This window comes from Rhineura floridana, chromosome 7, assembly GCF_030035675.1.
Source record: "Rhineura floridana isolate rRhiFlo1 chromosome 7, rRhiFlo1.hap2, whole genome shotgun sequence".
In the NCBI taxonomy this organism is placed as follows: Eukaryota; Metazoa; Chordata; class Lepidosauria; order Squamata; family Rhineuridae; genus Rhineura; species Rhineura floridana.
This window is the reverse complement of record NC_084486.1, coordinates 3,179,849-3,414,750: the sequence shown is the minus strand read 5'-3', so window position 1 is coordinate 3,414,750 and position 234,902 is coordinate 3,179,849. Positions and strand designations below refer to the sequence as shown.

Genomic DNA, 234,902 nt, shown 5'->3' with positions numbered 1-234,902 from the left:
GAATGTGATGGCTTCTCAACTGCAGGTAATATTTGAGGATAGTGATTATTTGAATCCATTCTAATATGGCTTCATGCCTGGGTTTTGGATAGAAGCAGCCTTGGTCACCTGTAGGTTATTTTTGCCAGGAAATAGCTGGGGGGAATGCAACCCTGTTTGTTTCTTCCAGACCTTTCAGTGGCTTTCCATACCACCAACCATGGTATCCTTCTGTGCCACCTGGCTGAGTTGGGCTTGAGCCTGGGAGGTATGGTGGTCTAGTAGCTCCAGTCCTTCCTGAAGAGCTGGTCTCAGAAGGTGGTGCTGGTGGCCTTTGGCTTATACAGTGCCTCAGAGTTCCATCTTTCCCCCCAAGCTTTTAACATCTACATTAAACCACTTGGAGACATCATCCAGAGCTTTAGGCTAAGATGGCACCAATATGTGGATGACACATAGCTCTGCCTCATGTTCCCAACTGCTCATCTGATGGAGGCTTTGGAACTCTTGAATCCCTGTCTGCAGGTGGTTTGGGGATGATGAAGGCAAAGAAGCAGAAGCTTAATTCAAGCAAGAAGTAGCTGCTCTGCATATGTTGTCCTTCTAGTCTCAGTCCTATCTATGGAAGCACAATTGGCAGGGATGGCTAAGAATGTCTTGTATCATCTTAGGCTGATATGCCACCTGTGATCCTATCTGGAAGGGCGGATCTTGTCTCAGTTATTCATGTACTAGTGACATCCAAGTTAGAGTACTGTAATGTGCTTTACCATGGGTCTGCCTCTGAAGATGATTCAGAAACTTCATCTGGTGCAGAATGCTGTTGCTTGCATGCTGGTTAGAGTAGGACAGTCAGAGTATGTGACATGAATATTATACCCATTGCACTGATTGTTAGTGCATGCTTGATCTCAATTAAAAGTATTGGTCTTGACCTTTTAAAGCCCCAAATGGTTTGGGACCAGTTTGGGACCACTTATTGAACTCTGTGAAGTCAATAATTTGTTTCTTGCAAACATATTTTTTAAGCAACCAAAAAGATGACTGTACATGTGAACATCATCAAATGGTCAATATAGGAATCAAATTGATTATATAATTGGTAGCAAAAGATGGAGAAGTTCCATACTCTCTGCAAAAACAAGACCAGGAGCAGACTGTGGTACAGATCATGAACTGGTAATATAGAAAATCAGAGTAAAGCTAAAGAAGAACAATGCAATCATAATGCCAAAATACAATTTAAATAACATCCCAGAAGAATATAAAGATTAAATAAGGAATAGGTTTGAGGCTTTAAACTTAGTTGACAGAGAACCAGAAGAACTATGAAGTGAAGTCAGAGACATTATCAGGGAAGAATGAAAAAAGACAATACCTCTAATTAAAAAGAGAGAAAGACCTCAATGGATGACTGAAGAAATTATTTAAATGGTTAAAGAGAGAAGGAAAGCAAAAGGAGATAGAAACACAGTCAGAACCCTAAATGCAACAATACAGCGACTAGTACATAGGGACAAAGAGAACTATTACAATAGTTATTCTATAGAAATAGAAGAAGACAACAAAATGGGAAGAACAAGAGCCCTATTCCAAAAGATTAGAGAAATGAAAGGGAAATTTAAACCAAGAGAAGGAATGTTGAATAATCAACATGGGAACACACTGACTGACCGAGAGAATGAAATAAAAGGAAGATGGAATCAATACACTGAAGAACTATATAAAAGAGATGCCAGGATGACAGATTCATTCACAGAGGAACCGTATGATGCAGGACCGGAAATTTTAGAACTTGAGGTGAAAACTGCTCTTAAAATACTTGGAAGAAACAAATCATCAGGAACAGACGGCATACCAATTGAGTTGCTACAAGTTACTGAGATGGAATCTGTCCAAATTTTGACAAAAATTTGTCAATAAATATGGAAAACTCAACAATGGCCCGCAGACTGGAAGAGTTCAATATATACCCCAATTCCAAAGAAAGCAGATCCCAGGGAATGCAGTAATTATCAAACTATTGCTTTAATATCCTATGCAAGTAAAGTAATGCTCAAGATTCTACAACAGAGGCTCTTGCCATATATGGAGTGAGAAATGCCAGATGTCCAAGCTGGATTTAGAAAATGAAGAGGTAACAGAGACCATATTGCAAACATACGTTGGATAATGGAACAGAACAAAGAATTTCAGAAGAAAATCACCCTGTGCTTTATAGATTACAGCAAAGCCTTTGATTGTGTAGATCATTAAAAACTATGGAATGCTTTAAAAGAAATGGGGGTGCCACAGCATCTGATTGTCCTGATGCGCAACCTATACTCTGGACAAGAGGCTACTGTAAGGACAGAATATCGAGAAACCAATTGGTTCCCAATCAGAAAGGGTGTGAGATGGGTATATTTTAACACTTTGTTTAATCTATATGCAGAACATATCATACAGAAAGCGGGACTGGACCAAGATGAAGGAAGTGTGAAAATTGGAGGGAGCATCAATAATTTAAGATATGCAGACGATACCATACTACTAGCAGAAACCAGTAATGTTTTGAAATGAATGCTGTTGAAAGTTAAAGAGGAAAGCACAAAAGCAGGACTACAGCTGAATATAAAGAAGACTTATGTAACTCAGGGCCAGATTAAGCTGAGGAGGGCCCGTAAGCTGATTCTGAGCCGACCTCCGTCCCATCCCATCCCATCCCCCCCGCTTCACCTACCTTTCCACTTTTTGGGGGGCTGCACGCACTGTGTGTGCAGGTTTGCCATCTATCAAGATGGCGGCCAAGGTTTCTCTAAGGGGCTGATGTCTCTGCCGCCATCAACCAAGATGGCAGCAGAGGCTTCAGCCCCTTAGGGAAACCTCAGCCGCCATCTTGATTGATGGCAAACCACAAAAAACAGTGGAGAAAAAGGTAAGTGAAGCAGGGGGATGGCGGGCAGTTTGGAAGCTCTTGTCCCGCGATCTGCAGCTCCTGTCCTGTTTCCATGGATCGCGGGCCCCCAAGAGCTCCGGGGCCCTTAGGTTTCAGCCTACTAACCATAATGGATAATCCGGCCCTGAACTTTAAAGTTGACAATGAGGACATTGAACTTGTCAAGGATTATCAATACCTTGGCACAGTCATTAACCAAAATGGAGACAATACTCAAGAAATCAGAAGAAGGCTTGGACTGGGGAGGGCCGCTATGAGAGAACTAGAAAAGGTCCTCAAATGCAAAGATGTACCACTGAACATTAAAGTTAGGATCACTCAGACCATGGTATTCCCAATCTCTGTGTATGGATGTGAAAGCTGGACAGTGAAAAAAGTGGATAAGAGAAAAATGAACTTATTTGAAATGTGGCGTTGGAGGAGAGCTTTTCAAATATCATGGACCACGAAAAAGATAAATAATTAGAACAAATTACACCAGAACTATCACTAGAAGCTAAAATGTTGAAACTGAGGTTATACTTTGGACACATCATGAGAAAATATGATTCACTAGAAAAGACAATAATGCTGGGAAAAACAGAAAGAAGTAGAAAAAGAGGAAGACCAAACAAGAGATGGATTGATTCCATAAAGGAAGCCACAGACCTGAACTTACAAGATCTGAACACGGTGGTTTATAACCATAAGTTGTAATCGACTTGAAGGCACATAACAACAAAACCTGGATACCCTTTGGATGTCCTCTTTGGGTACCAAGGGACTGGACTTTCTCAGTGGTGGCCCCACAGTTGTGGAATTCTATTTTAATTCAATATATGGGTTCATCACTACAAGTCTTAAAATCGGCATTAAAGACCTATTTGTCCCAAGTTACTTTTTTCTTCAGAATGTATTGTACTGCTTCTGTCTGATCTGGTGCTGATATTTTAACGATATTGTGCCGGCAATGTTTCTGTTTTTATTGCTGTTTTACATCTACTGACTCCCGTTGCCTTCTTTTACAATGTTTTATCATTATTTTGTTTTTTATTAAATGTGATTTTATATTTAATTTTATAGGTAAGCTGCCTTGTGAGGACTTAGTCCTAAAAGACTGCCTAAAACTATCTTAAATAAAAAAAAAAATCCAATAATATACTGCTATACCTATTTATGGTGTGACCACACTTTGAAAACTGTGTACAATTCTGTTTGCCGTATCAAAGCAGATATCAAAGTGCTGGTAAGTACAACCAAAATGATCAAGGGCCGGAGCAACTCCCCTATGAGGAAAGGATCCAGAATTTTGTGATTTTTAGCTTAGAGAAAATTTGCCTAGGGATAACAATATGGAGGTTTATAAAATTTACACAGAGGATGGAGAAAGTGGACGGAAGAAAGCTTTTCTTCCTTGTAACACTATGTGGGGTCATCCAATAAAATTGATTGGCAGAAGATTCAGACAAGATCAAATACCCCAGCATGTGATTTATTTATGGAATTTGCTGTCACATGATGTGATGATGGTCACTAGCTTAGATGGCTTTAAAACAGATTAGACAGAGGATGAGTCTATCAATGTCCTGGCCAACCCCATTGGAATCAGTCTCAGTCACGCTGGTGTATTTTTCTCCTGTATGTTTAACGAAAAACTTCAATTTAGAGTGGTTCATAAAGATCCTCCATGCGCAGAGTGGTAAGCGGCAATAACGCAGCCGAAGCTCTGCTCATGGCCGGAGTTCGATTCCAACGGAAGGAGGAAGTCGAATCTCTGGTAAAAGGGGTCGAGGTCCACTCAGCCTTCCATCCATCCGTGGTAGGTAAAATGAGTACCCGACATATGCTGGGGGGTAAAGAAAGGCCAGGGAAGGAACTGGCAATCCCACCCCATATATACGGTCTGCCTAGTAAACGTCACAAGACGTCACCCTAAGAGTCGGAAATGACTCGCACTATAAGTGCGGGGACACCTTTACCTTTAGAGTGGTTCATGCATCAGTTTACAGGTCACACAAGATTCTGCATCTCTACACAGCATAACTAGACATGACTACTCAAAGCTAAGATGTTGTCGCAGCAATTAGACACACACCCTTACAATCCTTAAGTAGATTTGGGCAGGCTCTTTCTACTTGCGTGAGGAAGACGTCATGGAATGCGAATGAGTGTGCAAATGAACAATCCTCCTAAGTGGGAAAGTGAGGGCCAGCTGAGCCTGCCTTCTCAGTTGTCTGTGTGTCTGGGGTGATGGGGGTGGTGGCACTTTCTCAAGAACCACCTCGTGTAGAGGAGGTGTGTGCAGTGGAAGTGCCTTGGGAGAAGAGGTGGGTTGGTGGGGAGAAGAGGGGATGGGCTACTGATCAGCTGTAACTGGAGCTAAGGGGGAAGAGCTGTCCCTGTCAAAAGAACTGAAGCCTACTGTCTCGGCACGTCCTGGTTGCAAGTTGCTAGGACCCTCCCATGGGTCCCATTCCATATCTTCGTCGTCTTCTTCAGACCTCCAGGCTCATGACAATCATTGGTTACTAGTCATGATGCATCGTCTAGGTTCAAAGGCACTAGATCACTAATTCCAGTTGCTGTGGGAGCAACAACTGGAGAGGGCAATTGCACTTGTGTCCTGTTTGTGGGCTTCCCAAAGGCATCTGGCGGACCACTATGAGAAACATGATGCAGGAGCATATGAATCTCTAGTCTCATATAATGCAGCTCTTATGTTCTCATGTCTCATGGTGAGCAAATATAGAGAGCACAAAGGGGAACTTTGACAGGGGATTTTGTGAAAACAGTCTGGTTTCTGAACAAATATAAGAAGAAAAATGTGTTAATACTCATTTTCTTTGAACTAGGAATGGGCCAATCAGTCTTCTTCCTGTCTGTATCATTTTTACATGTGTGTTCATCGATAGATTCTCTCTTGTTTCTGCATTAATCTGTTATTTAAAAAACCAAACTGCATGAAATATTGCATTTAAATATGCATTTAAATAGTATTAAACATATTTTCTATCAAACTAAGCATTTTAAAATATTGTGATATATTTTTATTATGTACACCATTTACAGAGTTTTGTGATTAAGTGGTCTATAAATCTTTCTAAATAGAAATAAATAAATAAACTGCATTGGACGGTTGAGGAAGTATGCAAGCCAGCGGATAACTAAGTTCTGATCCACACATTAGTCCTGGAGGTGTGGTTCAGTTTCCTCAGTTGGCACTGGAGTTCACAAAGATAAAATTCTCAAGCATCCCTGCTTAGGACACAATTTCAGGGATCTAGACACAAATACACAACTAAGAGATAAACATACATTACACTGTTGGCAAATAAGCAAGAAGGAAGTAAATAATCCCTTACACTATGAGTGCTGCAAATGTCTCTCATGTTCCCACCCCTGCCCCAAAGTAGAAAACTGCAAATTAGCATTAACAAACTTTCCTCAATATATTATATATTTATTATTTGATTTATATCCCACCCTTCCAGCAGGAGCCCAGGACGGCAAATAGTCATGTCTCCAGCACACAGTAAGTTGTGTGTTGGTGGGAGCATCAGTCTGGAAAGCATCCTGTTTCTGGGGGTGCAATTGGTTATGTGGTGGGGAGAGGGAAGCTATAGGATCCAGCGGACCAGACCCTTATCTCCCCATCCCCGGCAGGTCAAATTTGAAAGGTGGGCAGGACCACCAACCTGTCAAGCCCCGGATGTCATTATGACATCAGGTGACATTGTGCTTTGATGCCCCAGTTGTCAGGACTTCATGTGGCCTCTGTTCCTCATCACCTCATTCTAGGGACTTTGATATTGATCCCTGCCTGACTTCTCTCCAGCTATTCCTCTGAAATGTTCAGGCCCCCTCCACCTCACAATCTTGCCCTGTCAAAGATCCTTTCCCTACAGGAGTCTTAGTTTACAGACTAATACCAGACCAATTTATGACCACAGCCTGCCACCTACTGGGTTTTCCTCTTCTTTACACCAGCAAACTCTGAAGTTTAGATAAAGTGTTAGTGTTATGCTCATTCTGTGTGAGGCGTTTTGTCCTTATATCCCTAGCTGGAAGAATTGTGCTACAGTTGCTGCTTGGGTGTTATGCTGAGAGTCCTGAGGAACAGTACTGACAATGGTGCTGAGAGTACAAGTGTTATTCACCCATCCTTCTCATCATCTGTTGATTTATGAGATGGCATTTCCTTGCTGGGTCTTCCATACTGCTAGCAGCTGCAGACTTGGTATCCTGTCCACTATTGGGGCTGGTGGGAGGAAGTGAGAGGCAGTCATAAGGGGTATGTATTTAGCTGCAGTAATTTTGTTGATGTTTTAACTGTACTTTGGCAGGGAAGGCAGAACTTTTACCTCAAAGAATATAGGATCCAGATTACTCTGGCTACTAATTTGATCATCTTCAGCCGTGACCCCAGAACTGTCCATTGCATCCCTCTTATACTGCTGTGGCTCTTAGATTGACAGGCAGAGCAATCCTATGGCCACCACCATATGCTGGAGCTTGGAGACCAGCAGAACTGACTGGTATTAGATGCTCTCCCAACAGCAAGGTCAAACCTGCAGTAAAGGTAGTATAAAAGACGGCTAATGGAACATAGAATCATAGAATCATACAGTTGGAAGGAGCCTAAAAGACCATCGAGTCCAACCTACCGCTCAATGCAGGAGTCCAACTTAAAGCATACCCGAGAGATATCTGTCCAGCTGCCTCTTGAATGCCTCCAGTGTTGGAGAGTCCACCACCTCCCTAGGTAATTGGTTCCATTGTCGTACCGCTCTAACAGTTAAGAAGTTCTTCCTGATGTTCAGCCAAAATCTGGCTTCCTGCAACTTGAGCCCATTATTCCGCATCCTGTACTCTGGGATGATCAAGAAGAGATCCTGGCCCTCCTCTGTGTGGCAACCTTTCAAGTACTTGAAGAGTGCTCTCATATCTCTACTCAGTCTTCTCAAGGCTAGACATGCCCAGTTCTTTCAGTCTCTCCTCATAGTGCTTTGTTTCCAATCCCCTGATCATCCTTGTTGCCCTCCTCTGAACCTATTCCAGTTTGCCTGCATCCTTCTTAAAGTGTGATGTCCAGAACTGGATGCAGTTCTCAAGATGAGGCACAACCAGTGCCAAATAGAGGGGAACTAGTACTTCATGCAATTTGGAAACTATACTTCTGAGGGTGCAACTGGTTATGTGGTGGGGAGAGGGAGGCTATAGGATCCAGCAGACCAGATCCTTATCTCCCCATCCCCGACAAGACAAATTTGAAAGGTGGGCAGGACCACCTACCTGTTAAGCACCGGATGTCACTATGACATCAGGTGACACTGTGCTTTGATGCCCCAATTGTCAGGACTTCAAAGCACAGTGCTAGCCTGTTTGAAATCTCTTTTGCAAACAGCCCTGCCCTGTTCTTGAACCTCCAAAAACTGGAGGTTTAAAGAGCTGTGTGGGGCTGTTTGCAAAGAACTATACTTCTGTTAATGTAGCCTAAAATAGTATTTGACTTTTTTGCAGCCACATTGCACTATTGGCTCATATTCAGCTTGTGACCAACAATAATTCCAAGATCCTTCTCGAATGTAGTATTGTTGAGCCAAGTACCTCCCATCTTATAACTGTGCATTTAGTTTCTTTTTCCTAGCTGTAGAACTTTGCACTTATCCTTGTTAAAAGTTGGTTGTTTTCTGCCAAATGCTCCAGCCTATCAAGATCACTTTGAATTTACTATCCCTCTCAACTTTGGGTGACTTGCACACTATTTTGTGACAATTTGGTTGGCTTTATAATGGAATTGCCAAAATATAGATTTTGGAATTTATCTGAGCAAAGCTGATTATCGTAATACTTAGTGCTTATGTATTACTTTACAAAAGTGCTTAAAAGTTTCACATATGATGGCTATTCAAGCATAGAAACACTGTCACAACCTACCAATCACTATGTCACTCCTGATTATGCCCTTTATTGACTATCTGTAAATAGCACCAATCAGCAAGAGTGGTAATGTCAAGATGTCATATAATACATTCCATAAGAGCTTATCCACATGGGAGCATTACTTTGTTCTAAAGACACTGTTTTTACCCACATTTTCTATATGCCCAATGAAACTGCCAAGCAATTGCTCCCCAAATCTCAAAGGCATATACTCTTTCTTGTTCCTCACACATTTTATACTTCTATTTGAATTCAGATTCACTAATAGGAAAAAAAACCTTGCTGTTTAAGAACGTACCTATAACCAACAGATATTTCTATCAAACTTTAAAAAGCAGGGAAATTAGGCAGTTATAGTGAATGCACCAGGGGAGGAGACCTGACTTCCTCTCTGAGATATTATACTGTCCTACAAACTGGTAAAAATGCAAACACAATTTCACACTCCAATCCACTTCCTTTGTAGCTTGGAAGAATTTGGTAATATGTGCCTCTGAGTATATGATGAGTGGTGGCAACACCTGCTATCTCCAAAGATGGAGAGTTATATTTTTGTATGTTCGTTGGTGTTCTTCTTACTTTGCTTCTTTCCTGTGTTACTACTGTTTCTACATAGAATCTAACCTAGAAAATTTCTCTCATTATTTATCCTAGAAATGTGTCAAATTTATTTTTATTAATTTCAAAGTCTTTTTATTGGTCAGTGTCATATGATGGTGAAGACAGCCTTTTGTGTTTCAAACTGGAGGTTATGTTCTATTTCTATTTTGGGTGCATTAACAGTTGAATCTGAAACTGCAGCTTGATGTAAAATCAGACTGATTACAATATGTTGCTACTTAAGCAATGACTCTAGTTGGAAAAAACAAACTTGGCCTGCCCAACATGCATGTTTTCAGCCTGCTATGTTTAAACCGTGCCACTTAAGGAAAGGTGGGCATGGTCAATTAAAAACATAGAGCAATTTTCTTGAATATATTTCACCTCCCACTGTTTTATCTTGTGCAAACTGAGACACTCCTCATGTCCATTGGAAACTACTATGCAGAATAGTCAGTGCCATTATTCCACAATTGTTTTCGGAGCTTTTTAGTGTAAATTTTGCAAAGTGTTGCTGTACTTCACATATTCACAAAGACAGAAGCAAAAGGAAATGATTTACTATAGGAAATTTGATTAAATTTCAAAGTAAATCAAACATATTTAAAGTGACTATCTGAACGATATCAACTGTCTTAATATTGTTGCTTCCTCCCTGCTAAAACAAAATCAGCACAGCACATGTCTTCTTTCTGTTATTTGGGCTGATTGCATATTTTGCCACCACTCACCATATGCTCAAAGGCACATATTACCAAATTCTTCCAAGCTATACAGGGGTCTGGATTTTTTTTCTCGTTTTGCACTTTGAACTCTCTATTCTCTCTGAGTGTTTTGTGTGTCGCCATAAAACGTAAGAGGGTTGTTAAGCAAGCATTTCTGAGTTCAGGAATATAAGTTTTGTAAGGTTTTGTCTTGAAATGAGCATATGGGAAGCAGCAGAATGGCATGGGGGAGATTTGCAATTTAACATTGCGGACCGTAAAAAATCCACGCTAGCTATAATATACAGCCATTCTCATGGCTGTATACTATGTTATGCAAACATTTATGTCAATCTACTGTTCTCTAGCCAATCAGCTTCTTGTTGTCTGGCCAATCAGCTCTCTGCACCTCTCAGCCAATCCTAATCCAAAAGTGTACCCAGAGCTTGGAAGTAACTCGTTACAAATAATGAGTTACTTGTAATTTATTACTTTTTAAAGTAACGAGTGGGTAACTTCATTACATTTTGCTAGTAATAGAACGACTAGTAATTTCCTTACTTTTCAGCAGCAATGGTAATGTTTCCAGCATTACTTTTGGGTGTTACTTGGGGGGGAGCAGTGGAAGTCTTCTGCTTCTCTGATTGGTGGATGAAAGACATGTGCCTCAAACTGGGCTTCTGCGCAACATTGCTCTTCCCTCGTGCTCTGTGTTAGGAGGCACGAGGGAGGAAGTGGAGAACCAGACCGTTCGCCATGGAGCGGAGAGAGAGAGAGATAAAATTTCTACAAAAATGGACAGTGGAGGGAGAAAGCCGGAGGGCAAGGATGAAGGAGGAGAAGGCAGTAGCAGAATGGAGGTGAAGAGCTGTGGAGGTGAGTGACGATGATGTGTATGTGTGTTACCCTTTCCAGCTTGTAGGGATGAACTCCAGACTCACTCCAGATGGTGGATCTCCACTCGGACTCACTCCGGATGGTGGATCTGCACTCGCCCTCCCTTTTCCCCCACCTGCCTGCCTGACTACCCGCTCGTTCACTTGCCCTACTGCCCCCGCTCCGCCCTTTCGCCGCCCTGCCCACCCCCACCCCCACTTGCCCTGCCACCCCCACTCACCCTGCCCCCCACTTGCCCTGCTGCCCCCGCTCTCTTGCCCACCCCTTGATCACCCTGCTCGCCCCCCCGCTCTCTTGCCTGCCCCTGCTCTCTCTCCCACCCCCACTCACCCTGCCACTCCCCGCTCGCCCTGCCGCCCCAGGATGCTTAACAGCCAGTCGGGCCTCATTGCAGTAAGGTGGCGAGAATGATGCAAAGGAGGACAGGATTCCTGTAGGTGCTGCTTTCCTCCTTCCTAGGTGACGAGGTGCTCCTGCCAGAATTCCTTATCCTCTCCAGCAATTTCAGGTAAAGGAGTCCTGTTCTCCCCTGCCCTTGATTTGGAGGATACGATGAGATGCAGCTGCATACAGTTATAATGCAATTACTTTGGGATGCCTTATTGTAAGTGAAAATATAATAGTAATAACAACAACAACAGCAAATCCAAAAAACCCACCACCCCTGTAGACAGATCTCCTCTGTCCCTACCTCCCAGCTCATTACGATGCCATCACCAGAACCAGCATTGAAAGAAAGGTTGCTTCTGTTCTTGTGTAGAAATAACCATTGACACAGGAGCTCTGGTGTTCTGTGAAGAGCCGATGAAGGGGTTAAACAGATGTTTCCAATACAATGTCCAACAGTTTCATTGATTTAAAAATTAAATTAAAAAGCAGGGGACCCACAACTGAGGAGATGCCTAGATCAAGATATCCACAGTGCTTCAGCACTTACTACCCAGAGAGGGAACATTTTTCTTTTCTGCTTTTACAAATGTGTTTAATTTCTTCTCCTCCTTCTCTGCTGGTCCTGGATTGCTTTCTTAGCCCATTCTGCAGAACAGGCACAGATATGGCACACTCAAGGTTTTAAAATCTCACAAATAAACATAGTTGTACTAATTGGCGGAGTGACAGCCTTGTTAAGTCTGCTCCTGCAAAAACAGCAACAGGTCTTAAGGCATCTTAATGTCCACCAAATGTATTATGGTATAAGCATTGGTGGACTACAGTCCACTTTATCAGATGCACGTGGTGTAATCCTAAATTAGTAACCATATATATGTATGGTTGGAGGGAAGGAGTATATCGAATTGAAGTCAGAGGCGAATGGGATGCAAAAGGAACAGACAGTAACCATTATACTTGTTAACTGATCACTGTCATTGTTTTGCTTTTAGGTTATGTTGGTCAATTTAGGACTCCACCATGCTTTTGATGAAGCAGACTGCTAGCCTTTAAGCTGCCATAATATTCTTTACAGTTATACTAGCTTAGTAGCTAGTATGCAAATGAAGGCAGCACATTTCCATCTGTCTCACTGGTTAACTCCATCATTGGAGCTGCTCAGTTGGTGGATGTAAATGCAAATTGTGTGTGTGTTATGTGCCTTCAAGTCGATTATGACTTATGGCGACCCTATGAATCAGAGACCTCCAAGAGTATCTGTCATGAACCACCCTGTTCAGATCTTGTAAGTTCAGGTCTGTGGCTTCCTTTATGGAATCAATCCATCTCTTCTTTGGTCTTCCTCTTTTTCTACTCCCTGCTGTTTTTCCAAGCATTACTGTATTTTCTAGTGAATCATATCTTCCCATTATGTGTCCAAAGTATGATAACCTCAGTTTCATCATTTTAGCTTCTAGTGACAGTTCTGGTTTAATTTGTTCTCACACCCAGTTATTTGTCTTTTTCACAGTCCATGGTATGCACAAAGCTCTCCTCCAACACCACATTTCAAATGAGTTGATTTTTCTCTTATCACCTTTTTCACTGTCCAACTTTCACATCCATACATAGAGATCGGGAATACCATGGTCTGAATGATCCTGACGTGTTCAGTGATACATCTTTGCATTTGAGGACCTTTTCTAGTTCTCTCATAGCGGCCCTCCCCAGTCCTAGCTTTCTTCTGATTTCTTGACTATTGTCTCCATTTTGGTTAATGACTGTGTCGAGGTATTGATAATCCTTGACAAGTTCAATGTCCTCATTGTCAACTTTAAAGTTACATAAATCTTCTGTTGTCATTATTTTAGCCTTCTTGACGTTCAGCTGTAGTCCTGCTTTTGTGCTTTCCTCTTTAACTTTCATTATCATCATGGTCTGTGGGTGGGTAGGAGGCGACAAGGAAGGAGGTGGAGAGTGAGACAGGGTGGAGTGGAGAAAACAATTGTTTTAAAAAATGGAGTGGAGGGAAAAAGGAGCTGGAGGGCAAGATCATGGATAAAGGAGGCGGCAGCAGCAGAATGGAGATAAAGAACTGTGGAGGTGAAAGATGACAACATGTGTATGCTTGCACTTGGCACACCAAGTGGCCTCCACCACCCTCTCTGGCTACTGTGCTGCATTTGCAGTATTTTAACTTTTTTGCATCTCAGAGGAAAATGTTTGCTTGGGTGAGTGTCCCTTAGTTGGTGGCAGGGCAGGGTCTGGGAGGTGGTTAAGTGAGAGAGATTATGCTTGCTAGCTGAGGGGGGGGGTTGCCCTTGGTTTGGCGTGCAAAGGTCTGAGTAGTGGCCTCTGCCTCACTTACCAGTGGAGAGACCACCCTTGCTATCATGGATTAAAAGAATTATTCTACTACCTCTCTATGTGTGTTTATTTTTAATGTTGTTTTAGGCTACTTAGTTATGAAGCAGCCAAGGCAAGCACCTTGTAGGCGTTTTTTTTAAAAAGGTAATTGAAATGTAACCTTGGTGATTACTTTTGAGAAAAAGTAAAGTAATCAGTTACTTTCAGAGCAATTGTAATATTATAATTATTTTAATTAAAACAAAAACCTTAGTACTTTGAAGTAGACCAGATGTTTATTTTGTTTCTGAACCCAGGACTGTGTCTTTCATAATGAGGGCTGGGGGAAAGAGAGCAGCAGAGTAATTGATAACACAGACATCCTGGCATTGGTAATCCAATTAGCAGGGCATGTGTGGGGTTGTTGGACACGGCAGACCCAACTTCACTTTGAGTGGAGAGGTGGAACAAGCCCAGTAGCCAGCCTTCCTTGTTAGGTGGGGCAGTCACATTTTTACCTGGGGTATTTGGGAATGAGAAGCAGGTAACACCAGTCAATCCCACCCCCATCCACCCCCACTGGCAGAGAGGATATGAGGGCCAGGCCAGGGGAAGGGAAAGACCTTCCCCTCAATCCTCCATCCAGAAAGTGTGTTAACTTACATGAATGAAGTTAATCTGTTGAATTATCTCACCCTTTTTTGAGAGATCCCCTGAAATATCAGACTCAAAAACTTCACTTTGCCAATAGCTACAGTCCCCTTTCAATCATATCACATTTTTATATTCAACCTGATGAACAAACTTGTCCATACTTCTTGATTTTAAAGGAAGCAAATGCTAATAGCCATATGCATACCCTGGGCTTCAGGAAAGCGATTTTAATAAACTCAGAACAATAATAAGGTCCCATGGTAAGCAACCCTAATGAGAAAAAGAGTCCAAGATGAGTAGGAATTTCTAAAAAAAAGAAGAAATTCTAAAGGTACAATTGCAAACAAATATGAGTCAACAGTGTGATGTGGCTACAAAAAAGGCATATGCTATATTAGGCTGCATTAACAAAAGTATAGTTTCCAAATCGTGTGAAGTACTAGTTCCCCTCTATTCAGCACTGGTTAGGCCTCATCTTGAGTACTGCGTCCAGTTCTGATCTCCGCACTTCAAGAAGGATGCAGACAAACTGGAACGGGTTCAGAGGAGGGCAACAAAGATGATCAGGGGACTGGAAACCAAGCTCTATGTGGAGAGACTGAAAGAACTGGGCATGTTTAGCCTGGAGAAGAGAAGACTGAGGGGAGATATGATAGCACTCTTCAAGTACATGAAAGGTTGTCACACAGAGGAGGGCCGGGATCTCTTCTCAATCATCCCAGCATGCAGGACATGGAATAATGGGCTCAAGTTGCAGGAAGCCAGATTTCGACTGGACATTAGGAAAAACTTCCCAACTGTTAGAGCCATACGACAGTGGAACCAATTACCTAGGGAGATAGTGGGCTCTCCGACACTGGAGGCATTCAAGAGGCAGCTGGACAGCCATCTGTCCGGAATGCTTTGATTTGGATTCCTGCATTGAGCAGGGGTTGGACTTGATGGCCTTATAGGCCCCTTCCAACTCTACTATTCTATGATTCTATAAATTCCAACAAGTAAAAAAGGTGAAAGACAGCAGAAGACACCCACATGGCTTCACAAAAAACTTAGAGATGACCTGAAAACAAAAAAAGAAGTGGAAGGCCCACAAATGAAGAGTACAGATAGGTAACAAAGAATTGTAGGGATGACACTGGGAAGGCTAAAGCTGAGAATGAGTTGAGGTTAGCGAGGGATGCTAAAAGCAAAGAAAAAGACAGGGAAAGGGAAAAGAGAGAAAATAAATGTAAAAGACAGAGAAAAGAAATGGTGGCACAGCTACCCGATGAAGATGGCAAAATGGTAACAGATGACAAAGAAAAGGCAGAAGTCCTCAATTCCTACTTTGGCTCAGTATTTCTCCCAAAAGAGGGTCTATGACCTTTCTGGCAAATGTGAAGTACAAGTTGAAGCTGAAAACTTGAGAATGAAATTTAATAGGGATAAGTGCAAAGTTCTACACCTAGGAAAAAGAAACCAAATGTGCAGATGGGGGATACTTGGCTCAGCAATACTGCATGTGAGAAGGATCTTGGGATTGTTGTTGATCACAAGCTGAATATGAGCCAACAGTACAATGTTGCTGCAAAATGCTATTTAGGCTGCAAGTATAGTTTCCAAATTGCCTGTGTTCAAAGTGGGGCAAGAGCAACTCATGTTTTGTTCTTTTGTTTATGTTCCAGAAGGGAAATAGAGTTGGGGTCCTCCAGATGGCTAGGCTTGACTACCTTGACCTGTGATGCTCTGACTGACTTCCTTCCGTCGCAGACTGCTATGCTCAGGGAAGCTTATCTGCCCCTCCTCCTTCCGCCCTTTCCTTCTTCTCTTCTTCGACTGTCAGAAGACAGAGGAGACATCTTTGTCTTTGCTCTCTCTCCTGAGCCATGAGGCCAACTCCCAAACCTGGGCATTGCGCCTCCAACTTAGTTAGTTAATTAGAACTAGGTATGCCTTTCCTATCTACTACGTATTTCTATAAATAAAGTAGCTTTTCTTTTTTTTACTAAGTCTTACGTCTCAGTGATCTCAATGCAGGGCAAAAGCCTGCTACGTAGGTAAATACACACACTGGCACACACGCATCCCAGACCACTGATGATCTCTACTTATTTATACAAATTTACATAACAGCATGAAGTACTAGTTCCCCCCTATTTGGCACTGGTTAGGCCTCATCTTGAGTATTGCATCCAGTTTTGGACACCACACTTAAAGCCTCCTGTTCCCCTGACAGAGCTCCAGTGGCCAGAGTGGTTTAACAATCAGCCCCTCTTCTGGGGATTGTACCTCTGTTAGGGGAATAGGGCCTCGAACTCTCAGCATCCTTCACTAACTACACTTCCCAAGATTCTTTGGGAGAAGCCATGATTGTCTAAAGTAGAATAAAGGCCTGGTGTGGATGTGGCCAGGGACATCTTTGGTTTAAATTTGGGTGGGAGACTACATGTGCCTGCTGTAGAATAAAAAGGTGGGGGAAACCCTGGAAAGGAATGGTACTGTTCACAATGTTTTCCTTTTGGAAAGGAAAGGGTCTTCCCATCTGCCCAGTGCCCACCCACCCAAACTTTTCCCCTCCCCTCCCCCTTCCTTCTCTCCTTCCTGCCCTTCTCCCCTCACCCTTCCCCCAGGTCAGTTTCACCTATCCTAAGCATGATTGCAGATAGCTGGTATAGCACAGTGTGGAGGAGAGCCTGGCTGGGAGTCCAGAGTCTGTGAGTTCAAATCCCTGCTCCTGTCTCCTGGGTGTAAAGGGCCAGCTAAAGATCACCCCCACAGTGAGTGGCTCAGGGGTTATGTGCCCTGCCACCTGTGCAGCCGTGAGCAAGCTGCATAATCCCAAGGAGACCAGTTGCCCACCTGCTGGCAGTTGTGGACAACGAAGGGGCTGGCTTGTGCAGCTGTGGCAAGCTGAGCAGGCCCTAGCCAGCTGGGGAGGACTAGCCTCAGAGGGAGGAAATGGTAAACCCCCTCTGAATACCGCTTACCATGAACACCCTACTTCATTTCCAAGCATGATTGCACAGGAGTAAATCCCACTGAACTCAAAAAGCATGCAAATCATCAAACCTACCCTCCTTCTCCTCCTATCCCCTCCCTCTTGCCCCTTCCCTCTTGCCCCTTCCCTCTCCCTTCCTTCACCTCCCCATCCCCTTCCAATCCCCTCCTTTCCCCTCCTCCACCCTCCCTCCTCCACCGTGTTCAGTTTTACCTATCCTAAGACTATGGCCTGGGAGACCAGGGTTCAAATCCCCACATAGCCATGAAGCTCACTGGGTGACCTTGGGCCAGTCACTGCCTCTCAGAGGAAGGCAATGGTAAACCACCTCTGAATACCACTTACCATGAAAACCCTATTCATAGAGTCGCCATAAGTCGGAATTGACTTGAAAGCAGTCCAATTCATTTTCAGGCATGAATGCCCAGGAGTAAATCCCACTGAACTCAATAAACATGCACATGATCAAACCTGTCCTCCCCTCCTCCTCCTCCTCCCTCTCACCTCCCTTTTGCCCCTTCCCTCCCCCTTCCTTCACCCCCCTCCCCTTCCAACCCCTCCCCTTCCAACCCACTCCCCTTCCAACCCACTCCCCTTCCAACCCCCTCCTTCACCTTCCCACTCCTTCTGCTCCCATCTCCCCCCTTTCTTCCCTCTACTCTCCCCTCCCCCCTCCTCCCCCATGGTCAGTTTTACCTATCCTAGGAATGATTGCACAGGAATAAATCCCACTGAACTCAATAAGCATGCAAATGATCAGACCTGCCTTTCCCCTCCTTCCCCACTCCTCTCCATTCTTCCTCCCTTCTTCTTCTCCTCCCCTCTTCTTCCTTCTCCCCTGTACATTCCAGGCTTCCCTCCCCATGGTCAGTTTTACCTATCCTAAGCATGATTACAGTGGAGTAACCCCCCCTGAACTCAATAAGCATGCAAATGATCAATCCATTCTCAGCAAACTTGCACAGGATCCCATTTCTTACCTCCCAGATTAAAAAGCAGGGAAATTCACTAATAGGCAAAAGAACTTGCAGTTTAAGAACATACCTATAGCCAACAGATATTTCTATCAAACTTTAAAAAGCATATGCTCAGAGGCATGTTACCAAATTCTTCCAAGCTACACAGGAAGTGGATTGGACTGTGAAAGACCAACCCAAATGGTGTTTGCATTTTGACAAATTTGTAGGGCAGTCCAATATCTCAGAGAGGAGGTCAGGGCTCCTGCTCCCCTGGTGCATTATTATTATTATTATTATTATTATTATTATTATTATTATTATTATTATTATTATTATTATTATTATTATTATTATTGTCTTTATTTATACCCCGCCATTTTTCCAAAACTGGAACTCATGGCGGCTTCCAGATGAAAAATACATATAATTAAAAACATACAAAATCTACATTAAAATAAGATTAAACTATTTCCAATATTAAAACCATACACACATATAGCTAAAAGAGTTCAGACTAGTTTAAAAATAATATAATAGACATTAGCAATGCAGCACCCTTCACGCCCTATCCTTAGCCTTCAATTCCAAAGGCTGGTTGGAATAAGAAGGTCTTTGCTAGTCGGCGGAAGGACTGCAAAGAGGGGGTCATTCTTACCTCCCTAGGAAGGGAATTCCAAAGCCTAGGGGCAGCCACCGAGAAGGCCCTCTCACGCGTCCCCACTAGTCGTACTTGAGAAGATGTGGGTATTGGGAGAAGGCCCTCTCCTGAGGATCTCAGGGCCCGGGCAGGCTCATATAGGGAGATACAGTCTGATAAATAGCCTGGACCTAAGCCGTATAGGGCTTTATAGGTCAACACCAGCACTTTGAATTGTGTCCGGAAACAGACTGGCAACCAGTGGAGCTTTTTTAACAGGGGGGTAGTACGGTCCCTGTAACCAGCCCCAGTTAATATTCTGGCTGCAGCACGTTGTACCAACTGAAGTTTCCGAACAGTCTTCAGAGGCAGCCTCACGTAGAGCGCGTTACAGTAATCTAAACGGGATGTAACTAAGGCATGTGTCACCATGGCCAGATCACTGTGGCTCACTATAGCTGCCCAATTTCCCTGCTTTTAAAAGTTTGATAGAATCATAGAATCATAGAGTTGGAAGGGGCCTATAAGGCCATCAAGTCCAACCCCCTGCTCAATGCAGGAAATATCTGTTGGCTATAGGTACGTTCTTAAACTGCAAGGTTTTTTGCCTGTTTGTGAATTTACTTTTATTACCCATCAGCATTCTTCTTGGTAAGTATTAACACCATGATTAATACCTTTTTTTTTTACTAATGAGGTGTTATTGATCTAGCTACTGGACAGCATCGTTGGATGCTTTCATGGAAATCTTTTTATTATGTCTTTACTGTTGTCCTGTTCTCACCTGGCTCCTCAGGAGGCAGGAGACTTCCCAGCACTAATACAGTTTAGGGCAACACCAGGGCAGTATCCAGGACATTCCAAAGTCAGAGTCCGAACAGTGTCCACAACAACAAAGGGGTCAGGAAAGAAGCAAGTTCAGAGAAGTCCAAGGTCCAGTATCAAGCAGTCCATGCGCAACACAGATCAGGGGCAAGGCAAGGGGCAGTTCAAAGCCCAGGTCAGGTCTGGAGTCAGCCCTAGTTGAAATCTTGTGAAGTTTTCAAAAGCACCATCAGTCCATCAGAAAAAGCAGCATTTTTCTGTGTTGTCTGGTAGTCCAGGGAGATTTTCCTCTGGAAAAATGCAAAAAGCCCAAGCCTAGCAGCAAGAGTTTTCTCTTAACTGGAGTGGTCTCTCTAAACTTCCTGCTGATTAGGTGTGCAGGTGTCTATATGCACATTAAAATAAATTTCGAATCGGGGGCGGGAGTGCTTTTCTTTGTGTAGAGAACACCTTTCGTTGAACTCACCGCTAGAGTTTAGCATGAAAGGAAGGGGCAAGTTACTTGTCGTGGTGGAAGGGGCACTTTCAAGCATACTGCGGCTTGGACTGCAAAGGAACTCTCGCTTTCGAGGCAGGTTTGTCGGAGACGAGAGAAGGGGGGCGCGCCATTTGACGTCTTCATCCCTGCTCCGCGTCACGGGGCGGCGTAATTCGGATCAGGGACTGCTCCCGCCTCCCTCGCCGTCTTCGAGGGAGAACTCACCTCAGAGGACCGCCTGATTGGCAGCTGGGCGGTGTTGGAGTCCCCGCCTCGAGGTGGGGCGGAGCAGCCTAGCCCAGCCGCGCCGACTTGATCTCACAGCCTGCGGCAAACAACATGAGCAAGACGCACTGCGTTGTAATCCAGGGACCGGGGCCATGGGGCTTTCGCCTGGTGGGGGGCAAAGACTTCGACCAGCCGCTCACCATTTCCAGGGTAAGAGAATCTTCCGAAGGGACTCACTTGGAGCCTGGTCTTAGCTCCGAAACCTCTGTGCAATGTCAGGAAGAAACCTGCTGGAGAGGGTGTGTGTGTGTGTGTGTGTGTGTGTGTGTGTGTGAGAGAGAGAGAGAGAGAGAGAGAGAGCGCGCTCGCGCCTCTAGCCATGTGCAGAATGCATTGTTGTACCTCGCTGAGTAATTAGTACCAACCCGCCCCCATCTGAGATAAGGAAGCTGAGCTCCTACTTCTGAGTTTTGCAACCTCTCTCTCTCTCTCTCTCTTTTTTTAAAAAAAGTAATAATGTTCCATTTCTGTGGAAGGCTGGAGACCCCCTCCCCGTCTTCTTCTAAATATAAACAGAGGGACTTCTGGCTGGTTTTGGAGCCTAAGCAGAGTCTTCCGGGATCAGGCTGAGGGTCCATTGGTTCAGCACCCAGATTCCCTCGGTAGTCGTCAGCCAGATACCGACCAGGAAAGTGCAAAAGCAGTAGCAGCCGCCCTTCTATGGCTTTTTGCCTTTTGGCCGCTGATACTGAGAGGCATGGCGGTGCCTGTGAGGCTGGAGGTGTCATTTAGCTATTCTGGATAATAGCTGTTGATAAAATCTCAAGGACTGTTCCTTGAAATTTCCTGGTATTCTGGCTAATCTCTTAGTAAAGCCTGGTAGGTATTGGTCGGAGCCAAGACATGTTAGCACTTGAAAGGGAAAAGTAAATGCCAATATCCCACCCAGGTGATGTGTTTAACTCCACATGTTGCTGTGACAACATTTTTTAAAAAAAAAAAGTATATTGCATTGCCTTATCTTAAAACACACTACCCCAAAACACTCTTGGAACCCCCAACTTTACATTTTACAAATCATAATGATATTTGAAATAAGTTGATAGTTTTATGCCTTTCCATCCGTGGTGTCTGCTTCATTCATCTTCACTGGAGGGCTGTCTATACCTTGCCTGATAAATTTATTTATTTATTATTCAATTTATATGTATTGTTTTTAATTTTGTTGTACGTCGCCCTTAGTGTCCCTAACCCGGACAGATAGACGACTGAAAAATAAAATTTATTATTATTATTATTATTATTTCCTGCCCTTCCTCCCAGCAGGAGCCCAGGGTGGCAATAAATTGTCGAAGCTGAGGTGGGGAGAGGAAGGGTGAAGCTCTGAGAGATGCCACACTTGCCTGAGCCTGTGGGGAGACTGGTGCTAGTGTAACAGCTGCTCCAGTATGCCAAAGTGGAGGCTAATTTCTGTCCCTATGGCTGGAAGACCCCCTTGATTCACAGGGTATCAATGGGCACTGATGATAATGTATTAATTACTCTCTCTCTACCCACTCATTTTTCATTATGGCCTGGAGTTGTCCCCGATGAGCTTAGTGTAAATACTTTACATGTTTTTAGTAGGAAAAAATGCAGGTTTCTGCCTGTTTGTTTTTTCCCTCCTTCATTGGCTGATAATAAAAATCATTTGATTTTTCAAAAACACCAGAATCTTGTAGTACGTTAAAGAGTAGCAGATTTAGTGTGGCATAAACTTTTGAAAGCTAGCCCACAAAAGTGTATGGTAAAATACATTTTATCATTAAATGTTTTGCAAGACTGTGGGTGATATCCAGTGTTAATCATACTCAGAGCAAACCCATTGAAACTGGTGGATTCGTTATTTGTCTGAGTATCATGTGACATTGGATATTTTCCTCTGAAAATAAATTGTTTTTGAAATTCAAATGACTGCAATATGTAATTGTCTTCTGGCATGTTAAAAGGCTTAAGAGATGTATTGTGGCATAAGTGTTTATGGAGTGACTTGCCACGGTAAATCTGTTCATCTTTAAGGTACCACAAGATTCTTTGTCGCTTCTGCTACAACAGATGGTTGTACCTCCTGAATTTTCAGAATGGCTTAAGATTGGTTATTATTAAGAAGATCAGTTTGCAGCCTTCTGGCATCATCCCATTAATAGACATGGAGCTTGTCACTTTATATTAAATCAAATTTTTGTACCACCTTGTATTAATATGGTTTATTAAAAATTTCATTGAACTTCTTACCAAAGACTGAAATCTAAAGCTAGTTCTAGGGCAAACAACTTTCAGTCTTGGTCAACTTAGATTCTCAGAGATGAAATCATTATTAAGTTCAGAATTACTTTTTCCTCTCCTTTTGAGTAATTATAACGTGTTTTAATTTATTTATTTATTTATTTAATTCAATTTTTCTACCGCCCATAGCAAAGCTCTCTGGGCGGTGTACATCAAGTAAACACTTTACATTCAATTTAAAACCACCTGGTCATCAAATCAACAATTTAAACATACAACAAAAACTAAGATTAACATAATTAAACCCATTAAATACAAGTCAAGAAGTAATTGGAAAAAGATGAACATATAACTATCTTTACAACATTCAATACAAAATACTAAAATACTAAAAATACTAAAACGCCTGGGTAAAGAGGAAGGTTTTCACCGGGCGCCGAAAAGATAGTAATGTAGGCGCCAGGCGTACCTCGTCAGGAAGGGTGTTCCATAGTTCGGGGGCCACTACCGAGAAGGCCCTCTTTCTTGTAATCGCCTTCCGGGCGTCTTTCTGAGTAGGCACCTGGAGAAGGGCCTTCGATGTTGAGTGCAGTGTACGGGTAGGTTCATATCGGGAGAGACGTTCCATCAGGTATTGCGGGCCCGTGCCGTGTAAGGCTTTATAGGTTAAAACCAGCACCTTGAATCGAGCCTGGAAACATATAGGCAGCCAGTGCAAGCGGGCCAGAATCGGTGTCACATGTTCCGACCGCTTGGTCCCAGTTATTAATCTGGCCGCTGCATTCTGCACAAGCTGTATTACATGTATTAGCTACGGTCATACTACCCTGAACACACCCAATCTCAGAAGCTAAGCAGGGTCAGGTCAGTATTTGGATGGGAGACCACTTGGGAACAGCGGGTGCCGTGGGCTTAGAGGAAGGCAATGGTAAACCACCTCTGAATACCTCATATCATGAAAACACTATGAATATTCACTAATAGGCAAAAAACCTTGCGGTTTAAGAATATACCTATAGCCCACAGCTATTTCTATCAAACTTTAAAAAGCAGGGAAATTGGGCAGCTATAGTGAATGCACCAGGGGAGCAGGAGACCTGACCTCCTCTCTGAGATATTGTACTGCCCTACAAATTGGTCAAAATGCAAACACCATTTGGGTTGGTCTTTCACAGTCCAATCCACTTCCTGTGTAGCTTGGAAGAATTTGGTAACATGTGCCTCTGAACATATGGTGAGTGGTGGCAACACCTGCCGTCTCCAAAGATAGAGAATTATATTTTTGTATGTTTGTTGGTGTTCTTCTTACATTGCTTCTTTCCTGTGTTACTAATGTTTCTACAGAGAATGTGAACTAGGAAATTTTATTTCCCTCACTGTTCATCCTAGAAATCTGTGTCAAATTTATTTTTATTAATTTCAAAGCCTTTTTATTGGCCAGTGTCATATGATGGTGAAGACAGCCTTTTGTGTTTCAAATTGAAGGTTATGTCCTATTTCTATTTTGGGTCCATTAACAGCTGAATCTGAAACTGCAAAATCAGACTGATTCCAATATGTTGCTACTTCAGCAATGACTCTAGCTGTTGGAAAAAAGAGGATGTATGTTTTCAGCCTGCTATGTTTAAACCATTTCATTTAAGGCAAGGTGGGCACGGTCAATTAAAAACATAGAGCACACCTACCATTTTTCTAGAATATATTTCACCTCCAACTGTTTTATCTTGTGCAAATTGAGACACTCCTGAGGTCCACTGGAGACTATTCTGCAGAAGTCAATGCCCTTATTCCACAATTATGTTTGGAGTTTTTTTAGTGTAAATTTTGCAAAATGTTGCTGTACTTCATATTCACAGAAATAGAAACAAAAGAAAATGGTTCTTCACTAAAATTGCAAAGGAAATCAGACATATTTAAAGTGACCATCTGAACTATATCAACTGTCTTAATAATGTTGCTTCCTCCCTGCTAAAACAAGATCAGCACAACACATGTCTTGTTTCTGTTATTTGGGCTGATTGCAGGTGTTGGCACCACTCACCATATGCTCAGAGGCACATGTTAACAAATTCTTCCAAGCTACACAGCAAGTGGATTGGACTGTGAAAGACCAACCCAAATTGTGTTTTCATTTTGACCAATTTGTAGGGCAGTACAATACCTCAGAGAGGAGTTCAGGTCTCCTGCTCCCCTGGTGCATTCACTATAGCTGCCCAATTTCCCTGCTTTTTAAAGTTTGATAGAAATAGCTGTGTGCTATAGGTATATTCTTAAACCGTAAGGTTTTTTGCCTATTAGTGAATTTCCCTGCTTTTTAATCCGGGAGGTAAGAAATGGGATCCTGTCCTGTGCAAGTTTGCTGAGAATGGATTGATCATTTGCATGTTTATTGAGTTCAATGGGATTTGCTACCCTGCAATCATGCTTAGGATAGGTAAAACGGACCACAGAGGATGGGGAGGGAAGGAGGAGGAAGGGGAGGAAACACAGAGGGGAGGAGGGGGATGGGAGCTGGAAGGAGGGGGAGGGGTGGAGGACAGGTTTGATCATTTGCATGTTTATTGAATTCAGTGCGATTTACTCCCATGCAATCATGCTTAGGATAGGTAAAACTGACCAGGTGGGGAGGGAGGGCTGGAGTGGGCAGGGGAGGAGGAAGAAGGAGGAGGGGAGGGGAGGAGGGAGGGAGAGGAGAGGGGAAGGAGAGGAAAAGCAGGTCTGATCATTTGCATGCTTATTGAGTTCAATGGGATTTACTCCTATGCAATCATGGTTAGGATAGGAAAAACTGACCATGGTTAAAAAGGGGGGGAAGGAGTATATTGGAGGGGGGCAAAGAAAGGGGGAGAGGAGGGCAGGTTTGATCATTTGCATGCTTATAGAGTCCAATGGTATTTACTTCCATGCAATCATGCTTAAGATAGGTAAATCTGACCATGGGGAGGAGGGGGAGGAGGGGATGGGAATGAGGAGGGAGGGGCAAAGGGGCAAGAGGGAGAGGATAGGACGGAGGAGAAGGGAGGTTGGGTTTGATCATATGTGTCGTGTCCAGGTTGAGGCTTAGGAACCAGACCAGTTGGTGAAAGCAAATCAGTTTTTATTAAAGTGATATCCAGACAAAGACTACGTCATCTCATGAACTTTAACTACTAAACATAACCTGCGACAAAGAAGAGATTTGACAGAACAAGGAACCACTACTCCCCCTGTCCCTTAAGAAGGGGGCAAACGAGCGCGAATTCTCTCCCTCCGCCTCAAAGTGCCCTCATCCACACCCCGCCTCTCCCCCTTCTTTTGCTGCCTCTTTTGCTATCTCCTTGTATGTGGTGAAGGGGGTGCCACCGCCCCCTCCCCTCCTGAGAAATCTGACTCAGGTATGGGGGAAAGCGGGGGGCAATGCTTAAACCATCTGGCTGTTTCTCCTTGCTTTTTCCTGGATCAGGAGGGGGTTGGATTCCTCCTTGCCCTCCCTCCTTCTCCAACTCCTCCAAGCTCGGAGGGGGAGGAGGCGTGGGAAGCCCACGGTAAGAATCTATGTCTGTTGGACATTCAAGGTCCTCACTCCCAGACAGTTCTATCTCTGAGATTCCCTCTCCCTCTTCTGCTTCTCCTTCACACAACACTGTCCAAATGACCCCCTCCCTCTCCTCATCGTCTGAAGCTTCAGGGCCCCAATCCTGCATCCTGACACCATCCCCTCCTCCATGCTGTGCTCCCCCCCAACTTGTCGGCTTAGGACAATGAGGGAACCGTTGATGAAAGTCTCTTATTAAGTCCGGAGCATGGACATCGCTCTCATTTTCCCACGATCTGTCAGCTGGTCCATAACCCTTCCAATGAATCAAATACTGTAGTTTATTACGCGTTCTCCTTGAGTCCAGAATCTCTGCCACTTCAAACTCAGTTTGCTCATCCACTATTAACGGCGCCCCTGGAGATTTCACTGGTCTTAACTCACTGGGAGGGGCGGCTTTCGTTAACAAGGAGCAATGAAACACAGGATGTATTTTAAAAGTATTTGGCAACTTCAAACGATAAGCCACGGGGTTGATTTACGCCTCTATTTCAAAGGGTCCCACTCTCTTATCCTGCAGCTTCCTGCATTTGCCCGGCATCTGGAAGAAGCGGGTAGACAACCATACCTTGTCTCCTATCTGAAGGGGGGTCCCCTCCCGTCGATGTTGATCAGCAACTCGTTTATACTCCACTTTGGCCTCGTCTAATTGTTGTTTCAGTATCTTCTGCACCGCCTGAAGCTCCTGCAGAAATTCCCCTGCGGCTGGTACAGGCGTACTCCCTGTACTGCTGGGGAAAGCCTTGGGATGGAATCCATAGTTAGCGAAGAAAGGTGTTTGTCCATTACTGGTATGCAAGGAGTTTATAAGCAAATTTTGCAAAATGCAAATAGGAAACCCAATCAGTCTGTTGGTAAGACACATAACAGCGCAAATACCTTTCTAAAACAGCATTAAGTCTCCGTCTGCCCGTCCATCTGGGGGTGATGAGCTGAAGAAAGTTTTAGCTCTGTTTGCAGCTGATTCCACACAGCTCTCCAAAATTTAGCTGTGAACTGAGTTCCCCGATCCGAGACTAGGCTATTGGGCAATCCATGCAATCGGAAGATTTCCTTTATAAACAATTTTGCTGTTTCTCTAGCTTCTAAGGCTCCTGAGCAAGGAAGGAAATGAGCCATCTTGGTCAATGAATCCACTATGACCAATATAGCTGTCATTCCTTGTGACTTCGGTAGATCAGTTATAAAATCCATGGAAAGGTCCTTCCAAGGTTCACTCGGCGTTGGTAAAGGTTCCAACAACCCTACAGGTTTTCCCATGTCTGTTTTCGCCCGCATACAGACAGAGCATGATTTTACATAGTTTTCAATGTCTCGGCGCATTTGGGGCCACCAAAAATCCTTAGCTACATTTTGAATGGTCTTAAAAATGCCAAAGTGTCCAGCCGTGATAGAGTCATGACATTGACGTAAAATTCTGAGTCTTAGGTCCCCCTTTGGCACATATCTGGCGGCTTTAAACCAAAACAGTCCATCCTTCCAATGGAAACTTACTTTTGAATCTGGATCCTGTTCCATTTCCTGAATGTATCGTTGCATGCATGGATCCCTCTGCTGTGCCTTCTTGAGCTCCTCTTCCCATGAAGGCTGGCATAATCCCAACATCAGTTTTTCCGGCGGGACCGTGTACTGAGGAGGGCTGCAAACTTCATCTCCTTTATATTGCGGTTGTCTGGATAGAGCATCTGCTCTCTGATTTTTTGCATGGGGATGGTAAGTAATCCTGAAGTTAAACCTGGTGAAAAACTGCGACCAACGTATCTGTCTCTGGTTCAGCTTCCGAGCTGTCTGCAGACTTTCCAAGTTCTTATGATCAGAACGCACTTCTGTCTGATGCTGGGCTCCCTCTAAGTACTGTCTCCAATTCTCAAATGAGTCTTTGATGGCTAACAACTCTTTTCCCCACACTGTATAATTTCTTTCGGCATCTTTTAGTTTTCTGGAGAAATATGCACAAGGGTACAATTCCCATCCATGTCTGGTTACAAAAGGACCCCCCTATGGCTACGTCGGAAGCATCCGCTTCCATGACGAAAGGGCGGGTAGGGTCAGCAAAACGCAAAATAGGCTCAGATGCGAATTTCCTTTTCAGTTCCCCGAAAGCTCTTGCTGTGTTCTCTGTCCATTGGAACTTTCCTTTTCCCCTTAAAAGGGGAGCTGTTAGCTTGGAAAAGCCTGGGATAAATTTTGTAGTAATTGGCAAATCCCAGAAAACGTTGTACGTCCTTCTTGGTGGTTGGCTGGCCCCAATCCAATACACAACTCACTTTTCCTGGGTCCATCTCCACTCCTCCTGCCGAGATTCGGTATCCAAGGAAGTCCAAAGATGACAAGTCAAACCCACATTTCTCTAACTTGGCATACAAGTGGTTCTCTCTCAGTCTTTTCAGTGCAGTTTTCACGTGTTGATCATGTTCTTCCTGGCTCTTTGAAAACACCAGAATATCATCCAGATAACAAATCACATACTGATCCAAGAGGTCTCTAAACACTTCTTTCATAAACTTCTGAAACACGCCAGGAGCCCCACATAGCCCGAAAGGCATCACCAGGTATTCAAATTGACCATAGGAGGTGTTGAACCCGGTCTTCCATTCATCCCCCTCTTTCATTCGAATCAGATTATATGCCCCTCTTAAGTCCAATTTCGTGAAGATTGTTGCAGAACGCAGTCAATCTAACAACTCCGGAATCAGGGGCAATGGATAACTGTTAGGGATGGTAATTTGATTTAAGGCGTGGTAATCATTACAGGGTCTGAGTTCACCTCCTTTCTTCTTTACGAACAGCAAGGGGGCCCCTGCGGGGGATTGTGAGGGACAGATAAATCCTCGCTTCAGGTTTTTGTCCAAAAACTCTCTCAGAGCTGCTCTCTCTGGCTCTGTAAGGGAGTAAATTCTTCCAGCTGGAATGCTTGCTCCTGGCACTAGATCAATAGCACAGTCATAAGGGTGATGAGGGGGCAAGGACTCTGCTTCCTTTTCATTACATCCTCAAAATCCACATATTTCGAGGGAAGTACCACTTCCTTGACCTCTTGCACAGCTCCTGCCAGGGCTTTTACGGTTATCTCTGGCTGACAGTTCTTGTGACAGTACTGAGAAGTGAACCATACAACCGCATCCTTCCAGGCTATTTTTGGGTCATGCTTTGCTAGCCAGGGCATTCCCAGAATCACATCAAAGTTCGAGAGATCTGACACATACAAGGAAATGAGCTCTTTGTGCCCAAGAATTTCTAGCTTCAATTCCTCTGTGGCTCGAGTCACTCCACCCGACTTCAATGGTCTGCCATCAATAGTTTCAACTGACAAGGGGGTTTCCAATTTCCATTGGGAGATTCGGTGACGTTTTGCCAACTTTGCATCAATGAAATTGGTAGAGGCTCCACTGTCAATCAGTGCTGTAGAGTTGAACATTACTCCTGTGGAAGTTGTAATCCGAATAGGTAGCACCAGTACCCCTTTTGAAGGGGGCTGTGCTACCGGAGGCCCTTTGTACACAGCGGCCCCCAGCCCTCCGGCCTGCATGAGAGCTGGGTACTTTAATTTCCCGACGGCCCTGTTTTATCTCCTTTAAGTCCGCATTCCCTAGCGACGTGGCCCGGCTTTGAACAGTAAAAACAGAGACATTCCCGACGACTCCTTTCTCTTTCCTCCTCCGATAGCTTTGGACGAGCCCCTCCCGATCCTTCTCCCATGTTACCTGACACCCCGGGAGTCGGAGGGATTTTACTGCGAAAGGCTGAAGCTGAGTATCTTTGTACGTCCTGTTTCCTCTCCAGGCGCCTTCCTTCCAACCGGTGATCGATTTGCAGGCACAGCCGAATCAGCCCAGGCAGATCAGTTGGGGGAGTAGTTCTGGCCAGATCATCCAAGATCTCAGCATTCAGTCCACTTCGGTACATAAACATCAGGGCTAAGTCATTATAACCCGTTTCCTGGGCCAGAATTTTAAAGGCATTGGTATACTCTGAAACAGTTCCTTTCCCTTGTTTCAAAGCGCTCAATTGCCTCGCCACAGTCTCCGCTCTTTAGGGGTCCTGAAACATCTTGGTCATGGCTTGCATAAATCCTCTATATCTTCCTAGGATGGCATCCTTTCTGACCAGATAGGGAGTGACCCACTTGGCAGCTTCCCCTTCCAATAGACTGATCATGAAGGCCACTTTGGCCGCATCACTAGGAAATTCTGCATTCCTAATGTCCAGGTACATTTCACATTGAGCCACGAAGGTGGAGAGTTGGTCACTCTGTCCCGCATACTTAGGCGGCAATCCAATCGGAATCTTAACCACAGTGGCTGAAGGGGTTGTCTGCATTTGGGCTATCGTCGATTTCAAAGTTTGGTTGTCAGTTTTCAGTGCCCTCATCGACGCCAACAAGGTTTGGACATCTGCCTGCAGATCTGCAACATTAGTTTTCAGCTGTCGCACTTCCTCCGCCTCAAAAGTGGGCTTTGTCCCCCCTGCTGCTCCCTGTTCCATCTTGTCCCGTTCAAGTGGCAGGAGCGTCGAGGGTTGGGTAGGTGGTTCTGTCAAACTGTCGTGTAAAGTTTGAGGCTCAGGAACCAGACCAGTTGGTGAAAGCAAATCAGTTTTTATTAAAGTGATATCCAGACAAAGACTACATCGTCTCATGAACTTTAACTACTAAACATAACCTGCGACAGAGAAGAGAGTTGACAGAACAAGGAACCACTACTCCCCCTGTCCCTTAAGAAGGGGGCAAACGAGTGCGAATTCTCTCACTCCGCCTCAAAGTGCCCTCATCCACACCCCGCCTCTCCCCCTTCTTTTGCTGCCTCTTTTGCTGTCTCCTTGTACGTGGTGAAGGGGGTGCCACCGCCCCCTCCCCTCCTGAGAAATCTGACTCAGGTATGGGGGAAAGCGGGGGGGCAATGCTTAAACCATCTGGCTGTTTCTCCTTGCTTTTTCCTGGATCAGGAGGGGGTTGAATTCCTCCTTGCCCTCCCTCCTTCTCCAACTCCTCCAAGCTCGGAGGGGGAGGAGGCGTGGGAAGCTCACGGTAAGAATCTATGTCTGTTGGACATTCAAGGTCCTCGCTCCCAGACAGTTCTATCTCTGAGATTCCCTCCCCCTCTTCTGCTTCTCCTTCACACAATGCTGTCCAAATGACCCCCTCCCTCTCCTCATCGTCAGGGCCCCAATCCTGCATCCTGACAATATGCATACTTCTTGAGTTCAGTGGGATTTTTTTCTTTGCAATCATATTTGAAAATGGAAATGGGCTGCCTTCAAGTCGACCAGACTTATGTTGACCCTTTGAATAGGGTTTTCATGGTAAATGGTATTCAGAGGTAGTTTTACCATTGCCTTCCTCTGACGCTGAGAGGCAGTGACTGGCCCAAGGTCACCCAGTCAGCTTCATGGCTGTGTGGGGATTCGAACCCCGGTCTCACAGTTCATAGTTCAACACTGACCCAGGGGAGGGGGAGGGAGGGGAAGAGGAGCGGGAGGGGAGGATATTGGGTGGGTGGGCACTGGGCAGAGGGGAAGCCCCTTTCCTTTCCAAAGGGAAAACCTTGGGAAAACCTTGTGAATACTGTGGAAGACAAACAAAGGGACCTTGATAGGCTGGAGCATTGGGCTGAAAACAACAGAACGGAATTCAACCAGGATAAATGCAAAGTTCTGCACTTGGGAAATAGAAATCAAATGCACAGTTATAAGATGGGGGATACTTGCAAGAAGGATCTTGGAATTGTCATTGATCACAAGCGGAATATGAGCCAATAGTATGATGTGGCTGCAAAAATCGCAAATGCAATTTTAGGCTGCATTAACAGAAGTATAGTTTCCAAATCGCTTCCCAGGAGGAACTTCCCAGGAGGATCGCTCCGCCTGTGCTGCCTCTGAGACGGGCTCCCGTCTTGGATGAAACTTTTTCAGTTTTAAAACCAGTCAGAAGGGCTTTTTGACTGGGGATAATTTCTTCCGGATAAGGAAGAAACGTAGAGATTTCCCACACAGCTTTGTTGTGTTTGTTGGAGACTGGAATTCATTAGAATTGTCTGTGAAAGAAGGTCTTCCAGCAGCTCGGACGGAGTTAGGATTTCTAGCTAGCTCAGCTGATTAAGTGAGCCGTTTTTTTTCTTCAAAGAAAAACGGATTAACAGGCAAGCATTCTCCTGTCTACGCTCATTATTTTGTTATCTATACAGCTAAAGAGATTTGTCAAAGAACCAGCAATTAAGAAACCCTGGGTGAGTCATAACCTTCTCTTTTATTCACGGAACTAAGGGGAAGAAAATAAAAATAGCCTATCTTTTTTTATTATTGCAAAAAGCTGGCATGGAAATCAGCATTATAAAGATTACAAACGGATGAGGGGTTTCTAATTGGAAGAGAAAATTTTTTTTTTGATTTATAAGACTTTTGAGTAATATATGTCTGGGACTATTTTTTCCGGTCTACTTTTTTCTTTTCTTTTCTTTTTTTTTTGACGAATCTGCTCATTCTTTCTGCTACTAGTTATTTGGATGCTGTGAACTAAAGCTGCTTTTGCACTTCTGGACATATAAGAGATAAGGAAGTCCGTGCTGTCTAGAGTGTGATGTTAGTTGGTTTGAAAGATTAACTCCTTTGTAACTGGATAAAGAAATAAACTGTTCTTTGCTTGGGACATTGAAAATTGAAGGAGTTTTGTTCCTTTGGTTTTAAGAATGATAATTAAGAAGATGGTTGAGACCATGGATGTACAAGAAGGGACTTTATCTTTAGATATGTTTCAGAAAATAATGAATGGGATTAAGCTAACAAAACAAGAACTGAGAAATAACAGACAAGCGTTGAAAATTGATTTTTGCGAAATGAGACAGGAGCTGAAAGAAATTCAGGATTCTATGAGAAAGGAGAATAAAGATAGATCTGGAAAACCAAAAAAGGATGAAAGAAAAATTAAAGGCAAGGTTCAAACTATGGAGATTGGATTAAATATGGACTTGGAAAAAGATTTGGATTTCCTGGCTGTGATGGATCCTGGAGACAAATATTACGGTTTGGAACTCAGCGCTGTCCCTGAAGGAATTGATGAAGAGATTGGAGATAAAGATATTATCGGTTCGAAAAAATTCTTGGACTGGAAGGATTTGGTGGAACTTGAAATGGAGAAAGTTTACAGAATTAATCCCTGTTTTGTGTCAATGGAAAAACCTTCAAGAGATGTGCTAGTGTATTCTGTAAAAAAGAGGAACAGAGATGCGGCTTTGCAACAATACTTCAGTGATACGTTCAGAATTGATGGCAAGGAAATATCTGTGATAAAGGAAATTCCTATCAGACTCTTATTATATGACTATGACAGCAAGATTATTGGGTGCGTAAAGATGGAAGATGGAACCAACACGGATAATGGAAGAAGAGCAATTTGAAATTACTGGACTTAGTAGACTTGATGAGTTGGATTAATTGACATGTCTATCTAGAAAAAAATTGATGGACATATATCTCAAGGATTGGAAACTTCTCTTTGACTTTTTGTGGAAGAATAAAATGATATGATGTTAATGAGATTTGATACCAACTAAGATAACCGCTGGAGGAAGGTGATTTTATAATCTATTAAGAGACAGGCTTGTTATATATTATAGACTTATAGCTGAACTACGACAAATCGGAAGTCAATAGTTTTTTTTCCTTTTTTTATTGTATTAGTTATTAATTTGTGTTTTTTCTTTTTGTAATGTTTTGGTTTTGAAAATTTGAATAAAAATTAATTGAAAAAAGAAGTATAGTTTCCAAATTGCATAAAGTATTAGTTCCCCTCTATTCAGCACTGGTTAGGCCTCATCTTGAATACTGTATCCAGTTCTGGTCTCTGCACTTCAAGAAGGATGCAGACAAACTGGAACATTCATTATATTCATTAGATGCCACAGGGGGTTTGGAGCAAGTTTAAAGCAGACTTTTTGGAATCTATTTGTGGCACTATCCTGAAGAGCAGGTGTTTAACAAGCAACAGTAAGAGTCACATGATGACACACTGAACATTTAACAGACATAAATTTTATAATATTTATTGATAAATCACCTAGTATTTAAAGGAAAGGACTGAATTTAGAAGTTAAAGGCTGTAATTCTATGTTCAGTTTTCCTTCAGGAGTAAGCTGTAATAAACTCAGTGGAACTTGCTTCTGGTGATGTGTGTGTGTATGTGTGTTCCCACCCCCGCTGTCTCCCACAGCCTGCCCTTTCCATTGGCTCAATCGCCCTGCCCCCACCCACGCTGTCTCCCACTGCCTGCCTTCCCCACTTGCTGAATCTAGCTTGAGGGAAGGAAAGAGTCAAAAAATGGGGGGGGGAAGCTTTGAAGGACCTTGGCAATTTTTAAAAAGTCTATTCAGAAGCTCTGCTCCACTTACCTGGGAGTAAGCCCCACTGAACTCAATGGGATTTACTTCTGAGTAGACAATTTCCCTACTTCCTTCCCTGAAGCTCATTGCTAACACACAAAAACACTGCTCCACTTACCTGGGAGTAAGCCCCACTGAACTCAGTGAGATTTACTTCTGCGTAGACATTTTACCGCCTTCCTTCCCTTCAAGCTCATTGCTAGCACACAGAACCTCCACTTACCTGGGAGTAAGCCCCACTGAACTCAATGGGATTTACATCTGAGCAGACAATTTTCCTCCTTCCTTCCCTGAAGCTCATAGCTAGCACACACATGCTCCGCTCCACTTACCTGGGAGTAAGCCCCACTGAACTCAGTGAGATTTACTTCTGAGTAGACATTTTACCACCTGCCTTCCCTCAAGCTCACTGCTAGCACACAAAAGCACCACTCCACTTACCGGGGAGTAAGCCCCACTGAACTCAGTGAGATTTACTTCTGAGTAGACATTTTACCACCTGCCTTCCCTCAAGCTCACTGCTAGCACACAAAAGCACCACTCCACTTACCGGGGAGTAAGCCCCACTGAACTCAGTGAGATTTACTTCGGAGTAAACATTTTACTACCTGCCTTCCCTCAAGCTCACTGCTAGCACACAAAAGCACCGCTCCACTTACCTGGGAGTAAGCCCCACTGCACTCAGTGGGACTTACTTCTGAGTAGAGTTTTTAAAAAATGCAGTCCTTCAAAGCTCCCCCCCATTTTTTTGACTCTTTCCCACTCATTCCCACTTTCCATTCTGCTGCTGCTTTCTCCCTCCATCGGCCATTTTCTCTCTCTTGCTTCCTCACACGGAGCAAGCTCAGCAGAAGGCCGGTGTGAGTCACATGTCTGTTGCCCACCAATCACAGGAGCAGACTTCCCCTGCTTCCTCCAAGTAACTGGAAGGGGAGGGGGAGGGAGAGGGAGAGTGAAACCGAAAGAACTCTTCTATGCATGCGGTACGTTATCACCCATTACAATGCATTTTAAAAAAATTAATTAAAAATAAACCATGCCGTTTTTTTAATATAAACCTACTTCAGATGAAGTACTGTGTTTGGGGCAAGCTCGGGCAATTCATTAGGGATACCTTAGAGTAATCTCTGAGTTGTAATCAAGGACAACAGATTATGTCAATTTCAAGAAAAAAAAGTCCAAACGGCTTTTAGTTTTTTTTCCTCCCGTTCTTCACTTTAACCTGTGGATTCTCCGTGTGGGGGTTGTGTATCACCAAGAGCAAGCGATTCTGAATCCAACAGTATAAGCCTTGTAAGTTTTTGTTTTGAATTGGAACTACAGAAAGCACCAGAAAGGGGTGTGGGGGGTATTTTCATTTAACATGGTAGACCGCGAAAAATCCCTACTGACTATAGTATACAGCCACTCTGGTGGCTGTATAATATCCAAAAAGATTCATCGGGTCGCCATAAGTCGTAATCAGCTTGAGGGAATATGAAAACAACAAATATATTTGTATTAATGTTACGACTCCTTGTGCTATACAGTAAGTTCTGTTTTATATAGTGGCATTATATTTGTTATTCTTGTAGTAATGCTTTTGATCACAAATACGTGATGGTTTAACTCTTAATTTCCACTAGCTTCTCCCCAGTCTACACTCGGTGCTGAGTGTAGTTGTCTCATAATGCCTTCAACCAAGCAATGTGGAACTCCTTTATAACACAAGGAGATACTATCTGATATGTCTGGGCCTATTCTCACTATAAGATGCATGTGTTTAGGAACATACAGTGCCATGCAAAAGTACTCAGACCCCCGACCAATGCTCTCCTATTACTGAATTACAAATGGTACATTGTAATTTCGTTCTGTATGATCTTTTATTTTGAAACGCACTGAAACTCAAAATCAATTATTGTAAGGTGACATTGGTTTCTTGTTGGGAAATGTTTGTAAGAAACAACAAACTGAAACACGTTGCTTGCATAAAACCCCCACACATTAATATTTGGTAGAGCCACCTTTTGCTGCAATAACAGCTTTAAGTCTTTTGGGGTAGCTATGTACCAGCTTTGCACACAGCGTCGGAGGGATTTTGGCCCATTCTTCTTGGCAGTTTTGCTCCAGGTCGCACAGGTTGATTGGATGTCACTTGTGGACTGCAATTTTCAAAGAGCACCACAGATTCTCAATGGGGTTGAGATCAGGACTTTGACTGGGCCACTGCAGGACATTCACCTTTTTGTTCTTGAGCCACTCCAATGTTGCTTTGGCCTTGTGCTTGGGATTATTGTCCTGCTGAAAAGTGAATTTCCTCCCAAGCTTCAGTTTTTTAATGGACTGGTTCTCTTGCAGTATTTCCCTGTATCTTGCTCCATCCATTATTCCTTTGATTTTAACAATTTGCCCAGTCCCTGCTGATGAGCAGCATCCCTACAGCATGATTCTGCCACCACCATACTTCATTGTAGGGATGGTGTGTCTTGAGGCATGGGCAGTATTAGGTTTGCGCCACACATAATGCTTTGAGTTTTGGCCCAAATGCTGTATCTTGGTCTCATCTAACCACAAAACCTTTTCCTACATCACAGCTGGGGCACTCTTGTGCTTTCTGGCAAACTCCAGACATGCTTTCAGATGGTACCTTTTTGAGTAATGGCTTTTTTTTTTTGCCACCCTCCCATACAGGCCAGTGTTATGCAGAGCTCTTGATAAGGTTGACAGGTGCACCATTACTCCACTCCCAGCCACTGAACTCTGTAGCTCCTTCAAAGTGATTGTTGGCCTGTCTGTGGCTTCTCTCACAAGTCTCTTTCTTGTTTGAGCGCTGAGTTTTGATGGACGGCCTTTTCTTGGCAGTGCCTGGGTGGTGTGATGCAGCTTCCACTTCCTGATTGTTGATCCAACTGTGCTCACTGGGATATCAAACACTTGGATATTATTTTGTACCCTTTTCCTAATCTATGCATTTGTATAAGATTATCTCTCCCTTCTGCAGAATGCTCTTTGGACTTCATTTTCCTTCAGATCCACAGTCTGACCAACGATCCAACAGCGGGGTTTTTATCCTGACAGTGTGGCAGCAACTTTAATGGTTCACAGGTGGAGGCCAATGGTAAGGTCATTGTGTCCTCAATAGAGCAGTTCCTTTCATCTGTGTAAACTGGAAGCTTCCACTGCACAGGGGTTGAATGCTTATGCAAACATGTTTCAGTTTTTTTATGTTTCTTACAAACATTTCCCAACATAAAACTAATGTCACCTTACAGTAATTGATTTTGAGTTTCTGTGTTTCAAAATAAAATATCATACAGAATGAAATTACAACGTACCATTTGTAATTCAGTAATATGAGAGCATTGTTCAGGGGTCTGTTTACTTTTGCAAGGAACTGTATATATGGGTGAGTGGCAGTGTGGTGAGATCTTCCACTCATTTAAAAATATTATTGCTTACCCTGTTAACAAAGGGTGACTAGGATCCAGCCTTTCCTTCTCTCTGTCCCAGCTTCAAATAGCCAGCAACTAAAAGGTTATTTTCTGCTGTTGAAATTCCAGGCTACTAGTAGAAACATCTGTAAAGAAGCATGGGTACTTATGGGGCTCTGGGTAGGATGTTCAGACATGGATGTGGTTTCATGATTGAGAGCACTGCTCAGTACCAGCCCACTTCTCCATCAATATCTTTTCAACGGAAGTGGAGCTTTGATTATGGAGAACAAATCCGTATTTATTGTTAATCACCACAGTTTCAAGTTCTTATCACATACTTTACAAAATGGGTTCTGCCATAGAATAATTTGTAGACTCCCTCTAGTAATTTGATATTAAAACCATTTTTCTTAGCATAGGGAACAATGAAGAAAATGGGGGAAATGGCATAGCAGTTTTGTGGCACAGCTTACCAATTTCTGTCTGCAAAGATTGTACCCTTGTGTCTATTCTCCAGGGATCCATATTTCTTAATGAGAACCTGCATGAACAAGGCTCCTTGTGTCCTGTCTTTCATGAAAAATGTAGATCATTTTGGTGGGTGCCCACACAAAACCTTCTAAATGGATAACTGAGCTTGTGTGCAACTTTGGTCTTGTAAATCTTGGCACATATCCCAGGTCCATGGTACCTCAGGCTTGGTTGGAGAGGGAATAGGAAACTACCATTTAGCCTAGGTGAAAGAGAAAATACAATGAGCTTGAAGCATGGATTGGGGTTTGGACAAGAAGAGGGATAAGAGGGCCAGATAAATTGGTTCAACTTGTTTTTAACTTTTGATTTTATCAGTATTTTTTAATATATGATTTTTTTATGTAAGCCATTTAGAGGATTGTGGTGATTAAGTGGTATATAAATCCTGTTAAATAAATAAAACAATGAGCCGTCCATGAGCTCTGCTTCCAAAGGAAATCAAACTTGGATAAGTGCTGCCCTATAACTTCTGACCACTAGGAAGTAGAGAGTATGTAATGGTATACATTAAAATACTTTATTGGTTGTATCTCATTCTTCTTCTAAGGAATGCAAAACGGCTATATATTTATAAAAATAGTTATCTAAGGTGAGGAGAGTTGCCCCAGTAATACAGTGAGCTTCATGACCGCGCTGTGATTTGAATTTGGCATATTCCCACAGTCTTACTAACTACAAGTACTGCTATATTTCTATATTGTTTCGAGTGTTCAGAGCACTTTATAATTGTTGCGCTGTGTGTAGTTGTCTTGCTTAATTTCGTTTAAAAGCAACACCACAGCAGCAGAGAGTAACAGCAGATGTTGAAATGCGAGTGTGCCAGCGTGTGCGTGCGTTTGCCTAAGAAAGCAGGCTTTTACCCTGCAACAGCATCACTGAGACTGGAGACTTAGTAAAATAAGAAACGCTACTTTATTTAGAGAAATACATAGTAGATAGAAAAGGCATACCTAGTTCTAACTAACTAGCTAAGTTGGAGGCGTAACGCCCAGGTGCGGGAGTTAGCCTCATGCTTGGAGAGAGAGAGACAAAGGGATGTCTCCTCTCTCCTGGTCAGCGGGAGGACAAAGGAGTGGAAAGGGCGGAAGGCGGAGGGGCAGGTAAGCTTCCCTAAAGGTGTCACAGTCTAGTGACGGAAGGAAGTCAGTCAGAGCATCACAGGTAAAAGGTAAACAAGCCTATTCATCTGGAGGACCCTAGCCCTATCTTCCTTCTGGAGCAAAAGAACAAAACAGGAGTTGCTCTTGCCCCACTTCCAGCACCCCTTCTCAACAAGTGTTTGGTTCAGTCTACGAGATTCTTCTTGTCTCGCAGCTTGCAATGTCTGACACTGCCCAACGCCTTTGCGAGAGCATCTGCCGTCATGTCTTCTGTTGGACAATACTCCATCTTGAGTAGTCCCCTGTGGTAGGTGGGTGCTTCATGTCTATGTACTTGGTGCGTGAACTCACCCCTTCTGACTCCAAGAGTCTGTTGCATCTTTGCTTGCTTCCCAGTCCCTTTTGGTTGGCGAACTGGTTCTTCAGCACAGGTATCCCACTACCACCACCACATCTGGCATGGTAACAGTACTCATTTGCAGGCTTTTCTTTAGCATTTGGTTTCTTCTTGAATTTCCTCTTGTAGCCTGCAGTTTTCTTTCCTTGAGGAAGCTTGGTTGGTGCCCAAGTTTTACTTTGGTGTAGAGATTCCAGCTCTTGCTTGGCTGGCTGCCTCCACCTCTCAGCTTCGGCTTTGGGTAAGGCTTCAATCTCTTTCCAGGTCTCTGGTTCTGGAAGTTTATCTCTTATGAGGTAAGCAAGTCTCTCTGGTGGTACACCTCTGTTGGCTCAGAGCGTCTGGGTGCTGGCGCTGCGGCTGCCCCTTCTGGCTCTGTTGCCTCTTCTGGCTCAGACTCTTCACCTTCCTCTGAGGTATATTGTTATACCTTCTGTGGTGGAAGAATAACTCAGCTTCTTCTTCCTTTTTGCTGTCATCTGTTTGGTGTAGCGCCCCTTCTGGTCAGTGTGCGCACTTTCTTTCATCAAAATGGACAGCTTTGCATACTTCAACTTTGCCAGTTTGGGGATCTATTACTCTGTATCCCTTTTTCGTTGGAGAATATCCAACAAAAATCACTTCCCTGGCAGTGATGTCAAGTTTGGATCTCTTTTCCTTTGGGATGTGCACAAAGGCCTTGCACCCAAATACACGAAGGTGTGACATACTTGGTACCCTGTCATGCCACAGTTCAAATGGTGTTTTTTTGGTTGCAGATGCAGGAAGTTGGTTCTGCAGGTAAGTAGCAGTAACTGCAGCTTCTCTCCAGTACTTCTTTGGTAATTGCACATCATCCAACAGGGAACACATCATTTGTTCAAGGGTCCTGTTCATTCTCTCCGAGACCCCGGTCTACTCAGGGTGGTATGCGACTGTAGTCTGGTGCTCTATGCCTTCCTCACAGAGAAAGTCTTGCATAGCTCTAGACACATACTCCCCTCCATTGTCAGATCTTATGATCTGTGGCTTTCTGCCAAAGTTGTTGGACACAATCCTTACATAGTCGTTCAGTTTTTGAAGTACTTGACTTTTCTCCCTCATTAAATACATTGTAGTATATCTGGAGTAGTCATCTATAAAGGTCAGCATGTATAAATTTCCACCTTGGAAGGGCATTCTCATTAACCCACAAAGATCTGTGTGAATTTACTCTAGAGGCTTTTTGGTTTTCCTCTCACTTTTCTTTGGAAATTTTGGCTTCACGCTTTTAGTTTTAATACAGCACACGCAAATCTGTGTACAATTGCATTGTATCATTTTAATGCCTCTTGTCAAATTCTCTCTTTCAAAGGCAGTAACTCTAGCAAAACTGGCATGTCCCATTCTTCTATGCCAGGTGTGTAAGCATTGAAAATCACTGGTTTCCTTGACCACATTTGCATGCATAGGTTCAGAGCAATCAAGAACTAAAAGTCCATTTTCCACCTTTGCAGTACAACTTATTACTCCTTTGCTTAGAATATGGCAAAATTCTCCACTTACACAAAGTTCTCTTCCAAATTGTAATATCCTGGTAACACTGATTAGATTGTCTCTAAAGTTTGGAACATATAAGCAATTTTTAAATTCTATCTTTCTTTCCATATCTCCCACTTTACACAATAACTGGACACTTCCTTTTCCTTCAGAGAAAACTTCCTCTCCAGACGCTGTCAGTATCCTTTGCTTGTGACTCTCAAAATTTTGAAACAGACTTCTATCATTTATTCCATGTGAGGTTGATCCTGAGTCAATTAAAAATCTGCCTTTAGGATCACTCTTTCCTTCATGAGGCACATAGAAGCTAAAATCCTCTTTTTCCGCCTTTCTCTGCCTTTGTTTAAAAGTTTGTCTGGAGGCATCTCTCACTTCGGCTGGCCTCTGTTTACAGTCAGGCCTCCCTGTTGTCTGCTTTGGAGTTTTGCATATGAAACCCCTGTTGCTGTGTTTCTCTATGCCCTTTTGTGGATTCAGGCAGAGACTCATTCTTTTGTCCTTTTCATGTCTTCCTCCAGCAAGGTTTGCTTCTTGAGACAGACCTTTCTCTCCCTGCCGTTCTCTAAAGCCCTGGTCCTTTAAATACGATATGATCTGATTCAGGTCTTGTTCAGAAATCTCTAGTACACAGCAAATTAATTAATGACCATGATTAAGAGAGTTTAAAAGCAATCCTTTCTTTAATTCTTCATCAAGTACTCTGCCACATCTTTCCAATCTTGCTAAAAGTTCTGAAAACTTTTCTATGTATTTACTCAGGCTTCCTCTTTCATTAGTTTCTTTCAGAGAAAACAACTCTTTGTACAAATATAAAATATGGCTCTTTGTTTTCTTGGTATAGACTCCCTGCAGCTTCTCATAAAATTCTTTAACACTTCTGCAGCCTGTACAGACATTCAAAGCTTGATCTGATAAAGCAGAAATAAGAAGAGCTTTTACTTTTGCGTTCTTACGTGCCCATGCAGCCCTTGCGTTTGCATCCTCAGCCAAGGGTTCAGGATCAGTCAGGGCTCCTTCCAGCCCTTCTCCTTCCAGGAGCGCTTTGAATCTCAGGTCCCATAATTTGAAGTTATAATTTTCCAGCTTTGGAATATGTCTCTCCAGCAAAGATACGTCAGCCATCTTTTCTATCTCTGTTCTACTTTTCTTTCTAACTTAAAGTCTCCCTTGTAAATTACATACAGGCACCTTTAGCTTCAGCTACAACTTGCATTCAACTTAGTTTGCTGGGCCCATAACCCTTGTTGCGCTGTGTGTAGTCGTGTTGCTTAATTTCGTTTAAAGCAGCACCACAGCAGCAGAGAGTAACAGCAGATGTTGAAATGCGAGTGTGCCAGCGTGTGCGTGCGTTTGCCTAAGAAAGCAGGCTTTTACCCTGCAACAGCATCACTGAGACTGGAGACTTAGTAAAATAAGAAACGCTACTTTATTTAGAGAAATACATAGTAGATAGAAAAGGCATACCTAGTTCTAACTAACTAGCTAAGTTGGAGGCGTAACGCCCAGGTGTGGGAGTTAGCCTCATGCTTGGAGAGAGAGAGACAAAGGGATGTCTCCTCTCTCCTGGTCAGCGGGAGGACAAAGGAGTGGAAAGGGCGGAAGGCGGAGGGGCAGGTAAGCTTCCCTAAAGGTGTCACAGTCTAGCGACAGAAGGAAGTCAGTCAGAGCATCACAGGTAAAAGGTAAACAAGCCTATCCATCTGGAGGACCTTAGCTCTATCTTCCTTCTGGAGCACAAACAAAAGAACAAAACAGGAGTTGGTCTTGCCCCACTTCCAACAATAATTCATCATATGGTTGTAATCCTTACAACAATGCTGAGAGAGTAGCTTGCCTAAGGCCACATAGTGAGCTCATGGCACAGGTAATATTCCAACTGGGAAGGTTCTGGTTGATAGCGCAGTCTCCTAGCTACTATTCTATACCAGCTCTCCGTATATAACAACACAAGCCTATGTGTGTTTAGTCAGAAAAAAAATCCCACTGTGTTCATTGGGGCTTACTCTCTCAAAAGTGTATTTAGGATTCCAGGCGCATAGCCTTAAATTGTAGATCATGTGGAATATTTATTTTTATTACATTTATATCTCACTTTTCTTCCATGCTGCTCACAGTCCTGTGAGGAAGGTTAGGCTTAGAGACAGTGACTGACCCTGAAGGGTTACCCAGGGACCTTCATGGCTGAGTGACGGTTTTAACCATGGCCTCCCAGGTCCTCGTCCAATACTCTGGACTACAGGAATTTGAGGGATCAATGCATACCTAAAACTCATTTTTATGACATTTTGCAGACAAAATGCACATCTTAGTTCCTAGAGGACCATTGCAAGGATGGCTGTAGTAGGACTGTAGGGAAAAAACAATTTCCACTCTAAACACAGAATGGCTGCAAACAGAATTGACTAAATTGTTTGATGAAAAGCTGTGAAATTCAAAAGAGTGTTTTCCTGTTTTATGATAGGGAGAGTATTTGAAAGGGGGCTCAAAATGCAAATATCTCCTTTGCTCAGATAGGGCAGCCCCCTGAACAGTACCCTACATAAATTGAGGCTGGCACCCTGCCTCCACCACTGTCAGTTGCCCTTCTCTTCACAAGCCAAAAAAAATGGTTATCTTGAGAGAAGGGGGTAGCAGGTGATGGAGAGGCCCCATGAACACAGAAGAGGTTACGTGGAGCCTCTTCTTAGTGTTAAATGATCAAGCGAGCTGCAATTACCAAAAGCAACCAGAAAATGTGAAAACCAACACTATTTGCATGGAGTTTACCATTGTGTGTTGGGATGGTAGGACACTCCATTTTATTTAACGTTCAGCAGAAAAACCAAAGTTGCATTTGGATCTACTATAGCATTTATAAAGAGGTGGAGGTTAGATAAAGGAAAGTTTTTTTTTTCATATGGAGAACTACTGGAATGCTTTATAGCCTGCCAAAGGAAACAATGGGTGCGGCTTGTGAAATAATGGCTGGACTTGGGGCTTAGTAAGCTGGTGAGAGATGAATTAGTCAAATAGTATTCCAATCTGGGGGGAGGGAGAGACCCAGCAACAGTATTAGGCTGTTGTAAATATGTAAACAATATTACTACCACCTTATCTAGAGTTTCTTGTAGTTCAGTAAATTTGGAATATGCCAGTTTTCACTCCTGTTATAAGCTGATGATAACAGTTCTTGTATGAAGAAGGTTGTAAGTGGGTTTGAAGAGATTTTTAAGGGATTTTGTAGCTACTGTTCATCTGTTCCTCTGAATTGTTAATTGTTATGATAAAAGATTATGATTGTTGGGAAATGATCGGTGACAACATAGGTGAGCTATGAGTGGGAATTTGATCATCCAAGTTAAAAAAAATATAAATGTCTGGATATCATCTTCACCAGTACAAGATTGGCTGGAGAAAATGTTGGCCAAACAGTTAGTGAAGACATCAAATGTTGTTTTGGTAAAAGGAAGTGAATTAATTCCATCTGTGCTTTGAAATTTTTCGTGCAAAATTAGTGGGACAACTTCTCTATGGAGCATGGCTTTGGGGTAATATGGATCTGCAAAGGATCATTCAAAATTTGTATCTGAGGACAATAGGTACCATAGTGTACACCGTACTTTCTGTTATGAGCCAAAACTGATCTACCACAGCTAGCAACTTCAGTAAATAGTAGGATGATAGTTTACTGGATTAAGTTATCCTATGGAAATGGCCAGAAACTTTCAAAGCTAGCACTGATTAGTGTCCCAAACAGTGACTTAGTTAAATTAATTGTTAAGCTGATTACCAGGATAGGATTTTCATCTGGGTTTTTTTTTGCTTGTTTATTTTTTGTTAATGCTCTCTCACCATGTCCTATGTTTTGTACATGGTGAGATAGCAGTAACAAAAAGCAAACAAGCAAAAAACTTGAATAAGTTTTCATGAGTTATTGGTAAAAAATGATACCCAATGAACATCTACTCAAGACTGGATGCCAGGAGTTTGTTTCACCACCCCAAACAAAATGTGCATACCCATAGTGCCAAAAAACAGTCACCTTGGCAAGATTGAACCGTTTCTCTTTTGAGTTTACGTTAAGATGGTTTAGAGAGATTCCCCTGAAGAGCGTGGGTGTCAGCGTGGATAGTGTGGACGATCAGTGGTGGTAACTCTGAAACATGCAGTGTTGCCGTGCAGTCCATATAACTGCCCTAGACAGAAATTTATGGCAAAGTGATTGGGGGTTGAAAGATTGGGTAGGAGAGGCTGTAGTAGTGTGTTTGCTGACAAACCAGACCTATGGAATTACATTTGACGTAGCTAACTTTCTAGTTAACGTTTTTGTCTATGAAAAAGGAATGGACCCAATCCAACATAATTGATTTACCAGTATGATTTAGTATAAAACAATGGTTTCCTTTAATTGTATTTTGCATGATGTACTTTTTTATTCTACTAGTGTATGATTTGGTGATGGTCCTTGCCTAAGCAATACATATTTGGATTGTTGTTTTTAAACAGGGAACTCAGGTAGCAAGCAACCAAGAGTGCAGGGAACTGTGAAGGTTGATGGGGAAGAAGTGGGTAAAGCTTTGTCTGCCTGCTACGGCAAGGGTCCTTTCCCCCACGGCCGACTTGAAAATTGCTGGGGGTCTTGGCAGAACACTTAACTGTTTTGCTCTTTGAATCAAAACACATACTGAACTCTTACTTTAACAATAGTTTTGCCTGTCTAATGGATGTACCTGTTCTTGTGAGGAAAGTGTTCTGCCACTTTTCTGCAGACCACCTGAATGAAACGGCCACAATTGAAGAACCCCTGCCTCTAGCAATCATTTTCTTCTTCCCTGAAGTGGCACCCTCCTTCCTTGACATCTGGGAGTAGGGCAGTGCTATCACTTCCTGGAAGGCCTTGTCCACAATCCTCTCTGCATCTCTCAGCTTCCCCAGGTCAGCTGTCCTGATCTTTATAGAATGAACATGTTCCCTGAAAGCCAGCAGCTCATTGAACCAAGCACACACCCATGGTTTCTGTCCAGTGACTGATGTGCATACATGTGATACCCTGCAAAGTACACTGAATAGCCCCCACATACACATCTCTGCTACTTTCTAACCTTTAAAATGGTTTCTGTTTGGCTTTTTTACATGAAAAGTTGAGTTGTGAAAGGTCAAATAGCAGCTATGTCTGCTTTTTCAGCAGGAAACTAGCACAGGGCCTGAATCTGAACCAGGAGTATATTACTGATTGGGTTACCAGAAGCCGGAGACTCCGGCTTTGAGGGGTGCTCTCTGGATCTCTGGTCAATCACCCCCAAATCCCTGGCTCTCCGGTTTTCTAGACTCCCGCCCAGCTGCATATGCATGTTCTGACTTCCAGCCATGCATATGCCAGATCCCCCCTGGGCTTCACCACTTTCATGGCTGCTTCGGTGCCTCCTTCCTTCGCCTGAACTGCCTGCAGCCACGTTGCCAAAGAGGTATGGCAGCCATGAAAGTGGCCCCAGCCTTTCTTCTTCTTTTTCTTTTTTTGGCACAGTGATCTTGCCTGTGCACAGCAGCCTTCGCAAGAGTACCAGAAGTGCATGCCGCATGGTTTCTCCCTTCTCTGAGTATCTATGGTCGCTGTACTTCCCAATTCCACCAGTCTGAAAAAGGAGGAATTGGCCAGCTTCCTCCAGAAGGAGCTAAAAGAAGCCAAGAAGGAAAGGTGGGGGAAAGGGGGGAGGGAATAAACTCCCAGGCGTCTCCTTCTGAAGAGCCTCAGGGCTTCTCTGTGCAATCCAATCCAATCTCATGCAAAGCAGAGCCCAAACTCCATTGCCTTGATTGTGTGGTTTTTCTGCACCCTCCAGATTGCGGAGAGGGAAGGGTCAGTCCTGGATCAGAGTAAGCAGCCTTGCATGGGGTGGTGGTGGCTGGGAACAGAGGCTTCACTTTTGGGTGCCTGCCAACTTGGATGGCTTTCAAAGAGGGTTAGATGCCTTGCTGGTGGATCAGGCTATCAATGGCTACTAGCCATGATGGTTCTGTTCCTCCCTGAACCATCAGAGGCAGTAACTACCTCTGGATAGCAGTTGCTGGGAATCTCAGGTGGGGAGGGGGTTGCTCTGGCCCTCAAGTCCTGCTTGCAGACTGGAGCGTCTGCTTGGCCTCAAAATGGACCATCTAGATCTCCTGGCTCCTCTGGCGTTACGAGGGTGATTGGTCTATGGCTAGCACCAGATGGTGGGGGGCTGTGAGCCTGGTACCAATAACGTCCCTTTCCTCCAACACCTGCCTGCAACGAGGCCAAGACCCAACCTTTCTCTGCCATTTCTTTGACAGCGAGGCCACTCACAATCTTCCCCCAGCCGCCCCCCATACACTTCAGTTGTGGACATGGCGGGGAGCTCTTTTGAATGGTAGCTCACCATTTGGAGAAGGGAAGAAAGCTCAGTGGAAGAGCACCTGTCTGCTATGCAGAAGGTCCAAGAGTTGATCCCCGGCATGTCCAGCTCAGGCTGGGAAAGTCTGAAGCCTTGGAGAGCCACTGCCAGTCAGGGTAGACACTACTGAACTAGATGGACCGATGATCTGACTTGGCGTAAGGCAGCTTCCTCTGATTCAACATAGGGAAGAGCTAAGCTGGGGTTGTCAGTCCTCTCCTCCCCTCCCTGCCCAACATGCAATCCTGTGCATGCTTACTCAGAAATAAATTCCACCATGTCAAATGATTGCCTCTCCACACTTCGCATCACATTGGCTGTTCCCAGATTTCCCCCCATGGACCACAAGAAAATTGCCAGTGCTCTTGGTGGACCACTTAATGATTTTTTGGCCTGTTACAGCTGTTGTGATGCACTGTGTTAGATGATGTATTGTTTTTAATTGTATTTTATTGCTTCTTTTGTATCTTATATATTGCATTTTCTTGTATTACAATATGAATTCCATAGAATTCCTATGAAACAGCTTCTTATGTTCTTAAGCTCAGCATACATCCATGGTGGCTGCTTCTTTCCTAACTTGCCCAAAATACAGTGTCCCTACTCTATGAAATCAATAAACGCTATAGTTCTGTGGGTAACTTAAAATGGCGAGGGGGGGACTGTTTTCTCTTTGACTGCTCATGAGACTGATGAATGATTAGGGCCCCATCTGCACTATAAATGTAAAGCACTAGCATGCCCCTATAAACAATCATGGTTTCCCCCAAAGAATCCTGGGAACTGTAGTTTAAGGGTGCTGAGAGTCATTAGGACACCCCTATTCGCCTCACAGTGATTGTTCCCACCATCCTAACAAGCTACAGTTTCCATCATTCTGTGGTGGGATTAATGTGCTTTAAATATGTGTAATGTGATTTAAATGAATGATGTGGATCTGCCCATGGTATGCTGTGCATTAATTAGTGAATAGAAAAGAACAACGTTAAAAGATTATACAGCCATGAGAGTGCCTGTATACTATAGCCAGCATGGATTTTTCACATTCCGCAATGTTAAATGGAAAATACCCCCCATGCCATTCTGATGCTTCCCATAAGCTCATTTCAAAACAAAACCTTACAAAACTTATAGTCCTGAACTCAAAAACTCTTGCTTAACAACCCTCTAAATTTTATGGCGATACACAAAAGTCAGAGAGAATAGAGAGTTCAAAGTCTAAAAAGAGAGAAAAGAACCCCAGAGCCCTTTTGGACTTTTTTCTGTCAGAGTTCTCATAATCTGTTGAAATTTATTAAAAAATCAGCCATGTTCACAGAGTACCTGTAATCCTATTACTGACCTTGCCTCATACTCTGACTTTCATCTTCTGCAGTTTAAAAGTTAAAAAAAAGCCTGATTTTTAATTAATATAAGAAATTTTGCGTTGAACTGAATGATAGTGTCAGGCATGCTCAGTAAGAACTAACTGTCAGTGTTCTAAAAGCCAGACTCGAAGCTGCTGGGCTTGGCTAATCAGGAGGCCACACCCACACCAGACTTTGATTTCACTTGAGACAGTAATGGCTTCTCCCAAAGAATCCTGGGGAGTGTAGTTTGTGAATGGTCCTGAGAGGAGACTCCTATTCCACTGACAGAGCTTCAGTGGCCAAACTGGTTTAACAGCCAGCCAATCTGATTGAAGGTCTGTGAGGGGAACAGGGCCTCTCCTAGCAACTCTCAGCACCCTTCACTAACTACTCTTCGCAGGATTCTTTGAGAGAAGCCATGACTATCCAAAGTGAAATAAAGGCCTGGTGTGGATGTGGCCAGGGACCGCTTTGGTTTAAATTTGGGTGGGAAACTACATGTGCCTGCTGTAGAATAAAAAGGTGGGGGAAACGCTGAAAAACAATGATACTGTTCACAATGTTTTCCTTTTGGAATGGAAAGGGGCTTCCCCTCTGCCCAGTGCCCAACCACCCAATCTCCCCCTCCCTCCCCTTCTACTCTCCCTGCCCCTCCCCCAGGTCAGTGTTGGACTATGACCTGGGAGACCAGGGTTCAAATCCCCACACAGCCATGAAGCTCACTGGGTGACCTTGGGCCAGTCACTGCCTCTCAGCTTCAGAGGAAGGCAATGGTAAAACCACCTCTGAATACCGTTTACCATGAAAACCCTATTCATAGGGTTGCCATAAGTTGGGATCGACTTGAAGGCAGTCCATTTCCATTTTCAAACATGATTGCACAGAAATAAATCCCACTGAACTCAAAAAGTATGCAAATGATCAAACCCACCCTCCCTTCCCCTCTCTCATATCCCCTCCATCTTATCTCTTCCCTCCCAATCCCCTCCTCCCCCCTCCTCCCCCCCTCCTCCCCATGGTCAGTTTTACCTATCTTAAGCATGATTGCACAGGAGTAAATACCATAGAACTAGCATGCAAATTATCAAACCTCTCCCCTCCCCCTTCCTTTGCCCCCCTTCAATCCACTCCTTCCCCTTCCCCCTTCACTTTCTCCTCCATGGTCAGTTTTTCCTATCCTAACCATGATTGCTTAGGAGTAAATCCCATTGAACTCAATAAGCATGCAAATGATCAGACCTGCCTTTCCCCTCTCCTCTCCCTTCCTCCTCCTCTCCCCTATTCCTTCTTCCTCCTCCCCTGCCTGCTCTAGGCCTCCCTCCCCTAGTCAGTTTTACCTATCCTAAGCATGATTGCAGGGGAGTAAATCCCACTGAACTCAATAAGCATGAACATGATCAGGCTTTGGTAAGTGCCACCAATAAGTTGTATACAAAAGCGGTAAGGACAGCAAAGAAGCTCTATTTTGCTGCCTCTATTGGATCATCTTTATGCCGCCCAGCGGAGCTTTTTAAAGTCGTGCGAGGGCTCTTACACTCTGGCCCCCACGATACTATGGAAACATCTGAGACCCGCTGCAACGAAATTGCTGGACACTTTCAAGATAAGATCGCATGTATCCGCAGGGACCTTGAATCTGATGTTGTGACAGATGAATCCATTGAAGTGTCCGGAGCACGGCCTTGTCCTTCTTTATTGGATGAGTTTCAGTTGGTGCAGCTCGAGGAAGTGGACAAGGTGCTTGGAATGGTTCGGGCAACCACGTCTGTTCTGGATCCTTGCCCATCTTGGCTAGTGAAAGCTAGCAGGGCTGGGACCACCGGTTGGGCCAAGGAAGTGGTTAACGCCTCCTTGAGGGAGGGAGTAGTCCCTGGTAGCTTCAAGGAGGCAATAGTGAGACCTCTTTTAAAGAAACCCTCCTTGGACCCAGATAATCTGAATAACTATAGACCGGTGGCGAATGTCCCTTTTTTGGGCAAGGTTTTGGAGCGGGTGGTTGCCAGCCAACTCCAGGCGCTCTTGGATGAAACCGATTATCTAGATCCGTTTCAATCCGGTTTCAGGCCCGGTTTTGGCACCGAAACAGCCTTGGTCACCCTGTATGATGACCTTTGTCAGGAGAGGGACAGGGGGAGTGTGACTCTGTTGATTCTCCTTGATCTCTCAGCAGCGTTTGATACCATCGACCATGGTATCCTTCTGGGGAGACTCGCGGAGTTGGGTGTCGGGGGCACTGCTTGGCAGTGGTTCCGCTCCTACTTCGCGGATCGTCACCAGAAGGTAGTGCTTGGGGAACATCACTCGACACCATGGACTCTCCATTGTGGAGTCCCCCAGGGATCGGTCTTGTCCCCCATGCTTTTCAACATCTACATGCAGCCGCTGGGTGCGGTCATCAGGAGTTTTGGAGTGCGTTGCCATCAGTACGCTGATGACACACAGCTCTATTTCTCCTTTTCATCTTCCTCAGGTGAGTCTGTTGATGTGGTGAACCGTTGCCTGACCGTGATAATGGACTGGATGAGAGCTAATAAACTGAGACTCAATCCAGACAAGACCGAGACATTGTTGGTGAATGCCTTCCCTGCTCAGATGGTGGATGCTTACCCTGTTCTGGATGGGGTTACACTCCCCCTGAAAGAACAGGTACGTAGTTTGGGGGTTCTTCTCGACTCTTCCTTGTCTCTCGAGGCCCAAGTGGCCTCGGTGGCACGGAATGCGTTTTACCATCTTCGTCTGGTAGCCCAACTATGCCCCTATCTGGACAGGGACGACCTCGCCTCCGTTGTCCACGCTCTGGTAACTTCAAGATTGGATTACTGTAATGCGCTCTACGTAGGGCTGCCCTTGAAGACAGTTCGGAAGCTTCAGCTGGTGCAGAACGCAGCTGCCAGATTAGTGACGAGGACCAGTCGGTCTTCGCATATAACACCTGTCCTGGCGCGTCTGCACTGGCTTCCTATTTGCTTCCGGGCGAGATTCAAGGTGCTGGTTTTGACCTATAAAGCCTTACACGGCGTGGGACCTCAATACCTTGTGGAACGCCTCTCTCGCTATGAACCTACCCATTCACTTCGTTCAGAATCTAAGGCCCTCCTCCGGGTACCAACCCATTGGGAAGCCCGGAGGGTGGTTACGAGATCTAGGGCCTTTTCTGTGGTGGCCCCTGAGTTGTGGAACAGCCTCCCCGAAGAGGTACGCCTGGCGCCTACACTTCCACCTTTTTGGCGCCAGGTAAATACCTTTTTATGCTCCCTGGCATTTTAATCTTCTTAACTTTTTTAATCTTTTAATCTGTATTTTAATTTTTGTAGTATTTATTTTGTTTTTGCTGTGCTTTTCGTTGTTTGTTTGTATATGTTTTGTATTTTTATTATGATATATTGTATTTTATTTTGTTTGTTCACCGCCCTGAGAGCTATTTCGCTAAGGGCGGTATATAAATTGAAATAATAAATAAATAAAATAAATAAATTATCAGCAAACTTGCACAGGATGCCATTTCTTACCTCCAGGATTAAAAAGCAGAGAAATTCACTAATTGGAAAAAAACCGTGTGGTTTAAGAACGTACTGTTGCGCGCCTCCCCAATCTCCGAGCAGTGAGATTTCTGGGGTCCCTGCGCTTCTCCAGGGTTTGGTTCCCTTTAGGAAGAAGGTCAGCAGAGAATGCGGTGTCTTTATGAAATATGGTTTCTTTATTTACACACATTCCAGCCTGAGCTTAGGATGGAGAGATTCAAGGCATCAGCAGTCCAATATCCAGCTTTTCCATCTGGGTTGCAGAAGGCATCCTAAAGCCATGGTGCAGAGGGATTGCCTGCCTGCAGCCCCAGCCATTCTCTAGAACACACCAAAAACTACAAAACTCTCCTGGGCTCTAGGAGCGGGGCCGACTCTCCTGAAGAGTTTCAATGACAAAAGGGTCTTCCTGGCCCATTCACCATTGCTGGGCAACTGATAGACCCATTATCTTACCTGGCCACTCTATTTGTTTAACAGAGGAGAGACTCATCTGACAAGCAGAGTGAGTTCCTCATTCCAAGGCATAGGATTCCAAATCAGAGGCTGGAAAGGGGACCCACAGGAATCATCCATCCCAACCCCCATGCTCATAACAGTACCCACAGATATTTCCATCAAATTTTAAAAAGCAGGGAAATTGGGCAGCTCTAGTGAATGCACCAGGAGAGCGGGACACCTGACCTCCTCTCTGAGGTATTGTACTGCCCTATAAATTTGTCAATATGCAAACACCATTTGGGTTGGTCTTTCACAGTCCAATCCACTTCCTGTGTTGCTTGGAAGAATTTGGTAACGTGCCTCTGAGCATATGATGAGTGGTGGCAACACCTGCAATCAGCCCAAATAATAGAAAGAAGACATGTGCTGTACTGATCTTGTTTTAGCAGGGAGGAAGCAGCATTATTAAGACAGTTGATATAGTTCAGATGGTCACTTTAAATATGTCTGATTTACTTTGCAATTTTAGTGAGATTTCCTATAGGAAATCATTTTCTTTTGCTTCTATTTCTGTGAATATGTGAAGTAGAGCCACATTTTGCAAAATTTACACTAAAAAATCTCCACAAATAATTGTGGAATAATGGCACTGACTATTCTGAAGAATAGTTTCTAATGGTCATAAGGAGTGTGTCAGTTTGCACAAGATAAAACAGTCAGAGGTGAAATATATTCTAGCAAATTTCTAGCTGTGCTCTGTGTTTTTAATTGACCGTGCCCACCTTGCCTTAAATGAAGTGGTTTAAACATAGCAGGCTGAAAACATGCATCCTCTTTTTCCCAACAGCAAGAGTCATTCCTGAAGTAGCAAGATATTGTAATCATTCTGATTTTACATCAAACTGCAGTTTCAGATTCAACTCTTAATGCACCCAGAATAGAAACAGAACATAATCTCCAATTTGAAACACAAGAGGCTGTCTTCACTATCATATGACATTGACCAATAAAAAGGCTTTTAAATTAATAAAAATACATTTGACACAGATTTCTAGGATGAATGAGGGAAATTAAATTTTCTAGATTAGATTCTATGTAAAAAATTAGTAACACAGGAAAGAAGCAAAGTAAGAAGAACACCAACAAACATACAAAAATGTAATTCTCCATCTTTGGAGATGGCAGGTGTTGCCACCACTCCACATATGCTCAGAGGCACATGTTACCAAATTCTTCCAAGCTACACAGGAAGTGGATTGGACTGTGAAAGACCAACCCAAATTGTGTTTGCATTTTGACAAATTTGTAAGGTAGTACAATATCTCAGAGAGGAGGTCAGGTCTCCTGCTCCCCTGATACATTCACTAGAGCTGGCCAGTTTCCCTGCTTTTTAAAGTTTGATAAAAATATCTGTGGGCGATAGGTACGTTCTTAAACTGCAAGGTTTTTTGCCTATTACTAAATACTTCTTAAACGGGGAAGGGCTGTAGTTCAGTAGCAGGGCATATGCTTTGCATGCAAAAGTCCAATATTCAATTTCTGGAAAAGACGATTGCCTGGAATCCTGGAGAGCCAACGCTAGTCCATGTGATCAGTACTGAGCTAGATGATATCAAATGGCCTGAGTCAGCAAAAGGTAGATTCCTTTGTTCCTAAAAGTGGAAAGAGATCCAAGGGCCACAGTGACTCCACAATTGATTTCCGTATTTTATTTCCAACATTTATATACCACTTCATTTAAAAAAATCTCAAAGTGGTTTACAGAAGGAATTAAAACAATAAAATTATTGGCAAAAACAGTTAAAGATAGGTATTTAAAAACATTCAAAATAATAAAACCAACAATGAGTTAAAAACATATAAAAATACAATAGCTTCTACCTGCCTGCCTGGGTAGGCTTGCCTAAACAAAAATGTTTTTAGCAGGTGCTGCAAAGAATGCAATGAAGGTGTCTGCCTAATGTCAATAGGCAGAGAGTTCCAAAGCGTAGGTGCTGCCACACTAAAGGACTGATTTCTTACAAGAGTAGAACAAGTACTGCCTGGCACCCGTAACATGGAAAGCACACCTTGAACTTGGCCTTGTAGCAATTCGGCAACCAGTACAGATTTCAGAGCAGAGGTATTATGTGCTGATAGGGTCTCACTCATGTCAGCAGTGCACCGCCCCTTGAAACAGTTGTAAGTTCAGGCGAGACAGAATGCCTTTCCTGGATATATATATATTTTTAGTATAATGTTATTTGCTATTTAATTTAATTTTTTGTACAATGTATTGCCTTGTGGATGTATTTTTATATTTGTGTTTACTTTTTCTGTAAGCAGCCTTGAGGGCCTTTTGGCCGAAAGGTGGGGTATAAATAAATATTAACATTAACATAACAATTGTGCTACAGCATTCTGCAGTAACTGCAGCGCTGAGGTCAGGTTGTGTTTCATGGGGATTTCTGTAACCTTGACTGACTGGCTGCCAGAATCTTTTTAGTTTTGGTTTTTGGCTAGGAATCCTGACGGGTGTGGGATGCTGAGTTGTCTGCCTTACTCATAGGAATTTTGTTGTGGTTGGTATGGTATTGCATTTAGGAAATCATCACTGTCTTTTCTTTTGCTTTTTCTATTTGCATTTCATTTACCTTTAATCTCACTCTCTTAGAAGCAACAACAGTGATTCCATGCGCTCTGCTCAACCCCCTTAAACCCACTGATGATGCACCTTGATGGTTGCATGGCAGTTTGTTTCTTGCCCAATAGTGGTAAGAGAGAATTCACATATTTGGAAGTGGGGCTGCAATTGCTGCTGTTCTCAAGCTGCTGTCTGTGAAGGTAGACCAAACCATGTGTGTTTTCTCTCTGTCAATTATTACTCACTGGAATTTGGTTGGCTGCCAAAGTGAGTTTATAGCAGCCCACAGGGTAGACAGTAAAGGGTAGAGAATCTTCTTACTCATTTCTCTGATCTCTTTTTAAAGTGAAGGGTCAAATCTGTAAAGAAGTTTGGAGCAGCCATGGTAAAAGGTAGGGACAGGGCATTCCAGGCAGGGTGTTGCAGGTGATCCCTGGTTAAGCTTTACCAGCAGCACAAACCAAACCACATCTACTCAGAAGTAAGTTATATTGAGTTCTCTGGGGCGTGTTCAGAAGTGTGTTCAGAATTGCAGCCTTCAGGAACATCCATCTTTACTCCTGAGTGCTCCCATCTAACATCTCCACAATACTAGGTTCCTTTCTTCCTACAGTGGCCATCTGGTGACTGGCCTGGCCTGAGGGCACTTAAAGCCTTCTTCCAGAAGCAAGAGGCTAGATTAAATGTTCCCTACCCAGGCTCCATCTTTTAGCTAAGATTTCTATATTAATTTCCAATCAGAGAAATGTTTTTGTTTGAATTGTATGCTCCAAGCAACTGTGGTTGATGTTTAATGTATCATGCTTAGTGACATCACTAGGGCCTGCCCCTGTGACATCAGTCAGGCCCACCCCTGAAATATCTTCTGACCTGGCAACCCTAATTACTGAGTTAGGCCCTACATGTCTACTTATCCTTCAAGATAAAAGTGGCACACTTTTTAAAAAATATGATTAAAATTACATGTAATTTTGCCCTCAAACTATGAAGCAACTCCTGCAGCTTCAAAATGTTCTTGGTTGCTTGTTCTTTCTCATGCTCCAATTTCTGTTGTACAAAGTTCTCCCGTTATATATTAGGTGGTGGTTAATTAAGGTCAAACTGCCCCATCGTTCCCATATCAGCATTACAAACATAGTTGTGTCTGGCATAACAAGCCTATCCACACTAGTATTGCTGCAGGCCTCTGTGTAGAAATATTCCCTTGTTAAAGGGCAGGTAATTGGACATAATTATATAAAATACTGATATTATACCGTATCTGTGAATGAAGATGGAGGAGAGAGTTTGGCCCAAGGGTTAGAGAGGTGTGGTGCCAATGATCCTATGCAACCAGTGCCTCTGCTCATTTAGACTATGCACATGGAAGGGAGCAGGATTGTGTCTTGCCCTCCAGACATCTGTGCATTTGGTACAACATATGCAAAGGGAAGCTTTTGTGTACATATTTTTATGTAAACTCTACTTCAGGAATAGGGACCCTCTGGCCCTCCAGATGTTGCTGGACTCCAACTCCCATAATCTGACCATTGGCCTTGCTGGTTGGCCAACAACATCTGGAAGGCCAAAGGTTCCCCACCCCTTTTCTACATAAACAGGAATAAAAAGCAAGCCTCTGCACATAGGCTCCCCCTAGAATGCACAGACATCAGGGAGGGGGGCTGCCAGGGTATGCAGTATTGGGTGAAGCCCGTAAGTGCAATATCAATATTTCCTCAATGCTTAGTCTGAACACGTTTTCTTTCCTGCTCAGTTGTATTATGGCAACATGGTACATTGCAGTTATGCACCACCTTTCAAATGTTCAAAGCACCATGTAAATCAGGGGTTCTTAACTTGTGGTCTATGGACTCCCTGTATGTATGTGTTTATGTGCATTTTTCTGTGGAGGGAGTGCATAGCTTTAATCAGGTTTTCAGATGGGTCCATGACCCAAAAAAGGTTAAGAACCACTGATGTAAATTAATAATTATACTTCGTATACCACCTTCCATTTTTCAAAATGCTATAATGCACTATCTACTTGAAAGACGTACCACAACTGTGTAAGGAAAGTCAGTATCTCCAGTATTGCAGGTGGGAACACAGGAGCAAGGCTGAGAGAGTGATTTGCCTAAGGCAAATTAATGACTTCATAGCAGGGGTTACATTCAAACCAGGGACTTCCTGCTTCATACTTAGTGTCTTAGTCACTATGCTACACCAGTGCAGTAACTGATTATTGTGCTTTGAATGGAATAAAATATGAGGCATCCTGTTAATGATAACAAGAAAAGAAATCTGTTGGAACTTGAATCTGGCAAAGTGTTATGGCTAGCTTGTGAAACGCCTCTGGTTGCTAGGCACCTAGAACCCCTCTGATTTCTGAGCTTTCAGCAGACATAGCTCAGAAATTTGAGTCACCTTCTGCTATATTTACTATTCATGAGGACAGAAACTTAAAAGAATGAGGACCAAGCTTGCCAGAATTCACAGAAGTCAGAAACCAACAATTATGTGTTGTGTTTTGAAACTTAAGTTTCATAATGTCTGTGTTCTAAGCTTTTGGAGCCCTTTTAATAGGAATGGCAAGCTGATATATGTAGTTCAGTATGGATTATTTAGAGTTGGCTCAGGGCAAATGTGTGCTTTTCCCTACCCGCTGCCTCCCACTCATTCTATTATGGAAGGATGAGCGAGCCAAACTAAAAAGGAGCTAGTGATTAGTTTTTGTTTTCCCTTTATTGCGGTTGTATGCTAAATTTTTCAAGAGGAGAGGTAGGTAGGTGTGTGTGAATTCTTCCCATTTGCAAAGAAATTCCTTTTATTTAGAAAGTATCCTTGGTGGAGGCAGAGATGGTGTACCATTCAAATCCGGTGAAAGTAGATTTCAGTGCAAGTCTTCATTGAAGCAACAAGGTGCAAATTCTAGTGCGGCTGTGTTTTGTGAAATGGAATTTGTCCAAGGAAAAGGCTGGAGCTAAAGGATCCTGTGAAGATCATGTAGGATTGTCAAACTGTCTTTAAAAGTGGGTTTACAAGTATCTTTACTTCCAGGAACTGTATTTTTGTGGCAGTAGTGATCGGCAACAATTGCTGTTAGAATTGTTAGAATTGCTGCCTAGTCTGTTAAACTTTAATTTTTTAAAAAAGTGTTATTTTTGTGGGTAATCAAAGAGATACCACAACCAAGAGTGACATTCAGGGGGTACAGATTCACATCATTGTCCCCCAACATTTCCAGATCCTGATGATGCCAAAATGGCAAGGGGAAAATCCATAGTGAGGCTGTTCTCATGCTACCGCAAGTAATGGCAGGATTACTCCCTCATTTACCTTGAAGGATCGTTGGGATGACAACATTAGTTAGTTGAAGGAGAATGCTAATATAAATGCATACATTTCAAATTTAGCAAAATGGTTGCAATCTCCTCACCGAGAGCCCGCATGCTCAATATTCACACTTAGTCACGCTTTGGCTTGGCATGATGTGTGAACCAGGCCAGTATCTCATCAGTCTTTTACAATTACTCTGTAAATTAGGACAGTATAACTAGTAGCGTATTACAAATGAGTAAGTGTGGTTCACTTGCACTCTCTGTGTTTATGCCTTTATATTAATGTCCATAGTCATTTTTGCTAGTCTCTTTGTAGCTACATCTTGGTTATTCTTGTGAAATAAGACAGAACCATTATACAAAGGGCTGCTTTAGCAAGACCTGGGACTTTCAGTTTTGCTTTTTGTCAATTTCTACTTTCCTTTCTTCCAGGTTACCCCTGGCAGCAAAGCTGCAACTGCCAATTTATGCACTGGAGATGTTATCATGGCAATTGATGGGGAGAATACAGAGAACATGACTCACCTAGAAGCACAGAACAAAATCAAAGGCTGCATAGATGAAATAATTCTGACGGTGGGCAGGTAAAGTTGCGTTTTGATTGAAGGACTTAAGCCAGCCTGGTTTCGGTATTCAAATAATGCACAAGGACACATGCCAGCTCTGGCTGGTTTGCCAGCTGCAGATGTTCCTGGACAATGGTAACTCTGATTACCTCCTGTGTGGATTACTGTAATGTGCTCTACATAGGGCTACCCTTGAAGATGACATGCCACAAAATTGCAGGTCATGGAAGCTGTTTGACTGTTGAGTGGAACAGCTAGTTGGAGCCATATTTTACCAGTTTGTAATGAATTGTGCTGGCTGCCAGTACATTTCTGATCTGAATTCAAGGTTTGGCTGATGATTTATAAAGCCCTGAATGATTTGGGGCCTAAATTCCCTGTCTAGCCCTGCCTGTCTGTTAAGATCTTCCAAAGAGACCCTTTTAAGCATATACAGTATAAGTGGTATACTGTGCTGTGATGCGTGAGAGAGCCTCTTCACTGCCCTGGGTATGGAATTTGTCTAGTGCTTTCTCTGGACTCATTTGGATGCCAGCTAAAAACATGGGTTATTTAGCCAGGCTTTTGGAAGCAATTAATGTTCCACTTGGAATGGAAAATTATGATATAGCTTCAAGGTGGGCTGATGTGAGGTGTTCCATCTGCTTATCTATTTTATTACTGTTACATATTGTATTCTAAAATATATTTTGCTGTTCTCTGCCCTGAAATCTTTGGATGAGGGGTGAGCTAGAAATGCTGTCAATAAAGTGTGTGTGTGGGGGGGATGGGTATGTGAGGGTCACATGCCATCCCTCCGCACACCACTCCTGACCTTCCTACATTGTGTGGGAAGGTATGGAAGGGGCTTGAATTTGTGTTCAGTTGAACATGTTGTAAACCTCTTTAAGATCTTCCTGCTCAATGTAGGAAGGTTGGGAGTATACTACATCCTTTGTTTGTGAATGCCTGGACTTTAATGTCTCCTGTACATTCTGATAGCAATTATGTGTCATTGGCTGATTTGGGGAAATTCTTTTTGTGTGCACTAATATTTCTTTTTGAGAAGGTGTAATTAGTTGTCTTCAGACAAAAGCCCATGCCAGTTAGGTGCAAATTTTGGGTAATAGTTTGCTACATTGCACATTATCTTGTTGTCATGAAGATCATCATGAACATTTGGGAAGTTCTGCTCCTAGTGAGAAGATTGAAAGGAAGATGCCAGTGCTCACTGGATTTTTTTCCCCAAGCGCTTGTACAGATAACCAAAGTCTAACTCAGCCAGTAAGCATACTTGCTTCCAGTGAAATACATGAGCGTAGGTATGCTTGATGTTACAATGGATTGTGGGCAGTGATCGATCTTTTGCACCAATGGTGTGTACTACTTCTAGTCTTAATCTGCATCCACATCCCTCAACATTGTGTGAAGAGAGAGTCAACCTGCCCCTTTTTCCTTTTTGGTGCTGGAGATGGGCCGCACAATAGTATTTTTCAATCAATCAAATTTTATTATGCGGTCATAGACCCAATATACAATTGATTTTACAGGTAGTAAAAACCATGGATTATAAAATAGAGCTGGCAGAGCTCGTGGAAGTTAAAACAGAGCATTGTTAACTAGGAAAGATCTTGCTTATGGTTTGGGCGGTGAAAATGAAGTTAGCAGCAGATAGGGTCTTATTTTTAAGATGCTTATAACCCACCTTTCATCTAAAAGAACTCAAGGTGGCTATCAACAACGAATTAAAACAGATCTTACATGTTTTGATTTTGTAAAACTCCTGTGTTTGGTAAACAGTAAGGCACTGTTCCAGGGGAAGGTTTTTTAGGGTTTCCCACTTTAGAAGGGCTAGATGAGTCTCTATGTGGGACACAGTGAAACATTCAGGCAGTAAAGAGGTAGTGGTGAAATTAAAAGAAATCAAATAATACCAAAAATTAGTGTAAGCAGGAAATTGCTTGTCTTGTGATGAGCATTTGTTTATTCACAAGATGCAAAATAAATGGTACACCTAGCAAAGTTTGAAAGATAATTGGCCTTTTTTCCATCAGCAAAATTGCGATATAGAGTTTGGATTAGCGAAAATGGAGGTGTGAGCAGAAGGTGAGCTGGCTGTTCCCCTGCTCTTGAGGAAGCCACCTTTAGGCAGAAGGAATCCCATGTGCTTGCCTTAGGTGACACATAAAAGGCTGGTGGCAGCAGAAAGAAAGAACTGGGATGGGTTAGCCTACCCTACAGGGTTGGTGCTGGAGTGGGGAACTGCCCAACTGTTACCTTCCCAGCTTTGGAATGCCTTCCCTAGACAGCTTTGTGAAATGCCTGCGTTATTGCCCAGGCACCAGGTTAAGGGCCTTTTATTTACCCATGTTTTAAACTGAATTGTGCCTCTGTTTTACTCAGTCGCTTTCGGTGGCTGTTTTATTGACTGCTCTTACCACTTTGTGTTTTATATGTTTTGGTTGGGAATGTTTTGGTTACTTTTTGAATTAGCATTGTAATTCTGTTGTTTTGATGGTAAGCTACTTTGGGGACTATTCTTTTATCAGAAGTAACAAATACTTTGTTAGAAACAAATCTTATTCACTGTAGCCAGTGGCTTTCAGTGTTCAGGTGATTTTACCCAAAACAGTCAACAACCTTGTTAAGTGTTTGAGCCCCAGGTATAACTATGGAAATACAGGGTGTAGTTTTCTTTCCTGAACTTTTATTATAATTGCTTGCTTTAAATGTAAGACAGTACCCCTACTTTACTTTGCTTGAGATTTAAGATGATGATGATTGTTGCTGGACCTTTTTCAGTTATACAAGTGTTTTCAGACTACGCAGATTCCTAAATTGGTCAGAATGGAGAGACAATGAGTGTATTTCATACATTTGTGGTACTGTGAAAATGCATGGAGAAACAACTGCTTTCACCAGATTATTTGGTTTTGCTAAATCGGAGTATCTGACCTCTTGGCTTTGAAATTGGTTTGGGATATCTGTTTGAAAGACAGTCCCTTCAGAAGAATAAAATCGGCTCTTAAATATTGTTTGGAAGGGACTTCTGTGGTGACAGCAGCATCAAGTGTCTATTTCATTTTCTTATATAGTAGTTAGGAGTTTCTCTCTGTTTCCTCCCTCCCCTCCAAGGACTTGCAGCACTTCCTATTCATTGAGCAATCTCCTCTTTCTTCCCTCAAACCTGCCCCCCCTTCTCAGGCTTCTGTGGCAGCTCCTGCGTGTTTGGATTTTCATTCCTTTCCTGATGGGGATTTTTGGGAAGGTTGTATGTTCTGCCAGATCAGCTCATAAAACTGAGTTCATAGTTTGATAACTTGTTTCTCTCCTCCTATCTTTTTTTAATGGAGATGAGCAACTATTGTGCAAGATCATACAACTACTGGGCTAATGTATAACCACGAGTAATTAAAAAACAGTTGAAAGGTGGGAGGAGCTACAGACATGTTGTTCTTGTGAACTCTTTAATATTATTGTAAATAGTTGCATGTACCTTCTGTTCTTCCCATCTGCCCTCCCAAAGCTTTGGAATGAAGCCTGTAAATTTCTGTTTCAAACATAGTTTATTGTTGCAAAATCACTGTTAAAAAATGGAGCTGGCAGTATATTCACTTTATTCAACTGCCAGCAACACAGAAAAGCAGAACAAATCTCTGGAAAGTGAAGACAACCACCCAGAGAACTGTTGTAAAATAAATATTTTAATTAGAGACTAAAATGTGTTCTGTCAACAGAAGTGTATTGAATTAATTCAAAGATGGAAAGCAAAACAAGGAACTAAAAAAAATTAGAGGGAAGTGAATGTGCTCTAGGAATGCCATGAATTCTCTTGGCTCACTCCAATCCTGTCATTTTCCTGAGAAGTCACTTGACCCTGAGAAAAGGCTGTCATCTAACACAGTCTGGCATGCTGTGTATGTGTGTCTATATATGGACATCCAAGTATACTGGCTACTTCTAGAAGTATAATTATTTTTAACAGCTATTGGCAACGTGTATTTTCACAGTAATGTAGTACATGGGATACTTCAGAGAGCTAGCCTCTTCAGAAGCAAGGGCTGTATGTAGACCTGGTCTTAATTATACAGCCACAAGAGGGGCTGTATACTATAGCCAGCATGGATTTTTCACATTGTGCCATGTTATAAATTGAAAATACCCCCATGCCATTCTGCTGCTTCCCATAAGCTCATTTCAAAACAAAATCTTACAAAACTTGTAAAATCGTAAAACTAGTCCTGAACTCGGAAATGTTTAACAACCCTTTACGTTTTCATGGTGATACACAAAACAGTCAGAGAACTGAGAGTTCAAAGTGTAAAACAAGAGAAAAATAATCCAGACCTCTGTTTTTCTGTAAGTGGTCTCATAATTTGTTGAAATTAATTAAAAATCAGCCACGTTCACAGAGTACCTGTAATCCTATTACTGACCTTGCCCCATACTCTGACCTTCATCCTCTGCAGTTTAAAAGTTAAGAAAATGCCTAGCTGATTTTTAATTTAAGAAATTTAACATTGAAGTCTATTATAGTGTTGGGCATGCTCAGTAAGAATGGTCAGTGTTCTGCAAATTAGACTCACAGCTGTTTGGCTTGGCTAATCAGGTAGCCACACCCACACCATACCTTTATTTCACTTTAGACAGTCATGGCTTCCCCCAAAGAATCCTGGGAAGTGTAGTTTGTGAAGAGTGCTGAGAGAAGACACCTATTCCCCTGACAGAGCTCCAGTGGCCAGAGTGGTTCAACAGTCAGCCCCTCTTCTGCAAATTGTACCTCTGTGAGGGGAATAAGGCCTCTCCTAGCAACTCTCAGCATTTTTCACAAACTATACCTCCCAGGATTCTTTGGGGGAAGGCCATGACTGTCTAAAGTGAAATAAGGGTCTGGTGTGGATGTGCCAGGGACAGTTTTGGTTTAAATTTGGGTGGGAGGCTACATGTGCCTGCTGTAAAATAAAAGGGTGGGGGGAAACCCTGAAAAACAATGAACTGTTTCCATACTGTTAAGAATGCTTTCCTTTTGGAAAGGAAAAGGGCTTTTCCTCTGCCCAGTGCCCACCCACCCAATCTCCGGCCCCCTCCCCTCCCTCCCCTTCCTCCCCTCCCTGTCCCTCCTCCAGGTCAGTTTCACCTATTCTAAGCATGATTGTACAGTAAATCATGAGTAAATCCCATTGAACTCAAAAAGCATGCAAATGATCAGACCTCCCCTCCCCTCCTCCTATCCCCTCCCTTTTGTCCCTTCCCACCTCCCCCCCTTCCAATCCTCTCCCCCTCTTTACCCCCCTCCTTTCCTCTCCTGTCCCCTCCTCCTCCTCCTCCGTGGTCAGTTTTACCTATTCTAAGCATGATTGCTTGGGAATAAATCCCATTGAACTCAATAAGCACGCAAATTATTTTACTTATTTATTAGATTTATTAGTTGCCCATCTGGCTGGTTGTCCAGCCACTCTGGGTGATGTACAAAATAAAAACATACAAATACATTAAAACATTAAAATCTCAACAGTAGTAATATAACCTAACCCACCCCAAAAGCCTGTCTGAAGAGCCCGGTCTTCAAGGCCCAGCGGAAGTTCATCAAATTATCAGACTTGCCTTTCCCCTCTCCTTTCCTTGTTACCAAATTCTTCCAAGCTACACAGGAAGTGGATTGGACCATGAAAGACCAACCCAAATTGTGTTTGCATTTTGAAAAATTTGTAGGGCAGTACAATATCTCAGAGAGGAGGTCAGGTCTCCTGCTGCCCTGATGCATTCACTATGTTGTTGTTGTTATGTACCTCCAAGTCGACTATGATTTATGGCGACCCTATGAATCAGTGACCTCCAAGAGCATCTGTCATGAACCACCCTGTTCAGATCTTGTAAGTTCAGGTCTGTGGCTTCCTTTATGGAATCAATCCATCTCTTGTTTGGCCTTCCTCTTTTTCGACTCCCTGCTGTTTTTCCAAGGATTATTGTCTTTTCTAGTGAATCATGACTTCTCTTGATGTGTCCAAAGTATGATAACCTCAGTTTCATCATTTTACCTTCTAGTGACAGTTCTGGTTTAATTTGTTCTAACACCCAATTATTTGTCTTTTTTGCAGTCCATGATATGTGCAAAGCTCTTCTCCAACACCACATTTCAAACGAGTTGATTTTTCTCTTACCAGCTTTTTTCACTGTCCAACTTTCACATCCATACATAGAGATCGGTAATACCGTGGTCTGAATGATCCTGACTTTAGTGTTCAGTGATACATCTTTGCATTTGAGGACCTTTTTGAGTTCTCTCACAGCTGCCCTCCCCAGTCCTAGCCTTCTTCTGATTTCTTGTCTCCATTTTGGTTAATGATTGTGCCAAGGTATTGATAATCCTTGACAAGTTCAGTGTCCTCATTGTCAACTGTAAAGTTGCATAAATCTTCTGTTGTCATTACTTTAGTTTTTTTGACGTTCAGCTGTAGTCCTGCTTTTGTGCTTTCTTCTTTAACTTTCATCAGCATTAGTTTCAAATCATTACTGGTTTCTACTAGTAGTATGGTATCGTCTGCATATCTTAAATTATTTATATTTCTCCCTCCAATTTTCACACCTCCTTCATCTTGGTCCAATCCTGCTTTCCGTATGATGTGTTCTGCATACAGATTAAATAAACAGGGCAATAAAATACACCCGTCTCACACCCTTTCCGATTGGGAACCAATCGGTTTCTCCATATTCTGCCCTTACAGTAGCCTCTTCTCCAGAGTATAGGTTGCACATCAGGAAAATCAGATGCTGTGGCACCCCCATTTCTTTTAAAGCATTCCATAGTTTTTCATGATCTACACAGTCAAAGGCTTTGCTGTAATCTATAAAGCACAGGGTGATTTCCTTCTGAAATTCCTTGCTCCGTTCCATTATCCAGCGTATGTTTGCGATATGATCTCTGTTACCTCTTCCCTTTCTAAATCCAGGTTGGACATCTGGCATTTCTTGCTCCATATATGGTAAGAGCCTTTGTTGTAGAATCTTGAGCATTGCTTTACTTGCATGGGATATTAAGGCAATAGTTCGATAATTACTGCATTCCCTGGGATTCCCTTTCTTTGGAATTGGGATGTATATGGAATGCTTCTAGTCTGTGGGCCATTGTTTAGTTTTCCATATTTCTTGACAAATTTTTGTCAAAATTTGGACTGATTCAGTCCCAGTAGCTTGTAGCAACTCTATTGGTATGCCATCTATTCCTGGTGATTTGTTTCTTCCAAGTATTTTAAGAGTAGCTTTCACCTCGCATTCTAAAATTTCTGGTTCTTCATCATATGGTTCCTCCATGAATGAACCTGCCATCCTGGCATCTCTTTTATAGAGTTCTTCAGTGTATTGCTTCCATCTTCCTTTTATTTCATCTCGGTCAGTCATTGTGTTTCCCTGTTGATTATTCAACATCCCTACTCTTGGTTTAAATTTCCCGTTCATTTCTCTAATCTTTTGGCTCTTGTTCTACCCTTTTTGTTGTCCTCTTCTATTTCTATACAGTAACTATTGTAATAGTTCTTTGTCCTTATGTACTAGTCGCTGTATTGTTGCATTTAGGGTTCTAACCGTGGTTCTTTCTCCTTTTGCTTTTGCTTTCCTTCTCTCTTTAACCATTTGAAGAGTCTCTTCAGTCATCCATTGGGGTCTTTCTCTCTTTTTAGCTAGAGGTATTTTTTTTTGCATTCTTCTTTGATAACGTCTCTGACTTCATTCCATAGTTCTTCTGGTTCTCTGTCAACTAAGTTTAAAGCCTCAAACCTGTTCCTTATTTGATCTTTATATTCTTCTGGGGTGTTATTTAAATTGTATTTTGGCATTATGATTGCTTTGTTGGTCTTCTTTAGCTTTACTGTGATTTTTGATACGACCAGTTCATGATCTGTACCGCAGTCTGCTCCTGGTTTTGTTTTTGCAGAAAGTATGGCACTTTTCCATCTTCTGCTACCAATTATATAATCAATTAGATTCCTATATTGGCCATTTGGTGATGTCCACATGAACAGTCGTCTTTCCGGTTTTTTAAAAAATGTGTTTGCAAGAAACAAATTATTGGCTTCACAGAATTGAATAAGTCTTTCTCTTGCTTCGTTTCTGTCTCCTGGGCCCCATTTCCCCACAATTCCTAATTCTTTTCTGTTCCCTACTTTTGCATTCCAGTCCCCCATGATTATCAGCACATCTTGTTTTGGTATGCGATCAATTTCTTCCTGTACTTTTGCATTCACTATAGCTGCCCAATTTCCCTGGTTTTGAAGTTTGATAGAAATATTTGTTGGCTATAGGTACATTCTTAAACTGCAAGGGTTTTTTGCCTATTAGTGAAAATAAGCTTTAGTTAATGCTTCATTCCCTAACTTGACTATTTCCCTGTGTACAGGAGACAGGTGGTGGGGGGGGGGATGCCTTGAGGCATTCAAGCAACATTCCATTCTGTCATAGAATTTTAAAGATGTTCGTTCAAAAATTGCCACCCTGGGCTCCTCCTGGGAGGAAGGGCGGGATATAAATCTAATAATAAATAATTAAAACTGGGTGAAAAGCACCCCAACCCCCCCAAATCAACATACGAAATCTAGCCAAAAGTACACACCATTTTATATTGCTCAGCAGATTGACTGTGAGTGAAACTACATGTTACAATAGAGATTTGTGTTAGATCATCCTTACCATTTTCAAAATGAAATAGAGCAGGTCTAGGGAGCCTGTGGTGCTCCAGATGTTGTTGGATGCTTAACTCCCCTCAGCCTGCATGGCCAGTGATGTGGGATGATGGCAATTGTAGTCCAGCAAAATCTGGAGGGTTCCTTTTACCTGGGCTAGAAGGAAACACTGGTGCAAATGGTGCTTACTGTGACAACACAAATGCCATCATAGTGCCTCTGTGGTGCCTGCCCCTCAACCTTTCCAGGTCAGGATCCATGGTTTGAACCTGTGATGCAACCATATTTTTCTTAGTATAGGAATGGAGAACCTGTGGCCCTCCAGGTGATGTTGGGCTTCAATCATCGCTGACTATTGGGTGTGTTGGTTGGGGCTGATGGAGTCCAACAACACCTGGCTGACCACACATCTCCTCATGCCCAGTCCTGATTGTTATTGTCCTAACAGACCTAATTTACCCATCTTGCCCATCCCCAATTGACTGCCTCATTTGTCACAGCAGCAGTGGTGAGGTTGCTTGTGAGCTCAGAAGAGCTGTTCTCTTACCCTTGCTGGAGCTCAAGAGGCCAAAGAACAGAGGAGTTGCTGATCCCAACCCCTGACATCAAAGAGAATCCCTGGCCTGAGCTCCCTGTCTGCTAACAACAGCTGGGAGAAAGTGAATGCTTTTACTGAATGCTAGCAGAGATGGGGTGGACCCTGAAAGAAGACACATGAAGACACATCAGGGTTCCTCTGCCTTTACAAGTTGCATGGCAGAGAGCAATGTAACAGAGGGGGCTTATCGCATGCTGGGTTTGGCCTACACAACTATGACCTCAGTAGAGGTGTGCTAGTATTTTGCCGAGTTCAGATTTGGTACCAAAATCATACCAGCGTAACCCTGGAGATACACTGGGGTATCTGCACCAGGGCAGAAGGTTTGCATAAAAACTTAAAAGCTCTCCAACTGGGGAAAACAGAGTATAAGGATTACGTCCTTTAAACAAATAAATAAATCAGAAGAACCAGTCATATGTGTCCCACATAATATGTAAAAGGACCTTTAATTTGAACTCCTTTAACTTCAAACCCACAAATCTGCCCTCCAAAACCTTTGCCACAGCTTTGTGCTGCAAACATTGCTATAGGTTTTGGTAGGGGGAAACCCATATTTGGGGTTTGTAGTTAATGGAGCTTATTTGTACCCTAGGTACCATACAGTTGGTATGCCTGTTATATTCCTGCAATGGTAACTATATTAAAAGAGGGCAGCTTTATCTGTTTGTAATAGATGACTTGTTTTGAGTAATGGAAGCATTTTGCTTCAGCTGTTCACAAGAGACAAGGAAATCTTACCCTTGCAGGACGCAAGAGTACAAACATTAGACATTGTGCCTCCTTGTTTGGATAACTTCTGGTACTGGTGGAAAGCAGAGCCAAGAGCGACCTTGTCCTTTCCATTTTTATCCACTGAATAAGTCTGCCTGGATGCCAGCCTTTGAAATAAAACTCAGTATGTGCTATTGTGTTCCTTAAATATAAAGGCTGACTTGATTCTAATGCCACATGCTTTCTTATTCATAGAAAAATAGCTCTCTGTAACCACCAAGCATGCCAGATGTCTTTTTATTAGGATAGCCAAATACAAAGGGCTTTAATAGCTGTGTTGAAGAGGTAATTTTGGGTGAGATACTGCATCTGCTGAAAATTTCCTCTTCTCACAGTGATGAGTACTTTGAACCTGTTAGTACCGTTTTATCTGGTAACCCTGTTCTCCATCTTTTTCATACAAGATGTGGTGTCAAGTACATTCTCTGTGAAAAAACAGATGTTCTTCCTGAGGCGAACAGACGTCATCAAAGGAGTGAAAGGGAGCCTAGATTTTGAAAATATTGTGTGAGTGTGTGATTAAAAAGATAAACAAAGCTCATTTATAAAGCATAACTTGTGAAACAGGAGAATCTCTTTATCCATTAGGATTGTCCCTTTTCAAATAAGGCAAACAAACTTTGACTAAAAGGGGATTTAAGCGCAAACCTGCAGTGATGCCTGAGGTATGTCAGTTATCAGGCTTTGACTGGGTGTGCCATGGTGCTGAGGATGTAAGCATGTCCTTGTGTTTGTTGTGTTGTGTTGGGAGCAGAACGATGTTATGGAAACATCAACTGAGGAGAAAATCCATACACATGTTGCTGTGCATGGATTATTTCCTAGCAGATGTGATTGATGTAGGGTCATTGTGGTCAAAGAACTCTCTGAACTTGTATGTATCAGCAGCAGCATACATCTGTAACTCTTTGGGACATTCTCACTGATTGGGTCAAGTGAGATGTGTCCGCCCCCCCCCCGCTACCAATAATCCTGGTTAGTGACCCTGACTATAAAACTGATTTTTAATAAGGGGTAGTTGGAGCTACTGCCCTCGAATGTCTGCTAAAGCATTCCCTCAGCATTTCATTTTGTAGCATGTAAGCCACCTGACTTTCACAAGTATTGGATACTTGTTAATGCCAGCAAAGTAACTGGGAACTGCAGCTGCTTTGCTTTTTTGGAAAGGCAGCTGTTTTATATTTTAGGAAGCTAACTTTGGAATGCTGTTCTTTAAAGGTGAGAGCTTGGTTAATTCCTTGCTCATTCCCTTGCCATGATCAAGACTCTGGGAATTTCCCCCTCAGTAGAATGTCTTGCTTTGTTAAGTTTTGCATGCCAGAAATATTATAATTTGTCAACAGTTGCTGTAAACCGCCCAGAGAGCTTCAGCTATGGGGCGGTGTACAAATACAATAAATAAATAAATAATAAATAAACAGTTGGGACAACTGACCCAGCTCCCAAAAGACATAACTGGGCTGGTGCAGATGCAATATTTCAGTCTCTTAGTCATGCGCTTGCTCATTTCCTCTTCTGCACAAATTCACCCCTTCTTTCCCTTGGCAGTGTTGCATGAATTCCATCCTCCAAGGAAGGCTTGCTGTGAGATCAGACCCTTTGTGTTTTTGTGGCATGCTTTCTTTAGATATTCAAAAGAGTATTTCTAATGAATGATACAGGAACGGACAGCTTATTGGGGTTGGCATGCAGCTCCCCTTTCAAAAGTAAATTTTTAACAAATCAAGACTAGGACTATATGTCTTTTCCCAAATAAGGGAATGTATAGCTTGCCGCCTTTTGCGTTCTCCTTGCCAGGAGTTGCAGTGCAGAGGGAAGAATATCTCTTTCACAGCAGATGTTTCCTTAAGGAAGGAACTCTGCTGTTTACAGGGGACAACATTTAGTGGCCATTTTCAGAGAGATATTTGTAGAGAAGTGAAAATGTATGTGCACACCTGGACCAGGGAAGAACAAGTCTGATGGAATGGACAATATCAGACTTGGCAGGAGAGACTGACATACATTAAGTTACCTCTTAGCCTAATCTACTTTGCAGGGTTGTTGTTAAAGATGAAATGCATGTGTCCCTGAGTTTTTTGAGGAACAATAGAATATAAAAAGCGGTAAATAAATAAAAAGCATAAATATCTACAACTTCTGGTGCAGTTTTTGCTAAGGTAAAATTTCTCACTCCTTTAAAATGAGTAGCCCTATAGGTAATGGACAAAATATTCAAATAGGAAGCTTGCTTATCTCTGGGGACTAATTTCAGCATAACATTTTCCAGATACATATTTTCTGCCAAGACCAGGGCTAAGTATGACATATTTGATTTATTTTTATTTATCAAAATGTATTTACCACTTGAATATACAGTGATTCCTCAGTTAACAAATCCTCCAGGAAAGAAGCTCGTAACAAAGTCTTTTTGGGGTGTGGGGTGCACATTTCGACATAGTCAGAATGTGGCTCCTTGTCTATTGGATTGCGGCTGCTGCAGGCAGCTCTCTCACACGTGCCTGGAATGGTGTTCCTTGCCAGGTGGCGGAGGCACTTCAACAGTAAGCTGTGCTTTGGGTGCTCTGGAAGCACTGTTTACTGCAGATGCACCTGCTTGAGTGTAGGGGAGGATGGCAGAGAGAGAGAGACCAAGCATGGGGAGGTTGTCCCTTGCCTGCTTGCCTGCCTGCTCAAGTGTGTGGAAAGGAGAACTGTGCTCAGAGCTTTCACTTGGTATAGTAATGAAATGAAATGGGACCTTAAATGTAATCTGTAATGGTATGTGTGAGATTTATGGTTTGAAGCTTTATTTTAATTACAGGTAAACCTTTGCCCAGGTGAACGCAAGGGTTTATGTAGAAAAACTGGTATAAAGAAAATATCTGTGCCTAAATAAAATATGTTCCAGTTAGCAATGCTGCTGCCACTAAGACAGCTGCTGCTTGCTTGCGTGCTTGGGAGTTTTCCTACTGAGATGTGGAATAGCCCTGCTGCTGGTGAAGGGAAGAGGCACTACTTTTTTTCATAAATACGCTTGAGCCCCAATTTTAGTAAAGCATGATGATGTTAGTAAAACACGGTGAATAATATATTAATCCAGCCCTTCATACTATCTGTCAATTGAAATGTTTAATGCTAGTGTTCGTATTGCTGAAGACTTAGGATATGTCTGCACTTCAGGCATACACCATTCAAATTTTGTACGTCGCCCAGAGTGACTGGTTAGCCAGCCAGATGGGCGACTAAGAAATCCAATAAATAAATAAATAAATAAATATAGTAAGATGCTACATGATAAGAGAAAAAAGGCAAGGCAGGCATCCCTGGGTGCATTTTGGAAGCAGCCCTCAAGTGGTCTGTATGCAAGACTTACCTGACCTGGGTTGTTTCATTTCAGACATGCGTAAGAACATAAGAACATAAGAAGAGCCTGGTGGATCAGGCCAGTGGCCCATCTAGTCCAGCATCCTGTTCTCACAGTGGCCAACCAGGGGCCTGGGGGAAGCCCGCAAGCAGGACCTGAGTGTAAGAACACTCTCTCCTCCTGAGGCTTCCGGCAACTGGTTTTCAGAAGCATGCTGCCTCTGACTAGGGTGGCAGAGCACAGCCATCGTGGCTAGTAGCCATTGATAGCCCTGTCCTCCATGAATTTGTCTAATCTTCTTTTAAAGCCGTCCAAGCTGGAGGCCATTACTGCATCTTGTGGGAGCAAATTCCATAGTTTAACTATGCGCTGAGTAAAGAAGTACTTCTTTTTGTCTGTCCTGAATCTTCCAACATTCAGCTTCTTTGAATGTCCACGAGTTCTAGTATTATGAGAGAGGGAGAAGAACTTTTCTCTATCCACTTTCTCAATGCCATGCATAATTTTATACACTTCTATCATGTCTCCTCTGACCCGCCTTTTCTCTAAACTAAAAAGCCCCAAATGCTGCAACCTTTCCTCGTAAGGGAGTCGCTCCATCCCCTTGATCATTCTGGTTGCCCTCTTCTGAACCTTTTCCAACTCTAGAATATCCTTTTTGAGATGAGGCGACCAGAACTGTACACAGTATTCCAAATGCGGCCGCACCATAGATTTATACAACGGCATGATGATATCGGCTGTTTTATTTTCAATACCTTTCCTAATTATCGCTAGCATGGAATTTGCCTTTTTCACAGCTGCCGCACACTGGGTCGACATTTTCATCGTGCTGTCCACTACAACCCCGAGGTCTCTCTCCTGGTCGGTCACCGCCAGTTCAGACCCCATGAGCGTATAAAAATTCAGATTTTTTGCTCCAATATGCATAATTTTACACTTGTTTATATTGAATTGCATTTGCCATTTTTCCGCCCATTCACTCAGTTTGGAGAGGTCTTTTTGGAGCTCTTCGCACTCCCTTTTTGTTTTAACAACCCTGAACAATTTAGTGTCGTCAGCAAACTTGGCCACTTCACTGCTCACTCCTAATTCTAGGTCATTAATGAACAAGTTGAAAAGTACAGGTCCCAATACCGATCCTTGAGGGACTCCACTTTCTACAGCCCTCCATTGGGAGAACTGTCCGTTTATTCCTACTCTCTGCTTTCTGCTTCTTAACCAATTCCTTATCCACAAGAGGACCTCTCCTCTTATTCCATGACTGCTAAGCTTCCTCAGAAGCCTTTGGTGAGGTACCTTGTCAAACGCTTTTTGAAAGCCTAAGTACACTATGTCCACTGGATCACCTCTATCTATATGCTTGTTGACACTCTCAAATAATTTTAATAGGTTACTGAGACAGGACTTTCCCTTGCAGAAGCCATGCTGGCTCTGCTTCAGCAAGGCTTGTTCTTCTATGTGCTTAGTTAATCTAGCTTTAATAATACTTTCTACCAGTTTTCCAGGGACAGAAGTTAAGCTAACTGGCCTATAATTTCCGGGATCCCCTCTGGATCCCTTTTTGAAGATTGGCGTTACATTTGCCACTTTCCAGTCCTCAGGCACGGAGGAGGACCCGAGGGACAAGTTACATATTTTAGTTAGCAGATCAGCAATTTCACCTTTGAGTTCTTTGAGAACTCTCGGGTGGATGCCATCCGGGCCCAGTGATTTGTCAGTTTTTATATTGTCCATTAAGCTTAGAACTTCCTCTCTCGTTACCACTATTTGTCTCAGTTCCTCAGAATCCCTTCCTGCAAATGTTAGTTCAGGTTCAGGGATCTGTCCTATATCTTCCACTGTGAAGACAGATGCAAAGAATTCATTTAGCTTCTCTGCAATCTCCTTATCGTTCTTTAGTACACCTTTGACTCCCTTATCATCCAAGGGTCCAATTGTCTCCCTAGATGGTCTCCTGCTTTGAATGTATTTATAGAATTTTTTGTTGTTGGTTTTTATGTTCTTAGCAATGTGCTCCTCAAATTCTTTTTTAGCATCCCTTATTGTCTTCTTGCATTTCTTTTGCCAGAGTTTGTGTTCTTTTTTATTTTCTTCATTTGGACAAGACTTCCATTTTTTGAAGGAAGACTTTTTGCCTAGTTAGTTAGTTCTGTTAGTTCTGAATAAAAAGTTTGCTGAAATATGTTGAACTGCTCTTCTTGTTTGTGGTGTAGGAACTTATCATTTCCATGTTATTCCTACCTCTGGTACCAAAGTTTCTGTTAAAGAAGCAATGTCCAGGAATGCATGTACTTTGTTAACTGAGATAGTACTGTAAAGATCTCTAAGCAGTTTACAAAAAACATTAAAATTATTAATAAAACAGTTAAACAAGTAATTAAAACATATTTAAAACAGCTGTTAACTAAAAAGATTAAAATACATAAAACAGCTGTGTCTGGATAGGCTTGCCTAAACAACAAGGTTTTAAGCAGGTGCTGAAAGGAATACAGTGAAGGTGGCTGCCTGGTATAAGTAATCAGAGAGTTCCAAAGTGTAGGTGCTGCCACACTAAAAGAACGATTTCTTACAAGTGTGGAACGAGTATTATGTGACACCTGTAACAGTGCCTGATTCACAGAGTGAAGTGCTTAAGTGGGCGCACATGGGGACACTCTTGCAAGTAAACTGGTCCTGAACTGCTAAGGGCTTTATATACCAGTAGTACCAGTTCATTTATTTATTAAATTTATACCCCACTCTTCCTCCCAGAAGGAGCGCAGTAGTATACCAGTAGAAACACCTTGCACTTGGTCTGGTAACAAATTGGCAACCAGCGCAAATCTCTGAGCAGAGCTGTGATATGTTGACAGGGTCTCACTCCTGTCAGCAATCTGGCTGCAGCTTTTTGAACTAATTGTAGTTTCAAGTGCAAGGGAAACTCCATATTGCAATAATCCAGTCTTAATGTCACCAATGTCCAGGAACAGTCACAGTTGACTAACCACGGGCAGCTGATAAAAAGCACTTCTAGTCACTGAGACTACCTGGCCCTCCAGTAACAGAGCTGTATTCACAAGTACCCCCAGACCGAGTACCTGCTCCTTCAGGGGGAGTGCAACCCCTTCCAGGACAGGAAATTGACCAATTTCTCAGACACGGGAACCACTTTCCCACTGCTCCTCTGTCTTGCCAGGATTCAAGCTCAGCTTATTTTCCTTCATCCATCCCACCACTGTGTCCAGGCACCAGTCCAGGGCCCGCACAGCCTCTCCTGATTTGGATGTTATGGAGAAGTAGAGCTGCGTGTCACCAGTATAGTGATGACATCTTGCCCTGAAACTCTTAATGACAGGTCCCAGTGGCTTCAAATACATATTAAATATCATTCATACCCTGTGGCACCCTATAGCACAACTGCCAGTGGGCCAAAAAGCAATCATCCAATGCTGGACTCAATACAATACAGGACTCAGTCCTGTAGATAGGACTGGAACCACTGCAATATGGTGCCCCCAATTCCCATTCCACAGACCCGGATCAGGAGGGTACTGTGGTCAGTGGTATCAAAAACTGCAGAGAGCTCAAGAAGCAGGAGCAAGGTTGCACTCCCCATGTCCTGCTCTCTATATAGGTCATCCATCAAGGCAACCAAGACTGACTCAGTCCATGGCCAGACCTGAACCCAGATTGGAACGGATCTAAATAATTTGTATCATCAAGAATGCCTGCAGCTGCCCCACCGCTACTCTCTCCACCACTTCCCCCAAGAAGGGAGCATTTGCAACTGGTCAATAATTATTCCAATCCAAGGGTTCTAGGGCCAGTTTCTGTAGGAGTGGCCTTACTGCTGCCTCTTTCAAGGCCGCAGGGACCACCCACTCACACAGTGAAGCTTTAACCACACTCTGGACCCAAACAGTCAAACCCCCTCTGCTAGAGTTAATAAGCCAGGGAGAACAGGGGTCAAGAGGGCATGTGGTAGGACATGTAGCTCCCAGCACCTAGTCAACATCAGCTGACTGCATAAGCTGAAACTGATCTCACAATACATCACCGACCCTAGCATTGAGTAGTTAATCCGAAACTGCAACATCAGCAGAGTCAAGGTCACTCTGAATTCAAGTGACTTTGTCCTCAAAGTATGTGGCCAGTTGATCACAGCGGGTCCTTGAATGTTCCAGGGGCTCCTCTCCTACAGTGGGAGTCAGCTGTGAAGTGAGCTTTCTTCACAGCCTGCACTGACACATGATGCACACGACTGGATGCATTAACCAGTGTTCGGCTGACTTTGGAGCAAGACTTGCACCACTGTTACTCTAGTCTTTATTCAGCTTGCTTCAAACCCCAAAGCTCCCCAGAATACGAAGGAGCCCCTTGGGTTCCACAGTGCTGGAGAGGATGCTCGGGAGTGATTGTGTCAACTGCCCAGTTCATCTTGCCATTTCATAGTGAGACCAGGGCTTTGACAGGATCAGTGTGACTATCTGTGACAAGTGTGATAAGCCAAAACCTGGATTCTGGGGAATTGCCATTTATAGAATTGTCAGGAGCAATGTATGTTTATTAAAACTATGAAATACTATTGCCAGTGTGGAGAATAATAGGATTAACCACCAGATATTCTACCTTGCAGAACTGAATCAAAAATTTGGTCACCACTGATTACTGAGGAAGGGAAAACCAATCGATACAAGATGAACCTGGCTTCCCAGCCACAGGTAAGTACCATGAATGAAGCTGGCTTCTTTTCATCCGACTGTGTCCTATGCAAGTATGGATTGTACTGTGTTGAAGCAGCACAAACTACGCTCTCATAACTGCTACTCATATTTCATTTGAAAGGCACAGGTGCACTGTAGGCCACATATTTGTTGTAACACATGCATGCCTAGCATAGCCTGAAGATAAAGTCGAAGAGGGCAGGGTAAGAGCAGTGTGAAGCCATAGTGAAGTTTGGGGTCAAAAGACTAGGCTGTTCCAGGCTCCCCACGCTGCCTCTCTAGGAAAGGCCATGATCAGTAGCAGTCAGCAGGGCTTGGGCACCTGACCTCCCATGGCCCATGCTGCTCCTGCCACTGCTGCTTATTGCAAAGTAGAGGGGGCGGGTCAAGGCAGTGGTGAAGTTGGCACTTTGCAAATACATCAGCAGAAGCTCTGGATTGGCTCTGCAGTTGTGTTTGCACTGTGCTGGCTGCCACCACACCCTTTTGCCTCCTTCCTGGTAAACAGCAGTGACATGGCCAGAGTTCAGTTGAATGCTGAGCACCACTGACTGCTATTGCCCACAATGGCTACATTTTCACATTACTATTTGCCGGAGAAAACAAAGCAGTGGTTCCACATATATGATTCATCAGTTGGTGAAAATGTAGTAGTCCTGAGCTTTTGTTTTACATTCTAAGAGTTGTGTACCATCCAATGGAGAGAAAGGGAAAGTTAGTTACATACGTTTTGCATCAAAGCAAGACATAACCTTTGGCATACTCTTTTTTTTAAAAGAAAAAAGTTTTTAACCCAAATTGTGGGTTTGCTGTTGCCAGATGACATGATGATGATTATAAGCTTATCTGTCCTTCATCAGCAGGTCCCAGGGCAAGTTACAGCAGTTTAAAATTCAATGTAGAAAACAATTAAAACAGATTAATCCACAAAATGTTACGCAGCTTTTTGTTAGGAAGGTTTGGTAGTTGTGACATGGGAGCCAAACTTGGCATGTTATACCAGACAGCAGTCCTGAGGTGCCATTCTTCTGCTAGCAATTTGTGATGTTACTTTTAATTTGAAATAGAATAGGATGGTCTCTTGCACTGTTGTCTTTGGAAACGTTCTTGATGGATTGTGGCAAGCCCTGCTTGCAATAGAGAAAACAGATTCTGAGAAGGAAATGGATCTCCAGTGTGTGGGTTGAAAGCAGAATAGTCTTCCTCTACTTCCTTTATGTGTCTCTGCATCTTCTGCAATCACTGTTCTTGGCCCACAGAACCAGTGCTAGGGAGGTGTATGAAAACTCCCCCACTACTTCTAGATTAGCCTGTGGTATTTATGGCTGAGTCCAGAGGGTCTGTTCTGTCCTTGGACTGTGCTTCAGAGGAAACATGCTAAAATAGCATAATGAACCTACTCACCTCTGTTCAAGTATACAGATCTTAGTAAAAGGTTTCAGTGTCAAAAGGGTGGCATTCCACATGCACATGCATGACACAAGTGATTGCAAATGATCTGCAGTCATCACAGATAAAAAAAACAGTCTGAAATTTCATTGCACCTGACATAACCACCTCAGTACAGCAGAGGCACTTGACACAGTTTGCTGCAAAACTGTTCAGTGTTGAGTCATCGGGTTGGTTAGACAGCAGGCTGGTTCACACAGTTACATGGCTTATGATCCTGTTTGCATGGGTGGAGGAGTGGGTACCATATCAAATACTGTTTGCGTGGAGACCTGGCTCATATGTTGTTTTCCTTGGTCTTTGACAGGGAAGAATTACATACCTATTCATGCATCTATGTGGAGCATCTGCATCACATGTTACATTAGGTTCTTGAAGGGAGCAGGGACTTTCTTCTTCACCATGTAAAGAGGCTTGTTCCCAGATGTTGGTCCTAGTTAAGTGAGTAGCATATTTGCAGTCATGAATTGGACCCTTTCTGTATGGGATAGTAGTGAGAATGTGTGCACTGACCAGAAGGGCCACCAGTCTTGAAAGCAAACATTTTTGACTGCATTGGTCATGCTTAAAACAATTTGGTCTTTTTCTATTTCACCTTGATTGTCTCAGAAACTGGAGAACCTTTTTGGGGCCTTTTGGAAAATGAGGGGCACTGAAGAGACCTAAATGAAAGAAGGGTCATTTGATTGACCTGGCTTTTGTCTTTATTTCAACTCTCTTGGCACAAGAGGAAAGGAGTGACTGCACATATATAGGGCATTTGCTCAGTTGCTTTGTGTACATTTCTCCTACATAAAGGGTGTTGAGTTCAGCATGCATTTGCTTGTCATACAAAAGATATAGATATGATTAAAACCTGCTTTAAAATTATCTTGGCTAGGAGAACAGAAGTAATTTTCTTAGCACTGCAGACTTGGTGTTACTTTCCTACAGGAAAGTGCTTTAAGCTTCAGCTGAAGTTGGAGTTTTGAGGTGCATGTGCGGGAAGTCTACTGAATTAGAAGGAACAAGGAGCTGAGAGGTCTTTTGCAGAATTTGAAGTAGAGGAGAGTTCATGTTGCTCCAAACTACTGATACAGGCACATCCAGTTCTTGGGGGCTGGAGGTGGCAGTTTGGTTGACTGGGAATGTAGCCAGGACAAACCTGGCATTTGGTATAAAATACAAGATCTGCCACAATAAATCCCAGCTTCAAAACTGGGCTTTGGGCATTGTGCTTCTTAATTAATACATAAGAGCAAGAACAAGAGTGATATGAGATTTGTCAGTTTTGTCTCTGCAAAAGATCCCAAAGTAACTAGCCCTAAAAAGGATTTTTTTGCCATTGCTCCCTGTGCACGCATACTGTTTAATAACACTGGAACATTGGGTCAGCCAACATTACTGGTTGGAAATAAGTTTAGTATAGATGCATAGAAAGTACTCCTTCACACAAATCATCATTAACTTGAGGTTTCACTGCCAGGAGATATTAGTGATGGCTACTAGCAGAAATAGCTCTTTAACTGGATTAAATAAATTTAGGGAGGGAGGGAGCAGAATTGTAGGGAAGATGAGGTTTAAACCTCATCTGAGTATGTAGAATTGGGTATGCTTATATACGTGTGTATGAATACATGTCTATGCGGGCAGTGTGTATGTGTAATTTCTCTCACTGCCAGCTCTCTGACTACTACACCCACTTGCCACAACCTGCCTCTGGTCCTGCCCACTGCTGGCAGGCAGTCCCTGGAAGATTGGGCATAAGGGAATGCAGCCCTCAGGCTGAAAGGGGTCTCCACCCCTGACGCAAGCCACCCAGTTGCATAGAATTCATGTGTGCAGTTTGAAAGTTTGTGTTCTCTTTAGGTTGCTTCTCACTGCACTTAAGTGAAGACCGGTGACCACTGTCTGTCTTCTGCGCCAGTAGAATTCTTCACGGAGTTCATAGAATTGTAGAGTTGGAAGGGGCCTATATGACCACCAAGACCCCTGGTCAACGCAGGAATCCAAGTTAAAGCATACCCATAGAATCATAGCATAGTATAGTTGCTCATCAACTGTGCTTACGTGTGTGACCAACCCACACAAACGGCATGATTTATTTTTTACTTTTACCATCTTAGCTGCCTTGAGCTTTTTGAAGAAAGGTAGGATGAAAATGTGTTAAATAAATATGGATGTGCTAGTGTGGGCCCAGAAACAAAACAAATGGTGGTACTCGATTGCTCTACACTCTGTTGTTTCCCTTTCAGATAGGCAGCATCTATGGCAGGAGAGTCCATCTCTCAACAGCACTGATAACAGCCATGGGTGTTGATGTAGCCTAGAGTTTGTTTTAGGGTGTGTTTTTTTTGCTTTATAGCAAATCCAGAAAATATAGCTTAAGTGTGCAGCTAACCACTTGTGTAAGTAGGTGAGTGGCAACAGTCCTGTCTCTCCCCCCCCGCCCCGCAGCCATACATTTCTTTGCCAGACTGATGTCATTGTTGCTTTAAAATAGGCCAGTGAATTGATTTTCCTGAGGCTTTTTCCTTTAAAGTCTGTCTGTTGCATCCTCTAGGGATGAGGTAATTGTGTCTGTTTTGTATATTCCCATAGAAACAGGAGAGTGAATGGCTATAGAAACTGGGTGTGTGATTTGACATTTGATAAGCCAGTACGTACTTGCCAAGACCTCTGAGGCAAGAGGTAAAGGGCATAGCAGCTTCCTGTTTGAAATGCCTGATGAACTTCTCTGGCTTCACATTATTCATTGTTTCGGGGGGGGGGGGTTCGTAGATGTAAATACTTGGTAAACACAGAGAAGGGAAGTTGTGAAAAGTTAATTGGACTGGTTTTATAACCCACTCAGGAAGAAGAGGAGGAGGAACCTTCCCAGTTTTCACTTAGATTTCAGAGTATTTAAAACTTCCCACCCATGTAATTTCAAAGAAGAATGAAGGTTCTGTAGTGACCTTATTTAATTTGTGAATATGTAGGATTATTAAGAAGCCTGACTGATCACTGTAACTGTTGAGAAAACCTAATTTGTGCATTCGAACAGTCACCACTTGGCACATTTAATGCAAATTATTTTGCTAATAACAATACTTGGCATTTGTATAGTGCAGTTTTTCAGTTTATAAAGCACTTAATTCTATTATTTTGTTGAAATCCTTCAAACAACCCTGCATGGTTGGATAGTGTTATCATCCCTGTGCTGCAGAGGTGGGAGTAGAGGCTGAGGCTGAGAAAGTATGGATGGTCTTAAGGCCTCTTAGCAAGCTCATGTCCAAGGCAAGATTTCAAAGCAGCCCTTGCTGATTCTGTGATAACCTTTCCAAATTCATTTTGAATGCCATCCCAGATGAACCTGCCTCTGGGTTGACATTTTCTTCTGTGCTACTGTTGTAAGTCCCACCACCAAAAGTGGTTAATAGGGCAAGTCCTACCACAGTTATGAAATTCCTTCCCTAGGGAGGTTAGACTGGCCGCATCCCACATTAGTATTTTATGCAAGCAGCAAAAAACCAAAAAGGTTTAAGGTGCCTGGCTTAATGACTTTTAATTTGAGACTGAAGGTTTTACCTCTGCTCATCGTGCTTTTTAATTTTTATTGTTTGCATTGGTTTTTGGCATTTTCTTGTAGCCACCTTGGAGGCTGTTGTTAGGGCTGAAAGGTGGTGTAAAAATGCTTTAGCCTAATTATAAATGAGACAACGCCTTTGCAATATTAAATCATTCAGAAAGTCACACATGTATTCTCTGGCTCTTTCAGGGGAATGACATAATATCTGGATCTAACAGGAGGCAGCTAAAAATAAGTGGTAGATAATTAGCAAGAGGCTGTCCAGTAATAGGAGGGAAGTTTCACAATTTGGTCTGGTATATAACAGTTTCACAGAATTGTTTACTCATACATCCTGTCCTGCTCTGCACATGCACATTATGGATCAATACCCACTCAGATTGGAGGCAAGCATTTTCTGTGGAAGGCCAACAATGAGTTGGAGCTGGTGCAGTGATCAGCCCCACCCTGGCCCATTTCAGGGCTTTCTGCTGGCTGCCACTGACAGGAAATATCCACCAGCAGCTCTTCTGCATCCCCATTCAGCAGGTGGAAGGAGGAGCTTCCCACTGTTGGAGTGACACTGGCTTCACTCCACAGGCAGAGGCTAGCAGGACTGAGTGGGACTCCTCTGCCGAGTCTTCCATCCCCTAGCCTAGGGCAAAGGGGAGTGGTTGGATTGCCAAAGATAATTCATCAACAGGAATGTTCACATTAGACCACTGTATTTGTTGTTTGACAAGTTAATTATCTGGCTTTTGGCACAGAGGGAGGTTCTTGGACTGTCATGTTGTCCCTGGAGCTCTTAATCTGTGCAGCCTCCATTCAAGTAGAGATTTGTTAGGTGTTCAGGCATCTTGTCTGCTACTCATTGCCAGCTTGACTGCCAAACTGGGAAATAGAAATCAGAAATCAGAATGTTTATTGCAGTCAGAGACCTGTACAGAAAATATAAAATACAGAAATAGAATAGTATAGAATGGAATAAAATGTTAGAATCTAAGTAAAATAGGTCAACAGAATAAAATCTATAATAGGCTTTCAGGAGAAAGATTTTGAACGTTTGAGTTGGGCTGCATAAACAAATTTAGCAACTGAGATCGTATGAAACCTATTTGAGCCAGTCAAGAGACAAGATAACAAACACTCGGGAGATTTATTGAGAAGCTTTTTAGTGATTGGAAATAGGTATTTGTGACGTTCAAGCGAATATAATGGTCAAGCAAAGAAAACGTGTGAGAGCGTTTCTATGCTATCCGCATTACAGGGACAAATGAGTTGATCATAGCCTATTCCCTGATATCTCCCTTCCAACAATGCTGATGTTAAGCAGTTGAATCTAGCCTTGATGAATGCTTGTCGATATTTAGGTACAGTTAAGAAGTCAAGGTATAGGGCATGATTCAGGGGGTCAAAGCTCAGATTATGATGCAAAAGTGAGCAGACTTTGGATGCTGCAAGGATTGAGCTTTGAAGATCTATGTCCCTAAGTCGAGTTCGAATAATATGTCTGACCATTACAGGGTCTTGGGAAGATAGATATTCTAAGGAAAGACCTAACCTGGGGAGTTTGGCAAGAAAGGTTTTCATCCATATGGAAAGATAGGAATCTTCCCAGAGGAGTGCTAGATGTCCAGATGGACAATCGTAGGATAATATGAGCCAATAATTGAAGGCAAGAGACCAGGCTTGACATTCAATCGAGGTTAGGCCAGCTTCTAACCTAAGGGCAGCATTCGGGACACAGCTTGGGACACCAAAAATTTGGTGTAAAAAGGTTGAAGGTACTGATTCTACAGTACAGTTGTAGGCACGGATCCAAAGAGGGGCACCATATAATAATTGAGGAATGATCTTGGTTCTAAAGACCTGGATGGCTGCAGGAATAAATTGCCCCCCTTTGGTGTAAAAATAGCGTAAAATACTTTTAGCTGTAGACCGGGCTGTCAGAATAGCCACACGGATATGTGGCGCCCAAGAGAGAGGAGAATGAAACATAATGCCAAGGTATTTGTAGGACGTAACTTGAGCGATTCGTTGGCCATTAATTGTCCATTTAGAAACTATGGGTCGTTTTACGAAAGCTAAAATTTTGGTTTTGGAGAAATTAATGGTAAGGTGATTGTCTGTGCAATATAACATAAAAACTCGGAGCAGACGTTTGAGGCCAACTTTGGAGAATGATAGGAGGGCCGCATCATCTGCATATAACAGAATAGGGCATCTGTGTTCACTTACTTTGGGAGAATGAAAGTTTGGGGGAAAATATCTTGCTCCCAAATCATTCAAGAAGAGATTGAAAAGTAGAGGAGCCAAGACACAGCCCTGTCTAACTCCTTTTATTGTGGGGATCGGGTTGGTCAGACCCCCATCACGTCCGCAGCGGACACGCAATGAGGTGTTTGAATGCAGATTGTGGATAAGGAGCAGCAATCTTTTATCAATTGTTGTTTTTGCCAGTTTAGCCCATAATTTGTCCCTAGGAATAGAATCGAAGGCGGACTTTAGATCAACAAAGGCAATGTATAGGCCGCTCCCCGTTCGGTTCCTATATTTTTCTGCCAGATGATTTAAAAGTAGGCAATGATCCAGGACAGATCTACCCCTCCTGAATCCTGCCTGTTCCCAGCCCAGAATGTTATCCTCCTCTATCCAGGTTGACAGTTTCCTCTTCAGATAGCTAGCGTAAAGTTTCCCTATTACTGAGAGGAGGCTAATTGGCCTGTAGCTAGTGGGATCGCCTCTTGGACCTTTTTTATAGATGGGAACAACTATAGCTTCCTGCCAAACTGGGAAATAAATAAATTCTGCTGGAGGAAGCCAAAAGGTTTCTCTTTCTTTTTGGAGCTTAGGGTCTGCTGAAAATGGGCCTGCTGAAGTCACCCAGCAGTGCTTGCTCACTCCTGACCCTTTTATACATTTTATATCTTTGTCTGTCTTAGCTTCGAAGAGGCTGCTTTTCAGACTTAGACTTCCTGGAAAAGTTTTGTGACAAATTGTAGAGTAGGGGAGTGTTCTGAAAGCTGCATGGAGGCACAAAGGGGAAAGCAAGCAAGAGAGTGGCTTAAGAATTACACTTTAAATTCAGGTTGATAACAGAAATGCACTCTAGTTCAGAATGTGCATGTGTGCTTGTTGTGGCTGAGGGGATCAAGGCAAAAATATGACTGCTTCAGGACTCTTGTTGTCCCTAAGACCCCTAATGTCCCCACCCCTTAGATTTCCTTCCTTTGTCTTGAGTGGGTTTTCCCACTTCACAGATCAACCTTGTTTTTCACATGTCCCTTGAACAGTTGACTGCTGCTTACCACCTGCATGTCAAGTGCTTCTGATTTTTGCCTCCCTTGCATGCAGGATATAAGGCACATAGGAAGTGCACATAATCGGAGTGCTATGCCATTCACTGCCACCACCAATGTTTCCGGCACTTCACCTAAAGTCATCACTGCTCAGTACAATAGCCCAGCAGGCCTGTACTCTTCGGAAAACATGCAGACCTTCAACGAAGCAATGGAGTCCAAGGCATCTCTGGGTGACCAGGAGTCCAGTAAGAAGTAAGTGGTTTCCCCATTTTGCGCTCTCTTTTCTCTCAACACCTCTGCAGTACAAAGCGCTGACAGTAGGGGAGTCCCGGTCTGTATACACATGTGGCAAGTGTGTTTATAATGCATCTCAAACTTCTTTTCTTTCAGGTTGGTTACCCAGCTAGTGTTTATGCCTGCAGTATCAGGCGAGACACATCAGTGGTCTTCATCACAACAAAGTAAAACTAATTCTTGTTCTTGTTCTTTGATCACCAGCTGCCCGTGCAATTTCAGCGTGCGTGCAGTATGACATATCAGCCCTTAAAATTGTCTTCCCACTCACTCAGGTGCCAGTTGCTTTTATTATGAGAATGTTGTTTCAAAAAGGCACAATGATTTTCACTCTTTCAGTGAAATGGGGCAGTCTAGCAGAGAGCAGCAGTATGTCTCATCTCTTCACCAAAAGTTTTTGGGGCCGGAAAATAACATCTTGGGGAGGGATAAGGGGCAAGAAACTTGTATTAGACTTTATCAAACAATTTGTTGCTTTTCCATCCCTGATAGCTTCATAGCAAATAGAATTCCATCTTGGTATTTGAATTGCTCATTAAAGGTTTTTGTGCTAAAAATTGCTGATCAGTAGAAGAGCTTCCACTTGGTAGTGGTTCCTGTAAGCTTATACCACTGATGCCCCAAGACATTTTACTGCTTGAAGCCCATGTCTGGTAACTCACCCAGATGCCCTCTGGGAAGAAATTCCTTTGAAGTCACCTGTGTGCTGAAGATAGCAAGGCCCTGCTGAAATCAGCCAGCACTTCTTGGTCCAAGGGAAGGAAGTGCTGCCAGATCCCAGGCCCCTTTACTACATCATGGGTATATTCTGCCCTGTTGACTCCCCTTAGCCTCACAAAATTCTAAGGGGTGAAGTGAGTGGAGCCTACTGTGCTGCCTGTCTGTCAGTGCTGCCAATATAACCCTATGTAACAACGATGTTGCTGCATTGATCCAAAATCTTCATACTTAGTTATTCTGTGTGGTATATTGTGCTGGCTCCTTGCATGTGGAAAACCAGCTAAATGAAACTGGTTTAGTATTGCAATTTATACTGTCATTAATTTCTTCCCTTTCTTCCCCAACTCCTTTGCAAATTATCGTCGTCAACCTGCCCTATCCTTTTTAACATCCTCCTCCTGGCTAGTCCTTTATCACCTACTGGTGGATTCAAGGCTCCCTTTGCATCGGTCTATAACCCTCTTCAGCCAGCTTCCTCCTCGCCTTTGCAAAGGAGGCACAGTACATCATCCATCCCAAACCAAGTGAGAGTGGGCCTAGAACAGCTCAAGGAAGTTGCTCAGATCTGCCCCAGCAGCCCTGTGGAAGTGGAGGTGCCTGGACTCAAAGTGCGGCACATACAGTTTAACTCTCCTTTACAGCTCTATTCACAGAAAAACATCCTGGACTCTTTGCAGGGGCAGATCTCTTGCATTAGCCCCACTTTCCCCAGGTAATTTTGCTTGCCTCACCTGTGGCTGACTTAAGGACAGTTCACATGCACTTTCCTTAGCCTTTTTGTTTATAGCCATTGCTCACTCATTGCACTTATTTGTTGCAAAGAATCTTGGCATTCATGTGATAGATGCATCACCTCAAGATGGGATTTGGGCTGCTTCTGAAGTAACCTTTCATAACTTCAGCCAGTGGAAGGTATTCACTGTTGGTGTTAACATGCTGAATTCTAGAGTGTTGCTTTCTGATTTTAAGGGTTTGAATTAATACTTTGTACACCTGTGCACCCAGGATAACCTTATTCCTCCTTTGCAAGATCTTATGGAAGCATTTAAACATGCAGATGTGTTTTTTTGAGATTGAACATTGAAGCATAGTGGGGGAGAAAAAGAGCAGTGCCCTGTATATGCAAGACCTGGGTGGGGGAGAAATTTGAATGTGCAGATTCACCTGTGAAGGCAGTTGGGGTGGGGGAAGAATGCCAGAGTTGATGGAGGAACGTTACATTGGCCTGTTTGCATGAGGCCTGTTTCAGTAGCCTTTCCCAGTGGTGTGTCACACAATTGTTTGTTTGGTCAATCACTGCTTTATTCACACAAATAGGAAGGATCTGTTCCACTGACTGTTGAATTTTGAACACCATTGTTAGTAACCTGTAACCAGTCTGAACACCTTTGGTATCTGTATGGTTGCCCATCAGCCACTAAAAGGCTAGTTCTATTTAGTGTTGGATGGCATTTGAAGGGACAATTAAGCCTCTAATGAAGAGATAATGGATTAGAGAAGTGATAGAAAATACTGTTAAATATTCCAAATGCTACAGAAACCTCTCGTTTTCAAATGCACGAAGGTTTCAGAAAATCCTTCAACTTTATGTGGAGCTCAACCAGCAACAAAGGGAATTGCCTTGATCTGCAACGCGGCAGGCACAGCACAGTATGCCCCCTGAGACAGGCTGCTGCTTCTGCTACCTTCCCCTCCTTCCTCTGTGCCTTGCTGCTCCCACCACTTCTTTTTACATCTTCCTCCACTTCCCCCTGCCTTTTCCTCCATCTTCCTGCTTTTCTTCCAGTCTGGGGCCATTCTTGCACCCTCAGTGTCCTGCTCTGAGGAAGTGGTCTTTCCTTAGTGTGAGGCATTGTAGTTGAGGTGTTCTCAGAGAGTGCCTGCATCACCACTGACGCTCTCCACAAGCACCTCAACCACAATGCCTCACTCTGAAGAAGGATCCCTTCCTCAGAGTGTGGAGTGCTGGGCCCAGAGAGACCTTTTGGAGGGCTGTTGGTTGCATTCCTGCAGCAGTGGCAGCACTCCACAGCTGCAAGCAAGTGCGTGGTGGAGGTAGCAGTAGCCACTGCTGCAGTAAGGGAATAGTGGGTGGAGGGTGGGCTGACAGCTAGCCACAGAGCTGGCAGCAGTGGCAAGCCATGGGGGGGGCATAATCTGCCGCTCTTCGTGATCTGCTGCTTGCGACACATGTCTTGTGCCTGATCTACATGCTGTTAATGGGCCACCAGAGAGCTTCGGCTATGGGGCGGTATATAAATACAATAAATAAATAAAGGTGTTTTAGCACATACACATGGTAGCCTTTTGCCGTTCTTGTTGAACATTAGTGAAGGGGGATATTTCCATATTAGGAATTTTAAAGTTATGCCTCTTTCTTTATTAAGGAAGATAATATCTATAACGAGAGATTTTTTTGTGTATTTAAACAATCAGACAATTTTGTAAAGAAGCTGAGTATCTCCTTCCCATATTTGAGGTCAGTTCTTCCGATACAAAGTATATAATTAGCTTACCTCTCTCTTCTGCAATGTCTCTGTAACAGACAACCAGACACCCCCTGTCATGAACACATTTCTGCCAAGAACCCCCCACCTAGATGAGCTACATGTAGCCACTGCATGCATCCTTTTCCTCTTCTGAATATACAAAGAGATTTCTCCTGTCTTATAGGAAACTCAGAGAAGGATGCTCCAGATCACATTTTTATTCCATCTCAATAGGTCAGTTGATGAGCAATTAGCTGATCCCCCTATGTCTGGGATAAGTTCCAGGTGCTGTCCCAAACAAGTTTGATTCTGCCACTCCCCATCCGAACCCTGCCTGATCCCTCCAAAGCCCCACGTGACTTCCGGGAAGGGTTGCTTTGCCTGTGCTGCCTCTGAGACGAGCTCTTGTCTCAGAAGAAGCTTTTTCAGCTTTAAAATCAGTCACAACGCTCTTTTTGACTGATAAAGATTTTCTCCCGGTCAGGGAGAAACGTAGAGATTAACCATAAAGCCTGTTTTTGTGGGGAGGACTGGATTTCATTTATTTATGAGAGAAGGTTCAAACTGCAATGCTGGACGGACTTTCATCAAGCTCTTGCTGATTACAGCGACACGTTTATCTTTTCTTTAAAGAAAAACGGACTTCAACAGGCAGATAAGCATCCTTCTTTCTATTTTCTTTTTTTACTTGGTTTAAATTGGTGTAGCAAAAAAGAGATTTGTCAATGAATCAGCTGTGAAGAACTTCTAGGGAGTTTATGGCTTTTCTCTTTCACTAACAAAATTAAGGAGGAAAGAAATCGAAAAAGCTTATCTTTGTTTTTATCGCAAAAAGCTGTCCTGGAGGTGCATTCTAAAGATACCAACGGAAGAGGGATTTCTATTTCGAGGAGGGGGGAACAAAAACTTTTTTTTTGGTCTATTTCATTTTGACGAATCTGCTTATTCACGACGCCACTAATTGTTTTGATGTTGGGAACTAAGTTTGTTTTTGTATTCCTGAATACATAGAGATAAGGCAGGCTGTATTGTCTACACTGATATAAGCAAGCCTGGAACATTAACCCAATTGTGGCTGAAATAATTTTTGTTTCTGTGGTTTTAAGAAAGACAACCAGGAAAGTGATTGAGACCATGGAAGAAATTATGTTTCAGAAAATAATGGGTGAGATTGAGATAACGAAACAAACCCTGAGACAGGGTAGACAGAAGATGAAAATTGAATTTAACAAAATGACGCAGGAGCTTAAAGAAACAATGGATTTTGTGAGAGAGGAGTTTGATGGGATAGGGAAGCTGCAAGCCCTGGAGATTGGAACAAATGTGAAATTGGAAAAAGATTTGGAGTTTATGGATGTTAGAAATAAAGTTTACTGTTTGGAATTCAACGTTGTCTCTGAAGAAATTAATGAAGATTTTGGTTGTAAAGTTATCAATGTCTTGGATAATTTTCTGGACTGGAATGATGTGATGGAGCTTGACATAGAAAAAATCTATGGAGTTGGCTACAGATATGTGACAGTGGAGAAACTCTTAAGAAATGAGCCAGTGCATTTTGTAAAAAAGAAGAACAGAGATATGACTTTGCAGCAATATTTCAGCAACATATTCAGAATTCTTGACTGGAATGATGTGATGGGACTTGACATAGAAAAAAGTTATGGAATTAACTACAAATATGTGACAGAGCAGAGATGCACCCAGAGCAGAGATGTGACTTTACAACAATATTTCAACAACATATTCAGAATTGATGGCAAGGACATATTTGTGATGGGGGAAATTCCCATCAGACTCTTGTTATATGACTATGGCTATGACAGCAAGATCATAATGGGATACTGATAATGGATGAATGGATACTGAAACCACTGGATTTAACAGGACTATTGAAGATGGAAGATGGAATTAATATTGATAATGGAAGAATGGTTATGGAAATTATTGGACTTAACAGATTTGATGAGATGGATTAATTGATATGTTTACTTGGACTATGGCTATGACAACAAGATTATTATGGGATACTGATAACGGAAGAGTGGCTACTGAAATTACTGGATTTAACAGGATTATGGAAGATGGAAGATGGAATTAATATAGATAATGGAAGAATGGCTATTGAAATTATTGGGCCTAACAGATTTGAATTAGATGGATTAAGCAATATGTTTATTTGGAGAAAAATTGAAAGATATGTCTCTCAAGGAATTGAAACCTCTCTTGGACTTTTTGTGGAAAGAATAAAATAATGTTTATGAGATTTGATGATTAATTAAGATAACTACTGGAGGAAAGTGATTTTATAATATAATTTTAGAGATAGGATTGTTATATATTGTAGACCTATAACTGATCTGCGACAAATCGGAAGTCAACATTTTATTTTATTGTTTGGTTGTTTTTGTTTTGTTTTGTTTTTTGTCTTTGAAAATTTGAATAAAAATTAATGATAAAAAAAAAACAAAGCCCCACTTCATGGCACACAATATAGACACAGCATGATTTGAGAAATATCTTGTCTCCATCTTCGCTGGGCCACAGGCCCTCTTCTCTGATGGCACCCAGGCTAAACCTTTAACGTATGACTGCTGTGTTGTGTAATCGAAGCAGTACTTTTGAATCTAGTGGCTAATTGATAAATTAACCCCTAGCCAGTCATTTTTGTGCCTTTTTATTTTAAAAGTAGCATCTCATTTCTGAATCTATTTCTATTGTAACTCTTAATGAATGCACCTTAATTTATGTTGGTAGAAGTGACTGGTGCTTTTGAACATAGAATCATAGCGTTGGAAGGGGCTTATAAGGCCATTGAGTCCAGCCCCCTGGTGAATGCAGGAATCCAGATTAAAGCATACCTGACAGGTGGCTGTCCAGCTGCCTCTTAAAGGCCTGCAGTGTTGGAGAGCCCACCACCTCCCTAGGTAATTGGTTCCATTGTTGTACCACTCTAACAGGAAGTTTTTCCTGATGTTCAGTCGAAATCTAGGTTCCCGTAACTTGAGCCCATTATTCTGTGTCCTGCACTCTGGGATGATTGAGAAGAGATCCCGGCCCTCCTCTATGTGACAACCTTTCAAGTACTTGAACAGTGCTATCATATCTCCCCTCAGTCTTCTCTTCGCAAGGCTAAACATGCCCAATTCTTTCAGTCTCTCATCATAAGGCTTTGTTTCTAGTCTCCTGATTATCCTTGTTGCCCTCCTCTGAATCTGTTCCAGTTTGTCTGCATCCTTCTTGAAGTGTGGTGTCCAGAACTGGACGCAGTATTCCAGATGAGGCCTAACCAGTGCTGAATAGAGGGGAACCAATAGTTCATGCAATTTGGCAACTATACTTCTGTTAATGCAGCCTAAAATAGTATTTGCCTTTTGTGTAGCCACATTGTACTGTTGGCTCATATTCAGCTTGTGATGAACAACAATCCCAAGATCCTTCTCGCATTTTGTATTGCTGAGCCAAGTATCCCCCATCTTATAACTCTGCATTTGGTTTCTTTTTCCTAAGTGTAGAACTTTGCATTTATCCCTGTTAAATTTCATTCTGTTGTTTTCAGCCCAGTGCTCCAGCCTGTTTGAATTTTGTTTCTGTCTTCTGAGGTATTAGCTAGCCCTCCCAATTTTGTATCATCTGCAAATGTGATAAGCATTCCCTGCACCTACTCATCCAAGTCATTAACAAAAATGTTGAAGAGCGCTGGATCCAGGACTGAGCCCTGTGGTACCCTGCTCGTTACCTCCCCCCACTTTGAGAAGGAACCATCGATAAGCACTTTTTGTATATGATTATGTAGCCAACTGTGGATCCATCTGATAGTTCCATCCAGCCCACATTTAACTAGCTTACTAATCAGAATATTGTGGGGCACTTTGTCAAAAGCTTTGCTCAAGTCGAGATATATTATGTCCACAGCGTTCCCACAGTCTACCAGGGAGGTTACCCAATCAAAAAATGAGATAGGATTAGTCTGGCAGGAATTGTTCTTCATAAATTCATGTTGGCTTCTAGTAATCAGTGCATTGTTTTCAAGGTGCTTACAGACTGATTGCTTTATAATCTGCTCCAGAATTTTCCCAGGAATCGATGTCAGCCTGACTGGTCTGCAGTTGCCAGGTTCCTCCTCCTTCCCCTTTTTGAAGATAGGGACAACATTAGCCCTCTTCCAGTCATTCAGCACTTCATCCATCCTCCATGATTTTGCAAAGATAAAAGACAGTGGTTCTGAGAATACTTCAACCAGTTCCTTCAATACACTTTTGAAGTCCATCAGACCCTGCAGATTTGAACTCATTCAAAGTGAATAGGTATTCCTTGACCATTTGTCTATCAATCTCAAGCTCCAATTCTGCCCCTTCACGTTTCCCAGGAGGGTCATAGACCCTCTTTTGGGAGAAGATTGAGTCAAAGTAGGAATTGAGCACTTCTGCCTTTCCGTTGTCATCTGTTATTTTGCCATCTTCATTGAGTAGCAGTGCCACCATTTAGTTTCTCTTTTCCTATGGATGTTCCTGAAGAAATCTTTTTTGTTGCTTTTGGCATCTCTTGCTAACCTCAGCTCATTCTCAGCTTTAGCATTCTTGACGCCTTCCCTGTAATTCCGTGCTGCCTGTCTGTACTCTTCCTTACTGGATACCCAGTCAACAACCATTCAGTTATGTTCTAATTCTTTTGGGTGAATGGGAATCATAGGTGTAAGTCCACCAGGCTGTGACTAGTGAACTGAAGGAGTCAGGAGTCAAGTATGGTGGGTTCCTGACTGGTCACAGTCTCATATTCTCAAAGCAGTAAAAATAAAGGTCAAACTAGGCATGCTGGGCCTTATGCCTGTCCAGCTGACTTGTAAAGTTAGGTGACCTGACCTTGCATCCCTGCATTTTGTTGCTCGAGGCACCTTCTCCCATCCCAGTTTTGGAAGTGAGATGAGCTGGAAGAGAAGTACTTAAACCTATGGAGCATAAAGGTACAGGAGATGGGAGAGTTCTGCCTCCCACCTATTTGCCTCATGCCTCTCGCTGACTTAATGTATGGAGAGGACAGACATCGAATTAAACAAATATGGCTGCCATCATCATGTCTAATTTGACCCAGAAAATGTGGAGAGGTTTCATTTCTGTAGTTTTGCACATTGTTCATATAATCATCTTCAGTCATTGCAGATTTTTTTTAAAAGGTGTTTTAGTTTTGCTGTCCTGGGAGGAAGAGCACACTATAAATGTGGGCCTGCCAATGATAGCTTTTGAGGGATGGGAAGAGAAGTGGGAGCAAACTGTCACTAGAGGCAAGGCCAGATTAAAGTGATTGTGGTCCCTAGTGCACTTCCCAAAATATGGGCCCCTTCCCCAAAAAAGAATGCATGAAATAAGGTACCAGAAAAAATGACGTCTTGACATATCTTAAAGACTAACAAATTTATTATTATATAAGCTTTCATGGACTACAAAACAATATTTTAAATTTGCTTCCTATTGTTTTTGATCATTTCCTAACGTGGGTCACCAACTCTCAGATTAACCTATCTCACATGGCTGTTGTGCCTCCTGATCCAAATATCTTCACATTTCAAATTTTGAGACTGTGCTGGGGCAACAGCCACAAAATAGCTGCTGTGTGGGGCATTGCATAACAAAATTAGCTGCTTCTTTCTCCCCCTGAGGAAGACCAACTTCATATTTACCATGGGAAGTCAGCTACATCTGATTGTGGAGACGCAGCTGTTAAAGATACAAGAATCCTGTTTTCTCCAATGCCAACTAGGTAAAATGGAAGGACAAAATTCGGAGATTCTGAGGATTTCTAGAAAGTAAAACAGAAACAGGAAAAGAGCACTAAAGGGGGGGGGGGAACAGAAGTTCTTTAGGACTCCAGAGATTCCTATTCCTTGGTGTCCAAACAATTTACTTATAAAAAAAGCTCTGACTTCACTCATTGACTAAAGCTGCAATCCATTACTTACCTACTCAGAAATAAGCTCCATTGGGTTCAGTGGGTCTTACTCCCAGAAAAGTGTATATTGGATTGCAGCCTAAAAATGTGAAAGGAGCCAGTCTGTTAGTAGCCATCTCTTAGAAGGGGACTTGCACAGTTTGCTTCATATCTTTCTTTCTAGGAGGCCTAGAGACTTGCTTTTTTAAAAAAAATGAAAGCTCAGAGTGTGGGCCTCCTGCCAGGGGACACCAATGAAGGACTTTGCAGGTGACATGGTACCAGGTTGGTGACCCCCAATATAGGAGGCATAAAATGACTGCAAAAAGGGGACTTAGTACTTGTATCATAGGCATAAAATGATTGTTCCTTTAAGCTCAGTGATGTATCTTTGTACTATAAAGTTTCATATTTTTCTGGGTCTCCACCCCTGCAAATTATTACAGGTCCAAGGCTTCAGTCAATCTTAATCTAGTCTAATTATTGCATGCTTTCTTGATGTATAAGTTGTCCTTGTATTCAGTTGCATAGGGGATAGATTCCTAAGAGGAGTTATCTTAGGTCTGTAGCCACTGGGAGTGGGGTGGAGACTGTGGAAAGCAGAGTGATGTACTTTAATTTTATTTTTACTTTTACTTTTTACCATTTTAATTTTATAGGTAAAATAGTAAGGAGCCATTATACAATCAATTAGTGACTGCCTGGACTTCAGCTGTTTTCAGCATTTGCAGAAAATAACTTGTAGCTATTGAGATAAAATGACTTATCTCAGACAAAACCACCAGAAGGAAGATGCATCCTGGTTATTAGGAAGAAAGGGAGGGCAAAAGGAGGATCTACTAGGTTTTTAGAACTGTGGAGATTCCAAGAACTTTGAAATGGAACAGAAGCAGGAAAGAGCACTAAAGGGAAGGGAAAACGGCAGCTCTTTGGGACACCAGGGATTCCTATAGCCTGGCATCCAGATAACTCACTCATCAATCACAGTTCTGACTTCACTCATTGGCTAAAAATACGGCAAGGCAGGAGCATCTAAACTCTTTAACTATTAATTGTACTTTAATCTTCTGCTTAGTTTGTATTTTTAATTTTTTGAAAACTGCCTTGAAATCATTGGTAGTATATACATGTTCTAAATAAGAAGATGCCAGCATGGTTAACGAGCAAAGTCAAGGAAGCTCTTAGAGGCAAAAAGTCTTCCTTCAGAAAATGGAAGTCTTGTCCGAATGAAGAAAATAAAAAAGAACACAAACTCTGGCAAAAGAAATGCAAGAAGACAATAAGGGATGCTAAAAAAGATTTTGAGGAGCACATTGCTAAGAACATAAAAACCAACAACAAAAAATTCTATAAATACATTCAAAGCAGGAGACCATCTAGGGAGACAATTGGACCCTTGGATTATAAGGGAGTCAAAGGTGTACTAAAGAACGATAAGGAGATTGCAGAGAAGCTAAATGAATTCTTTGCATCTGTGTTCACAGTGGAAGATATAGGACAGATCCCTGAACCTGAACTAACATTTGCAGGAAGGGATTCTGAGGAACTGAGACAAATAGTGGTAACGAGAGAGGAAGTTCTAAGCTTAATGGACAATATAAAAACTGACAAATCACCGGGCCCGGATGGCATCCACCCGAGAGTTCTCAAAGAACTCAAAGGTGAAATTGCTGATCTGCTAACTAAAATATGTAACTTGTCCCTCAGGTCCTCCTCCGTGCCTGAGGACTGGAAAGTGGCAAATGTAACGCCAATCTTCAAAAAGGGATCCAGAGGGGATCCCGGAAATTACAGGCCAGTTAGCTTAACTTCTGTCCCTGGAAAACTGGTAGAAAGTATGATTAAAGCTAGATTAACTAAGCACATAGAAGAACAAGCGTTGCTGAAGCAGAGCCAGCATGGCTTCTGCAAGGGAAAGTCCTGTCTCAGTAACCTATTAGAATTCTTTGAGAGTGTCAACAAGCATATAGATAGAGGTGATCCAGTGGACATAGTGTACTTAGACTTTCAAAAAGCGTTTGACAAGGTACCTCACCAAAGGCTTCTGAGGAAGCTTAGCAGTCATGGAATAAGAGGAGAGGTCCTCTTGTGGATAAGGAATTGGTTAAGAAGCAGAAAGCAGAGAGTAGGAATAAACGGACAGTTCTCCCAATGGAGGGCTGTAGAAAGTGGAGTCCCTCAAGGATCGGTATTGGGACCTGTACTTTTCAACTTGTTCATTAATGACCTAGAATTAGGAGTGAGCAGTGAAGTGGCCAAGTTTGCTGACGACACTAAATTGTTCAGGGTTGTTAAAACAAAAAGGGATTGTGAAGAGCTCCAAAAAGACCTCTCCAAACTGAGTGAATGGGCGGAAAAATGGCAAATGCAATTCAATATAAACAAGTGTAAAATTATGCATATTGGAGCAAAAAATCTGAATTTTTATACGCTCATGGGGTCTGAACTGGCGGTGACCGACCAGGAGAGAGACCTCGGGGTTGTAGTGGACAGCACGATGAAAATGTCGACCCAGTGTGCGGCAGCTGTGAAAAAGGCAAATTCCATGCTAGCGATAATTAGGAAAGGTATTGAAAATAAAACAGCCGATATCATAATGCCGTTGTATAAATCTATGGTGCGGCCGCATTTGGAATACTGTGTACAGTTCTGGTCGCCTCATCTCAAAAAGGATATTATAGAGTTGGAAAAGGTTCAGAAGAGGGCAACCAGAATGATCAAGGGGATGGAGCGACTCCCTTACGAGGAAAGGTTGCAGCATTTGGGGCTTTTTAGTTTAGAGAAAAGGCGGGTCAGAGGAGACATGATAGAAGTGTATAAAATTATGCATGGCATTGAGAAAGTGGATAGAGAAAAGTTCTTCTCCCTCTCTCATAATACTAGAACTCATGGACATTCAAAGAAGCTGAATGTTGGAAGATTCAGGACAGACAAAAGGAAGTACTTCTTTACTCAGCGCATAGTTAAACTATGGAATTTGCTCCCACCAGATGCAGTAATGGCCACCAGCTTGGATGGCTTTAAAAGAAGATTAGACAAATTCATGGAGGACAGGGCTATCAATGGCTACTAGCCATGATGGCTGTGCTCTGCCTAGTCAGAGGCAGCATGCTTCTGAAAACCAGTTGCCGGAAGCCTCAGGAGGGGAGAGTGTTCTTGCACTCGGGTCCTGCTTGCGGGCTTCCCCCAGGCACGTGGTTGGCCACTGTGAGAACAGGATGCTGGACTAGATGGGCCACTGGCCTGATCCAGCAGGCTGTTCTTATGTTCTTATGTTCTTATGTTCTTAAATAAATAAAAGCTTATGCAAGTCTGACTGACCCTATTTGTATAAAGCTGGTGTGTTGTGGCTTTGCTAGATTTTCCCCCCTCCTGAAGTATTAGCTTTGCACAGATGAGGAGCTTGGCACAACCCCTATAGACTATTTTGTGTCCATGATTGATGAAAGATTGGAACCCTTCTGTCCGGCTGTATCCCCTGGCATTCCCACCATAGGCCTGCTTGATATCCATGTAATGTCGGATGTCACTTTTCAGACAGAGGCCTATGGGATGTGGCCCAGTCTATATGATCTCAATCTCTTTGCCCAGTTTTGAGGGAGTAAAAGAATGCATGGGTTTGGTGCATATGTTTAGACCCTATCCAACATGCAGATGCAACCAGGGAGGTGCAAGCAGCTGATATGTGTTCCAGATAGCTCCTAGTGGTGAGAAGTCATCTGCATAGTGAAATCAGTAATTCTTTCTTGTGCCTTCCAAAAGGAGACAGAAGGGACATTTATGCAAGGCACATTTGAAATTGCCTCTTAGACCTGGTTTACACATATACAGTTCATTACTTGATGAAGTGAATAAGTTATCATAGGTCAAACACTATTGCTCTTATATTGCCTCAAACACAGATATTTTTTAACATGGAGTCACTTACAACTTGAGTCACAAGTCCATCAAGTAATATGCATGAATCGGCTCTTACTGTTCCTCTTGACTCCGCCTCTCCCAGGCAGGCGCCATCTCTGCTATCTTTTCGGCGCCTTTTGAAGACTTTCCTCTTTCAACAAGCCTTTTAAGTTGAGACCTATCCCAGTCTGCATCTATGTTAGAATTGCTTGTTAATGTTTTTTTAATAATGTTTTAAAAACTTTTTTAAAAATGTTTGTAACGTTTTGTTGTAATATATTTTAAGGTCTGTTCTTATGATGTTTTAAAGTGTTTTTAGCGCTTCTGTTTGCTGCCCTGGGCTCCTGCTGGGAGGAAGGGCAGGATATAAATCAAATAATAAATCAAATAATAAATAAATAAATAAATAAATAAATAAATAAATAAATAAATAATAAAAATATTAACAGCAATTCTCATGGATCCATTGTGAGTGGGGGGGGTGGCTGTTATGCACACTTATTCATGCTGAATTATGTTATGCTCATCTGCAGTAATGCAATTTAAGCCAGCCCCCCTTTTTACTAATTGCTTGCTCGCCTTTGGTGAGCAGCAATTGCTGTCAGAGAAAATCTGATTAGCAAGCTTCACTTGTCTTGTACAGCGTGTGTAGGTTTCTCTTTTGTGAGCAAGCCTAAAAGTAAAATCTAGAAAAGTGATAAGATTTATGGAGGCATTCTAATTTGGAGTACTTTACCGCTGATCACATAAACACAGTCCCAGAGAGGCCCATAAGTCTGGACCAACAGCCTGAGTGGTAGGCAGAGTGTGTGTCATAGGCTTCATTCTGGAAGAACTGACCAAAAAATAGTAATTGAAGATTAGTATGACTGTATAATTAAAAGTAGCTAAAAAGGGGAAATGCCAAGAAAATCCTGTTAAAGAGGCAATGGCTTGGCTTTTCCTGCATTCAGTTGTAGATTTAATCTCACTGCAATTTGTCTGTGCAGATACACTCTGCACCTCCAGTTGTTTCAGTGTGTGTCTGTATTTTATCTAAATAATGTTGGTAGTACAGCTGAATGCTTTTTTCCACTGAAAGCATTTGCTTTCATTTTTTTCAGCTTGGATCAACTTAACCAGCCCTCCAGTAACTTAGTAATTAACAGGGACTCTGAAGTTTACAAGATGTTGCAAGAGAACCAAGATTCAAATGAGCCACCCCGGCAATCCACCTCATTCCTGATGCTCCAAGAAATTTTAGAATCTGAAGAAAAAGGTAAGAAGAGTGGGTGTGGGTGGGTGGTTTTGTTTTAAGAAACAAGGACAGTTAAGAACAGATACTTGACTGGAAATTTGGAGGAAGTGACAAAAGCTTATGATCTGAACCAGCTCTTGTGTAGGGCAAAAGCACACATTATGCTAAATATGTTACAAAGTAACATTCATGTTCTTCAAAGTGTAAATAGCTGCTGTGGAGGAGGGGAATCAGGATTTGGACCACAGGGAGTGGTTTAATTTTTACACACTGAAGTCCCAGTGAAGATTGCCTCCCACCACCACTGGCCCTAAAAGCTGCTATTTGGCTGAGGAGGGAAGCTTTCCACACTCACCAGGCCAGATTATTTAGAAGGATTGACAGTCTTCAAGTCGATCCTGACTTATGGCAACCCTATGAATAGGGTTTTCATGGTAAGCGGTGTTGAGAGGGGGTTTACCATTGCCTCCCTCTGAGGCTGAGAGGCAGTGACTGGCCCAAGGTCACTCAGTGAGCTTCATGGCTGTGTGGGGATTCAAACCCTGGTCTCCCAGGTTGTAGTCCAGCACTCTAACCACTACGCCACACTGGCTCTGTATTAGAAGGATTACAACTGTGGAAGTGCTTTATCCTTAAAGGATATGTTAAGTGTTATGCACTTAATATAGAGGGAAGCCATAGAACTAGGGATGGATGGAGATAGTCAGGGTGGGGTTAGTGGAAGCTGAGATGGGAACTGGGGTTCGAGACTGAGCAAGCAGAATGTGAAACTCTTGTTTTATGTTTTCATGTTTTTTAAAAAAACGCATCTGCAAATTTACTATTACTTTTTATTAGTAATACATTAACTACCCATCCTTCATCAGCAGGTCCCAGGGCAGGTTACAAAAATTTAAAATTCAGTATTAAAAACACTTAAAACAAAAAACAGTCACAAGAAGAGGGCAGGGTCCTGAAAACACATGTCTCGGGTGTCAAAGGCCAGGGTAAAGAGGTGCATCTTCAGCATCCGCCGAAAACTGTATCGTGAAGGTGCCAGACACGCCTAGGAGGGGAGGGAATTCCACAACTCCCTGTTATAACCTATTCAGCTTTTCATTCCATCTAAAATATGGCCATATAAGAGTGAGTGTTATAGTCATCACACTTTGACATGGCCAAGAAATCCAGTGTTGGTCTATTCAGATTGGGGGCAGGCTCATGGCACTCATTGAATTCAACAGGTGGGGCACCTTCCTCAGACAGTGTTTCCACTTGATATATGGGACAGAGTAGCAGTTTCTGTTAGCAAGATTGGGGGGAGAGGGGAAAGTCTGGACTTCTTCCTCTGCCCCCATATACAATTTTGTCTTAATGGTGGTCATTTTGCTAGCATATCATCACAATAAGCAGTTCTAATTTCTGAACACTCTGCCTTTCTTTTGATGTTTCCATATTTTTGGCAGTCTTCCTCATGGTGCCAGATAGGCAGCAATATTTGTGCAAGTTGCTTATTCTACTGAATTTTGAAGTTTAAGATTGCACCTGAAGGAGGGAGTGATGATGTCACCAGTTAAGATGGTGGCTCAACTTGCTGACTCCCACCTCAGCCTCTTATAAAAGGGTCTTTTCAGCCTAATAAAGCTCAAGGAACCAACGTCTACTCTGAACAGAGTACAGGAGATGACTTTAGCATCATCCAAAGCAAAAGAAAAATAGCTCAAAAGCTACTTTGGAGCAAGGGATCCTGTTGAGTCTGTGAAAGATGGCCCAGATCAAGGCCCCACTATGTCACAGAAATCCATGCAGCTCTCCAAGGAGGACCGGGAGCCCTTTGCAGAGATTCTCAAACAATTCAAAACAGAAATGGAAAACGAGTGGAAGCAGGCATTTTCCTCCTTTACAACGGAGGTTTCAAAGAAAACAGCTGGCACAGCATTAGAACTCAGCATGAGGCACAAGACTGCCATTATGAAGCCCACTACAGCCACCTCAGAACTCCGACTCAGAATAGTGTGATGGGAGGACCACAGCCAAAGGGATAATACAAGGGTAAGAGGGGTCCCTGAATGAATAGAAGGCAAGGACATGAGGACCTTTCAGCCCACAGACCACTAGCACCTCGACCTAGATGGGGATAATGCCTGAGAGATGTCATAGCCAAAATTTCACATTCCTCACTTGCGAAATCATGAAAGTGACAAGAGAGAAGGGAGAACTGGTATGCAGAGAGGTGAAAGTCCAAATCTGAAGTTCTATGTGACAAAACACTCCAAAAAAGGAAATAGTTCAAATAATAGATAGATGAGTTAAGAGAGGAAGGGATTCTGTATAAATGGGGCTTCCCCTTCAAGCTCATTGTCCTGCATGGTAAAAACTACTATTACAATGGCAACAAAACGAGATGCTCAGAAAATGCTGACCTTATTAAAATTATATAGAAGCAAGGAATGCCAGGATGAAGACAATGAGGGAGGGAATTATCAGCAGCCACCATTTCAATGACCTTTATGAATGGCAATACAAAAAAAGAGAACAAGAAACTAAAATGTCCCCTCGGACTGGTGAACCCAGATCTGCGTTTAAGAGTGCTATTATGTTTACAATACAGTATTGTATTGATGGCTATCTGGGATTTTTTTGCAAACCAACATACATGATTTTCAAATACAATGTTACCAGTACAAGGTAATGTCTAGGCTTCTACAACCTCCATCGTAGTGAGCACCACCTTTTGCCCTTGAAATGTTAATGGACTGCGCAACCAGATCAAAAGGAAAGGAACACCCAGACATGGCGATGCTCCAGGGGAGACACCAAAGGAAGAGCTCAAGAGCAACCCTGTTGCTACCAAGTTCTGGGGGCAAATGGTTTCAAGCCCCAGGGTTCTCTAAGGCTTAAAGGGGTAGGGATTTGGATCTCACAGAAAGCATCCTTCCAAACTCAAGATGTTTTAACTGACCCAGGGGGTTGATATTTGCTTGTGAAAAGCCTGTTGTTTCTTGCTAAGGTTACCGTGGGCACAATATACTGCCTTAATTATGGACAGAAATACTTCTTAAAATCCTTGTTACAAAAGCTAGAGGAATTCCGAGAAGGCACTGCGGTACTCGGGGGAGATCTGAACTGGATAGTAGACCCGAGCAAGAATAGAAGGGATGGAGCACACAGGTTGAACCTGTACAATTCAAGTGCTCTGGGATATCTGCATGAACACCATCTGGTGCACTCATGGCTGCTGATGAACCAGGACAAATGTGATTTCTCCTTTTTCTCCAGCTGCCATGCATCATACTCCAGGATAGACCTTGTGCTTTGCTCCTCTGACCTGGCGAGCTGTATCAGAACCTCCGCTATGGGGCCTGTCTTATTATCTCATCATAGTCCAGTGATGACTGTAATTCAGATTCACCATGAGCCTCCAATTACACCAACTTTGAGACTAAATCCTATTGTAATGCAATATAAAGAAATTGACAGGCTAATTGTAAAAATTAAAGATTTTTTTGAACATAGCACCCTCAAGACCATTCAGAGGCTTTATTATAGGATACCCTCAAAGCAGTTGGATGAGGGGAATTTATTAGTGAATATAATTTTCTCAAAAAAGAAACAAACAAGGCCTAGGTACCAGCTTATGAAAGATATTAAGGACTTAGAAGATAATGACAAACTGATCAAGAGCAAATGGGTAGATGAACTGTTAACCCAGAAAAGGGTAGAACTCCAAACATTGGATATGGGAAATACAGCAACATCCTTACAATATCTGAACCAAAAATTCTATGAATATGGGGATAAAAACGTAAAATTATTGGCATCTGGACGTAGGAAAAAATGGAAGGAAATGGCATAACTTATTTAAAAATAAATCAGGGAGAGAGAACCAGGGAGAGAATAAAATTGATAAAAGAAAAACAAAGAATTTTATGAATTACTATATAAGGCAACAGAACCAGATATGGTCTTGATCCAGCAATATTTAACTAACAAATCTCTAAACTATCAGGAGAACATCAGGAATTCTTGATGTCTCCTGAGGAACTGGAAAAAGCAATAAAAAAGGAAGCCTCATAAAGCACCTGGCATGGATGGGCTTACAGGCATTTTTTATAAAAAGGTGGGACCCACTTTATTGCCACATTTACTACACCTGTTTAATTAAATCCTAACTGGAGACACAGTTCCCCAGTCATGGCAGGAATCCAGAATTGTAGTGCTCCTAAAGCCAGTCAAAGACACAGAATTGACTGATTCTTACTGGCCAATATCACTAATAGGACAGGATGCCAAACTTTTTACTGGTATTCTAGCTGATTGGCTGTCCGCATTCCTTCCCCAATTGATCCATAACTATGAGACAGTCTTCATTCAAAGTAGACATATCAAAGACCCCATACGCAACTTTTTCATACCATCCACTATGGCAAACTGTCTGGGACACCATGCGCCACTGCCATCTATGGAGAGATATCCTGGGCTGAGTTTGTTACGTCTAGCCTCTCTTCTTTATATTTACCTATGGTTAACCTTACTATGGTTTATTAAATACATTTGGGAAGGTGAGAGGGTGAGAGGAGGGGGGAAATTGTTAGCTGCTTTATCCAAAAAATCAATAAAACATTTTTAAAAATTGCTCCTCAAGAAGGAACCTACAATGCCTTGCAAAAGTAAACAGACCCCTGACTCTCATATTACTGAATTACAAATGGTAAATTGTAATTTTGTTCTGTATGATATTTTATTTGGAAACACTGAAACTCAAAATCAAATATTGTAAGGTGACATTGGTTTTATGTTGGGAAATGTTTGTAAGAAACAACAAACTGAAACATGTTGCCTGCATAAACATTCAACTCCTGTGCTGTGGAAGCTCCCAGTTTACACAGATGAAAGAAACTGCCCTATCGAGGACACAAATTACCTTACCATTGGCCTCCACCTGTGAACCATTAAGTTGCTGTCACATTGTCAGGATAAAAACCCCACTGTTGAAGGATCATTGGTCAGGCTGTGGATCTGAAGGAAAGTGAAAACCAAAGAGCATTCTACAGAAGTGAGAGAGAATGTAATACAAATGCATAGATTAGGAAAAGGGTACAAAATAATATCCAAGTGTTTGGATATCCCAGTGAGCACAGTAGGATCAATAATCAGGAAGTGGAAGCTGCATCACACCACCCGGGCACTGCCAAGAAAAGGCTATCCCTCAAAACTCAGCACTCGAACAAGAAGGAGACTTGTGAGAGAAGCCACAGAGAGGCCAACAATCACTTTGAAGGAGCCACAGAGTTCAGTGGCTGGGAGTGGACTAATGGTGCACCTGTCAACCTTATCAAGAGCTCTGCATAACACTGGCCTGTATGGGAGGGTGGCAAGAAAGAAGCTGTTACTCCAAAAGTACCATCTGAAAGCACGAGTGTGCCATAGCTGTGATGTGGGAAAAGGTTTTGTGGTCAGATGAGACCAAGATAGACCTTTTTGGCCAAAACTCAAAGCACTATGTGTGGCGCAAACCTAACACTGCCATGCCTCAAGGCACACCATCCCTACAGTGAAGTATAGAGGTGGCAGCATCATGATGTGGGAATGCTTCTCATCAGCAGGGGCTGAGCATTATGTTAAGATTGAAGGAAGAATGGCACAAAATACAGGGAAATACTGCAAGATAATCTGCTTCAGCCCACTAAAAAACTGAAGCTTGGGAGGAAATTCACTTTTCATCAAGACAATGATCCCAAGCACAAGGCCAAAGCAACATTGGAGTGATTCAAGAACAAAAAGGTGAATGTCCTACAGTGGCCCAGTCAAAGTCCTGGTTTCAATCCCATTGAGAATCTGTGGTGCTCTTTGAAAATTGTGGTCCACATGTGACATCCAATCAACCTGAACAACCTGGAGCAAATCTGCCAAGAATGGGCCAAACTCCCTCCGACACTGTGTGCAAAGCTGGTACATACCTTCCCCAAAAGACTTAAAGGTGTTATTGCAGCGAAAGGTGGCTCTACCAAATATTTAATGTGTGGGGGTTGAATACTTATGCAAGCAGCTTGTTTCAATTTTTTGTTTCTTATGAACATTTCCCAACTATAAAACCAATGTCACCTTACAATAATTGATTTTGAGTTTGTGTTTCAAAATAAAATAACATGCAGAATGAAATTAAAACGTACCATTTGTAATTCAGTAATATGAGAGCATTGGTCAGGGGACTGAGTACTTTCGCAAGGCACTGTAGGTTCCGAAACTCATTGAACTGTAGTAAATCTTCTCAGTCAATTGGCACTTCTGAGAATGAAGTTTCTCCTTGTTACATTTTTTCTTGTACATTAGGTCTCCCCTCGTTTCTGCCCCAGTTTAGGCTCTGCAATGAAACCTAAGGTCCTCTGCATGTCAGGGAGAAGATGAGCAAAAAAGGTTCCAAGGGACTGGATAGTCCTTGGATGTATGGGTAGATCTAATGCCCAACACATATCCTGAAACCTGGCACCAAGCCTGCCAAAAGGGCTGCCTTTCATAGGTAGCCAGTTTGGTTTAAGATTCCCTCTGGTGAGGAATGACAATTTCTGTAGTTTCTGCGTTGTTGGCAGACTGATTAAGAAGTAGTTACTTTCTGCAAAATGAGCACGGGGTGGGGTGAGAAATCAGGCTGCTGCCAACTGCCTGTTTGCACCCAGCTGTTTAGACTCTAAACTTACAGAAAGCTGTGGCTCCCAGCTGCCAAGGAGTTCTGCTGGGTCTTGTATCATGCTTTGCATAAGTCCTACTTGGGATGGCTGTAGATAACTTACCATTCTGATCTTGTGGCAGTTCTTCTGTGTGTGTGTGTGTGTGTGTGTGTGTGTGTGTGTGTGTGTGTGTGTGTGTGTGTGTGTGTGTGTGTGTGTGTGTGTGTGTGTTAAATGCTGTGTTTCACTTTTCACTGATAATAGAAAATGAAATTTGCATACATAATACTTGTTGGTGGAGAGGGAGATTCAAAGGGAAAACATTCCATTTGAATATTCTTGCTTGATTGGAGGGGGAAATCTACCTACATCATCATCACTTTCCATAAATCAAACTCTCTGCACCCAGGTTTTCTTCTTTAAAAGCTTATTAAAGTAGGCCCTTTGCCCTATGTGCTTTGTGCACTAACCCCACACTCAGGTACTCCCATTCCCCTCACCAGCCCTCCTTGCAATATCTCCCACTGCCTCCAGGTATTGTATGTTGGCCGCCATGGGCCCACTTGTGATCTTCCACCGCTTGCCTTGACTGTTCTGCTGCTGCCACCTCCCCTGGATAAATTCCACCGCTGCATACTGGCCTCCTGCCCACCCACCTTGCTGCCGCCACCCCCCCCCGGACAAACTCCACCACACAGTGTGTGTAGACTGCACACTGGCCTCCTACATAGACACCACCTGGCCTAGGCAGCCCTCCTGCTCACCCGCCTGCCTGCAACAGCTGCCTTGACTGCTTGCCAGAGTCGATGGTGGTAGGCGGCATGAACAGCATGGGGAGGGGTGTATGGAAGTGTTCACCCTGCAATTTGCAGCACCACCTGTCTGTGGCACTGCAAACTGCAGTGAGATGCTTCCATTTTTGTTACAGTAGGACCCCACTTTACGGTGCTTCACTTTACAGAGTTTCACTAGTGCAGCTGTCTCAGTTAGATGCAATTAGACTAAAGCCCCACTCGTACAGTGCTTGTTCCACTTTTATGGCGGTTTTGGGGTGTCACGCGCCATTCTATTCAATGAGTTCTGCTTTTCAGCAGTTTTTGCTTTTCGGCGGGGGACCGGAACATAACCCGCCGTATGAGTGGGGCCCTACTGTATATGTATAGCTGCTATTCCCTATTTTGAACTGAAGAATCAGGCTCTCTGCTAATACAAGGATGGTTATTTCACACAAGGACACATGGATTGAGAACAAGTAAAAGCAGACCAGGCAATAATACAGTGCACAATAAGGTTCAAGTTCTACTCTCAAAATAAAACCTGCAGTCTTGCTTACATTTCCATATTGTATTTGTACAAACCTTCTGACTTCTGTTTTTAGAGTTGTTGGAATATGTAAAAGACGTAGAGGAGGCAGCCAAAGAAAAACTAGGATCTATGGAGGAAGAGAAATACGATCAAGCATGGCTAAACCTTTTGTCATTGGAAGCCCCGTCTGAAGCTTTCTTTGCATTCTCGTTTTTGGCAGATGTTTCCTCCATGTTTTCAAACACTTCTATACCCTGAGATTTAGATTTTTTAAAAGAAAACTACAAAATTTGAAAGCAGGAAATACCCCCTTATATGCAGTAGCCTCAGAATCATTTTTACAAGTGATGCCTAAATTTATTCATGTTTTTTCTCTTCTTTATATATCTACTAAGAAAGCCCTTTGACTAAAATGTCCACTCTCCATTGAACATTACTCACAAGTGAATGTTGCCTCATTCCAGACTAAGGTGTTTTTAGGACTGATTCTCACTACACATTTTGTGCATATGTGTGGATACCCAATTATAAAACATAATTTGTTTTATAACACGTCTGCCCCCCCCCCATGTTGTTCTTGGCAAATTGGAAGGATATGCATTTGAACTGCAAAATTCAGTGTATGCCCCTTTTAAAATAATGGGACCTTTTTTTCAGAGTATTTAAAAGGGATGAGCTGAATTTTTTACACTCATATACTTCAAACTGGATGCTGGACATATGCATTTTTTACTTCACCATGGCACTGATGAAGTATCTCTGATACTGCAATATTTTTCCTACATCAAAAGCACGACCAGTGACGTTATCTTGATTTAATACTCCAAACATCTCTCCTAATCCATACTACTGGTTTTTTTCATAGAATCATAGAGTTGGAAGGGGCCTTGTAGGCCATCGAGTCCAACCCCTGCTCACAGCAGGAAATCCACAGCTAGAGCATCTCCCGCAGATAGCTGTCCAGCCTCTGCTTGAAGACATCCAGCGAAGGGGATCCCACCACCTCCCTAGGCAGTCGGTTCCATTGCCGAACTGCCCTTACTGTCAAGAAGTTCCTTCTAATGTCCAATCTGAATCTACGCTCCTGCAACTTAAAACCATTAAATATTTTAAATATTTTAAATATTTTCAGGAGATCCCAGTAAGACTTCTGGATTTAGAAGTGTAAAAGCACCAACAACCAAAATAGCAGCATCAATTGGAAATTCCCAGAAGCTTCCTGTTTGTGAAAAGTGTGGATCTGGCATTGTGTAAGTAGTAGCATGTGCACTGATTGAAGCCAGGTTGATAGTGTGGAACATCCTTCATGTTGAGGAGAGGCTGTGTGATAATCCTTGGCTTTGAAAAAATGGCTAAGGGAGGCATTTGGCTGAAATATATTATGTGAATGGGTGAACTAATGGCAGCCAAATACACTAAGGCTGCAGTCCAGTATACATTTACCTGGGAGTAAGCTCCATTCATCCCAGTGGAGCTTACTTCTGAGTAGTTATGTATTGGTTTGCACCCAAAGATGCTAACAGGGCGTGGTGATTGCAGGAGTACAGTCTATTCCTGTGATCTATTTAAATTAGGGTCAGTAGGGGTGTATCTTTTTGTATGAGGATATAAAAGTATGCTTATTTCACTGTGTTCAGTAGCCCCTTTCAGGTGTTTGTTCTGCTTGCATGTAAACAAACTGCGGAGGGGTGGGGCGTGGGGCTGCACTGCCAAGCCCTGCTCTCTTCAGTTTTATCATATTTAAGGCCCTTCGTGAATTTGAGAGCAAAGTCTGCATTTTCAAGTACTTGCATGTTTTCAAAGGGTCTTCCAAGAGCTTTATTTATTTATTACATTTATACCCCGCCTTTCTTTTTCATGATCAAAACCCAAGGCGGCTTACATATGGTTCCCAGGCGGTCTCCCATCCAGGCACTGACCAGACCTGGCCCTGCTTAGTTTCAGCAGGGAGCTGGCCTCATGTGCCTTCAGACCATAGCCTGGAACCAGTTTTAGTACCTGTATGGCAGCAGAATATTCCGCAGTTACATTTTTTAAATGTGCTTCGCTGATTGGAACATCTGCATCTGCTAAACTGTTTTAAGTCCTTGTCCTGAGCAGTGCTGCATCTACTACTTATTAAATTTATGTCCTGCCCTTCCTCCCAGAAGGAGCCCAGGGCAGCAACCAAATCACTAAAAATATCTCCAAAACATATTTTAAAATAAATCTTTAAAACATTATTTTTAAGAAAAGAGTGGGTTGGAGCACCTCTTCTAGATAGGCCCAGCCAGGAATGGTGAACCTCATCATTATTTCTCCTTTAAAAATAAAATAAAATAAAAGCCAAGGCCTTCCTGAACTTTGACCCTGCTACTGTTTTGTCCCCAGGGGTGCATTTCTGAAGCTCCGGGACAAGCACCTCCACCCAGAGTGCTACGTATGCAGTGACTGTGGAATCAACCTCAAGCAAAAAGGGCACTTCTTTGTGGAGGACTGCATCTACTGTGAGAAGCATGCTCGGGAACGGGCCACCCCACCTGAAGGATATGAAGTGATCACTGTGTTTCCAAAATGAATGGTTTAGTGCTGATGTTCTGCAAGGAGCCACTGTCTTCTGCCTCTGAATTCTCCTTGCAGTAATGGAGGCTCAGCAATGCTTTGGCAGTGGACCTTTTTATACCACTAGTAGTGAACACCCGCAATTTTTATACAGAAATCTGTGCATTCAGAGGGAATGCCCCTCCTTTTGATAATACAACTCTTCTTCCTGCCTCTCTCCTCAAAATGAATTGCAAACCAAAATCAGACACCAAAGCCAAACTGCAATGTCTATCTTGTTTCTACTCAATAAAATGGTTGCCTCAAATAATGTGTTTGAATGTGTCTCGTTCAATCTGTAGAAAGTATTCCTGTCGCAAGTATTCCTGTCACAAGGCTAGATTTTTAAGAATTCAAAAGGAAGGTGTGTGTTAATTTTGTTCAGAAAAAATATTGCATCTTTAGTGCATCCACATAACACTTTTTTGATACCATTATTGAGTGCTACACAACTTTCTGTGGGGGTATTGCATGATGTCTCAGAATTCTGCTGTGCATAGAAAGGGCTGGCTTGCTTCCCTTCTATGCTATTTTCTTTTTTAATCATCTGCCCCCAATACCCTCATGTTTGCCTCTGTTTTGTTATGGAGAATGTTTAACCCTTCTCCATAGTCCACACAAAAAAATCTCTGAAGATTCATAAGAACATAAGAAGAGCCTGCTGGATCAGGCCAGTGGCCCATCTAGTCCAGCATCCTGTTCTCACAGTGGCCAACCAGGGGCCTGGGGGAAGCCCGCAAGCAGGACCTGAGTCCAAGAACACTCTCCCCTCCTGAGGCTTCCGGCAACTGGTTTTCAGAAGCATGCTGCCTCTGACTAGGGTGGCAGAGCACAGCCATGATGGCTAGTAGCCATTGATAGCCCTGTCCTCCATGAATTTGTCTAATCTTCTTTTAAAGCCATCCAAGCTGGTAGCCATTACTGCATCTTGTGGGAGCAAATTCCATAGTTTGACTATGCGCTGAGTAAAGAAGTACTTCCTTTTGTTTGTCCTGAATCTTCCAACATCTTCCATTCAACGTCTCTACCACCCTCTTATCCCTTGTCTTTAAAACCAACAAGCAAACACACGTGCATCACAATTGTCAGGGCTCCACTAATCATGTAAGAACGCCATTGTTTCATATAACACTGCAAGAGGTGCTCACAAGACTTGAGCAAATGCAACCCTTCAGTTAACTCGTAGACAAGGTCGTTTAAGTCTTGTTATTCATTTGACTCCCTGGTTCTGTTTCAGCAGGTCCTGACTTTAAACCAAAACAATCTTTGCCATTCCTCTCCACAACTCAGCCTATATCAGGCTGCTTGTGGTCTTCTTCCCCCCCCCCAAAAAAGTCACAGACTTACCGCAACTTTGAAGTCAGGCTCACTGCATTTGGGATCTCATTGCATCAACACCTTGAAGCTCGGCAATCTCAAAAATAATCCAGGATAAGGTTGGCATTTTACAGCTTTTCAGAACCAGGTTAAAAATCTGTAACCCTTTAAGGACCATACTGAAATTAGAATAAAAAGGACAAGCCTCTTCTGGATTGATAATTGGTTAAAAGAATAAGATGCAGAAAATGTGAATAATTGGACAGTTCTCAAACTAGAGAGATGTAAGAAGTGTGCTCCCTCCAGTTTCTATACTTGCTTTTTTATCTTTTCATCAATGATCTGCAGTGAGAGGTGAGTACAAGATGGCCAAATTTGTGGATGTCACCAAATTATGCAGGTGATAAAAACAAAAAGCAATTACAAAGCACTCCAAAAGAATCTCTTCAAACTGAGTGAATTAAAATGGCAAATGTCATTCATTTTAAATATGAGTAAATTAATGCACTTCGGGGCAAAACAAATTAAGTTCAAATTTAAAACAATGGGTTCTGAGGTAGTGCTGGAGGAGCAGAGAAAGATCTTGGGCATTCTGGATTGCTCAGTAAAAATAGCTAGTGAATCATTAGGAAAGGGGTAAAAATAAAACTATCATATTGCCTTTATGCAAATCTACAATATGCCAAGCGTAGTCATACCATAGGTAGTTCTGGTCATTGCATCCTAAAACAGATCGTGTAAAGGGCAACCAACATGAGAATGGAGCTGGAACAACTCTATGAGGAAAGGTTACAACTTTAGGACTGTGAAGGGAATGAAGAAGTAAAAATGAGAGAGATGTGATACACAATATTAGAAGCTTAACTTGAGTATATACTACAGATCAGGAAAGGTACCATCAGCGCCCAGAGGAAGCCAAGCATGGTTAACGAGCAGAGTCAAAGATGCTATTAGAGGCCAGAAGGGTTCCTCCAAAAACTGGAAGTCTTGTCTGAATGAGAACAAAAAGGAACACAAAGTTTGGCAAAAGAAATGCAAGCAGAAAATAAGAAATGCTGGGGGGGAAAGAACAAGAGATGCTAAGAGAAAGCTACTGGGGAAGAACAAAGGACAAGTACGAGTAGCGCTGTGACTAATGATGCAGCTGGGTCAAAGCCAAAAGCAAGCCCAGAGGCTGATGCGCACAGATGCGAAAGGAGAGTCTGGAGTTGTACAACACACACAATAGGAACATGGACCATGACAAGCATGAACCAGAGAAAGTTAGAAATTGTCAAGCAAGAAATGGAACGTATCAGCACTACAATACTTTGCATGAGTGAGTTAAAATGGACGGGAATGGGACATTTTCAATCAGGCAACTATACAATATTTTCTGCAGGAGATGAGAAATGAAACAGAAACGGGGTTGCTTTAATAGTGAGAAGTGATGTAGCAAAAACAATTAAGAGCTATACCACAAGGTCTGAACTAGTTTTATCAGTGAGATTAAACGGGAAACCCAGTAACATAACCATCATCGAAGTCTATGCTCCAACGGCAAATGCAGAAGAAGAGGAATTGGAGAGATTTTACGCACAAGTACAGGAAGAAATAGATCACACACCAAAACCAAATGTGCTGATAATCATGGGGGATTGGAATGCAAAACTAGGGAACAGAGAAGAACTAGGAATTGTGGGGAAATGGGGCCTGGGAGACAGAAATGAAGCAGGAGAAAGACTTATTGAATTCTGTGAAGCCAATAATTTGTTTCTTGCAAACACATTTTTTGAGCAACCGAAAAGATGACTGTACACATGGACATCACCAAATGGTCAATATAGGAATCAAATTGATTATATATAATTGGTAGCAGAAGATGGAGAAGTGCCATACTTTCTGTGAAAACAAGACCAGGAGCAGACTGCGGTACAGATCATGAACTGCTTGTATCGAAAATCAGAGTACAGCTACAGAAGAACAACAAAGCAATCATAATTTTATTTTTATTTATTTAATTTAATTTAATTTATATACCGCCCTAAGCCAAAAAGGCTCTCTGGGCGGTGTACATAAAAGATAAAACAAGCACAATATATAAATACAATAAGTATAACAAAATCAAAGATCAAAACAAACAATAACAAAGAACCAACAACGTCAAAATACAACAATAATGAAAATACTGATAAAATACACTTTAAAATACACCTTAAAATGCCTGGGAGTATAAAAAGGTTTTCACCTGGTGCCGAAAGGATAGCAGCATCGGCGCCAGGCGTACCTCATCGGGGAGACTATTCCACAGTTCGGGGGCCACTACCGAAATGGCCCTAGTTCTAGTCACAACCCTCCGGGCTTCTCGATGGGATGGCACCCGGAGGAGGGCCTTAGATGTTGAGCGCAGTGTACGGGTAGGTTCATATTGGGAGAGGCGTTCCACCAGGTATTGCGGTCCCATGCCGTGTAGGGCTTTATAGGTCAAAACCAGCACTTTGAATTTAGCCCGGAAACAAATAGGAAGCCAGTGCAGACGAGCCAGAACAGGTGTTATATGAGCAGACCTTCTGGTCCGCATCAGTAATCTGGCCGCTGCATTCTGGACTAGCTGTAGTTTCCGAACTATCTTCAAGGGCACGTAGAGCGCATTGCAGTAGTCCAGGCTAGAAGTTACCAGAGCGTGAACAACTGAGGCGAGGTTGTCACTGTCCAGATAGGGACGTAGCTGGGCTACCAGTCGAAGATGGTAGAAAGCATTCCGTGCCACCGAGGCCACCTGGGTCTCGAGAGACAAGGATCGAAAAGAACTCCCAGGCTACGAACCTGTTCCTTCAAGGGGAGTGTAACCCCATCAAGAACAGGATGAACATCCTCCATCTGGGCAGTGAAGGCACTCACCAACAGCGTCTCGGTCTTGTCAGGATTGAGCTTCAGTTTGTTAGCCCCCATCCAGTCCATTATCGCGGCCAGGCAACGGTTTAGCACGTTAACAGCCTCACCTGAAGAGGATGAAAAGGAGAAATAGAGTTGCGTGTCATCAGCATACTGATGACAACGCACCCCAAAACTCCTGATGACCGCACCCAGCGGCTGCATGTAGATGTTAAAAAGCATGGGGGACAGTACCGATCCCTGCGGGACTCCACAATGGAGAGTCCAGGGTGTCGAGCAATGTTCCCCATGCACTACCTTCTGGTGACGACCCACCAAGTAGGAGCGGAGCCACTGCCAAGCAGTACCCCCAACTCCCAACTCCGTGAGTCTTCCCAGAAGGATACCATGGTCGATGGTATCAAAAGCAGCTGAGAGATCAAGAAGAATCAACAGAGTCACACTCCCCCTGTCCCTCTCCCGACAGAGGTCATCATACAGGGCGACCAAGGCTGTTTCAGTGCCAAAACCGGGCCTAAAACCGGATTGAAATGGATCAAGATAATCGGTGTCATCCAAGAGCCCCTGGAGCTGGCCGGCAACCACCCGCTCCAGGATCTTGCCCAGGAACGGAACATTCGCCACAGGTCTATAGTTGTTCAAGTTGTCTGGGTCCAAGGAGGGTTTCTTCAGGAGTGGTCTCACCACCGCCTCTTTTAGGCAGTCAGGGACCACTCCCTCTCTTAAAGAGGCATTTATTACCTCCTTGGCCCAGCCGGCGGTTCCGGTCCTGCCAGCTTTCACCAGCCAAGAGGGGCAAGGATCCAGTACAGACGTGGTCGCCCGCACCAGTCCAAGGATCCTGTCAACATCCTCAAGCTGCACAGACTGAAACTCATCCAATAAATGAGGACAAGACCATGATCTGGATACTTCATTAGGTCCAACTGCTATAATATTGGAGTCTAAGTCCCGGCGAATGCATGCGATCTTATCTTGGAAGTGCTCAGCGAACTCATCACAGCGGGCTACAGATGAATCTATAATATCCCGAGGGCCAGAATGTAAAAGCCCTCGCACAATTTTAAAGAGCTCCGCTGGGCGGGACAGTGATGACTTAATAGTATCAGCAAAATATCTCTTTTTTGCTGCCCTCACCGCTACTATATACTGCTTAGAACAAGCACTTACCAAGGTGTAATTCCATTCATCGGAAGTTCGCCTCCATCTGCACTCAAGCCTCCTCCTCTCTTGCTTCATCGCTCTTAGCTCCAAGGTATACCATGGAGCTGTATGAGCTCTGCATAGGAGGGGGTGCATGGGAGCGATCGTGTCAAACGCCCGGGTCATTTCCGTATTCCACAGTTCAACCAGGGCTTCGACAGGAGCGCCAGTCTTCTCAGTCGGAAAACCCCCCCAGAGCCCTTTGGAAACCCTCAGGATCCATTAGTCTCCGGGGGCGGACCAATTTAATAGGTCCCCCGCCCTTGCAGAGGGAAAGAGCTGCTGTGAGCCTAAACTTCAGCAAGCGGTGATCTGTCCATGACAAAGGAATAGATGATAAATCTCCAACCTCCAGATCACCATCTCCATGTCCAGTGACGAAGATCAAATCAAGGGTATGTCCCGACACATGCGTCGGGCCAGAAACAAATTGAGACAGCCCCATGGTTGTCATGGAAACCATGAAGTCCTGAGCCGCCCCAGATAAAGCAGTCTCGGCATGGACGTTGAAGTCCCCCAGTACCAATAGTCTAGGGGACTGCAACAATACCTCCGAGACTACCTCTGTCAGCTCAGTTAGGGAATTTGTTGAGCAGCAGGGCGGGCGGTACACCAACAAAATTCCCAGTCTGTCTCTCTGGCCCAGCACAAGGTGGAGACATTCCAAGCCAGTCGTCACCTGGACAGAGTGCTTGGTGAGTGAGAAAGAACTCCTATAGACCACAGCAACCCCGCCTCCCCATCCTTCGGTTCTACCATAATGCTGAACCATATACCCAGGTGGGCAGATCTGGGAAAGAGCAACTCCTCCCTGATCACCCACCCAGGTCTCGGTTATACACGCCAGGTCGGCAGCCTCCTCCACAATCAAATCATGAACAAGGGAGATCTTATGATGTACCGACCTGGCGTTTAATAACAGCATATGGAGATCCGAAGGCTGACTGACAAAACAACCAGCAGTCCTGGGGATGTGAGGAGAACCGGAACAAGTCACAGGCACTATTTGTCTGGGACGAGTTCCCCTTACCTGGCCCGTTCTCTGCCAAAATACAATTTAAATAACATCCCAGAAGAAGATAAAGATCAAATAAGGAACAGGTTCGAGGCTTTAAACTTAGTTGACAGAGAACCAGAAGAACTATGACGTGAAGTCAGAGACATTTTCAGGGAAGAATGCAAAAAGACAATACCTCTAGCTAAAAAGAGAGAAAGACCCAAATGGATGACTGAAGAAACTCTTTAAAAGGGTAAAGAGAGAAGGAAAGCAAAAGGAGATAGAAACAGTCGGAACCCTAAATGCAACAATACAGCGACTAGTACGTAGGGACAAAGAAACTATTACAATAGTTATTCTATAGAAATAGAAGAGGACAACAGAAAAGGTAGAACAAGAGCCCTGTTCCAAAAGATTAGAGAAATGAAAGGAAAATTTAAACCAGGAGTAGGGATGTTGAATAATCAATAGGGGAACACACTGACTGACCGAGATGAAATAAAAGGAAGATGGAATCAATACACTGAAGAACTCTATAAAAGAGATGCCAGGATGACAGATTCATTCATGGAGGAACCATATGATGAAGAACCAGAAATTTTAGAATGTGAGGTGAAAGCTGCTCTTAAAATACTTGGAAGAAACAAATCACCAGGAACAAATGGCATACCAATAGAGTTGTTACAAGCTACTGAGACTGAATCTGTCCAAATTTTGAGTAAAATCTGTCAAGAAATATGGAAAACTAAACAATGGCCCACAGATAGGAAGCATTCAATATATATTCCAATTCCAAAGGAAGGGGATCCCAGGGAATGCAGTAATTATCGAACTATTGCCTTAATATCCCATGCAAGTAAAGTAATGCTCAAGATTCTACAACAAAGGCTCTTACCATATATGGAGTGAGAAATGTCAGATGTCCAAGCTGGATTTAGAAAGGGAAGAGGCACCAGAGATCATATCGCAAACATACTTTGTTTTTTTTATCATTAATTTTTATTCAAATTTTCAAAAACATAACAAAACAAAACAAAAATAATTAAACAATAAAATAAAATATTGACTTCCGATTTGTCGCAGATCAGTTATAGGTCTACAATATATAACAATCCTGTCTCTTAAATTATATTACAAAATCACTTTCCTCCAGTAGCTATCTTAATTAATCATCAAATCTCATAAACATTACTTTATTATTTACACAAAAAGTCAAAGAGAGGTTTCACTTCCTTGAGAAATATATCTATCAATTTTTCTCCAAATAAACATATCGATTAATCCATCTCATCAAATCTGTTAGGTCCAATAATTTCAGTAGCCATTCTTCCATTATCAATGCTAATTCCATCTTCCATCTTCAATAATCCTGTTAAGTCCAGTAATTTCAGTAGCCATTCTTCCATTGTCAGTATCCCATAATAATCTTGCTATCATAGCCATAGTCATATAATAAAAGTCTAATGGGAATTTCCTTTCTCACAAATATTTCCTTGCCATCAATTCTGAATATGTTGCTGAAATATTGTTGCAAAGTCATATCTCTGTTCTTTTTTTTTACAAAATGCACTGGCACATCTCTTGAGAGTTTGTCCATTGTCACATATCTGTAGTTAATTCCATAGATTTTTTCTATGTCAAGCTCCATCACATCATTCCAGTCCAGAAATTTATCCAAGACATTAATATCTCTAATATCTTCATTAATTTCTTCAGAGACAACGTTGAATTCCAAACAGTAAACTTTATCTCTAATATCCATAAAGTCCAGGTCTTTTTCCAATTCCACATTTGTTCCAATCTCCAGGGCTTGCATCTTCTCTTTATTTTTTCTTTCCTCTCTCACAAGATCCCCTATTTCTTTAAGCTCCTGGTTCATTTTGCCAAATTCAATTTTCATCTCCATTCTACCCTGTCTCAGGGTTTGTTTCGTTATCTCAATCTCATCCATTATTTTCTGAAACATAATTACTTCCAGATTCTCAGCCACTTTCTTGATTGCCATTCTTAAAACCACGAAGGAAAAAAAAAACCACTTCTTATTTCAGCAACAATTGGGTTAATAATTCAAGCCTGATGACATCACAATGTAGACAATACAGCCTGCCTTATCTCTTATATGTTCAGGAATGCAAAACAAATTTAGTTCACAGCATCAGAACAGTTAGTGGCATCGTGAACAAGCAGATTCGTCAAAATGAAATAGACCAAAAAAAAAATAGTCCCAGACATATGATATTCCAAAGTTCATAAATCAAATTTATTTATTTATCTCCTCGGAATAGAAATCCCTCATCCGTTTGTATCTTTAAAATTCACAATTCCAGGTCAGCTTTTTGCAATCAAAATAAAGATAAGCTTTTTCAATTTCTTTCCTCCTTAATTTCGTGAATGAAAGAGAAGAGTGTTAACTCACCCAGGAATTCTTTATAGCTGATTCATTGACAAATCTCTTTTTGCTGCAACAATTTAAACCAGATGAAAAAAATAGAAAGAAGAATGCTTGCCTGTTAGAATCCGTTTTTCTTTGAAGAAAAGATAAACGTGTCGCTTTATCAGTTAGAGCTTGTTTGAAAATCCGTCCGGCATTGTTGGCTGAACCTTCTCTCATAAATTAATGAAATCCAGTCCTCCCAGCTAACACAGGCTTTTGTGGTTAATATCTACGTTTCTCCCTGCCCGGGAGAAAATCTTTACCAGTCAAAAAGAACGTTCTGACTGATTTTAAAACTGAAAAAGCTTCTTCTGAGACGATAGCTCGACTCAAAAGCAGGCACAGGTGAAGTCACCCTTCCCGGAAGTCCGCAAACATACTTTGCATAATGGAACAGAACAAGGAATTTCAGAAGAAAATCACCCTGTGCTTTATAGATTACAGCAAAGCCTTTGACTGTGTAGATCATGAAAAACTATGGAATGCTTTAAAAGAAATAGGGGTGCCACAGCATCTGATTGTCCTGATGTAAAACCTATACTCTGGCCAGGAGGCTACTGTAAGGGCTGAATATGGAGAAACCGATTGGTTCCCCATCAGAAAGGGTGTGAGACAGGGGTGTATTTTATCACCCTATTTATTTAATCTATATGCAGAACATATCATACGGAAAGCAGGATTGGACCAACATGAAGGAGGTGTGAAAATTGGAGGGAGAAATATCAATAATTTAAGATATGCAGGTGATACCATACTACTAGCAGAAACCAGCGTAACATCAATCCCTGGCAAAACTCTGGAGCAGATTATAAAGCAGTCAATCTGTAAGTACCTTGAAAACAATGCAGTGATTACTAGAAGCCAACATGGATTTATGAAGAAAAATCCTGCCAAAATGTTATCTCATTTTTTGATCAAGTAACCTCCCTTGTAGACTGTGGGAATTCTGTGGACATAATATATCTCAACTTCAGCAAAGCTTTTGACAAAGTTGACAGAGTACCCCCTGATACTCCGATTAGCAAGCTGGCTAAATGTGGGCTGGATGGAACAACTATCAGGTGCGTCCAGTTGGCTCCAGAATCGTACTCAGAGCGCTTATTGATAGTTCCTTCTCAAACTGGGTGGAAGTAACAAGTGGGGTAGCACAGGGCTCGGTCCTGGGCCCAGTGCTCTTCAACATTTTTATTAACAACTTGGATGAGGAGGTACAGAGCATGCTTATCAAATTTGCAGATGATACAAAATTGGGGGGCATAGCTAAAACCGTGGAAGACAGAAAAAAAATTCAAAGGGACCTTCATAGGCTGGAGCATTGGGCTGAAAACAACAGAATGAAATTTAACAGGGATAAATGCAAAGTTCTACACCTAGGAAAAAGAACCCAAATGAACAGTTATAAGATGGGGGATACTTGGCTCAGCAGTACGACATGTGAGAAGGATCTTGGAATTGTCATTGATCACAAGCTGAATATGAGTCAACAGTGCAATGTGGCTGCAAAAAAGGCAAATGCTATTTTGGGCTGCATTAACAGAAGTATAGTTTTCAAATAGCGTGTTCCCCTCTATTCAGCACTGGTTAGGCCTCATCTTGAATACTGCATCCAGTTCTGGTCTCCGCACTTCAAGAAGGATGCAGACAAATTGGAACAGGTTCAAAAGAGGGCAACAAGGATGATCAGGGAACTGGAAACAAAGCCCTATGAGAATAGACTGAAAGAACTGAGCAAGTTTAGCGTGAAGACTGAGGGGAGATATGATAGCACTCTTCAAGTACATGAAAGGTTGTTATACAAAGAAGGGCCGGGATCTCTTCTTGATCATCCCAGAGTGCAGGAGACGGAATAATGGGCTCAAGTTGCAGGAAGCCAGATTTTGATTGAACATCAGGAAAAACTTCCTAACTGTTAGAGCCATATGACAATGGAACCAATACCTAGAGAGGTAGTGGGCTCTACGACACTGGAGGTCTTCAAGAGGCAGCTGGACAGCCATCTGTCGGGAATGCTTTGATTTGGATTCCTGCATTGAGCAGGGGGTTGGACTTGATGGCCTTATAGCCCCCTTCCAACTCTACTATTCTATGATTCTCTGAAGCTCTGTGAGGGGAACAGGGCATCTCCTAGCAACTCACAGCACCCTTCACTAACTACACTTCCCAGGATTCTTTCGGAGAAGCCATGAGTACCAAAAGCGAAATAACAGCTTCGGCAGATGGCCATAGAAAGCCTGGAGGCTATACCCCGGATATATCAGGATATAATTAGCGCACTTAGACCCTTAGTGTCCACGACCGTAGTTGATAAAATCCCAATTGGCTCCAGGTCGTGGTTTGACAGAGATTGTAAAGCTAAGAAAAAAGAGCTGCATAATCTAATCAGAACCACAAGGCACACCAGCTAGGAGGAGGCTATTCACCACCTGCAAATATACAGGAGAGACCAGGAATTCTGGAAGCTGATTCAGGGGGGCCTTGTTCAGAATTATTTTGTGACAGTCCCCCCTATGCTCCTGGAATCCTGGGTTTCACATTTCCACTACATTTTCGGAAGTATGTTACCCTCACTTCCAACTTCTCCTGGAGACACCTTTTCCATTCCATCTTGGCCCCCCGTTACTAGCACAGACATAGGGGACTTAATTCCGACCCTCCGTCCCGGCAAGGCCCCAGGAGAAGATATGATCCCCCCTGAGGTTTTCCTTTTAGATGTTAATTGGTGGGCCCCTCTCCTAGCTATTTTATTTACATACATTAACTCCACCGGTGATATCCCACCTGGTTGACGCTCTAGCATTGTGGTCCCCATTTTTAAGAAAGGAGATCCACTGGACCCTCGCAACTATAGACCCATTAGCCTCCTGGATGTCACATCCAAGCTGTATGGGCGCTATCTCCTGAATAAACTCCTGATATGGGAATCCAATCACTCCATCCTCCATGAGGAACAAGCTGGGTTCAGGAAGGGTAGGAGCATCGTTGACCACGCTTTCGTCCTTCAGCACTTAATACATAAAACCACTAAGGGACCAAACAAGATCCTCTACGTGGCATTTGTAGACTTCACCTTGGCCTTTGATTTAATTGATAGGGATTTGTTATGGCATAAGTTGGGCCAGACAAACATTGATAAAAGGTTGCTTTGGCTAATTCAGTCCCTCCACCAAGCCAATACGCTGCAGGTTCGACTGGGTCTGCATGGCACCCTTTCCCGAGCTATCCAGGTTGAGAGAGGAGTCAAGCAAGGCTGTATTCTGGCACCTTTTTTATTCAATTTTTACATCAATGAAATCATCCCCGAGATGGCGTCCCCTTCTTTCTTCCCGCCTTCGGCCAGGAATCGAAAGATTTCATCTCTGCTTTATGCTGATGACCTGGTTCTACTCTCCTTGAATAAAATTGGCCTTAAAAGGATGCTAGTTCACCTGGGAAAATTTTGTAATGAGCCTAAGATCACGATTTTTGGCAAAAAAAAAAGGTTCAAATCCAATTGGGTCCTTAATGGGCATCAATTGGAACAGGTGCACTCATTCAAATACTTGGGTCTGTGTTTCAGTTACAATCTCTCGTGGAAACATCATCTAGAGGCATCTAAACTTTCATGCGCCAGAACAGTGGGCCAAATCAGAAGGTTTTTTTATACCCGAGAGGGGCAATTAATTAACCCGATGCTTAAAGTCTTTGTGGCCAAACTCTTAGCCCAAATTCTCTATGGGGCAGAGCTGTGGGGGCCCCCGGCCAAGCACACCTTAGACGCCCTCCAAAATAAGTTCATGAGGCAGATTCTGGGGCTTCCCCACGTGGTTCCGTCGGCCCATTTAAGAGCAGAACTTGGCCTTCCATCTCTTCCAGCAAGAATAGACTTAGCGTATCTTAGATACTGGCGGAGGTTATTCAACATGGATGACAGTTCTCTCCCCAAACTTTGCTGGAATGAGCAACATAACATTGGGGGGTGGGCCCAACTGTGTCAAGAAAAATTAAAGACTTATAATCTTTCCTTGGGAAAGTATTTAAGCCTCAACCAACAGGAACTCTGGAACTGGGTCTTTGACCATGATGCGTCCCAAGACCGGGCAACAATTGCAGTAGCCCCTTTTTCCTCCTGGTTCCCCCTATTTAAGGTCAACCACACTAAATCACAATATTTTGAGGTGCTGACGCATGCCCATCTACGCAGGGCGTTCACGGAACTTAGGTTCCAAATGATGCCCTCGGCCTATCTTGACGGGAGGTACCTGGGAATCCTGCTCAAGGAGCAGAGATGCGTCTTTGGGTGCAACCAGACAGAGGATATTGTTCATTATCTTTTAAACTGCCCCTTGTATAAGGACCCCAGAAGGAAATTTTTGGCCCACTACATTCACTCATATTGGGGGAAATGCCCCAGGGAATTGATAGTAGATCTTTTAGCTGCCAACTATAAGCAAGTAACAGCTTCAGTGGCCAACTTTGCCCAAGCTGCTAGGAAGCTGAGGGCGAGTTACATCAAGACCTTATTAGTCACGTGCCCGCTGTAAGCTGTTATCCTCTATGGAGTCCATTTGTCTATTTATGTAATCTCTTTTGTATCTTGCAAAGGCCTATGGCTACATGCAATAAAGTTGATTTGATTTGATTTGAAATAACAGCTGGTGTGGACGTGGTGAGGGACAGCTTTGGTTTAAATTTGGGTAGGAGGCTCAGAGGCACGCTACCAAATTCTTCCAAGATACACAGGAAGTGGATTGGACTGTGAAAGACCAACCCAAATAATGTTTGCGTTTTGACAAATTTATAGGGCAGTACAATATCTCAGATCCACTATAGCTGCCCAATTTTTCAGCTTTTTAAAGTTTGATAGAAATATCTGTTGGCTATAGGTACTTTCTTAAACTGCAAGGTTTTTTGCCTATTAGTGAATATAGATATTAAAACAACATGGGGTTTGGGCGTATGGGATTTTACTGTTCGACAGCACAGTAGAAACTGAGTTGAGCCAAAGTCCCCCAACGTCACTTTCTGGAACAATCCTATATGCACAATCCTATATGCACAATCCTCATGCTCTTTAACCCCAGAGTCGGTGCAGTAAGACACCATGGGAGATAGTATGAAAAGTGGCTGATAAATCTAGGAGAATCAACAGGATCACACTCGTCATTCTCCTGGAGGTGGTTATTATGAGGGCAGATTTATGGCCAGTTGTCTGGTCTAGATTAGGGCAAATAATTCTCAAATAATGCAAAAAGTACTCAGACCCCTGCCCAATGCTCTCATATTACTGAATTACAAATGGTACATTGTAATTTCGTTCTGTATGATATTTTGTAACACATTGAAACTCAAAATCAATTATTGTAAGGTGACATTGGTTTTATGTTGGGAAATCTTTGTAAGGAACATAAAAAACTGAAACATGCTGCTTGCATAAGGATTCAACCCCTCCCCCCATTAGTATTTGGTAGAGCCACCTTTTGCTGCAATAACAGCTTTAAGTCTTTTGGGGTAGCTATGTACCAGCTTTGCACACAGCGTCGGAGGGATTTTGGCCCATTCTTCTTGGCAGTTTTGCTCCAGGTCGCACAGGTTGATTGGATGTCACTTGTGGACCATAATTTTCAAAGAGCACCACAGATTCTCAATAGAATTGAGATCAGGACTTTGACTGGGTTACTGTAGGACATTCACCTTTTTGTTCTTGAGCCACTCCAATGTTGCTTTGGCCTGCTGAAAAGTGAATTTCCTCCCAAGACTGTTTTTTAGGGGACTGAAGCATTCTCTTGCAATATTTCCCTGTGTTTTGCTCCATCTGGTCTTCCTTCAATTTTAACAAGATGCCCAGCCACTGCTGATGAGAAGCATCCCCACACCAAGATCCTGCCACCGCCATACTTCACTGTAGGGATGATGTGTCCTGAGGCATGGGCAGTGTTAGCTTTGCGCCACACATAGCACTTCGAGTTCTGGCCAAAAAGGTCTATCTTGGTCTCATCAGACCACAAAACCTTTTCCCACATCGCAGCTTTCACTCATCACTCATGCTTTCCAAAAAACTCCAGATGTGCTTTCAGATGGTACTTTTGGAGTAATAGCTTCTTTATTGCCATCCTCCCATACAGGCCAGTGTTATGCAGAGGTGGTTGACTCATGCACCATTACCCCACTCCCAGCCACTGAACTCTGTAGCTTCTTCAAAGCGTCTCTGTGGCTTGTCTCACAAGTCTCCCTGTTTGAGTGCCGAGGGTCAGCCTTTTCTTGACAGTGCCTGGGTGGCGTCATGCAGCTTCCACTTCCTGATTATTGATCCAACTGTGCTCACTGGGATATCTAAACACTTGGATATTAGTTTGTATCCTTTTCCTAAGCTGATTGGAGACTCGTTGCTCAGGGGGGGTAGAGGCACCGGTATGCCAGCCAGACAAAATGAATCGAGAAGTCTGTTGTCTCCCTGGGGCGCGCATCCGGGACGTCGCTGACAACCTGCCGAGGCTCATTGGGAAACAAGATAGGTACCCCTTTCTCCTCATCCATGTGGGCACGAACGACATGGCCAGAAACACCTTGGAACAGATCACCTCGGACTATGAGGCTCTGGGTAGGAAGGTCAAGCATTTGGGGGCGCAGGTGGTCTTCTCGTCAATTCTTCCCGTGAAGGATAGAGACTACAAAGGGAAAGGAAGATACTGCAGGTCAACAACTGGTTACGCAGATGGTGTCGACGGGAGAGGTTTGGATTCTGGGACCATGGTCTAAGCTTCTTGGAGGGGGGACTGTTGGCAAGAGATGGGCTGCACCTCACGAGGACTGGGAAGAATCTCTTTGGCAGAAGTATGGCAAAACTCATCAAGAGGGCTTTAAACTAAAGCCTCTGGGGGATGGAGATGATAGCTTAAAGACCGATCCAAAGACAGCGGGTTGTAAATGCAGCGATTTGAAGGGTACAGGAGACACTGGGAGAGAGAAAGGGATGCACGGCAAAGCTCACGGTATATTAACGGAGGAATCCAATCGGGACAAAAGAGACTTCTGCTGTCTATATACCAACGCGCGGAGCTTGGGAAACAAGCAAGGGGAGTGTGAAGTCTTAGTGCATCAAGGCAAATATGACTTCATAGGGATAACAGAAACTTGGTGGGATGACTCCCATGATTGAAATATAGCTATTCAAGGATATAAACTCTACAGAAAGAATAGAAGCAACAGAAAAGGAGGGGGAGTAGCGTTATACGTCAAAGACAAATACACCTCTATGGAAATCCAAGACAGCGAACAAAGTGTTCCGGTAGAGACCATTTGGGTAAAAATAAATGGAGAAACAAATAAAACCGACATGGTGGTAGGTGTCTACTACAGACCCCCTGGCCAAGAAGAGGTGGTAGACGAGGCCTTTCTCAAACAAATCTCTGAAATCTCAAGGAGGCAAGAAGTAGTAGTGATGGGGGACTTCAACTACCCGGATATCTGCTGGGAGACAAACTCTGCGAAGCACAAAGCCTCCAACAAATTCCTGATAATTTGATAATTTGCTGATAATTTCCTCTTTCAAAAAGTAGAAGGAACAAGGGGATCGGCAATCCTGGACCTGATCTTAACTAACACGGACGAATTGGTCACAGGAATTAAAGCGGTCGGTACCTTGGGGGAAAGTGACCACGTAATGCTGGAATTCGGGATTCTGGGGAAAGCCAAAGAAGAATATAGTCAAACATGGACCTTGGATTTCAGGAAAGCCGATTTTAGCAAGCTCAGGGAAATGATGGGTAGGATCCCGTGGCTAGATAGACTAAAGAAAAAAGGAGCCCAAGAAGCGTGGGAGTTCATGAAGAACGTATTACAAAAAGCACAATCACAAAAAATTCCAAAGAGGAAGAAAAATGGAAGACATCGGAAAAAGCCAATGTGGCTACACGGAAGACTGGTGGAGGAGGTAAAACTAAAAAAGAGCATGTATAAAGAATGGAAGGAAGGACACATCACCAAGGAAGAGTACCGACGAGCGGCTCGGGCTTGCAGGAATAGCGTAAGGAAAGCTAAAACCCAGAATGAGCTCAGGCTTGCGAGGGAAGCGAGGAACAACAAAAAGGGGTTTTTCAGATATGTTCAAAGCAAGAGAAAGACCAAGGAAACGGTGGGACTGCTGCTCAATGAGGATGGCAAAATGTTGACAGATAACGAGGAAAAAGCAGAACTGCTCAACGCCTATTTTGCCTCTGTTTTCTCCCAAAAAGGGAACAGTGTGCAACCTTGCATCGGTAGCAATCTCAGTAAGGGGTCGGGACTGCAGTTCGAGATTGATAAGGAGATAGTCAGGAAATACCTAGTTAACCTAAATGAGTTCAAATCTCCACGGCCTGATGAACTGCATCCCAGAGTATTGAAGGAACTTGCTGATGTACTCTCAGAACCTCTTGCCATCATCTTTGAGAAATCCTGGAGAACGGGAGAGGTGCCGGAGGATTGGAGACGGGCAAACGTCGTCCCACTCTTTAAAAAGGGTAAAAAAGAAGATCCGAGGAATTACAGGCCGGTCAGTCTGACTTCAATACCGGGAAAGATATTAGAATGGATAATAAAAGAGTCCATTGGCAACTATCTAGATGACAATGCTGTGATTAGAAGGAGCCAGCATGGGTTTGTCAAGAAAAAATCCTGTCAAACTAATCTCATCTCTTTTTTTGATCAGGTCACTAGCTTAGTAGATGGTGGAAATGCTGTAGATGTCATCTATCTAGATTTCAGCAAAGCGTTTGACAAAGTCCCCCACGACCTTTTGATTAGCAAACTAGTCAAATGCGGACTACGTGGAAATACTGTCAGGTGGATTCACAACTGGTTGGAAAACCGTACTCAAAGAGTGGTCGTCGGTGGCTCTGCTTCGGACTGGAAGGAGGTCTCGAGTGGAGTGCCACAGGGTTCTGTCCTGGGGCCGATACTCTTCAACATTTTTATCAATGACTTAGATGATGGGGTGGAGGGAAGCCTTATGAAGTTTGCGGATGATATGAAACTGGGAGGGATAGCTAACACAATGGAAGACAGGAATAAAATCCAAAGGGACCTGGATAGACTAGAAAATTGGGCTGAAATTAATAAAATGACATTCAATAAAGACAAATGCAGGATTCTGCATTTAGCCCACAAAAACAAAATGCACGGGTACAGGATGGGAAATACCCGGCTTAGCAGTAGTGCATGCGAGAAGGACCTTGGAATTGTAGTGGATCGCAAGTTGAACATGACCCAGCAGTGTGATGCTGCGGCAAAAAAGTCAAACGTGGTTTTGGGCTGCATAAACAGAGCTATAGTTTCCAGGTCGAGGGAAGTAATAGTCCCACTATATTCTGCATTGGTCAGGCCTCATCTGGAATACTGCGTTCAGTTCTGGGCGCCTCATTTTAAGAAAGATATAGACAAGTTAGAGCGGGTTCAGAAGAGGGCGACGAGGATGATAGCCGGCATGGAGAACAAGTCTTATGAGGAAAGGTTGAAGGAACTTGGCATGTTCAGTCTGGTGAAGAGAAGGCTGAGGGGTGACATGATTGCACTCTTTAAGTACCTGAAGGGCTGTCACATAGAAGAGGGTACAGATTTGTTCTCTGCTGCCCCAGAGGGTAGGACTAGGTCTAATGGTTTTAAGTTGCAGGAGCGTAGATTCAGATTGGACATTAGAAGGAACTTCTTGACAGTAAGGGCAGTTTGGCAATGGAACCGACTGCCTAGGGAGGTGGTGGGATCCCCTTTGCTGGATGTCTTCAAGCAGAGGCTGGACAGCTATCTGCGGGAGATGCTCTAGCTGTGGTTTTCCTGCTTTGAGCAGGGGGTTGGACTCGATGGCCTACAAGGCCCCTTCCAACTCTATGATTCTATGCAGTTGTATAAGATTATCTCTCACAACTGCAGAATGCTCTTTGGTCGTCACTTTCCTTCAGATCCACAGCCTGACCAATGATCCTTCAACAGTGGGGTTTTTATCCTGACAATGTGGCAGCAACTTTAATGGTTCACAGGTGGAGGCCAATGGTAAGGTAATTTGTGTCCTCGATAGGGCAGTTTCTTTCATCTGTGTAAACTGGGAGCTTCCACAGCACAGGAGTTGAATGTTTATGCAAGCAACATGTTTCAGTTTTTTATATTTCTTTACAAACATTTCTCAACATAAAACCAATGTCACCTTACAATATTTGATCTTGAGTTTCAGTGTTTCAAAATAAAATATCATACCGAACAAAATTACAATTTACCATTTGTAATTCAGTAATATGAGAGCATTGGTCAGGGGTCTGAGTACTTTTACAAGGCCCTGTATTTATTGTGTATGTGTCTAAATGTTGAGAGCATGTGGATACCATTGTTGTATAATGCTAGATGCAATTGGCGCTGGCATGCAAAGTACTCCATGAGAAGTACCACAGAGGCATTGAAATATCATTCCCTGGGACATGGATGGATTGTAGACTCGGGGAAGTCTTCAGCAGCAGTTATTTGCAGCAACATATCAATCAGTCTTTTTTGCTGAGTGGTGCAATACCCTTCATCAGCCTCTGTAAGTTCCTCCTTTCTTCATTTTAGTTTTGAATGCCTTTAGCAGAAGGGTTCAATATAACTCAAACACTCATTTCCAGCACTGATGCCCCAGAGTTACCTCTTGAGGTGTGAAGTACTACTGCTGGGAGGAAGGGTGGGATATAAATATAATACTCAGGTCTACATTGCTGTTGTAATTGAACTGTTTCTGTAACACTGGTTTAAAAATAAGGAAGTACTTATGGTCATTCGTTTAAGATACAACTGTTTTCTGCAGACCTTTCCTAAGGAAAACGCCAGTCAAATGGTCATAACTGATTCCTTCTTTAAGCAAGTAGCACAAAGTACCTAGAGTCTCAGAGAACAAAGTATTTTTCTGGGTGGTTTGACAGGAAATAAATCACTACACAGTTGGCTTTACCTAGAGTAGCAAGGGAAGCAACAAGCGATTCACCTTTATCCAGATCTGCCAAACACTCCCAAATAAGCAGCTTCACAACCTCAGGCAGTACCCTGCATTGTCTGTCTACCTTGATGAATTCCCTTGGTTCTTTCAACAAACCACTTTATCCCTTATATCCCTTGCCCAATCACTGAGGTCTTCAGAGGAGTTAGTGGTCCCATGGCTCAGATGCATAGCTCATATCCACCAAGAGTCATGTATTCAATATTGTGGGCCCAATTTTATGGAACTCCCTTCCAGTTGAGGTCAGACAGGCCCCCACCCCTGTTGAACTTCTGGCACCCTTTATTCCAGCAGCCTTTTAAACTGAATCCTATTTTATAGGTTTATCCCATTTTTCGTTTAATTGCAGAGTCTCCCATACACTGCTCAGAGATGACTGTAATTAAGTGGTATATAAACTGCCGAAATAAAACAACATGTAAAGCAGTAGTAACCCATCAGATGTACTTTGATACCATTACTGGCAAAAGCCAAAAGCAGTAAAACTCAAAAAGATGTGAAAGTGTAGTAATGCCACAGGTTAAGTGGAGGCATGGATATTCTTTCATGGCACGGAGGTACTCATAATCTGGGACCTCCAGATACACCATTTCAAATTGAGGATTATAATTCTTTGTAGTAGTTCTACGGCTAACAGGCAATACCTGACAAGATACTGCTGTTATACGTAACATTCATATTTCAGATCTAATACAAAACAGAGTTTATTTAGTAAGTTTACCAAAACCTGAAGTCATACAATTTAGACTTGTAAACAAAATACATCAAGCATTCTTCTGTCCAAAAAAACCACCTCAGTGGGGGCAAGGAGTAAAAGTATCCAGTGATATCCAAGTTACACTCAGAGCATACCCATGGAAATTAGTGGACTTAAATTTTGAGTCAATTGATTTCAATGGGCCTACTCTGAGTGTAACTAACAACAGAAATAATTCATTGTTTTAACAAACTATTTAGCAGAACTTCAACAGAAAACTGTACAAATTGGATAGCAGGATGTTACTAATGTCAGAACAAATGATCGAAAATCTCATCTGCTGTCAACAAGATGTCCCAAATCTCTTTTCTGATATGCAAACTTAGTAATGTTACATTTTAAATCCTTGTTTCCTTTCTTGAAAATATAACCAAAATAATACAATCTTTAACACGTTTTTGAACTCAGAGAATAAAGGTTAACAATAAAGTAACCACTATGAGAATATTCACACTCATGTTTTCGGAGCATTCGAACGCAAGCTGCCCATATCTCAAAACACATTTTCTGCATTGGCATCTTCAGAGTTTTCCAATATCTGGAACACACTCATTTTTTCTTTAAGTTGCTCAGAAGTTTTCATTTGGTCTTGAGAGAGAGAAAAAGAAATCAAACAGTTTAAAGGACTAAGGAGTATCAATAAATAGCTTGTCTTTTTTATCAACCTAGACCTTTTTTTTACAATACTAGGCTCTCTGAAAGCCTAAAGCTACTTTGGTCTTGTGTAAAATTTTCAACTTTAGTATTCTCTTTTGCTAACAGAATCAATTTGAAAATTATGTAGTAATAAAAATGTAAAATTACTGTGCCTGATTTCAGTAATCAGGCTTAAAAAGAAGTCACTACAAATGCAGTATTTCTCTTCTCTCTCACTTACACACAACGTCTCCAGAACCTTGAGTATGCATAGTATCTGTTTTATTTATTAGTTGCATTTCTGTACTAAGGTGCCTCTATTTTTATTGTGCAAGTTGCTTTGAAATAACAAAGACATTAAAACCAGATATAAGAACGGTAAACAAAAACACTCATCTGAAAATGTATTTCAAAGAACAAATCCAACCCACCCCATTTAAAGGATGAGCATAAAAATAGTAGTTGTACTTCCCCTCCCTCATCCTCTAGAGTGACCACTTGGTGGGTTGCAAATTTGTGTCCAGCTGCAGAAGACGTGGGATGCTGGGGGCCAATGGCTGGCTGCACACAGCCCTATGCAACCCAGTAAACGTCTTTCAAGCTAGGGAGAATCTACATGTACCTTTTCTCTGTACCTCCAGTCACCGGGAGACATCCCTGCCACGTTGTGGTTTGGAGGCTGTGCCTTAGGTTGACATCCTGGTCAGATTTTGGCAGTGGCCATCTCAAGAAAGTGGAGGAAGAGAGGACTGTGCAATGAGAATGCTCCTAGGAGGGGGAGGGTATCTCCCCCCCATACATACCTCAATGACTGAGAGCCAAAGCACAGAGAAAGGGGGGGGGAAGGGAACACAGAAGTGCCCGACACACAAGAGGCTTCTTGGCATGATAACCTCTTCTTTGAAGTTTGACAAGGGGTCAGTCATGCCCACTTTGTTGGACCATTTGGAAGCCCTGGCAAAAGGCCAAGGGAAGGGAAGTGGGCACTCCAATAGGCATGGTGCTGTGAAAACGAAATTTATTAAAAACGTCCTCAAAGCATGTATCACAGTGTTGATGGAAAGCACCAAAAGCATGCAGATGGGCCCATTGGGAGAAGTGGAGGGAATGTGGTGGGGTTGACCTGATGAACCAGAGTGAATACCGTAATGTATTCTGCTTGGGCTGGCCAAGGACCTTTTTTTCCCTGGTGGTGGGAAACCACAGGGACGACTGGAGTCCCCGGCCCCAAAAGATGGGACAAACAAGCCTGGGACTGGCAGGCCTATCAGCAACTGACCCTGCCTTGCAGCTAGCACCCATATTTCGTGGCAAATGGGCTAGTCCCAGCCTCCAGTTATGTGGCTGATGCCATCTGCCTATGCCCTGGGTTATGAGGGCAGGGCTGTAGATGCTACGCCAGAGGCAAGACATCTTTTCCAGTCCAAGGGCCACTTTCATTCTTGGCCAGTCCTTCAGGGGCCACACGTCAAGCCAAAGTGGATGTGACAACACCCGTGCATACATACAGCACATCTCATATGTGCATCCACACCCACCTACTCCTTCCCCCAGCTGTTAGACTTGAAGAGTTTTAGCTTTTTTTCCAAGCCTAGTTGGTAGAGGAGTTTGCAATCTTCCTGGTTAACCTTTCCCATCCCAAGGACACTCTATAGGAAGATCTACCCTACCAAACCAGTAGGCTTGGGGGGAAATCCTTTCATTGGAGCAACTGTAATACAATGCCCTAGAGCAGCCTTTCCCAACCAGTGTGCCTCCAGATGTTGCTGGACCACAACTCCCATCAGCCTCAGCCAGCATTGCCAATGGTCAGGAAGATGGGAGTAATGGTCCAACAACATCTGGAGGCACACTGGTTGGGAAAGGCTGCCCTACAGTGTTGACTGCTGAGGTATGGGGGTTAAGTCAGTAAGAAGCTACTCATCCAGCCCCAACAGAGTGTACCCCCCATGCTCTATGGGAGGAGTTTGGGGCAAAAGGGAAAGCTGATGTTGAAGGACAAGTATTTTACAGTAGGAAAGCAGGACTGTTCCAGCTGTGTGCACAATATTGTTTAAAAACCCATACTTAGGGACACAGTATTCTGTACAAATGTGGTCTTTGTATGCAAAAGATTTTTTAACCCTTAGACTTGCATCTTACCCTAAAGTGTTAATTTTTTTAAACTTTCACTGGTTGAGTCTTTACTTGCATCCTAATTCAACAGCCACAAGCTGGTGTATTATTCATGCATGCCAGATTCATCTTAATTAGGGGAACCCGCTTTTCCTTTAATTGTATCTCTCCTTGAGCAGAACTGTAGCTCTAAGATGCAACACTTTATACTATGTACAGTGTTCACATTTGAAACTGGTTTCTGAAGAGATTCAACTGAATAGCAAAAAGACAAGAATATCACCTGTACTTACTGATAAGGTCACTTCTGTCCAGCAGTATCTCTAAATCTTTATCAGTTATTACTTTTTCTCTTGATCCTTTAATCTCTCTACAGAAGGAAACAAAGAAAATTAATTTCAGATGGTTAAGTTACAGTGCAACCCTATCCATGTTTACTTGAAATTAAGTTCCAGTGTTCGGACTGCAAGTCAAAGCATCTTTATACATACCTTGCTTTTTCTGTACAAAGATGCCCCATGCTTATTTAACAATTAGGTTCTTCTTATGCTAACTGCTCAGCTACCCTTGTAAGTGGGACATACCTGTCGTAATCCCTGGATTGCAACAACTCCATTAACTCCTTGGGGTCCAAGCAACTCTTCGACTGGTTTACTCCAAACTTTCCACCTTTAAACTGATCTTGAAGTTAAGATAAGAAAAATACGGCTTAGTGAGACCATTGCCACTTCTGCATTCTGGCAGTACTAAGAAAATTGATGACATGCCGCTGGCCACAACAGCAGTACAACATAATTAGTTCATAAACATACTGTTCTACACATATTGTTTTCTCTCATTGTACACAATGTGCCATAACACGCACAATTAAGGATCAAAGTGACTTTCTGAAACAGTTTTCACATAGGCTTGCAGTGTCACATCCACTAAGAACATTTGGAATACACTCATTTGACTAATTTGGAAACACCACGAGTTCCCAGCTGCTGTAGAAGGAATGCAGATCAGCCGACAGAGCCCATCGGGTATCCCATTTACATCGTTAGCCAGCTTGACACAAAGTAAGCAACATCAATGTTACAACAGAATGCAAGGCAAGACACCCTGTGCCTGGCCCTGGTAACTCTTTCATCCAGCAAGTTTATGAATAAGATCCACTCGAATTTCAAACAGCTAACATGTCTTTGACCTACATAAGGAGGCAGGGCTGCTGGTGCTACACCAGAGATGGGGATTTTATTTACTGACGTAGGCTCAAAAGCAACATTCTCTCTCAGCAAGCCTTCCTGGGGCCCACATGTCAGTGGTGGTCAAGGCCAAGTGGATGTGGCCAAACACACGCGGGTAAGTATGGGGCAGGGGAGGAAATGCTCAAGCCTATCATCAGCTAATCAGTGTATCAATAAGTGGTCATGCCTGGATGTCCAAAACAACAAGATGTTAACCCAAGATAATAGGAACACGGATGCATCTCTGCTATTCCAACACCACCTATGTGCATCAAGATGTCTTTTACATTTCTGCATATTTTCAAGGTGCTGTCTTTCGATATAGAATATTGGGAACTGATGTTGAAAGTAAGGCTGCCCATTCAATTTGTGAATAGGTGCATGGGATAAAGCTATTTTTCTCCTTTTTTTTTTTACATGCAACCTCGATTCTGCTTATTACTCTTTTGAGCTTTATAGCCCTTTTATGAGACTGCCGCCAACCAACACGGTCTCTGTCCTGGTCCTCTACACAGCAGCGTCTCTAAAAGCCTGGAGCCCATACAGAATCTGCGCACCAGCCCCACATCTCTCTGGTGGCAGCAGGGCAGACATTGCATGCAATTGCAAGCAGACCTTCCCAGAGCTCTCCATAATAATCAGGTGCTGCCTGCTCTCTTCTGCCTTTCAACCCCTCTACATTTCAACAGCTTGGACAATGCTTCTCACCCAAGACATTTACTTAGCGTAGTTCAGCAGGCTATTTTTCCATCTTGTGACCAAATGCCTACTTACTTCAGGCAGTCCCTATCTTATTTCCTCCTCCCAAATTTTTGTGTGTGTTCCAGATGCCAGAACACCCTAGCGAAATTCTACTCACAGGCATGCAAATACCACCTTGCAGGAGCTGGCAAAATTGTGCAGAAAGGGATTCATTTGTAGCTATCAGCATCAGACAATTCCAGGTTATGGAAGTTGCTACTAACTTTTGTGGATAATCAGTTTTTCTAACTTTCTTTTGGCAGCAGCTCTCTCCACAATCTTCTGGTCAACGGTGTTTGCAGTTACAAAGCGATATACAACCACTGGCTTGGTCTGGCCAATTCTATGACATCGATCTTGGGCCTGAAGGTCAGACTGTGGGTTCTAAAGAAGGCAAAGATGTGAAAATGAACTCAAGAGTTAAAGTTAACCTCAGATTAACTCCCCCCCCCCAGGCAGAACCAATTTTCCTAGAGGAAAATGTTCTGCTGCTTGTCAGAGCCTACCTTTGGAAGTAGGACAGGATGGTGGGGAGAGACACAAAACAACCCAGCTATTCAAAGAGATCACCACAACAGTTTGTGATCTATTTGTAACTTATATTTTTTATTCCACTTAGTAAGTTTTCTCTAAAAGTTAGGTAAATGGAACAAAACTATGTATCACAGATAAAACTGAGCAGTGTACAAAACACAGAATTAAAAATTAAGAATCAGAGCTGGGGGAAGCTTGGATAAATATATTAAACGTCATTACTGCCTTTGCCTCATAAATTACCCAAGGAAGGGTGTTCCAGGGAGAAGGCACCCTTCTGCACTGTCCCCAAGTGACAATCACTGGTCATGGAACAACCAGCTGGGTCTCCTCAGAAGATCTTAAAGACCAGCTTGGTCTGTACCGGGGGAACTGTTCTGCTAGGAATTCTGATCCCAAGCTGTTTAGGAAAACCTTGAACTTAGCTTGGTAGCTAATAGGCAGCTGGTGCAGATCTTTCAACACCAGTATGTGTAAAGCTGGGTGTCCCACTAAACCTCCTAGAATCTGCATTTTGCACTAGCTGCAGCTTCCAAACCAAGCACAAAATAGTAACACATACAGTACATTACAGTAATCTAATCATGAGGTCACTAATGCATGGATTTCTGTGGCAAGGCCGCCTCTGTTCAGGAATGGTCATAGTTGGCGCGCCAACTGAAGTTGGGGATGGGTGCTCCAAGTCACTGAAGTCACCTGGTCTTCTAGTGGCCATGATGAATCTAGGAATGCCCCCAGAGAATACAACCCTGTCTACGGCAAGCGCACAACCCAGTTTCTGAACTTGGGAAGCACTATAGATAGGTCTCCATTTTGTCAGGATTCAGCTGCAATTTATGAGGCCACATCCAGCCCATGACTACTTCTAGGCACTGGTTTAGGACATGCAGAGCCTCTCCTGAGTTAGTCGTTACAGAGAAACAGAGTTGGGTATCATCAGCATGCTGGTGACACTGCCCTACTTGAGAAGGCTCAAACTTTTTGCCCTGGTTTTTCAGTGCTTTCCGACTGCTTGGGATTCAGGAAAAGCTTGCTATGAACATAGGAAGCTACCTTATGCTAAGTTAGACCCTGGTCCACATAGCCCAATATTGTCTACTTTTACTTGTAACGGCTGTCTATGGCAGAGGTTTTTCCCAGCTCTGACAGATATTTATTTATTTAACTTGGCGGTATCAGGCTTCTGTGCACGCACACAAAACAAGAGCAGCTGAATACCAGGCCTGCATAAAACACTAAATACGCAGGGGCAAGAGAAGAAAAATAAAACCACAAACTTTCTCTGTAATACTTCATAGCAATTAACTACTGTTGGGGCAGGGGGCAGGGTCTGCACTTGGGCTTTACTGCACGCAAAGGATGTGCTCTGCCACGGAGCTACTGGCACTTCTATCCTACCTAGTCAACAAAACTGCTGGCACCAGTAAGCTGATTATTTCCCAGTTGTTTTAATTTGAATTTTTAAAGTGCTGTAACTTAACCCGAGCCTTTTAGTTAGAATAGGGATAAGAAATATAGAATTGTTTAACTGAACTTTTAATTTCTGAAACAAAATATTCTGAGCTTCATGTTATGCTTATTAGCTGTAGAAGCTGGCATGCTTACACAAAACCAGAGAGGCTTTCCAGAGAAGACTCGGAGCTGAATGTAAGGTGACAAAAATATGGCTTTAAGTTTTGCTCTCAAGTAGCAGCTCATCATGCTGACTGCAGAACTATTTCTGCAATTGCACCAGGTTTGAGACAGCTTGCTGGGCAGCACGGAGGGCTGCCACTACAAAAGAACATTTGAAGCCCCACTCTGTGTGAGGCACTCAGCATACAGGCCCCTTTGGAATCAGGGCCCATGGCAATTCAGAGGTGTCAATGTGTGAAACATACCCAGTCACTGTCATAAATGATTACTGTATCTGCTGCCGTCAAATTAATGCCAAGACCTCCAGCCCGTGTGCTCAGCAGAAAGATAAAAACTTCTGGATCTGTGTTAAACTTATTCATCTGTAAATTACAGAAACATCATTCGTATCAGGTCAATACCTTTATTGGGCCAACTTAAACATCACTGAACAGTACACCTGCAGGGGTCTAAATCATGCAGGGAGCCTCCATGAGTAGAGGAGACCACCAGCTTCAGAAGAATGCCCATGAAATCATGGAGGGCTGTAAAGACAGTGCAAGGTGGTATGCCCTAGACATAGGGCTTGCCAGTGTACCTGCATTTTCCATCATAAGATGATAATCAAGTAAGTGAAGGGAATGCTCAAACAGGACTATAAATTCTCATTTTAAAACTAATTGCAACTAAAGCTCTCCGCACAGCCTCAGTTAGTCAGGAGAGCCTGTGCCTAAACTTGAAATCAACATTAGCTAAGGCACAAACAACTGATAGATAATACATAGCATTTATATAACACTTTATCTTTCAGAAATCCCAGCACTAAAGGGGAAGGGCTGAGGCTGCCCCCCACCCCCCAGTGAGTTCATGACACAACAGAGATTGAGCCAGAGACGTTCTGGTATCTCTGGCCATACTCCTTTTTCTACACTACTGAACAAATTCTTTGCTGTGGGGTATAAGGAATATCAAAAGAGTCAAACAAACTAGGATCGCATCTCCAAGGGAGTTATCACCTACATTTTCTTCCCTCTCTATATAGGCCATGGATCCATCCAGGCGACTAAACTGGTAATTCCTCAGATAGCAGTAGTCCATCAAAATATCCAACATTTTTGTCATCTGTGAGAAGAGCAGCACCTACGTAGAGCAAAGATTCCTCAGTGACCTTAATTCAGATGTTGAAGTAACAAACTTCTAATTGCACCACAAACTAACAATACCTTGTGTCCTCGCTTTTTCAGTTCTGGTAGCATGCGATCCAAGAGTAAAAATTTGCCTGAATTCTTCACTAGATCTTCATCAACCTTGATGTAAGAACGCACACACAACTTAGAATATTCAAATTAAATCAGATTTGAATTAGACATGACTGCATTTACACAAGGAATGGGGAACCTGTGGCCCTCCAGATGATGTTGGCCTCTGATCACCATGGGCCCCACCTGCATGAGCAGCAGTCAGGAATGAAGGGAGCTGGAGTCCAACAACACCCGGAGGGGCACAGGGTCCCCACCCCTGCTTTACAGTCTAGCTTTCCCTGCTCTTTTGGTAATGATGTTTGTAAAGATGTTGCCTTAGCTTCTTCCAAATAATTTCTTTAATAGTGTCATCAGTGAACAGCTAAAAAGGACAATATATAAAATACAGTGCACTTTACCATTTGAATGCTTTTATTTCCTCTAAGGGGACAAAATTATAAGAAATGAAGAAGTAAAGGAATAATCCACTGGACTCAAGCAAAGTCCAACGCTCAGCAGTTTGGACACCCAAAAATAACAAACCAAAAGCCATTGCCTCTGATTTCCAGGGTTTTGTTAATAAAAAATGGGTGGGAAGATTACACCCCCAACCAAGGAAGCATATGGTTAAGTTCAAATTTTCCTTTCCACAGTGGTTCTGGGATGGGACAAACTTCTGGGACATGGAAAACACTGTGAAGTTGGGATTTTATTGTCTTATTTGTTAGAAAGACCCACTGGCCACAACGGTGCATCAGAGGAAACAATAAAGCCATTTTTCTCAAACAATGATCCTGGCCCCAATGGGCCTGAGGTACTTTCAGGTGGGCATCAGTGGCACAGCCTGTCCAGTGCCTCCTTACTTAGCTACCTTGCCCCCTAGCCATGCCGTAGCTATGCCAATGCCAACACCAGCAACTCCCGGCATGCTGAGTAAAGGTGGCTGCAAGGCAGAGAAGCTCAGGCAGGGGAGGGGAGGGAGGTCTTCCTCCTCTGAGGGGAAAGGCTGTTGTATTTCTTTCAAAGTCCTCTTCTACCATCTTTGACTGCTCTTCATCCACTATTCTGGAGAAGTTTCAAATTAGATGAAATGTTCTCTGAAGATAAATACGTTTATAGGGCAATCAGACAAAGCCCTTCAAGCAACACTGAAAGTAACACAAAGTTTCTTAGTGACTGATTAAAGAAATTACCTTAAACTGCTGAGTGGCAGAGTCCAGTGGGTATTCAATAAGATATGGGTGGTTACAACACTTCCTTAATAACATCATAATGTTCTGCAACTTCAGGTTGATTTCTGAATCCAAAGGCATATTCATTTCTATTACTGGCCTTGCAAACGACAATTGAATTTGTAAACAACACAGAATAAAATTGCAATTCAAGTACAGATAGAACCCAGCTAATGTACAGCTTTATAAATAAGCCCATGAAAGATACTATCCTATTAGCAGCCAGTGTTTTCATGCTAGCCACAGAGGAGGGGAAGCCATGCCTTGGTGGCCAGCATAGAAACAGGATACTAACTTCTTAGCAAGATAGTAAAAAATGCCTTCTACCAAACAGGCCGATGACAGATTTCCCTTCCTCTGCTGTAAGGACAGAAACCAAGTGGACTGGCAGAGGAGGGATGGAGAGTACTGCCATGCTCAGCTAGCCGCCTCACTTGCCTGCATGGAATTCCTGGCCACCGCTGACTAACACGCAAGTTCTTAAATATAAGGCTGAAAGAACATTACGCTTCAAGACACACTTCCCAGATTTCTCTGCGTTACAGACATTGTTGATATACTGTAACTTGCAATCCTATATTCCATATCTGCTGGCTGAGAAGTTTTAGGAACCAGTGTAATGGCCCCCACACTAGAATGACTAAACATAGGATATGGTGCAAGGCACACCCAATCACAGCATGCCAACACCAATATATGAACTCCACACAGACCGAACATAAGTCAGATGACAGGCATATGGCATGGGGCTACCTCTCTCTGGTCTGGTGTCATCATACTTGGAGCTCACAAGGGGGAACTCTGGCGAAAGGGCTCTTTGCACAAAGTTGCACCCCTTTGTTGTTGGGGAGTGGTAGACAGGCATCTCTTTCCCTCCACCCCAGTAGGATTACAATTCAGCTGGCCTCAAGATGGCCAGCTGAAGTAGAGGGTAGTAGGCAGCTTGATAAAAATGGAGGGGCTACTGCCCCACATAGCCTATGCTTACTCAAGTCCCTTGCACTGTAAGGGGACATGCCTCGGGATATACAAGTCAGTCAGTTGAGAATAGGATGTTGGGTGTGGAATAAGGAAGGGCTGCGAGTCTTGCTGGCAATAACGGGAGATTGGTCATGTGAATTGCTTGGGGAGGGGTGGGCTAAAATGGCTGGTTGGTCCACGAAGGAACTAGGCTACTGGTCCATGCAGTGTTTCTGCTGAATGGTTCAGGTGTTCCTTTTCTTAATATGTGAGGCTGTCCTCTGGATTCAACCAGGAACCCCGAGCATGTAAAATGTAAGAGATCCAATGAGAAAGGGTTGCTCCTGCAGCCCCTGGTGTCTATGACTGTGTGTGTGTGGGGTGGTGAAACAAATGCCCCATGAGGTGCCCAATGGGGAAGAGCCATAGTTCAGCGGTACAGCATCTGCTTTGCATGCAGAAGGTCCGAGGTTCAACCTCCGGCATCTCCAGGGCTGGAGAGAACCCCGTTGGTAATCCTGTTTCCAGTCAGTGTAGAAAGTACTGAGCTAGATGGACCAACAGCCAAACTAAAGAACCAATGTAGAGATGTAGAGACACAACAGTCTGACTCAGGACAGAGTGGCTTCCTATGTCCCTCTGCATCTGCTATTGTGGCCCAGTGGTTAGTGATTTGCTCTGAGGTGTATGCACCGTGGGCCTGACGTTTGTGAGTTCCCCCTCTTTCTTCCCCAAGGCATTATTTTGGCTAGATATGTCACCCCGTGCTTCACAGTACAGCTCCTTCTTGTTTCCCAACCCCATACCCTGTGGAGGCGGCAGCCACAGGGGCTGATGAAGTGGGGGGTACTGCAATGTCAGTATGTATGAGAAGCTGCCTCCCTCCCCTGGTGTCATAGGAGAATCATCACAAACACAGTCATGGGCTGTGACAGAGATTTCAGTTAACTCCAGGAACAAAGCCCTTGCCTTGCACGGTGAAGGTCCCAGGTTCAATTCCCGGCATCTCCAGGCAGGGAGGGGAAAGATGCCCATTGGAAAGCCTGGAAGCCACTGCCAGTCAGCATAACAATACCAAGCGCAGAGTGGACTAGTGATCTGATTCAGCGTAAGACTATCTTGTTGCTTAGCATTTCCTTCTGCTTGCCCAGGCTAAGGGGGCACAGGACTTGGCAGGCACTGTGCTGGCATATTAATGGCATTCTCTCTAAATCCAGCGTATGGCAAGTATAGGACTGCTTTGCCATCCACACATCACCACATTTTATAGAAACAACTTATCCTCAAAGGTTTTGCTATGATGTTCATTCTACATGCTACCTGTTTAGGTGCAAGTACATACTGTAACATGACCCGCCATGTTTCGGAGAGTACCTCTCTTTTTCAACTTCCTCTTGCATTTTACTCATAATTTCTTCCAGTTGATCAGGGAAATCATCTTCACCAAGTTCACGATAACTAGCCACCTTCCGACTGCGTCGCTTTGGTCGGCCTGCAGAGCTTAGCTCAACAACTTCTTCCTAAAGAATGGAATAGTAGCTGTTACTGCTGCACTTGACCATTACCCTTTGAGGGGAAAAGCAGCCGTGGAATAAAAAATAGGTTACATACAATAAGCTTGCTTCTAGCTCTGTTCAACTACCAAAAAGCATACTGGAGCTTTCATATGCTCTACACAATAAATGAAACAGGCATCATTTGGGTTTTTCTTTAATAAAAATATGCACAAAGCTGGGCTGGAGGAGGAAGACCAGAAGAACACTCACACCTCCCATACCAAGATGCTCAAACCTCTACAGGAATATGATCTTAAATTTTTGACAACATTTGCTCTAGTGTTTCATTCATTGGAACGTCACATAGTCATATATGGCACTACTGTTGGCTGCCCTGGGCTCCTGCTGGGAGGAAGGGCAGGATATAAATCAAATAATAAATAAATAAATAAATATTTTATTTGTTTTAAAAAAAACACACACAGACGTATTCAGAAATAAGGAATCCTATTTGTAACCGTACAGGCAAAAATAAACTTGATTCAAGGCCAAAATATAGGCTGATAGGATTAGGATAAGCCACGTGACAGGCCACCACAGCACGCACCTGGTTGTTTCCCAGCAGCTTTTGAATTGTCTTGTTTATAATGGCACTGTAGAAGGTTTCTTGTTTTTTTACAAGAGGTGCATAGACCACAACTTCGCGCTTGGGAGGAACTTCTAGAGCTATATCTGATTTCAGTCTTCTCAGTAAGAAAGGCGTCAAGATCTAGAGATAAAAAATCATATATATATATACGTATCTTAAATAAGAGAACACTAAGCACATCGGTAGGGAATTCACCAGTATACCAAGATTGCATTGCATGGGGTCTGCACCTTTCCACCTCTCTTCCCATACAGTTATTGTTATTTGCCAGAGAATGGCTTTGGGCAGATCCCTTACGCATGAGGGAGAGAATACTCAAAAACCTTCCTTAAACAGAGCACCAGACAGGAGCACTATGAACTATTATGCATGGCTGCAAAAAAAAGGTTGGATTTGTACCCTGATATACTCTCACATACCATGGAGCCCAGTAGATGTGGTGATTCAATTAGCAGGACAGATGAAAATCCAGTCCAGAAGAATCACAAGGAAGTTTCACATCAGCGATGGCTAACCCCACAGCCCATAGGCCACCTCCAGAATTATAATTAGTATTATTTTAATAGTTTTTAATTGCTCCTACAAGCACCCTGCTGTGATATCATGACTGGCCCTCCACTGTGTGCCCAAGAGCTAACCCCCCAAATTCATCATTAAAAGAACCATTTTTAAAAAACTTACTCCTATGGATCCTGATGTGATTTTGTAATGCCAAAAGGTTTGTGTGACCCCCCCTTCCCCTGCAAATTGTCCTTTAGACAAAACAAAGGGCCATGCCCACATTTATACTTCATTCATACCCATTCTGACATATGGTCCCCAGAGGGCTGACCATGGGTCAAATGCAGTTCTTGGCCCCCAAAGAAGTTAGCCACCCCTGTTTTAAGTAAATGGGCTTTTATGAAGAGCTATATTAAGGGAAAAGTAGGAAAAGGAATTGACTAAATATTATAGACCAGGTTATTACAGGACATACTTTTGAGGTTAGATTAAAATAGGGCTGTGTACAGCCCTCCTTACGCACCTCATGACTCTGATCTGGGGGGGAGGGATTGGGTCAACCGCTGTAGGTTGACCTGGGGACCACCACTCCACCCCAGATCAAGTCCCAAATAAGTTTAGGGGCAGGACTAATGTTTAATTAGGGTTTAAAAACCCTAATTAAACATAGCCAGAAGGTCGGGGGAAAGAGATTGTGCATCTCTGTCACCCCTCCCAATCTAAAAATCAGTTCTGCAGGGTACTGCAATGCCTCCCACTCAGTGGAGGCATTGATCTGTGGAGGGGGAGAGGCATCGCAGCACCCTGTAGAATCTACGTCAATGAACAGCTGTTAGGAAAGCTGTTTGCAGAGCATTGCCAACAAAAATCTGCTTGAGGAACATCACCCACACACTGCAAAATCGAACTGTTGGGTGGAGGGGACAATTCCGAATGGTGATGCAGAGCAGGGCATCAGCCACACCCTGAAGAATCACTCCTTAGCAGAAAGGAGAGTTTCAGGCAGGCAGAAAGCAGGACTTTCTCTTGGATCTGAGGTAGCTCTTGGCCTTTTCACAGTGTTTTACCGCCCTGTCTGTCTCTCCGTCTTGCCTGATGCCCTACCCCAACAGCCACAGATTGCTCTGGGTCATCCAACCTGACCCATAGCAACCTGTGGCTGTCTGAATCCAACTTGTCTGGCATTCAAGTCCCTAATAGGCCCGATCTGGCTCAGGCCTCTGGCACACAGCCATAGATTTGAAACAAATACTTTTTTTATATATATAAAGAAGCATATATATTGACTACAATTGTGATTTGTGACACTGTACAGTATCTTATTTGCTTGCTTGGTGCTCACTTTTAATCAAACCAAAGTTTAAAGAGGCTTATGAAAACCTGAAATCGTGTGCGTGAGTATACACACCCACAAAATTAAGGTTAAGACCAAATTAAAATACAATACAAATACACATTAAAATTAGTAACATTTTACAACTGTTACAATTAAAGCTCAAAGTTTTATTAAATCAAACCATTCTCATTTAGTGTCAAAAAAATAAAAATTGCCAGTTGAATCTGTTTAGGGAGGGTACTTCACAATTGGGGTGCCACATCACAAAAGGTCCTACCTATGGCAGCCACCACCAGGCCTCTGAGCACCTGGAGCAAAACCTCAGTGGATAATATCTGTGTACAGGAAGGGTCATACAGGATATTCTGTATCTTGTTATTGAGGGTCATAATAGCTCAAAAACCAAAAATGTGAATTATGCAAAGAATCTGGAAGCATTGCAATCTAGATTAGGGGTGGGGAACCTCCAGCCTGCAGGCCTAATTAAAGGCCACCAGGCCTCCCCATTTGGTCCACAAGGACCACACCTTCCTGCCCTACAGGGATTGACTAAAAGGGTGCTTGCAGCTGATTGATGGTGCCTGCAAAGCCCCTTTCAGTGCAACACAGCACTTTGAAAAGAGCTTCTGAAGACAGCTGTCAAACTGGCCTCAGGTGTTGGGGGAAACACACATTTTCCCAAGGATGCTAATGGGTTAATTCATTTATAAACACACCTATGCTCTGCTTAGAGATGGAGAAAACAGTCTATTACCAGTCTATTTTGGGCAGCTCAAATCTATCTGCATTTGTGCAAGACAAAACGTTCCCATTTCAAACCACAATCTATTCTCCATCTCTGATGGAAACCAGCCCTACAGGCACTGTGGAAGATACTATTTCCCACACTCCCACAGTCGATTCCAAACTTAAGTGACAACAAAGGTTCAGGTACTGGGTGCAAAAGCTAATATTTTCAAGGAAAGGGAAAAAACAGTGTCACCCCAATTTCTGGGCAAACATGCTGTTCATCAGCGATATATGGATAGACATATATGAACACTAAAGGTATGCGACTTTGTGGCTACCCAGGAGTGCATATATATACACAATAATGCAGTATGCTAAAATACTTTAAGAAAAAGAACTCCAGAGGATGAAAAACAAATTCATTTTAAACAATGGAGAGTGTTGTGGCACCTTAAAGAGTAACACATTTTTTGTGGTATTAGCTTTTTATTTTTACATGCTGTAATAAATTTGTTACAAGTATTTTTGCTTTGACAGACTAGCAGGGCTACTAGTCTGGGGATTAATTCATTTTAAGCAATGAAAACAGACCTGGTGCAGCATATGTAAGATGTTTTGTTCTCTTTCTTTAGCAACAATATCTTCAGCAATTTCAGAAATACTAGTAATGTCAAACCAGGACTCAAAGCTATGGTAGAAAAAAAACAAAATTGGAAGATAAATTTAATAATGGATGATATGCTGAAGAAAGCAAAAGTGTAACCAGTACAGTTTATCCAACTTTGCATGCATTCACTTCTGCCCTAATTTATCCTGCTTGTTAAGAGGCCAAAGAGGAATGCAGGGCATTGAAACTGGCCAAAAGTCTGACAACCCACCCCATCCTTGAAATTCAATAATTTTCAAGCCTATCTTGAATCATAATCAAATTTCTGTTACATCTCAAAACACTGAATTCTCACCTAAAATAAATTCCCTTGCATATGCAGTAAAAGCATAGATCTTTCAGTTAACATTCACATGACACCCAAATGCCTGCAAGCAGCATTCATTGGAATGTGGAAAAAGGATTCATTCTTCTGTAGATGGCCAATATATTCTTGCAAAAGTTGCCCCAGAACATAGGGTGATGTTAATAGGTTTTTGCCTCTTCTTCTCCTGTATAACAAAGCAAAGCCCCCTTCCCGAGTTTCAGGATATAACATAATCCAAAAGATAAAAACTGGGTAAATATACCTCCTGAAAATTTTATTTTAAGAAAAACTGCAGTGACTGGATCAAATATTAGCTTAACTAAAACAGGAAAAGAGAGGCAGAATACAGAGTTAAAGACCCCTAAGAGCGGCCCTCCTAACTGGTTCCCTAACAACAATTCATTCACTGTCCTCTTGTATGGGCCTGACCATTAATCAACTCCAGCACCATTACAGCCCATGAGTCAGATGGGCTATTTCTCCGGTCAAGGAAGGAAATATGGCTACAAACTGCTGGGTAGTCCTTTTTTGATGATTTGCCAGAACTACAGCCCAAGAATATCTTCCAACTCCCTTCCTGTCCTATATTAACTACTCTACAGAAGGGTGGGAAAGAAAAATCAGACTATTTTGCTATGTGACAGAGCTTCACTGTGCTTTGGAGCTAAGCAGGACCGCAGTGAAGAGAGGCTCCTCCAAGAGAAAGGAGAGGCAAATGCCTGTTAACATAACTATCTGCTGGAGAAAGAGACAGAGGCAGGAACAACCTATGCGAGAATACCCTCCTCTGCTGAAGGTATATGTTCATGTTCATGTTCCATTTGTCAGGGATTGTCAACATTCATGAAGTCTGGACATTCTCTGTAGCACATTTTAACACAGAGGAACAATTTATCACTGCCTACCTTTTCAAGTCATCAAACACATCAGGAAGTAGAAAATTCAGCAGAGACCAAAGCTCAGATAAGTTGTTTTGCAAGGGAGTTCCAGTTAACAGAAGTTTATTGTCAGTACTAAACCGTTTTAATTCCCGAATAAGTCGGCAGTTCATATTCTTAATCCTGTGCCCTTCATCCACTATCAAGTATTTCCAGTAGAAGTTCTAGAGAAAACAAGTTCTTGGTTATTTCCAAAACAAGTCATACATAAGCCCTTGTTCCACCCAATACCTCTGTACAGCTGATGGAAAAACTGAACAGGTTGTATTAGAACTTGTAAGAGCAGATAGCCCTTCTTTGAATGCAGCGTAGGCCATCTTATTAACATTTGCTTTTATACACTGGCAAGTAGAATACAGGCATACCCCGCTTAACGTCGCCTCACTTAACATCGCCTTGCTATAACGTACATGCTCCATATGCCTGTATCTCTCCAGAAACGCAGCGCAGCAGCAGAGGCTTTAGCGCGTGGGGGTGGAAATAGACGCAATCGCGCCACTGCAAATCAGCTGGGAGACGCAATCGCAATCAGGTGGGAGGTGCGGCAGCACAGCAGCAGAGGCTTTAGCGCGGGGCTTTGAGGCTCCGCATGAAGGAGAGTTAAAAAAAAGTTTTAAAAGGTAGTGCTTCACTTTAAGGACATTTTCGATTTACGTACTCGCTCTGGTCCCATTGAGTACGTTAATGCGAGGTATTCCTGTAGTCATATCACTTTTCAAGTAGCTTCTTGCATTTTAAATGACCACTGGGGCAATGCCTAACAAATAAAAGCATGACCAAGGAATAGTGAAGTCTTACATAAGGGACAGAGTGTCTCTGCTCTCCCCATCGTTACCTGTTTTTCCACAGTGTTGGCTGAGGTACCATCCCCTCTTGTGTGCACCACCTTTACCCACAAGAAAACAAACTTTCCTTTGGTTTTTTGGTCCAGATGCACCTGCTGTCTCTTTCTGCCTCCCACAATCTGAAAGCAGGGGCACCACAATATTTTGGCGAGATCTGGAAATAATCTAGAAAAGACACTCGAAAAATATGCTAGGAAAAAAGTGTCTATATGCCACTTTCTTACATTCTTTTTCAGAATACATACAAGGTCAGGATGTACGTGGCTCTGAGTTTTGCAGCTCAGTAATCCTAAATATCACCTACCTTCAATCATTTAGGCTATATAAATTCACGCAGTTTCCTGATCTGTTTCTGGACACAAAGAGAGTTCACAAACTGCAGTTTCTTGCAAAGCCAATAAATGGCAAACGATTTATAACAGAACATTCAAAATCTTTATTTCTTGTAATGTGTGTTGTATTAGAGACAATGCCCCCTCCAAAAGAAGAGTTAAGTTCAAAATTTCTAACATATGTGCAGTGCAGAAAAAATATTAAAACACATTTAATTTGTGTCCAGTGCACACCTTCCAAATAAAAGATAGTGTGCGGATTAGTTCCTTGTGCTGAGCCTAAGTAGAGTATACTGGTCATATGTCATAGCATTTAAGTTGCTTTAATGTGTTTTCTCAAAGTGCACAGCTTCCAGATAGATGGTATATTTCTGAGAATTATTAATTAGAGCAACTAATAAAGATTGCCCCAGCTGGTATAGCACAGAGGAGAGGACAGCCTGGCTGGGAGTCGGGAGTCCAGAGTCTGCGAGTTCAAATCCCCACTCCTGTCTCCTGGGTGTCAAGGGCCAGCTAAAGATCTCCCCCCCAGTGAGTGGCTCAGGGGTGACGTGCCCTGCCACCTGTGCAGCCCTGGGCAAGCTGCATAGTCCCAAGGAGCCCAGTTGCCCCCCAGCTGGCAGTTGTGGACAAGGAAGGGGCTGGCTTGTGCAGCTGTGGCAAGCTGAGCAGCCCTAGCCAGCTGAGGAGGACTAGCCTCAGAGGGAGGCAATGGGAAACCTCCTCTGAATACCGCTTACTATGAACATTCCTAGGGTGTTCATAAGTCGGGATCGACTTGAAGACAGTCCATTTCCATTTTCAATAAAGATTGCCACTGTATACAGTAATTGTAAATCTAAACTGTCTTCAGTGCATCTTTAGTTCAGTAGTGCATGATTATCACAGGTAACCCATTACTTTCAGATATATTTGTGTGATTTGTAATGTTGTTCCTGCTTTGTATAATGTGATGGGCTTTCTGATGCAATTTTATTCTGTCCATCTTTTATAAAGGCTGACAACTTACAGATTTAGTGCCAGCAATTATAATCAACACTTATGACCCACTAATGCACACAAAGCATAAATTACAATTCTGTCAGGGACTATGAGTGACCATACTGATGGAACAGTATTTCCTTACACACCTGAAGGGTATTTCTGTCTCTCATGGCTATTTCAAAAGACGTAATGACCACAGGATGGACATTCAGAGAACCATCTCTCTTTCGAATTTTATGAACCAGGGTACGCCGTTCCTGCTGGGTCCCATGATACAGCATTATAGGAACCTAAAACAATTTTAAAAAATTAAAATGTTAACCAAATCCTACACGAACCTAATGCAGACCCATGGTCGAGTATTAATGCCATTAATTCTCCAGTCACTTCCTCCATTTCCGATGTTCAGACTGTGTTTCTGTGAGCACCACCCATGCACAAGGGTGGTTTGAGTTTGCTCAGTGGCCATGAAATGCTAAGTGTATGAGAGGGAAACAAAGCTAGGAGGAGGAGATGAATGGAGTGCCTAGAACCATGAACAAGAAGTACTCAACACTAACGTTTTGTTGCAGGTCCCACTTGTTAATCATTAATACTTAACCATTAAGCAACCATTAATTCTTAGCCATAGTTAAGAATGGGCCAAACACCAAGACATAAAATCATGGTTTAAAGTGCATTTGCATTCACCATGAGTTGCATCTGCACCAAGCAACTGACGATAAAGGTAGAGCCTCCTGCCCCTCCTTACAATATGACAAGCAAGTCTCAGAAATGTTTCCCTGTAACAGACCTTCCTCCTGCTGGGAGGAAGGGCAGGACAGAAATGTAATACATAATAGTAAGCCGGATGTAGCTAGGCACGCTAAAGCCATGCTCCCTCTGTATGTTTGGGATCTTAAGCCAGGATTTAACCAAACGCTCCTTAGTGCTGTGATAGAGCTTTACCTCTGCAACAGCAACAAATGAAAACAGACAGAACAGAGTGATCCATGGCAAAGTCTCCCTGCTTACTAGCCTGTGAGCACAAAAGAAAGACTCCAAAATTCCTCTCTAAACACTAGGGCAGCAACCCAAGTAATTATACCAGTTTTAAAGTTTGTATATAAAGGACAGGTTTTGAAAGTTAAAAAGCACTTTTTTTTCTTTACTACATGCGTATTCCACAGTAAAGCCATCTTAGAAGACGTCTCCTCTTGTGAGAAAGGGATGAGGCAATACTTCTTTACGACGGCACCTGCCACCCAGTTTCTAATTTTTTAAAATAAAAAAAATCAGTATTTTCAAAGTGTTCTCCAATCAGAGGCATCTTTTTAGTCAGATTTTAAAAAAGTTAACCTAACTAATTAAACCCTGCAATCCTGTTCAGCATCTACACCTCTTCTATGGCCCATTAACAAAACGTCTTCTATGGTCTTCATTAACAAATAAGACAATGACATTCCTTAAAACCTAACACAAAATAATTTTGTGGAATGAATACACCTGCCATTTCAAGCAAAAGCACCTTTGCCAAGAAACACACATTGATACATGTCACTGCCACCTTTCTTTGAACAGGGGGCAAGTGGGTGAAAGGTTCACACTTGGCACCCAATTCTTCTCCCACCATTGTAACTGTTTATCAAAAATCCTTAATGTACATACATACCAATTTCAGCAGCTTCTAAAGCCCTATGCCTCAAGAAGTGGCTAGAAGCTGCCCATTATCACAGAATGTTATCCTCTCATAAAAAGGTTTATATTATTTTAAGAGACATTTTTACCTTAGGAGTAAATCTTCTGAATTCTGCCATCCAGTTAGGAAGTGTAGATAGGGGACCACATACCAAGAATGGCCCAGTGACTCCTCTCTCTACCATCAACGCTATTGTTGCAATACATTGAATTGTCTTTCCTAAGCCCATTTCATCAGCCAAAATGCCATTGATGCCATTCTCCCAGAGCATCTGAACAGAGAGGAAAATCTGCTTTATGTACACCTAAATAATGGATATTCACTAAAATCTCAATCATCTAATGTTTATAATCCAGTTTATGCTCTTTCACAGGGTGTTTGTGAATGCTATTTTCAAGAATAACTTAATATTAATAATAGTAATGTTAACTATGATTTGAGCTTCCAGATGTACAGGTAACCCATGGTTTGTGTATCTGCTTTCATTTTTATGTACTCAGAATTCAAGTCTCCTGAAGCAATATCCATTGGAAGTGGAACAACAGCTGATTGTTGTCAGGCATGACACCAAACCTTGGTTAAAAGCTTCTTTAGCCATCATTTGGATGGCGTATGAATTCTGCAGGGTTGTCCTAAAGTGATTTTTTCACAGAAACAGCTAGACCATATTGCTCCACACCCTTAAGTCAATGGGTGATATCCTACTACTCAGAGTAGATCCCTTGAAATTTATGGATTTAAGTATGACTGATTTTGGATCTAATATTTGGTTGGTGTTATCTGTACTTGCATATTATGAGTGACAGCATAACTGGCCTAGCCAACTGAAAACACATATACCATTATCTTTTATTCTTCTATAACATGACCAATAAGACATTAGAGTCAAGTTAAATTCATACCCTAAGCCATTCCATGCCTTCAACTTGGTACCATCTCATTATCCCTCCAGTGAAGAGCTTTGGTTGCTGAAAAGGCACCGGCTGTCCATTAAATTTTCGTATTGGGTCAACAAAGTGTTTCGCACTGCTACGCACTGCCTGCGCCAATCTATTCTTGATAATGCTATTTGAGTCCTCATGATTCTGGAGTTCTTCTGCACACAATTTAGGAGGAGAGCTTTCATTCTACAGGAGGAATTTTATAGACAATTATTTCAAACACATACTTGGAAGAATTAATGCTACTTTAGTGCTGATGGTTAACCAAAGTCAATGTTGATTATTTTAAAAAAGTCTCTAGTAAAAGCTATTTTAAACTCAAATCATCTAAAAATATATACAATTGCATGCACTTCTTGCAATTATATCATACAGACAAAACTTATAATATGTAGACAACTATATATTCAAGTAACATAACTTTGCACCATTTGAAGCGGCAACATTCACTATATTGCATTCTTTAACATGTTGCTTCCCAAAAAATGCAGTATATGAAAGCAGATAGATTTCTGCAGATAGATTTTCCTTATCTAAACAAATCCTCTCCTCTCTTCCCTACATATCATAGTAACAAAACAGCCTTTAAAAATTGTCTTCTGGAATCTTAGGGAGCAAGCCAAAGCTCCCAGGAAGGGCAGCTGAGGGATATTATGCCACTATAAATCTGTTAGCCTGTTGTGGCACTTATATGTGTCCTGTCCCATTGACTACAAAGGTTAAGGTTTTCCTAAGTAGATAGAATTGTACTCCAAAAACAAGGAACTTATTTTGATTATATGTGAACGAAGAAAGGCCATTCTTGTTCTACATTCAGCACAATTATTTCATTCCAAATGCAGTACTTATAAAGGACTTGGCATTAAATATGATTTACAAATCCATCTTCACAGGAGTTAATGGAAATTTCAGAAACAAAAATAAGATTGCTATGCAATGCTCATTTATGTACAAGAACATGAGGTTGTGATATGAAATACATATTTCCTAGACACTTAAAATTTACAAACAAGATTTAAACAAAGCTGATATACCTGATTTTCAATTTTGCTTTTTTTGGCTGCTGACAAGATTTCCTATCAAAAAGAAAATGTAAAAATAAAATTGTTTGTTAACAACTTAAAATGAACCTGGCAACATTAAATTCCACTGCACTTTTAACAAGAAGGATATTAAAAGGCTAGACGGTAGGGAACGGAGGGCTCACACTTTCAACACAGCACAAGGAATGAAATTCAAACACTACATCCATACATACTGAGTACTGCTGCGCATGCTAATACGAATCTAGGATATTTACTCCATGCGAGCATTCACAAGGCCAGTTAATAAGGAGGAAGAATGTGGGTGTTCATCACTCACCACATTCAGGCAATACTTTTTGTCACTTTGTTTGTCTTCCTATGGGACACTGTGTCACTAACCTATATCATGGAAGCAAAACTTCATTAAGGCTTAGCCAAAACCTGGGGAGGGAGGAGTTTATGAAATGTATGCAACTTATTTTATTACAGGATTTATATGGCTTTGGGCAATCTACAAAACATGAAGTACAAAACAGTATTAAAATACAAGGTAATAAAAACACACGAAAATGCAGCACGAAAACCACCTTTCTGGCAGAGGAAAATACAATTAATTAGCAGCTTTATTGACAAAATGAAGAACAGTTCACACAATGAGAGCCCAGACTGTGTTTAAAATTCTAGTTTGAAAGGTCTGGCTGAATTTTTTTAAAAGGCTTAATTGGCACCAAAAAGGCCACACAGATGGAGCTAAGCAAGCTTTTCTGGGGAGGAAGGAAGACACTGCCAAGAAGACCTTCGCCCTTGTAGTCATTTGCCTCATCTCATTTAGCAGGGGCACACAGAAGAGGGCCTCTGAATGTTCACAAATGTCTCCCCCGACATGGCATGAAAGACAGGACTGAGGGACTAACTTTATCCCTGTGGGACATGTAAAAGGATGGCAAGATAACCATACCCCCAGGAAGGTCCAGGATCTAAACTTCTGAGTAAGGGCAGTACCTGTTTATCAGAAGGTCTCAAGGGCTCTGAACCCCATCTGCCCCACGTTTCCAGGTGGTCTCGGAGAATCAAGTAGCGGAAGAATGCGAGCATCAGAGGACAGCAAGGGAAGCGAAGCACTATCAGTTTTTCTGCTCCAGATGAGCAATTATTGCTACCAATGTTACTGCTGCTGCTGTTGGAACTCTTCTACTGTTAGGCAGAAGGGTAACGGAGGGCCAGATGGGCCTGTAGTGCAGGAGAAGCCATCTCTAACTGGAGAATTTGCTAATTTACATCAACCTTTGACCAGCAAGAGGGGAGGCCTGAGAGGATCCTGAGAAGAATGAAGCACCATCAGCGCTCCTGTGCCATTCGCAACACTCTTGTTGCTCCCAGAGTTGCTCCGCAGCAACGCTACCACTTCCTTATGGGCAAGACAGTGAAGACGGGCCAGAAGCACCTGCTCTGCCCTGATTTCAAGCAAGGCATCTTCTACCACGGATTTGCCTATTTACATCCACTTGCCATCTGTGGCCACATTGTGTATAAAAGGCACTACATACAGAGCTTTGGCCATCTAGCATGGTCCTCCAGAAGGTCCAGGACTTTAGGTCTGAAGACACAAGCTTTCCAGAAGGGACTGCATAGTTGTCTCCTCACCTCCACCAGGTTTGCCAGTGGCGGCCTAGCTCTACAGGTCCCTCTGCTCGACCTCTCCGCTACTAAGCAAACAAAGGTTTGACTTCTACCTTCCCATCTCAAAGATTACCTGCCTGAGGCAGGAGACATGTTAAGAAAAGAAAAAGACCACAAAAGGTGCAAACCCAAGGAGAAGCTGTACAACACCCAAACATTGTGGATGGCAGGACAAGAACTGGGAAGCCCCCAGAGAAGACAGGAAGCCAAGAAACAAGCTCTGTGTCCAGAACCTGTTGAAAGCAGTCACTTTCTCCAAGACATCTTACTTCTCCTGAAGGAGGTGATCTGTGTACACCTCCCATATCCACTATTCCCTCTCTGCTTGTTCAAGTTGCTCAAACTCTGAGCAAGTCATAGGGCATAGCAAAGGAGGCCCTAACAGGGATACGGAGGCAGGACCAGGACTGTGTATTGCCTCAACAGCCTGTGGCACTGCCTGTGCACATGCCCGTGAACGCATATAAGGGGAAGAAAAAAACCTGGACTTTTTAGGCCCCTCCAGGTACAGATGCAACCTCATAATGCAAGTGGATCACATCCTAGAGATTACTGTATTTTAAAAACAAAAGATATCCACCAAAAGTTCAGAATGCACCAGGAAGAGTACTTTGTATTAAAATAATTAGTGATACCAACTTAAAACTTTTTCTGTTCTCCTTGATAACATGGGCTCCCCTTTCAACTCATTTAAAGCAAATATTACCTAACCTAAACATTGAGAGTTGGCATGGTTCCCTGGACAAACTTGCACCAGGAAAAAAAGGGCGGGTCAAATCCCTACTTAGCCATAAAACCTTGGTACAGGAAGAACTCTTGGTAGATTTTCACCCTAGCTATTTACCTCTTTCGATATGACTTCAGAAATATTGTATGTCCCATCTTCTCTGGCTCTCTTCTTTTTGGTAGCTGCAACAAAATATTACACAGGCCTTAGCAGCTGAACTTATAAGAGCAAATTAGACAGGTTTTTAGAGTTTGATAAGACTTACCCAATTTGCCTTCTCTCCCGGCAGCTAGTTTTTCATTCTAAAGCAAAGCATTTAGAACAAAACCATTAATATGCTTATATTTTGTATAATAATGAAGATTAAAATCACTGCTATAAATTATTCTTTGCAATTATTTTACATAACTCCTGTAGAAAGGATTTTTTAAAACCATAATCTATTTCCAAAGCATATTTAATCCAGTAGGGAATAAAATGTGAGCTATTTGTTTTTTAATTACTGAGCCACTTCTAGAAGTATGACAGTCAGGTATCTTCACCACCTAAATCTTTTTTTTAAAATCTCAATATAGGTGTACCACATTATGGTCAGCAGCTAGAGAACATATCTGCACTTGCAATTCACACTCATTTACATAAATGTTTTATATTAAACACTGTTTCACAGAATTAAACCCAATTGACAAAAATATATAAAATTCAAAGAACAAAATAAAAAACGGTTACACTCCAAGTAGTCCCACTGAAATCAGCAGACTTGAGTTACTTAAGGCCATTGAGTTTAATGAAAAAATGGACGGCCTTCAAGTCGATCCCGACTTATGAACACCCTATGAATGTTCATGGTAAGCAGTATTCAGAGGGGGTTTCCCATTGCCTCCCTCTGAGGCTAGTCCTCCCCAGCTGGCGAGGGCCTGCTCAACTTGCCACAGCTGCACAAGCCAGCCCCTTCCTTGTCCACAACTGCCAGCTGGGGGGCAACTGGGCTGCTTGGGACTATGCAGCTTGCCCACGGCTGCACAGGTGGCAGGGCACGTAACCCCTGAGCCATTCACTGTGGGGGTGATCTTGAGCTGGCCCTTGACACCCAGGAGACACAAGCGGGGATTTGAACTCGCAGACTCTGGACTCCCAGCCAGGCTCTCCTCCCCACTGTGCTATAGGTCTACTCAAAGTATGACCAATGTTGCATATTACCCCAACAATTGAAAAAATAAAGCAGAAGCAAAATCAAGAAGGCATCAGTAAGGGAAAAGAAGTTGGTTAAGTATTTTAACACAACAATTTCCAAATGTTTTCAAGAATAAAATATTTTTTTAAAAAACTTCAGAAATATAGCAGGAAGGAAGCAATATACTCTTCCTTGGAAGAGAGCTCCAGAGCATTGGGGATGGTATGGGAACTCATCGGAAGGAGACATTCTTTCAGCTAATGACACCACAAGATATTTAAGGCTTTAAAAGGCCAGTGTCATCACTTTGAATGGGCCCAGAAAGAAATTGGTAGCTAACATAGATGCTTCAGAATGGTGACACAAAGGGATATCAGCTCACCATCTCATAACAGACAAGCCAAACTTTCTGAGTTTCTAAACTTTCTAAAGGGAGCCCGACATAGAACATCTTATACAGTAGTCACATCCAGAAGTCTCCAAGTGACAGGCTCTCTGACTTCCAGCAGAAGGTTTAGTCAACCTGTTAGTTAAAGCTGACAAAAAGCAGCCCAGGCTACAGCAACAATCAGCAAACAAAGCTAGGCCCAGCAGTATCCACAGGCTACAAACCCCCCCAACCGCCACTAGTCCTTCCAAAAGGATTGATGGTGTAAGTTGCTGTGATCCAGGAAAATTAACAGGGTCACACTGCAGTGTTTCCTGGCAGTCACTCTCTATCCCATAGCTGAGCTTGAAACTAGTATCTTTTCCCCTCCACCACCAAAACAACAGTTATGCTGTGTGCATGATTCTGGTTCATTGGATCCTTTCCTAGGCAGGCATTTTTCAACTTTCCTCTTCCAGTAGCAACCACCAGGCACTCCAAAAGCTCCAATGTCAGGTGGGAAATCCCCCTGGACCAGCACCCATAAAGTACAAGGGGCTATTACAAGAAGGAAAATCATCACACACACACACACACACAGTGTCTGTGCAGAAGCGTTTTCCATTCACACACAGGAATCACATCAAAATATACAGAACTGTGGCACCAGATTTCAATGTGGTCAGACAAACGTTTTTGGTAAATGGGGGGCTCATCTAGTCTTATAAGTTTTATTTTACCTTTGCAGTGTTCAATGGTGCCTTCTTTTTTTCTAGTTTTTCTTTCTTTCGTTGCTCCTTAAAGAAAAGAATACACGTGCTTCTATCCACCAAACCTCTTAACCATATAAAATTGGGGGAAAGTACTACAAGGAGGTTCAAATGTGCAGCACAACCTAAGAACCAGGTTGAAAGCACACAATAATTATAAAGTTTATTAAAAGTAAAAAAAGATTCTCAACTCTTTTTACAGGCATTTCATGTTCAGTGTGCAGATCTGAAAGCTGTCACCAAGCTAAGAAAATATTCCACTTCTCACCCAATGGCTGTGGAACATCCTTTCTGAGGGTAAGAATTTTTTCCTTCTCTTTCTTTACACAACAGGTAAGCATATTTTACACCTGATTACTTCTGTAGCATTTTCAGAAACTGTACACTTAAAAATAGAGTATACTGGAGAAATTGGTTCAGGTAGTATCTCAAGTAAGGAAATGTTTGCACAGTACATTGAATTTAACATGTTTAAATGGGATATTAACCATTTTATCTCCATTCTTAAAACGATCAGGAAGACCATGCCAGTTGTCAAAAGCTTAAAACAGCACTCTATACAGTAATACCTCGCATTAACATACTCAATGGGACCAGAGCGAGTACATAAACCGAAAATATCCTTAAAGTGAAGCACTACCTTTTACAGTAAAACTTTTTTTTCCCTCTCCTTCATGCAGAGCCTCAAAGCCCCGCGCTAAAGCCTCTGCTGCTGCACTGCCGTGCCTCCCAACTGATCATGATCGCGCCTCCCAGCTGATTTGCGGTGGCAAGATCGAATCTATTTCCACCCCCACGCACTAAAGCCTCTGCTGCTGCACTGCCACGTCAGCTGATTGCGATTGCGCCTCCCAGCTGATTTGCAGTGGCGCGATTGCGTCTATTTCCACCCCCACGCGCTAAAGCCTCTGCTGCTGCGCTGCATTTCTGGAGAAATACAGGCATATGGAGCATGTACGTTATAGTGAGGCGACGTTAAGCGGGGTATGCCTGTAGCTGCCCTGCTTCATGTACTACTATGCTATTGTCTAGCCACTTGCAGAGACAGCATACTGTGTTAAACGAATGCCTGTTCAATTCAATTCAGCAAGACAGCTGAAATTATGTACAAGAAATGCACAAGTTTTTTTTATTATAGTGAATGTTCAGTGTCCAAAATATTATTAATTCCTCTCAATGGATGTGCTTAGACATCATCAAAAACTGCATCAAGGCATGGATTGCCAAAATGTAGTTAATCTTAAGTATAGTTTGTTGCAATAAGCCAACTTCATAACCCATGATGTGAAAGCTTGTTTCAAGCAAACAATATTTAAAATTAACCATTGTTTGGTTGATTCAGACAAAACAAGCTGTGGCTAATAAAAAAATGGAATTGAAAGGTTCTGAATTCTTCTTCGTGGCCACAGTGAAAGGCATGTGAACCTGAAGCTTACTACAGTTCATTTCTTGGACAATAAACCATAGCTGTCTTCATATGCCATGATAAACTAACGACTTCCTTTTTCAGACTTTTTGAATCAGTTAAATTCCTAATTCAGAGTAGCCACTATGGTGCCCTCCAGACATTTTGGACTCCATCATCCCTAACCATTGACCATGCTGGCTGGGGCTCATGGGAATCTGTAAGATCTGGAAGGCAACATGTAGGCTATTTCTCTCGTAATTCTTAACAGTGATGCTACATCTCCTTATGTATTCTGCTTCTTCATTCCTGTTTTCACATAATTCCATCTTGCATGATTTTCATTGTTGCCAGAAAGATGTCAAATACTTTTTCTCCCTTATGAGTTATTCAGGTGCACAGGCCAAGCATCTTTAGATGTACACTTTTTTATACTTAAAAGATTTCATGCAACTACTAAACATCATATTTATACCCCATTTCTTATATGACTTGGGATAGCTTGCAACATGGGGGAAAACAACCAAAAACCAAAATCACACACTAGATTGCAGGCAGCTAATCTTTTATACCCCAAGGGCTGCATTAGCTGTTTGCCAACCCTCCAATGGTTGCATGTCCATGGTGGATGTGGCCACCTCACACTTTCTCTGGCATATGCACACTATCTGTCTCTCTCTCACTCACACACCCCAATACAAAAAGTCACACCCTGCTCACTAGAAGAGAAGGGTGTATCTTCCTCCCCATTGTCCCTCATTGCTACAGTGTTTGAGCAAGGAGGAGACCATCTGCCTCTCCAGCATAGTGCTCCAGTGTCTGCCCAAGACCATATTGGAGATAAACCCAGGTCATCTATTCTGCACATCCCCCCCGATGAGTTGTACTCCATGAGGCCACTGAGAAGGCTTGGCAGGGCCAGTTCAGGCCTGCATATTGCCAGTCTGCCAACCCTGCACTAGATGTTCAGTGATTCCGTCAAACTGTATGATTACGAGAGTCTTTAACTATCAACTTGCTTGGTTACTTGAGAGGAAGTTTTTGTAAACTGAAAGGGTTTCCAACTGCCATGCCTATTTCAGCCCATCAAGCTTTGCCCGTGCATGAAGATTTACTTCAGAGGACTTCCTCCTGGTATCTCCACCATCTGAGCTGTGTTACGTGGCCATCATACCTAAGGTGCTCTTTGGTGGTGCTGCATTTGTGGAATTTGTTCTGGCAGGTGTGCCAGGTGCCTGTGCTATTATCTTTTCATGGATAGATGAAGATATTTTTTAGTTTTTATTGCTGTTTGGTCTTTGCTGGATTTTTTTTACACTGCCTCTAATTTATGTTTTTAATTCTATGATATGTCTGTCATTTTTATGTTTATTATTTATTGTTATTTTAGTTTGTTATTGTAAACTTAGATAGAAATCTTTAATGAAATGTACTGAAAACAATAAAAAACGATAGGTGTGGGTAGGGGTAGGCCAACACAAAAGAATTTATGTTAGTCTAGGCTGAACTTATGCTATGAGTTATGAGTTCAAAGAATAAACGCTGGATATTAGAACTCATGTCAGATTAAGAGTGGCAACCATCTTTTACAATGAAAATATTTCAAATCCTCTCTGGCCTTTCAGTGTACAAAGTTCCTTTTTAATGCCCTGCATTAGACACGCAAATCTAATTTCTGTATTTTAACATTACAACAGCTTACCTCCAGTTGCTGCTGTTCCATTTTGGTCAGCAAGAACTTTGAGTAGATGTTGCTTTTTTCAAGCAAGTGCTGAAGTCTTTTGTAGCGCATTTCAGTTGAGTCTCTGTCCCAGGACATGCGAGCCTATGAGACAAACAAGAAGCAGTTTCAGAAGTAAATGGGTATGGTATTACAGCCATTAAAAAGTTCACCATACTTGAAGGCATATAACAGTGTCACTCGAAAGGTAAACCAATACTAAACTAATAGTACCCTCTTTACCCCCAGCTAAAGCCTGTTCTGCTCTCTGACCACAACCTAACTCCCGGAGAGATGCTCTGCCTTCAAAACAATGGACACACAGGCCCACCGAGGTTTGAGTCCTGGAGCCTCACAGCCAGTGGGCGCTCCCACAGCACCCACCCGGAAGGAAGGAGAGGCAAGAGAAATGGTGGCAAGCCACACCAGGGGAGCAATAACCTTTTACCTGCTTGTCGCCCTCCTCCATGGTCAACATAATTTCAGTTTTCTGACACTTTCATAGAGTGGGGAGGGTGGCTTACGGGATTCCCTTGGTGAATTCTGGCTTTTATACTGTGTTTGTGTATGTGTTTATGGATATTGTTTATGTATTTTGTTTTGTAAGTTAATTTGATATGTTTTTGATTGTACCTTGTGTATTCTATTGTAAACAGCTTTGAGATCTTTAAGATAGTAAGTGGTCTATAAATGGAAATAATAATAATTTTCAACCGTTCAACTCTATAGCTTCCCCCAAAGAACTATTGGGAATGCAGCTTAGTTAACCTGAGAATTCACCCTACTATAATTGCCAGTTTCCTGGTGGGAAGCCATGACTTGCAGTCACTTTACATCTGCAGTGCAGTGATGCTCTGAATGAGCCCAGCAGAGTTAAACTGCGTTCATCTGTCAGCTTAACTGTAAGGCTTAATATGGTAGGAAGTAGTACTGCTGGTAGATGCCTTTTCCTCCTGTTTTGGGAGGGTGGTGAAGCTAAAGTTTTCTTTTTATCTTTCATTGCAATGAAAATTTATGTCAAAGAATCTCTGAAGCGTTTCCCCAAAGAATTTGTGTGGCTGTTTGAATTTAGATATGATAAACAATGTCATGGGCTCCTGCTGGGAGGAAGGGCGAGATATAAATCAAATAATAAATAAATAAAATATTCAACAATAAACAATACCTAGTCGTAACATCAATCACAGTACAAGTGTTGATTATCATAGTCTAGGATAGCATCAGTCATGATGTAAGGAACAGACAATTTATGTACAGCCTTTTTTAGTTTCAGATTATCCTAAGGGATATGCAACAGAGCCTTAATCTGAATGACAGAAGTCCTAGTATGCAAAGATGCATCTGAACATACTTATATTAGCCAGGCTGCAAATTTCATGGCAATTGTGAAGGACATTCCTTTTATTCCCCAGCTTTTTAAAACATTTCCCCATCCTTGTAGAAATGGCACAAGAAACTAGTGCATCAATCAGTTCTTAAACAAGACTTCTTGGTATTAACTAACATTTAGCCAAAAATGAGGGGGTCACAGGCTACTCACATCTGCTGCATGTCCAAAGAATTCCTAACACAATTAAAGGCTGTGACCAATTTGTCCTATGAAAAAATGTTTGAGCCTGCCCCTTAATTTTTGTTGTTTTGTATCTTGGGTAATTTATGGCCATTCTTGGATTAGCTCTATTACATTTACTACCTTGAACAAGGAGGAAGAAAAATCCTCAACCTAAGAGTGCCTTGAAGAAGCAGGCTGCTTGAGGCACATGGGACTGAACCACCAGAAGAGCATTCAAAGGCAGTCCTAAACAGGGTTGTTACTTTGAAGGGACAAGAATGGCCAGAAGGCACCTTCTCCCCGGTGTCAAGATACTTTGTGCAAGGCCTCCAGCGACTTGGCAGACAATCTGACAATGGCCACTGTGTGTCTGGGTTTATTTACAGGCAACTCAATTTCTTAAAGAGTGCTCTTGCTCATTCTGAGCTTGAAGCACAGGACGAAGAAGGGGAATAGGAAGATTCCGTCCTTTGGCAGATGAGTGGTTTAGCTTAAGAATATAAGGGCAGCACTGCCACACAAGACCAAAGGCCCATCCAGTCCAGCATCCCGTTCACACAGTGGCCAGCTAGATGCCTGCGAGAAACCCAGACGGGACATGAGTGCAAGTGCCCTCTTCCACTGGCGACCCCCAGCAACTGGCACTCAGAGGCACACTGAAACTGACACAAGAGGCAGTATGTAGCCATCCCTTTTAAAGCCATCCAAATTGGTGGCCATCACCACCTCTCGTGGGAGTGAATTCCATAGTTCAACTACGTGCTGTGTGGAGAAGCACTTTCTTTTGTCTGTCCTGAATCTCCCAACATTCAGTTTCATTGGATGATCCCTGTTTCTAGTATTTTAGGATGGAGAAAAAAAATCTCTATTAACTTTCTCCACACCGAGCATAATTGTATAATGTCTACCCTGTTCCCTGTTATATTTTTTCTAAACTAAAAAGCCCCAAACATTTGTAACCTTTCCTCACACAGAAGCTGCTCCAGTCCCTGGATCATTTTGGTTGCCTTTTCTAGCTCTACAATATCTTTTTTCAGGTGTGGCAATCAGAACTGTGCACAGTTCCAAGCGTGGTCTCATCACAGATTTGTATAAAGGTATTGGCTGCTTCTATCCCAAAGAAAGTAAACTGGTGACTAATTCCTTCACCAGCACTCCCTGACACACTAGTAGATCTTAAAGGTGCAGAGACCTCTGCTTGATGCTGGGACTTGTGAGGAGGTGGTAAGGAAGAGGTTGCAGAAAACTACAGAGCTTACTGAATCCATTCCTCTAATCTGATATTGTTAGTGGCCCATCAGAGACCAGCATTCAGTGACAAGAAAGCAAGTTCTCTGTGCCAAAGATGCACCTCTTTTGTGTCTGACACTCCCTCTGCCATTGGTTTGGGCCCAAAGGGTGGTAATTTTCTCTAGTCAGTCTCACTGAAGCAGCTGACGATTAAATGAACAATAATAATTAAAGAAGAAACAAAAGTAGTCAATCTGTCCCTCCATTTCTCCCTCATAAATCTGGGGGGAAAGGCAAAGAGATGAATATATCTTTGAAGCAGCTGAATAAAGCCAGAAAAGTGGCAAGAAAACAGAGCTTTTCATTAGCTATGTTGCTGCAAGAATTTGGGGTGAGCAGGGAAAGAGGAAGGGAAAGTTCCAACGTGCACGTAGAATTCCGCACACACAACATTGGATAGAACCCATCATTTTCACCGTGCAAGGACTGACTAAGGGCATGATTCACCAAAGCTATTGCCCTCATGTCCTCCTTGTGGACTGCTCAGGGGCATCTGGTTGGCCACTGTGGGAAATAGAATGCCTGAGAGGATGAACCTTTGGTTTGAATCAGCAGGGCTCTTCCTGGGTGCCTAAGTGAACTTACAGTTGATGTAAGCACCAAGTTGTGCGAGTTTCACTTCAATGCATACAGCAAATATTTCAACCTGCAGGCCCAAAACAAATATCTAAAAATGGTTCTGATTTGGATTGCAACATAAATAACAAAACCAGTGGTGACGGCTTCTTTTCATTTTGTCCAATTTTACTTCTCATGTATTACATAAATTGCTAATATATGGGTTGATTTTGCTGTAAGACGTCTTGAACTTTTTATAAGGAAGACAAATGTTTTAAATAAAACTAATTCTAGTTATTGTTTATTAATAATTAATTTCCACTCTAAAAGTCAAACAGTCCTCAGATGGCTTTCAGGAATACTTTACCTTCTCCATTATCTGCCTCTCCTCCTCTATTCCTTCTTCCTCAAGTTGCTCCTCCTCCTGCAGCATAGCTGCTGTGATCTCCACTGCTCCCATTTCTTCCTGCACGAGTCCTAAAATAAGCACAGATAATAAACCTGACTAGGAAATCACTAACGGGCCTGTGGCACACCTTAACTGTGACGAAAAACAGAAACACGGGGCAGGGCAATGCAAAAAGGCAGAGTCTAAAGAGCTCTACACACACACACACACACATATATTATTATGTGGATACTTTTTGGTTCTACTTCCTGAAATCACCATCTTAAAAGACCTCCACCATGTCCTTTACTACGTGTTTTTCCTCTTTTGCTGCCTGCGTTTTAAAAACCATTCGGCCTGAGGAGGCCCGCTATGTACTTTGAAAAAATGCACCCCACTGTTCGACATTCAGTTTGCCCTAGTAAAAAGCATTACAATCCCACCTCCGGTTACCTCCATCTCCCTTTTCCTGTTAACTCCTCAAGACTGGGTCACGAACACGCGCATTTTGCACACTATCAAGGACAGCGATGGCGAGATATATCCATATATATATATATATATACACACATCATGATGGTAACAGCAATAAAGATAAATAACAGTATTACTCCTGTTTGGATTGTTTCTTCCCTAGCGGACTAATACGGCTATCTGTGAAAAAAGCGTTCCCTTCTCTCTCAGAAGAGAATGTACTCTGCACATGTTCAGGGGCCATTTTCGACAAAAGCGTACGTTCCTGGAGGCACCCTTGCCTCACTTTGTTTTTCCTTCAGCCCTCACCTGCATCGCTCCCCTTCGATGAGTCGCCGTTTTCCTCTACTGGCATTGCAGCACTGCTCCTTTCCTTTGCCGTACTGAGGTCTTGACCGCCGTCCCGTTCCAGCAGCAGCCAGCAAGTGATCCCCACTTCCAGGGGAGTGAAAACCGCGCGCTTTCCAAATATCGCGAGAAAACGCTTCTCTTCGCGCGAAAACTGCTTACCTTCCTGAGAGTTACAAATGGTAGAGGCAGAAAGATGTAAAGTGAAACTCTGTAATCTTCTGGAAAAATGGCCTCGAACAGTTGCCGCTCTAAACTAAAGCCCTATATGAATTGCATGCCATTATGAGCACGAAATAGAGAAATCCAAGATTTTAATATAGCTGTGACTGGGCAGCGCCGTGTCTCCTATCTCTGTCGGCTCCAGTCAATGCCAATAAACACTACGATGATGCAGAACTCTGTTTTGGTCAAGAGCTCCCCATTCCACCATGACAGCCTTCGCCCTCGTCATCAGGGTCTCCGACTCCTATCTTAATTCCTCGTAGTGAAAGCCAACAAAGTGTCGCTCAGAAAGAAGTTCGTTCCAGGAAGAAAACGCGCAAATGTCCCCTTACATCACCACTGCCTGAGCGGTGCTTGCTGGGGCTGATGGGAGTTGTAGTTCAAAAAAGTAACTTTTCCAAGCTCTGCTTCACCCCTGCAGCTGTTAAGTAATCAGTTTGTTGTCTATGTAAAATAAGACTTAAACTTTTAAAAAAATGTTTAAAAAATATTAATTGTCCTTTACTCCTCACGCCTCATTAATTTATTTCTTCTTTTCTTTACTGGCACCACCTACAAAAAAACTTAATTTTGATGTGTTTACATTCTTCCCCTCTTACAGGGCACGTTTTTATCATAACAGGCAAAAATAAGTCAATCACATAAAGAAGATGTAGGGAACCTTTGCCCCCCCCAGACGTTGAGGAACTACAACTCCCAACTGCCCCAGCAGAGTTCAGTCTGAAACTGCTAAATTAGAAATTTAATTTAGTTGCTCAGTTAGAAATGTATCTCCTTAAGCTTGATTAAGGATAGTTTCCTGTTTCACTACAGGTGTTAATTAACACAACAAATTTGGGATGATTACTTATCACCAGTTAAGCTGCTGTGAACGGTCACTTTGTTTATCTTGAGCTTTACACAGAATTATCACAAACAGGGTTGCCAGGCCAGAAGTATCCCAAACCCTGAGATTTCAGGGGTGGGACCTAGTGATGTTATTAAGCATGGTACATTAAGCATCAACCACAGTTGCTTGGAGCATACCTCTCAAATAAAAAAAAAATATCTCTGATTGGAAATTAAGATAGTAATCTTAGCTAAATGAGGGTGTTCCCAGGTCCAGCTGAAGTGACAGGATCATTCCTTCTCATCTGTTTAGGAAGTCTGGGTAGGAAACATTTAATCTAGTGTATTTGCTTCTGCCAAGAAGGGTTACGATACTAAATTGTTCAGGGTTGTTAAAACAAAAAGGGATTGCGAAGAGCCCCAAAAAGACCTCTCCAAACTGAGTGAATGGGCGGAAAAATGGCAAATGCAATTCAATATAAACAAGCGTAAAATTATGCATATTGGAGCAAAAAATCTTAATTTCACATATACGCTCATGGGGTCTGAACTGGTGGTGTACCAGGAGAGAGACCTCAGGATTGTAGTGGACAGCATGATGAAAATGTTGACCCAGTGTGCGGCAGCTGTGAAAAAGGCAAATTCCATGCTAGGGATAATTAGGAAAGGTACTGAAAATAAAACAGCCAATTTATTTATTTATTTTTATTTATTTTATTTTATTTATATACCGCCCTAAGCCCGAAGGCTCTCTGGGCGGTGTACAAAAGATAAAACAATATCATATCATAATGCCGTTGTATAAATCTATGGTGCGGCCGCATTTGGAGTACTGTGTACAGTTCTGGTCGCCTCATCTCAAAAAGGATATTCTAGAGTTGGAAAAGGTTCAGAAGAGGGCAACCAGAATGATCAAGGGGATGGAGCGACTCCCTTACGAGGAAAGGTTGCAGCATTTGGGGCTTTTTAGTTTAGAGAAAAGGCGGGTCAGAGGAGACATGACAGAAGTGTATAAAATTATGCATGGCATTGAGAAAGTGGATAGAGAAACGTTTTTCTCCCTCTCTCATAATACTAGAACTCATGGACATTCAAAGAAGCTGAATGTTGATACTCAGCGCATAGTTAAACTATGGAATTTGCTCCCACAAGATGCAGTAATGGCCACCAGCTTGGATGGCTTTAAAAGAAGATTAGACAAATTCATGGAGGACAGGGCTATCAATGGCTACTAGCTGTGATGGCTGTGCTCTGCCACCCTAGTCAGAGGCAGCATGCTTCTGAAAACCAGTTGCCGGAAGCCTCAGGAGGGGAGAGTGTTCTTGCACTCGGGTCCTGCTTGCGGGCTTCCCCCAGGCACCTGGTTGGCCACTGTGAGAACAGGATGCTGGACTAGATGGGCCACTGGCCTGATCCAGCAGGCTGTTCTTATGTTCTTATGGTTTAAGTGCCCCCAATCACCAGGCCAGTCACCAGAAGGCCGTTGTAGGCAGAAGGGAGCCTAGTGCTATGGAGATGTTAGATGGGAGTGCCCAGGAGTAAAGATGGACAGGGCCAGCACCAGACATGCCAGGGCCCTTGGGCATCAGCTTGCTGTGGGCCCTGGCGCATGCATGCATGCGCACACGCACACACCTGCCTATCTCTCACAGGGAGGGAGCTTCTTCCGCCAGCCCATTCGCTGGCTCTGGCTCTCCTGTCTTTTGTGGCTGCTAAGTGTGTGCATTGCTGCCATCAACCAAGATGGTGCCGGAGGCTTCAGCCCCTTAGGGAAACTTCAGCTGCCATCTTGGTTAATGGCAGTCCTGTGCGCAGTCCAGGCAGTGGCAAAAGATAAGAAAGGTGGAGCCAGCAAACGGGCAAGTGGAAGAAGCTCCCTCCCTGCGATCTGCGGCAGCTACTCTACTGCGGATCACAGAAAAGGAGTGCTACTCCTCCCCACCCTATCGAGCGGTCCCTCAGGGGCCTCTGTGGCTCCAGGGGCCCTTGGCCAGGGCCCAACCTGGCCTCTCTTTGGGACTGGCCCTGAAGATGGATGCCCCTGAAGGCTGCAATTCTAAACACACTTACTAATAGAACTCAACAGGACTTACTTCTGAGTAGATATGATACAGGATGGGTAATAATCAGGATTAGATTTAATCAAATCCTCGATTTTTTCTTATTGTTATTGTTTGTTGAAAACAAACCATGAAAGAGCTCAGTATCTACAAATGCTTGCCTTTGCTTCTCTGATAATCGCATTCACAAAATTACAATTTCAGACTATGCCCTCAGCCTTTTTGGATGGAAGATATAGGTGTGTTTCAAGAAATCTATGGCTCTGTATTTGTGGTGGGGGAGAGGTAGAGGATATTTCACACTACGTACTATGCCGTCATTTATATCCAATTCCCAGGGGAGAGATTCCTGGGACAGATTTTGACATCACTACGGGGTGAAACTACCTTTGTGAAAGTATGTTGGTTATTGTCAGATTGTGATCTATGTTACATACAAAACAGCTTTGTTTGCTAAGGCAGCAAAACATATTCGTGCAATTACTTTGAGAGCGATTGCAGTGGATTGTACAGAGGATTTGTTAAACTGAATTTGTCTGTACTTCATTATTGTATATATATTTTCTTACTTGGTTTGTAATGGGTTTTAGTCAAATACAATAAAATGATTATGAGTAGATATGGTTAGGATTGTGCTATTGGTAAGGCTTGACTAGGGAACCTCTGCAAAGATATCCATATCAAAGGAGGGCTGGCAACACCCTGTCTGGAATGCCCTGCCCCTGCATTTTAACGTGGCTGCTCCAAACATCTTTGCAGACTTGGCCCTTCACTGCAGAGAAAGGTTTGAGAAATGAGTAAGAGTTTAAAAGATTCTCTATCCTTTCCTGCCTACCCTGTGGGCTGCTATCAACTCACTTTGACAGCCAACCCAATTCCAGTGAGTAATAATTGACAGAGAGAAAACACACATCATTTGGTCCAGAGCTTGGAAAAGTTACTTTCTTGAACTACAACTCCCATCAGCCCCAGCCAGCATGGCCACTGGATTGGGCTGTTGGGAGTCGTAGTTCAAAAAAGTAACGTTTCCAAGCTTTGGTTTGGTCTACCTTCACAGGCAGTAGCTTGGGAACAACAGCAATTGAAGCCACACTTCCTATTATGTGAATTCTCTTTTACCACTATTGAGCAAGAAACAAACCATCATGCAAATAACAAGGTGCATCATCAGTGGGTTTAAGGGGGTTGAGCTAAGTACATGGAAACGCTGTTGTTGCTTCTATGAATATAAGGGAGTGAGGTTAAAGATAAATGAAATGCAAATAGAAAAAGAAAAAGAAAAGACAGGTATGATTTCCTAAATGCAATACCATATCAACCACAACAAGATTCCTATGAGTATGGCAGAAAATTCAGCATCCCACAACCAATCAGGGTTCCTAAGCAAACACCAAAACTAAAAAAAAATCCTGGCAGCCAGTCAGCCAAGATCACAGAAATTCCCATGCAGCACAACCTGACCTGGGGGCTTCAGTTAGTGCAGAATGCTGTGCCATGATTGCTGACATTATTGTTGTTGTTGTTTATTTCTACCCAGCTTTTTGGCCAAAAGGCCCTCAAGGAGGCTTACAAAAAATAAACACAAATATAAAAATACATCAATTAAAAATATATATATAATTTACAAAAAGCAGCAGCTACAACATCCAATAATAATACATTAACAAATCACAAAGCAAAAATTCACTCCTCTCTCTTCTTGGCCTTCTAAAAAGGGGCCCAGGAGAAAAGATGAGAGACAATAATTTACACTGATAGTTGGAGCCTCCATGTTGCTCCCATTTGATTTGAAGCATTGAAACCTCCTTTCAGAAAGCTATTCTTGATTTTCATTCTAAATTGTCCTTTGTGCAACATAATCTTATTAGTTCATACAGGACCAGCCCCAGGCATACCGGGGCCCTTGGGCATCAACTTCCCGCGGGCCCTGGTGTGTGCGAGTGAGTGAGATCCTGTCAGCACATAATACTCTGCTCTGAAATCTGCACTGGTTGCTGATTTGCTACCAGGCCAAGCTCAAAGTATGCTTTTCATGATAGAGGTGCCACATAGTACTTGTTCTGCTCTTGTAAAAAAATGATCCTTTAGTGTTGCAGCACCTATGCTTTGGAATTCCCTGCCTATTGACATTAGGCAGGTACCTTCATTGTACTCTTTCAACACCTGTTAAAAACAGTTTTTATTGAGGCAAGCCTACTCAGGCACATAGAAGCTATTAAGCTTTTCATCTGTTTTAAGCTCATTGTTGGTTTTATTGTTTTGAATGTTTTAAATGCCTGTTTTGTTTTTGTCAATAATTTTATTGTTTTAATGCTTTCTGTAAAGAGCTTTGAGGTTTTTTACAATAAAGCTGTATATAAATGTTGTAAGTAACTTACAAAAATAAATTTCAGAGTCCCTGTGGCCCTTGGGTCTTTTTCCTCTTTTAGGAACAAAGGAATCTTTCTTATACTGGCTCAGGCCATTTGGTACCATCTAGCTGTGTACCGATGACATGGACTAGCATTGGTTTTTCCAGATTCCAGGCAATAGTCTTTTCCAGAGATTGGATTTTGGACCTTTGCATGCAAAGCATATATCCTACCACTGAGCTACAGCCCTTCCCCTGTTTAAAAAAGTATCTTTAAAATTGTTCTTTTCAATTCACAGCATGCCTAGGGCGGATCTACAACATGCATTTAAAGCATATTCAACATAACATTTGAAGCACATGAATTATTTATTTATTTATTTATTATTTCAATTTATATACCGCCCTTAGCAGAATAGCTCTCAGGGCGGTGAACAAACAAGATAAAATACAATATATCATAGTAAAAAATCACAAAAACATGTACAAACAAACAACAGAAAGCACAACAAAAATGAAATACAACACAAATTAAGAAGGATACATATTAAAAGTAGAAAGATTAAGAAAATTAAAAGATTAAAATGCCTGGGAGCATAAAAAGGTCTTTACCTGGCGCCGGAAAGATAGAAGTGTAGGCGCCAGGCGTACCTCTTCGGGGAGGCTGTTCCACAACTCAGGGGCCACCACAGAAAAGGCCCTAGATCTAGTAACCACCCTCCGGGCTTCCCGATGAGCTGGTACCCAGAGGAGGGCCTTAGATTCTGAACGAAGTGAACGGGTAGGTTCATAGCGAGAGAGGCATTCCACAAGGTATTGAGGTCCCATAGAATCATGGGAATTGTAGTTTGTTAAGGGTGATGGGAACTATAACTGTGAGGGGGAAACTACACTTGCCAGGATTCTTTGGGGAAAGTCATGTACTTGAAATGAAAGTTGGGTGTGCTTTACATGAGGATCTCCATTACTTCAACAACTTTGCCTGCATGTAAATAATTTTAATTAATTTTTAAAATGGGAATTAGCTACAAAGTTTACTTGGTGACTGTGGGCTACTCATCATATCAAAACTTCAGGGTGAAAACAATAGAAGGAGACCATGACCACCCCAAGGAAGAAGTGCATACTTAAAATGTAGAGGAAATAATAATGTACAACCATAGTGTGAAATCAGATACATATCGAGACATAGTATGAAGAAATATTTATATTTATATAGAATCATAGAATACTATGCTGCCATCAGCCAAGATGGCAGCAGAGGCTTCAGCCTCTTAGGGAAATCTCAGCCGCCATATTTGTTAAGGGCACCACTGCGTGCGCAACTGCAGAACAAGGTAGGTTAAGCAAGGGAATGGCAGAGCCCTGAAGCTCTCACTGTGCGATCCACGGCAGCGATCCTGCCGCAAATCATGGAAATGGAACAGAGGGGCCCCTCAGGGGTCCCTGTAGCCCCAGGGGCCCTCAGGCCAGTGCCCCACCTTGCCACCCTTTGGAACTGGCCCTGAAGCCCTGCCTAACTGCTTAAAAATAAAGAAGGATTGGAGAGGGACTATGTTCACCCAAAAGTCCCATTAATTTACACCACAATCCTAACCATGTCTACTCAAAAAAGTAAGTCCTACTGAATTCAATGGGGTTTACTCCCAGGTATGTGGGATTAGCATTGTAGCTTTAGTCCCAGAAAAGCGAGTATAGGATTACAGCTTCATATTGGCAAGGTTTTCCAAATACGCTATGAATAAGACAAACAAGCTGCCCTCTTCAACAGCCCAAGAAAATTTAAACTTTTTTGACTTGTCCTAATTAGAAAAGTATAACACATTGTAATGGCATCATAAGCTGCAGCATGTGCACTTTTTAAAATTTCTGTTCAAAAATTATTTGAAAGATAAAATGTATAGTCTGCTATTTCTCCTGCATGGAGAAAGAACTCTTGATGTTGCTAAAAGCTATAAATTTATTACTGAATCCCTATGTGCAGACAAGCAGGAAAAGGAAACTGTTTTCAGAACTTGCAATGTGTTTTAGTTATTGCCTGGAGGTCAACAAATTCCTTGTCAATCACAACCCTGACTTCATTTATTGGCTAAAAACCTGAAAGGGCAGTAATTAGAGCAGCCGGTACTAACACAAATTGTGGGGAGCAGCAGCTGACATTTTGGTGTATATCTCTTGAACCAGACCATCTAGAAACTTTTCTTTAAAATGAAAGCTAAAAGTCCTGAGATTGGGGTGACTCACCTGGAGACCCAGAGAGGACCCCCAAAACCATAGTCTCTGGATGAAAACGGGAGACCTGGCAACCCTAGTCACAAACTGTACTTTTTTGCATTTCATTACAGTTTGGCACCATTCCTCTAAATCCATTGTTGCCATCTTCCAACTGTGGATAACAATGCTTCAAGCTTGTGATAAACTGGACGCTTATTGTTAGGGAATGTTTGAACTTATAAACTAAAAAACAGGCACTAAAGCAGCATACATTTTCCCCAGTAAAAGCAGTTGCATGCATAAAATATTTTGGTATTTCCAGTAATGGAGAATCTGTATGTTTCTCCTTTCCAGTAACCCTAAGTGCAACTTGCATTGCACCTAACAGAGTCTCATTTGAGCATGTGCTATCTCCTCTCTCCCCACCTCCCATCTTTTAGTATTGTGACCAGAGGCAGATTCCACAGCTTCATCATCCGCCAACTTTTTCCCTTTCCTCTTCCCTGACTTTGTTTATCTAGCCTGATGAGCAATTCTGGAGAACTCAAAAGCTTCTACACTGTTTTGTGGCATTTTGGTTGGCCAAATAAATGTGTTGTCCTAATATCTTTACTTTTTGTGTCATTCATTTCATTGGCGATCACTCATGGCCAAGTAAGATTGTCTTCCAAGATAAGGTCTTTAACAGTGGGTCCGTAAGTGACTGTGGAGGCCAATTTTGGATCCACACAGCCTCCCACAGGGAGGACATAGGTTTCCAGATGGAAGATGGACGCGCCTTCCACTTAGCTCGTTTATCCCGTTTGCCCTGTATTCGTGCGTCTTCAAAGTCCACAGCACCTTTGATAATAGCCGACCTCCATTTGGGACGTTCATGGGCCAAGACTTCCCAGTTGTCAATGTTCATGTTACATTTTTTTAGATTCGCTTTAAAAACATCTTTAAACCTCTTTTGCTGTCCACCGATATTCTGTTTTCCATCCTTAAGTTGGGAGTAAAGTAGCTGCTTTGGAAGATGGTGATTAGGCATTCGAACAACATGGCCGGTCCAGCAAAGTTGATGTTGAAGATCATTGTTTCAACACTGGTAGTCTTTGCTTCTTCCAAAACGCTAACATTAGTCCATCTGTCTTCCCAAGTAATGTGCAGAATTTTCCGGAGGCAGCGTTGGTGGAATCTTTCAAGAAGTTGGGAGTGGCGTTTATAGATGGTCCATGTTTCGCAGGCATACGGTAAGGTCGGTAGTACAATGGCTTTGTAAATAAGCATTTTGGTCTCTCTGCGAATATCCCAATCCTAGAACATTCTACGCTTTATTAGGGAGAATGCGGCACACACAGAGCTCAGACGATGTTGAATTTCAGCATCGATGTCAGCTTTTACAGAGAGATGGCTGCCGAGATAGGGGAAGTGATCAACGTTCTCCAGCATCACACCATTAAGCCGGATTGATGGTGCTACAGAGGGACTAGTTTGCACCTGTTGATAAAGCACTTTGGTTTTTTTTAATATTAAGTGAGAGCCCAAGCTTTCCATATGCTTCTGCAAAGACATTTTGCGACTCCTTCATAACAACATGACAGCAACAATTTTGGACAACAATGGCTTTCAGAACTTTTTGTGTAACTTGTATATAGTTTGCTATCCTGTTGTATTCCATATATAGAGATGGAGGACCCACTGAGATGGTCCATTCTCAGAGACTTATGGAATTTGATGGATTCCTGAATGTTCTGGGGAATTTTCTGGCTGACATGGCTGGTGCTCCTGTTGAGGCTCTTGTCTCACTGTGGAATGGTGAGATGCTTAGAGCTATCATCATGATCGTTCCTGAGTGCCCTTGACATTGCTGTGGCGCACATAGGTCACCTTGGTACTCAGTGACATGCATGTGATGAAACAGGAGGGTTGACAGCTGGATCGCAGGTAGCATAAATCTTGGTCCAAACCTGACCAAACACAGGTAAGGTTGCACCATCGTGCCTACCACATGGCAGTGGTATACTTCTCCATACCTCTCCACTACCATTGTGTCTACAAGTTGCCATCTGGCAGAGCTTTTCTGAATGGTTAATGGGTTTTGTCATCTGGCCAAGAGAGAGTTGCTCTGACACCCTCAGAGGCCTGCTGTAATAACTTTAAAAGACACTTGAGGGACAAAATTGTTCAGATCTGGATAGAGCTGGATGCCACAGTTAGAGCAAATCCAATGGAGGTGTCCAGAGGCCTGTCTATTCCATCTGTACACTGGGTTATTTTCAATTATTGTGATCTGAGGATGTGGACAAGCTGTTTGAAGAAGTGTGGCTGACTACCTGCCCCCTTAACCCTTGCCCATCTTGGCTTTTTAGAGTAGCCATATGGGGTTCTGGGTGGGTCCAGGTAGTGATTAATGATTCACTGGAGGGGGGAAAGTACCATCTACCTTGAAGGAGGCGGTGGTGCATCCACTCCTTAAGAGGACCTTCCCTGACCCAAAAGTGTTAAACAACTATCACCAAGTGGTAAATATCCCCCTTTTGGCAAGGTGCTCGAGAAGGTGGTGGTGTTTCAACTTTAAGCATGCTTGGAGGAAACTGATTACTTGGATTCATTCTGGTCTGGCTTCAGGCCTGTCCATCCCTAATAGGCAAATCTCAGATGTGATCTGCAGAATGCTTAATGTGGTACGTGTTACTACCTCCACACATACCCCTACTACATTGATATTGCTGGGCACATTCAAGGCATTTGGTTGCCTTGAATGGCCCTTTCTTATGCCAGTTCTAGAGGTTATGCAAATTTAAAGTTAAATTTAGAAGTGTTATAAGTTCATTGTATCCAGAAAAAAGCTGTGATAAGGGTGAATAGTCTAGGCTCTCCTAGGTTTGATCTGTTTAGAAGTACACAACAAGGACATGCCTTGTCTCCACTTTTTTTTTTTTTGTCAGTGGAAGTTCTGGCCAACATGATCGGCAACACTGAAGCTATATAGGGAATGGACTTAGGAGGCAAGGTCCACACTATCAACTCTTTGTGGGGAATGCCCTTTTTTGTTACAATCCTCAATCTGCTGTTCCAGCATTGAAGAGATTATTAGGTGAATTTGGTGAAGTCCCAGGATTAGAGGTTAATCACCAAAAGTCCATGAAGTTGTGCTTTGTCACTCCTCTGGAGACTCAACAAGAGCGGGCAAGGCTGAATAGTTTCTTCTTGCAAATGAAACCTATATAGTGCTGTCTAAAGACCTTTTACAGCTTAAAAATGCAATTTTGCCGCCCTACTTAAACAAACTAGACAGGATTTGAAAGGATGGAAGAGGGTACATTTTTCTTGGCTGGGCTATACATAGCAGCCATTAATATGGTTATCCTGCCAAGATTCTTGTACTTATTCCAAACATTGCCAGTATGGATCTCACATAAAGAACTTGGCTCCTGGCAACATTTGCTCCATTCTTTTAGTTATGAAGGCAAGTGGGCATGGACTGACAAACATGTGGGGTTTCAATCTCGGAAGGGGGGGTTGGGAATTCCAAACCTACAGCTATATTTCAATGCTTGAAACACCAAACAAATAATCCAACTGGTCTGTACAGACATGAATGTGGAGTGGGTGGGCCTGGAACTGAGATGGGTTGACTGCCCATTTGTGCACTCCCATTCCTCCCAGTCTCTTTGGGGTCTCTTGAAAAGGCCTCAATCCTTTCCTCCATACTACATTAAAGTATGGTCGGGATGGGCCAAATAGTTGGCTCCACACCCTTCATCCCTTTCTAGAGCACCCCCATTTTCATGACCCATTTAAGTATACTCAGTTTGGCAAGTTTGTTTAATCTATACGCAGAACATATCATACAGAAAGCGGGATTGGACCAAGATGAAGGAGGTGTGAAAATTGGAAGGAGAAATATGAATAATTTAAGATATGCAGATGATACCATACTACTAGGAGAAACTAGTAATGATTTGAAACTAATGCTGATGAAAGTTAAAGAGGAAAGCACAAGAGCAGGACTGCAGCTGAACATCAAAAAGACTAAAGTAATGACAACGGAAGATTTGTGTAACTTTAAAGTTGACAATGAGGACATTGAACTTGTCAAGGATTATCAGTACCCTGGCACAGTCATTAACCAAAATGGAGACAATAGTCAAGAAATCAGAAGAAGGCTAGGACTAGGGAGAGCAGCTGTGAGAGAACTAGAAAAGGTCCTCAAATGCAAAGATGTATCACTGAACACTAAAGTCAGGATCATTCAGACCATGGTATTCCCGATCTCTATGTATGGATGTGAAAGTTGGGCAGTGAAAACCGTGGATAAGAGAAAAATTAACTCCTTTTTCTTCCACATCCCTTAAAACACAGCTTTTGTATCATGTCAAAGTATAAGCTATGGGCAGGAACGGTCTTTTTTATCTTTGTGTATGCCAAGAAAACGTAGGCGCTTTACAAATAAATAATTTTGACTAATTTCAATGACTCTGAACTCCAGGCTCCAAAATCGTAATTTTGATTGCCTGTTTCTGAGCCCTTTCCAGCTCTGCAATATCCTTTTTGAGCTGAGGCCACTAGAGGTGGAAAGACCTGTCCCTTTCGGCTCTCTCCGTTTCTCATTTTTCCAATCTTTAATTCAGTTCTCCACATTTCTGCAGTGATTTGTGGATTTTTTTTTAAATCCTCATGAAAAGTCTTTAGCATTTTAGTGTGAATTTCTCCCAATAAACACATTTTGTACGCTGTTTGCAACTCATTTGAAATGTGGTGCTGCAGGAGAGCTTTGCAGGTACCATGGACTGCGAAAAAGACAAATAATTGGGTGTTAGAACAAATTAAACCAGAACTGTCACTGGAAGCTAAAACGATGAAACTGAAGTTATCATACTTTGGACACATAATGAGAAGACATGATTCACTAGAAAAGACAATAATGCTTGGAAAAAGAGAAGGAAGTAGAAAAAGAGGAAGGCCAAACAAGAGATGGATTGATTCCATAAAGGAAGCCCCAGACCTGAACTTACAAGATCTAAACAGAATGGTTCATGACAGATGTTCTTGGAGGTCACTGATTCATAGGGTCACCATAAGTCATAATTGACTTGAAGGCACATAACAACAAGAAGAACAGTTTGGCAAGTGGGAAGCACAAGGATTATACCGTGTGATGGAGCTATTTGAAAATAATAGACCTATGTCTACCACTCAGTGGCTGCTAAACTGGGAGCTCAGATACCGGTTCTCAGTGTGCACATTGCCAGGTCTGAGGAACCCCCAAGGTCTCTCACTGTTTATGAAAGTCTTTGCATTGGTACTGATAATTCAAAGGGTCCAATATCAATCAATTATAAAGTGCTTCTCTCCCTGATTAGTGGATTGACAAATGTCCTCAAGGTACTATGGAGGCTGACACGGGGGAGAATATCAGTGAGGGAGCATGGAAAAGCATGGGAAACTCTATGGCCTCCAGTGTGCATAATCTTGGCTGGGGTCTGTGAAGTGACAATGAAACTGATCCTCTGCTGGCACTGTCCTCCGCTTAAGCTTGGGCCTATTGATATATCTAGGGCTATGTTATGCTGGCAGGGATGCAATTTGATCAGTTTGTTCTGCCATATGTGGTGGCTGTGCCCTATTGTGCATGCTTTTTGGACCAGAATTTTTCAAGAGATATTTGGCTATAGTATCTCAGATTGTTCCCGCCTCCCCATAGTTAGCTCTGCTGTCTCTCTTCCCAGAACATTTGCAACAATTGTCTTACAAATCAGTCGGCGCATTCTTATTAACAGCTGCTAGGCTTGAAATTGCCCCTCATTGGAATCACAGTTCTCCATTTTCACTGGACAGTTGGCAGTTGAAGGTGTGGAACTTGTCTCTGCTGAAGAAACTGGCTCAATGCAAAAGATTGCATAGAGGAGTAATTAAAGTGGACAAGTGTTTGGAATCTTGGTGGCCATTGTTCATGTATGTGAGTGGTGATAATTGTACTACTCACCCCCAGGATAGTCATCTTCCTTGCTGTTTAATTTTGTTTGCATGTTTAACAACAATTTAATAAAGAAGACAAAGAAGGAAGGTAGAGTAGGGACTAGGTGCAACCTGTTGCATCCCTAATATCTGTGACAGGAACTTATTCCTAATTATGTTGTGTACTGTACATTGATGGTACAACTGCTATAGCAATAATACAGTCTGATCTTACACATATTTCTTTGGAAATAAGCCTCACAGGATTCAGTGGAATTTACTCTGAAGTACATGTGCTTATGGCCACAACCAAAGGACCCAATACAAACAGAAGCTCTTTGGGCTGTTTCCAGTAGAGGGCAGTAGACACATTGCAATATCTTCACAACTCCGAGTGGATTCCAGATGTAACACAATTCTGTCACACTTTTTTGTATCTATAATTGACAGAAGATTTTTTAAAAAGAAAATACTTGTGATTACAGTGGAAGCCTACATGTATCTACTCAGAAGTAGGTCCTATTTAGTTCAGTGGGTCTGACTGCCAAGTTAGTGAATGTAAGATTTCAGCCTCAGCTAGAATATCTACTGCAAATCAGGAAAGAGTTACCAAGTGGTTAATAAGCAGAGGCAAGGAAACTATTGGAGGCAAGAAGCCTTCTTTCAGAAAATGGAAGTCTTGCTCAAATGAAGAGAACAAAAAGGAAAAGAAACATTGGCAAAAGAAATACAGTCAGACAGTAAGGACATGGGGAATCCTTTTCTGCCTGAGGGCTGCATTCCTTCATGGTCAACCTTTGGGGGGCCATGTACCAGTCCTGGGCAGGGTGAAAACAAAAGGTGTGTGTAGCCAAAAAAGGCAGGGCCACCCCTCAGTCTCTCACACACATACAGATGCATGCACCATAGACACATATCACACCATGCTCTGCTGAAAGACCAACTCCATCAGGCTATAGGAAGGAGGGAGATGGGACCGCAAGGCCTTACCATCAGCTCTTCTGAAAGACCAGCAGCTTTTGGCTCCTCCACTCCTTGAATTTGTTTTCTAATCCAGCTGGTCATTACAATAACTTTGTAACTAAAATCATGTATGAATTTGCTTTTTTCTCATCCCTCCCAACTCCTTTTCCTTTTTTGTCATATTTTTAACATTGTAAGCCTCACAGCAGAAACTGTCTAATCACTGAGATTTGCAAGCTGTTCTGAGAGTCTATTTTTTAGGCTGAAGAGGTGGATAAAAATGTTTTAAACAAATACATAAATATACACAGGCACATATGCAGCACATGTATACATACACATATAACAAAGGGAATTCATGTATGTATGCGGGAGGCGCACATGTTTAGGACTGTAGCTAAAAGTCGTGGTGCATAATGGGGCACATTACGCTCATCCAAGGGAGATTAGCAACCAAACACCACCACAAAGCTTAGAATCAAAGAATGTGCCATTTATTGCAAAAGAGAAACATTAATATGCAGGTTATAAAAAGATTGATTGTACAGGCAATATTTGAATTGGCCCAGCAAGTCGTCGTCGTCGTCATCATCACCACCACTAATAATAATATTTCTATCCTGCCTTCCTCCCAGAAGAAGCCCAGGACGGCAAACAGGGACAAAATTCTAAAAACATCTTAAAACATCTTAAAAACAAAACATCTTACAAATATCTTTTAAAACATTTAAAAAAACAATTCCAAAACAGATGCAGACTGGGATAAGGTCTCTACTTAAAAGGCTTGTTGAAAGAGGAAGATCTTCAGTAGGTACTGAAAAGATAACAGAGATGGTGTCTGTCTAATATTTAAGGGGAGTAAATTCCAAAGGGTAGGTGCCACAACACTAAAGGTCTGCTTCCAAAGTTGTGTGGAATGGACTTGCTGATAAGATGGTATCTGCAGGAGGCCCTCACCTGCAGAGCACAGTGATCGACTGGGTATTGTAAAGGGGTAAGACAACCTTTCAGGTAGTCTGGTCTCAAGCTGTATAGGGCTTTGTACACCAAAACCAGTACCTTGAACTTGGCCTGGTAGCTAATGGGCAGCCAATGCAATTCTTTCAGCAGCAGGGCCACATGTTGGCAATATCCTGCCCCAGTTGCACCACCGCAGTTTGCACTAGCTGCAGCTTCCAGACCAACCTTTGTGGCAGCCCCACAAAGAACGCTTGGAGGTCACTAGTGCATAGATAACAGAGGTCAGGCTATTCCTTTCCAGAAACCACCACAACTGTCTTACCAGCTGAAGCTGGTAAAAGGCACTCCTAGCTACTGAGGTCACCTGGGATGGATCCAGGAACACCCCTAGACAATGAACCTGCTGTTTCAGAGGGAGTAAAACCCCATCCAAACCAAGCAATCAACCAATTCTCTGGACTCGGTAATCACCTAGCCACAGCACCTACATCTTGCTAGGAGTCAGTTTATTAGCTCTCATCCAGCCCACGACTGAGTCCAGGCACTGGTCCAGGGCTTGCACAGCCTCTCCCGATTCAGATGTTACAGAGAAATAGAGCTGGATATCATCAGCATATTGCTAACACCTCGCCCCGTATCTCCTGATGACCACTCGCAACAGCTTCATATAGATGTTAAACAGCATTGGGGACAAGATGGTACCCTGTGGCACCCCACAGCACAACTGCCAGGGGGCCAAAAGACAATCACCCAATGCTGTGCTCTGAAAACAACCCTGGAGATAGAATTGGAACCACTGCAAAACAAAGGACTGATATAGTATGAATGTACAGCTAGCCCTATCGCTGAAGAAACATCTTATCTCACTGATTATACAATATAATAATATTGTGATCCTAACCCTATTTGCCTGGAAGAAAGCCCCACTGAATTCAATAAGACTTTCATATAGTTAGTCTTGTGTTGTAAGTAAAGAAAATGTTGCTCCCTTTAGTGACAGGGCTAGCTGTATTTTTGGTTCTCCATTCTTCCTGTTGTTCTGTAATTTCTAGTCATTGTGCCTGCAGTGAAAATTGTTGCTTTGCAACAGAATATAACTGGAACATGTTTTTGCTGGGTTGTTTATTTAACCTGTTTTTGAATTGAGTTCCATAGGCTAGGATCTTGAAATGTGGGGAGAGGGGGAGAGACACAACAGCAGTGAGCCCCTGTTATCCATTGAGATTCTCTTTTTCACCTCCCGCTTTCTCATCAGTTTTTTCTTACCTCATCCTGATGTGGATTCAGAAGGGAAGAGGATGGGTGGGAAGCCTACAGCAGTTCCTTCCTGCTATTGAGCTCAGGCAAGGAAGGGAAAGGTTGACCTACAAACATGTGTTTATATGTGGATTGCTATAATTATATTTCACTTTTTTATATCTTGCTGGCCATATATCTGGTGGGATAGTATTTTAGGTAGCTGAAGAAACAAATGTTGTAGCTTCTCCATTGTAGATCTGGGCCTTGGGGATCGTCTAAGTGTCCCCTGTCTTTTTACAACTCATGAAGATCATAAAGTGAAAGCAGAGATCAGAAACATAATTGGCCAGGAATGCAGGAAAGAAAGAAAAACATTCCATGCTTTAAAACACACACACACACCATAACAAACCTTGACATTATGCAAACACATTGGCGTCTTATTTTCTCAGGAGGGCACTTTCGATACCTAAGGTAGTCCAAGCCCCTTCAATCGTCTTGCCTTATCAACCAAGGGAGATGCATTCCACAGGGCTGCTCCCTTTTTATGTCACAGCTGGCTGCGTGCCTACTTGCAATTCCACAGCCTGCAAAAGAACAGCTCTCTGGCTGCGGCTGCTGCTGCTGGAATGAGAAATCATTCTCCCCTGAGTAAAGGCTCCTGTCTCCATTGCTTCGGGACTGGCACAAGAAAGCAAAACACGTGTGTTTCTTTTCTCTCTCATAATTGCTGCGAGCCCAAAGATGACAGACTGGGATTGTCAAGTCCACTCCCACTGCTCTCTCCACTTCATCCTCAGAGAACTTTGGAATGCCATCCCTCTGGCAGCATGAATCTTAAAGGCACCAGCATCCATCCATGTCACTGAAGGACTTCAATTCACGGGCCTGCGCTTCCATCAGCCAGATGCTTAGCCAATCCAGGATGTTTGGCTGGCACCAGTCATTCACAATCAGTACTCCATGGAAGAAAGGTAAGTGGCTGGAGCATATGGAAGCTTTTGTGGCAAACGTTTGGCAGAAGTTTTTCTAGCAAGACAGGACTGTAGCAGAAATGGGTGGTAAGAGGCAGCTTTTCGGGCAGTGGACTCCACCTTGTTCTAGCAATCTCCTCTCAGGTGCTTTGGGTTCACAGTATGATTTAAAGGATTCCAACTGCTGGGCAAGAATGGCCTGTTCTGAATGCTAAACCCCCATAGTAAAAAATAGGGATCCAGAATAACATGGTTGTTTCAAACACTATATATCCCAAAATAGTGGGAGGATCACTCAAACCTGGGGGTCAGGTACATTTGCCCAGCACTGAACCTAAAAGCTTGCTACCCAACCCTGCCCAAATGGTTTATCCAATAAAAAGTGTGGTCTGAAGCACATTGGATCTTAACTTTGGGATTCATGTGTCACCTATTCTTCTAATTAATCTCTGGATTCATATCATAGAATAGTAGACTTGGAAGGGGCCTACAAGGCCATCAAGTCCAACCCCCTGCTCAATCCAGGAATCCAAATCAAAGCATTCCCGACAGATGGCTGTCCAGCTGCCTCTTGAATGCCTCCAGTGTTGGACAGCCCACTACCTCTCTAGGTAATTGGTTCCATTGTCGTATGGCTCTAACAGTTAGGAAGTTTTTCCTGATGTCCAGTCGAAATCTGGCTTCCGGCAACTTGAGCCCATTATTCCGTGTCCTGCACTCTGGGACGATATAATGGTCTACCATTTTATATTTTTAACCTAGACTTTAGTATGCCATGGAAACTGAGATTCCTAGATTCTTCTCTAGTTGCTTGTCTAATTACCACCTCAGTGATGCATATGCTAGCCACTAATTACTTTTCCCTTATCACTGCAAAAATCAGGGCCAATGAGCATATGCTGCCTGCTGGGACATTTGAAACATATGTTGAGGGTTTATAACTTGACCATAAAGCCATGAATATAGTTGAAACCTGGTTACTAAGCTAAGATCTGGGATCACATTTTATCTTTGAATGATGAAGAGTGGGTTAGAAAAACAAAATAACTGGAAAAGAAAAAACACATAGACTTCATAGTATATAAAGACAGTATGATAGTATTGAGAGAAACATGAGATTTTCAATCCTATGTTTTCCCTTATAGCAATAATGTGGCATTGTGGTGATGGTGATGGTGGGGCACTTGCAGAGGAGAATCAGTGGGCAGGAATCCCCTGTCCATCAATTCTCCCCTGCACATCAACCATTTTGTTGTTGTTATGAGCCTTCGAGTCGATTACGACTTATGGCTACCCTATGAGTGACCTCCAATAGCAACATCAACCATTAGGCCATTTCAAACTGATTCCCCCACCACAACCAGATGCAAGACAAGCTAAGGAGAAATCTGAATAGGACAGCATCTGCAGGAGAAATGCAGACACCTTTTGATCTGTTTTAGAATGTTTCAGCTTTGTCTGACAACCATGAAGCGGCTGTTTAAAACTGGCAAATCTGTCATTAAAAATAATGATTTGTTCGATAGTTTGTAATATGAAAAAAACAAGCAGAACCTAACTGTACAACTATAGCTATCTTGACTGGGAATATTTCTTTTCACTGTTTGTGCAACACTCAGATATATATGCAGACACATTGGGCATGATCCAACCAAAGCTGAACATTTTTGGTCAATTTGAACAGAATATATAAACATGCACCTCAAGTTTCTTCCTTTGAAATCAATAGGGCTTCAATATGCTTAACATTTCCTGGATCATTCCCATTTCACTTATTTATACATTTCCCCCCAATTTATATCTTTCATTATGCTTCAAGATGCCTCAGAATCCAATCAGTACAAAACAATAAAATAAAGTAAAATAGAAAGCAACTTAAGTAACGATCACAACGCTTAAAGGGAGTAATGCCTTTTGAACTCTGTCAAACTTGCTGAATAGACATGCATAGGATTGCATTGTAAATCAGGAATAAAAAAGTAAAAGATTCCCAAGTTCCATAACAAGGGTGCCACCACTGAGAATTGCCTGCCCCTGCAGTGGTCACTCATGCATTACAAAAAAAGAAGAAATGCATACCAAACCAACCAACAAAAAAGACAAAATTAGAAATAATTACTATAATTGAAATAGGGATACAATGTGTCTCACCATAATGGGGAAGACTGACCAGACAACCTGCCTGTTCTCTCTTCTTACAGTTTTCTTTTCTTTTAACCACACTTGGACAGACTGCCTTCAAACAGAGGACTCCTGTGGCTGCCAACTTTCCCATGCAATGGCTCCCCTGTGGGGTGACCTGGTTCTCACATAACATTAAACCATATTTCATTTCTAACTATAGTTTAATGTGAACACATAGCAAGATGGGAGACAGCCAGTGTGGTGTAGTGGTTAAGGTGTTGGACTACGACCTGGGGGACCAGGGTTCGAATCCTCACCTAGCTATGAAGCTCAGTGGGTGACCTTGGTCCAGTCACTGCCTCTCAGCCTCATGAAAACCCTCTTCATAGGGTCGCCATAAGTCACAATCGACTTGAAGGCAGTACATTTACATTTTTTAGCAAGATGGGACATACTGCTTAAAAAGTACCTATTTGCTCCTTCCCCTGTTCCTGACTTTGTCAAACTGGGAAGGAAACCAACCAGAGGCTGGCTCCATGCTATGAGTGAACCAGTGGTCATGGTTTGTTTCCCCAAACAAGCCAGGAGCAGTAAGCTAAGGCTTGTATTTGGGGTTCCAAAACCACAAAAGAATTAGAAAAATCACTACAGAAATCCATCTTTCTGCTGTGAATTAACTTGTTTAAATACACTTTAGAAACACATTGTAGCTGATGCATCATCAATTAAATGCCATGTTTTGGAAGGGGCATGAGAACTATGTTTTAGCAATATATTTTTTTTTACTTCCCTTCCCCCTCTGCCTTTGCTGGGAAGCAGAAAGCCCTTATGTTGTTATCCCAGTCAACTCTGGCACCAATTGTTTCTGACTTAAAGCTGTGTATACACATCATACATTTAAAGCACATCATTCCCCTCCAAAAACTAAAAATAAAATCAAATCATGGAAACGGTAGTTTGTTAAGGATGCTAGGAACTATAGCTCTGTGATGGGTAAACTACAGTTCCCAGGAGTCTTTTTTTGGGGGGGGGAATGTGCTTTTGATGTGCTTCAAATTAAGAAATTAATCTTAATTCTTACAGGCCAGCAGCTACTTCTGCCTGTGAATGAGCATTGGTTTTCTAGCTACCCAGTTCAGAACCCCAATAGGGGAGGGGGGGAACCCCACTGACTGCTGCTAGAAAAATTGCTGCATTTCCAACTGACTAGAATTTAACTCCACTGAATGAACTTTTGCGATACTGAATTTAGTAGGGAATCCACTAAGTGCATAGGCCAGAGTGGCTGAAAGTGCAACTGAGGCCTACTCATCAGTTTGCATTCAGGTTGGGCGTGGGACACAAATCAGTTTTTCCATCTGGAAAAACTTAAGAGTCCCAGAGATCAAGGAGGCTCAGTATAGATGTATAAACACGATTTGTTTAGCAGATGGTAATATGTTGATGAAGTGAGTAGCCCAGGGTCCTAAACCCAGCACCTGTGAGCAGCATGGCACACATGAAAATATTCACTGGGACTCACAGGAAGGGTCCCCAGACGCTGAGGTTTAATTTTGTAAAAAACTAAATCTCTAGCCCTCTGAGAAAGAAAGTTATAAAACAACATATGCTGGGACCCTTCTAAGCAATTTCTGGCTAGTCAGTGTTTTTAGCCAATGAGTAAAATCAGAGCTGTCACTGATAAATTAGTCATTTTGACACCAGGTAATCGGAATCATTGGGGTCCTTCTGTTTTCCCCTTCCTTGTGCACTCTTTCTGCTTCTGTCTTCTTTTCTAGTAGTCCTTGGTAACTCTGTAGTTTGTCCTTCCTTTTTTCCTAGCAACCAGGATGCATAATCCAAGATTAGGTACTCCCTAAAAGTTATGCAAATACCACTACAGAGCAGATCTTGGAAAAGATACTTTTTGAACTACAACTCCCATCAGCCCAATCCAGTGGCCATGCTGGCTGGGGCTGATGGGAGTTGTAGTTCAAAAAGTAACTTTTCCAAGCTCTGCTACAGAGTAAGTGCAGGTGATGTTAAAGAAGCCAAACTTGCCCTGGGTGCAGAAGACCCATCCTGAGCCTCGTAATAGGAGCTGTCTCCTCACCCTCAAATGGAGCTGGGTCCAAGACTGGAGCCTCCTGGTCTAACTCTGATGAGGACTTCCCTGGCTGGGATCTGACACCTCTTTCCAAATGGCAAATACAAAATGTGAAAACTTTGCAAAGAGACTTAAGAGTGTATCCTGCTATGCATGAGCTGATGTCTAGGCACTCATTAAGAATTAAATATTTAGTTAAATTATAGTACAATGATATACATGCCAACTTCAGAAGTCAGTCTCTTTGTGTTTAAAGGGCTTTATTCCCAGGTAAGTGGCTACAGGATGGCAGCCTAGGCTTTGATGTAAGATTGGCTTTTGGGAAAACACAGTTCATCTGTTCACAGATCATGAACACAGTTCATGTGCCTTTAACTGCTGTCCATAGTCTCAGGATCAGTAGGACAATCCTGACTTCCCATGGTAAACAAGAGCTTGTTCTGAGCAGTGGGTGTGGGGGAGAAGCAGTAATGTCTCCACTCTCTCATTTTGTGTTATGCCATGCCCCCATGGTACCCTCTTTGTGACTGGAGCCCTCAGCACTGTCTGTAAATGTGAAATGTGACCCCTGGTCTAAACAGGTTGACAACCACTAGAGGAACCAGTCATCTAAACATAGGAAGATAGAAATTTCCAACTGGCAGAAGTGTGCAGCAACAACGGCTATGCACTTCATGGGGGCCATGGCCAGTCCAAAGAGGAGTACTCTGAAATGGAATCAACAATCTTTCAGAGTGAAGTGGAGGAAGCAATGATGCTAGGGCCAGGTGACCATTGGAAAGTATGTGTCCTTCAAGTGTATGGATGTGACCCAACCTCCAATGTGATGGAGTGGAAGGATGTTGGCAAATTTTACCATCCTACCATCATCTATTTCTTTCTTTTTTCCTAACCAATCTGGGGGAGGTTGGTAGTGGGGAGGGTGTGTGGCTCATGTGTAGTTCCTGCGCAGGGTAAGTGCTTGTGCAGTGAACTGAATGATAGGAGAAAGTTGCCAGATGCCTTCAGAGTGAGAGTCTGTAACTGGCAGAAGGCTGGCCCTCCATGGGGGTGAGACAAGGGGGGGGGAGTAGATGTGCCCTGTGTGAAAAATATTGAGTGGGTCTGACTGTTCCCATCTCTCTCAGAGGCCTACTGGGATAATTGGCTCAGATAGGTTTTGTTGGTGGGCTCTTGTCGGGTCCATATCAGGTGTTTAGGAGGGACATGGGTGATGCCACCCCATTTCAGTGTTCACGGGTAGAGGGAAGTATAGCCATGGGGGGTGAATTACCATAGAAGACGAGGGCAATGCTATTTACGCCTTGTTCCTCCCTCCCACTCCTCTCATGGATGGGTTCCTTGTTGCGCATCTTGCTGTGCCCACTGGCCTCTTTGTGTTGCTTAACGCCAGATCGGTACACAATAAGACCATACTCATCCATTATTTGATCGTGGATGAAGGTGCCAATTTGGTGTGCATTACCAAGACCTGGGTGGGTGAGCTGGGAGGAGTTGATCTGACCCAGCTTTGCCCACCTGGATAATCAGTGCAACACCAGCAGAGGCTGCAGGGATGGGGGGGGGAGGAGTTGCTGTGGTCTACAGAACTTCCATCTCTGTCACCAGGAAACCACTCTGTGTTGGAGCTGACTGTTAGGGCCTGCACCTAATGCTGGGCCAAGGAGAGAGGAAACTAGGGTTGCTGCTGATATACCGTCCACCCTGCTGCCCGGCAGCTTCTCTGACCAAGCTGGTGGAGGTCATCTTGGCTGTGGCGTTGGAGGAGCCCAGAACGATAGTGCTGGGTGATTTCAATGTCCATGCTGAGGCTGCCTCTAGTGTTCTGGCTCGGGACTTCATGGCCTCCATGATGACCATGGGGCTGTCTCAAGTTATCACCGGCCCGATGCATACCCTCGACTTGGTCAGGGCATACCCTCAACTTGGTTTTTGCTCCAGATGGAAGAAGGGGTGGTCTGGAGATGGGGGGATGGATGTCACCCCTTTGTCATGGTCAGACCTCTTCCTGGTGAAGTTTAGACTTGTAGCTCCGATCCTTCCCTGCAGGGGTGGTGGACAGATTAAGATGGTCCGCCCTCAGAGCCTAATGGAATCCACAGGATTCCTGAATGCCCTGGGGGAGTTCCCAGTAGATAGAGCAGGTGACCCTGTTGAAGCCCTTGTCACGCTGTGGAACAGCGAGGCACGTCAGGCTCTTGACACGGTTGCCCCTGAGTGCCCTCTCCAGCATTGTGGAGCCCAGTTTGCACCTTGGTACACCAGTGAGCTACGGGCAATGAAACAGGCTGGATGACGGCTAGAGCACAAGTGGCGAAAGACATGCTGTGAGGCTGATAGGACACGAGTAAAACATCATAACCTTGCCTACTGTGTGGCGGTGAGGTTGGCGAAGAAGGCCCACTTCTCTGCCTCCATCGCATCCTCAAGTAGCCATCCGGTGGAGCTTTTCCATATTGTCAGGGATCTGTTGACATCAACTCCAGGAAATGGAGTCTTAGACCCTTTGGAGGCCCACTGTGAATTGTTTGCAAGGTACTTTGAGGGTAAAGTTGCTCATCTCCGTAGCAGTCTTGATGCCCCATCCACATCTCCTGTAGTCCCCAATGAGGTGTCCAGTGCAACGTCTGCTGCAACTTCTTGGGATCGGTTTCAGTTGATCCAGCCTGATGACGTAGACAAGGTGCTGGCAATGATGTGGCCAGCAACATGTCCTCTCAACCCTTGCCCTTCTTGGCTTCTTAAAGCTTGCTGAGGGGGTTTGACCGAGTGGATCCAGGGTGTGATCAACACATCATTGCAGGAGGGAGTGGTTCCAGCCACACTGAAAGAGGTGGTGATCCAACTGTTCCTGGAAAAGCCCACCCTGTGACAATTATCGACCGGTTGCAAATACCCCCTTCTTCAGGAAGGTGATTGAGAGGGTTGTGGTGGAGCAATTGCAAGTACTCTTGGATGAAATAGATTATCTTGACCCATCCCAGTCTGGGTTTAGGCCTGGTTATGGGACTGAATCAGCCTTTTTTGCCCTGATGGATGACCTTTATTGGGAGAAGGACAGGGAGAGTGTGACCCTGTTACTCTTACTTGATCTCTCAGAGGCTTTTGAAACAATTGACCATGGTATCCTTCTGGGCCAACTTGGTGAGCTGGGTATTGGAGGCACTGTTTTACAGTGGTTCCGATCCTACCTCCAGGGTCATTTTCAGAGAATAGCATTGGGTGCCACAGGGTACCATCTTGTCCCCCATGGTGTTTAATATCTATATGAACTGAAGCCCTTGTGAATGGTCATCAGGAGATTTGGGGCAGGGTGTCAGCAGTATGCTTATGATACCCAGCTCTATTTCTCTGTAACATCTGAATTGGAAGAGGCTGTGCAAGCACTGGACCGCTGCCTGGACTCGGTGGTGGGCTGGATGAGGGCCAATAAACTGAGTCTGAATCCTAGCAAGACGGAGGTGCTGTGGGCTGGTGGTTCCTGAGTTCAGATAATTGGTCGATTGCCTGCTTTGGATGGGGTCGTACTCCCTCTGAAAGAGCAGGTCCATAGTCTGGGGGTGCTCCTAGATCCATCTTTGTCACTAGAGGAACAGGTGACCGCAGTGGCTAGGAGTGCCTTTTACCAGCTTTGGCTGGTAAGACAGCTGTGGCCGTTTCTGGACCAGGATAGCCTGACCACTGTTGTCCATGCTCTGTAACCTCCAGGCTGGATTACTGCAATGCGCTCTATGTGGGGCTGCCCTTGAGGCTGGTCTGGAAGCTGCAGCTGGTGCAAAATGCGGTGCGAGACAGCTCACTGGAGCAGGGTATCGCCAACATTTCACCCCGCTGCTGAAAGAATTGCACTGGCTGCCCATTTGCTACCGGGCCAAGTTCAAGGTTCTAGTTTTTGTGAACAAAGCCCTATACAGTTTGCGACAAGTATATCTGAAAGACCATCGATCACTGCGCTCTGCAGGTGACGGCCTCCTGCAGATACCACCTTATCAGAAGGTTCGTTCTGCACAACATAGGAAACGGACCTTTAGTATGGCGGCACCTACCCTGCGGAATTCCCTCCCATTACCTATTAGACAGGCACCATCTCTGTTATCTTTTCGGCTCCTATTGAAGACCTTCCTCTTTCAACAAGCCTTTTACGTTGAGACCTGTGTCTGTGTTGGAATTTCTTTTCAATATGTTTTAAAAACTTTTTTTTAAAACAATGTGTTTTTTAACCCTTTTTAAAAAATGTCTTCAGAGCTTTTTTAAAACATATTTTTAAAGTTGTTTTGTTTTAATGTGTTTTAAAGTCTGTTTTTATGATGTTCTAAAGTGTTTTTAGTGCTTTTGTTTGCCGCTCTGGGCTCCTGCTGGGAGGAAGGGCAGGATATAAATAAATAAATAAATGAATGAATATCCTTCACCTTATAAGAGTGGGAGCAGGCTTGTTGAACTAAAGTGATGAAATTTAGCTCTAGAATGTTCTGAACATTGCTGTACCTGGGTGCAGAACCCAAAGTTGCAGAACTCAAACCCCTCTTCTGGGAGGCAGGGCAGGATATAAATTTAATAAATAAAATAAAATAGTAAATAAATGTGAGATTGTACAGTGTCCATGAAGAACACACATGATCTTCCCCGTTTGTCTCTGCCTCTTTTTTCTCCCCTTTCTCTGTGGCCCCCCTATGCTGAACTAATGGTGCTGTTCTGTTCTGCTGTGTCAGACCTCACCTGGAATACTGTGCCCAGGTCTGGGCACTGTAGTTTAAGAAGGATATTGACAAACTGAACAGAGTCCAGAGTCGGGCAACAAAGATGGGGGGGGGCTGGAAACACAAGTCCTAAAAGGAAAGGTTGAAGAGAAGGAACTGGGTATATTTAGTATGGAGGAGGCGATTGATGGAATAAATTTGTTTTCTGTTGCTATAGTGGTAGGACCCAAACTAATGGGTTTGATTACAAGAAAAAAGATTCAGACTAAACATTCAGAAGAATTTCCCGATGGTATTAACTGTTGTAACAGTGGAACAGTGGTGGACTCTCCTTGGTTAGAGATTTTTAATCAGAGGCTGGATGGCCAACTATGAGGGATACTGTAGTAATACATCAGCAGGGGTTGGACTACTAGATGACCTTTGAGGTCCCTTCCAACCCTGTAATTCTGGCAGGGACCCTTGTAGTCTGTAAAGTGCACTTGCTTTCACTCACATCAAGTACATGAAATGTCATTAGTATTTCTGTTTTACAAAAGGGAGAATTCTGAGACATAGGTGATAACTTGTTCAATGTGTCTACAGCTGAGGGCTGCTTCGCAATTTACATATTTAGGCAAGGTGTTTGTCTAAAAATGCAATATTTGTGCACAACAAATGCTTGTTGCATTTGTATGAGAGGTGTACAGTGCAAGAGGGAGCTGGCTCTCTGCTGGACAAGACTGCTAGGCGACATATGTGGGGAACCAAACAGCTGCACTCTACAATGTTAGAGCAGCAGTCCCAGGGTGCCTGATGACCCAGCTCCCTTTCCCAGCACATAAAACAGACGGCATCAAAGAAGTGGAAAATGTCCATTGTTTCAGAAAGGAAATGACTATTTTCTTGGCGATGGTGGAAAACACAGAAAATGTGTTTAAAATAAGACTTTTGAGGTGAACATTTTTGAGTGGTGAGGGAAAGGCCACCTGTGCTGTTCTGGGAAGAAGAGGACAGGGAACAAATAACCCAGGCCCCAAAATGAGGAATACAGCCAGAGAAAATGAAACAAAAATAAGAGTCCTCAGAATGAGGAGAATGCATCCCCTCCTTTTTTTTTTCCACGGGGTCATAGGCCTGATTCTAGGCCACTAGTGCCTCAAATGACTCAGAGCTCCTCCAGATGACCTGTTTATTCAGGATTCATCCTGATTTGCCTGCACAAAGCTTACACAGTAGATAGACTATGTCCACCCTTTATTGAGCATTTGTTCTGATTTATTTGTGGGCATTCATCCCTATCAGCTTTATGTGCCTTCCTGTTAATCATTTGTTCATCCCACCTGTTTGAATACATTTCCCCATCACTTTCCAAACTGCAAAAAGTCTCTGTGTTGTTTTTTTAAATGGCTGCCTTGCTCTAGAGCAATAGAATGCGTTAATCCACTTTAATTGCACAAATCTAATTGTGCTTGACTCCTTTCCACAAAATACAGTCTGGAGCAGAGCTTGGGAAAGTTACTTTTTTGAACTACAACTCCCATCAGCCCCAGCCAGCATGGCCACTGGATTGGGCTGATGGGAGTTGTAGTTCAAAAAAGTAACTTTTCCAGGCTCTGGACTCTGGAGGCACCTTCAGTATTTCTTGGCTTCTCGGATACTACTATGGACTTACTTCAAGTCGATCCCGACTTATGGCAACCCTATGAATAGGGTTTTCGTGGTAAGCGGTATTCAGAGGTGGTTTACCGTTGCCTTCCTCTGAGGCTGAGAGGCAGTGACTGGCCCAAGGTCACCCAGTGAGCTTCACGGCTGTGTGGGGACTTGAACCCTGGTCTCCCAGGTTGTAGTCCAACACTCTAACCACTACACATACTGTCTCTCATCTTCTCAGATACAATGGTGATTATTTCAGGTAGTTTCCAGAAAATGGGAAGGTAATAGTAATATTTTTTCTTTCAAATAAAACTGATTTTTGGAAGTATTACACAATTTCTAATCAGTTCTACAAATTCATTAGAATTTGGTGATTATTTTCATGACACATTACCATGTGTAAACAATGTGGGGAATTTATTTATTTATTTAGATTTGTATCCCGTTCTTCCTCCCAGTAGGAGCCCAATGCCCAGTAGCAGCCAATCCAGACTCCCTGATGTGTATATGCAAGGATGTATATTATTTCTTCCCATTTTTGTGAGATTATACCATATTACAATAGTGTACTAATAAATAATATAAATAATGCAAACATTGTTTTAAAACACAAAACGTTCTGTTTCCACACCTATTAAGGAACCAGTGTGTTTTATCCAAGTATGCAAGCAGACCTAGGTATCGCATTTTATTTATTGGTAGTTGTATGTTCCTCCCTCCCGAAAGGCCTTGGTACAACATTAAACCTGCATACCACCTACAGAGCCTCTTTTAAATGTCTGCTACATCCTTCCACATTCCATCTTAAGACTCTTACAAGATGAAGTCTCACAGCTTTACCCAAACTCCGCCTGCCCCCCCCCCCTTGTTTACCAACTAGCCTGATGAAGAATTTTGGAGAATGCAAAAGCTTGCACTCTGTTTTGTAACATTTTGGCTGACCTAATAAAGTTATTGCTCTAATACGGATTTTGGAAAGAAGAATAGTGATACAATATAACAATCATCATAATAAATGAAGGCAAATTTGTACATTAAAAATACAGCAGATAAATGGAAAAAGTTTTAGGGTAGTCTGTGTTATTAAACCTATTTCTTTTAACCTTTGTTGATAAAGGTTACCTAGTAAAGATAAAGCATTAATACTGGATTTGGTCACAACAATGGGAATTATTTTTAAAAGATTCTGCAAACAAAGATTCCACCCATTAAGGACTGATTATATAATTGTGGAAATACTGAAAAATGGCAGAAATCATTAGTCATATTTGTGCAAACATATATATTTATAAATTTTCCAAAGAAATTGGACACTAATTTTTTATGATCTGCATAATCTGCACATTATGCAAGTTTGCAGAAGTGCTCCCCCCTTCCCCCATTGTTCTGCCTCTACTAGTCATGAGGAGAGGCAAGGAGCTATGTACCTAACCGAAGCCCTCTCACTTAACTCCTGGAAGTCTTGTTCACTCAGGACAACTACTATGCTGAGACCCATGGCATGATCTCAAACTCCTATAGAGAGGTGGCTAATTTGATCACAGAAGCAGGGTAGTATGTTCAGACCCTCCTGGTCTAAATCTTCCCTGGTAGCGGCTATTTTCTCAAGGGAGGGAAATATAGTCATGATACAGGATCTGTGTTCCATCCCACTGCCCAGAACAAACAGCATCTTTAGGGGGGTGATTTAGATCTGGAAAATTTTGGGATGCTGCAATTCTTAAAGCTGATAAGAATTACATCAGCTGATAAGAAATATTTCAGTATTTGATATATAAAGACCTGTGTATAATCTATTATTAAGATGGTTTTCATTTCTCTGTGGAGGTCTTGTAAAAAGAGGGATTGATGGTAATGGCAGTAAAGGAAAATTGAGTATAGGTAGGTAGGATATATGAATGATCTGCAAACTGGCAAATTATTTTTTTATTTAAAACTGTTGGTCTAGGTTCTTCTGTAGTTTTTCATGAAAATATCTATAGAATGAGGTAGTAGAGTGAACTTATACACATTGTAAGTGGATGATTTTTTTTTTATGCTGGGGGGTAAAGAAAGGCCGGGAAAGGAACTGGCAATCCCACCCCATATATACGGTCTGCCTAGTAAACGTCGCAAGACGTCACCCTAAGAGTTGGAAATGACTCGCACTACAAGTGCGGGGACACCTTTACCTTTATGTGTTAAGAGCAAAAAGAAAACTACCTACTAGTAGAAAATTAGTACAGCAGGAAGAACCTTTCTCCTTGATGTGCTAGTGTGTTTGTTTTAACTTAGAAATAATTTGGTAAACTGGGGAGTGTTCAAAAATGGCATGCCCCCACTAAAGTGTGAAGTGGTACTATTTACCAACTAAGGATTGTATTACCTCATCCTGCATGTGTACCCTAGCAAAGATTTCTGGGGCAGCACAGCAAAGACCAGCTGACTCTGAAGGCACTCACGAGCTTCAAACAGCCTTTGGGCTTATAAGTGGATGGCAAGATTGGCACATTTATTCCCAAGTGTAACTAGAAAAGTCACTCAGAAGGAAGAGGAGGCACTTGAGAGCAATCATTCAGACTCCAGTATGGTTTTCCATTTGGGTCTAATTTGTCCTCCCAAAGGAGTTATGATTTCAAGATCAGACGCAGATGTTTTGGCCTTCATTCTTTGGAATGTGGAGAAAAATCCATAGAGACAAATATGTGTGGCTAGAAGTAGGGCTGTAATCTAAACATTCACTCCAGTATATTGGTATTTAATTATTTGTTTTACTTAGTTATCAAGATTTATACCTTTGTATAAAGGTGGCTTGACATCTCTCAAAAAACAACTTTTTTCATTATTAATGCAAACAAATTTCTGCTTTTCATGCAGTTGTTGATGTGGTTATGCAGCCTCATTTTTAAGTAAAGCAAAGTTGAAGCCATAGCTAGTGTTATAGTGAATAAGTATGAATCTCCAAGAAGCACCGTCAGTTGAATGCAGAAGTGACTATACACTTGGCTGGAGGGCCAAATATCCAGTGATCACCAATATATTTCCATCTTTGTGAATCCAATTTGTCTCTGTTGCAAGTCTTTATCTAATATTATGAGGTTTTGGTGATAAGTGTTGGATTCATTGTAATCCAATGTTCTTTGAACCACACTGTCTCTTGTAGCAGTTTTTCTGCTGTTTGTCCTTATTTATGCCATGTGAAACACTGATACAGAAAATCCATCTATACGTCTAAGTTAGAACCCCATTCCCTAATGTGGTACCTTTTCACAGCCTGAGTTTTGGATATGGGAGAACATTCAATAGTTGTGATTTCCCCCATCTGCATTCTGAAGTAATGCAATTCCAAGAGCAATTTCCCATGCATTAGCCACTTGACTTTCCCTTCACACTTATCTGGAGTGGCTGGAGAGAAGGTTGCCTGCCAGTTATCTGTCAAGATGATTTCCCTTCTCTCTGAATATTTACAGCCAGTTTCTGTACAGGTAAGCCTATACAGGGCTTCCTACAGATAAAACAATATAGAAGGGTGGGGAAGCCATGAATCTCACTATGCTCTGTAGCTAGACTGTACCACATAGCCATGAGTTGATCTTAAGAAGGTCAAGGATTGCAGTACTTTGTGATTGTCCTCTCTTTGTTTTTATTAGGCAAAAAAAGGACTCCACTATCTGATAGCAAGGTGGTTTTGACAAACATGAAGATAATAAGCAATGAAAAAAATCAAAATGAAGGACTAAGACAAGATCCTCCTACAACCTCAGATTCTTCAGCAAAATCTGGACCTCCTGAAACAAGCACCCTTCTGGAGCATCCAGCAAGCCCAGTCGTCATAAGCAATACTCCAGTGAAAACAGAGTATCTTACTACACTCTCTGGCCTTAACACATTAACACCAAAACATCACATTCCAAGATTAGCCAAATTTGAATCAGAAGACTCTGGCGTGGAGTTGCCAAGTGGAGCCAACTCTCCATCAACACCCAAGGGATCTGAAAAAAGTTTTGTGCTCCACAGCAGAGATTCTTCTTGTGACTCTGGAGTACTGAGTGCCTCTTCCTCTCCAGCAGCTGACCACGTAATTACTAGAATAGGTGAAAACACCACAGATGCTTGTCTGTGCATTTCAGATTGCAAAAAGCCAGTGGAACACTATGCAGGGCAGTCTTCTGTAGTTTGTTTGGAGGATGACCCTGATTGTCCAGAGGGAAAAAATCCTGAACAGTCTTTTCTTGGTGGCCCTCAAGGAGAATGTTTGGAAGAGAAAACCAGTGAATCCCTCCTCCTCACTAAACCTGCAGAAGAGAAAAGGTCTAGTGATGATTACAAAAAAGAAAACTTAGACGAGATGCTACTGCAGGGGCATCCCCTAAGAAAATATCCCACAAGTGACAGCTTGGATGAGTACATGGATGAATGCTGTAGGCTGAGTAAGGTAAGTAAGAATCCTTATTTTACAAAATAGTCAAGCTCTTGTTCATTTTGTTTCTGGAGAGCAAAAGGCACATATTTGGCTTTCAGGTAAATTGCCAATTTCTTTCTAATAGCAATGTGGATGTTATTATTTCACTTACGGCACAATCCTAACCATGGGCTTATCCATATGCGAGAATTACTTCATACTAAAGACGTTGTTTTTACTGCCTTTTTCTATTTGCACCCTCCACAGTAATGGCACAATGCCAGCTGCAAACACGGTGTTTTCTGTTCACATTGAGGGGAAGGATCAACCACACAGTTTCCAAATGACCACGCCCTCTAATTTAACATTTCCACTCCCACTGGTTGCTTGGCAACCAAGCATGCTGCAGTGGATTCCTTTTTAAAAAAACCCAGAAGTGCGAATATCTGTGTTTTCCCTGGTAGGATACAGCTGAAATACAAATCTTTGAGCCGGGGGGGGGGGGAGAAAATAAAGGCACTGTTTGCAGCAGTATAGAAATGCTAGCAGAATGGGGGACAGCAGCCTGAAGTTGCTTTTTAGCCTACAGGAAATAAAACAGAGGGAGGAGGAGGGAGTGGGAGTAGAGAAGAAAACAATTGACACACCCACCTAAAAGCATCAGAGCAAAGCATCTGCAAGTACTAGAGATACAGGGTGAAGATGTTTTTTCCTTCCCTTTTTGTATTATCAGAGTATGGATTTACATGGTTAGTATGGATTTACATGGTTAGTATGGATTTACAGGGGGGAAACTGTGATGGCTTTTGTTTGCTGGTAACATCATGTGAATCATGCAAATCAAAAAAACATGTGAGTAGCACTAAACACACAGTAAACCATCATGTAGATGAGCACCATGTCTACGCAAAAGTAAGTCCTATTGAATTCAGTGGTGTTTACTCCCAGTTGTAGGGTTAGAATTGCAGCTTCAGTAGACGATTATGCTGAATTTGCTGCTCTGTATTTCAGTTTTCCATACTATGTTTGTTACTTAATGGAAATGCTATATGAGTGTGTAGGTCTTGAGTTGTTTATGTGATTTTCAGCAACTGCCTTACAAGTGGTCCCATTCCAATCAGTTTGGAAGCAAAACAGTTTGCCTACAAATAAAAGGGATGCTTCTATAAGTTGAGGACATCCAACACAGACAGCTGTTTCTGGATAAAGGGCTTGAAGCCCTCCAAAACCAATGCTGTTCCATTGAAAGCTACCAGTGCAATTGCCATTGACTTTTGACACCAAGGGCTCCTTTAGATGACCAATGTATTGAGCATTCATACTTATTTGTTTGCAAAACCTTGCATGGATGTTATACAATGTCCACTCTTTAGTAAGCATTCATTCTGATTTCTCTGTAGGGAGGTTATATAACAATAAGCATTCATCCTGCTTTGCTTATGGGGAAGTTATAAATCTTCCCATCAATTGATTGTTATCCTACACTTTTTAGTGCATTCCCCTGTTGCTTTCCTAACTACAAAAGTCATTTGGTGCTTTTTAAAGTGGTTTTGTTGTGCCAGAGCACTTTACCTACCAGAGGTGACTTTATTGACCAGAGCAAACCTAAATTTCCAGTATGCAATTGAATCACTCCAGGCAAATAGTGGCTGTATGGAGGTGACCTAAGAAGGCTTTAGTGATTTGTCTGGGTGTGCAGCCCTGTAGCCAGCCTTCCTCATTAGGTGGGTCAGTCACATTTCTACGTGGGGCATTTGGGAGGGAGGCACGTAGCACCAGCCAATTCCCAACTCCCACACTTGTGGAGAGGATGTGAGGGCCAGCCAGGGGAAGGCAAAGGCAGTGACCTTCCCTGTTATTCCTTCTCCATCCAGAGAGTGTGTTAACTTACATGAATTATGTTTTATCTGTGGAACTGTCTCACTCTTTTTTGAGAGATCCCCAGGAATATCATAGGGTGTGTTTGTTAACACCTCCTCAAGAGTCCCTCTTTGAGTCTTATTACTGGTCTTTAGACTTTCCTTTCTGTTGGACAATCAAGGGAAAACATTTTAACTGGCTGCCATATAGAGGACAAACTAATTTTTTACTGGTTGCTGGGTTGATTTTTTTGTCCAGAAATCCAGAAAAGGCCTCATGCTGAGCTGCATATATTGGGAAAATCAGAAGTTAGGCCTGAGTTACAGCTTAGGTGTCCAGCCAGCCAGCTAGCTAACTGTAGTGTATGCAGCAATATTTCTATTCCACTAGAGTTGCTTTCATCCTTTGCCATCAAATAATCAAGAAAAATAACAAGAAATAGCCACTATGATTGTGAGTATAGTGAGTGTTTTAAAAAAGTAAAGAGTAGCCATTTTTCCAGATCATTTTGTTATTTCTTTATTTCACCCTTTAGCAATAAGCACCCAATCCTGTTCTGCTCATAATAACTCCAGAATAAACAAACTCTTCTTACTGCAGGCAACAAACACGGTTTTTTTTTTGCTTGCTGGGTAGACAGTAAACTGAAAATGAAAATGAAAAGCAGAGCAAAGGGGTGGAGTCTAACTCTAGCCCATAATACAATGTTCTAATTTTTAACTCTTCAAGGGTCATGTCACTATACAGGCTGGGTTCCCCCCCCCCCAGGATCAGTTAAGTCATTATAGTGTGACTGTGAGCATGAAAAATCCACCCTGAGTTAGGAAACGTCTTGAGTGAGCAGACTTTGGGGGGCTCTTCCAGATGAGGCTTTTGTTGTGCATTCATCTTGCCTTATTCACTGGATTTTTAAGAGGGTCCTATTCTTTAATTGCCCCCGTTCATAAAAAAAGCTGTCATTCTTTAAATGGTGGTTGTCATTGTCTGTCATGTAACAAATTAAAAAGAAGACAATTTCCCAAGAACAATCCTGGGGCAGGAGGGAGGTCAACACCCCCATTTGCCCCCTCCCAGGCCTATGTGTGTATTGTGCCATGATGCTTCCACAGTAGTGGATATAAGCATAGCTATGTGGGTGGGGAAACTAGTATTCCTCCTCCCCTATTTTTCTTCCCCAATGCATGGGACAAAGTAGGCAGCTTAAATTGTTTTGGAGGGCAACCAGATTGGGTCCATGGCATTAGAGGAGTGGGGCATTGTTCCTGCCAAATCTCTCTCCCCTCCCACACTTGCTATTCCAAATATCAAAAGTGACTTGGGAGATCATGCTTCTTTTATGAGAGAGCAAGATTGTCCCCTCTGGGCAATAAATTCTCTCACTGCTTTCTAAGCTCCAGACAGTGTCTGATAAGGCTGTGCTTTTTTCTGACATCTTCATGGCTGAGTGCAAAAAGAAAGTATTGAAGTCACCAACTCAGAGCACAAAGGAACCCCAAACAATAAAAAGGAATTTTCTCACAGGATCTGAGCATTTATGATACAGTAAAATATAACTCATAGTAAAAAAAAAAAAAAAGGAGCAAAGGGTAATTGAATTCTCTAATAGATAGCTTCATTGCTAGCATTCAGGGATGGAACAAGTAATCCAGGCAGCACTTAATTAACAGGCTGCTTGGAATGGAGAGCGAAGAGCATATATATTTGTTTTGTGTGTGTGTTTACAGTGTTGGAGTATTTGAATTAGCTTGAATGAGATTAAAGGAGGCAAAAGAAAAAGACTTGCATTGTGGTATGGGAAATGGTTCTGCAACTGGAAATACAGTACAAGCTGTAAAGGGCTGCATCCAGCAAAGTCTTGTTCATGCAAAGACTTCCACTTGCTCATGGAACTTGTCCTCCCTTTCCTCCTCCTGCACTCCTCCAATTCTGTTCTGGGGAGATCAGATTTGGAGTGGCAGGGAGAGGGAGGGGGAAGTTCTGTTGCACAAGTGGAAATCCTTCCACAAACAGGTTGACTTCCTTGGATACAACCCAGAGAAAACGAGCATTCTATCTATACCTGCAAGGAGATTGCACTGCTATTTCACACCTTCCCTAAAAGTCATGTTGTCTGCAAAGGGGAAAACAAACACAGAAGCATTACTGGGAAATTGCAAGAGTGTCACAGAAGGAGGACCACCCCCATCACCTGTGAACAGGAATGGCAATTCTGCTGTAAACACCTAACCTGAGGCAAAGAAAATATAGCGAACAAGTGGACCTGGAGGCCGGTTCGGGAGCGATGCCCATTGGGGGTGGGGGGAGGTGGGCTGTGCTCCATATGGGCACTTTGCTCCTACTTTTTCCCCAGCTTTCGGGGCATGGGGACCAGCCACAGTTAAGAGTACTCCACCCAGCTTCAACCTGCACCACTCACCGCTGGACATTTTCCACCGGGCAGAGTCGCAGTAGCTGCACCGATTTGTTTCTCAAGCATGCCACCTAACTTCTTCACTTCTGGGTCTGGGGAGATCCTTGGGATGAACCGCTGCCTACTTCAAGGCAGTTGGAGACCACCTGCCCTGCCTCTTCTGTGACTTTAGAAGCCTACACCTGTGTTGAAGGGAAGGAGTCCACACCTCTGCTTACAAAGAGACTGTGCTGATACAAAACAAGCCTCCCCTCTGAATAATGAAGTTTTGTAGGAGATACAGTAAATGGTTTTCTTTAGGGGTTTGGGGTGTTAATGGTTACTTTTTTGTTTTTAAATATTGTTTTATTATGTTCATAATGTTGAAAAGTTGTTTTTGGTTATTATATTTGTTATGTCACTGTTTTATTATTTTTTGTTATTAGGAAATTGTTTTTGCAATTGTTTTTGACATGTATTTTTGTTCACCTTGTGGTAAGCCGCCTTGAGCACAATTTTATGTGGAAAGGCGGCATACAAATAAAATGATGATGATGATGATCTGGAAATACCCCCTGCACAAGGTCCAAAATCCATAAAACTGTTAGAGGAGAACTGCGCATGCATCTCACAGCCTCCTCCTCCTCCTTTAGCGTTCCCTCTGGGCTCTCGCACAGGAGAGGGTGCAAGTCATTTTTTTCACCCTCAAGCACCCAGCCAAGAAGTGAAGGGCTTTTCATTGGTCACCCATTTCCCTGACACAGGGCGACTCAGCCAATGGCCCTCCATGCTTTGGCATGGGGAACAGGAGACACAGCTGCCTCCTGGCGAAAGGGGGAAACCCCCCACCAGGGCAGGGATATACACATTGAGAAGATGAGACGTTTTATAAGGGATGGGGTGGGAAGTAAGAAAAAAGGAGCAAATGAGAACAGCAGAGTGAGAATGAGGTTGTTTTTTTTTAAGGAAAGAAATATACAAGAGGCAGGGCACCCTGCCTGGGGACACAGCACCTTTTTTCTTGCAGGTCCCACATGTAGAAATGCAATTTGTCATTTTACTAAAACCCATCTCAATATACCACACAATATTTTAGAAATTTCAAGTTAACTTTGTGCCTTTATGTTTTGGATTTAGCTTTTGAAGCCACGAAGAGATTTTTTGAATAACAGAAAAACAGGAAAGATCCCACAGTTAGCATTTCCCCCCTCCATTCTCTGGTGAGAATGGAGACAGAGTGAGCTTCCTGCTTTTGTACAAGAAATCAGACTTGCTGATGCAAGATAAACTTTAGAACAGATTTCTTTTGTTGGGATCACCACACGCAACTTGACAGAGGCAACTGGATGAGAGAGAAAGGGCCTTGCTAAATACCGGTGGCTTCAGGGATGTTTGGCAAGAAACTTACAAGGAAGATTAATTGACATTTTTGCACAAGAAGCACACTGTATGTTACACTACAGCCATATATAACTAAGCCTTCATATCCCCCTGAAATTCTCCCCACAGCAGCTTTAATATCTGCCAGTGTTCTGGATCTGTTTGTCTTACAAGCACAATTCTGGAACCATGCAGATATAAAGGTAGGCTGACTGTATGCGAGTTTCTGGGGAAAGAGACAGATGGGAAGGGCTAAACATCCCCTTACTGCTTCATCTCTACTTCAAAGCTCACTCCCCCTGTGAGCACTGTGCAAAAAAGAAAGGTGTTGGGTTTTTATTACATGTGGCTCCAATGTAAAGTACAGGTTACCCTTAGGTTAGTTCCTTAAATTTTCTGGAATACCATATATTGCCCAGAATGGGCATTGTGATGTGGTTTTTCTGTGGACAGTTTGTAGCTTACTACATCAATCCCATCTAGTCATGTGTGACTGGTGCATTTGGTTGTTTTCAATATTTCGAAAGCTGGTGTTTTGGACCATTTTTCCACAATATGGTGTTAGTAGATCTACACTGGCTACCAGTTATTTACCGGGCCCAATTCAAGGTGTTGGTGCTGACCTTTAAAGCCCTATATGGTTTCGGCCCAGTTTATCTGAAGGAGCTCCTCCAGCATCACCAATTATGCCGCCTGACGAGATCAGCCACACAAGACCTTCTCTCGGTTCCACAGTTAAAACAGCGAGACTGGTGCGGACCAGAGAGAGGGCATTTTCGATTGTGGCCCCCACCCTCTGGAATTCCCTTCCTTTCGATCTTCGCCATGCCCCCTCTCTAATAGGTTTCCGCCGGGCCTTGAAAACCTGGCTATTCAGGCAGGCCTATGGGATCTCTGGGGCGGGTTAGTTATTAATGTTGTTATTAATTGGTAGAGTGGTGTTTGATGAATGATGGTTTTACTGATTGTATATTGTATTTTATGGTATTAATGTACGTCGCCTAGAGTGGCCGTTAATTCAGCCAGATAGGCAACTCAAAAATAAAATTTATTATATTATTATTATTATTATTATTATTATTATTATTATTATTATTATTATTATTATTGCTTAGACTGGATATCAGAACATGGTATGTGTGGACATTTTGTGGCCTATAGCATGAATCCCATCTAGTTATGTGAGAGTAGTGGATTTGATTGGTTTAGCTAGCTCAGAAGTTGGGTATTCCAGGCCATTTTTCTAGAATACCATTTATTGCCCAGAATGGGTACTTGAACATGGTTTTTATGGATATTTTGTGACTTATTGCATCAATTCTAATTACTTATGTGTGACTTACGAATTTGGTTCATTTGGGTAGCTGGGGGTGGCATTCTGGGCCACTCTGTTCTATTCTGGATGGGTTCTGGGTGTGAAGCAGTTAATAAAAGTATAATATTGGAATGGTTTCCATTTTACAATATTGTTTTCAAGTCAACCCACCCCACTGTTTTTGGAATAAGTTTTATTTATAAAAGGACCATTCTTTTCCATTCTGGCATTTATACCTTCCCATTTGGGTTGGAATTCATGATGCCTCTTGTGTGAAACTTCAGTACAACACACTTCTGCATGAGTCCTGGCAAATTCCCAGTTCTGAAGATTTTCTCTGAGTGTGTGAAAAATGGAAATGGACTGCCTTCAAATCAATCCCAACTTATGGCAACCCTATGAATAGGGTTTTCAGGGTAAGCGGTATTCAGAGGGGGTTTACCATTGCCTTCCTCTCAGAGCTTGGAAGTAACTAGTTACAAGTAACGAATTACTTGTAATTCATTACTTTTTTGAGTAATGAGTGGGTAATTCCTTTACATTTTGATTCTAATAGAACTAGGAGTAATTTTACTACTTTTGTAGAGTAATTGTAATGTTTCCAGAATTACTTTTGGGCATTACTTGGGGGGGGAGCAGGAGAAGTCTTCTGCTCCTCTGATTTGTGGATGAAAATCATGTGCCTCAAACTGGGCTTCTGTGCAGTGTCGCTCTTTCCTCATGCTACTGTGCTGCATTTGCAGTATTTTAACTTTTTTGCATCTCTGGGGAAAATGTTTGCTTGAGTGAATGTCCCTTAGTTGGTGGCAGGGCAGGGTCCAGGAGGTGGTTAAGTGAGAGTGATTATGCCTGCTGGCTGAGTTGGGGGGGTTGCACTTGGTTTGACGTGCAAAGATCTGAGTAGTGGCCTCAGCCTCCCTCCCCACCTCCCTTACCAGCAAAGAGACCACCATTGCTATCTTATGGATAAAAAGAATTATACTACTACCTCTGTATGTGTTTATTTTTAATGTTGTTTTAGGCTACTTAGATGTGCAGCAGCCAAGGCCAGCACCTTGTAGGCATTTTTTAAAAAGTAACTGAAATGTAATTGTAGTGATTACTTTCGAGGAAAAGTAAAGTAATCAGTTACTTTCAGAGCCATTGTGATTGTAATGGTAATTACTACTTTTTTGGGCCATGTAACTGTAACTGTAATTTATTACTTTTTAAAAGTAATCTTCCAAGCTCTGCTTCCTCTGAGACTAGTCCTCTCCAGCTGGCTAGGGCCTGCTCAGCTTGCCACAGCTGCACAAACCAGCCCCTTCCTTGTCTGCAACTGCCAGCTGGGGGGCAACTGGGCTCCTTGGGACTATGCAGCTTGCCCACGACTGCACAGGTGGCAGGGTACGTAACCCCTGAGCCACTCGCTCTAGGGGTATCTTTAGCTGGCCCTTGACACCCAGGAGACATGAGTGGGGTTTTGAACTCCCAGCCCCTGGACTCCCAGCCAGGCTGTCCTCCCCACTTGGCTATACCAGCTCTCTCCCTGTCTACATAGGCTTCTAAATGTCAATAAATGTGACTCTAAGCTGCACACACACAAGGAAAAAGCTTCATACCTTTCGTTCTAGGAAGACTAGAGAGTTACTTTAAAAAAAATAAGAGTCTGGGGCCCCTGCCTGGGGGTGCCATTGAAGACCTTCATGGGCATCATGGCACAACAAGCGTCAGGATGGTGAGTCCCGCAATACCAATGGGGAAATAATGTATGTTTTGGGTCCTCCTTTTCCCGAAACCAGTCCCTTGCTGGCCAATTTCTTTAGCTGCTCTGAGTCTAGGTTTTATGTAAATGCCTACATGGGCAAAATCTTTTGCATGTTCTTAACTGTAGACAAGGGAAACAGTAACTTTCTTTTTAAATGGAGCATCTCTCAAATACTAGTCTTAACTCAGGTCACCATCAGGATGGTTAGGGCTGATTCCTTGAGGAGGCTAGTACAGGAGCAGTGGAAAGGTTACAATATTTTCTGGAAACAACCTTTTATATTCTCAACCAAATATGTAACATCCTTGGGCTTTTTCCTCCCTCACTGCAGGTGAACCAAGGAAATGCCAAGGGTCACAGCTCAGGCCTGGGTTATTTGGAGCACATCTGCCAACTTATTGAAAAAATTGGGCAGCTACAAGAGCACAATCTGAGATTACAGAAACAAGTGTGCAGCTTGCAGAAGGAGCAGAGAACGAATCAGCTAACAGAGGTAAGAAAGGATCTTGGGCATAGGACTCATTTACACCAGGCTGCAGATATGTTGCTGCTATGCCAGTCAGTTCTCCCCTAAAATAGAAAAAATGGCAAAAAAGGGAGCAGTTGCCCATGCAATGCAAATCTCCAGCACAGACCATAACTCGGGGATGGTGCCAGTAATGACTCCCCCTTGACTTGTGGAGGCAGAGGCAACCAGTGTCGTAGAGACATACCCCCTGCCTCAGAGCACACACCCATACACTGCACACACAAGCCCCCAGTGCCTTCACACCAGCAGCTCAAGTGGGCATGGGCTTGGGAGGCTTAAAACAGGAGTTTGAGCTCCACCAGAGGAATGGGGGACTGCCCCCACTCAGTCTTTTTCATGGCAAGAAAAATGAGCAGTCTTACCAGGGGCAAAAAAAAGAGGGGCCCAAAACTCACATCCACATGGCAGAACACTAAGAGCAGCTCCTATCCACTCAGCCACAGCACTCAACATCCATCAGATACACAGGGCATTTCTCTCCCTCCCCCCCTGCCCCAAAAGCCTTTCTCCATGCAGTCATCCCCCTCTTGATATTGTCTAATAGGCCAGTTAACCTAACTAGCAGCCTTGATAGGCCAGGCCTGCCAGCGGATTTAATCATCCCCTCCCCTCCCCTCCTCATCCCTTTCCTTCCACCCTCAACTGACTTCCTCATAGGGTAGAAATACACTCACTGTTCTGCCTTTCCAGTGCATCTCCACCTCTCTTCTGAAAACGGGGGCACGTGATGCTAGTCAAGCTCCACCCCTTTTTATTGTAAAACCTGGTGAGGGCAGCGTGTTTTTTTTAAATTCAGCTTAAGATTTCACAACTGATTGGCAGATCAACCCCTTTCCCCCTCCAGGTTTGGCTAATGGAAACACTTTGATCTGGCACAGAGCTTGGAAGATTACTTTTAAAAAGTAATAAATTGCAGTTATAATTACCTGCCCCCAAAAAGTAGTAATTACTGTTACGATTACAATTGCTCTGAAAGTAACTGATTACTTTACTTTTTCTCAAAAGTAATCACTACAATTACATTTCAGTTACTTTTTAAAAAAAACACCTACAAGATGCTGGCCTCGGCTGCTGCACATCTAAGTAGCCTAAAACAACGTTAAAAATAAACACACACATACAGAGGTAGTTGAATAATTATTTCTATCCATAAGATAGCAATGGTGGTCTCTCCTCTGGTAAGGGAGGTGGGGAGGGAGGCAGAGGCCACTACTCAGATCTTTGCACATCAAACCAAGGGCAACCCCCCCTCCTCAGCCAGCAAGCATAATCTCCCTCACTTAACCACCTCCCGGAGCCTGCTTTACCACCAACTAAGGGCCACTCACCCAAGCAAACATTTTCCCCTGAGATGCAAAAAAGTTAAAATACTGGAAATGCAGCACAGTAGCCAGAGAGGGTGGTGGAGGCCACTTTGTGTGCCAAGTGCAAGCATACACATGTTGTCATCTTCCACCTCCACAGTTCTTTATCTCCATTCTGCTGCTGCCTCCTTCTCCTCCTTTATCCATGTTCTTGCCCTCCGGCTCCTTTTCCCCTCTACTCCATTCCCCCCCCCATTTTTTTAAACAATTGTTTTCTCCACTCCACCCCGTCTCCCTCTCCACCTCCTCGCTCATCGCCTCCTACCCACCCACAGAGCATGAGGGAAGAGTAACGCTGCACAGAAGCCCAGTTTGAGGCACATGATTTTCATCCACAAATCAGAGAAGCGGAAGACTTCCCCTGCTTCCCTCGCCAAGTAATGCCCAAAAGTAATGCTGGAAACATTACACTTACTCCACAAAAGTAATAAAATTACTCCTAGTTCTATTACAATCAAAATGTAAAGGAATTACCCACTTGCTCCTCAAAGAAGTAATGAATTACAAGTAATTCGTTACTTGTAACAAATTACTTTCAAGCTCTAATCTGGTGACTAGTGTGTTCACAGCTATACACTCTGGCAGCAGCATCCACTTCACTTTTGCAGCTGAGAGAAACAGTCCAGCAAACCTGAGTAAACAGAGAGTGAAGCCACTGCCCCTGAGCTCATAAAGCTCCCTACCCGAAACCCACCCACCCTCAGAGTCCCATCCTGAGGCCAGCTAAATTTGAGAGATTTGTCTATCCCTAACACAAAGGCTCTTTATTTACTCCCTGTATCATCCTGCCCAGCCTCTAGCTTCTTGATCTCTCTAGCACTTTTCTCTAGACCTAAAAGGCAGGGTCTTTCTTCCAAAACTCAATACTATGCTTGTTTATGTTTGCAAGATCCAGGTATCATATTGTTATAAGTTGGGGGAGGGTTAGTCTGGATGTTATCTGAAGGATCCCCTACAGCCCTGTGATTCTTGGTTGTAAGGCTGAGATTTGGTTAGGAGAGGGTTAATGGAGCAAACAGGACCGCTGGAGATAATCTTGATGGCTCTGGCAGAGTGGTCAAGGACTCTGTTTCTGTTATTAAGAAGATGCCTCTCAGTGGAAGGGCTCTCTTGGAATGTGAGAGTAGCTGACTAAGACCAATCGGCATGTTAGCAAAACAGTTATTTTTACATGGTTTATTTCTATGCTGTCTTTTGGCCACAAAGGCCCTCAACGTGGCTCACAGAAAATAAACAAATACAAAATACACATCAGAAAAGAACAATACAGTGTACAAAGATTTAAATAACAAAATCTTAACATTGTTAAAAAAGCAACAGCAACATCTTTCAATAACAATACAATAACAGTCGGCACTTTCCTAATGTTTTGACAATGTCTACGATGTTCTGTCATCATATCTGAAGAGTACCTCACACAAATCCAAGATGGGAATCTGGCTTCTCCCCTCCCCTTTTGGCTAATTCTCTAACAGCAATGCTTGCTAAAAATCTATACACTGTTATTAAATAATATTAAATAGAGAGCCAGAACAATTTAAGGAATACATACAGGATATGAGGTGAATATCCCATTGGATATCTGGGAAAAGCTTTGGAAAAGTGCATTAGAGGTTTTGTTTAAATATGGCAATAAGAGAAATTTGTTTTACAATTTGTTTTACAATAATGAGCAGTTGATATATTACCCAGCAGAGACAGACAAAGTTAATAAAATCTATCTGGCCAAATGTCAAAAGGAGAGAGCTGACTTTTTCCACATGTGGTGGGAATGTGACATGGTAAAGAAATAACTGGGGGCAAACAAAAGTCAACTAAAAAGGACTATAAGATATGAAATTCTGCCACATCCCAAGTTTTTTCTGTATAATTATGTGGAAGGTTTGGTGAGGCAGGAACATAAAGAACTGTGTTTCATATGCTGGCAGCAGCTAGAATTCTTTATGTGGGGGGGGTGGCATGGGGAGGGAAAGTAGAGATTGTCAGTTGCACCATCTGCTAAAGAATGGATTGACAAACAATGGGAGTTTGCTCTAGAGTCATGGACCTCTTTGAGAATCTGATGGCAGCTATGGACCCCCCCAATGAATCAATGAATGAACAAATGAATAAATAAATAGTTAATTTTATTGCACAGTTCAGACCCCCTAGAGGTCCATGGACCACAGGTTAAGAACCCCTACTCTAGAGGCTAAGGTGTTAGATTCAGGGAATTAAAAGACAAGACAACTTTTTGATAAAATAAATTTACTTTATTGACTATACCAAAAAAACAGGTTATTGCCAAATGCAAATTATGGGTTCATAATGTTTTGAAAGTAGAGATAATTATGTATAAATCAAAATCCAGGCTGCTTGTTGTTATCTAAACATTACACAGGAAGATAGCTTTTTAAAATTATAAATGTGGTAGTAATCAAGTTTATTTATATAGGAATAACCCTCAATCAATTTTCATTTTACTTTCTATTTGTTGGTCTTGTAAAACTGAACTGCAACTGAAAAACTGCAGGTAGTTTCTCCAAAAGGTTCAATGTTCAGAGATGGAGCTTCTGCCCACTAGGTTCCTAGATTACGTGAGACATACTTATTTTGGCCTAACAGATCCTGGGGTTAAAGCCTGACCATCTCTCTCTTGGAATTCCAGCAATTTGTCTGATATCTTGCGGCGCCAGTTACATACTCTTGACTAGTTGCAAATTAAACTCAGGCATATCTCCTCTTTCACCTGATGTAGGAGTATTTTCTACAGCACTGTTCCTGTGGAGCTGCCAGCATTTTGTTCAGCTCATACCAAGAGGTGAAGAATTTTTTTCCTGGGAAGAGCCGACCACACAGCCTATTGGTTCAGAATGGAAACACGTCTGACCTCTCAATCATTCCAGAAATGGGAGGAAGCAATGAAAAATCAAACAAAGGTAGATTTCTGTCTTTTTGACAACTCACCTTAATCTAAAGCAGTGGTTCCCAACTTTTATGATTATGGGACCCTTTTGTAAGCTCAAAAAAAACCCTGTGACACCCCCCCCATGAATTGTAATTTTACTCTATGTTAATTGAAAAAATGGTGCATAGCAAAATCACATCTCCAAATATCTCTTTCCATAAAAAGCTCCGTGCAGACAGAGAGGTATTACTTTCTTTTCTTAATGCAAAGGTCCAATCAAATTGGGATCCCCCTCCCCACACACACAGTCTGAAGATGTATACTCCTGTCTCCCAACACCAGTTGGTGACAGTGTTGGACTAAGATCCAGGTTCAAATCCCCACCTAGCCATGAAGCCCACTGGGTGACCTTCGACCGGACACAGTCTCTCAGCCTGACTTATCTCACAGAACTGGTGTAAGGATAAAATGGAAAGGGACAGACATATGCACCATCTTGAGCAATTTGGAGGAAAAGTGGGATATAAATGCAATACTAATTAAATAAATACATTTCAGCTGCAGTATGAGGAAGGCAATGGTAAACCACCTCTGAATACCGCTTACCATGAAAACCCTATTCATAGGGTCACCATAAGTCAGAATTGACTTGAAGGCAGTTCATTTACATTTATGTGGATCCTAGCCTCAGCCAACCTGTTGAGCTTTAAAAAAAAATAATAATCAAGAAGCAGCCATGTGATAGCAGTGGGAATGCTAGATTGTGAAGACAAAAAGGTGGATAGATTGAGAAGGGGTGTGTGTCAGTGCTTTCACCTCTGTACCTGACTATCTTCCCTCTTTATGACTTCCTAGCACTTTTGATTTTCAGTTTTGCCTTTTCCTGTTTCATCCTACATTCGCTGAGCCTCCTTCTTTATGTTTTCTACTGTGATTTTGTCCTTATGTTCAATTCTGAAGTGGTAGAAATGGAGTGAACTCCTTCAGATGGTGTGTGGCAAAATCACATCTCCAAATGTACCTTTCCTTTAAAAGCTCCCTGCAGACAGAAACCCAGAATCATGAACTGCATTAGAAACTCCCTGATGTGCTAATCTTCTATCTGCAGGGAGGTGTTGTTTTCTTTTTTTAATGCAAGGGTCCAAACAAATTGATATTCCCCTCCCCACCCACCCAGTTTTAAGATGTACAGTCCAGTCTCCCAACAACAGCGGGTGACAGTGTTGAGCTGCTGACCTTTAAAAAAAATATCAAGAAGCAACAATGTGGTGGTGAAGGGGATGCTAGAATGTGCACTGCAGACAACAGGGTGGATGGATTAAGTTGGGCAGTTAGTTCTTTTAGGTCTGGGAATGATCATCAAAACTGATGACTTGGTTAGCATCCATTTGGGGAATGAGAGCAGAGCAGAAGGCAGATCCATGCACGCGCACACACAGACACACCTGCCCCTTCTGCAAGCATCCGCAGGCGTGCTTGCATTCGGGCATGTGGGAGGAGGGAAGCCCTCAATGGCCACAGCATCTTGGAGAGAGAGATTGAGGGGTAGAGGGGTGGAAGAAAGGGGGGACGCTGGCAAACACACAGCCTCAGAGATGGGGGTCAAGCAAGGCCTGTGCTTCCTCACTGCTCCTTGGCTTCGTCTGGGCTGAAGGCGAGACCTGGGCACCCTCGCAAATAAGGATAACTTTTAAAAGGAGGTGGCAGTGAAGCAGGAGCCAAGAAAGGCAGGCAGCCAGGAAGGAAGGGGGAAATCAGCTTTTCCTTGTAGCCTTGCATCTTTTTGTGTCACAAAAAGCTGTCCTCTTGCTCTGAGTAAGGGTGCCAGCAGCAGCAGCAGTACGAGGAGATGGGAGTCGGCAATAGTAATCCCCTCTTCTTCCTGGTAGCTCCATTCCCAATTTACTTCGGTGTCTGCCATGTGTTTTATAGGCAGACACCTGCCCTCGGTGCGCCTGAAAGTTGCTATGGTGCTTCAGCAAAAGTCCTCCCCTCTCGTTTGGAGCAAGGGGGAGGTGTTGTCTGCAGGGGCAGCAGGGAGCAGAGAGCGTTCAGGGAGTGAACACTTAAAAAAATTCATTTCTTTACTGTTCACGCCCACCCCCCCGATTAATTTGCAGTCCTCTTTGGGGTCATGGCCCCCAGGTTGAGAACCACTGATCTAAAGTATACCCATTATAAAATATGTATTTCTTGTAAACTGCTTAGTTTTTTTCTTACAATCAACTGGTATATAAATGTTGTAAATAAATAAATCAGCACTCACATTCACTCAATATAGGGCTTACTTCTGAGTAGGTATGTATGACTCTGAGTTCTGCACAAGGCACATGCTGTGTCTGCTCTTCACCCAGATCTGTTCTCAGATAATTCCTTTCTAAAACAGGTCTCACTTTGACAGGGGCATTTACTTTAGCCCTGAACTCTGCATGACCATGCCACATTGTGGCATTAGACAGAGTGAGGCAGGCATAGTAGGAGGTAGATGCAGGGAAGTGGCAGTGAGGTGTTGGAGGACAGAGGTGAATGTGCCATGTGGCCTGCCCTGTGCCCCCTAAACAATCCTCCTGCCCTCAGTTGCAGTAAAGGATGCTGTCCTATAACAAGTATAGAAGTATGATTCAACTGCCAATCTGGCTGGCATTTGTGCATGGAAAAGAAGGGGAGTTGCCATCTTACCCTTTGCCTCAGGCAGCAAGATGTCTTGGACCAGTCCAAATCTCCCTTCACCATTTCTCCAAAATGTAATTATAGAACAATGTGCCAGGTGCTCTCTTTTCTAACCTTGAAGGTAATAATAACTGGTAGAGGTAAGAGAACACAACTTACCTCTAAACATGAATAAATCATCCAATTGCAGGAAGAGATGCTCACCTGGATCCAGAAAATAACCAGCTGATAATGGAGTTAAAGCTGTCAAATAGAAAGAAAAGTGGAGAGAATGAGTACAGGGAAGGGTGTAGTGTGACTGATGGCCAAGCTTATCTGCCAGTGGAATCAGCCATGAAAAAGGTGAGTGATATATATGACATAAGCTTTTGTGGGCTATGTCCCACTTTGTTGGATGTGCTTTTAAAGTGAAAGCTGGTTCTGCCAGCTTTGAATGAATGAATGAATGAATGAATCTTTATTTTTACCCCACCCTTTTTCCAAAACTGGAACTCAGGGCGGCTTACAAATAAAAACTACTCATAGGTAAAACACATACAAAAATATACAATTAAAATAGAAAGGTAGCGTTTTTCGTGAGAAGGAGAGAGATCCAGAGTTGGCGCCTACGCGCACAGAGTGCGGGACTATGTTTGTTATGTTGGTTTGATTTGGATGAGTGGGTATGTGTATATTGTGTATATCAGTTTTTGTATTTATATTTTTATTATTTTATTTTTATTTACGTGCACAGAGTCTCGGACTCTGGTTGTTGTGTTGATTTAATTTGGATGAGTGGGTGTGTGTATGGTGTGTGTAAGGTGTGGAATGTGAGATGTGTGTGACAAGAATTGTATGTGGGAATGTATGAAGGTGTAGTGGTTATAACTCTTATATTTTAGTAGTGTTGTTGCAGTTGGATGTACCCTCCCATTAATTGAGGGATTAGCTGATTGTTGTCAGCGTGTATTACGGAGGTAGGCCTCCGTTTTGTATATTGTTTAGGGTGGGTGGCCTGTCCATTAAGCGGACAGGGTTAGGGGCATGTGTAGATCCGGGGGGGTTATGACAGAGAGGGAGGGGGGCCAAGCTATATCAAGATTGGGCGGCAGACGCTGGGTTGATGCTGGGGGCAGACCATGTCAGTCTAGAGGAACAAGAGATAGATGTATAATATCCATCCCTTGTTCCGGGTCTGCCCAAATCCAGAAGACAACTGGGAGACGCAGGATTCCTACCGACCTTCGACTGTTGTTGTGTAATGCCAGGTCTGTGTCACAAAAAACATCTATCATCCATGATATGATTTTGGATGAATGCGCAGACCTGGTGTGCGTTACGGAAACTTGGCTGGACGTGGCCTCAGCCCCCATTCTTGAGGCCATGTGTCCGCCGGGTATCCGCTACTCCCAGCAGCCGAGGGTGGGAAGGCGGGGAGGGGGAGTGGCAGTCATCTATTGGGAATCTTTGGTTTTTACCAGACCTCCCCTCCCGAGGACCAAGTTTGTTGATTGCATCTATTGGAGGTTGGGCCCGAAGGGCAGTTTAGGGATTCTGCTTGTGTACCGCCCACCCCGCAACACAGCAGACTCCCTGGCCGAGGTGCTCGAGGTGATCTCGGATGTACGAGTGTTGTCCCCAGAGCTATTAATTCTCGGGGACTTCAATGTGCATGCTGAGACCACTCTCGTTGGAGCCCCTCGGGATTTCCTGGAAACCATGGCTTCCTGGGAACTGCACCTTAATAATACTGAGCCCACCCACGTAGCCGGTCATGCTCTCGACCTTGTATTTGTCCTGGGAGAGGAGGGAAATGTTCTGAAAGTGAGGGCTATTTCTTATACCCCTGTGTCATGGTCAGATCACTATCTGGTGAATATAGATTTCTCGTTGCCACACGCCCTCCGCAGGGGCAAAGGACCTATTAGAATGGTCCGCCCCAGGCGCTTGATGGATCCTGATGGATTCCTGACTGCGCTTGGGGAATTGGAACCTGCTGAAGGTCGCTCGGTCGAAACCCTGGTGATGGAGTGGAATGAGGGGATCACCAGGGCATTGGACCGAGTTGCCCCGAAACGTCCTCTCCCCCTGAACAGAACTCAGATAGTGCCATGGTATACACCACGGTTGCGCAATCTGAGGCAGGAGGTGAGACAACTAGAACGCCGGTGGCGGAAATCTCGCTCCGAAGGTGCTCGGACACAGGTCAGAGCAGCAGTAGCTGCCTACCAGGTGGCAGTGAAGGCGGCAAAGAAGGATTTCTTTGCTGCCTCTATTGCATCCACAGAGTGTTGTCCCAGGAGGTTGTTCCAGGTGGTCCGAAGCCTGGTCGGTCCAGTTGCTCAGGTACCCCTGGAACATTCTAAGACCTCCTGTGACAAATTGGCAAAACACTTTGCTGATAAAATCGAACACCTAAGGAGCTCGATTCCGTATGCCGTGGATGCAGTGAATGAACCAGAGTTGACCATTTGCAATCCGGTCCAGTGGGATCGGTTTTGGCCTCTCCCTTCTGAGGAAGTGGACAAGGTGCTTTCATCTGTGAAGCCTACCACTTGTCTGATTGATCCATGCCCATCATGGCTCCTTGTGAATTGCAAGGAGAAACTGGGCGAAGGGATTAGGGCGGTGGTAAACACATCCTTAGTGGAGGGTGTGATGCCACTGGCCCTCAAGGAGGCAATTATAAAACCTATCTTAAAGAAGTCCTCCTTGGATCCCCAAGTTCTGAACAACTTCCGCCCTGTTTCGAATTTACCATTTTTGGGCAAGATCATTGAGCAAGTGGTGGCTAACCAATTGTCAGCACACTTGGATGAAACGGATTATCTGGATCCATACCAATCGGGTTTCAGGACTGGACATGGAACTGAAACAGCCTTGGTCGCTCTGGTGGATGATATGAGGAGGGCATTAGATAGGGGAGAATTCACCTTTCTTGTCCTCCTAGATCTTTCAGCGGCTTTTGATACCGTTGACCACGGTATCCTGATGGATCGCCTGGAAGGACTGGGAATTGGAGGCACTGTTTTACAGTGGTTCCATTCCTTTCTCTCTGACAGGCACCAACAGGTAGCATTGGGAGATGAGGTTTCAGACCCTTGGCCCCTCACTTGTGGAGTGCCACAGGGTTCTATCCTCTCTCCCATGCTATTTAACATCTACATGAAGCCGCTGGGATCTATCATCAGGAGATTTGGGCTGCGGTGTCACCAATATGCAGATGACACACAGCTCTGTCTCTCGTTTAAGTCTTCACCAGAGTTGGCTGTGGAGACCATGTCCAAGTGCCTGGAATCCGTGAGTGGATGGATGGGAAGGAACAGGCTGAAGCTAAATCCTGACAAGACCAAGGTACTGCTTGTGGGAGACAGGGGTAGGCTGGGTCCTGTTGACCTGAGGTTTAATGGGGTACAATTGCCCCTGAAGGACCAGGTCCGCAGCCTTGGGGTTGTTCTTGATTCCAGGCTGTCCATGGAGGCTCAGATTTCGGCAGTGAGCCAGGCAGCCTGGTACCAACTACACCTCATACGCAGGCTGCAACCCTACCTCCCTGTTCATCAGCTCCCACTGGTAGTACATGCCCTGGTCACCTCTCGATTAGACTACTGCAATGCGCTCTACGTGGGGTTACCCTTGAAAACGGTCTGGAAACTTTAACTGGTACAGAATGCGGCGGCTCGTTTACTTACAAACAGCCGTCGCCGTGATCATATTACACCAGTATTATTTAATCTACACTGGCTTCCAGTAGTTTTCCGGGCCCAATTCAAGGTGTTGGTGTTAACCTTTAAATCCCTATATGGTTTCGGCCCGGTTTATCTGAAGGAGCACCTCCAGCGTCACCAACTATGCCGCCCGACAAGATCCGCCACGCAGGGCCTTCTCTCAATCCCACCAACAAAAGTAGCTAGGTTGGTGGGGACTAGAGAGAGGGCTTTTTCGGTGGCGGCCCCCACTCTCTGGAATTCCCTCCCGTTCGATCTTCGACATGCCCCTTCCCTGGATACCTTCCGCCGAGCATTAAAAACTTGGCTGTTTGGTCAGGCCTTTGAGACTATCGGGATGGGCTAATTATATACTCAATCCCCGCTGCTATGTATTACAATTGCTGCTATTCTGTCACTGATGATTATTTGTATTTTATTGTATTTATTGTATTTACTGTATTTTGTATTTTATTGAATTTAATATGTACGCCGCCTAGAGTGGCTTCGGCCAGATAGGCGGCCTAAAAATTATATTATTATTATTATTATTATTATTATTATTATTATAAACTATTCGTAACATTAAAATCATGAAACATACACTCAAGATACTAAAACAAATTAAAACATTAAGAATAGGACCATAAAACAATACAACAGACCTTATGAGGCCCTATCTTAAACATCTTCTAGTCCAAAAGCCTGTCGGAATAAAAAAGTCTTTGCCTGCCGACGGAAGGATAGCAAGGAAGGGGCCATTCGTGCTTCCCTAGGAAGAGAGTTCCAGAACCTGGGGGCAGCCACCAAGAAGGCCCTATCTCGCGTCCCCACCAATCGCGCTTGTGAAGATGTTGGGACTGAGAAAAGGGCCTCTCCTGAAGATCTCAGGGCCCGGGCAGGCTCATATGGGGAGATACGGTCTGACAAATAGCCTGGACCTAGGCCGTATAGAGCTTTATAGGTCAAAACCAGCACTTTGAATTGTGACCAGAAACAAACTGGCAGCCAGTGGAGCTGTTGTAACAAGGGGGTTGTATGGTCCCTGTAACCAGCCCCAGTTAGCACTCTGGCTGCAGCTCTTTGTACCAGTTTAAGTTTCCGAACAGTCTTCAAAGGCAGCCCCACATAGAGCGTGTTACAGTAATCTAAACGGGAGCTTTGGAGCTGATCCCAGACATTTCCCCAATAATAATTATATTTCTCCTTCCTTCTATTTCTAGTACTTTGACATTAGCAGAAATACCTCAGCAAGTAATTAATTTGTGAAATATATTCATACCATATTTCTGCTTGGCTGCCTCTTCTTCCATCCATTGTTTCCCATCCCTCTTCTCCCTGAAATAAGATTATGCACAACTTTGAGCAAGGACTTGTCTTTTGGGTGTACATTATTTTAGAGAGACATGTGCACTAATAGCATCTGCATAAATAAAAAATATCCTGTTAATTAGACTCTGAGGGCAAATTCTCTATGGATGACATGACGGATACATATTCCTCCAGCCTGGTCCTGTTGGTGTGGAGGTTGTCCCTGAGACCTAGGAATGTCACATGGCAAGTAGCTCTCACATTTAATGGCAAAATGGAGCTTACATGTGTCATTCCTCAGTTTCTCATCAGTTATCATCAAACAGGGAACATTTCTGCTCTGTATACGCAGTCACCTTCTTCTTTTGGCTCTTGGGCAGGTTGAAAATACAAAGAACCCAATCAACATGGTCCTTACTGCTATCCTAATTTCCTTGAAGGCATTGTTATTGCTGGGATTTATCTCAGGGCTCCTCCTATGACCTCTTTATTCAGCATTCATCCTTATTTCCCTGCACAAAGCTTACTCAGTGTTTAGACTATGTCTGGTCTTTATTGAGCATTTGTTCTGATTTATTTGTGGGGCGATTATATGGCAATAAGCATTCATCTTGCTTTCATCTCAGTCTGCTTTCAGTGTGTTTATGTGACTTCCTGATAATCGTTGTTCATTCCACACTTTTCCCCATGCATTTCCCCATCACTTTCTAAACCAAAAAGCCTCAGGTTTTTTTAAAGTGGATTTGATGTCCTAGGGCAACAGTGCATCTTCATCCGCTTTAATTGTGCAAACCTAAAGTTCCAGTATGTGCTTGAATCCCTCCAGCAAAAACTGACGGCCTGGAAGCACCCTCAGTTATTACCGATTTTTTCTCTTTGCTAACTTTCCTCATAATTACTTGCAAATTCTCACTGATCATTCTTTTTCTGTATATCAGAAGCAGCTGACGTTGAGAGTTGTTGTTGTGTGTGTATGCTCTATTCTCCTCTTAAATTATATCCTATGTCTCCTTCTGGGAGAAAGAAAGAAAGAGGCTGTTCTGAACTTTTTGAGAGAAAGGGAATGTATCTACATTTCAGGCATGTGCTTTGTTTTTGTCAGTCTTCTGAGAATTTATTTATTTTATTTATTTATTTGATTTCTTAGTCGCTCATCTGGCTGGCTACCCAGCCACTCTGAGCGACGTACAAAGCAAAAAACGTATGCGAGGTTGGGAACTCTTGTCTGCTTGCACTAAAATGGCTTCATATCCACTCCTTATGTAGGGTGAAAGTCAAGCCTGGGGAAGAATGAGAGACCTCATGAGGAAGAGTAGGGGAAGGAACCAGAGCAGGCTGGGATTATCATCAGCTGCCTTGAAAAGATCATGTCCTCAGCTCTATAGGTAAGTTTCTTAGGGCTGTGTCCATTAGGGTGTGAATGAATACACGGGTTGCTGTTTCTGTGTGTGCATTTGCACACCTTGATGAACACACAAGCTCTTTCAATGCCTCTGAAATATCTCCATGTTTCCTATATTGGCTGCCGCTTGAGAAAGCAAGGGATACCACTAAGGTGAAGAGAATGTCATGTGGATGCTGCAAAAAAAAGGGGGGGAGGAAGACAGATGAAGCTTGAAATCCACATTAAATCTGGGGGCGGTGAGGATCCTCCCCCGGGTAAGACACTTATCCAGCAGCTCGTGGAGCTAGTAGCAATTATATCTGAAATAATACCCAACATAACTTGGAATTTTGAATTTTGAGTCTCCTTTGCCAAGCTGATTTGCTGAGGTTCTTTATTACTCAAGACAGCAGTTAAAAGTAATAAAAGAGAGGCAGCAGAGCGAAGCCTCATATACTTGGACTAATTGCCGCCATTAACCTGACTAACTGCTGCAATTCACTGCTATAATCTATGCTGCAATCTATGCGAGAGTAATTAGAACGCCTTCTAATTTGAGTACAAAGCGGTGTGAGGCAAACATATCAACAGATAGATTGGAGTGAGGGGTGTAAGAACCCCAGTGCATTGACTGCAAGTAACGATTTAAAGGAAGATCTTTGCTAGTATAAATATAAGGAAGTGGGGAAGTGCTCAGTTATGGAGGACGGAACTGGATTAAAGGATCGACAAACAAAGATAACTAATTATTTTCCCCGTGCTCAAGAAATACCCTGTCCTTTTAGGACTACACAAATCTCTCAGTTAAAATACCCTACACGGGCAATGTCTCATGAATGGCCATTGGGAAAATCCTTCTTAGTAAATAAATATACAGAGAATGCTGCTAGAATATCAGTTACAAACTTAGAGGAGGAGCTCATAGATGCAGGCTTCAAATGTTCTTATGACCCTTTTAACTTATCTGACGATCTACCACCCTCGGAACCTGTCACTATTGACTCTTATCATGAGCCACTCAGTGGAAACTCCTCCATTTTCAACTCTCCTGGATCCCTTGAATTATGTTCGTCAGTATCTGCGGCACTTGATGATTCTAAACCAGCAGAACCTGACTGGCAACACATTATCTTTCAGGAACTGAGATTAATTAAATCCTTTATCACTGAAACTAACAACCTACTTACCACCTTGGTGAAATATAGGGGGTCTCTTACTGCATGTGATAATGTGGAGCAGTCATTGCCGCCCGTGGTGGATCCTGTCTCTTCACAGCAGCAGCCATCTGTAAAAGAAACAGATAAAAATAAAAAAAAGAAGAAGAAGAACAAACATCAGCAGCCCAAGGTCATTTCTGGTGGGAGAGGAAAGTTAAGGCAAACAAAGAATACAAAGAAATCTAAAAACTACAAAAACTCAGAAACCCCAGCACCGGCAAAAATGAACTTTAAACCTTTATTTAAACTGCTTGAACAACCAAGACCGGATCCCAAGCTAAGAGAGCATGTTTTATCTAAACAAAACAATCATCAGACTGTACCCTCCACATACTTCATGGATAACTCTGCAAGCGAAACTACAATAACATCGGGGAACGAGAGCCTTACCTCAGAGCTCACTCAACTGGACAAAAAGACATGCTGTACCAAAACGTATTCCAGACCTTGGGAACTAGTTTTGCAACCTGATAAATTGGCAATAACGTACAACTCTAGGACTTTAAGAAGATGCCCCCCCTTTCCAAGTGTGCCCTTTCTGGACAATTATTTTGCTCGCTTTTTACACCCTGGACAACCCACTAACTATGTCAGATCTTTGATTAATGAATCTTCTAAATCTGGAGTGTGGCGTTTGATTGTGACATTCCATTCCTCGATAATAGCTAATCAGATATATCGTGTAAGAGAGGAGCTACACTATAGCGGCCTCTTAATACAACGTTATTACATTAACGCCTCTGCCCCAGTACCCTTATGGACTCACACAGGGAGATCAGTGAGTTCTTCCTCCGCAGAATCTGAGATAGATATGAACTATGCTTATTCTCAAGACAAGGAACGATCTCCTGTTGCACCACCTGTTTCGGCCCTATCGTTTTCGACCTTGCTGGGTGAATTGGAACCGGAAGAGATCCAACTTACTGCATTATGTTCTCAAATATCAGATCTGGAAAGAGACATGGTTATCCAAAGACTATATGGCCTGATACAACGTCTTACAAGTACAAACCAACAAAAGGGCTCCATTGGGGACAAGTCTACTTCTTGCAATTCTGGGAGGACCACGCCCTCATATGTAGTACCCCGATCCCAGGTTGCAACTCGGAAAATGTGCCCATCTTCAGGGGCGGTATTTAATGACAATCTGGGTATTCTGAATCACATAGAAGAGTTACATTGACAGCCCCAGATTATATCACCTTTGCCAGCTGGGGACTCCAAGCCCATCCGTAAGTGTATTACCTCAGTGACGAATGACACTCCATTACACCTGCTGTCCTGGAATATAGCAGGATGGTCATCCAAACAAAATATTCCAGATTTTATTGATTTTTTAAATCATCAAGATGTAATTTGTTTACAGGAAACTTGGTGTATTAATGACCTAAACTTAGATGGTTTTAACTCTACAACTTTACCAGCTGTTAATCAAATAGACAAAACGAAAGGACGCCCTAAAGGAGGTCTGGCAATCCTCATCTCTACAGGGCTAAATGTACACTGTAACAGTATCCCAGCATGCCATAACTTAGCTATGGCAGTTCACTTGACGTTTGACAAACTAGCCTTTCTATTAGTAAACGTCTATATTCCCCCTGCCACTTCCAGAATAATTATGGATCAAATATGGGAAGAATTAGACCACTATATCACGGAGCTGGAGTCCCGATTCCCCAGAGCCTTGGTAATCATCATGGGTGATTTTAATGCTAGGATCGGCCAGGATAATGAGAGTCTCCTGTCCTCCAGATTATGGAGGGGGGAAACTAACTCTCATTTAGTTATGGACCTAGAGAGAACCTCAAAAGATCATACTGTGAATTATCAGGGAATTTGTTTAACTCGTACTGTCGGTAGCCACAACCTTGTCATCTTAAATGGATTAAAGCCCCTTGATGCCTGTGCGGAATATACATACATTTCAAATAGAGGAAGCAGCGTGATCGATTATGCTATCACGTCCCCCCATCTCCTGAATTTAATTACAAAATTCTCAATTGGCAAGAGACTAGACAGCGACCACTTACCTATTACCCTTCTACTACAACCAAAGGTGAACTGTAGATTAGTGGCAGAGTATAACCCGGTTATTAACCAAATGTATTTTAAATACAAACGGCCCATGTGGACCTCATTAGTTGCCGCCAAAATTGAGAAATTCATAGATTCTCCCCTGGCCAAGAATATACAAGAGTCTATTGAGAATTCTTCCAATCTTTCTCAAACTTTAATTATATTTGACTCCTTGGTTGAGACTCTCCAACCTTTGCTAATCCTGAATAAAGTGCCCAGCAGAACAAATATTTACAATGGCCCACATAAATGGTTTGACCAAGATTGCCTAAATCTAAAAAGACAACTCAGAAGCATATATCTATGCTATCGCCATCAAAATGCTAAAATCTTGCCTGAGGCCTACTATAAAACCAAAGGGATCTATAAAGCCCTTATAGCTAATAAAAAGAGACAAGCATTACAGCTGGGATGGGAGTCCTTAAGACAGGCAGCCAAAGATAAAAATTCAAAAAAGTTTTGGTCACTAGTTAATGGCTCTATCAGACCCTTTAACCTTGCCACCTGTAACATCCTCCCAAGTGTTTGGGAACAACATTTTGCCGACTTCCAAATGGACTTTCATTATTTTCCTTTAAAGTCCCCTCCTGTAGCTGATCATGGATCCCTTCCCATCTGGCCGCCGGTCACACAGACAGAAATACTCGATTTGATTAAAAACTTAAAACTGGCTAAAGCTCCTGGTGGAGATAATCTCCCCCCTGAGCTTTTAAAAACACATCCAGATTGGTGGGCGTCTATTTTAGCAAATTTATTTACTTTGATTAATAACAAGGGTCACTTCCCACAGTCCTGGAAGGAAGCCATAATTGTGCCAATCTATAAGAAAGGTTCCAGGACCGACCCTGCCAGTTATAGACCAATCAGCTTACTTTCTGTGATTGGAAAGCTATATGCTAAATATTTAAAGAACAAATTGGCCAACTGGATGGAGGAAGAAAATGTCCTGGGTGCGGAACAGGCAGGCTTTAGGAGTGGTAGATCGGTTATGGACCATTGCCTCCTTCTTAATCACCTTGCGGAAAAATATAGCAATCACGTAGGGAGTGGTTTATACGTCGCTTTTATTGACCTGAAGGCTGCGTTTGACTCAATTCCACGGGATTTGCTGTGGGCAAAACTGGCTAAAACATCGATGGATAAAAGATTACTGTTTTTGATATATAAGTTACACCAGAACACTTCCCTCCGCGTTCGCTGCGGCCAAAATGGTGATCTCTCCAACCCAATCATCACATCAAAAGGGGTCAGACAAGGCTGTGTGTTGGCCCCGCTCCTTTTTAATCTTTTCCTTAATGATTTGGCCTCCAATTGTCTCTCTGCTGACCTTCACTCGCCTAAAATTAAAGGAAGTAGATGCCCCATCTTGCTTTATGCTGATGATGCAGCCTTGCTCTCCTTTTCAAAAGTTGGCCTAAAACGTTTGATTAGAATTTTTATGAAATATTGTTCAGAGAATGTATTAACAATCAACTTCTCCAAAACTAAAATTCTAGTCTTTGCAAAATCATCATTAACTCCGGAATGGAAAATCAATGGCCATGTAATTGAGCAAGTTAGAGCATATAAATATTTAGGCATCTTATTCCATTCTTCCCTTTCCTGGGTGCCTCACATCAGTGCGGCTGTTGCAACGGCCCGAACAGCGATGAAGAGCATTGTCCGATATTATTATAATAATGGGGGGCAATACATTCCAGCAGCATTACAGGTGTTCAGAGCTAAAATATTACCCCAACTTTTGCATGGTGCCCAGATTTGGATATATGCTTTCAACCCCAAAGTGGAGTCAGTGCTATCTATTTTTTTGCGTCGAATTTTTGGAGTCCAAAATTGTGTTCCTAACGCCGCCTTGAGAATGGAAGCGGGATCTTACTCAGTCGAATGCTTAGCATGGTTATTTTCCTTTAAGTTTTGGACCAAAATCATGTATGCATGCCCGACAGGTTATCTTTCATCTCTTGGGGAAGAAGGTCACCTATCCACTTGGATGAAATGCTTTTTGGACAAACTACCCTATTTAGGCCTTTCGATTGAATTTCTTTCTTCTATAGAGTTTAGTAAGGCCAGACAGATTATTAAGGATAGGCTTAAGGATATTGATAGACAATCTACAACACAGGCGGCAGCTAAAACATGTTCCCCTTCCCAGCATAATCTCGGTTTTCACTTTCCAAAATACGCCCCATACCTAGATGTCCTAACGAATCCTAAATTCCGTCTAGCCTTTACCAAGGCTCGTTTCAACTGCCTGGAGTCTGCGCTCTTGGAGGGCAGATTCAAGGGCATGCCCTTAGCCCAACGTTTCTGTATATGCAGAAAAGGACACTTAGAAACACTTCACCATGTCCTGTTTGCCTGCCCACTTTATATTGAGGAAAGGGACTTATATATTGCACCCCTTATACAAAAACAATCCAATAGATCTCCAGAACAGTGGTTAACATGGCTTCTATCTGGCAAAAATAGCTCTTATTTGATTCCAGTCGCTAAGTTTTTTTATACAGCACAACGCAAACGTATGTTATCTAATCCTATATTGTAATGTCTATTGCTTTTTTATCTTGTATGTAACTGGCTGTAATTTTATTTTCTTGACGGGTCATTGACCGTAATAAACATAAACGTAAACGTAAACATTAAATCTGTGTTGATGAGCCTTAGGATCTGAGTATCAATTTTTGCTGCCAGAGTGGTGGTGACGGTGGCAAAGATTCTGGAAGGCCAGTCCTGTTCCAGACTGTGCAATAGTTGCTGCACAATGTAGAACTAGTATGGTTTAGCCATTTGAATCCTAGACTTGGATGGGTTCAAGAGATTTGAATTCAAAGTTCTGCCAGTATGTGAAATCAGTCAAAGCTCAGATAAGTTGCTAGCTCTGCAACTTGGATAAGTTGCTAGGTTAACTCGCCAATAATAAAGGCTGAGTAAGACGAGAATTATTAATAATTATTCCTGAATATTAGGGTCAGGTTTGGAGCTTCTGATCCCGATTGATAAGATCAATAAGGTTGGCTGACATAAGGGAGAGGAAGTGGAACTCTCTTCTGAATAAATTATTCTTAGCTCCTCAGTACAGGCTAAAATGTTAACTCTTCTAGGTTGACTTTCCTTTTGGCTGTGTGACTCTGGGCTATTTTGTCCCTCCACCCAATATTGAAATCCTATGATTTCATTTAGGTTTATTATGCAAAAGTTGTTTCTTAATAATTTATACTGTTTTGAGGTATCAAAATGTTATCTTCTCTACTGTGTATGCTGCTTTCCAAAGGCACAGCCCTGAAAGATGTCCTATAAATATTTTAAATAAACTCATAAAATATGAATGACAACAATGATTATACTTTGGCCTTTAGCATATGTCTGATTCACAGTCCAATTCCCTGTGAATTTATGCTGGTCCCTATATGCTCGAAGCCATAACAGTTCAAATTTTCCAAGCTCTCTTGTATTCCAAGAGAGGCCTTGTGTTTTGGCTACAGACTGAGAAAATGGATTTTCTTATTTCCACATGTAGATGTATTATACAGTGCCGTGAAGCCCCTATGTTTCTTTAGTTGAGGATTCTGCCAGAGCTGAGGGCCCTTCCTGACTGCAGGTGTCTTTTGATTTCCAGTGGGATGAGCAGCTGTTTAATCATTGGACATGGCAGTCTCATATTGTGTGCATTTAAATAACCAAGTACACCCAGCATTTCACTTGGGACTCAGCTGTGTAGACCTTTATTAGTTCCTAGAATGGCTTTCATGGCTGGAAAATAAAATTGGGGTGGGCCACATAGGCTTTCTGGTATTGTTTGAGCAGCTGAAGCACATACGAAGCAGGAAAATATCAAATTTGGTGCTGTGAGCAAAAACAGCTGGAGATCAAATAAATATGTGAATATTTGCTGAAATTTGGACTTGAACTCCAACTTATCTTCATTTTGAGAAAGGGCAGTGTGATGTTCCTGTATTAATGTATATATGGTAAGTGCTGTTTGTATAGGAGATACATGGTAAGTGGAATGAAAGAGGAGGGGGGAGTAAATGGGCAGTAGAATGCTGGATGATTGGCTGAGTGTTTAGAATGGCTGAGAGTATAAATGGAAGGAGGACAGTTAAATCTGGGTGGACGTGAGTGGGTTGTTTTGGTGGGTTTTTGAGAGGAGATTGTGTGGAGAGTTGGTGGATGTGAGGAGAGTGTGGAGTTCGGATTAATACTAAGACAAGTACCAGAAATAGATGAAACCATATGCTTATGTGCCTTTATAAAGTAATCTTGTTATCTCTGTTATTTAATAAAAACTATATTTGGTTTACCGAAGGCCTGATCCTTGGCTGGGGTTATACAGACCAGAAGGGAGGGCAAGGTGCTTACCAAGGCTGAAGGGAAACTGTAACAATTGGTGGCAGCGGTGAAGGGAAGAATATAACGCCACAAGTATTCAGAGCAAACCAGGATCGTATGCTTTATATATAAAGATCAAAGGGATTGGGGACAGCTTAAGCACTCAGTCACAGAGGTAACCTGATAGAGAGACTCAGGCAGAGTCTCTGGGAATACTGGCTATAAGACGTGACTGGTGGTGCTGCCTAGCAGGGGGATCTGTTGAGATCTGTGCAAGAGCGGGGAGAGAAACCATAAAAAAAGGACAGTCCGGACTGGTGGAGTCCCTGGTGGTGCCTAGTGACACGCAGTAACCACGAGCAGGTAGGAACCTGACAGGGAGAGCCAGGGAAGGGCATCACAGGCAGCTTCTCATCTCATACATAAACAGCAGCGTCACCTCTCACACCCCAAACTGTTGTGACTTGTGTACTACATGGAACAGAAAATACTGTTGATCTTCGGCAAAAGGAGAACATCTGACCAATACATCTGCTGGTATAAATTAGCTCCTTTACCTCATTGTTATACATTCAGCATCATCAAATGGCAAAAATCCTTAGCTGTACCACTCTGTGAATTGTAATTTTGATATTATTTCATTGCTTTAATATAAGCATTATATTGTTTGCTGCTCTGAAAGCCTAGTTACAAAATAGCCTTAAAACTCAAATTATATTAGATTGCAGGGGTGGAGTTGCATGTTTAAACAGCTTGTCATACCCCCCAGCCCCGCACAGGAGAAAAGGAAAAGGCTGAATCTAATGTGCTTGCTTGTCCATCCAAGATTTTGGGGGATGCAGGGCAATATTCAGACATAACAATCTCCACCTGTAGCATGGAATGTCCCCGCCCACAAGACGTTTTACACTTGATTTTGTCCAGTGTATAAACTTGCATTTAGTGAGTCCAGCTGAGGTGTTGTCTTTGGCATGCTGTAATGTTTTGTCTCTTCCTTCGTTGGTTTTTCGGGCTAGAACTCTGAGCAGCGGAAAGAGAGTAGAGACACCGTGTAAATGTGGAGGTTTCCTTGCACTTCCCCTCTTTGTGCTGCTTGTGCCTGTTGCTATGACCCTGCACTATGAAGGCACTGCAGATAGGAACGGTTCTTCCAGGCCATTTTGCTTGTTGCTTAATGAAGTGAGGAGTGGGACAGCAGGTTGTTTATATAACTATTTCTGAAAGCTTACACAAATGTTTTTAGTTACCTGTTTTAGAATTTGTTTGGAGTGTGCTTGGAAGCACTTGGTGTAACTGTGTCCATTTTGTATCCACTTAACATAACATCCAGAAAATTGCAGCCATATTTTCAGTGCTGTGTATTAACTGCAGCTTTTACCTGTTTGTTCAGGCCAGAAACAATGTGTTTGGATCTGAGGAAAGTGGAGAGGAATTCCATGATTGCTTTGGGAGAAAGCTCAAGGAACGAAAGCATTTGGCCTTTCTGAGGGGCAGGAGATAAGGTAAGGAACCCTGACAGTAGCTGAGTAGAACTTCTCCCACCATGAAGCAGTGACGCTGTAACCCACCCTTTCTGGCCATTTCCTATGTCCAAAATGGAGGAAGGAGGCTACAGCTGTGTTCCTGCTGCCAAAGTTCAAATGAAAGACCTGATCTTTGAAGGATTCCTTGGGCAGACAGATGGAACGAGGAGTTAGAGAAATTATGGGATGCAGTCAAGATGATTGTCAGGTGAAGGAGGAAGAAAATAGTAGGGAAAAGGGAAGAAAGCAATTGCTTGCCTCAGCCAGACTTGTAACATTAAGCCAAATTATTTTTTAGTTATTTGTCAACTGATAGGATCAGAGTTTAGCTATGATACAGCTAATGAGCATGGCTGGTTACGCAGGCATAACATTGTCTTTTGTGATTTGGTAAAAATGCTGGAGGTGAGAACACTTGATTGAACGAACCAAATAAATTTGCTGATTATAATTATATTTGTTTATTGTGTTTTTGTTTCAGAGAAAAAGATATTTGAGCTCTGAAGGTTGTGATGCTGAAACCTGTCAGGATGGAATGACGATTCATAACCCTGCAGGATGATTTGGTAAAAGGAGGCAAAGAAACTATTTCTGAGAAGCCAGTCGCCTCCCATGTAATATGTTTGTTCATGAATTTAAACCTATATATATATCAAGGCATTGTTGGCTACAGTAACCACGTTAAGTTACTTTCTGGGCAATTCCATAAGGGTGGCCTGTGTTAATCTGCTGTACCAAAGTCAAACAAGGAAAACCACTAACAAATGGATTGCAGTTTACCTACTGTGGATTAGAGCCAACTTTATCAAGCTCATGCACTGTGTAAACCTTGACTTGGTATATCAATACAAACATTCTGAACAATTTAGCTGATGACTGCCAGTTCTCTGATATTAACATTTTCAGGCTTGTTCATTTTTAGGAGCAATGAAAGTGGGTTCTCTGTTAATAGTACCTTCCCTATGGCCTGACCTTGCCACAGTAACATGACAGTAATTCAGAAGGTGCTGATAGGGAAAGGAATCTTGCTAGGGAGTGCGGGCTGTTTTTTTCCTTTAAACAAAACTGTGCTATGTTGTTGGGTTGAAATTGAGTGAGGGAAAGTGACATGAAAACGTTGTGAAGTGGCAGGCACTATCAAAGGAGAAGATGGGACTTTGCTTGAGATCTCCAGTAACCTTTTTTAAAAAAGGACTACATGAGACATAATACTTATGCACTACAGTGGAGAAGTATCATGGAAAGTTATTCTTAAGGCCAAAATCTGCATAGGTATTGTGTCTTTTGACATCAGTTTGATGTCAAAAGCACTATCCAATTGGTGACCACGATAGTTAACAAAATCGTGCTATGTGCAAGAGATCATTAGCACTGAGAGTTCCAGCGAGTGGAGAGAATAACTTTTCACCAGTTGCCACCATGGGTGGAACTGTGCTTTCAACAATGGTAGTACAATCTGGAGTGACTCAGATTGCATGTCAGTGAAATTGTATAGAGTATCACAACTGTAAAAATACTCTAAAATGGTAAAACAGTCTTTAAACTTTATATGAACAATTTTTATAAAATGAACTAACCTCTTTTATATTGTATGAAAGATAATACATTTTCATAAATATTTAAATAAAATTAAAGATAGCATATATTTATCAATAAGGGCCAAACTAGACATGACTTTGTTCAGTCAAGTAGAATTTTCTGTTCTTTTTATAAAGTGAATAGAAACTGCAGGGAAGGACGACATCACTGGTAGATGGGTTTAATCCTTTCCCCCTGTTCTGTTTTCCTGATTAAAAACTCTTCTCCCCTCACCCACTGCCATTTGTTCCAATAATATTATAGATGGATATTATTCTGTATGCAAAACATACAGATGTTAGATGTTATCTGTAGGGTAAATAAACAGTAGCTGCTGGGGAGATTTAATTGGGAAAACAGAAGGGAGGATGGGTGAGCCACTTCCTCCACAGTTCTGATGCAAATCCATTTGCAACCATTAACACTTGAAAATCCTATTTACAGCTCTCCCATATTGTGTCCTCAGATGCTTTACATTATAAGCACAGGATGCTTAAAGAAAACACCAATATGGATAAGATGTTTCTTATGTCCTTTCTTTTTAAGTGTGTGTAGTACTGTGAAAAAAGTGTGTAGCGTTTATTCTACCCCCTGTATGTAATATTTTACAGAAATCAGTGAAAGTTTTCCCACACAGATTGACACTGGCTGCACTCACAGAAAAAGTTGGAGAGACATGCAGAGAAACTGTTACACAAGACTAACTCTTCATTAGGGGGTGGCTAGTTTTTTTTTATCTAAAGGCTGCATTCAAGGTAAGCCAAACCTCAGGAGGCCACTGGCCATGTTTTTGCACATACAGACTGCACATTCATAGAAATATCTATGATGTGGAAGAGCTATGATCAGATATGAACATCTGTTTTTCTGCTTACAAGCAGCCACAAAAGTTTGGATTGGTGCTAGGAGGAGGATTACTGTTTTCCAGTTGCATCATTTCTTCAAATTAAACCTTCACTTCCCCCCAAAAGCTGATATTGAGGGCAAAACCCGGCACTGTCTTTTTTCTCTTCATGGCTGATAACAGCATTAGGGGGAGGATTTGAATTAGGGAAGTGGTTTTTAAGGTATTATCTAGAAAGCTGAAATTTGGTACACAAACAAAACCATGATACTTAGCTGATAATGAAGAAAGTATGAATCATGGGCACTTTGTTAACCTATGTGATCCATGAATTTACCTCCTAGCAAGAGGCCACCACAAAACAAGGCAAAATGCATGGACAAAATGTTGGGCTGCAAGTTGTTATTTCTTAACTAGTGGTCCTAGCTGATGATGAACATCCTCGTCCATAGAATCCAGCTAGGGTGTCAGTGCACATCAGCTGCGCAGTCAAAAATCTGTGGGTCTCCTGTAATTTATCACCATATTATAGTATAGTCATTGAAAGGACCTGAGTGTGTATGCCAAAATGCCTATAATAATTTGGAGACAACTGGAAATACATGTGATAGAAAAGCCCTCTCTGGATAATAAACTAAGCTGAAACTCACCAGTGTACATTTTCGTTACCATTTAAAAATTAGTTTAAAAACATTTCTGGGGTTTTCCATTTAACATTTTGTATCTTGCGCAACAAGGGGAAATACTGAATATACCAAATTTTAGCTTGTTATGGAAATAGCTTTTATTAAAGATTCTTATGCATTATTTCACTTAATATGGGAAATTATTATTGGCAGAATTTTCACATTATATTGGATTGTTACATTGAGCAAAATTAATACAAAAATTGAGAACTCCCATGTGGCAGATAAGCAGAGAGTATTAAGAATCTACTACTTACATGCAAGAAGTCAAGTTCAATCTCTGGTATCTAAAGGTATGGCTGGGGGTGTGGTGGAACCACTGTCTGAAACACTAGAGAACTGGTACCAGCAAATGTAGACA

At 42.7% G+C, this 234,902-nt stretch overlaps 3 protein-coding genes across 7 annotated transcripts; 2 read left to right on the top strand and 1 right to left on the bottom strand.

Annotated features, from left to right (window-relative positions):
- Positions 1 to 20,480: 20,480 nt before the first annotated feature.
- PDLIM1 (PDZ and LIM domain 1) lies at positions 20,481 to 111,621 on the top strand. 2 transcript variants are annotated; one of them, XM_061634689.1, is made up of 9 exons: positions 20,481 to 20,723; positions 59,765 to 59,916; positions 77,889 to 77,973; positions 78,837 to 78,839; positions 86,755 to 86,825; positions 87,677 to 87,982; positions 100,685 to 100,839; positions 109,903 to 110,020; positions 111,141 to 111,621. In XM_061634689.1, exons 1-9 carry the CDS (start codon positions 20,625 to 20,627, stop codon positions 111,325 to 111,327), a joined length of 1,176 nt encoding a protein of 391 aa, XP_061490673.1. In that variant the 5' UTR covers positions 20,481 to 20,624; the 3' UTR covers positions 111,328 to 111,621. The 2 variants fall into 2 exon arrangements, with proteins under 2 accessions (XP_061490673.1, XP_061490672.1); XM_061634688.1 differs by lacking the exons at positions 78,837 to 78,839; positions 86,755 to 86,825; positions 87,677 to 87,982 and adding an exon at positions 86,309 to 86,508 and having other exon boundaries at positions 20,497 to 20,723.
- Positions 111,622 to 131,835: 20,214 nt separating this feature from the next.
- Positions 131,836 to 223,575, bottom strand: HELLS (helicase, lymphoid specific). 3 transcript variants are annotated; one of them, XM_061634682.1, is made up of 24 exons: positions 223,476 to 223,575; positions 220,876 to 220,931; positions 216,112 to 216,150; positions 166,245 to 166,354; positions 162,460 to 162,582; positions 159,323 to 159,379; positions 157,307 to 157,343; positions 157,159 to 157,223; positions 154,644 to 154,685; positions 153,571 to 153,795; positions 152,757 to 152,939; positions 151,137 to 151,280; positions 148,797 to 148,993; positions 147,509 to 147,605; positions 144,310 to 144,471; positions 143,581 to 143,726; positions 141,208 to 141,346; positions 139,997 to 140,080; positions 139,794 to 139,913; positions 139,040 to 139,156; positions 136,850 to 137,009; positions 135,240 to 135,336; positions 134,949 to 135,025; positions 131,836 to 132,492 (listed from the first exon to the last, which is right to left on the bottom strand). In XM_061634682.1, exons 2-24 carry the CDS (start codon positions 220,904 to 220,906, stop codon positions 132,398 to 132,400), a joined length of 2,547 nt encoding a protein of 848 aa, XP_061490666.1. In that variant the 5' UTR covers positions 220,907 to 220,931; positions 223,476 to 223,575; the 3' UTR covers positions 131,836 to 132,397. The 3 variants fall into 3 exon arrangements, with proteins under 3 accessions (XP_061490666.1, XP_061490668.1, XP_061490667.1); XM_061634684.1 differs by lacking the exons at positions 216,112 to 216,150; positions 220,876 to 220,931; positions 223,476 to 223,575 and adding an exon at positions 167,250 to 167,645; XM_061634683.1 differs by lacking the exons at positions 216,112 to 216,150; positions 220,876 to 220,931; positions 223,476 to 223,575 and adding an exon at positions 167,049 to 167,243.
- Positions 184,084 to 233,666, top strand: LOC133388666 (uncharacterized). Of its 2 annotated transcripts, none has more exons than XM_061634686.1 (8): positions 184,084 to 184,843; positions 199,015 to 199,799; positions 208,789 to 208,950; positions 213,088 to 213,268; positions 216,098 to 216,249; positions 222,171 to 222,289; positions 231,301 to 231,412; positions 231,915 to 233,666. In XM_061634686.1, the coding sequence occupies exons 1-7, from the start codon at positions 184,729 to 184,731 to the stop codon at positions 231,395 to 231,397; spliced, it is 1,611 nt and encodes a 536-aa protein (XP_061490670.1). In that variant the 5' UTR covers positions 184,084 to 184,728; the 3' UTR covers positions 231,398 to 231,412; positions 231,915 to 233,666. The 2 variants fall into 2 exon arrangements, with proteins under 2 accessions (XP_061490670.1, XP_061490671.1); XM_061634687.1 differs by lacking the exon at positions 184,084 to 184,843 and adding an exon at positions 189,394 to 189,476.
- The last annotated feature ends 1,236 nt before the right edge of the window (positions 233,667 to 234,902 follow it).

Coding starts and splice junctions, on each gene's coding strand:
- LOC133388666 (XM_061634686.1), top strand. CDS start 184,729: ATGTCACTGAAGGACTTCAATTCACGGGCCTGCGCTTCCATCAGCCAG. Junction 199,800..208,788: donor AATGCTGTAGGCTGAGTAAG/GTAAGTAAGAAT, acceptor CCCTCACTGCAG/GTGAACCAAGGAAATGCCAA. Junction 208,951..213,087: donor GAACGAATCAGCTAACAGAG/GTAAGAAAGGAT, acceptor CACCTGATGTAG/GAGTATTTTCTACAGCACTG.
- HELLS (XM_061634682.1), bottom strand. CDS start 220,906: ATGGAAGAAGAGGCAGCCAAGCAGAAATATG. Junction 153,796..154,643: donor AAAGCAAAATTGAAAATCAG/GTATATCAGCTT, acceptor TTCCTCCTGTAG/AATGAAAGCTCTCCTCCTAA. Junction 132,493..134,948: donor GGACAGAAGTGACCTTATCA/GTAAGTACAGGT, acceptor CTCTCTCTCAAG/ACCAAATGAAAACTTCTGAG.
- PDLIM1 (XM_061634689.1), top strand. CDS start 20,625: ATGAGCAAGACGCACTGCGTTGTAATCCAGGGACCGGGGCCATGGGGC. Junction 20,724..59,764: donor AGCCGCTCACCATTTCCAGG/GTAAGAGAATCT, acceptor CCTTTCTTCCAG/GTTACCCCTGGCAGCAAAGC. Junction 59,917..77,888: donor ATAATTCTGACGGTGGGCAG/GTAAAGTTGCGT, acceptor TCTACCTTGCAG/AACTGAATCAAAAATTTGGT.